Raw genomic sequence first — 244,801 nt, 5'->3', positions numbered from 1 at the left:
TCTTCACACATAGACACTGTTCGAAAGAAGGCCCAGCAGAGACTGTTCTTCCTGAGGCAACTCAAGAAGTTCAACCTTCCACAGGAGCTGCTGGTCATCTTCTACACTGCCATCATTCAGTCTGTCCTGTCTTCATCCATCTCAGTGTGGTTTGGCTCATCCACAAAACAGGACAGGTCCAGACTGCAACAAATAATCAGGAATGCAGAGGGAATAATCAGAGCTGACCTTCCCTCCATCCAGGACTTATACAGGTCTAGGGTCAGGAAAAGAGCTGCCAAAATCTCTGCAGATCCCACACACCCTGCACATAAACTGTTCAGAGTTTTACCTTCAGGCCGCCGCTACAGAGTACTGTTTACTAAAACCAGCCGCCACAGAGACAGTTTCTTCCCCCAGGCTGTTTCTCTGTTGAACATTTAATAGAGTACAAAACAACAGCATGCAGATGTTGTAAATGCACCTTTTCTATTAGATATGTGTATATTGTACATTGTAAATTTGTATATTCTGTAATGCAAAAACAGAACAAAAGAGCAAAGTGTACCGGAGTCAAATTCCTTGTTTGTATGTACGAACTTGGCAATAAAGCTGATTCTGAAATGTAAGAAACAAAATCTAATAAAATGTATGGAATTTTAGACACACGCGAAGTAATCTGACAGCAGAAGTTTCAAAATAATACCTAAGCACCACAGTTCTCTCACACATATACTATTGTCTGACGAGCTGGACCCAGATGAGCAGGACTATATTACAGCCAACAGAAAGACTCTAAATGCAGACCTTAAAAACTCAGAATAAAAAAAAAAATATTCATGTGAAATACTAAGTAAATCTACGTTTCTGAGCTGCGACAGTGTTATTATCTAGTCAGATATTATACTCTTGTACAAAGTGTTTCATGGACTTGTCTCACCACCTTTAAAAGACTTCATTTAATTAAAGTCAAATATAATTACAGCAGCAGCTAATAGGGGAGACTGTAAAATACTGTTTAGGAAAGGCTCTTTTGGTCAGTCAGCCTTATCAGTTCACACATCACACTCTTGGAATAATGTACCATTAGACAACTGAACACCTTTAGTAAATCATTTTAAACAGTGGCTTTGAACAATCATAATTGCATGATTCTGTATGCATGATCTAAACATGTTTTATGAACTAACAAATGTTTTTAGCTACATTTTATTTATTGTTTTTGTGCTTGTCTTTATGGGTGTTCTTTATAGTTTATAGTATGTTCCTATAATTGCTAATGCTAACTTTGTAATTCTTGTAAATGTTATATCCTGCTGTATGTGTTTGTCCATGTGCCTCTTATTTGTCCTTTACAATCAACCTGCCATGGGACTACAGATGAAAATTAGAGCCCTTGTGGCTAAATCTGACATAGTTACATGACAGCGCAATGTACTTGTGTTGATTAATATGTACTGCCCCCTATTAAATAAAATGAACAGACAAACAAAATAATACTAAATACTAAAAAAAATACCACAAACAAATCAAAATGTAAGTACATGGTACATAAAAGAAGGAAGGGATAAAAGTCCCAATGATCACACTCAGAGGTATTTTTTAAAGCAGTCACATTTATCTGTTCATACACATTTTGCTAAGCAGCAGAAGTGTTGTGCTTTCGCAGTACACGTTTTTCTATGGGATTCCCACAATGCTTACTAAAAAATAAATACAAGACAAAGTGTTCCACAACTCAAAAATATACAAAGGTCTGAAATCAATGTAAACTCTGAAATCATCATTTTTTACATTAGAGACAATTAAGATATCTTTTGTGATCTTTCAGAACAGTTCATGTATTTACAGTTTTGTACACCAAAAAAAATCAGAGACCCCCCTACACACACACACAGACATACAGTACTGTTTGTATAGGGTCATTTGATGTCCAATTCTCAATGCTTCTAGTACCATAAGATGTGACTCTGCTTTAGTACTGCTTTGTGTTTTCAAGAACATTTCAGTCAAGTAACGAAAGACAAATAAAACAGTCCAATGCCCCAAACAGGTCCTGTACATGTCCTGCAGCCTTTGGCAGAAGCATCTATTCTACACCATTCTCACATTATGTCAGAGTGGGAAAATTATTCAGGAAGAGTTAAACAGCTCAGTGGAAGGGTCTATAAATATCTCCAGGTACAGCACGCAGTAAGGGGCAAATTACACCTCACAAACATCTCTTCATCAGTGCAAAAAAGGGGGAAAAATGCTGGAATGAAAGTTGAGAGGCTTATCTCGCTGTGCTCCCTGTGTCTGTGTAATGTATGGAGTGTTATTGAGATCAAAATCTACCGACACCAACAATGATTCTGTCAGCTTTGCATACTGGTTGGGTAGCATCACCTACTATAGCTTATAGCTCTTTGTATAATCTATTGTTTGCATCATAAAATACCACTTTTCTATTTGTCTCTGCAACCAGTGTATGAACAGCAACTAAAATGTGTCTCTTATTAAGAAAATAGGTATCTCAATAAAATATGTTGTCAAAATACCAGCAATTCATTGCTACAATGTCACTTTTACTTTAATAAATGAAAAAAAAAAAAAAAAAAAACAGATCTTGGGGCATCAGTCTAATATAAAAATAAATATATTTCAATGGTTAACAACACAGAAAATGTCTGTTAAATATTTCACGGGGGTAGGGAGGTGCCAAAGAACATTTGGCACAAGACAGCAGCAAATGCCCAAAGCCTAAACTGATTCTTCTCATTCTTGATAACCTGGCCCCATATTTTACATCCTCTATCTAGAAACCTGGAAAATGTTTTGTCACCTTTTGTTTCCTGTCGAGTAAAGTAAGGCATCTTTGATCCTACTGAGCACTTTCCACCCGCCTCTTTTGACTATTCAAAAACACGCCACATCATCAGCCACAAACAACCATTGTTTTTTAAACATATGACCTTCTAATTGCATCTTTCTGCGGTTCAATTCCACTGCCTCCAGCTTTTTGAGCACTTTTTCACGTCCCATGATAACACCTGCATCTTCCTTGTCTCCAGAGATTGTCAGCTTGGTGTTTGGATTAGACTGTTCCCGTCTATCACTGGTAACTCTCTTATTTATCACAAGATGACTGTAAAATGCAGTAAGAATAGCTGCTGTTTATCATATGTATCACTAGTTTATTTAGATGTTAAAATAAGGTATTTTAACTGCTGTTACTAACCATATGCATGGAAATATGAATGGGATAATTTCTCTGGGGCTAGTGTTGATTTTCTGATGGGTGGGAAAAAGTAACACTTAGGACAAGTGACGTAAGGAAATGTAAAAGTTGTCTGTCTTTTTGCATAGGTATTCACAGAATACATAAAGGTAAAAATCTGCATCTACAGGATATAAAATGAAGGTCAATTATTATGCATTTCAAAAAATGTTTTATCTACCAACAGAATAGATAAGATGAAGCGTATGCGCTGTCACAAAGCAGGCCAGTCAGAGAGGTTGGGTTTACATGGCTTAAACTAATCAAACACAACATTGCTTTAAAACTAGAGATGCACCAAGAAAGTCTGCAGTTCTAAGCTCAATTGGCCCTGACCAGTGGCAGGGAGGTCGGAAAATCAAAAGTCCGATCTTTATTCGATTAAATTACGTACCAAATATAATATATGTTACTGTCAGAATAAGGCTCAAAGTTAGCTAATAGTATACATAATAAAGAAAGTCGAGTGGGACATATCTGCGGTTAATTCTGGCTGTGATGGAGCGAGACTTTCAGCAGATACCAAGAAGTCTCAACGGGACGGATCAAAGTTGCTCTGTTCGTCCTACTGAGTTTTTGACCTTTGTTAGTCATAGAACATCCCAGATTTTGAAATGTCAGCAGCGTTTTCAAAATCTCTTAAGGAATATTTAGGGATACAGCTCTCCTTGTAATGCAAGCTGTGCAATGCATATTAACCTTCCTCAAATACAGCTCTTTAATAGAAATCGCAAAGTCAGTATTGACAGGCTTTACAAAAACCAAAAGATTGGAAATTATCAAAAAAATTGTGATTGGTGCATCTCTACTCTAAACAGCAATGCTAAGAATTAAATTAGGCAGAATGGATATTTTGATTTCGGATGTCTTCTTTTTTTGAATAAAGGCATTTTCTAGCAACAGGGATTTGTTTTTAAAACACAGTTTGTATAAAACAGCTACATTTTGTGGACAGAATTATAAAAAGAAAAATATTTTAAAATTGCTAGGAATTTGATTGACTTTTTTATAAAAATGGTTTAAAATTCTTTAATCTCTTCTCCTGCCTTCTGCATATTTGATATATTTATATGTTATATTTCATTATGGTCCATTAGTCCTCTTTGTAAACTTGTATATTTATTTCTCCTCTGCTCCGTTTCCTACGTGGAGTGGTCATCGTGAGGACTTCCGTCAGAGTTCTCAGTCTCACCCTCAGAGATGGCCTGCATGGGCGATGAGTACAGCCGGCTGCGAGCGCTGTAGCGGCTGCTGCTGGCAGGCGGCGGGATCCTGGAGCGCCCCTGCCTGGAAGCTGCAGACGTAAGGAAGGATTTGGGGGAGAAGCCCTCGGCATTGGCTTTGGGGTAGGGGCTGGAAAGCTGTTCTTGGTCTAACAATAACTCCTGTAGGGGTGAGGCGGGCTCCTCTGACGATCTGGGTGACTCAGCCAGAAAATCTCCAGGTGACTTAGGAGTGATGGGGCTCTTCAGGATCTCAGCAGCTGACATGCGGTAACTGGAGTCCGAGCGGCTCCCCTTTTTAAGCAGCAGCAGTTTGAAATCTTCGTTGGAGGTGCTGGACTTTTTTGCGTTTCTGTAGATGGGCCCCGACACTCTGTGTGGGGCAGGAGGGGTCACAGCAGGGGCAGGGGATGCCACAGAGACGGGGGAGCTGACATTGTTGCTGGGCGTTGTGTTCCCTGATGAGGCACTGAGGCGGGTCCTCGTTGCAAGCTCAGTGGAGTCCATCCTCCCCAAGACTTTCCTTTTGGATCTACGGATGATGTCATTAATTAGAAACATTATGTAAACCAGGACTGAACACAAAGAATCCAAATGCTCACCTGTGAATCATAGCAAAGAGATCCTCAGTGGTGCGGGACTTGGTGGGTGACAGAAACACACCGTCATCCTCTTTTTTTGACTCATCATGCTGTGAAGACGTAGAGTTGTCACTTGCTGTGCAGTCTGTTAAAAAACATTCAAGGCTTTTAATACACTGATTATTCGATCATTATACATCCATAAAATGCATTAAGATTAAACACCTTTGGTTTAGCTCCATCCATCTTCTATAAACTGTCACTAGCTATTCCATCTCTGCTCAACAAAGCATCCCCACAGGATGATGCTGCCACCACCGTGTTTTATTGGGAGATGTTATGTTCAGGCTGATCCTAGTGCTTAATAGAAGGCAGCTGGACTTTCATTTCTTCAAGACGTTTCGCCTCTCATCCAAAAGGCTTCTTCAGTTCTGAACATGGTTGTAAGTAACACACTTATAAGTTGTAGTCAGAACTATGGGGCAATTAGGACACATCACCAGACCTACCCTCGATTCAGCTTACTATGTGGGTTGTTTTTGCTTGACGATCCAAACGTATCTCTAATAATGCAATGTGAGTAGATCTGGTCCCAAGGTGTGATTTGCTTAGAAAACGCTTGGGGAGACAAGTCAGGGTTGCAAAGTAGGTGTTAGAAATATGAAATATGAGGCCTGTTGACAGATTCTCCCACCTGAGCCGTGGATCTCTGCAGCTCCTCCATAGTTTTGAAGGTTTGTGGTGTCATTGTTCTTAACAGAAAGAGGGGCCACAAATCAAATTCTGGATAAGGCCCCATACAACTTTGGACCAGCCCTGATCACTTTATAAAACCCACGAACTAGAATAACACCACTGAATTCTGTCTGCATCCATCTTAATTATTGCTTTAACTGACATTTTGTTAATATGCAAGTTAGGTGGCTGGAAGCTTCGTCTCTGTCCACCAAACTGCCCTAAGCTTTCCTCTGCTGAGCCTGATTCAGCTCAAAGGCTTCTTCCTGTTCCAATGAGGTTGTTTGTGCTAATTCACTGTTGTCATGGAGCTTCCTGTAAAGCGGTCAGACACGTAGTTCTGCGGAGCATCTATAACAGTACTTACCATAGCTGGAGCTCTAAAGAGACCTTTATTTGCACTGACTATCATTGTGTCATAAATACCTTAACTCAGATGCTCTATTATTAATTAAATCTTGCCATACATAGTCAGAAAATACCAGTTTTTATCTCAGCAACATACATTTTCTTTATTCATATTTGTTGTATAAGGTTGTATATGTATTACTATGGTATAAATAAATTATATTTAAAATAAACAGTATATAGGAATGGGGATAAGGAAATAATTTGTAATAAAAAAGACCTATAGAACCTACCTTTACTAAAACAATCCTCAGCCTCCTCTGTGGATTCCTCTTTCCCATTCTGTGAGGCACTTTTGGCTGAAACACCTGATAAATCATTTCCCCCTTCGTTTCTGCCTTCATTGCTGATGGAGCTCTCCTGCGACGTCTCCAGAGGACTGTCAGTAGCAGGCACTTTATCAAGACAGTTGGACCTCTTGGGTGAGCTGTGTAAAACTGGAGAGCAGGAACATATTTCTGCTTCAGGTAGTTTGGTGTGCTGCTGGGCTGAACCTTCCATATGTGGGCTGGATTCTCCAGAGCAGACGGATGTTACCGGTGACTCTGAGCGCTGCTGTGCTTCATGAACAGTCAGTGTCTGGGTGATTTTAGAACCTTTCTGGTCTAAACATGCTTCTGACTGCAGTCCAACAGCTGCCGTGCTCGCTGAAAATATCTCTCTGCTTGTGTTACACATCTCCCCTTCATTTGATACTTGCATTGAGCTGTTTGATGAAACATGATCATTATGAGCGCTGCGCAGTGAGGGAGTCTTGAGATCTAAGGATGTACTGCTGGTTGAGATCCCAGACGGACACTGGAGTCTCGAAGTTGCTTTGTTCTCGTGCAGGTCTTCAAGCTGCTTGCTGATGGATCGAAGCTGCACTTTTTGTAGCACTGAGGGTGTTATGGACATAGAGTGGGCATTGAAGGACTCTACGTTTGGTGAACTAACAGGTTTGGCATTCAGCACATCTTTTTGTTTGATTGGGTGATGGTTTATTAACTGGTTCGTGTAAGCTAAGTCCTTGTTGCTTGGACTGTGAAGGGCATTTAAGTCAAAATGAGAAGGAGGAATCATCGGCAGCTCCAGGTCTTTCTTCGAGGTTGCTATGTCCCTGCCGGATCGTGCTTGCAGAGACAGAGAGGAAAGAGAGGACTTCCTCTCTGGGACTTTGGGCTTTCTCTTCCCACTGGCTGGTGACAGTGGTCCAGGAAAGAAAGTGTAGGGGAACGAGGAGGTGGGGGTTTCAGACTGGCTGGAATAACCACTAGATGGGCTTGCCAGTCCCGCCAGCTTATCTGGGGAATTCAACTTGAACTCGCCTTCTGCAGATGGAAGTGAAGGGGTGGTGGCTCCGGAGTCAGACTGGGATGTCTGGGACTCTGAGCTTTCCTGTGACTTGATGCACTCGATTACAGTTGTACCTGTGGCTGTGCTAGAGTTTGATAACGATCGATAGGGATCACTGGACTTTAAATCATTTAGAAGCCAAAGATCTGCATAGTCTGACTGCACAATGCCATTGTCCTTGAAGGAATGTGCATCTTTGGAGCTTAAAACACCTAAATCAGTAAGATCTGATGTGCCTTCAATCCCCCAGACCTCGAGGGGCTGTTGCACTGGTGAAGGGTTTTCTATGTGACCCTCTGATTCGGATAGAGCCAGCTGCATTTTCCTCTCCTCATGCGACAGAGACAGCGGCTGTCTGTATTTAATCTTTGGTTCTCTCTTGTCGGGGATGTTTCCCTCACTGCATATTTTCCTCAAGGAGGAACTCCTCTTTGGCGGGGACGGCTTCACCTTTGCTTTTCTTAAGGAGAGGCAGCGTCTCCCCACTGTCAGATGGCCACTTAAATCAGACAAACCGCAGTCAGAACCTGTGTGTGCATAGTTGTAGGTGAAGCTTTTGCTACCTTTCAGACCGCAGTCAAAGTGCATGGAGGTGTAGTAACCTTCGGTGTCCACAGAGTAGTAAGAGACAGTGTCTGCTTTCTCTGATGGAGGTTTGTCGGAGAAGCTGCTCTCGCAGGTGGCCATGCTGGTGAAGCTGGGGCAGCCTAGGCTGCTACCAGCCTCCCTGCCTGCTTCAGGGCTTAAATCCTGAGAGTGAGACGGCTCTGCATGAGGGTAATCCCACTCCCCCTCCACGGGTGTACTCACTCCCACCTCCTCTAGTATATCCATAACTGCTGAGGAGAAGGAGCCTGCTCGCTGGGTTCTGAGGCCTTGGTAGTTGTCTAGCATGAAGATGGTCTGGTCTTCCACAGCATGAGTGGCAGCATTAAGGGACAACTCAGAGTCACAGTGCGAGGAGCCGGTCAGGGGAGGGGAGGCTGCAGGGGGGATTGTTTCTGAGGTCTGAGAGGGGCAGGTGGAGCTGCTCCCACTCCAGTTCCCGCTGGAGGACTGGTGGTCGTCCTTATGGTCCATCTGACTTCCCAGCACCCCTGCAGCTGAGACAGAGTGAACAGGGCTGCTGAAGGTGTCCGAACTGGATGAGATTTCACAACTGCCCATGTCGGCTTTCCTGGGTAGCTGAGCCCTGGTGTGCTCCATCCAGCTGCATTCTGGACTCTCCGACAGCTGCGTGTACTTCTGGCCCCCCAGCTGCCGCCCGGACATGGCCTGGTCATCGGTGCTCTCTTCTTCCTCTTTCATTATCATCTCATTGTGTCCAGGTAGGAAAGCCTCAGAGTTAAAGGGGGCCAGCTCATCCTCTTCATCACTGTCATTATGCTCATTGTCCATCATTATCATCATCATTCTGCTGCTGTCTCTGGGCAGACTCCGTGACCGTAGCCGGGCTCCCACTGAGCCAGAAAACATGGTGTCAGGACTGTCAGGCAGGTAGGAGATGTTGCCTGCTGAGTGGGAGAGTAGGAGTGACACTCCCTGACTTCTCTGGACCCTGATCCTTCTCCGAGACGGCGCTCCTGAGATAAGAAAGTCTTCGGTCTGGCAACCTGAGTCTCTGGTGGTCAGATGGATGGTCAGCTCCTCAGTGGGAGATATATCAGCAGTGGTGTGAACAATGACTGTCCGCTCATCAAAGTCTGGAGAAGAAAGGAGGACAAAATATGTGAAAGAGTCAGCTACATGTTCTTAAATTTAGATCTAATTTTCTAACATATTTCCACTGCTATTGACTTAAGTATGCCCTTTAAAAGAATCTGCCTGTTGTTCCAGAATGCCAGACGGTGTCTTTAGGACAGGTGACACCAAAAGCTTTTATTGTTAGGGACATAAATCTGTTAGTAAAACATAGAGACTTTCAAAAGTACATTTTGTCTTGTTAAAGCCACAAACTTTTAGATATTTTACTAGGATTTTATAATAATAATTATAATAATATTTTTTTGATAAACCAAGACAAAGTAGTTTAAAAGTGTGAAGTGAAATTTTTACAATTTGTTTTCAAATCTGAAAAGTGTGTCATGCATTCAGGCCCTTTTGCTCTGATATGATTCCAGTTAGTAAAACCCAAGGATCAAAAGGAACACAGCAAGTTGCTGAGGTTTACTTTAAACTTCAAGTTGTGAAGTTTAAAGTAGCAATAGTTTATGAAACAATATCCCAAACTCTGAACATCTCATGGAGTATTGTTCTGTATACAAGGTAAAAATGGAAACATTATAGCAACTCTACCAGTTTTTCATCCACACTGACAGGGCTGGCAAGAAGAGCACTAATCAGAGAAGCAGCCAAGACACTTGTGGTAACTCTGGAGGAGCAACACTCCTGCTCAGGAGGAGGGTTTGCTGTAAAGGCAGTGACTTAGATATACAGCTATCTTTTTCACAATTGCTGTTATATACTGAATTTGACAATATTGTATTACAACTAGGACCAACTTGGAATGTATGTATTTGTAAAGTGCCCTGAGATAATGTTAGTTGTGTATTGGTACAATATAAAATTTTTTATTGAAATCTAATAAAGAGAAACTGTAGCTTCATAGCTGCTCAGGTACGGGGATTCTGTCAACCTGACAAATATTGGATGAATCAAAGCAGTATTGACTCAGAAAGGGTGAATACAAATTGCATTCCTCAGGTTTAGATTTTTGTACATTTCTGTAAAGATATTTTAAAATTCTGAAAACCACAACTTTACTTTCCACCTTACAGTTATACACAACTTTGAGTTGGGCTATTACAGAGAAATCCAAATAAAATACCTTGAGGTTGTGGTTGTAACATGAAATAATAATTATTATGAAAAAGTGTATGAAAGGGTGTATGAAAAATGCAAGATGCTGTAAAAAACACAACATGACATGTATCATCTTGACTGGTAGAATTAAAAGAGATACATACCAAAATCCTGCTGCACCTGTCTGGGAATACCGGCGACTGTCCTCCGTCTCCTCAGCTTCCGCCTCCTCTGAAGCAAAGACTGTGAGTGAACGAGTGAACAGCGGACACTAGCATCTCTGTCAAAGCCAACCCCTGCAGCGGAGATAGGACATGTGAGGAGTCTTTGTTTGCTTGCAAATGCAGAGAATCCTTTTTTAACTCTCATGCTGTCACATAAAAAGAAAAATATTAAAATAAATATATCGAATGACTGAACTAAAAAAGGTGCTGTACAAAAATAGCAGAGACGGTCTGAGATCTGAAAGAACATAAAGCCCCAGTATCTGCTTGGACTCAGATTCAGTTTTGGCTGCTTGGGGTAAAAACTAAGCTGTAACATTTTATGACAGATATAAAACAAAATGGTAAACACAAACATTTAAAATGACAAAACAGCAAAGCACATTGCTGCTACACCCTGTGCTGAATACGTCTGCTTAAGTTTACCACCTAATCTTCCTTCATCACATTATGACCATCATGTGACAACAAGATGGGGCTTTCAGCACCATAATGATTGCAAGACTCTGCTTACAATGTGCATTTTTTATCCTTAACTGTCTCCGACTCAGCCCATGTTGGCACACAGCTCCTCCTTTTAGTCAGTGAGAGTGAGAGTAAATAACATCAAGCAGATCTTTTTAACCAGTTAAACAAAACTAATTGCCATTCATGTCACAGCACCTAGCCTCTTTGCAATTGTAAAGTGTCAAAGAAGAGAAACAGAGTTTAATGAGCACAAGGCATGACTGACATTTACAGTCTGTAAAAGCAATTACCAATGATAAACCTATAAGGAATGAAGATTTTCACAATTTCCTTAAATTTGAACCCAAAAGTGTTACAGTACTGAGAAAAAAGGAGTCACATTAAGACACATTATTACCCCTTTTATAGGTTGGGTTCCTCTCAATCCAAAACGTGCTCTATAAACAATAGTTTTAAATTTTAGAAATCTGCTTATTTGCCTTACTACTGAGAGTGAGAGTAGAGGATTAGGACCACTTTAATGTCTAAGAGGGTGTTAAAGCTAAGACCCCTTTTAGCTTTAGCAAAGCCTGAGTAATGGCTATTTTAGCTAGGCATTCGGAAACATTTGAATAATTATCGTTTGGTGAATTTTAAAACTCATTAGAGACTGTTTTTTTATTACATTGCTATAAAGTATCTTATTAAAAATGTGTGTTGTACTGTTAGAAAAAATATTTTTATGGGGATTTTAAGGTGTGTGAATTAACCTGGCAACAGCTTCTTAGCATTTTTGGGTTTTAACAAAAACAAAAAAAAAAAATAAGAAAAAACAAGATTTAGATTTATATCCCTCTTCAAAAAGAAGGTGTTTAACATTTTCTGCATAGCCTTTGGATTGTTTCAACCAAACATGAGCCTGTTAGCATGCTAACGTTGGCGTTAGCCCTTCTATTGTCCTTCTGCTTAGTTAACACTTTAGCTTCTGTCATTCAGTAAGCCTTTACTGTATTTTCTAATAAGTTTTTAAAACAATTTTTGCTCTATAAACTTATTATTTAATGTTAAAAAATGCTCTTACTTCACTGCAGCTGCTTTAGCTGATCAGCCAACCAATTCAGCTTGCAGCACTCTTTAAACGCGTTTTCCTATGAAATGCAATTTATCTAGCATTAAAGTGTTTTTAGTATATTTAAGCATTAAACATAAAAAATGATGGCCTAGATATTCTTTAAAAGACACAAAGATAGGTTTTAATGCTCTGTCTTGACCTAAATAAACAGATAAAAACTGAAACATCTGGTGATTTCAATTTACCGGTCACATTAATAGGAATGATGCATGAGGCGATGACTTGGGAATTGGTTTTCATCCTCTCCTCCGGGGTGGGCAGCGGCAGAGCTCTAGACCAGTTAGTCTGCTTGTCCAGGGTGGAAGGGGTGTTAGGGATGGGAGACTTGGACCGGTGACCTAAAGCCACCCCGTCAGTGTCGGGGTCAGTAGGCGCAGCCTGTAACAGATGGATATTTGCATGGTTAGACTGTTATGGTGGGATTAAATGGAAAGTGGGGCGACAGGGTTAAAGAAAAAAAAACAACAACTCTGCTTTAGAGAGGGTAATGTGTAGACTATAGTGGATAAAGTCAGGGATTATCCTTCTGTTTACTAAATTCATGGTTCTCAAACTGTGGTACAAGTACCACCAGTGGTTCTTGAGGTGCCTTTAGTGGTACTCGGCAGAAATGTTGGTATGAATTATTTGCAAAGTAAATACTTTGAACTTAAATAGAGCAAAATAAAAAGAGCTAAAAGGATGAACTGTTCAAGCACATCAAGCTTCATCAGAAATGTCTCAAAAGAAAAAGCACAATGGAAACAGTGCAGAGAACTCCCACTACAAACTAAAACAAGTATAAGTGCTGGGGGCTCCTTATGATGTGATCCATTTACATCAGAACTCATATTTGGTTCTGGAAATGGCAACTAACTAAATTTAACAATTTTTCTCTTCAAAAACGAGTAAGGTTTGCCAATTAATATGTTCATAGACCGGACTAGGTACTATTAGCAAAATAACCTTATAAAAGCAGAATTTGTACGTTAAAACATAAGCCTCACTTGAGGAGGTTATGTAGGGAATAGAGATTATGTTTTCTAAACATGTAATAAATATATCTGTTCATCTTTTTAACTTAAAGCTAGAAAAAATTAAATTCTAACAAAAATGTAACATGTAATTAAACATGTTTTTACTTTGTGCAAGTCCTGTTGTTCTGCTGTCCTGTTGTTAAAATGTTGGTCATTAATTGCTGGAAAAGTTTGAGAACCACTAATCTAAGGGTTAATCTGGTAACAGGCAGAAGGCTATATTGTTTTTAAATGTATCCATAAAGTAATTACTCTCTCAAACGAGCCATAAATAAATAAAAACACCTACCCTTCCATCAGCTGAGTTTCACACAGCAGTGTAATGAATTAAGTAATGGAAATGAACAGCATGCTTCACAGCAAGTGAGAGCAGAAAGCATGAGAAGCATTCCAAGAAATAACACAAACTTTCATGCAAAAGAGAAAAAAGAAAGCGTTCAAGCTTGCACAAACCTCAGACCAATAAAAACATTGGCACGCACTGCAACACATGTCACAACAGCTACTACAAGATATACTCTAAAGACAACATGCAGCCTTGGGTCATACTGTGAGAATCTGCAGCACCTCCACAAATCATCCATAATAACGAGCCTTTGGAAATATGCGTCAGGAAAAAACGTCATCTGAGCTTCAGTATCAGTCACTGCATGCTGCTCCCCTCAAATGTCATCACAACTCCTTGGACCTCTTCACACATTTAAGTTAAAAGCACCTATGACTTCTAACTACTTGCAGTGCCTCGCTGGGGATTGCAATGCCTTACCTTGAGTTTCCAACAGAGAGACACGTGTGAAACTGGTGCTTCTCAAGCTGAACTGGTTCCCACTTCTACAACTCAAAGTATTTCCACCCCCATTTAAAGCCAGCTCTCCAGCCTTTGTGCTCCCAGTTCCCAGCAGACCAATGGGACCCAGACAACACCCCGACCGACAAAAGAAACCGGTTTCCTTGGAAACTTCTCGCAATGAGTAGAAAAAAAATAAAAGGGGGAACATTTACAGCTGATTTGTTTCGAGGAGGGCCTGAGAGGAAGGACAAGCCTTGTGAAGAGAGGCGAAAGAAAGAGGAAAGTGGACGAAAGCAGAAAGAGAATAGCCTATTCTTCTTCCTCCTGTGTCCACTGATTTCCTATTCTAAATAGGAAATCAAAAGGAGTGGCACTGGTTTGTTTTTGTCTCTGTCCAAGCATTTTTGGTAAAAGAAACACCTCAAAGGCTGTCAGCTGGTGCAGTGAGGAAACAGCAGCGCAGAAGGATAATGGATAATCACAGAAACAAGCTCTCAAAAGTCAATGCTCTCATCAGAGCACGGTGGCTGTGAATGTGGCCCTCACACATACATTTCTCACATACTTCAAACTGAAACCTGACTGGAACCCCAACACCAGCTTGACGAAATTTTAAATGGATACCCTCCTTCACTTTTACCTCATTATCTCAACAGGGTGGAGCAGGATACTAACAAAGCCAGAAAAACCGAGAGGGCATGCATCCATAAAGAAATTCATTATGTAAATCAGACGAAGGTAAACAAAGGAAGGACAGGTGGAATAAAGCGTTAGAGGAAGGATTTAGTAACCAGGAGGGAAGGGACGACTAATACCTTTCTTCTCCAGGGAGAGAGGCGGCAACATTCGGTGGGGGAGGAGGAGCGGGTGGAGTCAAACTGAGTTATAGGGTGAAGAAACAACAACAAACAAAAACACACAAAAAACAAAAATGACACAAGTGAACGTGAAGATATCGAGCATGAACACAGTGACGACCCATGATAAAAAATACAGGGCTAAGCTTGGTGGGGATGGAACAGACATTTGGGATGTACTGATGAAAATAAAATCTAAAATCATCCATTCCCTGCACATACACATTATGAACAGTCTGCTTTCATCTTTACCTGTGCTTGTGCTAACTGAGTGGCTGCATCTCTAAAGTGTGCCTCTGGCTGCTATGAGGTAAAAACAAAAATTGCATCATCACTTTAAAGGAGCAATATAAAAAAAAAAAACTAGCCTATATTAACATTTAAAGCTGTAATCCTGCCCCCAGATAAGAACATTTCATATACCAGAGGAATGTTTTTGCTCAGATATACTTTTAAACTGTGATTTATTTAAGAGCCTCATTACTGTCAGCTAATTTTGTGCAGACACAGTGCCTATCTAAAGGATTCATACCATTTTCACATTTTATCATATTACAGCCAACAAAACAATTGTACAAAATTGTGGGGTGATATTTTTTTCATGTAAGATCTGAAAAGTTTGGCTTAAATTTGTATTCAAATTTCATGAGTCAATACTTTTTAGGACCACATTTGGCTGTAATTGTAGTTGCAAGTCTATTGGGGATATGCCTCTGATAGCTTTGCACATCTAGAGAATCTTCTTTGCAAAATAGTCAAAGCTTAGTGAGACTGGATGAAGAGTGTGTGTGGCCAGCAAGAGATTCTCAGCTGAAGGTGGATATGGGCATTGGCTGGGCCATTCTAACACATGAATATTCTTTGATTTACATGGTTTTATTGCAGTTTTGATGAATGTGTAGGGTTGTTGGCCTTCTGGAAGGTGAACCTTCACCCTACATTATAGTCTGAAGTTCAAATCTTTTCTACTTCTATTGTTTTTTTTTTCCTTGGTTGCCCATCCATCTCCCTCTTAAATCTGAGCAGGTTTCCTGACCCTGCTGAGGGAAAGGATCCCCAAATAATGATGCTGCCACCACCATGTTTCACGGTGGGAACGTTGTGTTCAGGGTGATCTGCCTTGTTAGTTTTTTGCAACTGTTTCGAAAGTAGACCAAAAAGGTACATTTTGGTCTCATTCGACTAGAGCACCTTCTTCCCCATGCTTACTGTGTCCCCAACTTGGCTTGTTGCAAAGTGCGAACAAATTTGTGGAGTACAAGATCTTTGGTTGTTCTGTCAGTGGATTCTCTCACCTGAGCTGTGGATCTCTGCAGCTCTTCCAGTGTAACCATGGGCCTCTCTCTAATCTAATGTTTTCTTTGCTCAACATGCTTTCTCTCTTGTATTTGAAAACCAAGTGGGATTTTTTTCCACTTCCCAATAATGTCTACCCCACAAAATGTGACATACTAAACCTTGAGGTTGTAAAGTGACAAAATTAGGAAAAGTTTGCACAGCACTGTAAGATTTGAATTGCAAAGAAAGAACAATTTTCTTTAATCAGTTGGGCTTCGAAGGAGAAGATGTCTTTATGACATTACAGTTAAAATCCCACAGATTAGGTGTTTAAATATATCATGAAATGACTGCAGGCAGGATTTCCAATGCAACAAATTGATCTATTGATTGCTATTCTTGCAGACTAACCTTTTAAACTCTAAAGTGATAAGATAATAATAATAACTGCCTCACCACAGTCAAACCTTTGCCCCGACTGTCTTGCTTCTGCTCGATGAGAGGGGAGGGGTACATGGGCATCGGGGGAAGGGCTGAGATGGTCACTCTCTGCTCCCTCCTCTGGTGATCTGAATACATTTTAAAGACATTTTAAAGACAGGGTGTTAAAACACACGGTTATGAGAGAGAGTACAAGATAAATGAACGTTTCATTATTGGGTTGGTGAAAGTTAGGTATTGATGTTGGATGCTGTTTTTTGTTTTTAATTTCTATCTTTTTTAGGGTGAATTGAGATAAATTATCCACTAGAGGGCAGAACAACACCAGAATAACAGATGCTTAAAAGCAAGGTGACGTCAAAAAGTGACTTTTTCTGAGGCGTAGCTTCAAATGTAACTCAAACTTAAGAACGCATAACTTGGAGTAAAATACACTGTTCAGCAAAACACAACAAAAGACAGAATCTGTTAAAAATAAAATGTGAAAACATTTATTGAAAATGTAAAAATGAGACTTGACATAAAAAATATTAGCTGTGGTTGAAATTGTTGCACATCAGTTAAAAATAAGGTGCACAACCCGCATAGAAATCTGAGTCTGGTGGGTATTAAAATCTGTATTGGAGGGAGTTGTGGCTCACCTTGGTTTAGCGACCACAGGCTGTGGTTGGCTTGCCTGTGCAGCTCTTCTACACATGCTGGCCGTGTTGAGGGGTGCAAAACATTCCTCTGGAGACGCCACGGAGCTCGGAAATGTGCCGTCAGCTTACTCTCCACATCCAGATTGGACACTGCTGTGGGAGAAACATGAACAATTGAATCAACACTGATGGGTTTTGACATAAAATATAAAAAGCAATGGAAAAAGCAGCTATGAGCGTGAATACGGTTAAGGATTGCTTTAAATTCCCTGTCTGAGGGGAAACAAAGGAAGGTATACTCCACAGCCTCAGACAGAAGTGCATCTGCATCAGAAAGACCACATTCTTCTGCATGTGAACACAAGGATGATTGTTTTGGTATTCCAGGAGATTAAATAACATTCAAACTAACTCTGACTGTTGAAGGCTGAGCAGGACACTCCAGTTCCAGGGTAAACGAGGGCTATTTACTAAAGCAAAAGTATCTATCACCTGTGGCCAAACAATTGGTCTTAATGCAACCTGATAGTGTGACTTTTTTCCTGCAAACATTGATCAGTACCTGGACTATGACCACTACTCCCCTCACACTTCCTCAAGTTACAGATCTCACATTACAGCTGATCCAAGGAAGTGCTGAATGAAAGGCAGCGGTTTGACAGTAGCTGTTTGGTCCTGGTGCGGTTGCTTGAAATGCACACAGAGGTGACTCACAATAGAGATGCGTTAATGTGATAAATTAGCTTCCCGCATAAAAATATATAAAAAAGCAAGAAAAATTAAACTGAAATCAAATACTTGCTAAGCACCTGAAACTAGCCAAACCAAATAAACAAGCAGCTTTTAGAAACAGAGCTATGTGCTTAAAAAATAAAACATATCAAGATCTTTGCTGTGAAATTTCGTCACACACACCTGTGGGGATATTCATTTCGGTTCTGGCCTTGTCTCTGACCTGCCGGCTTTCCTGACACACATTCTGTGTGACCCCAGGTCTGCTGAGCAGCAATTCTGGCTCAACACACTCCAGGTTTGCTTTCTAGTGCAGCCAGGAGCTGCACTGTAGTCTCTTTCAGTCAAGAAAGACGTAGCTGAAGTGCAAAATGCAGCTACCAGAGGTCAGGGCGACCTACTAAACCTCAGCTTATGGCTGCAGATCCAACTGCTGCAAATGCTGAGTGATTTGCTAACAGCACAACAACCCCAGGTAACATAGTGAAATGCATGCCAGCAGAGGTATTGAGATTATGAGAGACAGCGTGATGGTTTCCATGAAACAGCCCCTGGATGACCTGAAAGCCTTCTGTGTTACACCTGCTGAGCTGAGAAGGCTCTGTGTTACATCTCCTGCTCAGCACCAACAGCAGAGTAAATACTCTGATGGAGCTCAATGAAAATGCCTGATCTCCACCACAAGCTACTGACATATTAAACTTTGGTCACTTGTAAATACATCTCAGCTAAGTTACAACATCCACGTTTAATTCACACTTTATTATTTCAGCTATTTATAAAACTTAGATTATAGAAGTCTATATGAGTTTCTAGTGACATAAAATAGCAAAGTGAGTTCATTTAAACAAAATATCTGCTGCACCCTCTATAAACGGATACAAAATATCATCACTTCCCCCTTTTGTCCTGTTCTGTTGTGTATATTTTATAACTTTTGATAGAGGTGCATACAATTTGTTTCTCTTGGAACCCATTACAGTGCCTTCCAAAGGTTTTCATACTCCTTGAACATTTTATCACGTCATAACCACAAACCTCACTTTATTGTTGATTTTCCCACAGATCTTCAACTGTATTTAAGTTTGGACTTTGACTAGGTCATGCTTTGATGTAAACCATTTTAATATACAGTACAGACCAAAAGCTTGGACACACCTTCCCATTCAAAGAGTTTTCTTTATTTTCATAACTATTAATATTGTAGCTTCACACTGAAGGCATCAAAACTATGAATTAACACATGTGTAATTATATACTGAACAAAAAAGTGTGAAACAACTGAAAATATGTCTTATATTCTAGGTTCTTCAAAGTAGCCACCTTTTGCTTTGATTACTGCTCCGCACACTCTTGGTATTCTGTTGATGAGCTTCAAGAGGTAGTCACCTGAAATGGTTTTCACTTCACAGGTGTGCCCTGTCAGGTTTAATAAGTGGGATTTCAAGAATTATAAATGGGGCTGGGACCATCAGTTGTGTTGTGCAGGAGGTGGATACAGTACACAGCTGATAGTCATACTGAATAGACTGTTAGAATTTGTATTATGGCAAGAAAAAAGCAGCTAAGTAAAGACAAACGAGTGGCCATCATTACTTTAAGAAATGAAGGTCAGTCAGTCCGAACAACTGGGAAAATTATGAAAGTGTCCCCAAGTGCAGTCGCAAAAACCATCAAGCGCTACAAAGAAACTGGCTCACATGAGGACCGCCCCAGGAAAGGAAGACCAAGAGTCACCTCTGCTGCGGACGATAAGTTCATCCGAGTCACCAGCCTCAGAAATCGCAGGTTAACAGCAGCTCAGATTAGAGAACAGGTCAATGCCACACAGAGTTCTAGCAGCAGACACATCTCTAGAACAACTGTTAAGAGGAGACTGTATGAATCAGGCCTTCATGGTAAAATAGCTGCTAGGAAACCACTGCTGAGGACAGGCAACAAGCAGAAGAGACTTGTTTGGGCTAAAGAACACAAGGAATGGACATTAGACCAGTGGAAATCTGTGCTTTGGTCTGATGAGTCCAAGTTTGAGATCTTTGGTTCCAACCACCGTGTCTTTGTGCGGCGCAGAAGAGGTGAACGGATGGACTCTACATGCCTGGTTCCCACCGTGAAGCATGGAGGAGGAGGTGTGATGGTGTGGGGGTGCTTTGCTGGTGACACTGTTGGGGATTTATTCAAAACTGAAGGCATACTGAACCAGCATGGCTACCACAGCATCTTGCAGCGGCATGTTATTCCATCCGGTTTGCGTTTAGTTGGACCATCATTTATTTTTCAACAGGACAATGACCCCAAACACACCTCCAGGCTGTGTAAGGGCTATTTGACCAATAAGGAGAGTGATAGGGTGCTGCGCCAGATGACCTGGCCTCCACAGTCACCGGACCTGAACCCAATCGAGATGTTTTGGGGTGAGCTGGACCGCAGAGTGAAGGCAAAAGGGCTAACAAGTGCTAAGCATTTCTGGGAACTCCTTCAAGACTGTTGGAAAACCATTTCAGGTGACGACCTCTTGAAGCTCATCAACAGAATGCCAAGAGTGTGCGGAGCAGTAATCAAAGCAAAAGGTGGCTACTTTGAAGAACCTAGAATATAAGACATATTTTCAGTTGTTTCACACTTTTTTGTTCAGTATATAATTCCACATGTATTAATTCATAGTTTTGATGCTTTCAGTGTGAAGCTACAATATTCATAGTCATGAAAATAAAGAAAACTCTTTGAACCAGAAGGTGTGTCCAAACTTTTGGTCTGTACTGTATGTTGTTCTCCAACAAATCTCAGAGGCTTTCACAGAACATCTGCATTTACACTGAGAATACATTATTTGCAGGTGGAGTTTACGGTTAATTGTTTGCAATGGATTTTATTAAGCAGTTTCAGAGCTAAGGTGGCTGAACACAAACACATGCCACACTTTTCAGATTTTCATTTGTAAAAAATAAATAAATAAGTAAATATATATATATATATATATATATATAGTTGTACTCGTCTCACATCTAAAATCCCAATAAAATACATTTAGGCTTGTGGTTATAATGTGAAGAAACTGAGAAAAGGAGACATTAATACTTTGGCAATGTACACACTATAAGTTTTGTTTGCTAAATATCATACTTTTCATTTAAATAATGAGTTATGGGTCACCATCTGGTTCTTCTTATCTTCATGCTAATGAAGAGGTTCAGGAACACCCGGTTTCCTGTTTTTCTTTTCATATGATGTGTCATATGAATGGAGCAACACGAACCCCAACAAACGGCAGCGATAATTCAAACCTGACACAAAAATGACTGGTAATGATATTCAGATGAGACTTGTAGAGAGATATGGAGTCAGTGGTGTAGTGGGGGTAGATCTGGGCCCTGTGATGGGGTTTGTCATGCACTCTCCTCCCTGCTGAGAAATGAACTGTTGGCCCTGTAGTGGCAACCTCGATGTAACTAACAGAGCAGATTCTGGTCATTCTGCCATTTAGTATCTTTGCTGTTTTGGTTGTTTTGTATCAGAACTTTTTCAGATATAAAATAGTGCAGAGTACACACAAGAGGCATGTTTCATACTGACTTTAACAACTGGAAATATAAAGTCATTTACTAAAAACTGCTTGTAGTTATATGTAACTATGTAGTTATGTTGTTATATGAATCCCATAAACAGGTTATTTAGAGTTGCTCTGGTTTGATCAGGGGTCATAATCTATCATATTATTCAGGGATCAGAACCAAAATATTCTAAATAATTAAAATAACACAAGTAGGAAACTCATCTGAAATGGTTTGAGAACAAGAGTTTAAAAATGTTTGGGTGATAAAAATAACAAAGCATGAAATGGCGAAATGTTGGAACCAAAATGGGGTACAGATAGGAGCAGGGATGAACTGGCCTAGAGCCAAAAAGAGCTCTTTACCTTCAATCTTTCAGCAGTTTTAATCAAAAGCTAAAGACATCTTTTTACTTTTACAGAATACTTGAGAGGCCTTCAGAGTGGTTGTTTTGAGGACAGATACCCATATGGGGAAGCCTTTAAAGGTAATTTGTTGCTCAGCTGTTGTCCCACATGAGGCCAAAGAAAACAGACAGGACTTCTGTCAGCTCATTGAAGCTTTCTCTTTTTTCCACAGTCAACCTGAGAGATCATCAGCATGTCTAGACACCTTACTGAGCAAAATGAGCCACGTGATGAGGAAAATACACTTTCTTTTGATTGTTTTTTCCTCTCTTTTTCACATTTGATCCCTTGTTTAGCACCATTCTTTAAATCACTTTATTATCAGCATCAGTTATCTCCTTTTCCTCATCACGATCATCTGGAAGCAGGATTATCTCCTAATAACCTGACTGCTATCAGCCCTCCAAGCAGCCCTGCAGGCCCGTGGAGGTGGAGTATGGTGGGGGGTGGGGGGGTGGGGGGGAATCCTGCATCCCCAGACTGCCTCTGTCCTGTAATTTAGTTGGTACTGGCCCAGACAGGAGCCGACTCTACCCCCCACTTCTTCACCTACACTTACACTATCACACACCTACAATTTGCCAGCAGCGTGGGTGAACGTGGCCACAGATGTCTGACACACAGATTAGAAAGAAACATCATGAATCAGGCTGAAAGTTGAGCCAAATCAACAGTTGGTAAAAGATGATGTATTCCTAAATTACGAAGTGAAAACTCCTAGAGCCACAAGTTCTTGTGCTCCTAACGTCTTTACCAAAATGTCCCCCTCAGCTCTGGAGCCACACTGCTCTCCAGACCCTCTAAAACATCTGCTCACACACCTCCCCCCACGTCTCCTTCCACACCCAGTTAAACGTGCAGATGGTCTAGCCGGGCCCTGACTCGGGTGACCACTAATCTGAACGTGGTGTGCTGGAGGAGAGGAGGAGTGTTAATCCAACTGACCGCTTAACCCACAGCAGAGGATCATGGAGGCTGTAGGAGAATGCAAAAGGCTGCGGAGGAAGAGGGATGCTGGCATTGTTTATGTGAACATTCACTTAGATTCAATCTATACACACATTTATGAGATATTCTAAACAATTAGAATCCAGTATTGTTCTTAACACGAGAGAAAAGGAACTATTATGGAGAAAAAACACTATTAAGTCACATAGATTTCTACGGAATATGACAACTAAAGCCACTCAACCTTGTGGAATAATATAAAACAATGCAAGGACTTACCTGAATCTTGTGATTAAAAAAAAAAAAAAAAAACTAAACACACACTGATCAAAATTTAAAATTTCAATTTGAATTCAGCACATTTAAATGACACGACTAGGCCTGTTCTGGTGAGCTTCAGCTGCTGGAGAAAGTCCACTCTGATGTCTGCGCACTAAAGCACAAAGACTATAGTCCTCTTGCCAGTGAACCCACATTAATACCCGTCTGCTCGATAATCCCCTCTGAGCCGTCATCTGGCCAGCTGATCGTTGCTGCGGCTGCTGCTGCTGATGAGCCGCTGCAGCACGATTGTTTACATTCTGGAAGGAGTCCGGCCTTCACGCTGCAGGCCTGCTGGGATAATCTGCTAAAAGGAAACCCTGACTGGAACAAATGCACCAGCTTTGTTTGGGATGGAAGTTGGTGAAATGTTGAAATGTTAATCATTGTAGTGATGAGTGTGAACATGGTAAACCAGATCTACTGTTTAATAAAACAACTACTGAAGATATGACAAAGAGGGCAGAGAACTAGCAGACATATGGCAGATCCAGATATAGCATCCTTCCACAGCTATTGGCACTCCTGGTGGAGATGTGTAAAAAGCCTTAAAATAAATACATCTTCTATCGCAGCAGCATATTCTCGTACTGAAAAATGTAAGAAAAATCCAACCGGCCTTTATAATGTGCTCATATCAGTGTAGTTGGTGTTATTACTTAATACTCCCTTCCTTTGCCAATATTTTAGCAAGTAGTCTTCTCCTAAACCATTTGAAAAGGTCAGAGCATCCATAGAGAGGAATATTTGACCATTCCTGTTTATCACAATCTTGCAGGTTTTCTATAGGATTTAGGTCCAGGGACCAAGATTGCCTTGGAAGAAGGTTAAATTTATGTCTGATGAACAATTTCTGTTGATTTGAACATATGCTGTGGATCATTTTCCTTTCTGAAAGATGACAGATTTTCGATTTCTGGTAGAGGCCATTTATTTCAAATGTTGAATTTCTAGTAGAGGCCATCTGTTTTATCTCTAATGTTCTGGTTTATCCAAGACCTCATGAAGCTTTGCTCTCTAACCAGGTTCCCAGGGTTGCTGAAAGATAACCAGGCTGGCAGCATGACAGATCCCCCCATTGCCTAACTTATAAGGATCAACACACCTCCACCTTGAATGGTTGACATGTTCTTCTGTCTTTCCCATTTAGAAGAGAAAAAATACATAATTTTTATTTCTCAATATGAATTTTTCCCTACTAGATAAATCAGCTTAAATTAAAGGCTGGATGTACTTTTTTTCAGTGTGAGATCATGTTACTGCAAGAAAAGGTTATTTTATTTGAAAGCTTTTTACACATCTTTAACAGTGGTGTCTACAAGTGCACAGCATCACTTTATTGTTCTTATGCCTGCAAAGGGGACTTATGATTTTACATAGTAAAACACAGACAGTGCTATAAAAAAGGAGGATAATATTAGAGCGTAAAGTGTGCCAATCTCTCTCTCTCTCTCTTTCTACCGAACCTTTTCGAATGTGCGCTGTATTTGTTTCACCTGGCCTGATGTTGCTCCTGTGCAGCCTGCAGGTCTTACTGCTAAGCTGTAATCAACCCACCGGCTGACTTCCCAAAAAGCTTAGAAGCAGCCGGTTATTATGTGTCGAAGAGGCGGAGAGAAGGCCCGTCATCACAGCTAATTTTATTCAACCTGGTGAAACTGAGAGGCGATTTAGTTAGCCATTTCTCTAAAATGAGGGTTTGAGATTACCACAGCAGGAAAAAAAAACCACAGGTGTGTTAAATTGCTTGTATTTCCTGACTTGAGGTTAGAACGGTCCCCCCTGACAGTGCTGCAAGCCCACACACGAAAACCCGTCTGGCGGTGGAGCGAAAACCCGCGCTTAAAACGCTTCAGGAGACGCTGCTTTAAACTGGGATTTTTGAGCAAGTGTCTGTCTGCCTGTGTGCTGGGAGGTACGGGAGGTGGAGGAGTGGAAATGAGGAAGGAGTGTGTGTGTTTGTGTGTGTGTGTGTGTGGGGGGGAATCCCATCAGATATCACAGTTTCCACTGAGAATGAAGAAAACTGCCATGACCTCATCTTAAACACAATGTTCTGCAGATGTCAAATAATGAGACAGATGTTTTGCTATAAATATTCAGTGTATCAACACACTGACCTTCAAACAAGCACCTTGCAGAGAGAACAGAACATAGTTCAGCAACTGGAAAGGGTCCACCATTACTAATGAAACTCAAAGCTTCCATCTTGTGACACAGCTCAACAGAGCTATCCAATTTCTAATGTTTATCCATATTTATACCACACCCACAGAGTCAGTTTGGATCCTATCTGAGACCACGCTGCTGTTCTGAAACCCTCCTGAAGAGAGGTCAGCGCTGCTCACAGCTGTGGATGAGGAGCGCTGTGTGAATGAGGCCTGTTTTCTCAGCTGCTCCATATTACCACTACAAAGTCTGACAGCAGACTGTGGCCGCTTTGAAATAATTTCCATTCTGAACCCTTCAGAGTGGTGCATCTTGTAGAGTAGGTTTGATGCCAGTGAGTGGATCTTTCTTTCTCTGTGTGAGGAGGGTGAGACTAGATTTTTAGCAGGGGCAGAGTAGGAGGTGTTAAACGCACTTAATTGTCTGATGTCCTCAGAAACATTTCTCTCGTAAAACCTTCCCCGCCTGTGTAATGTTCACGGGAGTTTGCGGTCAGGTTTATTGCACAGTAATGAGCAGCCTATTTTGTTGGAGGGCCAAAACACGTTTATGATTTACTTTGAATTTAAACAAAAGTGTCGGGATCTGGGAGCCTGTCTGTTTTTTTGCTTTCTGCTAACCTTATTCGTCCAGCAGAGGGTGTCGAAGCTACAGGAGGAACGTGTACAGGTGTTTTCGATCTTCTGATTGCTGTGTACGCTACTTAAGCCGTGGCTGCCTGCTACTCATTGCCTGAGTGTTGAGCCTATGTGGTAACCAGCTCAAGCCAGCTTTCTGGTTTTGATCAGTTCTGTTTTCGGTCTGTTCTGACTTGTGTTTTCGCCTTAGGAAACTGTAACCTGTGTGCGACGATCCTATCATCGTTCCTCTAGTGCTTGGAGCCTTTTGGATTACCTGTCTGGATTCTGCATACACTCCAGGACCGAGCATTCTTCATCTTCTACTGGACCTATGCTACACTACGACAAGGGTACTCCTCCTGCAGACCTGTTCACCCTCCAACGTAACTCCAGCTTCACCCTCCGCTCACTTCCCACGGAGAGTACGAGTGCTGTGAACTCTACGTTAGTTTCTTAACTCCGTCTCCCCTGGCGGATTCCGTTCTCTCTCTAGTAAGAGCATTTATCTTTATTTTTAATATATATATATATATATATATATATATATGTATATATATATATATATATGTATATATATATATATATATATATATATATATATATATATATATATATATATATAGATATATATATATCTATATATATAGATATACAGGGGTTGGACAATGAAACTGAAACACCTGTCATTTTAGTGTGGGAGGTTTCATGGCTTAATTGGACCAGCCTGGTAGCCAGACTTCATTGATTGCACATTGCACCAGTAAGAGCAGAATGTGAAGGTTCAATTAGCAGGGTAAGAGCACAGTTTTGCTCAAAATATTGAAATGGACACAACATTATGAGTGACATACCAGAGTTCAAAAGAGGACAAATTGTTGGTGCACGTCTTGCTGGCGCATCTGTGACCAAGACAGCAAGTCTTTGTGATGTATCAAGAGCCACGGTATCCAGGGTAATGTCAGCATACCACCAAGAAGGACGAACCACATCCAACAGGATTAACTGTGGACGCAAGAGGAAGCTGTCTGAAAGGGATGTTCGGGTGCTGACCCGGATTGTATCCAAAAAACATTAATCCACGGTGGCCCAAATCACGGCAGAATTAAATGTGCACCTCAACTCTCCTGTTTCCACCAGAACTGTCCGTCGGGAGCTCCACAGGGTAAATATACACGGCCGGGCTGCTATAGCCAAACCTTTGGTCACTCATGCCAATGCCAAACGTCAGTTTTAATGGTGCAAGGAGTGCAAATCTTGGGCTGTGGACAATGTGAAACATGTATTGTTCTCTGATGAGTCCACCTTTACTGTTTTCCCCACATCCAGGAGAGTTACGGTGTGGAGAAGCCCCAAAGAAGCGTACCACCCAGACTGTTGCATACCCAGAGTGAAGCATGGGGATGGATCAGTGATGGTTTGGGCTGCCATATTATGGCATTCCCTTGGCCCAATACTTGTGCTAGATGGGCGCGTCACTGCCAAGGACTACCGAACCATTCTTGACGACCATGTGCATCCAATGGTTCAAACATTGTATCCTGAAGGCGGTGCCGTGTATCAGGATGACAATGCACCAATACACACAGCAAGACTGGTGAAAGATTGGTTTGATGAACATGAAAGTGAAGTTGAACATCTTCCATGGCCTGCACAGTCACCAGATCTAAACATTATTGAGCCATTTTGGGGTGTTTTGGAGGAGCGAGTCAGGAAACGTTTTCCTCCACCAGTATCACGTAGTGACCTGACCACTATCCTGCAAGAAGAATGGCTTAAAATCCTTCTGACCACTGTGCAGGGCTTGTATATGTAATTCCCAAGACGAACTGACGTTGTATTGGCCGCAAAAGGAGGCCCTACACCATACTAATAAATTATTGTGGTCTAAAACCAGGTGTTTCAGTTTCATTGTCCAACCCCTGTATATATAGCCGTCTTTGTTTCTTACCTGCTCTTTTCCCTGCACAGTTGGAGAGACCAGACTCTTGTCACTTCCTTGTAGGATTTAGGAAATAATAAACTTCTTTTCATCGTGAGATTATCTCTGCTTGTGTTCTTTCTGTATGTGGGTCAGATCAGTGTCAAAAATGATGTCAGAAACAGACCCAGCAGAAAGTCTCAGTAGAACTCTGTCTGAACATTCTCATCAGATTCACTCACACGATTCAGCTCTCCGTTCACTTTCTGAACAGATCCAACAGAATAATCAGCAACTAGATCATATTGTGTCTTTACTCCAGCATTCTTTAAATCTTCAGACCTCCGAGTCTTCTGAGGGCGCTGTAGCAGCTTCTACTTCTCATCGTCTTTCACACTCTCGCGACGTCACTTCCCCTATTCCGGAAAAGTTTTCTGGTGACATTGATCACTGTAAGGGGTTTTTGTTGCAATGTACTCTCGTCTTTAACCGTTCTCCTGATAGTTTTCCCCATGATGATGCTAAGATTTCTTATATACTTGGATTACTTACTGGAAGGGCCTTACGTTGGGCTGAGGCTCGTTTTTCTGACTGTAATCAGTTTGATTGCTCTTTTGATGACTTCATCCTTGAATTCAAGATGACTTTCTCCTCTGAGACGGACCAGACTAGCGTCTCTCGCCAGTTATGGGCTTTGAATCAGAGGAACAGACCTGTCTCTGAATTAGCCTTAGAATTTCGTACTCTTGCAGCTGCCTCTGGCTGGAATGATAGTGCTCTTAGAACAGCTTTTTTTCCAGTCCCTAGATGAGCCTTTGAAGGATGAGTTAGCTTTGATTGATGAACCTAAGACCCTTAATGGGCTAATATTGTTAGCCACACGGATTGACAGTCGTATGCGTGAGAGAAGGAGAGCTCGTTCTGAGCGTTTCATGGTTCGTTCTTCACTTCCTGCAGACTCACAACCCAATGCTAGATCTCTCCCTCTAGTAGTCCTGCCTGAACCTGAACCCATGCAGGTAGGCCGCACTCATCTTACCCCTGAGGAGAGACAACGGCGTAGACAGGGGAACCAGTGCTTTTACTGTGGCTCATCCAATCACCTTATTGCAGCTTGTCCAACCTGTCCTACCCGGCCAAAAGACAGGGTCCGCTAGTTTTTTCGGGGGAGCTAACGGACCAGTTTAATGATTTTGAAGCCCCTAGATTTTCCCTACCAGCCACCTTAATTGGTTGTCAGCAGACTAGGAATCTTTTAGCACTCGTTGATTCCGGCTGTGAGCAGAATTGTATCGATAGCAAGTTGGTAGAACTGGCCCAGATTGAGATTGAGCTTCTGGATGCGCCACAATTAGTTTCTGCCTTAGATGGATGGAGGTTGCAGAGAATTACTCACAAGACCATACCTATTGAACTAGTTCTCTGCGGAAATCATAGGGAGATGATTTCTTTTTATGTATTTCTGGTTTCTCAGTCTTCTTTAGTTCTTGGTTTTCCTTGGCTGCAAAGACACAACCCTCATTTAAACTGGTCAGAGCTCCGCATTGAGGCCTGGTCTAATTATTGTCATTCCAATTGCCTTCAGTCGGCCTTACCTGTTAGGAACTCCACTGAGCCTAGTCCTCTTAGCAATGACATTCCTGACCTGTCTAGGGTCCCTGCAGTGTACCATGATTTAGGACTAGCCTTCAGCAAGAGTAGGGCTCTTACGTTGCCTCCCCATAGGCCCTATGACTGTGCCATTGACCTCCTTCCTGGGGCTCCACTCCCCACTAGTAGATTGTATCCCATCTCTGGACCTGAACGACAGGCCTTGGAGGATTACATTAATGACTCCCTGGCTGCTGGTATTATTCATCCCTCTTCCTCCCCTGTGGGTGCTGGTTTTTTTTTTGTTGGGAAGAAGGATGGTTCCCTTCGTCCTTGTATTGATTATCGGGGTTTGAACCAGATTACAGTTAAGAATAGGTACCCACTTCCTTTACTTTCCTCTGCGTTCGAACCAGTTCAGGGATCTACTGTCTTTACCAAGCTTGACCTTAGGAGTGCTTATCATCTAGTTAGAATCCGCCAGGGGGACGAGTGGAAGACAGCTTTTCAGACTCCTTTGGGTCATTTTGAGTATTTAGTCATGCCTTTTGGACTTTGCAACGCCCCAGCAGTCTTCCAGTCGCTGATTAATGATGTGTTAAGAGATTTTTTGAACATCTTTGTTTTTGTGTACCTCGACGATATTCTGATTTACTCCAGAGACCTTGAAGAACACCATCATCACGTTCGACTAGTCCTTCAACGGCTGCTGGAGAACCGATTATTTATTAAGGCTGAGAAATGTGAGTTTCACCAGTCCTCTGTTACCTTCCTGGGTCTCATCTTAGAGGGTGGACAGGTTCGTTCTGATCCTGATAAGATCAAGGCAGTCCTTGAGTGGCCGATTCCCAAGACAAGAAGACAACTTCAGCGCTTCCTGGGGTTTGCTAATTTTTACAGGAGGTTTATACGGAATTACAGCCAGACCGCAGCACCTCTGACTGCTCTGACCTCCACTAAATTGCACTACACCTGGACCCCGGAGGCAGATTCAGCTTTTCAGGCTCTAAAGATGAAGTTTTCCCAAGCACCAATCCTTATCTACCCTGACACTACCAGACAGTTTACCATGGAGGTTGATGCTTCTGATTTAGGGGTTGGAGCAGTTCTGTCCCAGACCTCTGCTTCTGATGGAAAATTACATCCTTGCGCTTTTTTTCCCCGTAGACTAAATGATGCGGAGCGCAATTATGATGTAGGAGACAAGGAACTTTTAGCCATTAAATTGGCTCTGGAGGAGTGGCGTCATTGGCTTGAGGGAACCTGTCTTCCTGTCATTGTGTGGATTGATCATAAGAATCTAGCCTACTTACAATCTGCTAAGCGACTAAATCCCCGCCAGTCCCGCTGGTCCTTATTCTTCTCCCGCTTCAATCTGGCCATTTCCTATCGCTCTATTCTAAGAATACTAAACCTGATGCTCTGTCCTGTCAGTTTTCTGCTGATGAAGCTGAACAGAGCCCTGTCTCCATTGTGCCTCCTAGTTGGACGGTGGGTTCTCTTAGGTGGGAGATTGAGGACTGTGTTACCCGCGCTCAGCGGGAGGAACCTGATCCAGGCACTGGTCCACAAGACAAGATTTTTGTTCCCACTATTGCCCGTTCTCGTGTCATCCATTGGCACCATTCTGCTAAATTTTCTGCCCATCCTGGTACTAGTAGAACTGTGGCCCTTATTTCTAGAAGGTTCTGGTGGCCTACAGTCCACAAGGACATGACGGAGTACGTTCACGCGTGTATTGTCTGTGCTCGAAATAAACATTGTAACCAACCACCTGCTGGCCTTTTACAGCCCCTAAGCATCCCTGGTCGTCCTTGGTCTCATCTTGCCTTAGACTTTGTTACTGGCCTCCCTACCTCTCAAGGAATGACTACCATTTTGACTATTGTGGACCAATTCTCCAAAGCCTGCCATCTGATCCCACTGAAGAAATTGCCTACTGCTTTTCAGACCGCCCAGCTGTTGATCAAACATGTCTTCCGGCTCCATGGCATTCCTCACGACATTTTGTCCAATCGAGGTCCTCAGTTCACTTCCCAAGTTTGGAAACAGTTTGCTTTAGCCCTTGGAGCTAAGGTTTCCTTGACTTCTGGATTTCATCCCCAGTCCAATGGCCAGGTGGAACGAATGAACCAACAACTAGAATCCACTCTCCGTTGCCTTTCGTCCTCCAATCCTGCTGACTGGTGTAAACACTTACCTTGGGTTGAGTATGCGATTAATGCTCACAAGTCCTCTGCTACTGGCTTTTCTCCTTTTGAGGTTTCAATTGGTTATCAGCCTCCCATTTTTCCTGCCGACCAAGGTGAGGTTTCTGTCTCCTCTGTTCGACATCATATTCGCCATTACAGGGCCATCTGGAACTCCACCGTCCGGGCCCTTCAGCGGACTGCTGAGCTCAATAAACGGTTTGCTGACCGAAAACGCCGGCCGGCTCCTGTTTACCGCCCGGGGCAACAAGTCTGGTTATCCTCCCGAGACATTCCCCTTAAATCTATTTATAAGAAACTTTCTCCTCGTTTTATTGGACCCTATGTGATTGACTCCATTGTCAGTCCCACTGCAGTTCGTCTTCGGCTGCCTCCTAGTCTTCGCATCCACCCCACTTTTCATGTCTTCCAGGTTAAGCCTGTGTTCACCAGTGAGAATGCCAAGGAGCATTCAGCTGTGGAGAAGGGCACTACTTCCTCTAAGGAGCAGGTTGACATCAAGAGCTGCAGGAAGACAATTGACGTATAGGTTGAGCAAACACACACAATTATGAAGTACAGCTAAATTTGTAATCGATTTATTTTCATTTGGTTATGTAATTTCTGCTTCGGATAACTTGATATTATGATTTATCATTGTGAACAATGCTCAAAAAAAGTACAAAACCTTGCAAAATGCTCAAGTCCTTTAAATCTTTCCACATTTTGTCATGACAACCAAATTAATTTTACTTGAGATTTACATTATAAACCAACACAAGGTCCTGCGGTGGACTGGCGATCTGTCCATGGTGTACCCTGCCTCTCGCCCATAGACTGCTGGAGATAGGCACCAGCTCCCCCGCGACCCACTATGGAATAAGCGGTAGAAAATGACTGACTGACTGACTGACCAACACAAGGTCATGGATAATTATGAAGTGGATGAAAAAACATACATGGTTATCAAAGGTTTTTAAACTATAACTACAAAAATGTGGTGTGCATTAGTATTCAGCCTCTCTGAGTCAAGGCTTTTTAGAACCACTGCAATTCAAGCTGCAAACTAGACTTTGATTGGGCCAATTCTAACACATCCATATGCTTTGAACTAATCAATTCTGTTATAGCTCTGGCTGTATGCTTAGGGTCATCGTCCTGGTGAACCTCTACCTCAATCTCAGTTTCCTATATTTAGCTCCATCTATCTTCCCCTCAGTTCTGACTAGCTTCCCTGTCCCTGCTGAAGACAAGCATCCCCGCAGCATGATGCTATTAGAATTTTTCACCAAGGGGACAGTGTGCTCATGTAAGTAAAAATTTTATATTTTTGGTCTCATTTGATGAGAGCTGTGTCCTCTACATGGCTTGCAGCAAGCAGAAAACAGATCTTCTTATAGCTTTCACCTTTGGCCGCCAGATAAGGAGTGTGACCAAGAGAGTGAGAATATGGGTCTAAGCAGCCAAAATTAGCAAAATGAGCTAGGAGTAGAGCGGCTGCTCCTCTGCATTGAAGGAATCAGTCTGGGTGGCTCAGACATCTGATCAGGACCTCATAAGTGCTTTCCCTTTGGAAGGGTTTGAGCGGTATGAATACCCAAGGCACAGTAGTTTTGTTAGCTATTATTGTTTCTTCTTATTGGTGAACTCATTACAGTCAGTCCTCCATACTCTCCCCTTGACCACAGAGCTAGTCTGGGGTACATTTCATCACCTCCTACTTCCACGGTGCGCCAGGACTCTCAGCAAATGTTCGCTGGCGAACTAGTGCAATGTTGCCCGCAATTAGTAGTGAAAAACAAAAAGTGGAAAGCCGTGGTCCAAGCATTAAAACGAGCATGTGCATGTCGGTGAGTTCCAAGTCGCATTTGGTTGAAGACACAACAAAGTATTTGGAGATCTTTGGCATTACTTTTAGCAGAAATTGTTAGCAAACCTATTTGTTCATGTTTATATACATATAGAAAAGCAGGAGGCAGTATGAGATCTCACATGAACGGTATTAACTTGAAAAGAGAGAGCACCTGTAAGTAGGTCTGCTTCTAAAGGCATCCGAGCAAGTAAGCAAACAAAATTCAAAAGGAAAAGCTGTTGCAGTTATTACAAAAGCACAAAAATAATAATCATCTTTGTCATTTTCACAGTGGGTACACCTACTGTTTAGGTTGGAAAAATACTGACATACTGGCATCACGAATAACTCGCTCTATGACCGCTCTGTCAAGTCTAACCTGGCCTTTAGGACTGAGGATAACCTCTGAGTAACCCCTCAGCTTGTCAGAATTACAAACACTTTGCTACCATTCTCCTCCGTACAGCTCTGCCTCCTGTTTACCACTCAGTGACTCACTGCTGCTGATTGATGGAAAGGACAAAAGCTGTGAATGGGAGCAACTTGGAGCCCACAGAGGCAGCAGTTTTATATTTCTGTCCTCTACATGCACACACAGCAGGGGCCACATGCAGCAACCTTTTACCTTCTGACCTTTACACACCTCATTATGATGTCTGTATATAGACAGGGAGGTCAGCTTGCATTATTAAACACTCAAGTAAATCACCGGCTCATTGGCCACTCACTCACTCTTTTTATCCCATTCTATATGATAGAAGCAAATTTGGGTGTAGATGTCTAGTAAGCAGAAATGTGATGTATCATTTTCATGACGTTGATTCAATAGCATGAGGTACAAATTTTGAGTCCTTTATTGAAAATAACTTATTTTCTGCTTTTAATGAGTTCCAAATGAAAAAAACAAAACAAAACAAAACATGAAAGTGTCCCAGCCTGTTCTTGAATGCACGTTTAAAATACCTCCAGCCTTTAAATCAGCATGAGGCTCATTTTACAGCCCGGTCCTCCTAATCTGCCCCAGCCTCGGCAGCACAGCCTCTCGTATCACATCATTTAATGCTGTTTGAGGTCACAGCTGACTCCTATTGGGATGTAATGGCTCTCCTGCTGAACTCGGCCCGCTTTTGCAAGACCTTTGAAGTACTCGCACACTTTTATGCAAAGCCTCAGCAGAGGAAGAAGGGCTGTGACTGGGCTGGTCTATGCTCAAAAGGGGCTCTCAGGTACACCTGGCCTATTAGTCTCACAAATGAAAACCAGCTCCCTTTGACCTCTTTGGCTTTTGTTTGGTCTGAGCTCCCATACCGCAGGCACCTGGAGAAAGGCGGGAATTCTTGAGAATGAAAAAACAAGTGAGTTCCAGGATTTACTGGAATTAAAGGTAGTCAACCACAAGGCAGAGGATAATGAAAAAGCCTTAAGTTAGAACAAGGGAAACAGTAATATGAGCAGCCTGCTCATGGTCAGCTCGGCCAGCAGGAGTCTGAGTGCTTACGGGAAGATTGCTGCATGTAAAAGGTGAAAGAAAAGCGTTTTCTTTGTGACAGGACAGTATCTGCAGAGTATAGCGACTTTCCCCTTGCACCAGCACAAAGCCAAGAAGGACGGGAAAAGAATAACAAATGAGATTCATCTTTCATCAACCTGTGCCTCGGCCAAACCAACACGGTAAACTGAGCCTTTTGAAGCTACAAGTCTCCTTTACAAGGCCTCTTTACTGTAAATGTTTTGTGATACTGATGCAGATCCATGTGCGTGACATTGATGTGGGTGTGTAACTTACATCATTATTGTTTTCAACTGCACATTTAAAAGAATTCAAGCATATTTAAAAAAAAAAACATTGGTAAAATAGAGGATCAGGGGTGGCTTAGTGGGGGACGATACACTAAGAATAGCCATGCCACCAAGGGGTAAGAGGAGCACACATATCAAACATACTAAACTTAAAAAGAGCAACTTGATACCGCAAAGCTGCTTATTGTTGCACCATTGTGCTGCTGCATTGTGAGTAAATGTATATTTATAAATGAAAATTAATCCAACAATGAGTGTGTCCAGTATATCAAATAAGCTTTGCCTGTGCAGAGCATGCTGATCAAAATGTACATTTACAAGGATAACAAACAGGCATCTGCCGCATTAAACCAGTGTGCGGCACATCTCACTACATAACAACTGTCCATTATACACAATTGGAAGACTACAAAAGAATTATAAGAAGACAAAGCTCATTCCTTCAGAACGCAAGCTTCTCCACCCAAAAATCTCCTCAGTAGATAGTGGGATATGACCTAACTAGAAAGACATGAACACAGTGTCATCCTCATAACCAGCATTCTTCAATCTAAAAAACTTCACTCTGACTAGCAACCAGTGAAGAGATAGACTATCACAAGTCTGCAGGCACATCCGCAGGTTCCTTAATTTGCTGGCTCAAGGTTTCAATAGTCAAGTGCAGCAAAGACAGACACCTATTCTCCTCTGCTGCCATCCAAATCTGGCCCAATTTGGGCTCTTTTTCACTGAATGAGGCTTTAACTGAGCCAACAACTTGTCCCTGATATTGGCTGGAAGCTGTGGAATGGAATCGACAGTGCTGGGAGAGGAGTTCCGTTTTTAACTGGACTAATTACTCTTCAAAGTCGCTTTTGTTGCCATACAAGTGTGAGGTAGATAACAATTAATCAGAGTACACCAAAGTGAAACCTTGTGAACATTTTAGAGCATACTACACAGTAAAGCCAAACAGTCCACTCACTTCCGCCTACCCTCCACCCACCCCAACCAAAAACAATATGTGTGAAGGTGCAACTACAAAGGAAAGGACTTAGTAATGAAAACTAAATTAGATCTACCCTATCTGTGTGTATGTAAAGTAAAAAAGAAAACGTGGAAGTACAAAACATCATCATCATCATGTCTGAACAATGCTGACTAACCTGATGTGTGCAGCACCGCTGCACAATAGGAGAATTTAATGTGCAGCAGTTCATTCATCAGCTTGTTATTCAGTGGATAGAAAGGTGAGAGATCAGAGGCTACAGGAAGGTATGGAGCCACTATCTCGGTTCACAGACGGAGCCACAGAAGTGAGAGAAATGCATTTATCTGTATGTTCAGGCGTCTGTACACAATGGGACAGCATAACAGCTATAAGGCATTTGGACAGTTGGTTTGTGACCTGGCATAAGGTGCACACTGAAATGCAGACTGTTATGTAAGTGTCTGAAGTGTTCAGTCTCTGAAGATTTTCTCCACTGTTTCCAGTATAAACACTGAGCTGTGTCAGAATGAGACTGGTTTCTCCAGTTCAGTGGCATCAGTCATCGCTCACATGGAGCAGAAGAATCAGAACAGACAGACTGTGACGGGAGAGAAACTAAATGAGGGGAAAAAGGAAGTGCAGGATCCAGACATTGGGGGAAGGTGTGGTTTGGGAAGGAGAATGTGAGGGCAGGGTTTGTGACGGCGGACTGCATTGGAAACCTCTCTTTAACTGGCTGTCTGAGGTCAGTTTTGCAGGCGGGTGACCTGTGTGCATTTCTGTGGGAAAGTCATTAGGAGGGAGTGGCATTAGTCTGAGCTGTCAGGGCAGAGCTGAGCTGAACCGTCCCTCACACCTCTCTCCCTGATGGGACTCAGCCAGGAGGGGGAATAAACTGGACGTCTGGCCAGTTCAACACAAACCAACAGTTGGCAGGGGGTGAATTCAGCCAACCCAGCAGTGCTTTCACTGGAAACAATGGAGAGGATCAGACCAAACCAGCTCCTGGTGGCTTCCAATGCCAAACCCAGATGGCATATCAAGCTGTTCATAAGAGACTGGCATCTTTCAAGAAGAAAAAAAATCAAAGACTACATTTGACTGTGTTTGGCATTGTTACATAAAGGTTGACGTGGAGATTGTAGTGGGAAGATGAACCCTCACCCAACCCTTCATTCCCAGACAGACTGAAAATAAACATATTTATTTCTATAGATAGCCTCTCTGAGTCAGCATACTGCTGAAACACAAACATGCAAACATACACCACTGCAAAAGATCACAGTGAAATAGTGACCTGCAGACTGCCAGTTAGGTGTCCACCTTTTAGGACAGCAGTACAGCCAACATGGAAAAGCTGGAGTATCTAAGCTGTGGAAATTACAGTTCCTGTTGGACACCTTACAGAAACTCAGGACATCTAACAACAGAAAGATTGCTACTCTGATAAACGTTTTCCACCTTTTGTCACCATGAATTTTGATGTTACTGGAATTTTATGTGACAGAACAAACGGAAAGTCATGCAAAAGTGAAGTGGAAGAGCATGGTATTCAGCACTTTTCACTCAGATATACCTAAATAAAAATTAAGTGCAGCCTTTTCCCTTTGATGGACATGAGTGAGCAAACAGCATCACCAAGACCAAGAAACACAGCAGATGGTTCAGGAAGAACGTTGTGGACAGATGTTTAAGACATAGGGAGCATGATTTTATCCACCATCTGAAAATGGAAAGAATATTTAAACCTAAATATAGTGGTCAACTTAAACTGACATGCTGGACATGGACAGCATTAATGAGAGTAGCAGGTAAGAGTCCAATGGCAACTCTGGGGGAGTTGTAGAGATCCACAGCTCAAGCGAGAGAACCTGTTGACAGAACAACTATTAGTAGTGCACTGGACTTTATGGAAGAGTGGCAAGAAGAAAGGCATTGTTGAAGTTTGTCATGAGCTATGTAGGGGAAACAGCAAACATGGATATGTGCTCAGTTTACACTACTTGTAGTTGACAACCATGATTGCACATTACCCAAAACAGGCCATCTCCAAAGTGGAGATGGCAGCATTATTCTGTGTGGATGCTTTTCTTCGGCAGGGTTAGGGAAGTTAGTCAGGGTGGATGGGAAGACGGATGGAGGTAAAAGGGAAATCTCTTGTTAGAGGCTACAAAAGACTTGACACTAGAGTGGAGGTTCATTTACAGCAGCAGAACAGCCCTAAGCAACTAAACAACTTTTAAGGAAAGGCGAACGGGCAGACATTTCATTCTCTCGATGTGCAAAGATGGTAGAGACATACCCCGAAAGAGTTGCAGCTGTACCTGCCAAAAAACAAGGTTCCACAAAATATCGACTCAGGGGGGCTGAATACCATTACGTGCTTTTTACATTTTTATTTGTTAATGAAAAATAAAAACCTTGTATAATTCTGTTTCCATTGCACAGTTAATGCAATATTTTGATTTAATCTATCACTTTAAATCCCTATAAAATGCGCTAAGATTTGTGGATGCAAAGAGACAAAATGTAAAAAAAATGTTTTAAGGGGTGTAAATTCTTTTGCAATGCAATATTCGCACTTAGACGTGAGCTCCAGTGAGGGTGTGTGCTTGTACTTTCACAGTTCACCATGCCTCAGCTGAGGAAAGGAAACTCCGGAGCACCCCTGCAGTGAACCGTGAGTCCTCTGCAGATGTGTTTGTGTGAGCAGAGGCGGGAAATTACCAAGCAAATGTTTAAATAAAAAAACACAGATTGGTTCCAGATGTAGTTTAAGTTTTATTGGTACTTACCTATTGATCATAAGCAGGAAAATGCAGGAAACCCAGGGGGACATGAAATAAAAAAAGAAACAAAACACAATTAGTTGATTACAGCAGGACATCAGCAAAACATCTTATTTTAATTTAACAGTTTTTCTGCATGCTCAGACTAATCTCAAGAGAACGTACAAAAAGCAGCATCGAATTTCTTGACATTAAAGAGAGCTTTGCTTTTCTGCTCCCAGATAAAATCTTATCTTCCAACAGGAGAGACAGTCCCAAGCAGGAACCAAACCTCTTCACCTCCCACTGATCTCAAAATCCACGCTCCCTGGAGTGTTTGTCTTTGACAGAACTTTACGGATGCCAGACTCAGACCTCTGACCGGGCAAGGCTCACAAGCCGACTGCCTCACTCTGAATGTGTTTCCCAAGGGAGTACACTGAGATCAAGAAAGAAACGGTCCTGGGTAATAGCTGAGAAGAGAAAGTAGGCCTGACTGTTGAATAGCCTGCCGGCCCTGGAGGGATTTTTCTTCTAAGAGTTTTGTGAATGGCAAACTAAAGGAAAGGCTGCCAATGAGCACTGAAATCACAGCAGTTGTTGCTTATTATGCTACAAGGGACAGGCGCCATCCAGCTGAAAGAGCAAATATCTTTTTGGACCATAAAGTTGGAGCTAAAGAGCTGCCTTGCCCTCTAGAGAAACTACGTTATCCTTTCTTTGAAAATTCGTCATGCTGTTCAGGACTTTTCTTACATATAGCATGTCTGGGATACTTCTTATACTCTAACTTACACTGAGCTCTACCCACCACAAAACTGCAGAAGCAGCACTTTGGTAATGATGGGTCCTGTTCTTCTGTTAAGATGTACAATTAGTGGGCACAGTAAAAAGCATGGCACCCATGACACACTCTGCAGGGTATGTGGTGACAGTTTTACGCATGTCGGTCTTGCCTTCTTCCCCTCTTACAAACAGAGACATCTTCAACAGAAACAAAGAGACAGCAGGAGGATATCCAGCAGTCTGCTTGAGTCAAACTGGGCCCAAGGAGCCTGAATGAAAAAAAGTTTGGAAGTGCTGATAGGAAGCAATGATATTTCTGAATATTTTTAGAGATGGATCAATTTATTGGCTGATTTCCAGTCTTCATGGTTGTTTGTGGCTTGAATCTGTGGTCTGTCTCAACAAAATAAGTTTGAATTAAATAGCGTTATTTTTGACTTCCGTGCAGGGGTTGCGTTACCCGAATATTTTCTGCTTTTGACCATTTCCTTTTAAATGGTGATGAAAAACTCTGAAGGCCATCAACAACAACAATGATGTTGATAAAAGAGGTAAAAAAAAATAGGGACTGGTCCAGTGGAAGATGGGGAAAAAAACAGGTGCGGGTGCACAATTCAGGAGGAAGTTGTGAGACTGTGCGTTCAGGACAGAGCAGGTGATAATAATAATAATAATTTAAGTGCAGTTTATTAATTGACTTGTTTATATGCAGTTATTAGGACCACAGTCAGTAGAGAAAAGGTTAAATGTATTAATCTGGTTGAATTAGATTTTCTGTTCAGCTTGTTTGGACTGATAATTAATTTAAACAGAAATAAATGTTATTAAATGTTTAATCATTATCATGTGATCGGTAAAAACAGATTATTATAGGATTTTTTTGACCATATCAGTCAAAATGACAGACAACAGACAACAAAAAAGTCTAGCGCAACCTCTGCTTCAGTGATACGGAAAATAGCTAACTTTGACTTTTTAACTCAGTGACGGCATCAGTAACAAAGGCTGAGAGGCCTGAAAACTCATTATAATACAACAGAGCAACTTTGTGTTTTTCTTTGTGATTAAGGGTCTTGCTCTCTCTCCCTATCTTGCAGCCTGTACACTTAACACAGTCAGTTTGATACTGTGGTGTATTATATGGATCTCATTGCAACAGATCATCACCGTGTTCCAATAAGGACAGTTTTCAGAGGAAATAATGGTTTAGTGGAAAGGTAAGGTTGGATAAAAATGCTCACTCTAAGGGACCCAGGTCTTAGAAGAGATTCTCATGTTTTCCACATGAGAACTTCTTCATGCTTCTCAAAACGGAAATCTTTTGTACTGGTGCCTACTACTTGTAAGATCCTGATTATTGAAGCACACCACAGAACTATTCGGATAACGTTGCAGGTCTTCCTTCCATCTTCTTTAAGTAACCTTATTTTCATTGTTCACTTCTCTTATTCAAGTTTTTTTCAAAGAAAGCTCCATGGCTTTAATGTTTTGCTTGCAGAAACAGTGACACTGTGACATTCTGTATTCATTACAAGACTCAGCATCTACCTTTTCTTTTCCATGTGAAGCCAGGATTGGGCTTGTTTATCCTCTTGAGCAACATATTTACTTCTGCCCTCTTTTATTTTACCATTTAAAGTCTTTTATACCAGTGCATCATGGATATTAACACAGCTTTCAAAGACAATGCCTAAAGGTTTCAATCTCATTTAATAATCTGGGAGGGGAAATTAGATTAGATCTTCAATTGGTATTTTGATGTGGCTCATCACAAATGCAGTAACAGGAAATAATGGGCGTAATAATGGTCAAATAAGCTGTTTTTCATTATGTTTTGTCCAAAGAATTGGTCAAACTAAGATCCAGCTTACTGCAAGCCATTCTTAAAAACATGATTTTAGCCCATTTTGTTCTCTTAAAAGCACAGAACCAAAGCTAGTGAAGTCAATTTCAGGGGGATTCATGTATATGAGACCACCAGAGCTCAGCAGAGGAAAACTTATCCTCATCCACTCAGCCTGTTTCTAATAGGATCCAACCTCCTCCAGATGGCTTTTCTCAACATATGGCAGTCAGAAGTCCACAATACCAGTCCAACCGAGGCTGGAAACCGGAGATCAGGCCTAGAACAAAGTTTAAGAGACGTTTTAAACTTGCTGCTTGAACTTTAGTTCTACATATTGCTTTGCAAGGTCAGCACAGAGGCCAGGCAATACAATTACATTTTCCAGCAACAACACAGACATCCAAACTAAACGCAAGCTGTGAAGCAGAGCGTATGCAGTTAAGATAACAATTGACCCCGAGTGAGGCAGAGCTGTTATCACTGATTCTGGACTCTCTCGGGGCTCTAAGTGGAAACGCTTCCTAACATTTCCTGTCATTTCACGCAGGGTCTCGGCTTTTCCAAAAACACAAGCAAAACAAAATAAGAAAGAAAAAAAAATCATTTTGGAGCCAAGAGCAGAGTCGTAATCATAGCAAGCAAGTTGGACTTTTTCCCCCCAAAGCACCTGTAGGAGCTGCAGCCAAGTAATAAAAACATACAAGCCCTTAAATCTACTCTGCATCACTCCCAAGGTCTCAACCCAGGAGAGCAAATCACGGCCGAAAAAAACAACATCTTTGCGCAGCCCCTATCAATGTGTCTGACTCCAGAGAGATTCCTGTGCAAGTATGGAGTATAACTTCCCAGCTGAAGGGAGAGGAGGATCTCCTGCTCCAGCTGAACAAACAGCTTGTGTTGCATATAGTGGCGTAGGAGGGTGTGACTGTTACACAGCCAGGAGTGGCTGTGTGTGTGTGGGTGTGTGTGTGTGTGGAGGATGACTGTTTATAAGAGATTTGCCTCACCCTGACCTTCTGCATTTCACCATACCAGCAACTCAGAAAATACACAAATAGGAAGAGTGAGCAGAAAGAAACACAAAAACTACAGATGAAGTGAAACTATGGTATCAATAGTTAGTTTAAAATGTCCTGCAAAAGTATTCACACCCCTTAAACATTTGCATATTACAGGTTGCAATTGCAAAATACAATGGATTTAAATAGGCCAAAACAAAATAGTGAATAAGTGTAAAATGGAAGGAAAATGGTACATGGTCTTTATAGTCATATTTAAAATAAGAATTCAAAAGGATTCATATGTATTCTATCCCCGAAAACCACCATTAGTTGCAACTACAGCTGTGAGTCTTTTAGAGTATGTTTCTACGGCCTTGCACATCTAAAGCATCATTGCAAAATTCCTCAGGTTCAGTGAGACTGAACAGCAAATTTCCCATCAACTCTGACCAGCTTCAATGTCCCTGCTATTGAAAAGCATCCCCACAGCATGACGTTGCCTCCGCCATGTTTCACTGAGGGAATGACGTGTTCAAGGTGATGTGCAGTGTTAGTTTACTGCCACACATTACATTTTGATGTTAGCAAAAATGTCAGTTTTGTTTATCAAATGTACACCATACTTTTCACAAATTTTACCTTCTACATACCAACCTGCTTAGATTTATCAGGTAACAGTGAAGCAGTGAAATTCATTAGGATTTCTGGTTGTAATGTGACAAAATGTGGAAAAGAAAAATGGAACAGATACTTCTGTAAGGCACTGCATAAGTGTTGTAGGGAACTATAGATGCCATATTTGTGAGATATAAAACGATTAATGAGGCATAATGTAAGGCACATGGTTTAAAATACACTTTTATGTCATTGTGGATCTGATCACTGCCATATTGAACAGGGGGATCATTACATGCATCCAAAATGACACAGAAAACATGGGCAAAAGAAAAGAAACAACCAAATATGCACTATTCAAGGGGATAAATCATGTAATTGCCTCTCCCAAAGTGTACCCTAGGATAAATAGATTCAGAAAGGAAAATGAAGCTACAGCATGGTTATGAATAGTACTTGCTGACTGATTTACAGTGTGAATGAGCAAAGCTCTCTCAGATACCTGAGGCTTCAGGTGTCTGAGAGAGATGCTGGAACACTGGTTTGTTATTCTGGGAAGCTCGCCATTCTATAGCACTGGGTATTATTGCTGTTTGGCCCTCCTCAATATCAAAGTCAGCCGAAAGGCAGAAATATAGGTCCTCATGAAGCAGTAAACCCAATCAGAGCAATTTAAAGTGAAAGCATATAGAATGTCTTGGTGTGGTTATTCCCAGGGGTGTAGTGTTTCATTTGGAGTCTGGAGTTTCTGCGCCTTTTGTTTACAGCTCTGAGAAGCTGAGCCTCACCTAATCCTATGTATGTATGATAGAAAAGCTTCCTCGCCTCTCTCAGAGTCTTCTGATTGTATAATGAAATCATACACTGAGCTACAGTCATAATCAGTCCAGTCAAAGGCACATGAGGTCCAATTTCACCCAGATAAACAAGAAGATTTCTGTGTGCAGTGCTGTGAAAAAGTACTCATCCCTTGAACCTTTACAGATTTGTCACATTACAACCACAAACTTCATCGTATTTCACCAGGATTTTATGTGAGAGACCAACACAAAGCAGGGCATAGTTGTAATGTGAAAGGAAAAAGATAAATGATTTTCAAAACATTGTTACTTACAAAATTTAGAGTGTGGCGTGTTTTGTATTCAGCGTTCCTGAGTCAATACTTCATAGAACCAACTTTCTCTGCAATTATAGCTGCAACTCTTTAAAGGTATCTCTCTAGCAGCACTGCACATCTAGAGGTGAACGTTTGTTTCCATTGTTCGAAGCAAAATAAAGCTCAGGTGGATGAGAGCATCTGTGAACATTGTTCTTCAAGCCACAGCTGCAGATTATCAATTAGATTTAGGTCAGAACAGGGCCATTCTAACACATCACTACCTACAGCGGCTCTGGTTGTATGTTTACGGTCAGGGTCCCACTGTAAGGGGTGTCAAATATTTTCTAGCCTATCAACAGCTTTTAATCCAGAAATCTCCTGTATTTAGCTCTATTTGTTTTCCCCATCAACTTTTATCTGCTTCCCTGTTCTTGCTGAAGAAAAGCATCCCCACGGGATGATCACTCATAGTTGTCCTTTCCAAAGACTCTCCCAACTCAGCCGTGGAGCTCTGAACAGCTGCTGTGTCGAGGAAAAACATCCCAGTAAGGTTGGTGTTTTCAGTGTTAGTCTTTTTCCCACGGAGTGGCAGATCATACTGGGATTACATTACACAGATGCACTCCATTTTGTTCAGTGGAATCAGCGTAAAATGCACCGAAAACAAATGCTTGGCAGATTTTTGTGTGTTTTATTCCATAAGTTTTATTCCACCTAACAATTATGTACAGCTTTGTAGGTACTCTAAATATTAAGGCATATAACATTTAGGCGGAATCGTTTTTGGAAACAAGAAAGCTGTTGTTGAACAGCTTGAAAAAACAACATATAAATTATCATAGCATTGAGTTTATTTGGTCACCTTACGATCCAGTTTGCTTTTTTTAAATTTGTTTATGACCTAACTATTTTTTGGCTTCCTTTTTGCCTCCATCAACACCTAAGGGAAAAACCTGGCTCTTTTCGTAGATGTGTTCTCCACTGTGGCCAGCAGCTAATTACCCGGTTTGTGTCCCTCTCTGATTGTTACTCTGCACAGAGGGTACAATGGGTCCAGCAGAGCTTTGTGCTCTGGGAGCCTTTGGGGTGAAAGATGTGTAAATGTTCTGTTGAGCTGAGTAAAGCTGCACAAAACCTTTGCGTGGGTGCGCCACAGTACAAACGACACCTTTTTAAATTGCACACAGTCAGTTGAAATGATGCTGATCCATGTATTTAGTCTAAATTCAGAAGCACAGGATGAGTTAGAGATAATGAATCCGATGAGATGAACAATGAGAATGATTAATTACTCAGCAAAGGCATCAGCTGCACTTAAAACAGATGATCTACAAGAAAGCAACTGTTGGCTCAGAAGTAAATGGATGGTGGATGGTGGGGAGAGGGGCTGCTTAATAAGTGAACAAATAACCACTGAGATGACGGCTGTTATCTGAAAGACTCAACGGGATTTCATTGGACAACAGGATTTCAAAAGGACCAATAGAGAAGAGAGGAAAAGTGTGTTTCTTTGTGTGTGTTAAGCATGTACGAGTGTCCACATGTCTGAAGGGTTGTGTGAGGGGCTCTGAAAAATGAAGGCTGCCCCCATGAGAAAGGGCTTTAAAGAGAGGGTCCCTTCAAGCCAGCCGATGCAGGAGTCTTCCTGAGCACAATACCAGCGGGCAGGGAAGGAGTATGTGCACATCAAAGCTGGCTTTCACAACTCCTGGTTATGTTTCATTTTTCTTTTATCTCCCGATCAGTTTGCTCTCTCTCAGCGATCAGAGGATTTTTTGACCTTATATAGATATCACAGCAGCCCACTCTCAGCACCCTTCCATGGGATCCAGGGATTGGAAGATGCTCCCAGGAGTGCTGCCTGTCCATTCCCATAACGGCGGATTTAGGAGAGAACTGGGCATACGGGGCCAACAAAGGGGGAAGAGGGGCATCTTCAAAAGGCTGAGGTGCACAGAGGGATGAGCCAGGAGAGAGGAATTTCTTCATTACACTCCCTCCAACTTCTTAAGCTCTGTTCTGTATTATCGTTGTGCTGCGAGAAAGCCTGTTGGACGTTTTTGTGGTTCGTGAGCGGCAGCTTTGTGTACCATTCACACATCAACCCAAATGTGTGAACCACCACTTAGGGAACAACTTTACATCCCTCAGCCGCACAATATTTCAAAAACACACGTTGTGTTACAATGAATTCCTCAACTTGGGATTTAGCGCCGACCAGGCAGAGGCTGCACAGCTCAGCGGCGGATCTAACCACACATTTTTGTGCTGCAAGCCCAAAAAAGGGCCGCGCTGATGGAGACATGTCACTATAAAGAGGCATACTTAGTTTCCCAACCACCAAAGATATTCGGCATGAAACCTCCTTAGAAATAGTAGAAATAGGATGCTTTAAAAAACAACACGAGGAAGAATAAGACGGCAAAACATGCGCCTTCACCAATATCTTAAACAAAGTTTACTCTTCAAACAACTGAGGAGGACGCATAAAAACGTCTAGAAGGGGTCTTATGCAACTCAACCAATGGCTGCTTGGGGAGATTCACATCACCCCTGCATACCTATGCATTCCTACTTCCGTTTTGAGTTGTAAACAAACCATTTCACACCCATTTGTCTAAACCAAGGGGTATTCGTTTATTTGTTGTTGTAGTTAAATAATCACAAATCTATAATCACAAATATTGATTTGTGATTATTGTGTTCATCACAGTGGCATCCTGTTACAAGCACTTTCCCCCATTTCTGTCCTGCTGTCCAACTGCGCATGCTCATGACCAGTGAAATCTGTAGCTGAACACCTCTAAGGGCTTTGGACAGGGGCTTTATTCACTTGTCTGTATGAACATCATTGCATGTTAAATGTTTCCATATCAAGAGAATTCGAATATAAAACCACACAGGAAAGTAGTTGTTTACGGTCTGGTAAAATCCACACTTCCTCCTTTAATATTTTTACTCACTAAAATACAACTTCATGGCCCTGTGATCTTTTCTCTTTGGATAAAAAGACGAGGGTTTGTGTTTGGGTAGAAAGAGCTCCAGGAAGCCGTGGTTGAGGTCTGTGAGCATAAAGAGCAGGAACAAAACTTAATACCCTGGTCTGCTATGATGCAACCCAGTTTGTTCTCATATTACAGAGGTGGAATACAATATGTGTTGACTTAAACTGAATGCTGAGAGCCCACTATTTCTTAATATTCTTAACAAAGTCTGTAGAGCATCACAAAAGTATTCTTACTCCTTGAATAATGGAGTATGAATACTTTTCAAGGGCCTTTGATGTGAAAAATTTCTTTGTCCAAGCTACTTAAAAAATGTTATACAGGGTTGGACATTTATCTTTATGTTTATTTTAATATTTGTTAATGATAAATGCCAGCTTACACTCAACTTGAGTGGTATAATAGCGTTTAAGAGTGTTTTTCACGCTTGATCACACTGCAACCACCAATTTCCATGTTTTTCATTATGATTTTATGCTTTTCTCTGATCTAAACCATTCCATTAATGCTGGTAAATGTTTAGGTTTGTTGTCGAACAGAAAAATTTGCCTCTGCCAAACTTTCAGGTCTTCTGCACCCTCTAACAGGTTTCCCTCCAGGGTTTCCCTGCATTTAGCTCTGTCCATCTTCAAAATAACTCTAACAAGCTTTCCTGCTCAAGAAGAGCCTTCCCACATTATGATGCTGCCACCACCATGTTTCAAGTGTGGATGATGTTTTCAGAGTGATGTGAAATGCTAGTTTTCCACCAAATCTAGCTATCTGCATGTAAGCTAAAACGTTTCATTTTGATCCCATCTGACCAGAGGACTTCCTTCCACCTGTTTGCTGTGTCCCCTACATGGTTTGTGGTATATTGCCACCAGGACTTCTTGACCTTTTGAGATCACATTAACACAGATGGACTTTAGTTACTATGTGACCTCTCCAAGTAATTAGTTCCATCGGATTTTTTTCAGGGGCATTGGAGGAAAGGAGGACTGAATACAAATGCAGGCCTCATTTTACGGATTGTAATTTGTAAAAAAACATCTAAATCCATTCCACTAATTGTGCTGCACGTTGTGTTGGTCTATCACACGAAATCCCAGCATGCATTGAAGTTTGTGGTTGTAAGGTCATAAAGTGCAGAAATTCTCAAGGGGGATATTTTGGCAAGGCAGGGTATGTGTGTGTTTTAATATCTGGGTGCAACTCTGCTCACACACTGGAGAATATGAAAAATGTCTTAGCCAAAGGGTTGACCTATCACCTTCATGTTTATTTCAACACTTTTCTATAATAAATAGCAGCTTACATTCCATCTAAGTGGTATAACAGTGTTTCATATATTACCAGTGAAAACATTGTAGGGGACAAAATATGGAAACTCACACCCATTGGGCATTTTTGACAACTTTTCCCCACAATCCAGTTGTTAGAGAACCAGACTAGACAGATAATACGCCGATGTGTTTGATTCTCTTACCAGAGCAAATCATAATATGGAGCAGAATCTGATCCCTTTAATGTAAAACCAGATTGTCTACATTTAATTTACTTCCTGGCTAAAGCAACCTAAGCTTTGTCTTGCTGCAGTACAATCTCTTTCTATTAGGTAAACGGTTCCATGATTACTTCAGCACCATTAGGTCACAGGCTAAATGCAGTCAGGTTATTTTAACCACTTAAGGGCTTTTAGCAGCTCTAATGGTTTAAAAAACTCCGACAATTCCTGAGAAAATACAGCAGAAAAAGCATGTTCTTCCAAGACACTATAAAGTTGCCAGGACCTCGGCCCTGCATGACATGTGCATGTTATGCAATCAAAGGCCGGGGTGAAGCTCACGGGACGCTGGATGAGCAGTGGAGTCTAAACAGCACTTCTTCAGAGGTTATCAGAAACAAGCTGACAGCTTAGAACCAGCACTGATCACCTAAGCTGAACTCACATTTTAAGATAAGATATATGTGTGTTTTTAAGGTGCCTTGCAAAAGTATTCAAACCCCTTTGTTTAATTGCAATTTTATGTGAAAGATGAATTCATATTTTTTACATGTAAGGAAAAGGATGCATGTATTTTTCTTACAAAAAATATCTAAAAAGTGTGGCATGTGTTTGCATTTAGCCCCATTTATTCTGATACCCTAAACATAATTCAGTGCTACCGACTGCCTCCAGAAGTCACCCCAGTTTGTAAACAGAGGCCACCTGTGTTTTAAATCTCAGTTGTTCCAAGGAAGACAGTAGACATGCCAGAGAGAAAGTTGTTTAAAGAAGTTTAAATTAGAGTTAGGTTATAAAAGTCAGTTGAAAGCTTTAGACATAAAGAATCCAGTATTCGAACATGGAATGAATGTGGCACAACCACAAACCTACAGAGACATGGACGTCCACTGAAACTGACAAGCCGGAGAGGGGAGCGTTAATCAGAGAGGCAGCCAAGAAGCTTGTGGTAACTGAAAAGGAGCTGTAGTGATACAAAACCCAGGTGGGAGAATGTGATGACTGAAGAAGAGTGGCAAAAGAAAACCTTTGTTAAAACATGTAGAAGAAGGTTCTCTGATCAGATGAGACCAAAGGGGAACTTTTTCAGCCTAAATGCAAAATGCCCTGTGTTACAGAAAACTAACACTGCACATCATGCTGATCAGAACGTCTCCATTGAGAAACATGGTGGTGGCAGCATCATGCTGTGAGGATGTTTTCTGGAGCAAGGACATGAAAGCTGGTCAGAGCTGATGGGAAAATTGACGGAGCTAAATAAAGGTGAACAAAAACCTGTTAAAAGCTGCAAAAGACTCGAGACTGGGGGGTGAAGGTTCATCTTCCAGCAGGACAACAACCCTAAACATACAACCAGAGATACAAAATCCTGTTAAAATAGGTGAACTCTTGTGGTTGTAATATGGTGAAAATATGAAAAACTTGAAAAGGTATGTATACTTTTGCAAAGCACTGGACTATCAGGAAAAAAAATAACAGTTTCATTTGTTACTTGAACAATAGTGCACGGTAGTTGCACATATCTCCACGCTTTCTGTTCCAAATTCAAATAAAACCCCTGAATAGGTGATCAGGCTCTCTGGGGAACCTACTGGGAATACAGTTTAATCAACACGTGCTCCCATTGGCCAGAAGTGCGTGGTCTGGCAGCCAATGGTGTTGCTCCTCATTGTTGCAGTGTGTGTGTGAGTGTGTGTGTGTGTATGTGTGTGTGCTTGGCTCTCCTCGTCCATGTGCATTGGAATCAGTGTGTATGTGAGGAAGCAGAGCAGAGAGACAACAGGGCCGACCTCAATACTGAAGGCAGCCAAGCAAGAGGATTTCATTGTCTTCTCTCATTGCTCCTACCCATTTACAGACATAATCTGTTAAATAAACAGCGCTGGCAGTGACACACATTACGTGAGCACTTTCACTGCTGAACCCGCATCACATCCGACTTAAAACCCAGAATGAATCAGCACATTTTTCTCATTGTATCTGACTGAAGTAGACTTTTTCTGTGTTATTCTACAGGAAATTATTATCCAGAGGGAGCATTAGTGTCCATGTATTTCAGAGTGTGTGTAGCTACAGAATGACGAGCTGTCTCGCTGGGCTCAAATACTGGCCCAGTAAAAACACAAACAGGCAGCTTTAGCTTGCCCTGCCTGGCAACACTGCTCTGGATATTTGGCAGCTCCATTCCAAGTTACACACAAATCCCAGCCGGAGTTTCCCTCTCCCCTCCTGAAACCTCCTTCAACTTAACTTAGAGGGAGCAAACTTACAGTCTGAACTAAAGGCAGGACCTCTTATGTAGCAGCAAGAGACAATCTGGGTACAGTTACACCCACTTTGAATAATCAATATCTTTTTAAAGGACATATGTAACTGTGACTGACCGTTAACTCTGATGTGATTGCTAACGTCTGCTCAGACCATACAGAGAGTTTATACACTTGGAGTCCATCGTTTCAGCTCAGCTAGAAGTTTCAAACTGACAGCTCCCTCTTTTCTCTCTGTAACATGTTGCATAAACCTGAAATTCAAATGTGGTCTATCATATGATGTATCAAATTTATCAACACACCACTTGCACTCGATGCATATCGCTTCTGCAGAGCATACCAAAAACTTCAAGATATGCAAATAATGTAACTGAATCTAGTTCTTACAGTGGAAACTAATGGATGTTTGTTTTCATTGTTTTAATAAAGCAAATGCTGCACTGGCAGCAAATTCTTTTAAACCTATGAAAGGTAACTGCCTTTCAGCAATTACCCCGTATCATTTAGAAAGATGTCTCATAACTACATGAAATCATAAATAACACTATTTGTAATGTTCTATCTATCCTTTTTTTTTTTTTTACTTTGCTCATTCTTTGGGCAAAAGTAATTCAAATGATTATTAATGCACCGATTAAGAGCTTTTGCGGCGGATTTCTCAACTCTGACTTTATAAAGCTCTGATGCTGATTAAGATTTCTCTTTAAAAGCTTCTTCAGCGTTCAGCTTGTGTTGTTTTACAAAACCTGTCAAACTCCACACCGAAGAGTGTTGTTATCAACGTGACCTGGAAGTACTTCTGTCTGGTGCATTCACTAATCAGAAAATGATTTTCAGTTTTCCCCGGTCAATCACTGATCAATGCCAGGCAAGCTTAAAATCGTCCAACTCTGGTTTGTCAGACAAATTCTCGGTGTAGTTTGGCCAATAATTGCTCTGTCAGTCCTGACAGTGTCTGTTGAGTCACTGCTGAGTGCTGGAGTCCCAGAGTGAAGAATGATTTAAAACTGAAAGGCTCGACCAAGCCCAGAAATTAAGCTTCTTTTACATGTAACAGAAGGCAAAATGTGCATATTTATAATTCTGTGTTTCTGTTTGTATGGGGGTTATGGTAAAAGGGGTTTGTGTGCCTAACATTTCCTTTCTCCACATGTTAAAGACCCCAGACTCAGCAGCTGCCACTCAGTAATGCGTAGCCTCCAGCCCCTCCCTTTAGGATGAGCTTTTTATCTCATAAAGGGATAAAATGCTTTGTTAGTGTGGTTTCATCTTAAAGCCCCCGAGCCATTTCTCTTGGCTTCGCTAATTCTAACCATAAATTAAACTGTAATTCCTAGACTTCCCTAAGTCAAAACTTTGTCAGGGGCTCATTAATCTGCTTCCCCGATGCCTCAGATCCTCACATCGAGCCAAGAGGCGAGAACAAGAATAACCAAGTAAACAGTAAATATTTGGCTGGCAAACTCCTCAGTCTCTCCTTGGCTCTTCACCGCTGGCCTTCTTGTGTGGTCAGGTGGCTGTTGGAGAGTGCAGCAGGAATGCGAGCGCATAAAAGAGGCAACAATGCTTTCAGAAGCTCCAAAAGCTTGTGCCACTAGTGGGGTTTCATGAGTGCAGAATAAGTTCCCATTGAAGAGACACATAAAATAAGTGTTTTATAATTGGCACATACTTTATAGATCAAAGTGAAGAAGAAGATTAAGGCAAACTTCAGAAGCAGTAAATTTTTTCTGCTTTCCTCACTAAGAAGGAAAGACAGTCCCCAGTCTGACAGTGGGAATGATCCTGGGAAGTGACTGATTAGTTTGGCTCCGGTGGCCGTGATGTCACAGCAGGGCGAACCTGGCCCCGCCGGAACGAGGAAGCCGCAGGGAAACGTACAGAGAGAGGCAGGGAGCTGAGAAGCAAGGGGCTGAGACACGGAGAGATGTGGGGGGGGGTGAAGACGCACTCGGTAATTTGGTCTCCACAGCCTGACAGTGATTTCTAAGATGGTAATCACATCGACTTTGTAGCCGAGGCAGTGACATCACAGCGAGCTTATCCCACCCTGGCAGGCCTCAGTGGAAATCCAGCAGCGGAGCAGAAGCCTCTGGGTCTACAGCTCGTACAGAACCTCTAATCATGAAGGAGAGGATTGTAAGTTGCAGAGTACACTCTAAGGAAGCTAAAGAGCGGCAAGCTTTGTGCTACACAGATCTGAACATCACTCCTGATACCCATCCTAGTGATTATAAGCTAAATTCAAGGGAATAAGTTTAAAAAACCGTCAGTATTTTGGCAACATATTTGGTTTGTGCAATCTGCACAAACAGTTTGCTTTTGCGGCAATATATGGGGAACTATTTTATAGATGGCTCCAGCAACTTCAGAGGGCTTGAGATGTATTAAAACTAATAAGTGCAACTTCCTGTCACTGACTGGTGGATTTATTCTTCTGTTTCAGCTGAGTCATGTTAGGTTTTATGCAGACCTGAACTAACCAGCTGCAGTGCAATGAAATGAAAATGAAGCCTAATGAATTAGAGTATACCAGCTCCCCCGCAACCCTGTACAGAAGAAGCGGCTATAGAAAAATTATGGATGGGTGGAACTAGAGTATTACCCAGACTGAAACAGACTGAATTACCCAAAGTGTCTGACTTGCGGAATATTTGAATAAAAACACACGATTAAAGGCCAGCTTGAGTAAGTAACATCAGTCAACCACACACCAGATGTCACTCGCACGCCGGCGTGGGTGGGGCTTGCAATTTGGATTGAATACTAATGAAAAGAAATGAGGCTTTTCCCACATGCTTTGTCTTTGAATAGGTCGACAGAAAACTTCACAGGGACAGAAGTGTGCCACCTAACACGGGACCCCCTTAAACAACCTGCAGATTAGGGACGACGAGTGTCCCAGATAAAGCGGATCTGTGTTGGTTGTTGTTGCATACACAAACAGCAAAACAACACAAAATGTGGCTGTAGTTCTGTGATAGATGAGTAATCTCAATCAAAGATGGAAACCAGGTTTTCTTTCCTCTTTGATATAATCTACATTATACAACTTCAATGTATTTTATAAGGTTTTTATGTGACAGACCAATGCAAAGTAGGGCATTTTTGTGAAGTGAAAGGAAAATGACACATTGGTTTGTATTCAGCCCCCTTTATTCTGACATCCCTAAATAAAACACAATGTGACCTATAATTAAAAACAGTCCCCCTGCGTGTGAGGTTTTTGAGAGAACATTAGTGAACAAACAGAATCATGATCAGGGCGCACAGAAGCCAGGTCATTGATGAAGCTGTGGAGAATTTTAAAGCAGAACTTACAAATCAAACATTTTACATTGAACTGTTCAATATATTGTATGAAAATAGAGCGTGGCACACCTGCAAACCTATCAAGACATGGATGTTCACCTGAACTCACCCTAACCCTAGGCTGGGGAAGAAGAGTGTCATTCAGGTAATAAATCAATGGGCCCATAGCAACCCGTTGCAACTCAGGAGGAGCTGCAGAGATCCACAGCTCAGATGGAATAATCGGTTGACAGGACATCAGTCAGTTTTGCTTTTTCACAGATCTTCATAAATGAGTAAGCCTTTAGAATCCCATTTGCAGTTTACCACAAGCCATGCACAGGAAATAACAAACAGGACCTGGTCGGATGAGGCCAAAATGTAACCGTTTTGGCTCTATCTCTGTGCAAAAACACTATGTGTGACAGAGAACTTATACTACCCTTCACCCCAAACATACAATCCTGACAGTGAAACATGGTGGTGGCAGCATCATGCTGTGGGATGCTGATCAGAGTTATAGAGTGAATAGATGGAGATAAATACAGAGCCATCCGGGAAGAAAACCTGTTAGAGACTGCCAAAGACATGACAGTGGGGCGAAGGTTAGGTTTGGAGGCCAGACAAGAAAACCATTCTTTCCAAATGATGTGTCAAGAAGAAGCTGTAAGAACCCATATACCAGCACTGTTAGAACAGAATACATTCCTTTGTTCTTGCAGACATCAGAGAGAGCATATTTAGTGGAGTATGTATTGCCTTTATCATATAGCCTGAACTACAATAGAAAGATTTAAATCAACACATATTCACATGTTAAAGTCTACACCTAAATGCAGTTGAAAACCTGTGGTAGGACTTGAATCTAGTGTGACTGAGCTTTAGCTATTTTGCAAAGACGAATGGACAAAAATGGCAGTCTGCTTGCATAAATACAATTATACTCATGCAGAACTGGTGATTGCTGCTGAAATGTTGCAAACAGAGTCACAGCATCTGGCCTCCAGCACAAATATAAGCCCAAGGGCGGATGCAAACAGTGTACAAAACATCAGGGGACTTCAAAAAGTGAGGTTAAGTGTAGGACTGCAGATGTTACTGACAGAATTCTGCCTTGATTGAAGAAGAATGATGCCGCTGCTGTTATTTGCTTTACCAATGGCCTCACTCTGTCTTTAACTTTACAGATGTAATGGTGGCCTCCCTTGTTCCTCCTCATCTGAGAGAACTAGGGGGGAATGCATGCTCCCTAGTTTTAGTGGGATCCTACTCAAATGACATTTATGGAAACAACGGGCGGGTCATTGTGATGTTTACCTTGGTTAACCCCTGCCACAATCCCGGATCTGATCTACGTGTGTGTATGTGCAGTGTGTGTTTGTATGGTGAACCTCAAGTGCATTTAAGAACACATGGTAATCATGGTCTAACTAGGACCCCCCTTATAGGTCCTCCACAGTTTGTTTATTAAAGGAAATGAGGTCTCAGTGGATTGGGGTTTTTAGGCTTGTCACTCTCCACGGTGTGAAGGCGGCTTATCGGTGGTGTGATATCTGACGAGGAGCATGAGCAGAATGACAGAATCACACTTCCAGTTTCCTTCATTACCTCTATGCTGGCTGTGAGCCTGTGGAAAGCAAAAATCCAGATGGGCAGGTCGCGTCTGTGCACAGAGGGACAAATCCTCTGTCATCCCTGTCCCCACTCACCCTGAGGGCTTTGGAAATATAAAGTCTTTGCCTCTAAGTTTTTTTCAAACTGATGGCTGTGACCGAAAGGAACCATGTGGCATTATAATCTAGGAATACAAAGGATTAGGCATATTAAGCAATCATCAGGCTGAAAATATAATTGGTTTTAAAGTTTAAACCATACAAATATTGAAACCATCGTCATATTTTAAAAGCTACATTTGAAATCCCACTGCCCAATCAGCAAACCGACCTTTTGAAATCCTATTATAAACTTTCCGATTGCCCCAAAGAGCCTCTAAAAAGATTGTTTGTCTCAGCGATAGTGCCCATCCCACAAAAATCCTTTCTATGTCCATTTGAGCAACATGATTTTACAACACCAACAGCCCACTCACTAATTAAAGCCATGGACACACCCAGAGAAACGCAACAGTAACACATGTGTAAATCACTTTGCCTGTGCTTTCAATGGCCACCAATTTACATCTGTCAGTGAACAAATGGAAAGAAATGTGACCCTGGATAAATCAATCATGCTGCAGCTACCAAACACTTCAATATGTACTTGGGTTTAATTAAACAGCTACAACAAACGAGGAAATAAAACATGGAGTGAGCTCATTACCGATAAAAAGTTAGAACTGAAAAAGAAAATTATCATCAGATGAGCATGGGTGGCTACTTTTGACTTTGGGAAAGTACTGAGAAGAAATATTGTTTCATAGTAAGAATTTAAGATGCACCATGAAATTAGTAGAGGGCCTGAACTTGGTGATTTTCTGCTTAATAGGCCCTGACCAGCTGGTTCAGATCATTTTCTGATCCGTGAAGTCACAAAATGAAGTGCTACCAGGTCTTGCTGTTACTGAAGGGAAAAGACTGAAAGTAAGCTTTTAAACACCTCATTAAGGTGTTTAAAACTGAAGCCAGGAAAAGTACAAACATGTAAGAAGCTATTTAAAGGGAATCTGTATTTTTAAAAAATTTTTTAGGTTTGTTTGCAGTTCATTGAGGCTGCAGGAGAGCGCGAGAAAGGAGATAACAGGAAGGCTTTCAACAAAGTTGCTCTGTCTTGTCCTATGAGCTTTCAACGTCTATCTCTAATGGAAAATGCTGCATATAAAAAAGATTAAGGGATGTTTAGAAATCTCAGAGTTAAGGTAGGTTAAGTTATGCTAAAGACAGTTTAAAAAGTCAACTTAGTGTCTGGTTTTTACAGCACAATGTTCCCTCTGCATCTACAATGAATAATAAATAATGGCTAGAGAAATACGATCAGTGTCAAAAACTTTACCAAAAAGATCAAAGTTTTACAAAAATCGGACATTAAAATTGTCCATAAAAATGTAATTGCTGCCATAATTTTCAGACTGCTTTCAAATCTAGATGCAAAAGTAGCAAAGTAAGTAAAATACTGGACATAAAGCCCTCTAAAAACACACGCAGAGACTATCTCCTTGTCAATCTAACATTTGTCTAAATTACACAACAGATTATTTTCATTTTTCTTTGATTGTTATTGATGATATTAGCGCTCCTTCAACTGTAAACTAATGTTAAGTTTTTCCAAACACGTTGAACCGGCTCTGGTTTCCCGGGTGACACAGATCTGGTGGGAGCCAGTATTCATCAGTGAAGTCATTCAGGATAAAAAATATACAAGAGTCAGGAAGAAAACAGACAGCACGCCTGACGGCTTGTCTGAACCCAGTCAAACAGACAGATGTCGTTGCTGATACCGCTTCTTATTCCTCTATCAACATGCATCTCTGGTTGAATTCCCCCTCCAATCCCTGTTGACACTGCTGCTTCTTTCTTCATGCTGTGGAAAGATGAAGACACCTGGTCCAAATCAAACTGTATTACAATGCCACAAATGTGTATATTTTCACAAAGGGAAGCCACAGTGGAGCATACCGCTGATCCTGGGTCAAGTCCATCAGCGCTGCGCAACAAAGGCCTGCGTTGAACACACACATTTCACAGATGGAGAATGAGAGAGCAGCTGCCCAATGCCTTTCAAAGAAGAACCTAACCATAGTTCTTTCTTATTGGCATGACTGGTTGTGCATGACATCACTGAAGAGGCATGTACTCCTGCATGCTGCTATTACAACTGCAGAAATGCAGTGTTGTTCACAAGGAGGGGCGTGATAGCTCCAGGCTGTGACATAATGGAAGCACTGAGTTTGAATATATGGTGATGGCGGGATAAATGACAGACTCAACCCTTAATTATGTCTGTAAAGGTAACGTTTCTATAGGCTGAAGTTAGGTTAGAGTGGTCTTCTGTTTTCACAAGTATACTGGAGGAAGTGTGACTTAGTTCTGGATGTGGTGCGACATGATATGATATGATCAAGGCGTGATAAAAGTCTCAGTCAAACATGATGAAATTGTCCAACATCTTGAAAATATTAGACTTGACCATATCTTAAAGGTGAAACTTTATCAGTTGTTACAATAAGTATTCTGCTCTGTGGGAATAAACAAAGATAATAAATAATTGCAATTAGTGAGTCATACTCATACAACGGTGCAGTAAAGTGTTGCAACAATACAGAACAAATATAAGCAAACAGCCCTATAATTTGGATTCAATATTCTCCTGACAGATTCACTGGAACAGCTAATCCCTCCCACATTTGAACAAATAAATGAAATGCCGTTCCACGGATCAGGGAGGTTTAGACAGTGAGATAAATCACTCTAGGATACCTTCGCCTTGAAACCTTCCCAACATCTCAGATTTCTTAAGGATTCTTGTGGCAGAGGTCATGAAAGCTGTGGGAGGAGGGACAAGTCAAGTGCAATAATTCAGAATTGGACACGATACCAAAATACACTGTGATTTACCCTCAGCGATGAGACAGATGAAAAGATTCACATATTCACATGTTTTTCCAGCAAGATAAATATGAATATGACAGCATGAAGTCGGCATATCAGCAATGTTAAATGAGATGACTGGAAAATCCTGCCTCAGCCTGTTAATTCTAACCCTCGGTGGCTAATAAACACCTACTTAATAGGAACTGGATGAGTGGTCTTTTAAAGAGGAAGACAGGTTGAAAGAGCTCTCTTCGACCAGGGGCTACGGTGGCGGCAGTAGTAGGGGGTCACCTGTAACCAGTTGCCGGTTCCAATCTCTGCTCTGTCTGTCTCAGTCGTTGTGTCCTCACAACCCTTCACCCGCTTTGCCTGCTGATGGTGGTCAGAGGGCCCGACGGCGCCTGTGTATGGCAGCATCGCTTCTGTTAGTCCGCCCCAGCACAGCTGTGGCTACAATGTAGTCTACCACTGTCAGTTTGTGAATGTGTGTATGAATTGATGACTGATTGTAGTGTAAAGTGCTTTGGGGTTTCTGGGGACTTGATAAAGTGATATACAAGTACAGGCCATTTACTATCTAAGAACAAGTGGTGATGCTGTGAAGCAGTCTACTGCACTCCTATGCCTTGAACCGCTAGATTTTATTTAGGGGTATAGGAGTAAAAGAGGGCTGAATACAAATGCATGCCACACTTTTCAGATTTCTACTTGTAAAAAAATACTGAAAACCATGATTCATTTTAATCCCACTTCACAGTAACGCACTACTTTGTGTTGGGGCATCACATAATATCCCAACAAAGCGCACAGAAGTTTGTGGTTGTACGGTGATAAAATTTGAAAAAGGCAGTGTACGTATGCCATGATTAAAAATCTGGCTAGAATGCATAAAGTTCTAAGAAGCAGTAGGTACAAGGTAAACCAAGAAAAATTCCCTCAACTGATGACTACTAAACAAGATTGAGTTATTGTACTTTGTCAGAGTCAATAAAAGTCCCTAAAAGTAGGTGCACTCTTAAAGGCACATGAAATCCCTTTCTTCTGTTGCCAGTATCTTCTACATCTGCTCTTCTGCTCCAGAGTACAATGTTTCAGTCTGGCTGATCTGCAGGATGAAATTGCAGATCAGTCTTTGGCTCATAACCAACATCAATAAAAATCAAGAAACACTAGTGAAGGAATGGGCAGGAGCAAGGCTTGATGTAACACTGAAAATGAAAGAGGTAAAAACTTTGTTTTGGACTTCCATTTTACTGCTCGGGCTTCTGTAAATGATTACCATTCTCTTGAAAGCCACCATAAAAGATCAAAACATAAGAATGAAACAGAAAGCAGAGGCTAAATTCTCCAAGTGAGCTTCCTCAGAGTAAGATGCCTTGTTACCCCATATCAGTTGCTCTCAGTTACTTTGTGCCTTCATATTTTCTTGATGTTGATATAAAAAACAAAGATCATGGCACCAGGCCCCTCCTCGTGTCCCGCAGTCCTCAGACTGCGTTTAAAACAAGAGATCAGACACCAGTAATCTCCATTGTCCCGCCCTGGGTTTGACTATCTATCTATCTATCGTGGCCCACTTTAACAAGCGGGGCCATCTGCAGAGTCACAGATGGCCCTGGGCCATGTCTTACAGGTTCCCACATTCAGATGCAGGGTTAACCTGATGGGAGCTAGTAAGCTGAAAAAGAAAACCACACATGGAGCATGGGCGAAGAAAAACACAGAACACTGTTGTTGCTTTAGATAAGACGTTGTAATCTGCCTGGGTATGCAGCTGGGTATTTATTGTGATTCTAAGCCCTGAAAAACACTCCAGTGACTTTTTCTTCGCAGCATATCTCTTTCTTCACCCCAGCTCTCCCTCTGCAGCATGGATATCCTGAGACATGCAACATATGCTCCTGATTACAAAATGTTATTCTGCCAGAACGAGACCGTCTTTGATCCACCTTGTCCACTCCCTGTTCTGCTGCACCTCTGACATCATGCAACTCTCCCACCTGACAGCCCTCCCTGTGCAAACTAACAAAAGGGCTCATAGGCCAAACAAAACAACAGCTTTATAATGGGGCTGAATAGAAATGATCAAACATCTAAATGAGGCATTTCTGCCAGAGGCCAGTGCCACTGTGGCATTCAGTCTGAGAGCAAACAAGAAGTGGGGCCATAAAACAGACAGGGGCCACACTTTAAGGACACATGTAGTGAAAGAATTCAAACCAGTAGTGATGAATGTGTCCTGCTGACTGGCTTTAGCCAGGAAATTACTGCCCTTACACAAAGTGCTGCCAAGGTAACAGCGCAGACATTAAGTGAATGGAGAGACCTCCCATTGATAACTGAGCCCCGCCACAGAGAGCACTGTAAGTGATGAGCTGCTGGATGATGAAGGTACCAGACTTCATCCCAGCAGGGGAACTGTGACACTGGGGCTGGTGTTAAGGTGATGGATAGGTGTGCCCCTGCTTTGGAACGATAAAGGGGGCCCTAAAAACGGCTCAGCAGCCATCCAGCTGGCGTGCAGGGCAGACTTTTACCTCTAACATTGGTGGGTTTAAGGCAGTCAGTCATTCATAACCCGTTTTTCATTTTATTTGCACACATGCCTTTATATCTGTATCATATGCAGACATGTTTCTGTTTACTTTCTCTGCAGGGGTCATCTAACACACACCTCCGCCCCCATAATGTGGCAGGTGGGAACTCATTAAGATTTAAATCCTTGTTTGTTGTCCCTTTCTTGCAGCTATGAAAAAAGATGCAATTACATGCAAAACAGATTGCATAATCCCTGGCTTGGGAAAGGTTGAGGTGCATTTGAACAGACATGAGACACATTTGAACTCACATGTAGCAGAGTTCAAATGCAAATTTAACAGCAGCTGCTTTGAATGACTATCTAGTCAAATTTGTAGTTTATGGAGAAGAGGAAAAACCTCTCAACAATAAATAAATGTGGATCATTTGCATAATCTAAAAAAAGAACAACTTTATTCAGCGATGTAAACTACATCAACAAACAGTCCAACTAGCCACATAAAAGCCATGTGTTTGTCAGGAAATAGAGATGCAAAGAGAAATAAAAGAGCGGAAGGGGCAGTTATTCAGCCTTGAGTGGTTACTGGTCGGTTGGAAATAACCTTTTTGATCAGTGAAGCTAAGAGCCACTAGGCTATGTGTTGGTGTGGATGTTGTTCCTGCTGGAAGAAGATACTATTTTCATTATCAGTCAACAGTTTAAAAGTGAAGTAAGAAGAAAAAGAAAAGGTGTAAGAGGTTGTTTAAACAAATTTATAACTCTATTTTCTATAAAGACATGTTGACCATTGACTCAGTCTGCCACAACAAAGAGACTTCAATGCTGTTTATTTCATAGATATAATATTTCATACTTTCGTAGTTTTGAAAGCGAGTCATCTGCCACTGCTTACCAATTCCTAATCAAACTGCAGAAATTTTAGCCCTCGGGGTTAAAATGTGACCCCAGAAGACTGCTGGTCACTGATTGGCTAGGGGGTGGCTTCACCAGTTAAGCAACAAGAGCGACTCCATTACAAGAATTAAACCCACCGTTTTTAAAACTGGCAACAGGAACTGGCCATATTCTGAGCTTTAAGGAAAATGGCAAGACTTAAATTGACACTGAGGTCCAATGATGAGGTGAGGACATTTTTGTGCTTGGTGGCTGATGAAAAAATACAGAGGGAGTGGTTTGTCGCACACAAATCAACTCATGTTACTTTCCGGGCAGCCTTACTATGATAACCCCACCCACATTCAGCCAAGCAGGTACTTATGGAAAGAGCCAATTGTTAGATTTTAATTAAAAGGGTACATTTTGAGCGAATACGCGCAGACTGATGTGCATAGTTGGTAATGCTAACCATGATAATATGGCGAGTCATGCCAACTGCTAAAATAAAATGATAAAGAGAGTTTAAAATCCCACCTCTATAGTTATTTTACGTTTGTTTTAAAGTAGTAAAACCCTGTTTTACAGCGATTCCTCTTTCTCACGCACAGTGTGACTTCACCTCCGCTTCCAACATAAATAATGATGACGCAACAGGATGCCTAGAAAGAAATATTCTGAACATTGTTTATGTTAAAAGCTCTTAAAGGGAAATTAGAATCAGTTAAAATTAATACCAACAGGTCAAAGCAGGAGACAGGAAGTCAGCTGCAAATTTCTGATTTGTGTACCTCTAAAAGGATATTTACTCATAGATACAGTTAAGCCCAAAATAATTCATTTCCCTGGCATATTTATGTTTAACGTACCAATAATGGTTTAAAGTAACCAATATATTTCATCTGACTGGAATTAATAATAAGAATTTGGGTGTGGCCCCGCCAGTCCCGACTTAAATCGGATTGAGAATCTGTGGAGGGAGATAAACATTAAAGTGATGGAAGGAGGTCTTCCAACCAAGTGTTTACCACCAGAGATAAATCATCAAAACACCAGCGCAAACATGCAGAAAGCTTGCCAGCAACTGTAGAAAGGGTTTGATTGATGTATTGCCAATAAAGATTTTTCCACTGATTATTGAGAAAAGTAAAAATAATTTTTGACATGCCAGTTTTTTATAAATTTTATAAAATATATTTTTAAAAGTGATACTCCTTTTACAGTATTTTATTCTCTTTTGAGAGATGCCTGTCTCATTGCACTTTTAAGTCTAAATCTAAATCTAAATCTAAATCTTCCATGGGTATAAATGATTTAGTGCAAGGCAGCACCTTCAAACATCCATCCATCCATCCCTCCATCCATCCATCCATTTTCTACACTTGCTTCTTCCATACTGGGCCGCAGGTGAGAGGCAGGATCCATCCTGGACAGGTGGATCGCAAGGCAGCACCTTCAAACATTTAGTGGCTTAATCCAACAATTGAATGCATCTCTTCTATCCAGTTAACTGTAAAAAGAAACTACAGATGTTTAGACAAACAATTGTGTTAGAGGACATGAGGGTATCTTTGTTCACAGCACAGCAAATGGAACAGATCTACATGTCTGGTTGGATTTTAGCAGCATTCCTGCAGGAGCATGGACTCTAAATGAAAAGGTCGTGCCTCTTCCACAGTGCTACGAGCTCCAGGCTGGCAGCCAACATAGGGGGCTTTTCTAAAGATATTTATTCAGCACCAGAGGCCTTTATTTGGCATTTTTTGACAGTTAGCAGACAGGAAAGAGGGGCAGACATTCGCCAAAGGTCGACAGGTCCAGGACTCAAACCCAGGATGGCCACATCGAGGACTATAACCTCTACATACGGTTGCACGCTTAACCACTACACAATCAGCGCCACACCCATACAGGGGCATTTCTGTTGGTAATGACCCAGTAGCACCTCCAGGGTACTTTCCTTCCCACCCGGCACATCCAGGTACCATCTCAGGAGCAGCCTGAGGGAAGGAATACTCTATTCAGACTACATGAAGTCCTCAAACTAAAGCAGGCTGACACCTCCTGTGATGCAGTAGCAGTTATCAGCCCTCGCTTTTCCCATAAATAGCTCGCACTAAAAAGTTATTTCCAGCAATTATTTCTCATGGGGTCTGGCAGTGGAGACAACCAAAACTCTGGAGACAGGGTGGGAAACTATCTTGACTCCTTCAAATGAGACCAAAAGGACTTAGCACTTTATAAATGTCTCTGTTGTCATTGTTTTTTCTATTTAGAAATTAACATCCTATTGCACAGTTAAAGTTTTGCAGGATGATTTCCCACAATAGAACTTCAAGGATAGTCCCTACATAATGCCAAACAAACACTTGTGAGACTTCATGGCATTCCTTGGTTGTATTATTGCTTTTTTAGAAAGATTGAATAACTTGATAAAATTTTATTTAATCCGACATCCCATAGCCAGACATGAAGTCTAACTTCAGAGTGAATTGTTCTACAATACAGTGTCTTGCGAAATATTCGGCCCCCTTGAACTTTTCAACCTCTTGCCACATTTCAGGCTTCAAACATAAAGATATAAAATTCAATTTTTTTGTGAAGAATCAACAACAAGTGGGACACAATTGTGAAGTGGAATGAAATTTATTGGATGTGTCAAACTTGTTTAACAAATAAAAAACTGAAAAGTGGGGCGTGCTATATTATTCAGCCCCTTTACTTTCAGTGCAGCAAACTCACTCCAGAAGTTCAGTGAGGATCTCTGAATGATCCAATGTTGTCCCAAATGACTGATGATGATAATTAGAATCCACCTGTGTGTAATCAAGTCTCCGTATGAATGCACCTGCTCTGTGATAGTCTCAGGGTTCTGTTCAAAGCATAGAGAGCATCATGAAGACCAAGGAACACACCAGGCAGGTCCGAGATACTGTTGTGGAGAAGTTTAAAGCCGGATTTGGATACAAAAAGATTTCCCAAGCTTTAAACATCCCAAGGAGCACTGTGCAAGCAATCATATTGAAATGGAAGCAGTATCAGACCACTGCAAATCTACCAAGACCCGGCCGTCCCTCTAAACTTTCATCTCGAACAAGGAGAAGACTGATCAGAGATGCAGCCAAGAGGCCCATGATCACTCTGGATGAACTGCAGAGATCTACAGCTGAGGTGGGAGAGTCTGTCCATAGGACAACAATCAGTCGTACACTGCACAAATCTGGCCTTTATGGAAGAGTGGCAAGAAGAAAGCCATTTCTCAGAGATATCCATAAAAAGTCTCATTTAAAGTTTGCCACAAGCCACCTGGGAGACACACCAAACATGTGGAAGAAGGTGCTCTGGTCAGATGAAACGAAAATCGAACTGTTTGGCCACAATGCAAAACAATATGTTTGGTGTAAAAGCAACACAGCTTATCACCCTGAGCACACCATCCCCGCTGTCAAACATGGTGGTGGCAGCATCATGGTTTGGGCCTGCTTTTCGTCAGCAGGGACAGGGAAGATGGTCAAAATGGATGGGAAGATGGAAGGGGCCAAATACAGGACCATTCTGGAAGAAAACTTGTTGGAGTCTGCAAGAGACCTGAGACTGGGACGGATATTTATCTTCCAACAAGACAATGATCTAAAACATAAAGCCAAATCTACAATGGAATAGTTCACAAATAAACGTATCCAGGTGTTGGAATGGCCAAGTCAAAGTCCAGACCTGAATCCAATCGAGAATCTGTGGAAAGAGCTGAAGACTGCTGTTCACGAACGCTCTCCATCCAACCTCACTGAGCTCGAGCTGTTTTGCAAGGAAGAATGGGCAAGAATTTCAGTCTCTCGATGTGCAAAACTGATAGAGACAAACCCCAAGTGACTTGCAGCTGTAATTGCAGCAAAGGGTGGCGCTACAAAGTATTAACGCAAGGGGGCCGAATGATATTGCAGGCCCCACGTTTTTTATTTGTTAAAAAAGTTTGACACGTCCAATAAATTTCATTCCACTTCAAGATTATGTCCCACTTGTTGATTCTTCACAAAAAATTAGAATTTTATAACTTTATGTTTGAAGCCTGAAATGTGTCAAGAGGTTGACCTGTTCAAGGGGGCTGAATACTTTTGCAAGGCACTGTAGATGGTTCTTGGTGTAGAGGGCTGCCAGTACAGACTGGGCAAAACATCACATGGACCATTCATGAGCTTTGAAGGATGATCTAACTCTGGGTTTGTCCAAAATATTGTGTTACTTATTTTCCCTACTCTTCTTCCCAAATTTCAATAGCACTCAACAAGTGGGTGTTATCTGTGCTCTTGATGACTGACAGACTGTACTACTCCTTGGCATCTCGGATCTACAATAAACATGGTTGCAGTCTCGTAAGGCAGAATTGCACTCCAGTTTACCAGCCAGGACAGTTCTGGAGAGGCAAAATGCCGTGGTATGTTAGAATCTAAACAGATGGGATCCAGGGGTTTAACTGTTTCTGCACCGTAGCTCACAACAATGCCGCGCCTCATTCAGTCCATGTTTCCAATACTCGGATGTCAGTGGAAGTCCCCATCAGCTCCCCAGATAGCAGTGAGCATGCAGTCTTTACATTGGAAACTGGATCTTTCTACAAGGTGAGAAACAACTTCTTGGAAATCTAGCGGATAGACTGATGATAAAAGTTTCCTCTTCTTGTAAAAGTGTCTCTCTGTGGAAGTTTTGTGTGTCATGAGTTTAGTTAAAATGGTCAGACTGAAACTGAAAGCTTTATTGGGAAATCTGATAAATTCTTTATATTGAGCTGGGAACATTTTGACTGCTGTGATGCTCCACAAACCCAGGGAACAGAAAGCTTGGATTCTAGATTTAGAAAAGCACCCTGCAGGTGTGTGATTCAGGAATGCATTAGTCTGGAGAAACCGAATCAAATATTAATCAACACATCTTTACACTGAGTATGAAAGCACCAGTTCTTAGGGTCGCTAAATCTTTCATCCAGAGAACTGTAAGCGGAGCATAATGGAGGGCAGGTCATCCATTTTTATATCCCACCACTCTAGCCAGTGGGGCTGCTGGGAGCAGGACTGGCTGATTTCCAAAATAAGAAACTGGGATTGTGGAAAAAATGGGAGCGTGATAGAGACCCAGAAGCTCAGAAAGTGAGAGCTTTGAGTGAGAACAGAGTATAAAAAATGCCTGAGGGAGCCGAGGCACAGAAATGACTGGCAAGGATAAAAGATGAATGTAGATGGCAAGGATCTGTCCCTTAAAAAGCTATGAAGAAAGAAGAAGCAAAAGTCAAACAAGGGTGAACTCTTTTATGCTTTTAAACACAGTGAAGACTGGCAGGCTCAGAACCTGCAAATCTGGACTTAATCTATTTACTTTTCCAAAGTAGACAAAACCACAATTCCCAGTCTCCAAAGTAACTTTGCACATTCTTAAAGACTTCTTTACATTAAAAGGTAAAATCATCTTGTTTTGTGAGACTTTTCCCATGTTGTTAAACTTTCACTTTCACTTACAGTCTGATAAAATCTTGGAAACTTAATCTGCTCTGCTGCACCATGTCATAACCCTGCATGAGAAAACAAGCGTGATGTTTAGGTTCACTGTTCGTGAACATGCTTGTCTCAGTAGTGACATCACAGTACTCTGCATGCAGTTGGCCTTGGTGTCCTTCTAGCCGGTTGTGCAAATCCTGATTGTAATGTTCTAGATGTAACTTCAGTCCGTCCGTCCGTCCGTCCGTCCGTCCGTCCATCCATCCATCCATCCATCCACAGAGCACATCAATATGTGATTATACAGGTCCTTCTCAAAATATTAGCATATTGTGATAAAGTTCATTATTTTCCATAATGTCATGATGAAAATTTAACATTCATATATTTTAGATTCATTGCACACTAACTGAAATATTTCAGGTCTTTTATTGTCTTAATACGGATGATTTTGGCATACAGCTCATGAAAACCCAAAATTCCTATCTCACAAAATTAGCATATCATTAAAAGGGTTTCTAAACGAGCTATGAACCTAATCATCTGAATCAACGAGTTAACTCTAAACACCTGCAAAAGATTCCTGAGGCCTTTAAATCTCCCAGCCTGGTTCATCACTCAAAACCCCAATCATGGGTAAGACTGCCGACCTGACTGCTGTCCAGAAGGCCACTATAGACACCCTCAAGCAAGAGGGTAAGACACAGAAATAAATTTCTGAACGAATAGGCTGTTCCCAGAGTGCTGTATCAAGGCACCTCAGTGGGAAGTCTGTGGGAAGGAAAAAGTGTGGCAGAAAACGCTGCACAACGAGAAGAGGTGACCGGACCCTGAGGAAGATTGTGGAGAAGGACCGATTCCGGACCTTGGGGGACCTGCGGAAGCAGTGGACTGAGTCTGGAGTAGAAACATCCAGAGCCACCATGCACAGGCGTGTGCAGGAAATGGGCTACAGGTGCCGCATTCCCCAGGTCAAGCCACCTTTGAACCAGAAACAGCGGCAGAAGCGCCTGACCTGGGCTACAGAGAAGCAGCACTGGACTGTTGCTCAGTGGTCCAAAGTACTTTTTTCGGATGAAACAAATTCTGCATGTCATTCGGAAATCAAGGTGCCAGAGTCTGGAGGAAGACTGGGGAGAAGGAAATGCCAAAATGCCAGAAGTCCAGTGTCAAGTACCCACAGTCAGTGATGGTCTGGGGGGCCGTGTCAGCTGCTGGTGTTGGTCCACTGTGTTTTATCAAGGGCAGGGTCAATGCAGCTAGCTATCAGGAGATTTTGGAGCACTTCATGCTTCCATCTGCTGAAAAGCTTTATGGAGATGAAGATTTCATTTTTCAGCACGACCTGGCACCTGCTCACAGTGCCAAAACCACTGGTAAATGGTTTACTGACCATGGTATCACTGTGCTCAATTGGCCTGCCAACTCTCCTGACCTGAACCCCATAGAGAATCTGTGGGATATTGTGAAGAGAACGTTGAGAGACTCAAGACCCAACACTCTGGATGAGCTAAAGGCCGCTATCGAAGCATCCTGGGCCTCCATAAGACCTCAGTAGTGCCACAGGCTGATTGCCTCCATGCCACGCCGCATTGAAACAGTCATATCTGCAAAAGGATTCCCGACCAAGTATTGAGTGCATAACTGTACATGATTATTTGAAGGTTGACATTTTTTGTATTAAAAACACTTTTCTTTTATTGGTCGGATGAAATATGCTAATTTTGTGAAATAGGAATTTTGGGTTTTCATGAGCTGTATGCCAAAATCATCCGTATTAAAAAAATAAAAGACCTGAAATATTTCAGTTAGTGTGCAATGAATCTAAAATATATGAATGTTAAATTTTCATCATGACATTATGGAAAATAATGAACTTTATCACAATATGCTAATATTTTGAGAAGGACCTGTATTCGTAGTTCAGACCTTATAAATAACATTGTTTGGCAAAACTCTCGGCTACCTCTGCAGACCAAGTTAGAAATGTTAGGAATATTCTGAGAGAGAGAAATAAAAGTGACAAAAGTCAAAGCACCAAGACATCAGTATCCAGGTCAGTGATGCTCTCTCAAAAACACGCCACCAGTCAGTCCCAGCCGACATAAACCACTGGAGCTAAAAGCACAAATCAGTGCGACAAGAGAAGGCCCACAGGATGCTACCAGAATAGCTGGAAGCAGATAAGACCACAAAGAAAAAACTTGGCCTTACATGACTGAAGTCCAGGATTTTTAGCAGACTTTTACACTTCTGCAGTGAAGAGCAAGAAATTAAATAGCCTTTTCAAGAGAACTGGCAGCATGGAAATGGTAGTTTTAGTAGTTTTCTTTTGAATGCAAGCCATGAAGAGGAATTGCACAAGGCAGTAAAACATTTCAGTGACAGTTGTGGTCAACATGGCTACTGCTGCTGTCTCCACCCCACGCCTCAGTGTTTTCCTCTCCAATGGCTCCTTGGTGAGAATCTGGTGAGGAAAAAAACCTCTAATTCCAAAGCTCACAGGCTTTGCTCCCACACTGTAGGGTAATATTTCCACTTAAACTGATCAATTATGTGACTTCACTAATTAATGTAATGAGTGCATAATGCAATCTTTGCTGCTATGAAGTTAGTTACCGTGTTGTAACAACATTTATTTAATGTGTCTTTACGGCTGAACGTCTCTTATAAGCTTTTCTTCATCGTGTACAGAAATCCAAATCTAGACAAACCTGTCATGCTGGTTAGATGGTTGGGATTAAGACGGGAACTGAGGATTTAAGATGGAAAAAATAAAACAAATCAACGCTAAACCTGTGCCGTTATTTTCACACACCCTAATATCCAACAGGTGCTTCCCATTTTTGCAGCACTGACATGAGGTAAAATGATTGATGAAGAGGCTCTTTCGAGCTTAAAAGACTCAACCTGGCTGGTCTGTATGGCCGTATATATAGTGGTAAGGAGGGGGGAGCTCACATTCCTCTCAAATCCCAGTCTAAACACCTGCATGGCAGAGACTACAGATCCACATGTCCTTCCTTCCTGGGATTTAACTTGAATATAAGTTTCTCCAGTGTTCTTAGTCTTTAGGTAGAATTGCATGGGAGTCTATCATAAGAGTTTATCACATGGTAGTACTGATTGTTGCGGACATAAAAGGTTATGTGCTGCAGTTCACTGCTCCAGTTAGGTTGCTGTTGGAAAAAGAAATGCCTTTCAGAGTGGGAAGATTTACTTACATTGAAGCTTTTATTTTTAAAGCTGTGACTCATCACCTAGTGTAAGATCCTTTATCTCCTGCTTCCAACTAATCTCTTCCAACAGACAGCGAGCCAGCTATTCAGATGGACTTAGAACACGAGGGATCATTAGAACCTTCCTTAATTTTTTTATCTTCTCTTTCTGGTCCCGAGACGTGTATTTGGTTGAAATTCTGTTAGATAACCTTTAAATATGTCTTCGTGACAATACTGTTAGTTCAGGGGGACATCAAATAACTTCAATTTAGAGTCTGAAAGAGAAAAGGAAACAGCACAAGTTGAGTGAAACGCTTCTGTCTTGCAGCGGTGAAACAAAGACCAGCCGACAATGGTTTTATGGCCGTCTCGGCTGTCAGTATTTCTCCAAGTTGACACAGAGAGGAATGTGGTGAGACGTAGTAAAACGCACACTCCCTGAAGTCAAGATAGTTTAATCTGGAGATCAAATAAATATCCGTCTGAAACCAGACAGGCATTTATTTGATTTTTGGCAAAGCAGGAGTCATTTCTGTGCCAGTATTAAGAACAGCAGCTCCACATGGGATCAGACTGAAAGCTTAGCAGAAAAAGGTTTTTATTTCAAGGAGTTTAGCAAAGAGGAGATCTCTACTTCATATAGATGAACTGTTCAGATCTAAATGTAATCGACCATACTGCATTTCCTTTGATTTTATTGCTGCTCTATGAATAAATACAATCTCAGAATTTACAAACTGGACAATGAACAACTTTCAGTCACACTGCCCTGTGTTGAAGTAAAAAAATCAAAAACATTCTTTGGCATAAGCAATGAATCTTTGAGACACCATGTATCTCACACCTATGTGGTAATGCCACGGAATTATACAAGCGCTAATGATATGTTACCAGAAACAACATGATTATAGCGTTACTTAATCTCATGCTACATAATGCAGATGATCTGTCTGCACTGGTGAAGATCTGCTCACCTCGGCAAGCTGAATGCTCAGAGTAGCTCCAATTGGTGAGAGTGCTACCTATTTACTGAATAGTTTGGTTTCAATTATTTGACCACTTGGGGACCATCATGACTGTATGGCAATGAGCGTTCTGCCGCAGATCATTATATTGATAAAAGGAATAAACTGTGTGAGAGTATGACCGCATAGCAAAAGTATTATACTCTGTCGTGATATAGTAGAACCCTATGAATTTTGAACCCTATATCCCAATACACATGCAGAAAACAGGGGCACATCACACACATCAAACTTGATAATTCTGTGATACTTTCCTCATGTTAACACCTACATAAACGTGCCAACATACATAGCAAGATGGCAAACAGTGTGACAGTGGCTCTAAGAACAGAAAAACCTTCAAAAAATAGTCAAGGAGCTTTTCATGGCTCACTTTATCTCCAGTCATGAGTAACAACCTGAACCAAAGGCTTTGTTTACTTTATTGAGTTGACTGTGGCAGTTCAGTCAGACCAGACCCTGCTCGGTGTCTTCCAGGTTTACTGACCTGTGGCCAACCGATATTTCAAAATTCACTTTAATTGAGTGGGCAAGCCTATAAAGGCCTAAATGGGGGCGGCTATATTAGAGCTTTTGTGTTTTGATGGTGTGTATGGGGGTGGGGCGGGTGTGAGGAGGTCAACAGGCTTTTAAGGTCAGTGGGTAGATGACTTTGCCCCCCCCACCTTTTACTTTAGTGCCGACTTTAATTGTACTCCTGGTGGCTCAGTCCCATGCTCAGAACTCCATAAACAATAATGACTGCGGTGGAAATCTTTTCAGTAAAAGGTAAAGTTTACATGTGTGGGGAGACAGTTACATACACACCTAAGTTAGTGAGGTATCTTGTTCTCATGACTCCTGATTTCTGCAAGCTTGAAAAACAATCACCTATTTTCATCAACAAACTAAGACCCATTGTCTTCTAAGAGAATCTGACATTAAAAAAGCTGGAATTGTTCTCCTACGAGATCCAGCAGAGAGGCTACATTTAGCAAATGTTAGTACATTTACCCAAAAACATACAGAAGACCGAGGAACACTTGTTCTGGTCAATTGTCTCACCACATGTATGCACAATGTAATAAGTAGCAAGTTTGCCTCAAGCAAAGTAATGAAACGCTTACCTTTCATTTGAACAAATTGTCTCCTTTAATAAATGAACCTGGCTGGTTTCTCTCCTAATGACACAAGTAGTGAGGGCCAATTAAGGGAACAAGGTCCCAGAAGTGAAGAGGCAGCATTGTGGTTTCCTGGCCACTGGCTTTCTGGAATGCTTGACCTGACAGAACAGTTCAGCAGAAACCGCTTCAATTTGCAGCCCAGAGGATCCACCAGGGGCCAAAGTACTAAGAGCCCAGCAGGTGGGAGACTTCAATTCTGTGTGGTACACCAAAAATGCTTTCAATATTTCATCATTAATGCTAAAGCTTGACAAATTTATATGCTTTAGTTTGAAATAAAATGCTGAGAAGTAGAAAGGAGTGACATCAGCTGTATGACAGATGAAAGAAAACGAGTTGCAGCGTCAACGCAGTCTAGGCTTTCTGACTGCCAGTTTGAGAAGGGGAGGGAGGAGAGGGTGGTTGCAGGAATGACTGAGCAAAGACTTTGAAATCTGCACTATAATTAGCCTGGCTAGTATATCAATGGCAGGTTGCCTGGACCTGCAGAAGTATGCAAATGGTTCTGTTAATGAAAGAGAAAAGACAGCTAGAAGCTGCAGATCCAAGTTACCTTTATCATCTTCTTGGTGTGAATTCTTAGAAGCATTTGACTGTGTCTGTTAAACTCAGTTACTTCATAATTAGCTCTGCAAAGTTGTTTTGTGGTTAACAGTGTCTCTCATCCTTGCTGGCTTTTCCATTTGGAGTTTGTATGTTCAACTTTACTAAGGTGGGTTTACTTCTGGTCATTAATTCTGACCAGGTTCTCTGTCCCTGTTAAAGTAAAGCATCCTCTTAGTATGATGGTGGAATGGGGGTGGTTTATTAAGAGTGACCTGCAGAATATGTTTTTAGCCACACATAGCATGTTGCGTAAAGGTCACAAATGTTCTCATCTGGCTAGAGCACATTCTTCCACTTGTTTCCTGTGTTTATTACATGTCTTGTGGCAAACTACAAATGGGACTATCTATGGTCGTCTTTCTATAACAGCTTTCTTCTTGCCAGTCTTTCTAAAGGGCAGATGTGTAGAGTGTGTGACAAATGGTTGTCCAGTGAATAGATTTTCCTGCCTGAGCTGCGGATTTCTACAGCTACTCCAGAGTTACGATCACCTTCTTGGCTTCAGCTTGTTAGCTTAGGTGGACGGTAATCTCCTGTTAGGTCTACAGTTGTGCCATTCATTGGCTTTTGTCAAAAAATAGATTAAAACATGCTTTGTGAGATGGTCAAAGTGTGGGATAGGGTTAGGGGTAAGTCTTTTATATCCTAACTCTGCTTTAAACGTCTCCACAACTGTCTCCCTGACCTGTCTGCTGTGTTCCTTGGTCTTCAAGATACCATTTGTTCAACAATGTTCTTTAACAAACCTCTATGGCCTTCAGGAACATATTTATACTGAGATTAAATTACACACAGCTGAACTCTATGTACTACTAATAAAAAAAAAAAAACTTTAAAGGCCATTGGCCAAACTAGATTTTATTTAAGGGTATTAGAGAAATGGGGAATGAATGCAAAAGCACATAATTGTTAACTGAGTTTTATTTGTAAATCATTTTTTCACAGGTTTGCACTAATTTGCGTGGGTCTATCACATAAAGTTCCAATAAAATACATACAATACAGAAGTATGTGTTTATAACATAAAACATTAAAAAGTACTAAAACAGTATGGCACATTAACTGAAGCTCTACAGATGATTCCAACATTGACTGAAACTGGCCTTGCATAAAGTGTGCAATGACTCATCAACGCGGCCTCACTTACCACATCAAAGTCCCAGTAATGGACGGACTGGGTCAATCAAATTCAGAAGATAGGGTCAACAAGCGAGTGTGCTTTCCTGTGGAGAGGAAAGCAACAGAAATGGGCAGCTACCAGTGTCTGAACAGGGAAACTCTAATTCCGGGGCACTGAAGCTCACAGATCTGCATGAACATCCCAGTGCAGAAGTGGACACCTAATGATGGGGTAGAGGGTAACTGCAGAGCATTAATAAATGGGTTTCAGTCATTTTTACATAAGCTGATCTAGTGGATGAAAAGTAGTACATAGTGATGCCTGAAAGATCTTCAAGTACAGAAGTGAAAAACTTCCTGCTGCCGGTATGTTACACAAATCTCTGTAGAATTTGATTTCTATGAACTGTACAGAATGACAGATTGAGTAGTAGTCAATTGATTTTAACAACTGCCCTAGTCAGTTGGTTCATATTTGACATTTCTTAGTAAAGATCTAGTTTTTCACTGAATGTTAAATGCTGTGCATTTATAACAAAAAGCAGTGCCCTGTTACTGCAAAGTAGGTGAAGACAGCTCCTATGAAAAGGCATTTTTTGGACTATAGTCTTCTATGTGGGTTCATACATTTTTCCTATAAAACGACACAGCGTTTGGTTCTTGAAGGACATATTTATACTCATCCTGCAAAGATAGAAACAGTTATTGTTTAAAAGTACTCATCCAGATGTTTACAGCCTTATGGACTGTTTATATTTTACCACAGATATGTCTTATCACAAGATTAGACTCTGCAGTTTTACTTAATGGTTATGCAGAACCGGACAGCGCTCCAGAGATATGAGGAATTATTATTGGTCTCCTGTTTGCTGCTGACTTTAACTCAGTTTGAGATGTGTGACTACTGTTTTCCTGTGGCACAGTCTGGAACGATGAATCCTTTCAAGGTGCCAACCATGTGCTGTCGGACCAGAGAAGCCAGAGTGCCGCAAGTACAGTTACACTCCCAAACTGAACCAGGGTAACCTAAAACCCAGCCAAAAACTCCAAGGTGGGACAGCTTGCCTGAAGAGATCTGATGGTAGTCCAGGGCAGAAACTGATGGGGTGTCACAGAAGAGCTGTCTAAACATACGGCCGAGGGATATTTGCCAGGCGCCTGGTTTATTTCTGTTTTAGTGTATGTGAGAGAAAAAGAGAGGATCACAGAAAATACTTTTTGTCTTTAGATTACTAAAAGTGAATTTCTTATCTTGGTTGAAACATTTTACTGTACTCCATATAAATCCAAATGTACTGTGAAGGCCTCAATGGTTTGGCAGCGAACATCAGTGAACAAACAGCATCACGAAGACCAAGGAACACAGCAGACGGGTAAGAGAGAAAATTGTGGACAACCAACAAGACCTGAGAATCTCACAGTGCACCATTTATTCCATCATCTTGAAATGGAAAGAGTATGGCACAACTGCAAACCAATCACGACATGAGTGTTTGCTTAAATGACAGGAGGAAATGCAAGGAGAGCCAAGAAGGCCATGGTAACTCTGGAGAGGCTGTGGAGATCCCCAGCTTTGCAGTGCACAAATCTAGCCTTTATGAAAGAGGTGTGAGGAGAAAGCTATAAAAGGGACCATTTGCAGTTTCACATTAACTATCTAAGGGAAAGTCAGATGATATAAAAATGTTCTAACTGCAAAAGGCAACATGTAACTGAATACACCATCCCCACCTTTGCTTTTTTCAGTAGGGACAGGTGAGTGGGTCAAAGTTGCTTTTGCTTTTACTTTGGAAAGGCACAGTATCCTGTGGAACGGATGAAGCAGATATGACACTGTGCACTCCACGCAAACAAGTTTATTTAATCCACATGAATCTGCATCTTGGATTAAAAAACAAACAAAAAAGTCTTCTTACCTAGATGTTACCACATGGTCCATGGATATATTTACCTTCATCTCAAATGCTGTTTATACGATGCACTCCCAGACTAACTCCATGTTACCAGCAGGTTGTTTATGAAACAACCCGTTCCAACACTTTAACAGCAGGTTTAACATCTGCCTGCATCTCGGGGACCCACCCCCGCCCACTGAAGCCACCGTCCCTTAGACTGTTCCATTTATTCACTGATTGTCATTCAGACGAGACAGGGTTCTGCTGTTAAAGGTTACGCCTGACCATTACTATGAAAAGCACAATTAGGAGCAATTATTCTTTGAGAATAAAAAAACACTGCACACAAGATACTGCCACATCCAGTAATATTAAGGTCTCCATTCAGAAATTTGAAGTGAAAGCATCCACACCCTAATGTTGCATAATCCAGGAGAGCTGTATAGATCCTCATGTGTACTTATCTAGAAATAGTTTTACAAGTTTCCTCATACGCAAAGTACTTCCAAATAACAAGTGACAGCATCGAAATCAGACATAAACTGTCTGCAAGACCGGACAGAAACTTTAGCAGCCTTTGGCATGCAGCTGCATATCACAACACAACTATGCATGCAAACAAAACAAACCAGCAACCCCTGATGAAATACAGAATCTCTGCAGACTACAAACTGCAGACTGTTCAAATTGGATATAAAAGGGGTCAGGCTTTTTTTTTTTTTAAGGGGGGTTGCGGTGGAAAGCTATCCATGCCGCACATAAATACCTCAAGGCAAAATTATCCATTTAGAGACCACAGGAAGCAGGGGTCTGGGGGAACATGCAAAGACTTGCTGAACCTAAAGTAAAGGGGGTTAAAATTCACTGGGGTATGTTAAAGCTGTGGACACTGTTCCGAGGTTGGACAGGTCTCCTGATCAGGTTTATACTCACACACACAAACACACCTATATAAATATCAACACCCATTCCCATGGTAGGGTCCTCAGAGATTAAAAGATCCAGGCAAGGGCTGCATGCTGTGTTATCAGGGTAATGAATTCCTGCCAAATCAGCCAAGTAAACTTTAACGTATGAAGTAGGACAGTTGTGAACAGGTTTCTGTAATCAAACAGCACTTAGAAACTAAAAGAAAAAATATCTCTGCAACTATCAGACCCTTACAGTCATTTGCCCAAAGACATAAGCAAACTAAACTGCTGCTTAGGGTGCCCATGTCAGCAGGGGCCCCCAAAGAGTGCTCGACTTCTCACACAGAACACAGATCTCTAAAAACCTCAAAACTTTTAGTTGCCGTCATGAAGAATGAGCTTTAAAACTTTATAAATAGTGATTTAAATTACGGCTCTGCTTGTGAACATAACCAAATAAATTAGTCCCTCCTTCCGGACTCCACTGATGGTATACTAAAATTCAGTAGTCTGAACAAGACTGCCAGACCAAAATAGTAAGTTGTAGTAAAAACCTTGTCTTTATGGATATACCTTTATTAAATTGAGTTGAGTTAAGTTTGTACTACTAAAATTTTATGTTTGATACATTTGTTTGATTTGGGAAATCTGTGTGTGAGTGTGTGTAGGCGGGAATTGACCTTTTGACCTTTAGATTTTCTTTCAGTATCTCCTAACACAACTGATTGACACCATTTTTATTTGATTTACGCAATGTCTGTGTGTGTGTTGTGGGGGGTGTCTTTTAATGGCATTTGTAAATTTTTATTTAGAGTTTTAAAATAATAGTGTCACAAATTAAGTACTAACATAGTACTAACATAGCAAAAAATTTGACACTTTAAAAACATGTTGGCACTGGGACGGTATAACTCTCAGTTGCAAATCCGACTTCAGTGGGTGTTCTTACTCAAAAAATCAAAATTCTGAGTACAAAGAGAATGCACCATAACATCTCTACCTTTTATTGCTCAGAGATGAACCCCATGACTGGTGAATGAGGTTCTTAAATGGAAGACGGGCCCAGAATCAAACTCCACTCAGGGCCCCATCTATTCTTGGCCCGGGTCTGAGTTCTGATGAAGTTAGAGGGAAAGCAGAGGAACAGTGGAAGCGCTTCCCGCATGGAGCAAAGTGCGTCATTAACAATGTTAGCTGACACAATGCTTGTTATAAAGCCACATTGACAGATCTACTGAAGGGACTTTTTTGGAAGAGTAACAGCAGCGTAATAGCTGTTTTTAAAGCGCTGCTGACATGAGGTGGAGACGGCGTCATACGCCCATCTACTCTGCTGAACGTGAGGAATGATTGCTCCAATTAAAACGAACTTTAAAGACATAAACAAAGTAAATGTCTCAGACTTTAAAAGTAGTTCACCTTGCTGAATCTTAATGCAGGGATTCAACAGTATGCCGTATTTCTTTATCTAAACTTAGTTGACTTCTTTTAACGGGGATATTATATTTTTTCTGAAAGTTGTTAAAAATGATGCGCCCTCGTGCAGGGTCTCCTGTGAGGAGCCGCGCGCTGGGAGGAGGAAGACGCGCGCGCCGTATGTGGAACGGGGTACTCACGCACTGCCTCCTGTTTAGGGTCCAGCTCGGAGCAGCTCTGTTGGAGTTGGGTAATTTTCCCCTGTAGCCCTCTGACCCGCTGGTTGGTGAACGCCAAGTCGTTTTCCAGCTCCTGGAATATGGAGCAGGCGTGCTTGGCCAGGTCCGACAGCTGCCGCAGGGTCCGGGACAAAGCCACGTTACTGATGGAGACCAGATCCTCGAAAAGCAGAACCTCCTCCTCGATTGGGTTTTGATACCTGCACAATAACTGGGGCTCCACAACTCTTTTGGCAAATGGCATGTTGTTGTGGAGTGGAGTGGGAAAGAAATCCAGAAAAAAGTCACCCAAGAGTTAGAAGAAAGGCGCTGTCTCCCTTCACTCCCTGATCCAGCCTTTCGGAACTCAGCTGCGGCTGATGCCCCCCATCCTTTCATTTGTCAGGGAGAGGACTGTTGTGCTCCTCGCTGATGCGCCGGGTCATCTGCTGCCCTAATGCTGGTGTGTTTTTCACTCCTCTAAACTAGAGGTGGTTTTTTAAAAAATGGCAGCGGCAAGACCTGGGACGGATCTTCGTGGCCGTGTGGATTAGGATTTCCTGGTTCCAACTTCAAAATCAGAATCAGAATTCTTTATTTGTCATTGCTCCACATGGGTGCAAAGAAATTTACAAAACAAAACAGTGCAGGCAAGAGGGGGCAAATTAAAGAAAATAAATATTAAAAAGTTTAAAAGTTATAAAGTTATAAAAAAGTTATAAAAAAAGGACTGTGAAGGTGGAAAAAAATATATATACAAGAATATTTACAGGTTGTTCCAGTATTGCACATGAGGTAGCATATTTTACTTAGTGTTGAAGAAATTGCACGGAATGTATTTACTGTTTATGTCATTATTGATAGTAACAGTTGTTAGAGCGTAAATGAGGTGTTCAGGGCAACAACAACTCTTGGAAAAAAGCTGTTTTTCAGTCTGTTTGTTTTTGTCCTTATTGCCCTGAAACGCCTCCCAGAGGGGAGCAGTTGAAAAAGATGGTGACCGGGGTGTGAGAAGTCCCTGATGATGCTGCGGGCTCTCCTGAGGCAGCGGGTGGAGTAAATCTCCTCCAGGGTGGGGAGAGGGCAGCCAGTCAGTCTCTGGGCGGTGTTGATGACCCGTTGGAGCTGCTTCCTCTCTGCTGCAGTGCAGCTGGAGAACCACAGCGAGATGCCGCAGCTCAGCACCGACTCCACAGAGCAGCGGTAGAAGGACAGCAGCAGCTCTGGTCGCAAGTTGCTCTTCCAGAGAATCCTTAGGAAATACAGTCTCTGCTGTGCCTTCTTCAGGATCGCCGTAGAGTTAGTAGTCCACAATAGATCCTCGCTGATGTGGGTGCCCAGGAACCTGAAGTCTGGTACCATCTCCACCCTGTCCCCGTTGATGGGCTGTGTGTCCTGTTTACACCTCCGAAAGTCAACGATGAGCTCCTTTGACTTAGAGGTGTTCACAGTCAGGTTATTGTCCATGCACCATGCTGACAGATGCTTCACCTCCGCCCTGTAAGCCGTCTCATTCCCTCCTGAGATGAGCCCCACCACCGTGGTGTCGTCCACGAACTTGATGATGGTGTTGCTCGGGTGGGTGGGGGTGCAGTCGTGGGTGTAGAGGGTGTAGAGCAGGGGGCTCAGCACACAGCCCTGTGGAGAGACCATGCTGGTCCTCAGTAGAGAGGACAGGTGGTGTTCTACTCTCACCTTCTGGGAGCGGTCTGTCAGAAAGTCCATAATCCAACTACAGGTGCTGTTGGGGAGACCCAGGTGTCCCAGTTTGCTCACCAGCCGGCTCGGGATGATGGTGTTGAACGCCGAGCTGAAGTCCAGGAAGAGCAGCCTTGCGTAACTCCCTCGCTGCTCCTCGTGGGTCAGCATGGTGTGCAGAGCGGTGGCGATGGCATCCTCCGTGGACCGGTTGGCCCTTTCGGCAAACTGGTGGGGGTCGAGTGTGGGGGGCAGGTGTGAAGTGATATGACCCCGTACCAGTTTCTCGAAGCACTTCATGACGATGGGCGTGAGTGCTACTGGCCGGTAGTCATTCAGGCTGGTGATGTTAGTCTGTTTAGGCAGAGGGACGATGGTGGAGGACTTCAGGCAAGGTGGGATGGAGCACTGGGAGAGGGACTGGTTAAAGATGGCGGTGAAGATTCTCCGCCAGCTGGTCAGCGCAGTCCCTCATCACCCTCCCAGTCACCCTGTTGGGTCCAGCAGCTTTGCACGGGTTCACCACCCTCAAGACTCTCCTCACCTCCTGTGTCTCCACAGTGAAGGTCTGGTTGTCGAGGGTTGTAGACAGCAGTGTGGGCCCCGCTGGTGGTTCAACCTCGAAGCGGGCGAAGAAGTGGTTAAGCTCCTCTGCCAGTGAAACGTCCCCAGAGATCACAGTGGTGTTGCTGGATCTGTAGTGGGTCAGGTACTGGAGTCCCTGCCACACCTGTCTGCTGTTATTGCTGCTGAAGTCGGCCTCGATCTTCTGCCTGTAGTCGACCTTGGCCTCTCTGATGCCTCTCTTCAGCGCAGCACGAGCACAGCTGTAATGCTCCCCGTCTCCAGACCTGAAGGCACTGTTTCTGTCCCTCAGCAGTGCCTTGACATCCTTGTTCATCCAAGGTTTCTGGTTAGGAAACACCCGGATGCACTTCTCCACTGTGACAGTGTTGACACAGTGGTGGATGTAGCCAAGCACTGCCGAGGTAAACATCTCCAGGTCCTGGTGGCTGAAAACGTCCCAGTCTGTGCTTTCAAAGCAGTCCTGCAGCTGCAGAGAGGCACCGTCGGGCCAAGTGGTCACAGTCTGGGTTGTGGGGAGTGAACGCTTCCTCAGCGGTGTGTAGGCCGGAATCAGGAGCAGGGACATGTGGTCGGAGGCTCCCAGGTGGGGCAGCTGGGTGGCCCTGTAATCATGCTTAATGTTCGAGTAGGCCTTGTCCAGAGTCCTGGTTCCCCTGGTGGCACATTTAATGTGCTGGTGGAATTTCGGGAGCACTACTTTCAGTTCAGTATGGTTAAAATCCCCTGCGACTACATCTTGAATAGAATAGAATAGAATAGAATAGAATAGAATAGAATAGAATAGAATAAAAATATTCCTTATTATCCCACAGTGGGCAAATTCAGGTGCATCAGCAGCAACATGAAAGACAAACAGAAGCATGCAGATACACACAAAGGTAGAAAATATTTAAAATATGTGAAAAACAAAATAAGAACAAGAGACTCTATGGTATTATGAGGGTTTCTTCAAAGAGTCGTTGTAGAAGCTGATGGCTGTGGGCAGGAAGGATCTCCCGTAGAGCTCCGTCTTACAGCAGATCTGAAGAAGCCTCTGACTGAAGACACTGTTGTTGTAGGACAGTCTCATGAAGAGGATGTTCAGGGTTCTCCATAATGTTCTTCATTTTAACAAACAACCTTTGTAAAATGATCTCCAGAAGTTCCAGAGGAGTCCCCAGAACTGAGCCAGCCTTTTTTATCAGCTTGTTGAGCTTTTTTAAGTCCCTGGCTCTGATGCTGCTTCCCTAGCAGATGATGGCAGAATAGATCACACTCCACAATAGACTTATCGTCCAAGCTTCTGCTGGCAACAACTTAATGCTCACCTTCTACAGATTATCCACATGGTCCTGTCTCTCAGTGTTTAACCCTTTCTCTCTCCTAGACATGGCGATTGACTGAGCTTTTACTGTGACTAACTCTATGTGCTCTCTTTCAGACTCTAACATTGAAAACTGGCTCAGAGTTTATCTGTTCTTTCTTTCTAAGTGAAACGACTAAAGGAGCTATATCCATTAACATTTACTTTTCCTCCCCATAGAAAGGACTCCTGGATCAGTGCTTCTTTGTTCTCTTTGTGTTTCTGCAGTTCTTTCTCTCAAACGCTCAGTTGGTCGTGGCAGATGGCCGCTCACTCTGAGCCTGGTTCTGCTGGAGGTTTCTTCCAGTTAAAAGGAAGTTTTTCCTCTCCACTGTCACTACATGCATGCTCAGTATGAGGGATTGCTGCAAAGTCAACGCCAGTGACTGTCCACTGTCTCTACATGCTCATCCAGGAGGAGGGAATTATGCAAGTCACTGACTGGATGCAATCTGCTGGGTTTCCTTAGATAGAAAAACTTTTTAACCAATTTGAATAAATAACTGAATCTGACTGCACTGTTCAATGGTTAGGATTAATTGGAATGTATGTACCTGTCTGAAGTGCCTTCAGACAACATGTGTTGTGAATTGGCGCTATATAAATAAACTGAATTGAATTGAACTATTTACAAGTAATTGAAATACCATGCAATTATCAGCAGGGAAGTAAACACTTATTGGGTTTGTTGGGAGCAGTGATTGTTATAAAGTCTAACAGCTGCTGGGAAGAAGGATCTATGATACTGCTCCTTTGTGCACCTTTGATGCAGCACTCTGTCAGCTCTTCAGTTCTGCAACAGTTTTTTATGGGGGAAGGGGGGAAGCTCTAACCAAAAAGAAGCCTAAAGTATAAATGTGTATTTAAGTGAGATGACAAAAATACCAGAAACGCCAGAATATTAAAAACTACCACAGTGCAGTGCAGTAAGGTAAAATAAAATAACTGTAAGGAATATCTCTGGATCTCAGGTCTATTAAATGTATTGTATCAGGTCTTGTTTTTTCAATGTCTAATATAGACAATTTTTGCAGTAATTTGTAAGGGTTTCTTAGTGCCAAAACCATTTTCAGTTTATAGCATTTTTTTTTAAATGAGAAAAAATAGTATCCACCCCTGGCAGAGACAGGCTAAAGGCATTAAAATAAAATGATCTTTATCACAGCATCACAATCCCTAACTGAAACATTTTCATAAATCCTTTAATTTGAGTGCATTTATTAATGGGGGAAAAATATTCTATGTAAAGACTTTCTTAAAGGGTTGCATGGTGGCACTGTTGGTAGCATTGTTGCCTTGTACCAAGAAGGTCTTGGGTTCAAATCCCAGCCAGGGGTCTTTCTGCATGGAGTTTGCATGTTCTCCTCATACATGTGTGTGTTCTCTCTGGGTACTCTGGCTTCCTTAGGTGTTGAATGGGTGTGTGTATCAGAATCATCTTTATTGCCAAGTTCGTACGTACAAACAAGGAATTTGACTCCGGTACACTTTGCTCTTTGGTTTTGTTTTTGCATTACAGAATATACATATTTACAATGTACAATATCCACATATATAAATAAAAAGGTGCATTTGCAACATCTGTATGCTGTTGTTTTGTACTCTATTGAATGTTCAACAGAGAAACAGCCTGGGGGAAGAAACTGTCTCTGTGGCGGCTGGTTTTAGTGAACAGTGCTCTGTAGCGGCGGCCTGAAGGTAAAACTCTGAATAGTTTATGTGCAGGGTGTGTGGGGTCTGCAGAGAATTTTAGCAGCTCTTTTCCTGACCCTAGACCTGTATAAGTCCTGGATGGAGGGAAGGTCAGCCCTGATTATTCTCTCTGCATTCCTGATTATTCATTGCAGTCTGGACCTGTCCTGTTTTGTGGATGAGCCAAACCACACTGAGATGGATGAAGACAGGACAGATTGAATGATGGCAGTGTAGAAGATGACCAGCAGCTCCTGTGGAAGGTTGAACTTCTTGAGTTGTCTCAGGAAGTACAGTCTCTGCTGGGCCTTCTGTCGAACAGTGTCTATGTGTGAAAACCATCTCAGGTCCTCAGAGATGATGGTTCCTAAGAACCTGAAGTGGTCCACGGCCGATACAGTGTTGTTGAGGATGGTGAGGGGGGTGTATGGGGGTGGTGTTCTCCGAAAGTCTACCACCATTGGTTGTTTATCTCTGTGTTGCCCTGCAATGGACTTGTGATGTGTCCAGGGTGTACCTTGCCTGCTGCTGGAGATAGGTACCAGCAACCCTGTATGGAAGAAGTGAGTATATTCTTTAAAATAAAATCACAGGTGTCACTATTGTTGGTATTCCTGCTTTGTACGTCCCAATAGGACAGCACTTAACGGTCCCCTATAACATTCCAGACAATTGGAGCATGTCCATTTCCTTTCCTGGGTCCTCTCTTATGTTCTGTTTTCTTCAGCTCATATTTTCTACAGAATTCAGGTCTGGGGACAAAGATGACCTTGAAGTAATTTTGAAACATTCAGTTTTAATGACGACACATTTTCAGTAACTGGTAGAGTTAAGATTTAAAACCTGATATTTCAAAGAGCTCATCATTTTATATAATCGAACAAGGTTTGCAGGACCTTTGGAATCAAAACAGGCCCACAGCATCACAGATTCTCCATCATTCTTAACAGTGTGCATGAGTCTCTGTCTTCATGGTATTTGTTGCAGTGAACACCAAGTCTGGAGGTTGGAAAAGCTGCCTTTACACTTGAAGGATGTGATTCTGAAGATGCACAAAAGTGCAAAGTAGTGCAAGAACATTTGCACAGCATCTGAACTGCCTAAAGGCACAGTACCCTATAAAGTATATTTATTTATTTAATCATATATATTTATATATTTTTAAACAGTGGAAACACCATATCTTTAAACAATGAAACTGAGTAATAAAGGACAAAATATAATTTTAAATAAGACAGCCCAAGTGCCACCAGTGGCACTTGTACCACAGTGTGAGAACCATGGGTTTAGAAGCCCTAATATGACAGGGCATTGATGCTTTACTTCTAACCTCGCCATATTTGAATGTTTATGAAAAAGAAACCATGGCATGCTCGAAGTAGTGTCATTACAATTTCATTTCCACTAAAGAGGCAGTGATGTTGCTACCTTCCTCTCCTCATCCAACCTGCAGCACATCATGTGTTTTAACAAAGATTTAAGTAAAAATTAGTTACCAATCCTAATACACAACAATTGTGCAGAGAAGAGTTTAAAAGCATAATTTATGTTGGGGGTGTTCAATTATTTAACAGAAATTCCTTTACCACCTCAGTACATCTTTGCATTGGGTAATAGATGATTGTTGCTTTCACCTCAGTGTGATGGCCTGACAGGGTGGACTGAGCCACATTCACTTTTGCTGAATGAGTGTTTATCTAAATCCCACCAGCTGACGGAGCCAGAATGGAAAGAGGTGCTGGTCTGAAAGCTCATCCCATGGCCTAGCTAATGTCCACACCAGAAGTGCAACCTTTGCAAAGCCCAATAAGGGACAAAGGAGGGACAAGAGACCCCTGGTATGTCGTCATCTTAGAGTAATGTAGCTGTAACAAAAGAGCAAACTTGGGCAAATTTAAGCTGGTTATCCATATTGTGAAAAGGATTGGCTTCATCATATGGCCAACAGGGCTCAAGTTACTGCAATATTTCCCACCTCCTTAGTCAAATTTGAGTTGCTTCAACACATTTTAATGACATTTCTGTCACTGTGGATTTGTGTTTGAGAACATTAAATCTCACTGTCTCCAGCTACATGCTTCATTAATTGTAATAACCATTGTAATAACCTAGCAGCAGACTAAGTGGGAGTCAGCTGTGGCAGCAATTATATTAAGCAGGCGTATACTTAGAATCAACACAACTGACACATAATAGTTTCCTCCTGCCATGCAGCTGTCATCTTGCAATGCAAAGCAAACACTTTTAAGTGGTATTTATAGTTGAGTGAGAAAAGCCCCCAGCTAAACTGTCTGATTTCATGAATATTTGCACCTTTCTCGTAATGTGTAGGAAACAAACATAAACCATGGGAGGAGACCCTAAAAGATAATGCAGCAGATAAATATTGGTTATATTACAGAGGATCTGTAAGTGCTGTGTTGTTGTCTGGCAGACTCAGCTCGTTCACTCCGTCTCCTTCAGTTTCTTATAAGGATGAGCTCTGCATTAGTCCTTCAGACAAACCCAAACACTTCAAGTGGCCACTCTTGGATTTGGGATCACTTTTACTTTGTTTTCTAATGAGGTGATTTAAGTTTTCTGAAGAGACTCAGTGGGTTATGCTTGTATTGGGATTTTAGTTAGATTTGCAGAATACTTCACATCCTTAAAATGTTTAATTTGCAGCATCTTCCATGAGAAACCTTGATGAAGACCACACACGATTTCCCATTTGGAGTCTCTGGCGTCTTGTTTATACAAGTGTTTTTGAGAACAATTCTGAATAATTAGGTAATGTAAAAGCATAACAAAACAGAACAAAAACATGAATTTATTTGTAAAACGTTCATAGTGCAATTTTGAATAACGCGCTTGCTAAAAAAAATCATCTTATATTAAAAGCCTCATAGGTCTCTTTGGTAATTTAGGTGCTTTATCTTGCAATCAATGCTTGCAATCTGTGCTGTGTGTACTGTAGAAACAACTTGTTCTAATTTCTTAGTTTTAAGGGAATATGTTCTAAATAATTGCAGTTGTTCAGTTTTACATAAAATTGATCTTTTGAAACAAAAAATGTATGAAATGTACAACATCTAAATGTGGAATGGGAGGCAAATCTTCCAGTTAACAGTTGTGGAACCAACTCCCCTTTTTCTCTGTGAAGGAGTCACCCTGTCTACTTTTAACACTAGGCTAAAAAGCTTCGAGTTTGATTAAAGCTCACACTTGAAGTAGCTTAGGTTGTCATGACCTACCAATAACGTTGAGAGGGGTTAGGCTACAGGAGGACATACTGATCCCCTTTATATGGTTACATACAGGTCCTTCTCAAAATATTAGCATATTGTGATAAAGTTCATTATTTTCCATAATGTCATGATAAAAATTTAACATTCATATATTTTAGATTCATTGCACACTAACTGAAATATTTCAGGTCTTTTCTTGTCTTAATACGGATGATTTTGGCATACAGCTCATGAAAACCCAAAATTCCTATCTCACAAAATTAGCATATCATTAAAAGGGTCTCTAAACGAGCTATGAACCTAATCATCTGAATCAACAAGTTAACTCTAAACACCTGCAAAAGATTCCTGAGGCCTTTAAAACTCCCAGCCTGGTTCATCACTCAAAACCCCAATCATGGGTAAGACTGCCGACCTGACTGCTGTCCAGAAGGCCACTATTGACACCCTCAAGCAAGAGGGTAAGACAAAGAAAGAAATTTCTGAACGAATAGGCTGTTCCCAGAGTGCTGTATCAAGGCACCTCAGTAGGAAGTCTGTGGGAAGGAAAAAGTGTGGCAGAAAATGCTGCACAACAAGAAGAGGTGACCAGACCCTGAGGAAGATTGTGGAGAAGGGCCGATTCCAGACCTTGGGGGACCTGCAGAAGCAGTGGACTGAGTCGGGAGTAGAAACATCCAGAGCCACCGTGCACAGGCGTGTGCAGGAAATGGGCTACAGGTGCCGCATTCCCCAGGTCAAGCACTTTTGAACCAGAACAGCGGCAGAAGCGCCTGACCTGGGCTACAGAGAAGCAGCACTGGACTGTTGCTCAGTGGTCCAAAGTACTTTTTTTGGATGAAAGCAAATTCTGCATGTCATTCGGAAATCAAGGTGCCAGAGTCTGGAGGAAGACTGGGGAGAAGGAAATGCCAAAATGCCAGAAGTCCAGTGTCAAGTACCCACAGTCAGTGATGGTCTGGGGTGCCGTGTCAGCTGCTGGTGTTGGTCCACGGTGTTTTATCAAGGGCAGGGTCAATGCAGCTAGCTATCAGGAGATTTTGGAGCACTTCATGCTTCCATCTGCTGAAAAGCTTTATGGAGATGAAGATTCATTTTTCAGCACGACCTGGCACCTGCTCACAGTGCCAAAACTGGTAAATGGTTTACTGACCATGGTATCACTGTGCTCAATTGGCCTGTCAACTCTCCTGACCTGAACCCCATAGAGAATCTGTGGGATATTGTGAAGAGAACGTTGAGAGACTCAAGACCCAACACTCTGGATGAGCTAAAGGCCGCTATCGAAGCATCCTGGGCCTCCATAAGACCTCAGCAGTGCCACAGGCTGATTGCCTCCATGCCACGCCGCATTGAAGCAGTCATTTCTGCAAAAGGATTCCTGACCAAGTATTGAGTGCATAACTGTACATGATTATTTGAAAGTTGATGTTTTTTGTATTAAAAACACTTTTCTTTTATTGGTCGGATGAAATATGCTAATTTTGTGAGATAGGAATTTTGGGTTTTCATGAGCTGTATGCCAAAATCATCCGTATTAAGACAATAAAGGACCTGAAATATTTCAGTTAGTGTGCAATGAATCTAAAATATATGAATGTTAAATTTTCATCATTACATTATAGAAAATAATGAACTTTATCACAATATGCTAATATTTTGAGAAGGACCTGTATCTGCTTTAATTTCAGCAGCATATGAAAATGTGAGGATTTAAGTTAATAAAATTCCAGCCTTGCCTTTTTTACACATCTGATGCTATAAAATACATAATTTAATCTGCAGATGAATCACCTTTATCCCAATAAATACAGTTTACAAAATAGAGGTGGATTAGAAGCAACACACCTACTTCATAAAGATGACAGGATATTTGATAATCAAAACCATTTTCGATTCTGCTGCAACCTTTTTTTTGAAGGCACAGGATTCTTTCTAGTTAAGAGCAAAAAACATGATTAATTACTGACCTTTTTAAGTTGCTCCTAAACATCAGTATCATAGTGTTAGCGCAGCTAGCATGTGGCACCGTTCAACATTTAATTTTCTCCTGTCTGTCGGCCTTATAGGGAAACTACCTCTGAACAATGGTTTTGTGTTAGCTTGGTCAGCTAAAGACGGTTGCATATATTTTTTTGCTGGCTGTACTCACCATGTTAGCAGAGTTTAAACTTCCAGCAGCAGCTCAGAGAAGGGAATGGCTCAGTGTCCCTGTTATTACAGCGCTGCTGCCACAAATGCAACAATTTGGGCAAATGAGAATGAATTATTTTTTGCAGGACATGCTGGACAACAGCTCTTAAGGACTGGAATTAGACACCACTGCTTTTTTTAGTGTCAACAGCACACAATCATTGCATTTAATCAGATTTTATTTTTTGCTGCCATCCTGGAACCTACAGTGGAAATATTGAAAAAAGTAACAATCCCAAGAGTATTTGTAAGTTTTGGGGTTAGCAAACATCATAATGTAGAATTTATCATCACAATAAATCAAAAGAAAAATGAAAGGGAATCCAGATAAGGATAAACAGTATAATAGTTGCCCATCCCTAACAGGAAGATTTACATGCGATCAAGAAGAGATTTAGGTCCCAAAACCAATAATTTTATTGGACAGTTTCAGGTTACCCCCAACATTTGGCATTTGGAGCAACAAGTTAGATTTGCACACTGATTCTGCAGTAGCTGCAATAAAAAAAAAAGGCGATTCAAGCAATAAAAATAGACAACTTTATTGACTGTTTTGATTTGCATCTTAAGCCCAGAGCTCATTGGTGCATGATTTCAGGTTATTCTTACAGTCCAGCACACAACATTCTGAGCACACATGCAGTAACAGATATGCCAACATGTATCAATAAAAACCGATAAAAGGAAGGTTTAAACAAAAGACACAAGACTCTGATACAAACCAACATGGAGAAGTTAACATTCTTCAGTGTGTCGTTCTGCATTTTCGTCTTACATACTTGATCATTTCCTACATCATTTCCCACTGTAACAAATGTGCATTTATTTATTTTTTAAGATGGAAAATGTAATCTACAGGTCCTTCTCAAAATATTAGCATATTGTGATAAAGTTCATTATTTTCCATAATGTCATGATGAAAATTTAACATTCATATATTTTAGATTCATTGCACACTAACTGAAATATTTCAGGTCTTTTATTGTCTTAATACGGATGATTTTGGCATACAGCTCATAAAAACCCAAAATTCCTATCTCACAAAATTAGCATATCATTAAAAGGGTCTCTAAACGAGCTATGAACCTAATCATCTGAATCAACGAGTTAACTCTAAACACCTGCAAAAGATTCCTGAGGCCTTTAAAACTCCCAGCCTGGTTCATCACTCAAAACCCCAATCATGGGTAAGACTGCCGACCTGACTGCTGTCCAGAAGGCCACTATTGACACCCTCAAGCAAGAGGGTAAGACACAGAAAGAAATTTCTGAACGAATAGGCTGTTCCCAGAGTGCTGTATCAAGGCACCTCAGTGGGAAGTCTGTGGGAAGGAAAAAGTGTGGCAGAAAACGCTGCACAATGAGAAGAGGTGACCGGACCCTGAGGAAGATTGTGGAGAAGGGCTGATTCCAGACGTTGGGGGACCTGCGGAAGCAGTGGACTGAGTCTGGAGTAGAAACATCCAGAGCCACCGTGCACAGGCGTGTGCAGGAAATGGGCTACAGGTGCCGCATTCCCCAGGTCAAGCCACTTTTGAACCAGAAACAGCGGCAGAAGCGCCTGACCTGGGCTACAGAGAAGCAGCACTGGACTGTTGCTCAGTGGTCCAAAGTACTTTTTTCAGATGAAAGCAAATTCTGCATATCATTCGGAAATCAAGGTGCCAGAGTCTGGAGGAAGACTGGGGAGAAGGAAATGCCAAAATGCCAGAAGTCCAGTGTCAAGTACCCACAGTCAGTGATGGTCTGGGGTGCCGTGTCAGCTGCTGGTGTTGGTCCACTGTGTTTTATCAAGGGCAGGGTCAATGCAGCTAGCTATCAGGAGATTTTGGAGCACTTCATGCTTCCATCTGCTGAAAAGCTTTATGGAGATGAAGATTCCATTTTTCAGCACGACCTGGCACCTGCTCACAGTGCCAAAACCACTGGTAAATGGTTTACTGACCATGGTATCACTGTGCTCAATTGGCCTGCCAACTCTCCTGACCTGAACCCCATAGAGAATCTGTGGGATATTGTGAAGAGAACGTTGAGAGACTCAAGACCCAACACTCTGGATGAGCTAAAGGCCGCTATCGAAGCATCCTGGTCCTCCATAAGACCTCAGCAGTGCCACAGGCTGATTGCCTCCATGCCACGCCGCATTGAAGCAGTCATTTCTGCCAAAGGATTCCCGACCAAGTATTGAGTGCATAACTGTACATGATTATTTGAAGGTTGACGTTTTTTTGTATTAAAAACACTTTTCTTTTATTGGTCGGATGAAATATGCTAATTTTGTGAGATAGGAATTTTGGGTTTTCATGAGCTGTATGCCAAAATCATCCGTATTAAGACAATAAAAGACCTGAAATATTTCAGTTAGTGTGCAATGAATCTAAAATATATGAATGTTAAATTTTCATCATGACATTATGGCAAATAATGAACTTTATCACAATATGCTAATATTTTGAGAAGGACCTGTATAGCACCTTTATCTGTTTTAGATCATGTATGTGGGGACTAACGCAACGCCCTTTAAATTTAAAACACAAGTTCTTATGATCACCACAGAAAATGGACATTCAGACTCATGGGAATGTGTGCAAACTACTACATTTGCTGTAAACTATTACATGTACAAACTAACAGGATATCAGACAGGAAAAAAATAAATTAGAATCATGATATTTTACATGTGCTAATATATGATTACACAATTCATTCCTGCACGTTATCATTAAATCTAATCTACAGAGATGGGACAGGAGTTTATGATTAAACAATGATTCCTGTCAAGTCAACAATTCATTTTTGCTTCTAAAATGTCTGAGCCCTTTGAGATTCACATGACATTTAAAAGAAAAACAACCTTCAGTTTCAAATGTTCTTTAACAGAATCCAAGCTGGTGCATTTTTGTGCAAGGCCGGCTCAATGACCCTAACCAGACCTCAGGACCCGGTCATGTAGAGGCCAGAGGCCGAAGGAGCTCCAGCTGGGATTCCAAGGTGACTCTCTCCTGGTGAACCACCTGCAGCCAAACATAAGAAAGCATGACCTCTGATAAGTTCACACTGAACAAAAGTTCCACCTCAGGCACGTATAACCTTGTTTGCTTTGTTTACCATGGCGACTACAGTTGGGAACACAAGCCGGCCTGCAGCCTCAAAAGGCTGGTCTGTTTGTTTCCTCATAAACTCAGAGGGTTGAACAAAAAGTACAAGTACCATTCATGGCTGAGCCAAAAGCCCAATATGATCTAATGTAGCAGTGATATATTGGCGATCTAAATTTTGTCATAAACCATTTAAGGGAACTAATGGGGTGGGGGGGTGATCTCTGCAGCTCCTCCAAAGGCTACCATGGTTGCTTCTCTAGTTAGCCTAGCCTGTATGTTTATGCTGAGGGCAGTAACATGGTAGGTTTGGAGGTGTGCCATACTCTTCCCATTCTCGATTGGTGGATGGAAAAGTGCTCCATGAGATGTCCAAAGCATCTTTGTTTTATAACCTAACCCTGCTTTAATCTTCACCATATCCTTCTCCCTGACCTGTCTGCGGTGTTCCTTGGTCTTCATGATGCTGTTTGTTCACCAATGTTCTCTAACAAACCTTTGAGGCCTTCACAGAGCAGCTGCATTTATACAAAGATTAAATAGAATCAGCTGTATTCTGTTTACTAATTACATGACGTATAAAGGCAGTTGATTGCAAGGGATTTTATTAAGGGGTATCAAATATCAAATGCAAATATTTCTTTGTAAAATGATTTGGAGACTACACATAATTTTCATTCCACATCACAATTATGCACTAATATTTGTTGATCGATCACCTAAAATCACAAAACATTTGTGGTTGAAACATGACAAAATGTGGAAAATTTCAAAGTGTGTAAATATTTTTTCAAAACATATTCCTTTATTAGAAACACAACCTTGCAATAGCAAATCCCCCAGAGAGGCCCCTAAATATGAAGAATATGAAGTTGTTTAACACACCGAGATAAGATCAGATATGTTCCGACTTCAAACACTGCAGGACCTTTGGATTTGTCCTGAAGAAACAATAAATGGTCATGGTTCATATCTCCACACCTGGAATAGATTATGACGTGAAGGTGGAATATATGCTCTATGTGCAGCACCAGCCAAAGATTAGGGTGTAGGGACTCATTCTTTCTGAATGAGAAGGTGTCTCATAATAGTCACTGCCTTCTTTCTATAATCACACACCCTGTTGCAGTCAGATGCCTAACCAGTCCAGGGTGTATTTTGAAGAGCACAGTTGCGCCAGTGCCTGCTTGGTATTCCAACAAGGCACTAAATAAAGATGTGTATGCCTTTCTCTGCAGAATTTCTTGAATGCTTTAGGGACAGAGCAGAATTAGAATGAGTATAAATGATCCCAGGTGACCTTTTAGAAAATGGAGAACCTGATTATAAGAGCTTAAACTCTGAGATGGAAGAAATGCCAGAAATGGCACAAAAGATAGGAGTTGTTGCTCACCCTCTCCTGCTTTGTATTCTTTAGCCTCTTCTGTACTAAAGCCATAAAAGCGCTGTAAGGTTTCACTCTTGGATCACTTACAGGGAGAATGACAGGCATGCAGCATGTGTTCGCAGTGCGAATGTGTGTGCCACAGGCAGATCCCCAATGCAAACAGCCGAGTCTTTGCCATTAGTTCTGCTATGAGTGATGGTCAGGGAGGGAGCAGAGGGGTCGGGCTCGGGGGCTTTTCACCAACTTGGACCAGTGGGAGTGTTTTCTGTCAGCTGAAAATGAGGAGAATTTACACAAACAATACTACACTCCTGTGTCCTTGGTTAAAACTGGGTGAAAACCTTTGTCCCTGCTGTTTGATTGAACTGTCAGATTTAAACGTCACTCTTTGTGTTAAACGTTTGCCCTGCAGATGCGCACCTTAAGCTGTGAAGGGATGGTTTTCCCATTCAAGGTTCCCAGAGGAGTCGGAGGGCAGGGAATGTCATTAAGTTCTCAAAGATAAACTCACAGTCCCTCAGAAAAGCACTTTGTGGGTAACCCCCAGTCCCTCTGCATTTTTCAGACTCAGCTTTCTAGAGTTTCAAGTCGTTAACATTTATTACAAAATACAAAATACTGAAATTCACTATCAACTTATGGCAGATGTTTCTACCATGGTCAGGATTTATATATGGAACCTAAAAAAATACTAGAGACTAGAAGTATGGATGGATGGAAGGATGGTTGGATGGATGTTGCATGGATAGATGGATGAGTAATGGATGGATGGAAGGATGGATAAAGGATGGATGGATGTTGCATGGATGGATGAAAGGGTGGATAAAGGATGGATGGATGGATGGATGGATGGTTGCATGGAAGGATGGATGGAAGGATGGATGGATGCATGAAAGGAAGGATGGATGAAGGGATGGATGGATGGTTGGATGGATGGAAGGATGGATGGTTGCATGGATGGATGGATGGATGCATGGATGGATGGATGGTTGTATGGATGGATGGTTGCATGGATGGATGGATGGTTGCATGGATGGATGGATGGATGGATGGATGGTTGCATGGATGGATGGATGGATGGATGGATGGATGGATGGATGCATGGATGGTTGCATGGATGGATGGTTGCATGGATGGATGGATGGAAGGATGGATGGTTGCATGAATGGATGGATTGATGCATGGATGGATGGATGGTTGCATGGATGGATGGTTGTATGGATGGATGGTTGCATGGATGGATGGATGGTTGCATGGATGGATGGATGGATGGTTGCATGGATGGATGGATGGATGGATGGATGCATGGATGGATGGATGGTTGCATGGATGGATGGTTGCATGAATGGATGGATGGATGGATGGATGGTTGCATGGATGGATGGTTGCATGAATGGATGGATGGTTGCATGAATGGATGGATGGTTGCATGGATGGATGGATGGTTGCATGGATGGTTGCATGGATGGATGGATGGTTGCATGGATGGATGGATGGTTGCATGGATGTATGGATGGTTGGTTGCATGGATGGATGGATGGTTGCATGGATGGATGGTTGTATGGATGGATGGTTGCATGGATGGATGGTTGGTTGTATGGATGGATGGTTGCATGGATGGATGGTTGAATGGATGGATGGATGGATGCATGGATGGATGGATGCATGCATGGATGGATGGATGGTTGCATGGATGGATGGTTGTATGGATGGATGGTTGCATGGATGGATGGATGGTTGCATGGATGGATGGATGGTTGCATGGATGGATGGATGGTTGCATGTATGGATGGATGGTTCCATGTATGGATGGATGGATGGTTGCATGGATGGATGGTTGAATGGATGGATGGATGGATGGATGCATGGATGGATGGATGCATGCATGGATGGATGAATGGTTGCATGGATGGATGCATGGATGGATGGATGGTTGCATGGATGGAGGGATGGTGGCATGGATGGATGGATGGTGGCATGGATGGATGAATGGTGGCATGGATGGATAGGTGGTGGCATGGATGGATGGATGGTTGGATGGTTGCATGGATGGATGGATGGTGGCATGGATGGATGAATGGTTGCATGGATGGATAGATGGTGGCATGGATGGATGAATGGTTGCATGGATGGATGAATGGTTGCATGTATGGATGGATGGTTGCATGGATGGATGGTTGCATGGATGGATGGATGGTTGCATGTATGGATGGATGGTTGCATGGATGTATGGATGGTTGGTTGCATGGATGGATGGATGGTTGCATGGATGGATGGTTGTATGGATGGATGGTTGCATGGATGGATGGTTGCATGGATGGATGGATGGTTGCATGTATGGATGGATGGTTGTATGGATGGATGGTTGCATGGATGGATGGTTGCATGGATGGATGGTTGCATGAATGGATGGATGGTTGCATGGATGGATGGATGGTTGCATGGATGGATGGATGGTTGCATGGATGGATGGATGGTTGCATGTATGGATGGATGGTTGCATGTATGGATGGATGGTTGGTTGCATGGATGGATGGTTGCATGGATGGATGGATGGTTGCATGGATGGATGGATGGATGGATGGATGCATGGATGGATGGATGGTTGCATGGATGGATGGTTGTATGGATGGATGGTAGCATGGATGGATGGATGGTTGCATGGATGGATGAAAGGTTGCATGGATGGATGCATGGATGGATGGATGGTTGCATGGATGGATGGATGGTGGCATGGATGGATGGATGGTGGCATGGATGGATGAATGGTGGCATGGATGGATAGATGGTGGCATGGATGGATGGATGGTTGGATGGTTGCATGGATGGATGGATGGTGGCATGGATGGATGAATGGTTGCATGGATGGATAGATGGTGGCATGGATGGATGAATGGTTGCATGGATGGATGAATGGTTGCATGGATGGATGCATGGATGGATGGATGGTTGCATGGATGGATGGTTGTATGGATGGATGGATGGTTGCATGGATGGATGGATGGTTGCATGGATGGATGGATGGTTGCATGGATGGATGAATGGTTGCATGGATGGATAGATGGTGGCATGGATGGATGAATGGTGGCATGGATGGATAGATGGTGGCATGGATGGATGAATGGTTGCATGGATGGATGCATGGATGGATGAATGGTTGCATGGATGGATGCATGGATGGATGGATGGTTGCATGGATGGATGGTTGTATGGATGGATGGATGGTTGCATGGATGGATGGTTGTATGGATGGATGAATGGTTGCATGGATGGATGGATGGTTGCATGGATGGATGGATGGTTGCATGGATGGATGAATGGTTGCATGGATGGATGGATGGTTGCATGGATGGATGGATGGTTGCATGGATGGATGAATGGTTGCATGGATGGATAGATGGTTGCATGGATGGATGGATGGTTGCATGGATGGATGAATGGTTGCATGGATGGATAGATGGTGGCATGGATGGATGAATGGTTGCATGGATGGATAGATGGTGGCATGGATGGATGAATGGTTGCATGGATGGATGCATGGATGGATGAATGGTTGCATGGATGGATGCATGGATGGATGGATGGTTGCATGGATGGATGGTTGTATGGATGGATGGATGGTTGCATGGATGGATGGATGGTTGCATGGATGGATGGATGGTTGCATGGATGGATGAATGGTTGCATGGATGGATAGATGGTGGCATGGATGGATGAATGGTTGCATGGATGGATAGATGGTGGCATGGATGGATGAATGGTTGCATGGATGGATGCATGGATGGATGAATGGTTGCATGGATGGATGCATGGATGGATGGATGGTTGCATGGATGGATGGTTGTATGGATGGATGGTTGTATGGATGGATGGATGGTTGCATGGATGGATGGTTGTATGGATGGATGAATGGTTGCATGGATGGATAGATGGTGGCATGGATGGATGAATGGTTGCATGGATGGATGCATGGATGGATGGATGGTTGGTTGCATGGATGGATGGTTGCATGGATGGAAGGATGGATGGATGGATGGACAGATGGATGGATGGATACAATGAGGGAAAGAATGGAGAAAATGCCTAAAAAGAAAAAAGAAAGGAAGGAATCATACAAAAATGTAAATAATGGAAAGATTGAAAGAAATAAAGGAAGAAAAGACAGGGGTAGAATGGAGTTGCGACACAAGGAAGGAAAGAAACAAATGAAGTAATGGTACGGAAAGATAAAAGGAAGGAAGGAGACATAGAAGGCTGTGAATTAAGGAAGGACACAAAGAAGGAGTGTAGGAAGGCAAGGAAGGACAAGAAAAGAAATAATAAAAGAACACATGGAAGAGAAGGAGGAATGACAAAGAAGTATTCGAGGAAATAGAGAAAGACGCGAGGAAGAAAGGAAGGAGACAAAAAAGTAAGGACACCACATTTAGAAACTGGGATACAGAAAAAAGTCTAGAAATACAAATATTTTCCACTCTTTTATTTTCTTTTTCCATACTTATCCAGACCTAAAAAAATCCTGAAATCAAATTGCATACTTATCCAGAATTGATAACCACAAACTGAGCTCTGGGATCTAAATAAATGTGCTCACCTTAAGCTGCTGTTGGAGCTCGCTGTTGAGACGCCTCAACACCATGTTGGTTTCCCGGTTCTTACGGATTGCCATTTGGATTTCTCTCTTCTGTTGTGACAGCAGCCTGACAGAGGATTATCCAAATGTATGAGCTTCTATACTTCTCTTTCCAGGTACAAAACACAAAGTATGCAAAAATGTTTATTAAAAAAAGGTTTAATCAGTTTGCAAATGCAGTGAATTGTTCCAAACATTGTACACTAACAGCTCCACATGTGTCTACATGGAGTCTGCCAGTTATTGATGGCCATCTTCTACTTACTGACTGCTTCAGTGAGCTGTCTGGGCAACAAGGAGACAGAGGGACACATGCTAAAGTCATTATGGTGAAATAGTGCTTTTTTTTGTCAGATAAATTGCCCTTTCTGGGTGGATTTCATGGATTCTCCCACATTAGGGAACCGAGTACGGGCTTATCCAAATTCCTTACATTTGCCCCAAACCAATGTCATTATTACACAAAATTCCTAGCAGTAAATGAAGTAGAATATAAAAGCAAATTAACATGAGCAACAGTACGATACAATTTAGATATTTGGTCATTCTTAGACAGCAAAGGTTAATCTATCTAACCGTTTGCTACATGACACTGATGCCCCTCAGTGACAGGTAGCAGATGATCAAAATAAAAATAGGAAATTACAAATGCTGTAGGTTACTAAAGCCAAAAATCTGTGTTCATAAACAGAACAACCTCTACACAAACTGGTTCCCCTGGTAACAAGGTGTAAAAAGCCTTTAGCCTTCACTGCAGTAGCATAATGTCAACATGAAGGCTTTAGCAAGGTTCTGTAGGATTTAGGTCTGCGGACAGAGACGATCATAGAAAAAAAGTTTGTTTTATGTCTGGTGAACCATTTGTGTTTGGATTTAATATGATATGTATCATTATTCTGCTGAAAGACCCAATGGTGAGCCGTTTTCTGTTCTCTCCATCAGATTTTTATTTACAGTTTACAATTTTCACCTTGTTGTATACTATAACAAGATTCCAATGCCTCTGGAATAAAAAAGGACCCACAGCATCACATATCCACCACTGTACTAAACAGTGTCATAATGTACCTTTTTACATCTTTTCATGCTAGATCTACACAATTTCACTTAAAATCCCAGTAGAAATTAGAAAAATTTACATGTTTCCATTTGTGGTGGTAGGACAGAAAAGGCTTTTAATGACAAGCCTCCCATAAACAAGGGTCCTCATTCAGGCTTGTTTGTCACAGGTCCACTTGGCTTAAACTATGTAATTATCGCCCTGAATGTGGATATGGACAAGATAGGAGAGTAGCCATTTCCTTGTAGCCAATTCCTAAGATCAACACACTTCTGCCTTACTTCAATAGTATGTTCTCTTGTCTGTCCTATGTTGAAGAGTGGCTAAGAGAATAGGGCATACAGCTCCTTCTCAAAATATTAGCATATTGTGATAAAGTTCATTATTTTCCATAATGTCATGCTGAAAATTTAACATTCATATATTTTAGATTCATTGCACACTAACTGAAATATTTCAGGTCTTTTATTGTCTTAATACAGATGATTTTGGCATACAGCTCATGAAAACCCAAAATTCCTATCTCACAAAATTAGCATATTTCATCCGACCAATAAAGGAAAAGTGTTTTTAATACAAAAAACGTCAACCTTCAAATAATCATGTACAGTTATGCACTCAATACTTGGTTGGGAATCCTTTTGCAGAAATGACTGCTTCAATGCGGCGTGACATGGAGGCAATCAGCCTGTGGCACTGCTGAGGTCTTATGGAGGCCCAGGATGCTTTGATAGCGGCCTTTAGCTCATCCAGAGTGTTGGGTCTTGAGTCTCTCAACGTTCTCTTCACAATATCCCACAGATTCTCTATGGGGTTCAGGTAAGGAGAGTTGGCAGGCCAATTGAGCGCAGTGATACCATGGTCAGTAAACCATTTACCAGTGGTTTTGGCACTGTGAGCAGGTGCCAGGTTGTGCTGAAAAATGAAATGTTCATCTCCATAAAGCTTTTCAGCAGATGGAAGCATGAAGTGCTCCAAAATCTCCTGATAGCTAGCTGCATTGACCCTGCCCTTGATAAAACACAGTGGACCAACACCAGCAGCTGACACGGCACCCCAGACCATCACTGACTGTGGGTACTTGACACTGGACTTCTGGCATTTTGGCATTTCCTTCTCCCCAGTCTTCCTCCAGACTCTGGCACCTTGATTTCCGAATGACATGCAGAATTTGCTTTCATCCGAAAAAAGTACTTTGGACCACTGAGCAACAGTCCAGTGCTGCTTCTCTGTAGCCCAGGTCGGCGCTTCTGCCGCTGTTTCTGGTTCAAAAGTGGCTTGACCTGGGGAATGCGGCACCTGTAGCCCATTTCCTGCACACGCCTGTGCACGGTGGCTCTGGATGTTTCTACTCCAGACTCAGTCCACTGCTTCCGCAGGTCCCCCAAGGTCTGGAATCGGCCCTTCTCCACAATCTTCCTCAGGGTCCGGTCACCTCTTCTCGTTGTGCAGCGTTTTCTGCCACACTTTTTCCTTCCCACAGACTTCCCACTGAGGTGCCTTGATACAGCACTCTGGGAACAGCCTATTCGTTCAGAAATGTCTTTCTGTGTCTTACCCTCTTGCTTGAGGATGTCAATAGTGGCCTTCTGGACAGCAGTCAGGTCGGCAGTCTTACCCATGATTGTGGTTTTGAGTGATGAACCAGGCTGGGAGTTTTAAAGGCCTCAGGAATCTTTTGCAGGTGTTTAGAGTTAACTCGTTGATTCAGATGATTAGGTTCATAGCTCGTTTAGAGACCCTTTTAATGATATGCTAATTTTGTGAGATAGTAATTTTGGGTTTTCATGAGCTGTATGCCAAAATCATCCGTATTAAGACAATAAAAGACCTGAAATATTTCAGTTAGTGTGCAATGAATATAAAATATATGAATGTTAAATTTTCATCATGACATTATGGAAAATAATGAACTTTATCACAATATGCTAATATTTTGAGAAGGACCTGTATATCTCAAGTCATGATCACATCCCAGGAAAACAGCCAGTCATAGATTATTTATTTGCTTCCATGCACTTTACTCTGACCTAAAGGAATTATTTGTGTGCTAATAGCTGAAGCAGTAATTTATGAACATAGGATATTTTTTCACATTAACTAATCTACTCAAGTTAATGGGTGGGTTTGTTTTGTTTATGTAGATTTACATAACAGCAATAAAAGATTAATTAAGTTTTTACAGGGGTGGGGCAATAACTGTGGAGGGTGATGTAGAGTCCAATAATGTAAGCCAAACAAGTCATTTTGAAAAGATCTCTCACTATTACTATTTCATGACTTTGATCACTAGATGGCAGTGCTACCAGATCTACATGTTATCATCAACATGCCAGCAAATAGAGGTTCATTTTCATCTTTAATAAACATAGAAATATGAGCATTTGCTCTGACTGTCTCTTCACCTTGACTTTAACACTCTACAGCACCGTATTTATTGGTTATTGAAGGAATAAACTGCTCCGGTACAAGGGACCTTAAAAGCAGTGACAGTTTAGAAATTAAATCGTGCCATTTTATAGAACATTTGCTTAATTATAATATACACCCACTTTCAAATACAGTGACTTGCAAAAATATTCATATCCCCTAGAGCTGCACGATATCAGAAACATATTTAATTACAATTATATTAAAGATTTGCTAATTTTTTTTACCAGTAAACAGCTATACCACTCTGAGAGCCTTAGCATTTTATCAATTAAAGATATACATCAGGTGCAGGCATTATGATCAGTGAGGTACCATCAAGCTGTCCAAATATAAGAACAATATGCAAAGCATAAATGTCTCACCATTTAAATATAATTCCCTCCAAAATTGCATACAAGCAGTTCTTTGCAATTGTAATTTTACACACACTGATATTTTGACTTTGATTTGATAATATCCACTAAACCTTACAACATTTGTTGCATAAAAAGCACAAACCTAACTGCATTGTTTTGGGGTTTCATGTGATAGACCAACAAAAAGCAGTGCTTTTAAATGAGGACTGGAAGAAAAATGTAACATGGCATTGAAATTGTACAAAAGAAATCTGAAAATATTCCCTCTGAGTATATTTTTTCCCATTTACAGCTGTTCTGTGAAGGCCTAACACCTCAGATCTATAATCTGGCCTTTATGGAAAGGTGACAAAAAAAGCAGCTGATTACAGTCTGTCACATACTATGCAGAGGACACAGAAGCAAGTGGAAGAAGGAGATTTGGTCAAATGAGAACAAAGTTTTACATTTTGGCATACATGCATGCTATAGGTGGAGGAAAACTAATCCATCACCCCATGGTCACACATAGTGGTGGCAACATCATGCTTTGGGGAAACGTTTCTCCAGTAGGAACAGAAGAGCAAGTCAGAGTTGATGGACAGAGCTAAATACTGAACAATGACGACAACCTGTTAAAACCTGCTTAAGTCTGGGGTGGAGGTTCACCTTCCAGCAGGACTACAACCTTGAATATACACCTAGAGCAACAATGGAATGGTTTAGATCAAAGTATATTCCTGTGTTAGAATGGTCCAGTCAAAGCTCAGGCCAAAACAAATTAAGAATGTGTAGCAGGAAATACCCCAAAAGACATGCAGATGTAATTGCTGCAAAATGCGGTTCTACAAAATACTGACTCTGGGGGTGAACATAAATGCATGCCACACATTTCAAAATTTAAATGGTGAAAAAACAACCTACAACTTTTCATAGGTCTATCACTTAAAATCCTAATAACTCACATTGAATTGATGGTTGAAACATGACAAAACATGGAAACGTTGATGAGCTATGAATAATTGTGTAAGGCCAAGGTTTAGCTACCACTTCTCAAAGGCAACCTTAGCCTGATTAAATGGTAAAGTGTCAGAATTTAAATCCTTTACTAACTTTTGGCTTGGTTTGGCAGGCGGAGGAAAAGGCATGGCAGGAGGAGGAGATCCAGTCTCCAGGTTCTGGCTCTCTGGGTGGTATTTCCTTCGAATCGGCTTTTGTGGTGCTTGACTGTGAGGAGTGCCAGAGACGTCCTGAAAAGTCAACAGACACAGAAACACAGACATAAACTAATTGCATGAAGTGGTGCAGGTTTTGCATGTCTGGTCTGTAAGCAGCTCTGACCTGTTTGGAAGTACTTGTCAGGTCTTCAGAACTCAGTCCAAACCTCGAGCCCTGCTCTTCCAGTTTTATGCTGCTCTCCTCCTGCAACCAAAACAAAGATGGGAAATCAATGATGGAGGAGCTCTCCCTGCAGGAGTGGAGTGTTGATGTCATGATGGGGTGAAATGACACGAAAGAGCAGCTATAAAGAGGCAGGAAGAAATGCATCTGCTCCGACCGGCGATAAATCAGCACCTTCCCTGCAGGGGCCATGATGTAGTGCTCTTCAGGAGCAGCTTCTAGCTTGTTCTAGGGCAGCCATGATGGATTAACTTACTTTTACTACACCTACTTGCAGCATTTCAGCCATTCTCGTCTTGCAGACACAATGTTTGATTTATCGTCACCTGTTTTCATTTAGCAGAGATTAACAGTGCAAAAGTGTGAGGAAAAGTCTCATTAACTGCACTTCTTAATTTCTTCTTTTTTATGGGTCAGTTTCGGTTGAAACTATAAGGATTTAAAAGATGGCAGAACATTTTGTTAAATGTTGATGGCAGTAAATTGTAAGAACTAATCTAAAGGGGTCGCTGCCTCCATTTTAGTGGCAGCTGAAAGTCTCTGATGGTTTAAACAGACTCTTCTCCTAACTGTAACCAAGAAACCTCAAAATACATTAAGCTGAGAATGTAGAGGACTCTCGGATAAATGCTCCTTTTACTGACTGCATGTGAAACAAGACCGCAGCATAAAAACATTTTCATGCACTCCAGTAGTTTGTGCAGTTGCAGTGAAGGCTTATTAGCCCCAGGGGCAGCAGGTGTGGTCACATCAGCTGTAGGTCATGGCTGCTGGATGTGCCATCACGGTCACTTTCTGAGGAGTTGCTTTTTAAAACACAGCTGAGGTTTTCTGGACTGATGAGGTGCAAAAACCAGTAAAGCTCCTCCCAACTGGGCACAATGAGTAAAAAACTCTGTCACACTTTCTTTCTCAGAGTAAAGCTTTCACTTTCAGGTTGACTCAAGGCAGACTACACTTTCTGGACACTGTGGTGCTTCACGCCGTGCCTTTCAACAGTCTTCACCCTGCTTGAACAGTTCCACATTTTGCCTCAACACAAACCAAAAACTTTAAAACATTTTATTGGGATTTTATGTCATTGACCAGGACAAATCAGTGCATAAATGTGAAGAGAGAGAAAAACGTTTCAGCATTTTCTACAATTAAGAAGGCAGAACTGTGTGTCATCGATTTGTATTCAGCCAGCTTAGACACCCCTAAATAAAAGTGTAACAAATTGCTCTCAGAGGTCTTTGCGTAACTGAAAAACAGAGTCTGCCTAATTTAAATGTTTGTGTAAATACAGATGTTATGTTAAAGCCTTCAATCTCTTGGGGGGGTGGGGGTAATCTGATCCCAACAGATCAAACAGTGTTGAGTGATAGGAAAACTAGCAACGTGCATCAGCCTAAACATATCATTCCTCTGTTAAACATGGTGGTACCAGCATCAGGATGTGGGGATGCTTTTCTTTAGCAGGGATAATGAGGCTGGTTAGAGTGAACTGGAAGAATGGAGCTGAATACAGGGCAATTCTCAAAGGAGACCTGTTAGAGGACAATGACACTTAATAAAGCCATAGCTACAATGGAAGTGTTTAGATCAGGGGTCTCCAACTTCAGTCTTTAAGAGCCCATGTTCAGATATTTTCACATGCAACCAGTTCCGACACACCTGAATCTAATGAACGGCTCATTATCAGGGCTCTGCAGAACAAGAGGTACTCTGAGAGGTACTTTGATTCAGAGTTGATTGGAGTGGAGTTGCAATTAAAAGTTACCAGAAAGTACCTCTTGAAGATTGGGGTTGGAGATCCCCGATTCAGATCAGGGCATAATCGTGTTAGAAAGGCATAGTCAAAGTACAGACCTAAATTCAATTGTTAAGACTTGAGCTGTAACTGCAGCAAAAGCTATTTCTACAAAGTCTTTGTAGCAGGGAAAGGGGGGATTACAATTGTTTGCTACACTTTTTGAATTTTCCCTTGTGAAAAATTTTAAAAATCATGTATCATTTTCCTTCCACCTCAAAATAATGCACTGCTTCATGTTGGTTTGTCACACAAAATCCCCCAAATGTTTGTGAAAACAATGTGTGGAAAGATTCAAAGGGTATAAATACTACTGCAAGGCTAAATGGCTACATTGTTGTTGATCTTAGGCAGTTAAAAAAAATATAAAAAGTTGACATTACAACTGTGAGTCCTAATTGGCCTTGTCCTACTGGCTCTGAAATGTAGGGTCTATATACTAAACATGCTGAGGTCACTTTAAAGAGTGATATATATATATATATATTTTTTTTTTTTGTTTGAACAAACGCGAGGCTGTAAACTTATCAGCACCATTGATTTAACTGCCTGTTTCCACATATTTTTCCTTCAGGAATTCATCCTAACGGCACCTACACATCGCTCGTGAACTAAACGTCCCTCTGAGGATTTATGGGCTGGCTTGGATCACAGTTTATCTTTCTAAGTGAAAAATATACATATAGCGTACAGATATCTCTGGGATAATCTGCTGTGGCTGGTTTTCATGAAGTTAAACATCAGATGTACGGCGGTGAAGAAAAGCCTTCCCTATGGGAACTAAAAAAAGTCAGAATTAAATTAAACAAACAGAGGGGGAGTACATCTACAAGACCACATACTGTATGGTTTATAATGGGAAAAATCTGGGAAATGATGGAAAACAGAATGAAAGGGATAAATAGATGAGGCTATGCTCACCATTTGACCTGAGGGAAAAACTATCTTGGGTTATTCATTTCCTTTTTACTGAAGAAATTTATGAAGCCAGTTTTGATCATGTCAGATAGCCTGAATCTCGGGTGGGTACAATATAACTTATTTGTTGCAGTATTTTAGTGTCTCCTGATGTTTTTTTGTGCTGGGGTTGTGGAGAGATTATTTCATTTATGTTTAAAGTTTAAAATATGTGAAATAATAAAAAAACAGAAGCAGCTGATCATATATTAGACATTCATCGGTGTTGAGGATGAATACATTTAATATTTATCAATTGGTTTTACAGAACAGATAGCAAATATTCAGGCAGTCAGACAGGCAACCTTGCTGAAAGAGGGTGATGTAGTTTAGCTCAGTGCTGTTTTTTGCTTGAACTGAGTCCTAGATTCCGGTTGCTACATTTAAACAAAACCCAATTTGGCTCATGGAGAAATGCAGTCTGTAGGAAATCAAGTGCAAAACTCACCTCTTCTTTGAAGTGACTGAAGTCAGCAAAGTTTGGTTGCTTCACTTTACTCTGGGAGGCTAGCTCTGAAACGTCTAGAAAATGAGGAACCTGAAAAGAGAGACGTAATGTTCTCATGAAAGAAATATTCTCCCTTCATAATAATAGACGGGAACGGTAAAGGCTTTTTTAGTTAACATAGGAGCATGTTAGCATGGAGGAACTAACCTGTGAGGTTGATGGCCGGGGAGGGAGAGCTGGAGGAGGCAGCAGCCATCCGCTTTTCACTGCTGAAATCCAAGAAAAGTACAGTTTCTCATTCAAGGTGTTTGCTCCCAGTAGAAAGGTATCACTCTTAAAAGGACTAAAATCAAATAGGTATTTAATATTCAGAACCTGACTTCCACTTATGTGAGCAGTAAAACCCTGTTTCTGCTTTTGTCCCCTTTGAAAAGACATATGTGAACAAAAGCTGATAAGTTGGTCGCACTACTGCACAGAGTTGCTTCACCTTCCATGTGTTAGAGCAGTGGTTCCCAACCTTTTTGGACTTGTGTACCCCCTGAGCCATTTTGTTATACCATGGGAATGCTGCAAGTCACTGACTGGATGCAATCTGCTGGGTTTCCTTAGATAGAAAAACTTTTTATCCAATTTGAATAAATAACTGAATCTGACTGCACTGTTCAATGATTAGGATTAATTGGAATGTATGTACCTGACTTTTGTGAAATGCCTTGAGACGACGTGTTGTGAATTGGCGCTATATAAATAAACTGAATTGAAACTGAATTGAATTGAAAGTGAATAAGTAATCTGAATAAATACAAAACCAAGATAAATAATAAACCTGTTTGTTATAACAAAAACTGTAGATGTTTTGAATAAGTCCCCAATAAAAAAACATTTAAAAAATCAGGAACAGAACACTAAACAAAGTAATATTCAGGCTCATTATATCAGTTTTACTGTGTTTTCATCATTTAACTGAGTTTGAACAAGACACCTGAGCTTGCTCATCTTTGATAGGCTTTAAAAGATCTGGAGGAAGAGTGGAAACAGCTGTTACTTTTGTCTCTCTCTCTCCTGGTAGCGGAGCATTGTGCAGGTGAACTGCAATGACACCCTGCTCTAGTATTTCCCACCTATAGTTGTTTTATTGTGCCTTTTGTGCTCTTCTGGTTGATAAAAGCTTGGTGTATTTTGCACCTGGGTGCTAATATAGCATCACACATCCAAGAATTATCCCTACCAATTGTTGATATTTTCTCTTCATCTTGGAAATAAAATATTATATTTTATTTCCAATATCTTTCCATGTACCCCCTGCAATGTGCTCATGTACCAATAAGGGAACGAGTACCCCTGGCTGGGAATCACTGTGTTCGAGGATGCATATAATGGGTGGAGTCAGGTGTAGCTGAGGTTGTGGGTCGTACCTGGAGCCCCCTGCTGGAAGAGCTTGTTTAGGTCCAGCGAGGAGGCCCTGGAGTGGGTTTTCTGAGGGCGAGGCGGAGGGGTTGGTGGTTCCTCTGCCTTCTTTATGGCATCTTCAATGGAAGTGCTGGAGTATGACCTGGAGGGGAAGTCACACAGTTGAACGAATACAACGCTGGACAATGAGTAAACGCATAGCTGTATCGTTAAAAACACACAAAAACTGACCATGAACAAGCTTGATTCATGCAGCAATGTAAACACTTTAATAGTCTGACCAATACTGTTAAAAAAGTCTTTAGATTGGACTAAATAATCTTTTAACTCCACAGACTGTGCTCTCAAAGTTGTACAAAATGTAATTAGTAAAAAGGTGATTTAACAGAATGTTTCCCATATTTAGTGAAAACTGAATTCAGTTTAAATATTGGATCTGTTGTCTGCAAAGACTAAAATTAGCAACAGAATGTTTTCTTGGGGGGCGCAGTGCTGATGGAATAAGGGTGAAGTGCGTGACCCATAGACCTACCCTAGCACATTCCCTACCCCCTCTACTGCACTTCTCTCTATGCCTGCACCCCATCTCTACATCCATGTCGCCTCTGACTATTGGCCTGCCTTCTAAGTAGCTTATTGTTACTCGTGATATTAACTGCATTGTTATATCCTCTTTAAGTGGTCAGTACTAATAGAAAAGAACTATACAAGTACAGTCCATTTACCACCTGTGGAGTGCAGGAATAATAATTGTGCTCTACACAGATTCTTCCACCTGAGCTGTTGATCTATACAGCTCCTCCAGATTAACCAAGGGCCTGAGTTTGATTTAGGTGTATCAGAGTAAAAGGGGCTGAACATGAATACATGCCACACATTTTGGATTACATTTTGAGACATTTTGAAAACCTATCATTTTCCTCAAAATAATGTAGTACGTCATGTTGGTCAAGCACATGAAATCCCAATAAAGTCCATTCAAGGTTATGGTTGCAACCTGAAAAAATTTGAAATGGCTCAAGGTGTACGAATAATTTTGCAAGGCATATAGTAATATTTATTTTGAAGAGCAGGACCAATTCTTTACCTTTGTCTTGTTTTTGCCCTCATCTGTGGGTCTAGATCCTGATGTGGCACTGATGGAAGGGACATGGAACAGAAAAACAGCGGTGAGACTTTCAGTTTTGTTTCGGTGGTTGCTAATGAGAAGCAGTTACTTCCCTTTAGCCACAAGCCATCAATTGGGTGAGGCAGCTCAATCAACATTGAACATAAGATCCAACATAAGGTGGACCTGCAAAAAGCTTTTGTACTGAGAAAAGCATGCTTTACAATTAGAAGAAAAGGGACAAAACACAGAAAAGACTCAAAAGATTCAGTCAAAGCTGTGAGAGTGGTGGAGTATTCTTGGTAAGTCATGAGTCGGTCTGTGTGAGACCTCCAGCATGTCATTGTTACCAGGTTTCTCAGGAAAAGCTCCCAGCTGCAGAGTGGGTTTCACTCGAGATGAGGCCAAACGTTTCACACTTGTGTCTGCAGGCACAGTGAGACATACAAAACCTTAATAAGTTCAATGAGAAAATGAAGGTATGGCCTACACAGTAATATGTGCACACTGTGTACCTTATAGTGTCAGTCAGAAGTTTACATACATGAGTCAATAATTTTTGATTTTTTAGAACCATTCGTTGTTTAAGGTGAACGGATATTAAAACACACAGCTTCAATGGTTTTTAAAACACATTTTCAAATCTACTTAGGCTGAATATTTTACATAAAGTCCCACCAATATTTAGATAAATGTTTCTTAGCAAATGGCAGAGACACCACATGCTTTTTGTAGCAATCTGCAAGGTCCTGGCAGGTCCTTGTGCATCTGAGTGCTCCATTTATCAGAAATTATAGAACTCAATCAAACATGCTGGCTATCATGGCCCGCATTTTTAATTTCCTGTTTAACTTGGAAACTTTTGGAAAACAACACACATCAAACCTGGTATTTGAATGGATTAGGCAGGCTATCATTGAGCTTCTTGAAAGTGGTTGCTCCAAAGTGTACAGAAGATTGATGGCCTGTGTTAAAAATATTCACCAAAAATTAAACCAGGAGCTTGTTAATGGCTTTATAAAGTGTGTATTTTCTCTGGGAATTGCTAAGGGACATTTATTTATCCATTCATTATCAATGATCGGGCAGCCGGGATGGTTAACAGGTCCAGGAGGACATTTAACAAAATATTAGTGCAAGTAAACTATTCTCTTGTAAAACTTGAAATTAAAATAAAAAGTGGAGAAAAGTTCTGATTTTATAAGCGTGCACAGTTAATTCAATAAATTGGATCACTTTAACATCTGATTTTACAATAAAATAATTTTTATGAATTTTTTATTTTTTTATAAAGTCTCTTTTGTGCACTTAAATTACTTTGTGGTTTGGCTCAGCCACAAAACATGACAGGACCAGACTGCAATGAACAATCAGGTCGGTAGAGAGGCTCATCAGGACTAAACTTTCCCTCCACACAGGACATGTTCTGGTCTAGGAAACGGGCACCTAACATTTCTGCAGACCCCAGATCAATACTGTGCACATTTGCACTAATTTAACCTTGTTTTCTTCTCTTGTGAAAACACTGTATATATACATATTTCTCTGTTTTTGTTACCCCTTAAAGTTACATATTGAAATGGTTTGTAGATTGAAAGCAAAGTGGCAAGTCAAATTTCAAAAGGCAGAATAAATTCCTTATTTGCACACACAATCTTGGCCAATAAAGCTGATTCTGATATTTCTGTGCTGAATTTGAAAAAGTGAAATGTTTCCATAATATTTACCTTGCTTAAGGGATTCTTCTTGCAAATCTTGTTTCCTTGAGGCCAATTTTGGTTCAAGCCTCCCTATACTGCTTGGATCCTTAACAAAGAACAGGACAGATATGGCACCATCACTACCTGACAACACTGATACATTTTCTGTGGGTGCAGAGCATTTCAGGAACTAAAGGTTTCTCATTAGAGCCACCATGCTGTAGCCTTGGCTCAGAATGTCTTGTCTTAGCTTGCTAGTGCCCTCTACCGGCCGTGTTTAAAATCAGCATTCTTAAAAACCATCTGAGGATTAGTCTTACCACCTGACAGTGCCTTGGTACTGTATCCTCAAAGACAATCAAAGGCTCTGAACTCTGCAGTCAAAGTAAAGTTTAAAGAACTTTATTCAGAAGGTAGACTTAAGCACAGCCTGAGACACAAATGTTGCAGGTATCTTCCCTACCTCAGCAGTATCAGGTATCTGCTCCTCTTCATACTGTGTGAACCCCAGCTGCAGAGTCGGAGGGAGCCTGTCTGGCAAGGGGTAACCATTCTTCCGAGCAACAATCAGGTGAAAGGCAATGCAGAACTCAGTGAACGTCAGCGCTCCATCCCGATCCACATCACTCAGCTCCCTTAAGAATAATACAGAACAAAAATGCTTGAAAAAATTAGGAACACTTTTAATTATCTTGTACTCTTGAAAGAGATATTGAGGATACATTTAAGGGGGAGACCTCTTTGCAAGATTAAAGTACAGAAATATGATAAAAGTTTACTTTTGAAGAAACAGATTTCGGTTTTTAGCTGATGTGCAAAACATTGAGCTGGTGGCCAGTTAAGTTTACAGTTTATCACAGAATTGTGCTCTGGAATTTGTTTCCTATTTAAAAAGTATATCAAAGAAAGTTCATCCTTATTACAAGGACCTTAAATTACCCTTAATTAGAGACCAGGAAATGGTGTGGTCATTTTTCGTAGTTTTTATATAACCGATACTCTGGCTGTACACATCAGACTTCCAGTACAAGACAGACTCCTGCCATCTGCAGAAATACTCAGAAGACTGCAGTCATATGGTGTATCAGAAATGGACAAGAAGCAGAGTACAGGGAGCTGAATGTGATCTTGAATGTGAATAAAAGAAAGGAGATTATTGCAGATTTTAAGAAAAACAGGAATAGGTCAAACACTATTTCCATTATGGGAAAAGAAGTGGAGGTAGGGGACGAGTATAAATACCTCAGTGTTCACCTCAACAACAGACTGGCTTGGAGATGCAACTGTGAAGCCATCTACAACAAGGGACAGAGTAGACTTCTTGAGGAAGCTTAGGTGCTTTTCAGCAAGATGTTGCATATCTTCTATGAGTCTGTTGTGGAGAGTGTGATCTCTTCTGCCATCATCTTCTGGGGTAGCAGCACCAGAGCCAGGGACTTAAAAAAGCTCAACAAGCTTATAAAGCAGGCTGGCTCTGTTCTGAGAACTCAACTAGAACCTCTGGAGATCATTGTGCAAAGAAGGATTCCTTCTAAAATGAAGAACTTTATGGAGAACCCTGAGCATCCTCTTCATGAGACTGTTGTACAACAACAGAGTGTCTTCAGTCTAAGGCTTCTTCCGATCTGCTGTGAGACAGACAGGAGATCCTTCCTGCCCACAGCCATCAGCATCTACTACGGCTCTTTGAAGAAACCTCCAGGCTACAACAGCATTGAATTTCCCTTTTGGATAAATAAAGTATTTTTGAATTGAATTGAAAAGTCTCTATTTTAGTGTTGGAAATCCTGAGTTCGGATCTCGTAAAGCCCTTTTTCACTTTGTAAGTGATATGCTGATTAAAAAGCCAGCTTGGATCAAATCAACTAAGCGGTAAAGAAGGATGGGACTACAACTTGGGAATTGTTTCCAGTATTGATTTTTTGCTTTCCAGTTATATATAAATAAAATAAAATAGACTTTTTGACATTTTGTTATTGCAGTCCCCACCTCCTTTGTGCATCCAGACTGAAATTTTTGCCCTTACCTCTGCTGAAGCTCAGTCAGATTGGATGCAGAATGTCAGTCAAGAGGTCATCCTGCTAAGAAAATGAACCTCCACCCAAATCGTCTTTTGAAGCTTCTAACAGCTTTTTCTCTAGCATCGCCCCCTGTTCCAGCGTATCTGTCCCGGAGGAAGAAGTGCAATCACACAGCATTATGCTGCCAACATTATGTTTCACCATGGGGTTGGTGTGCTCAGGGTGATTTGCAGTTCTCAACTTTTGTCTCTAATTTGCCCTGAGCATCTTCCTCCAAATGTTTGATGTGTACCTCTACATTGCTGGTGGTAAACTGTTAAAGTGACTTCTTAACGCTTCCTGTCAACAGTGACGTTCTTCTTGCCACACTTCCTTAAAGACCCCAATTTTAGGAGTGTAGCATAAAGATTTGTTTCAATTGTACAAAACTCATAGTTGTCTAGTGGCCTTAAGATGCTGATCTTTGCAGCTCCTCCACAGTAACCATGGGCTTCTTAGCTGCTTCTCTGATTAATTCTCTCCTTGTCTGACTTGTCACTTTAAGTGGACAGCCATATCGAAGTAGGTCTGAGGGGCATAAGTGGAATTCCTGTCGCGTTTACTCTCTGTGGGCCACACTCAGCTGAAGGCCACCAACATGACCTCAGCGGAGAACAAGGAGAGACATCACACTGAGTCAGCACTTACCAAATGTAGGAGAGCTCTGGTATTGGGAGCTTGGATTTAGTGAAGAAGTTCTTTGCTACGGCTCCTGGAAACAGCAAACAGAGACATTTAAGTTTCATAAAAGTCTTTTTAGACAAAAACTAGAGTTGGGGAGTCCATACCTAAGATGAGAGCCCCCAGGTCAGGTTGGAGGGTTTTAAATTGATTTGTGTAATACTCCAGCTGTTCTGCTGTGATCCTCCAGGGGTCATCGTCAGAATGGTTCACCGTGACCTGCTGATTGAGCCTCTCTACAGAAGAAGCCTAAGCAGATGTATAACAATATATTATATATATATATATATATATATATATATATAGTGCTTTTAGGTTATAATACTTTTTAAAAAAGGGAAAAAAAAAAACACCTGACTGTACCTGAGCCATGCTTGGATGCTCCACAGTGAGTTTTCTTACATAATGGCTGGGCGAGAAGTGCTGCTCCAGCTGAACGATCGGCTGAGAGGAACGTTTGCTGTCATAAGCTGCCGTACAGGACAGAAAAACAACGCTGGTGGGTAGAAGCCTAAAACTGACACGTAATGGTTGCCTACAGATCATTCACAAGTAAGCATAAATAAGCTAAATTGGGTAAAAAAAAATTTAAGAAAAAGAAAATGTAATGGAAAATCCAAAACTTTCTTACAAATCTGTGTGTCCACGCCATTTCTCTGCTTTGAGTACGGGTAGCTGCGATAACTCAGAGGAGAGCGAGAGGGTGAGCTGCATGGGGATCGAGGCGGGGACCAAGACTCCTTCAGACACAGAGGTATCCATCACACAAAAAACAGAATCAAGATTCCAATCTTATGCTTCAACTTTAGGATATTTTTTAAAGGCACAAAATATGGATATATAAACTACCAGTCACAACTTCTCATTCAATGGTTTGTCTTTATTCTTATTCTTTGTTCTCAGACTGCAGGTTTACTGGTGGTTCCTAGAGTCTCTGGAAGTAGAATGGGAGGCAGATCCTTGAGTTATCAGGCTCCTCTCCTGTGGAACCAGCTGCCAGTTTTAGTCCGTGAGGCAGACACCCTGTCTACTTTTAAGGCTAGGCTTAAAACTTTCCTTTTTGATAAAGCTTATAGTTAGTGGCTTAGGTTATCCTGAGCTATCTCTGTAGTTATGATGCTGTAGACTTGGACTGCTGGAGGACATAATGACCACTTTCACCCTCTTCGCTACATTCTCACACTACTCTCCAATTTTGCATTATTTGCTGTTATTTTAGTTTTTAACTTTATGTTCTCTCTTTTTTCTCTTCCAAGAAGCTACACCTGGCCTGACTGTGTCTACCTGTGACACCTTTCTGGAGGTGGACATCGTCCAAGCTTCTGCTGGCAACAACTTAATGCTCACCTTCTACCAATGATCCACATGGCCCTGTCAACCCTCCTGTTGTCCTCATTTTCTGTATACACCCTGTGTCCTCCGGGTCAAAATGACCCGTCTTCACTAAACCCCCAATATAAGCAGCCTAATTGAATTTTAAACACCAAGGTCCATCTTGCATATCGTCATTGAGCTCAAAATTTGTGAATATTTGAGTTTTCCCTCTTCATTTGAATTTCTATAGCTTAAGAAAAGGAAAAAAATTTGCAAAAAGCAGTTTTGAATACATTTGTATTCATCCCAATGACTCAGTTTCATTTTTGTTCTCCAGTGAACAATTTAAGACAATGTACAATACAAAAATATGAAAAATAACATAACCCATTCAACTAATTAGCACATGTAGGGTAGTATAAAAGTGCACAGCCCTTGCAGATATATTTCTTACACCTGCAGCACACAGTATGTGTTTTACAGTCCTTTTTTTGAGGGCAGAACTGACATCTCTTCCTCTTACTTGCCCTAGCTGGGGAAGTGGCTGTGGTGGATGGATCCTCAGGTTGATCAGGAGCTCCTGCACTCCGGAATAGCTTTCACAACTGCTGCTGAGGGTTCTGTGCGGGGGACATGCTTCCTTCTTTCAATGAGTGAAGTTACAAGTGCCTTTCCTAGCTGCTCCAGGAACAACCTCCCCTTGTTCTGCTTATGAGACATCCAGGTTGGGTTGATCTCTCTCCAAATCACAAAGGCATTGTAGGAGGAAACATCAATGATGTTGTGGAAGATGACCAGGGGCCAGCGGGCAGTCATTCTTCTGCAGCTATATGTTCCAATCACCTTATCCAGGTTGTCCACACCTCCTTTGTTGCAGTTGTAGTCTAGGATTAAGATTGACTTCCTGTCCTCACGATCGCTAATGTCACCGTCTGTGTGCAGTGTGCTCAGAAATACATTGTTGTTTTTCTTTGGGAGGTAGGAAACTAGAGTGGTGTTGGGCGTGAAGGCAAACTTTGAGGAGAAGACCTCTCTCTCCTTTGACGCAAGCAGTGCAGGTGGGAGCTCAGGCTTATTCTTTCGAACTGTACCAACCATGGTGATCTTCCCCTTCTTGTCACACGTCTTGCTGATCTTGATTCACGGTCATCAAATCGTAGCAGTCTTGAGTAGGTGTGAAAGAGTTTGAGTGGCATTGTGGCTCGGAAAATTGGCCTCCCACTCTCAGCATCCCATAGACTAGCTGCAGTCTCACCTCGGGACCTGTATACACCTGCTAAGATTAGCAGCCCTAAGTAGGCCTGCAGGTCAATCTCATCCATCTTTTTCCAGCTGTCTCCATATTTGCGAAAACCCTCCAGATTTGTCATCCCCAGGATTATTTTTTCTATTGCTGGTGTGATAAACAGGTAGAATGTAGAGACAATGTCATGGGCATGAGAAACGGCATATCTTGTGGGTCCCGGGGTCATCTTTATGATGTTTTGTTCTGCATGCCTGCTGTGTTGGTCATATGCTGCTGAGGACCATGTTATTTTGCCATTTTTTGAAAGGAAAGTCTCTCTTTCAGCTTCAGGGTTTTCTTCTTCTGAAGATGATTCATCATGCTCTGGATTGTATTCCTCCCCATCTTCTTCTTCGGATACATCCTCCACTTCCTCTTCTGAATCAGAGTTGTCTTGCTGGACATCTGAGAAAATCAGCTCTACAGCGTCTTCAGCAGTATAACGCACACTCATGGCTTCAGCAAAGACAGAATTCGGAGTCCTGTTATCTGCAGCACCTTTATAACCTCTGGAAATAAACAGGTGGTCTTCTGAAGCCTGCGAGAACACCACCTGATTTGCCTTGTTTACTTCTGCTAATGATTGATCTGAGACTTATCTAAAACATTGTAACATTCTGTTGTTTGTAAATAGCTCTGTGACCTTGATTTCAACTCTATTTGTCTCATGGGTCATTTTGACCCGAAGACCACCTTTGTACCTTTTTTTGTACAGTTTATATGGAAATGTGAATAAAAGCAACATTTCACTTTTTCTATTGTTGGGGCCAATCTAGGAAAAGTCATAAAATTTCAAGTGAAAAAAATTGCATTTAGTGGATTTTTTGGGGGGTTTTAACACAGTGGCGGGTCATTTTGACCCGAGGACAATAGGAGGGTTAACCCTTTCTCTCTCCTAGACATAGCTACTGACTGAGCTTCTACTGTGACTAACTCTATGTGCTCTCTTTCAGACTCTAACCTTGAAAACTGGCTCAGAGTGTATCTGTTCTTTCTTTCTAGATGAAACGACTAAAGAAGCTACATCCATTAACATTTACTTTTCCTTCCCATAGAAAGTACTCCTGGATCAGTGCTTCTGTGTTCTTTTTCCTTCTCTGCTCTGTTCTCTCAAACCCCCAGTCGGTCGTGGCAGTTGGCCGCTCACACTGAGCCTGGTTCTGCTGGAGGTTTCTTCCTGTTAAAAGGGAGTTTTTCCTCTCCACTGTCGCTACATGCATGCTCAGTATGAGGGATTGCAGCAAAGTCAACGCCAGTGACTGTCCACTGTTTCTACATGCTCATCCGGGAGGAGGGAATGCTACAAGTCTTTGACTCGATGCAATCTGCTGGGTTTCCTTAGATAGAAAAACCTTTTATCCAATTTGAATAAATAACTGAATCTGACTGCACTGTTCAATGATTAGGATTAATTGGAATGTATGAACCTGACTTTTGTGAAGTGCCTTGAGACAACATTTGTTGTGAATTGGCACTATATAAATAAACTTTCAGAAGCTAAATGTTAGCTTGCTTTATTCTATCCTGAACCAGTTTTATGTGTGTTTGGGTTTAGAGTCTGCTTGAAACACTCAGTTGTGTCTGAATTTTAACCATCTGGCAATTAGAGCTCAGGACAATTTGAAGATAATTTTTCTTTGTTGTTCCTTCAACTGCCTTTTGCAATGCACCAGTACCACTGACAAATAATTAATCCACAGCCTGATGCACCACCACCACCGTGCTTGACAGCTGGTTCGGTGCTCTGAGGTTTCAAAGCCTCATCTTCACTCTTGAGACAGCTTAATGTTTGTCTCCTCCTGACTGGAAAACCTTTCTCCAGAAGGAATTTTGCTTCTTCATATGGGCCGCTGCAAAGTTTAGTCAAGCTTGAAGGTTTCCAGTTTGGGTGATGACTTGGTCTATGCTGATGTTAAACTCTCTTCATTGTGGACGGTGATGCTGGTATTATAAGGAGTTTCCTTAGGAAACTGGGTCTTCTAAACTCAATGTTGTTAAAGAGTTGTAGACTACACTTAAAAACCAGGTCCATCCTGGGAAACCAAGCTATTTAAATGAACTTTACCAGAATTATGCCAGAATCTTGTTGATAGCTAAAAAAGTCTGTTGTTTCTCTTGAATGTGTCAGGAAACATGCCACCAAAGATTTGTGCTGGTAAATGTACATATTTGAGCGTGTTTGTATAATTTTGATCCTGCGTGGATTAGATAAAGTTTTATGTCCAATTGTGCCTTCCTAAACCCCATAATTAACCTCTGATGGTGAGTGTATGTAATGTTTTCACCTTAACTGCATCTTATAACTTTATAGTCTTTTACCCAGTAGGGCACAAAAGCATCTGCTGTAAAATATTAAGATGTAATGCAATAATGATTCAATAATTATATTAAAGTCATATGTTGACTGCAATTCTATCTGTGTTTGGAAAAATTCCTTTTCTCTTGAGAGGAAATACAAATCAGAAATGGTTGCCAGCAGTACACGCTGTGTTATTGCAGCATTTTCCCTGCAGGCTTCACCTTCTTGTCTGTGTTGGCCTCCAGGTGTCTGAAGGTACACCTATCTGCAGGGTTCCAGGCGACTGAACCAGGTGCAGCCCCTTGAGGGTCCGTGCCAGGAGGAACTGCTGTGTATCGCATCTCTGGCTCATTCTTAAGCCCAGCAAATCTGGGCAGAGGTATATCTGCTGAAGACAATGTTAGGCTATGTTTAAAACCTTAAATAATTATGACAGATTACTTAAAACAAAGGTTTTGAAGTACATACAGATTATTTGTTTTAATATTTTGTCCAAACTGTAGTCATTTACTGAGAGGATGAATCAGGGTGAGCGTCTTAACATGTCGGCTACAGCTAACAGAGTAGAGGTGCCTCTGAATTCATTTCCCTTATAATCCATAACGCTCTGCGGTGCTGTGGGGAAAACAGATTTCCTCTCTGGTCGGGGTGCGACTGATTGTGCACTATTTTAACGAGGGCAAAGCCACTAAGCTCTTACCACGCAGCTCCCCTTTCATCCAGATTAGATCAAATCCCGCCATGTTAAGATAATCTCCTGATCCCCTTTTGCTCTTATAAGACGCCTCCTCTGTGAGCAACAGACTTACTGCCGGTTACACTTTCCAGGTGGATGGGCAGACCAGACTGGACAGCTGCTAGCAGCTTCAGGCCAATGTAGAACTGGGCTGTACCAAAGTAACCCAGGTGCTTTGCTCCACACACCTCGGTGACCTGGGAAACACAGAAATAAAAAGATATTTCAAATCAAAAGCCGAGTGGATCTACATGAAGTTTCTGACTCAAATACAAACATGGCATAAAAAAGTGTTTAAAACTTCTAAAACAATGACCCCGGAGGACCAGAGTATGCTTAGGTATATAATTATATTAGATCCTGATCAAATGAAGGTGTAGTTGGCCTCTGGAATCAGAATAAAGCCAGAGCAAATGGTATGTAAAGGATAAGCAGCAGTTTATGCGGCATTCTCATGATTAGAGGGACAATGGCTGCTTTGAGGGGAGCAAAGAAGGTTTAGGATTTATGTAGGACATTCAAGACAAACAATTTCACAAACAAAAACTGATGTTAAATGTCTTTAAAATGTCTAAATGCAAACCCATACAGTGCTGTGAAAAGTATTTTCATCCTTGCATGTTTATTTTGTTTTTGCCTTTTTTTGTCATGTAAATGTTTCAGATCATTAAAAAAATGTTCGTTTTAGAAAAAGATAACTGGGTAAATACAAAATACAGTTTTCAAAGGGAAAAAGCAACTCAAACCATCCTGGCCCAATGAGAAAAAGTAATTGCTTGGTAAACCTAACTAGTTCTGCCACTCTTGATGGCAACACTATCATTAAGTGTTTCAATAACTGGTAGTCAGTCTTTTACATCCCTGTGAGGGACATTTGGCTTACTCTTCTTAGCAGAATTGTTTTAATCCAAACACATGGGACGGAATTTGAACCTGAACAGTCTGCTTAATGTGCCATATGCCACAGCACCTCAATCAGATTTAAACCCAGACTTTGACTAGGCCACTCCAACACCTACATTATTAATTTGAGACTTACAGAGGTCAATTTGCTGGTGTACTTTGGATTATTTTCCTGCTGTATAACCATAGTCGGCTTGAGTTTAACGCCATTCTCCTAAAGAATTTTCAGGTAGAGCATAATTCATGGTTCCATCCACTATGACACATTTTCCAAGTCTCGAAAATACAAAGTAGCCCAAAATTATCACACTACCACCACCATCTTTGACTGCTCTGATGATGATGTTTTGCTGAAAAATTTGGTTAGTTTTACGGCAGATATAACGGGACCCACACCATCCAGAAAGCTTTTGTCTCATCAGTCCATAAAATATTTTCCCAGGATTCTTTGGGATCATCAAGATGTTTTTGACAAATCTGAGACATGTTTTTATGTTATTTTTGGTCAGCTGTGGTTTTGGCCTTGGAACTCTCCTATGGACGCGATTTTAGCCCGGACTGCTGCTTACTGTTGGATCATGAACTTTGAGGCCTGTAGTGTTTAAGATGTTGTTTTGGATTCTTTCGTGACCTCCTGGATTAGTTGTTGAGTTGCTTTTGGAGTAATTTTGGAAGGCTGCCCACTCCTGGCAAGGTTCACAACTGTTCCATGTTTCCTTCATTTGTGGATAATGGCTCTTCACTGTGGTCCACTGGAGCCCTAAAGGCTTACAAATAGCTTTCTAACCTTTTCTACGCTGATAGAAGTCAATACCTATTTTAACTTCATTCAATTTTGAATTTATTCAGATTAGGGGATGATGTGTTGCTTTAAGGAATATTTTAGCCTACTTCAGGCCGTTAGGCAGGTTCAACTTAAGTGACTTAAGTGGTATTCTTTTTCATATAGGGACAGATTGGTTTGGATAGCTTTTTTCAGGTAGTAAATTAAATTATCATTTGAAAACTGCATTTTGTATTCTCCCTGGTTCTCTCTGTCTGATACCAAAATTTGTTTAATGATCTGAAACATTTCAGTGTTGTCAAAATTGCTGAACTAAAAGTAATCTGTAGGGGTGTAAATACTTCTTCACAGAACCGTTTAAACAAACAAAACAAAAGCTACAGTTGTGACATGTGATCTCATGCCTAATTAATTAGACCATGCAAGTCTCGGATTACATTGAAAAAAGGAAACAATTCAAGTTTTTGTTTGAAAAAGAAAGTGTATTTTTGTTTTAATGAAGAATATTCTCTGTCACACTGGTGTGTGTGTGTTCTAATGAAAGCATCATCCATAATTATCTAATTATTCATAGGAACTTAAAGAAACATGGTTTCTATTTATTCAGGTTATCCCAGATCCGTATTATTGCACATTGATAAACAATAATGGTCGCTTTTGTTATTATGAAAGACTTCCCTATAAATGTTCTAGTATTCTTCTAGTAGCTCTGCAAGATAATAATGACTTTTATTACTAAAACAAACAGAAAGGCATGTTCCAGTGCATTGATTCTCTTTTGGAAAGACTAACTCTAGCTATTCAACATTAACATTTTTCATTAGCAATTATTAACTTTCTCCCTAAAACACAAGCACTTTAAAGTATTCATATTCTTAGACTGTTTGTGTTTCTGTAAAATGGCTGGGGTGTCGTTAATACTCCAGCCTACCCCTATAACGAGGAGAAGGGGCTGGTTGAGAACATGAAGCTCTGACTGCTTATGAGAGATTAATTAGACTTGACCTGCATTGTATTTATACAACAGCTTTCAGCAGGAGAGGACATCAAAAATCAGTCAGAGGCGGGGCACACAGCGGATGTCAAGTCTGCAGTGTTTGTGTTTGTTTAGAAGGACTGATGAGAAGATTATTCCATTGACAAACTGGACTGACAAGTTCTTATTTGTCCTGAGGATGCAAATGTGTTCATGACAGATGGAAAAATGCCAACATTTTAGTGTAGGTACAGTGTCACCACCCCTGAGGTGACTTTCTGTATCATTGGAGTTTACAAGGAGAATGAGAACATGGTCTCTTGGACACAAACACACATCTCCTGCCCTTTTAAATATTTTCTAGCACTTTGTTGCTTTTATCCCCGTCACTCTATTGTGTATCTGCCTTATGCTTGACCTGCCAATACTAATTCTGGCTGATTCCGAACTATGATAGGAAAATACTAGAACAGCATTTAAAATACTTTTCAGCCTTGCTGCCATGATATGAGAGAGCAGTCACTGTAAAATGGGGGTTTTTTGCTACACTATGTTGTCAAAAGTATTTGTCTACTTTTACACTTTGATGTCATTATATTTTTGATCTTTAAGGTCCCATTTGTTGATGGACCCACTGTTGCCAGCATTAGCAACTTTAACTATTTTGTAAACATCTTCCACAAGGTTTAGGAGTGTGTTGATAGTTAAAGGAGAAAACCAAGTTTATCTACACCAAACTTTATACACCTGCAGCAATGGAAGTGACTGTAACCAGAATTAATTGATTTGGTGGAGTGTAAAAAAAGACAAGACAAAAAGATTACACAGTTCAAATTCTAGGTTGTCCTTATGTTAGCAGGGCTAGCATTACAAAAACAGCAGTCTCTACATGTTTTCCTTTGAGAATGGAACTCTTTTACGTTAACTCTAACATTTCCAAAATGCTGCCAACATTTCAAAATGCTTCAAACGTTCAAACAGAACAACTTTGCTGTACTCTGTTCTGCCTTCCTGTTATCTGCTGAAAGTCTTGGCTTCTCTTGCAGCCTAAGTGACGCCAGACATGTCTGGATATCTTGTGAATGGTTTCTATCTACGTAGTTCTTTCAGGATTATTTTGAAACACCTCACAAATACTGATGATAGCTAACTTGCTGCAGTAACAACTTCCACATCAGAACATGTTGTCAGTGCTGCATTTTATGTATAGAGCATTCACTGATTGGAAAAAGATAATTTCCTTTATTTTTGAGTTTCCAATTGGCCAGTCACTGGTCAGGGCCGATCAAGATAAAAACTGATTTTGATGAACAATTGAATTCAGGTTGTTTATAGGACAATGGTTACTCAAGTATTACAACAATGACCCACTAATAGCTTAACTTTATCTCATACTTTGCTATACAGATGCTCCATCCGCTCTGATGAAGATTCTCGCAAGCTAAATGCTCGGAGTGGCTCCAGCTTGACCTACTTTCTGATAGGGCACAGACCTTTTATTCATAGATACTCGGGTAATCTTTCAATGTGGTAAAAAAAAATGAAACAATGTGGTGATATCATAGTACAAGGAATGTGCCCTGTCCTGAGAATTCTGCTCCCTTAATCCCAATACACACATACGAAGACCTGACAGAACTGTTTTACTCAAAAGGGTGCTGGTCATTTACTCATCTTTGCCATTTCACACCCCTGTAGATTTGGACGTTGTGTACCTGACTTCTTTGGGTATGAAATAGAGTTGTCTGCCACAGGATATTTCTTATCAAGCATGTGTCAATTCATACCTGCCAGGGGGACTTATACATGCTTTGACAACTTACCAAATTAAAAGGTAATTCAGTATAGTCTACTCATAGCCTACTGCAAGAAAATAAGGACCCGACCGCAGTCAAGCACCGTCCGCCCATCTTCCCAGACGTTGTTTCTGAGCTGACGTCTTCATGAAACAAACCACTGTACACCCATGTCACGGTGCTGGGCTATGAACAGTATCTGGACCTGGAAGGCGCTGGAAAAGCCCGACTGGTGAATATTCCGCCTATAAAACCGTCTTTGGTAGCATATCTGGCCCTGTTCCAAAATCATTATGTAGGTGGTCCAACATTGCTTCCTTCCAAGCACTGTAGATTCTCCGCCGCTCAGCTGGAAAAAAATGTACAGAGCTCAAGTGACCACTACTCGTGCCTTGAGCTCCATCACCATGCTCCAGACATACTAAGCAATGAGCTTACAGCAGCAAACATCTCCCAATGCCCCATGGTGTGAGGGCTCACTCCACCATGGGCGTTGGGACCTCCAGGGCCATATTTAGAGGGGTGACCATGAGTAATTTGTGTGCAGCCAGCTGGTCTTTGCCACACACGTTTGTACAGTTTTATCGTTTGGATGTGACAGACCTTTCTGTGTATCACTCAGTTCTTTCTGCTGGGTCTGAAGTGCTGCACTAGCATGCTGTGCATGAACCAGGTTTGATGGGTGTTCTGTGGGACGTTTATATATGTCCTATACTCATGTGTTGTACTGAGCGAATCAACTGCAGGGGAACGTAATGTTATGCATATAACTACTGTTCCCTGAAGGACAGTAATGTAAAAGTACAACACATGGCTGCCCCACTGCTCAGCTGGGCTCGGTGAAGAGCGCCTAATGAACTGAGTAATGACAGTGATGACGGACAGGTATATAGTGCAGACGGGGCCTGTCACCTGTCGTCATCACGTGATTTGCCTAGGAGGCGTGATTAGATGTGGCTTCAGCCAGGACACGCAGGGAGTGATATCCCATACTCACTTGTTGTACTTCGTTACTCTCCTTCAGGGAGCAGTAGTTACATGCATAACATTACATTTTATCTCTCTAATAAATTAAATCTACCAACAAAAGGCTGCTTAGATTTACTTTGGTTTGGTCAGGGGTCCTAACATGTCTCATTTCAGGACAGTGACCTGGTCCAAATGGGGATCAGAACCACAATAAAATGGAGAAAACTGTCATACGACACTTCCAGAAAATAATATAAAGTTCAATTAAATAATCTGCGAGATCTGAGTAGTTATGACAACTACATGAAAACCTAATGAGGCCTTTTGGATATAAAGAACATTTTGAAAACCAGGAGATGTTTGCAAAAAAGTATTTGGTTTTGAAGAACCCATCCAATAAACAACTGAGTTTTTGAAAGTCTAAAGTCTTGTAATTCTCATCAATGAATTCTAATTTTATGAAATAATTAGATTTGTAAATAAACCTTTCACTCCTGTGCCTTTGAGGAAATGTTGAAGCTTTGGAGTATTGGCCCTTCCTAAAAGTCTGAGAGAAGCATTTTTTATTATTTATTCAGCTCTACCGCTTAATTGCTTTTCAGAGTAAGCTTTTCCATTGGCAACCACACAAAGTATAAAACAGCATATGTTGCAGAACATAAAACAAACCTCCTCAACTTCAGTTTTTACCTTTGTGTAGATATAAAATTTTTCATATACCCAGGGAAGTTTAGGTTTAAGTAATCTTTAAATTTGACCAACACATTTCTCCTTCATATTAGTGTTATGGAGTGGCCCAGGCAGAGTCCTGACTCAAATCAGATAGAAAATCTGTGGAAGGACCTAAAGATTAGGGTGATGGCAAGGAGGCCTTCCGACCTCAAAGAACTGGAGCTCATCACCAAAAAATAAGAGAGGAAGGGTTTGATGGCTGTAATGCCAATAAATAGTTTTCATAATATGGTTGTATAATCTTTGTAGTGGTGCCTGTCTTCTTTCCTATTAGAAAGAAAGTTAAATGAAAAGAAGCTTAAATCCGCTAGCAGTACGAATAATTTTGAGATTAACTGCCTGGCCCCATTCTAGCCTTAGTCTTTAATAAAATATCTGTTGAAAGGTTTTAGTTTCATGCATTTGTTTCTCCCAAAAAGATAGAAGCCCCCCTTAGACTTAACTTTGCATCCTTAGCAGAGGCCCAACTTGTAGAGTGGAAATCGTTGGACTGGATGACTGCATAAAACTTACAGCTACATGTTTAATTCTAAACATAAAGGATCTGACTACTGGAGTTAACGCTGGCAGTAACACCAGCACTGCCAGACCTTGATGTGACAACACCACAAAAACTAAGGTTGGACCGGTTTGGCAACCCTTGAAATCTACACAATGGAGTGTACCTGAATATGCCTCTGACCACAAATACTGCCCACTGGGAATGTTATCATGTTCCCCTGATAATATGTTTCTGGATGCCTTTGTCTGATTGGAGGTGAAAATAATGAAATTATCTCAGTCAACAGCAGCATGAGCCAAAGTCCATCTGCATCTATCATGCTTCAGCCTGTTTCCCTGCAGCAGGAGGAAGAGTCATGCTTTTCTACTTATCAGCTGTAAACATGAGTTGGACAGAAAGATCCTTCCTCAGTAAGCCGGGTCAGTGTAGGGCTACTGTGAACTTTTCTCATGCAGGACATGATGGAAAGGTTCTTTGTTTTAACAAATATCAGAACCTATTTACATTACTACATAAGAATCTAAAACCATAATATGAGATCTGACTCAGCGCAAACAGCCAGGAGGAAATAACCCTTCCTCTGATCCTGTCTGACATGATGACACTGAAGAAAGCACCGACACCAGGAGTGATCCCGCAGGCATCCTGCAGCAGGGCTGATCAACAGCTCAGAGGGCTCTGTGTCAATCATCCCCGTGAGGTGGCGGCTTTCCAGGCTGGAAAGGAAGGAAGCGAGCGCAGCTCAGTGCCAAACTTCCTGACACCCACACAGACGCACAATAGGAGTGCCGGCCCTTTGGGACAGATTATGGCATGAAACAACAGCAACATGTGGCGTTGTTCATCAGAGCTGGGGAAAATGTTTTTCCGTTTCTGTGGTAGGTCAGCAAAATAATCTGGTAATGCGTTTAAACCAAGATATCCATGCTAAAAAAACAAAAAAAAAAACAAGGTGGGGTAACTGCAGATCTGTCAGTTTCAGCTTTTAAGATACAAAATTAGATGTTTGCTTTTTTTTTTTTTTTTTACAAATGATAAAAAATTATGGCATTATCTGATCTTATATAGATTTGAAAGTATTTACACCACTTGGACTTTTTCAGATGATGTCATGTTATAACCACAAAAATGAAGGTGTTATATTGGGATTTTATGTGATAGACTGCTTCACAGTAGGGTAAAATTGTAAAGTGATAGACATAGGTAATATTATTTCCTTTTTACAAAAACTCTGAAAAGTGTTGCATGCATTTGTATTTAGCCCCCTTTACTCTGATACCTCAAAATAAAAGTCAGTGCAACCATTTAGAAGTCAACTCAATAGTAGAATCAAAAAGTAAGCAATTTAATCTCAGTATAAATCCAGGTGTTCTGTGAAGGCCTCAGAGGTGTGTTAGAGAACATCAGTGAACAAACGGCATCATGAGACAGCTCAGTAGACAGCTCAAGGAGAAAGTTGAGGGATCATTTGAACCACGGTTTGATTATAAAATAAAATTCCAACCTTTGAACATCTCATGGACCAACAGTATGACACAACTACAAACCTCCCAAGACATGGTTGTCCAATTAAAATGTCATGGTGGACAAAGGGGAGCATTAATAAGAGAATCATTCAAGAGGCCCATGGTAACTCTGGAGTACCAACAGAAAGCCACAGCTCAGGAGGAAGAATCTGTTGACAGGACAATTATAGCTCCATAAATTGGGTTTTATGGTGGAGTGGCAAGGGACAGGGAAGCTGGTCAGAGTTGAGCAATCCTAGAAGAAAACCTGTTAGCAAAATACTGGGGGTGGAGGGGGGTTCACCTTCTGGCAGGACAATGGTTTAGATCAAAGCTTATTCATAGGTTACAATGGCCCGTTTAAAGCCCAGACCTAAATCCAATAAATAATTTGTTGCAAGTATAAAAAGAAATGCTCAGAGTTCATTTCCATCTAGTCTTTGAGAATGTCAGCTACACCTAAAACAAAAAGTGGTCATAGATGTCTTCAAATGTACAAAAAGGTAGTAGAGACATATGTCAATGAATTTGCAGCTGTAACTGCTGCAAAGGTGGTTCTACAAAGTATTGACTCAGGGGGTGGGATAAAGGGGCTAAATATAAAGCCATCCTAAACTTTTCAAATTTATGTGTGTGACAAATTTTATGCATGCCATTTTCATAATTATGTTCTAGTTTGTCCTGGTCTGTCACACATAATCCCAAAGAAATACTCTAAACTTTGCAGCCCCTGATAATATCATTGACAAAATACTCCTCATGGCTGATGTTCTCTGAGATTGTTCACTCACATAGAAAGCTGTAGGTCAGAAACTGCAGGGAGTATGGGTACCTGCACAAAAATCTAACAGGTCTAATAAGGACAAACGCCCTGACTCTTACTGACAGCTGAGGAAAACAGCAGCTTCAGTCCAGACCTACACACATGCAGTATGTCCCTTTCAACATTACAAATTAAAGCAAAAATATAAGGCCTGGCCATCTAGCTGCAACTGAGAGGAGCAGCTGATGTCAGTGAGGAAGCATCAATCCAAATGCATAGATATGATAAAAGACTGGGTTCCTGTATGGCAGAGGAACAGGAGTATTGTGGAGCATCTCTGTCACCTTACCTAAAAATCAGACATTGATGCTGAAACCATATCTTGTTATCATATAGCAGAGGACAGGCGGCAGAGTGAGACCGGTGAGGTTTGGGGCGCAGGCTGCAGCCGCAGCGCCTCACACCTCATGACAACATGTGATATCACTCACTTTATGCAGGGATTCTGGAGGTAGCTGAGACGCCTTGAACAGCTCCGCCACTTTGCTGGACGACAGCTTTCCCGGAGGGTCAGCCTGGCACAGAGCGTGGAGACCTGAGTAATACCTCTGCTCATGTTCAGTCAGGGAGATCAAATTGCCTCCAGACGACGCAGCGGATTCCTGATCCATTCCCGGGGCTGACGCATGGAGGAATCCGATGGAGAAGCACTCTGCAGACACACAGATCAATACATCCTTCCTCCAAGTACCGGCTTCTCTTTCACCTCAGGGGAAACGAGGGTTTGGCAAATAGCGGACGGAATCAGTACCAACAAGAGTGATTCCCTATGAAAACACACCGCCAGCTAGGCTCAGGTTTGTCCCCTCCCACCGCCTATTGTGGCCGATTGTAGCACTACCGCTCTGTGCCTGATGGGGGCGACAGACCACAGAAAATGACAGCTCGTTTTTTCCTGCTCTGCGGCTATTGTAGTTGTTAAAATGTATTATTTCCTAATAGCACAATGTTTCATTTGTATGTCAGTCTGATATACAAAAAATATGAAGGGAAACATAAATTACATAATTGTTGTGACTTTGCATGTTTTTTTTTTTTTTTATTGAAATCCTTTTCATATAGGCTTGTTCATCCGCCTTTCTTCCGCACAGGGCTATAGACCATAGATTTTTACTTTTGTGTATTTTTGAAAAAAAAAAAAAATATTGTAATCATGAACAAAACCTCTAAAAAAAGGTCAAAATTCTCCAAATTGAAACAATGTGGTCTGTAACAGAGGTAGAGCTATTCTTTCAGCATGATCTTTGGCATGTAGTTCACTATGTAAATATACAAAACAAAAAAAAAGGACAGTAAAGGATATCATTATTAGGTTGTGACTGTGAATTGTTTATTGTTTTTTCATAACTAAAATCTGAAAAATAAAACTTTTCGTGTTTCAGGTTACTAAAATTATTTTTGGTAGCTAAAATCCAAACATAGATTTTCCTTTATATTTGGTAGACTCGTAGATTCCTAGCAGTAAAGACTGAATGGGGAAATTGAACCAAAAAGCGCTTCAGCAAAGTATTAGTGTGCACACCCTAATCTTACTTTTCAAATTTCTTTGTTTTTCAGTTAAATTGTGCTGAGTATAGATCACAATATACATGGAAAAAGTTTAGGAATTATTTACTGCACAAAATCTGGCACCTTAAACGGGATGCATGCACTTTTATGATCTACTGTCTGTATATGTTTGTTTAGAAATAATTTTAATGAAATTCTTTCTTTGTTCCTGCCCCTCCCTGTGTAATTTTCTATATAGGCCACTCCTCTGCAGCCGTATTTGTTTTTGTAAATTCTTTTCATTAATTTTTGTTAAACAAAAATACATCGAGCATACCTTTACTAATATGCACATTTTCACAAAGAATAAAAATACTATCAAAATATTGATGTACATAATGGAGGTAGGACAATGCTCTAAGACTGCAAGGGAAGCTCAGCTTCCCCTAAAATCTCAAAAACAATAAGTGATCAAATATATACTGTTGTATGTACATGTCATTGACTAAATATGCGCTACAACGCGCTCAACTTTTGTTCAAAATTAGCTTCTTATAACTGGTAACGACGCAGCTTTCCTCTCACTCATTCCCGCAGCTTCACAGGGCTTTAAACAGTGAGTTCAATAGTGAAGCAAAAATGCTGGGCTTTGTCCCGTCCATCGGACGCTCAGCTTCTGCATGATGATTGAATGATCTGTCTGAGGCTGAATCCCTTTTTGATTGACAGCGAAATGAGCGAATCAGCGATCTTGAAATTGAGCTTCCCCTCCTTGAAAGACCAGTATCCACCACTGATTTACCTGAATATGTATTAAATAAACAGCCCTGATACATCTCGCTATTCTGATTCAGTAATCTTCCCTTAATCAAGCATGCAAAAATTCTACACAAAAGGGGTAAAATAACTAACTAAACAAGTTAAACAAAATTGAGTGTGTATGAAGTCAAACCAGCAGTTATAGCAAAACAAGAGAAAATATGGTACTAAGCAAGGCTTTGGGAGCGGCCTGCACCAAGCTGCAGTCATAAAACCCCCAAAGTTGGAGCTCAGTGAAACATAAAAGGTCATAAAACCTTTAGGCAACAACCAGTGGAAAAACACTAAGAGTGAAGACAATGGAACTGTGAGTGTTCCACCATGAGGTTCTAGCAGTCCAACTTTAAGTTCACCTGAGTCTGCGCTCAGGTGTTCAAACACAGTGAGACAAGCACAGCTTCAAAGTGTGGTGGCTTTCAGAGTCCAACAGCAATCAAAGTTTTAATAAGACATTGCATACACACACCACTTAGAACACATTGTACTATAAGTGGCAATTCTAAATCGCCCTAAAATCCTACTCTATCCTGCCGAAGCTATTTCTAATAGAAATAAAACAAAACGGGATTACTTGGTGTCATCTTCTCTGGAGCAGGGGAAGAGGGGGGAGTTTGTCATGCGTCCGTAACAAACTCAAAGACAGCCGCATTCCTCCTTTGGCAAAAGAGGAAAATATGACGGACTGTCAGCAGTCGACTGGAACAAAAAAACAGAGGAAAATTTCGTGCAATTCCTCCTGGGAGTTGTGGTAGCAGACCATACTGGGGTATATAGTAGCACATGACACTGGGAGGTATAGAAGCAAACAAATGGTCCAACAACGATGACAAATTTGATAGGTCAACAATCTCTGTTTTATAAATTTTAACAGCAAACTTCAATACTGGTCCAACTGAAGTCATTTTCATTGTAAAATAACAGAAACATTATTTTCTACAAAATTGCCTATCTTTGAAATTATTCAAATCCATCCTAACAAATGCTAAGAGCTAGAAGAGAAGATGAGTTTTCCTCATCACCACACACTGACCACAAACTTTTCGTGTTTCAGGTTACTAAAATTATTTTTGGTAGCTAAAATCCAAACATAGATTTTCCTTTATATTTGGTAGACTCGTAGATTCCTAGCAGTAAAGACTGAATGGGGAAATTGAACCAAAAAGCGCTTCAGCAAAGTATTAGTGTGCACACCCTAATCTTACTTTTCAGATTTCTTTGTTTTTCAGTTAAATTGTGCTGAGTATAGATCACAATATACATGGAAAAAGTTTAGGAATTATTTACTGCACAAAATCTGGCACCTTAAACGGGATGCATGCACTTTTATGATCTACTGTCTGTATATGTTTGTTTAGAAATAATTTTAATGAAATTCTTTCTTTGTTCCTGCCCCTCCCTGTGTAATTTTCTATATAGGCCACTCCTCTGCAGCCGTATTTGTTTTTGTAAATTCTTTTCATTAATTTTTGTTAAACAAAAATACATCGAGCATACCTTTACTAATATGCACATTTTCACAAAGAATAAAAATACTATCAAAATATTGATGTACATAATGGAGGTAGGACAATGCTTTTGGGACTGCTGTAGATTTTTGGCTGTGACTTTATTGCGAGGACATGTTGCACGTTTTTCATTTAAAAAAACAAAAACCTTGTCCAATTTTGTTATTTTTTGCATTTGTTTATTTAAAAGAGACATGGCTACTACATATATATGTGCCAAATTTAGCCATCCAGGTTAATTTTCATCTCTAGTCTTTGGCATGTTGATGTGATAAACCCATGACACGCAAAATGACATTGACGAAATAAGAATTGCTCTTAAGAAGTCATAATTACAACATGTAGCTACAGAACAGCCACTGATCTAAAGTACGATGTAAGAATTCTGATGATCGATTAATTAATATTTATCAAGAATTATAATATAAATTCATAATTTGAAAAAGAATAATTTCTTAACCAAAAATCATTACTTACGAATCGAAATCAGAGATGTCCTCTGGTGTTGTAATTATGGCTCAAGGCCTTTGATAATTAGAATTATTAAATTCTCAGTAATAATTGATAACTATTACTAGATGTCACTGTTTAATCAACTGCTTCACCGAAGATGGGGGAACTTTGACCTTATTTTTACAGACAAATCTCTCTTGCTCAAAATAAACACAAACGCTGTCTCTTTATCTATGTCAGTGGCGATTGCTCTAAGACTGCAAGGGAAGCTCAGCTTCCCCTAAAATCTCAAAAACAATAAGTGATCAAATATATACTGTTGTATGTACATGTCATTGACTAAATATGCGCTACAACGCGCTCAACTTTTGTTCAAAATTAGCTTCTTATAACTGGTAACGACGCAGCTTTCCTCTCACTCATTCCCGCAGCTTCACAGGGCTTTAAACAGTGAGTTCAATAGTGAAGCAAAAATGCTGGGCTTTGTCCCGTCCATCGGACGCTCAGCTTCTGCATGATGATTGAATGATCTGTCTGAGGCTGAATCTCTTTTTGATTGACAGCGAAATGAGCGAATGAGCGAATCAACGATCTTGAAATTGAGCTTCCCCTCCTTGAAAGACCAGTATCCACCACTGATTTACCTGAATATGTATTAAATAAACAGCCCTGATACATCTCGCTATTCTGATTCAGTAATCTTCCCTTAATCAAGCATGCAAAAATTCTACACAAAAGGGGTAAAATAACTAACTAAACAAGTTAAACAAAATTGAGTGTGTATGAAGTCAAACCAGCAGTTATAGCAAAACAAGAGAAAATATGGTACTAAGCAAGGCTTTGGGAGCGGCCTGCACCAAGCTGCAGTCATAAAACCCCCAAAGTTGGAGCTCAGTGAAACATAAAAGGTCATAAAACCTTTAGGCAACAACCAGTGGAAAAACACTAAGAGTGAAGACAATGGAACTGTGAGTGTTCCACCATGAAGTTCTAGCAGTCCAACTTTAAGTTCACCTGAGTCTGCGCTCAGGTGTTCAAACACAGTGAGACAAGCACAGCTTCAAAGTGTGGTGGCTTTCAGAGTCCAACAGCAATCAAAGTTTTAATAAGACATTGCATACACACACCACTTAGAACACATTGTACTATAAGTGGCAATTCTAAATCGCCCTAAAATCCTACTCTATCCTGCCGAAGCTATTTCTAATAGAAATAAAACAAAACGGGATTACTTGGTGTCATCTTCTCTGGAGCAGGGGAAGAGGGGGGAGTTTGTCATGTGTCCGTAACAAACTCAAAGACAGCCGCATTCCTCCTTTGGCAATAGAGGAAAATATGACGGACTGTCAGCAGTCGACTGGAACAAAAAAACAGAGGAAAATTTCGTGCAATTCCTCCTGGGAGTTGTGGTAGCAGACCATACTGGGGTATATAGTAGCAGATGACACTGGGAGGTATAGAAGCAAACAAATGGTCCAACAACGATGACAAATTTGATAGGTCAACAATCTCTGTTTTATAAATTTTAACAGCAAACTTCAATACTGGTCCAACTGAAGTCATTTTCATTGTAAAATAACAGAAACATTATTTTCTACAAAATTGCCTATCTTTGAAATTATTCAAATCCATCCTAACAAATGCTAAGAGCTAGAAGAGAAGATGAGTTTTCCTCATCACCACACACTGACATAGACACTAAACCCCACACTGCCTTCAAATCTAAAAATCAATGTGTGCGTTTATATGTGTGGAAAGGTGAATGTGTTCTGTGGTGTAAAAGTGAGTACATTTAGAAAAGCAATATAGTTTATAGCTGTAAATATGCATGCATAGCAGGTTAAAATATGAGTTTAGACTTTTCATTAATAAATAAATAAATAGTAGTGGGACATTTTAAAATATATAAATACAACAACTTTGTGCAATGATACATTTGGCTTCACAATGCCAAGCAGGAAAGATGTCAGCAATGACATTTGACAAGCAATCTAAAAACGGTTGCTGTGATGTTCTGTAGGATTTAGAGTTTCTGTGTTTGCATTTCTGTTTCAGTGTTTACCATTTTCTGTTTGTAATCGTTTTCTGTTTGCTGATGTAACCAGTTCCTTCCTTCAGTGTCTCAGCTTCCTGCTCTTCCTAAGCTGTCTCTCATCCGCCCAGTAACTCACCTCAGTCAGAGTCAGACCCTCTGGTTTTGTTGCCAGCTTACCATTACGTCCTGTACTTGTGCACATTGACCCCGATATGTTTGTCTCTGGGTATAGTAAGACTAAATAAATTATTGTATTTTTTAGGGACTTTATATCATAAACTAACACCAAGAATCACATAAATGTGAAAGTAAAGAAGAATGTGACATGATTTTAAGTTTTTTTTACAATTAAGAATTTGCAAAGTGTTCAGTCCTCATTTCTCTGATAACCCTAAATGATATCCAGTGTACCCAACTGCCTTCAGAAGTTTCATTCATCTGAATAGAATCTATCTTTAATTTAACTGTAATTGAGTATAAATCTAAACCAACCATGAAACATGGTGGTGGCAGCATCATCCTGTGGGAATCCTTCTTCACTGGGGACATGGAAGCTCGTTAGGACAATCTAGAAGAAAACCAGTTAGACTAAGGATGTCCAAAGTGGGGCCCAGGTGCCATTTGTGGCCCTCAGATTGATTTTGTTTGACCACAAGACCACAATTCGAGAACTCAAAATGTTGGTAAAGAAAAGTGTCGATAAATGTCAACACTTCATTTTTTATTAACCACATTATCGGCCTTCAATTTAATCTGAACGTAAACATCCAGTGACTTTTACTCAAAAGCAAACTTGGCTGCATTTACTTATTAAACTTGGCTAAATAAATTAAGAGGTTTTGAAGAAATAGTGACTGAATGAGCTGAAGCTGCAGGAACACACCAGCCAGCCGCACCCTGCAGGGAGAGACGGTGAGAATTTGTGGGAACATTTGAGAACAGATTTTCAAAGGCACTCTCAATCAAATCTGACTGAGTTTTTCGCTACTCAGTTATGCAACACTTTGCAATGGTCAGACAAATCAAATCGCAGTGAAACACATTAAGGTTTGTAGTTGTAAAGTGATAAAATGTGAAAAGGTATGAGTACGGTAAATGCATCTTCATCTTGTGTGTTTCCTGTTTTCTGTAAAACATTTTATAGGAGCAAAGATCTTTTATTGTAGGTTCACAGTTTCATGGTTAATTATGGGTTGGACTTTACACCAAGGATACAGTTTGCTGTCGCTGGAATGTAACCTGTGTCAGCGTAGTATCTTTCTAATCGCTGAAAAGCAGGAATCACTATGAAGTGGTTCAGAAATTTTCCAAAAAGCTGTCACGGTGAGATGAATGATTAACTTCAAATGCACGTCTTATCTGGTCAAAGAGATTTCAATGATTCACCGAGATTTTCTGCTGTCTTTCAGATTTATTTATTTTTTTGAACCTGCAGGGCTGAAAGGAATGTGTTAGGTGTGAGCTTTGAATGGGATAATAATTCAAGATCAGAGCTACCAGCAAGGAGAACCAGAACAGTACAACCTATCTCTGGCAAAAGAACAGAGCTGGGTCTGACTCAAACTATAATTAGGGTGAGTTTTATCCAAACCAAGTTTTGGCTTCAGAACAAATAAGGCTTAATTTTTAGTAAGCAGGTTTGGTTGGATGCCGTAATGCTTTTCCAGTTTTCTCTGAGACAGAGCATGTTTTCTAGAATACAGGCTGAATACTGCTAATTTTTATCAACCGTCTGGAACCTTGGGTCACACACGCTGCTGTGCAAAGTAAACTGAAGCATTGTGGTTCCCCCCACCACTCCCCCAGCCCCTCCCAGCCCCTCTCACTTTATTAGCAGACTCTAGCTCCTTCAGGAAGTCCGAACAAAGAGCAGCACACTTTTCCTCAGAGGTGGACAAATAAGTTCAGGTGTGTCCAGGATTAACCATTAAACATAGACTTTATCCACTGAAGTTTCTGCTGACCTCCTAGAAACACAGAAAACTGAGAGTTTCGCCTGCTTTGGTTTGTTTCACCTGGAAACATGTTGGAAAAGATCTTCTTCTTCCTCTGCTTTCCATCTGTTTTGGCTGAAATGCTCTGTCAACCAGGTGAGTGATTAGTTAAATTCAAACTCTTCGTCAAATAATCTCCATTTGAGTTTTACATATTACTGAAATTAAACTAGTGCACTATTTTACATTAGTCTTTATTCAGAGACTTTATTACCTAGTTTTTTGTCCAGTCAGTATGGAATTCAGATTTTAATCAATTTTACTGGAACACACAGATTAGGGACATAACTCAGAGGTTTGCCTCTTTACAAACAGTTGCATTGCTTGTCTGCAATGATGCCAAAATCCTTATTGGTTCATAGTGGCACTGTAGGATTGATTAAGTCTGAGCAAGTGGAATTATGTTGAATTCAGCTAAAGTGCTTGAATGTGGACTCAGAAGATAATAGACCCACTGAAGCTGGGACAGAAATTTAAAACATCCTTTAAAAATACTTCTTTTTTTCCTTCAGATGCTCCAGAGGGCTTCAATGTTCGACTCAGCATCAAAACTGCTCTGGGAGAGGAAGCTGTATGTACATATTTCAATTTTAGTGCACCTTCTTCAAAAAGACTTAACTCACTGAGAACATTCAAATATATATAAATATCCTGCTGCACCAAAGTGTCTCCATGAACTTTAATTCTTATCTGTTACATCCTGAGATAAAAACTGGATTCTTGAGGCATTTGATCAACAGAACATGCATACCAATCCAAAGATTGTCTGCCTCCTGTTGGAAGCAGACAACCTGAGGGTATATGCTCAAATTGTCACGATGTGGTTAATTCAGTCACACTGACTGAATTAACTGGAAAGGAAACAGAAAATAAACTAGTAAACAAGAAGAGTGCAAAGGAACAAATAATAAAACACAATTAAACACAAAGATACTAAAGAGAAATAAAACTAGAGAATCCAGGGAAGACCAAGAACTATAATAATTACAATAATAATAATATTGATAAACCACACAAAGTAATAAGAAAACAACCATAAAAAAATAATTTAAGAAGTAAACACTAGGAGGCAGAAGAGGGAGAAAAGAAAACATGATATAAAAACCAAAATAGAAACATCTAAGCAAAAGGTAAACAAACACAAAGCCACAAACAGAGTCCAAAAATGTCACTCCGTGACACTAATACTCCCCTCCTAACATTGGGCATCCATGGACACCTTTTTCACAACCATTTCAAGTTGGCCAGTCCTTATTTTCATTTAGCTCAAGAAATCTATTTATCAGTCATTAATCCTGTCTGAACTTAATCTAAACATACAGGTCCTTCTCAAAATATTAGCATATTGTGATAAAGTTCATTATTTTCCATAATGTCATGATGAAAATTTAACATTCATATATTTTAGATTCATTGCACACTAACTGAAATATTTCAGGTCTTTTATTGTCTTAATACGGATGATTTTGGCATACAGCTCATGAAAACCCAAAATTCCTATCTCACAAAATTAGCATATCATTAAAAGGGTCTCTAAACGAGCTATGAACCTAATCATCTGAATCAACGAGTTAACTCTAAACACCTGCAAAAGATCCCTGAGGCCTTTAAAACTCCCAGCCTGGTTCATCACTCAAAACCCCAATCATGGGTAAGACTGCCGACCTGACTGCTGTCCAGAAGGCCACTATTGACACCCTCAAGCAAGAGGGTAAGACACAGAAAGACATTTCTGAACAAATAGGCTGTTCCCAGAGTGCTGTATCAAGGCACCTCAGTGGGAAGTCTGTGGGAAGGAAAAAGGGTGGCAGAAAACGCTGCACAACGAAAAGAGGTGACCGGACCCTGAGGAAGATTGTGGAGAAGGGCCGATTCCAGACCTTGGGGGACCTGCGGAAGCAGTGGACTGAGTCTGGAGTAGAAACATCTAGAGCCACCGTGCACAGGCGTGTGCAGGAAATGGGCTACAGGTGCCGCATTCCCCAGGTCAAGCCACTTTTGAACCAGAAACAGCGGCAGAAGCGCCTGACCCGGGCTACAGAGAAGCAGCACTGGACTGTTGCTCAGTGGTCCAAAGTACTTTTTTCGGATGAAAGCAAATTCTGCATGTCATTCAGAAATCAAGGTGCCAGAGTCTGGAGGAAGACTGGAGAGAAGGAAATGCCAAAATGCCAGAAGTCCAGTGTCAAGTACCCACAGTCAGTGATGGTCTGTGGTGCCGTGTCAGCTGCTGGTGTTGGTCCACTGTGTTTTATCAAGGGCAGGGTCAATGCAGCTAGCTATCAGGAGATTTTGGAGCACTTCATGCTTCCATCTGCTGAAAAGCTTTATGGAGATGAAGATTTCATTTTTCAGCACGACCTGGCACCTGCTCACAGTGCCAAAACCACTGGTAAATGGTTTACTGACCATGGTATCACTGTGCTCAATTGGCCTGCCAACTCTCCTGACCTGAACCCCATAGAGAATCTGTGGGATATTGTGAAGAGAACGTTGAGAGACTCAAGACCCAACACTCTGGATGAGCTAAAGGCCGCTATCGAAGCATCCTGGGCCTCCATAAGACCTCAGCAGTGCCACAGGCTGATTGCCTCCATGCCACGCCACATTGAAGCAGTCATTTCTGCAAAAGGATTCCCGACCAAGTATTGAGTGCATAACTGTACATGATTATTTGAAGGTTGACGTTTTTTGTATTAAAAACACTTTTCTTTTATTGGTCGGATGAAATATGCTAATTTTGTGAGATAGGGATTTTGGGTTTTCATGAGCTGTATGCCAAAATCATCCGTATTAAGACAATAAAAGACCTGAAATATTTCAGTTAGTGTGCAATGAATCTAAAATATATGAATGTTCAATTTTCATCATGACATTATGGAAAATAATGAACTTTATCACAATATACTAATATTTTGAGAAGGACCTGTAAATCGGGCCCAGTTGCTCCATTTGATCAACCTCAACCACCTTTCAACTGCATTTAGACACCAGTTAACTTCTTTAAGTGACCAACTATTCTCTTTTCACGTTACAACCACTTTTTAAAGTTATTTAGACCACTGATTTCCAAGCTTTTCAGTTCCAGCAGCTGAAGAATTAAGACTTGGCATTCATTTGTAGGGGCTTTTTCTTCTCTTCTACCATGTATAGTATAAATGTGTTTTACCATTTTTAATGTTTCATTTCCAAAAAGCAAATGACCTTATTGTGTACAACCCCACACTTCACAACCTCCCAACCAACCCTTATTCGGCTTTAGATGGAAGTCATCTTTTCTGTCTGTGCAACATAATATTCCTTAAGGAGTCTGATCTGAATAATGAAACTTTTCAGAATCTTAAAAATAAATCCTATGCAGCAAGCACAGCTCAAAGTCTGCTGGGGAGCGACTATAAATCTTTGCCACAATCAGCCTCAGAGGCTTTTGGCGATTTGTCAAAATTAGCTCAATCAACCAAGGTGGTTTCTGTTACTGCATATCAGTCATTAAATCATAGCCTAAATCACATCTCAGTCTTGTCTTTACCTGTCAGATAGTTTCTTCTTTTAATTAGTTTCTTCTTTTAATTTAACCTTACCAATTTGTTTTAACTTTTCTCAGTAATGCTTCTCTGGATCTCATGTGGCTCATCCAAAATGCAACTGCTAGGCTTCTGATTGGATCCTCCTAATGTCAGCCTACTGATCTCTCACCACTGGCTCCCTGTTCAGTACAGAATACAGTTCTGGGTTTTGGTTGGGATGTTTGAAGCACTGCATTGTTGGGACCACAGCCATGGGTACAACATGATAAGAACTTTTCTGGAACTTTCAAAATAAATCGCATTAACCTTCTTCCAGCACAGGCAGAAACGGGGGTAACAGCGAACTTCCCGTGACGTCACAGTCCGAATAAAAACCCCGCTTTTGCAACAAACTGACCTTTTTCATGCAGGTTCCCAGTGGAACTGGACGGAGGGACACAGCGTGTTAATGTCTCTTTGCTGGAAAATAGACATAACTCTTCAAACTGGATCCAAGAGTGTCATACGATCCCACGATCATATGCACTAAGTTAAGTAGGAAGGAATTGCTGTTTGTGTATCCGGTATTTGGCCGGCACATGGCTGTGGTCCCAACAGCATGGTGATGCTGCTTGATGCATTTCTGTTTTGTTTTTTTCTGTTGTATAAATCACTGTGTGTGATCTCTCTCTAAATCAATGCAATAGAGCCTTTGCTGTCTTTGCGTTTCTGCTTACATTCTGTTGACTCAGTGAACTTGCTCAAGAAGCAGCAAACTCCTCTGTTTACACTGGCATTGGGTAGCATTGTTTCTTATTTAAATTTCTTGATTTTATTATTTATCTATATCACTTATATTACAATTTGATTTCATATTTTTATATTTGTCGTCGTACTCGTCGTTTTCCGCTTATCGGGTCGCGGGGGCAGCAGACTCAGCAGAGACGCCCAGACGTCCCTCTCTCCAGACACCTCCTCCAGCTCCTCCAGGGGGAGCCCAAGGCGTTCCCAGGCTCACCCGAGAGACATATTTGTGTCTTTTTTATTTTGCTATTAAATCTTTTGTAAAGTTTATCTTTAATAGCACTATATAAACAAAATGTACTTACCTAGTCTAAAATTAATGATTACTTTATGCATTTGTGATGTTTCAGATAATAAATAACTTATATTTGTAATAATGTATATTTTTTCCTTTAGAAAAGAAATGATTATTTTGAGCCAGAAACACTGAGGAATCATAAGGCTCTGACCAATGCCTGATCCTTAGGATGCTCACCTTATAAAAATCATGATGGGGATCAAAATCTTTTAGCTAATTACAGCAAGTGCATCCATCTGGAAATGAACCATATGTTCTGTTATCTGCACACAGTTCAAAATCCAGCATCAGAGCTAGAACGGGGTTACATAAGAGAAACATCGGTGGAGGCAGCCCATGCATTGGAAGAATGCTGGATCTGTTTCTAATGAGTTCTACCTTTTCCCTTTATGCGTTTCTCATTTTGTGTGAGATGACTTGAAAAAATAAGCAAGAAAAAATAAATGTAATGCGCATGGCATGGGTAATTTGCACATTTGTGCACGCAGCATTAAGGCTGAGCAATTTGACGCCATAAACACAACATGAACACAACAACTTTATAGCAGCATGTGTTATGACCAATGTAAGCACTCAAGCAGAAGAAAATAGAACAAACATGTCAAAGGAAGTAATGAGCTGTTGAAAAACTGAAATCTTCTGAAGTACCTTTCACAGCGAATGGTAGATGTCTTCCTCAAGAAACCTAACATTTTAAGCTTTATTGGGAGAGCAGATGATGTAGAACAGCTTTGTTCCTGTGTTTTTTTGCTGACATAAAATGTAAAAGTAAAATAATTTTTTTAAAGACTGACCAAATATCTACATATCCTGAATTTGGATCATTGTGTTTGCACTTTCCTAAATAAAAGTGCAAAGACATTTCCTAAAAAATGTAAAAATCAATTTACTCTTTTTTTGTTATTCAAAATAATTTTATTGGAACTTTTAATTGTATACAAAATTGCTAAATAGTCAGCATTGAAACATCTACATGCATGTAAAGGTTGAAAATGACATTGACAAATTAAATCAAGAAACAGCAAAAGAATCCTTCTCCCATCACTGCCGGAGTAAGAAAGAAATCAACCCACTATTGAACCAATCAACCGCATCACTTCAAGTAAAAAGAACAATAGCCTTGTCACAGAATATGAAATAGTTTTAGGAAAGGACCCCAAACCTTCTGAAACTTACCACCTTTATGTTGGAGTGAAATCTGACTTTCTCCATCCTTAAACTGGACTTGATGTCGATCAGCCACTGTGTGTAAGTGGGAGGAGAGGCATCCCTCAACCTGAGCAGAATAGTCTATCTGGCAAGAAGAGAGACAGAACGTATTGCTTTTTCTTGGTTAGTTTTACCATTTACTCTACAACTCCAAACAGAGCAATCGGGGGTTAGGGGTTAAATGTGTATCTGACACACATGACACTGACACACATGACATTGTCTGGAAAAAAGTCCCTCCAGAGCCCATTTAGACATGAACAGGACCAGTACGTATGGATGAGAGATGGCTTAAAACAAACGCTAATTTTTATTATGTTGTTCATATTACAGTATGAGTGGAATAGAAATGAAAAGTTCTTCTTCCAAGCTGCCATTGCTTATGCCATGAGCATTCACCTGAAACAAGAATTTAGGTAAGAACATCTCCACATTCTGGTTTTTGGGTTTTATTTAACCTTTATGAGATGTCTGAGTCATGGTTTGTGTGGTTGACATGGTGTTTATTGTCTTGTGGTCCTTATCCAGCGTGTCAGATGTCCTCGTGTGTAATGAGACTCCCAGAGTGTCCTTTTGGTTTGTGGTTACGTCACCTGCCAACCCGCTGCTCCTTATAGACAAAGCAAATGTGGAGATGGCTGTCAGGTAATCACACATGATTCAGAAGTGTAGTTGGCTTGTTTAACCATTTGCAGACATTAATATAGGAAAACACATGAATTTTTCTCCTCACTATCAGATCAGAAACTTTGAGTGATCTTCCAGAAGCTTCATATAATAGTTTGCTGGAATTTTGGCCCATTCCTCCTGACTGAATTTGTGATTTGTCCCTCCAAAACATTGGCTTTGTTATTGTTAAGCCACTTTGTAACTGATTTGATGGTATGCTTAGGGTCATTGTCCATTTGGAAGACTTATTTGTGCCCAAGTGTTAAATTCCTGACCGATGTGGCTTCCACATTTTCACATAATGTTATTTTATGATACTATCTATTTTGTGAATTGCACCAGTCCCTCCTCCTGCAAAATATCAACAGAGCATGAGCTGCTTCTCCTGTGCTTCATAGTTGGGGACTTGCAAGCATTTACATTTTTCCTTCAAATGTAACATTGCTCGGTTCAGTTTTGGTTTAATTAGACCACAAGATGTCTCCAAAAATTAAGGTCTTAATGACTTCTACATCTCTGAGTGGCCTTTTATCTAATGGGGGTACAGCACTGGACTTGTTTCACAAGGTCTTTTGCTTCTGTTGATTTGCAAATTTCACACCAAGTCACCTTCCTTCCTAATGAGGCCAGAGGTCACGTGTGATATTATTTTGCAATTCTAATATTTATTATAATTAGAAAACAGTAAAAAAGTATTTCTGAGATCAGTAACATACACGAATGTAGGAAGACTGTTTTTTCTTTCTTTCTTTCTTTCTTTCACTGACATCTCTTTCCCTGGCTACATTCTCCAGTTTATTTCATTTTGGGGGATTACAGAAGGGATGTACAAACTCTCCAGCATGTTCTGGGTCTGCCCACCTTATTTCCCGCCACCCATGAAGATGCCGTTTAAAGTAACTTAAATCACCTTTCTTTCCCATTCTGATGCTCGGTTTGAACTGCAGCAGATTGTCTTGACCATGTCTACATGTCTAAATGCATTGAGTTTCTGCCATGTAATTGGCAGATTAGAAATTTGCTTAACGAGCAGTTGGACAGGTGTACCTAATAAAGTGGCCTGTGAGTGTATAAATGTGCAGCGCTTAACCTTTGAAGTCATTCATTGTAAGTTTGAAAAAAAAAAACTTGAATCTGAAAAGTAGTTTTGAACTTTTTTTTTTACCAGTTTCACATCTGGTTTTTTTTTCAGTTGCAAAACTTTTTTTTCCAGTTTTCAGATTTTTTTTGGGCAGGTACAAAAGAATTTTTCAGGTTCAAATATTTTTCTTTTGAACAAACTTTTATTTTTAAGGTTCAAATATTTTTCTTCTGAACAAACCTTATTGCCCCAATTTAGCTCCATACACCGTCTCACCTGTTTTTGCCTTGGAATTTGATCTACTTCTGTTTTCAATGTCTGTCTGCTTGAACAGCAAAATGAGACCTATGATCTATTTGCAGCAATATTATGCAACAGAAATCTAAGTATTGGGCTACAAATGTCTACCTTACTTTTGTTTTCTTTGACTGAATGGATATTATTGAATCAGTCAGAGGGGACGCGATTTATGAAGTAATCACTTTGTCTGGAAAAAAATCCTTTGAAACTTTTTTTTTCTTTGCTCAAAAGAAAGTCCAGGAACCGTATCAACAGCGCCCTCCTGCTCTCTGATACAACTATGGAGTTTGTCGGCGCACTGCCCACCCTGGCAGCCCCCTTCATACCTGCAACCCCTCCGTGGCTCATCGTGTTTGGGGTGGTAATAGGTCTGATTGCTGCCGGCATCGTCTTTCTGCTTGTCTCCACGGTGGTGCAAAAGAAACGGTAAGCTGCTGATTGTTGATAAATTAGGCTGATTGTTCTGATTTAATCTGATAACTGAGTCTGATCTTGTTTGGCTTTTACTCCAGCAAGAAGAACCAGAAGACAGATGAGGAGGACGATGATGAAGAGGAACGGGTGAAAACAGTGGAAAACCGAAACAGAAGTGATGGTGTTTATAACGCTTCATTCTCAGATGATGAACCAAACACACAAATGTAAAAAAAATCTACAAGATGAGTCCTTCATGTAAGGAAAAATAATGTTAAGCTGCAGCCTTTTAAAACCCGTTGGACACAGTAATGTTTTAGGAATGTGAAAAATCATGGTACAACCATGATACTGATACTGCAGAACTGATTATGCTTCTATTTTTATTCTTGGATGTTATCAGCAAAGCACTTACTTTCATTACTGCCAACCCCAGCACATAAACCCTTGTATAATTTGATACCTGTTCTTTATCAAAACATGTCTTCTTATGGGCGATGATACCTGGATTTATATGAAAGATTTCTCTGTGACACGGTGTCTGTAGTTGCATTATAAAAGAATACCCTTCATAGCAAAACAATTAACAATAATAATTTAAGACAGGAAATTAAAGAGCTTAAACAAGCCTTGGTTTTCAGGTTACTGTCATGTTACAAAAACTTTGTGATTTAATTAAATTTTAATTCAGATTTTATGTGACAAAACAACAAAAGCTCAGTCAGATTCAATGGAGAACATCCGCAAATTTCACTTTTCAACTTTTGCAGACTAGGCCATTGTAATACATGAATGGTCTCGTCTAAACCATTCTGTTGTAGCTTCGGCTGTATGTTCCGTAGCTTTATTTATTTTCCCATCAATGTTGACAAGCATCCCCCATAGCCTGATGCTGAAGATCACAAATAAATACACTGTTTGTGGTTGTCATGTTACAACACGTGAAAAAGTTGAAGGGGTATGAATACTGTTGTTAGGCACTGTGTAAACCAGAAAGAGTCTAAGTGAGTTCAGTGAAAAAAATTGTATACATCTTCCGCTACAATGCCCCCTGCTGTTCATTTGTGAGAGCGCATTATAAACAGAGAAACCCACCTGACTTAAAAACATGTAAAAATTGAACATAACTCAGTTTCTATTACTATTATTATTACAACTAAGCTATAACAATTATTCCGTGACCCTGTGAAAAATTAACAAAATGAGAAACAACAACAAATGTGAAATGGAAACAGAATGACATCAGAAGATGTCGGATCATTGCATAAACATCATTGCACCCTAGCTTCTTTTCCCAAGTCAAGAATCACATCCTGGACGTTCAGCAGTTTTATGCCAAAAGGGATTACTCTTTGGCTCATTTTGAGGACTGTGACGACTAACCTTGACTAGATGTTCATCCAAATTAAATTCTGAGTCAAGAACTGTTTGAGAGCCTGGTTCAGAGAATAACTGGGGAGGCAACATGAGAGTGTCCTAATACAGTGGCATATAACTCCGGAAATCAAATTATTCATAGATGCCAGCAATCTGTTACTCCAAAAACTCCATCTGCAGCTTTGTTTAACAGTGTGTAGCTTTGTCAAGCTCTACCAGAAGGAATAATATGACATTAGAAATGCCCAACCTGAGGCACGGATTCAACCTGGGTTGTGTGGATGACTTCCTAATGTTTGAAGAGCAACTGATGTTGTTTCTACTGGGATTCAAAAGATGTAAAATAATATCCAGATTTTTCCAAATCCCAATTTAAAGTAGATATGGTTTGTAACCCAAGTAAAAACTAGTCATAAATTGTTCTATTTGTTTTACAGTTTTTTAATTAATAATAATTTTTTAATCCAGATAAAATGTACTCTTTTATAACCTGCGTCCAACCGCACATGCCTCTGTTGACATCACTAAGGGCATAAGGCAACTGAACAGATCTCTTTATAGCACATTCATTTGTATTTTCTTGTATAATCTAATTCATCCTTTAGATGTGTTCTGTATGTCTACATTAAATTATCTGAACCGTATGTGAGAGTGCTGCATGGCTTTCAGGGAAATGTGCCCATAATAAAACACATGGAAGAAGAGGACTGGAAAGGGTAGGTTTCATAATCAAACATCTTCAGTAATCTTGTGAAGTTACAAAAACCACAGGGTCTGGTTCATAAGTATCATTAATATGATTTTCAAATAAAGATTTCTCCTGCAGAACTATTATATCACTCGCTGTTATGAATATAATGGTCTATATCATCACCATCATTTCAGTCAACACCAGAGGAGAGAAGTAAGAAAGCAATCCCTTCACTTGGCAGTCTGAAAGAGAGAAGTTGTCTAGAAGTTAGATTAGTGAGATCTCAGGCTGCTGTACCATCAAATAATGGAACTATTTAAAGGGTTAGTTCAAATTTTTAAAATGAGGTTCAGCAAAATTAATATCGGTAATAGTTCCCTTACCTGCAGAAGGAAGATGTCATCACTGTGAGCTTGTTGGAAAGGAAATCAATTCTGGTGGTGGAGGCTAACAGGCTAGTCAGATTTATGCCATCTGTTTTAGTTACAGTGCCTTGCCAAAACTTTCGGCCCCCTTGAACTTTTCAACCTCTTGCCACATTTCAGGCTTCAAACATAAAGATATAAAATTCAAATTTTTTGTGAAGAATCAACAAGTGGGACACAATCGTGAAGTGGAATGAAATTTATTGGATGTGTTAAACTTTTTAACAAATAAAAAACTGAAAAGTGGGGCGTGCAATATTATTCGGCCCCCTTGAGTTAATACTTTGTAGCGCCATGCTTTGCAGCAATTACAGCTGCAAGTCGCTTGGGGTTTGTCTCTATCAGTTTTGCACATCAAGAGACTGAAATTCTTGCCCATTCTTCCTTGCAAAACAGCTGGAGCTCAGTGAGGTTGGATGGAGAGTGTTCGTGAACAGCAGTCTTCAGCTCTTTCCACAGATTCTCAATTGGATTCAGGTCTGGACTTTGACTTGGCCATTCCAACACCTGGATACGTTTATTTGTGAACCATTTCATTATAGATTTGGCTTTATGTTTTGGATCATTGTCTTGTTGGAAGATAAATCTCCGTCCCAGTCTCAGGTCTCTTGCAGACTCCAACAGGTTTTCTTCCAGAATGGTCCTGTATTTGGCCCCATCCATCTTCCCATCAATTTTGACCATCTTCCCTGTCCCTCCTGATGAAAAGCAGGCCCAAACCATGATGTTGCCACCACCGTGTTTGACAGCGGGGATGGTGTGTTCAGGGTGATGAGCTGTGTTGCTTTTACACCAAACATATCGTTTTGCATTGTGGCCAAACAGTTTGATTTTGGTTTCTTCTGACCAGAGCACCTTCTTCCACATGTTTGGTGTGTCTCCCAGGTGGCTTGTGGCAAACTTTAAACGAGACTTTTTATGGATATGTTTGAGAAATGGCTTTCTTCTTGCCACTCTTCCATAAAGGCCAGATTTGTGCAGTGTACGACTGATTGTTGTCCTATGGACAGACTCTCCCACCTCAGCTGTAGATCTCTGCAGTTCATCCACAGTGATCATGGGCCTCTTGGCTGCATCTCTGATCAGTCTTCTCCTTGTTCCAGAAGAAAGTTTAGAGGGACGGCCGGGTCTTGGTAGATTTGCAGTGGTCTGATACTCCTTCCATTTCAATATGATTACTTGCACAGTGCTCCTTGGGATGTTTAAAGCTTGGGAAATCTTTTTGTATCCAAATCCGGCTTTAAACTTCTCCACAACAGTATCTCGGACCTGCCTGGTATGTTCCTTGGTCTTCATGATGCTCTCTGCGCTTTGAACAGAACCCTGAGACTATCACAGAGCAGGTGCATTTATACGGAGACTTGATTACACACAGGTGGATTCTATTTATCATCATCAGTCATTTGGGACAACATTGGATCATTCAGAGATCCTCACTGAACTTCTGGAGTGAGTTTGCTGCAATGCAAGTAAAGGGGCCGAATAATGTTGCATGCCCCACTTTTCAGTTTTTTATTTGTTAAACAAGTTTGACACATCCAATAAATTTCATTCCACTTCAAGATTGTGTCCCACTTGTTGATTCTTCACAAAAAAATTGAATTTTATATCTTTATGTTTGAAGCCTGAAATGTGGCAAGAGGTTGAAAAGTTCAAGGGGGCCGAATACTTTCGCAAGTCACTATATGTTTAGCCATTTTAAACTCCAAAATGAAAATATTATCAGTGAGATAAAATGTTATACACATGTGGTACCCCTCGGTTAATTAAAGAAAAACCCACAATGGTTAGAGAAATAACTTGAATCTGACAAAGGCAATAATGAATAAAAATTCTATGAAAATGAACAAATGAAAGTCAGACATTGCTTTTTGAAACATGCTTTAAGAATTATTTAAAAAAATAAACTAATGAAACAGGCCTGGACAAAAATTATGGTACCCTTAACTTAATATTTTGTTGAACAACCTTTTGAGCCAATCACTGCAATCAAACGATTCCTATAACTGTCAATGAGACTTCTGCACCTCTCAGCAGGTATTTTGGCCCACTCCTCATGAGCAAACTGCTCCAGTTGTCTCAGGTTTGAAGGGTGCCTTTTCCAGACGGCATGTTTCAGCTCCTTCCAAAGATGCTCAATAGGATTTAGGTCAGGACTCATAGAAGGCCACTTCAGAATAGTCCAATGTTTTCTTCTTAGCCATTCTTGGGTGTTTTTAGCTGTGTGTTTTGGGTCATTATCCTGTTCCAAGACCCATGATTTGCGACTGAGACCAAGCTTTCTGACACTGGGCAGAACATTTCTCTCTAGAATCCCTTGATAGTCTTGAGATTTCATAATAACCTGCACAGATTCAAGACACCCTGTGCCAGATGCAGCAAAGCAGCCCCAGAACATTACAGAGCTTCCTCCATGTTTCACAGTAGGGACAGTGTTCTTTTCTTCATATGCTTCATTTTTACGTCTGTGAACATAGAGCTGATGTGTCTTGCCAAAAAGTTTAAATTTTGTCTCATCTGTCCATAGGACGTTCTCCCAGAAGCTTTGTGGCTTGTCAACATGTAGTTTGGTAAATTCCAGGCTGGCTTTTTTATGATTTGTTTTCAACAATGGTCTCCTTGGTCGTCTCCCATTAAGTCCACTTTGCCTCAAACAACGTCGGATGGTGCGATCTGACACTGATGTTCCTTGAGCTTGATGTTCACCTTTAATCTCTTTAGAAGTTTTTCTGGGCTCTTTTGTTACTGTCCGTCTCTTTGTTTTGTCCTCAATTTTCCTCCTGCAGCCACGTCCAGGGAGGTTGGCTACAGTCCCATGGATCTTAAATTTCTGAATAATATGTGCAACTGTAGTCACAGGAACATGAAGCTGCTTGGAGATGGTCTTCTAACCTTTACCTTTAACATGCTTGTCTATAATTTTCTTTCTAATCTCCTGAGACAACTCTTTCCTTCGCTTCCTCTGGTCCATGTTGAGTGTGGTACACACCATGTCACCAAACAGCACAGTGGCTACCTGTAGTCCTATATATAGGCCCACTGAATGATTACAAGAATGTAGACACCTGTGATGCTAATTAATGGACACCTTGATTTAACATGTCCCTTTGGTCACATTATTTTCAGGGGTACCATCATTTTTGTCCAGGTCGGTTTCATGAGTTTATATTTTTAAATAATTCTGTTGAAACATGTTTGAAAAGCAACGTCTGACTTTTATTTGTTCATTTTCATAGAATTCTTATTCATTATTACCTTTGGTAGATTCAAGTTATTTCTGTGACCACTGTAGTTTTTTTTTTACCAACAATTTTGTCCACGTGTGTATTAGCAGTTATCAATGGTAAACAAATTCGCGAAAGACTTTCGCTGTTTGGTGGTATTTTGTTCTCCTGAACAATGTCCCAGTTTCTATGTGGACTCCAGGGATTTCTTTACTTTTCTACAAGCTCACTGCAATATGACATCTCTTTTCACTACAGACAATCGAAATGATTCTGATAATATCTTCTCAGTCTCACTTCAGAAAATCTCTTAAAGGCAGTGTCTCAAACTCTGGTGGATGGAAACATTAAAACAGCAATATGAAAACATCTGTACCACTTCCAAAATCCATCATGTCTTTGAGGGTGTTTGTGGATTCCAACTCTAACGGAACTCCTTCCTTCAGAATCTATCCTGAAATCTGCCTAAAGTTGCTTGTGCCTCGTCACGTTTAGCAACGGCAGCTGGTCCACTCAGTTATTTTCCCATTTGTAATGTCGTTTACCAAAAAAAAAAAAAAAAAGGATTTAAAAAATGATATTTTGGAAAATCCTGCAGTATATATATATATATATTTGATTACCCAGCTGTGATTTCAATGTCCATGTATATTTGTTAGTAAAACTCCACTGGTTCGTATCTTTAATGCGGTGAAGATTAGTTTTGTGAAATCTATATTTGTTTTCAAACATTTGATGTGATTCACATCAAAGCGTTTTTTTCCACAAACCCGGTACACAATGTGCATGGACCACAGAGAAACCAATATTATCTTAATGTGGAGGGTCAATATATTCCTGAATTATCTTTCTAGGTGAATTGAAATGGATAGCACCAAAACAGCCAACTAAAGCTGAAAATCATGAATAAATGTATCTGTCCATTAAATCTTCAAACCGCTTATTTACCACATTTCTGAATGTCGCTATAGGCTGAAAGAAATCATCAGCACAACTGTTTGTAAGAGCAAAGTGAAGCTTTATGAAGTGGTGACAAAATTCATACAGCTTTTTCTCTCCACAACAAACTCAATGAGAAAAACGCAATGAGCCCTCAGAACCATCCTCCCTTCCCTGACCTGTCATTCCTCAATATTTTGACACTGTCCCTCTCCCTCAGTGTCTCCAGTGTAAGCACCATATGGCAGGAATCTCTTGGGAAAAATCTATCATATCCTTTCCTTCTGATGGATTGACAGTTTTAACACCACAAGGTAACCTATACCTCTAGGTGGCAGCATTGCACTGTCGACACATCAACTTGCTTTAAATAACCAGGACTGATCTCCCTTTTAAACATAAACCCATTTTTTATACATTTAAATTTCAGTGTGTTTCAACTATCTGGTGTTTTATGCTTGTCTGGTGATTGTTCAGGTGATTAATCAGGTTAAGATCCACATTTTAGCATGTTTAACTAATCCAGCGTGATATTAAATGTGTTCCTGTGATTCCTAAACTCAACTAGTCATTTCTAGCCATATTTTCTTGCGCAAACCATAGTCTGCAGCATTATTTCTGAAGATGCCCACGGCGTCCTGACCATGATGGCTGTGGCATTATTTGGCCTCCTTTCTTGCATTCTCCATTTTTTTTTTTCATGTGAGAATGACAAAAATGTTTGGTCAAATTTAGTCTGAAAGCCTTCCAATCCTATTAGACTGACAGATGATTAAGAGCTGGATTCCCATGGTGGAGGAAGAGTGGGAATAATTGCCGGAAGCAGAATCCATTTTTTTATCATATTATTTAAAAATAATATGATTATTTTAATAACTTATTCCAGCACCTTTCTAAATAATAAATGCGTTTTGAAATTGCTTTAAAAATGAGACACTGTCAAAGGCGTGAATAAAATCAAGTATTTTCAGAGCAAATGGATATTTCTCATTTGGGCTCATCACAAGAACAATGCCTTTGTGATCTGTGTTGCATAAATCTCTTTACAAGAAGGTGTGGAAGCTTCTGAAGTTAATTCCAGACACACAATAGGGGATTATAAATAATTTTTGTGTGGGTGAACATCATTTAGTGCATGTCTGCAACAGTTTAATAACCAAAAATGAGACACTGTATTACCTCTTCTAGTGTCCAGTAAATATCCAGGGCCCAAAAACCTTTAAATTCAGTAACAACCGCAGCTGAGTTTGATGTTTATCTACATATGGATGCTGATTACTCTTCTTTAACAAGTATCTCTGATAGTGTCATTCTAATGATTGTTAACTTTCATAGTGAGCAGGTTTGTTTTACTGGAAAATTACTTTTTAGAGAACAGCAAGTTGTACAGTTAATGTATGATATACTCAGCTGGAGAGGACCATTATACTTACAGTGCCTTACGAAATCATCCGCCCCCTTAAACCTTTCTACACTTTTTCAAGTTACAGCCACAAACCTTCATGTATACTGTCGAGATTTTATGTGATAGACCAATAAAAATAGTGCATAACTGTAAAGTGAAAGGAAAATATTACATGGCTTTCAAATTGTTTTGCAAATAAAAAAGTTGAGTATGCATTTACATACAATCAGAACCTTACAGAACCAGTAGTTACAGTTGAAGGTCTTTGTGGTCCTTACACCCTTATGTGTAAAGTCTTTACAAGCTTCACACATGTAGAGACTGATATTTTTGCATATTCTTCTTTTTAGAAGAGCGTAAACTGGTTCAGATCAGTTTATCTGTTTAGGGTTATTGTCCTGCTGGAAGCTGAACCTGTATTGCCCCAGTCTCAGCTCTTATGCATCCTCTAACAAGGTTACTTCCAGGATTGTCTTATAATAAGCTTCATTCATAGCTCCATGCACTATAACTAGCTTCCCTATCCCTCCTGAAAATAAAGCATTCCCACAGCATGATACTGCCACCACCAAGTTTAAACATGGGGCTGGTGGGTTCAGTAGGATTTGAGTTGTTGCTTTTCTGCCATAGTGTTTTGCACATAGGCCAGAAAATGTGGTTTCATTAATCAGATGAATACACATAATCAAGTGATCATTGTGTTCCCCACACGGCTTCCGGTAAACATTAAACAGGATTTTTTATTGCTTTCTTTCAACAACAGCTTCCTTTCTGCCTCTTTTCCTAGGTCAGATTTATAACACGCACAACAAATAGTAGTCCTTTCAACAGATTTTGTCACCTGAGGATCTTTGAGCTACTCCAGAGTTATGTGATGGAAATTCTTGCAGTAAGTGTTCCAAAGTGTATGACCTTTAGGTTACCTCACTCCTCAGAATATCTGTGTTAGAGGAGGAAGCTGTAAAAGCCATTATCAGAAGTTTAATGGTTAAGACCCATCTTTTAGGGTGATGTCAGGAAGGGCAGTTAGGTCTGTTCCTAGATAACCTTGTCACCTTTGAACTCAAGAAGGGTCTGGGGTCATAAAACACAGACTCTTTGAAGTTGAGATAACACTGTCATGTTCTGGTATAAATACTGTGTGTAAATGTTGATCGGGGCTCTGTTTCACTGACTAACCTCAGTGACAGGGTCTTCAAACGCTTAATGCCTTTGAATAAAACTTATAAAGACAAAGTCCGGATTTTCTCTTCTTGTGAGTCAACTTCTCTCACACTTTGATAAGAAAATTCCACAACAATTTTAGCGTCACGAACAGGATCTAACGTGCCAGAGGAGACCGCAGGATGGGACATGGACGCCTGGCCAGCCTGAGAGTTGTTCTCAGTCCACTTCCATTTTACGAAGGGGAGTTCTGGTGCCCGCCTGCGGCTTCTGGCCGATTGGATCCGAACTATTTGTCTTCAAATATATCTGGGTGAGAAGTTGCTCTGTATGATATAATGTATATTATTATTTTTATTACACATTAACCATCATCTCCTAACTAATTAATTAGGTTCCAGAGTTGCGAGAGGGAGGACATCAGCTGAGTGCCCGGTCACCCTGTAAAGGAATTACAGGGAGGTTCTCACTGGTAACAATAGGATAAAGCAGAACACAGGGTTTCGCGGGTGTTTAGCAATTTTCGACACCTCATAAAGGAGAAAAGCCAGTGGGCAGACGTGCCGCTGAACGGGTAAAAAAAAAAATGGTTCCGGAACCTTGAGGCATCAGGGGTGTCTCCTTCTTCATACTCTGATTTATAAAATAATGAAAAGAAAAAGTGGGGATGATTGTGTTAAATGTACTTTAATGTGGAAGATAACATTGGTTTTTCACAGCGTGGAAGTTAAATAAGTTAAAAAAAGAAGTTAAAACTTTCCTGAAGGAAGTTTCGTTTGTCTTAAATATTGCGATCAGTCGGAAAAGAAGGTAAAAGTGAAAAGGGACATTAGAGAGTCGAAAAGAAAGTTGTTTTAGAAAGGAGTATAGTTCATGTTATGAAAGGAAGTGACAGGCAGGTGGACAACTGACTGACTGACTGATAATATTTCTTTGTGCAAAATTTGAACCTATACTAAACTTTTCTTCTGCCTCTCTCACACACAAATACACACATATATGGGATTTGAGTTCAACATCTGCGTTTTTGAGTCTGGACTTTAGAAACCTGCCCTTCTCTACTCCATCAGAGACGCTTCTCCAGCACGGCCTGAAAGAGAGAGGATCTGCCTTCCTGCCTGTCTGCCTGCTTGCTGCAAATCACAGTGTGAGTTTCCACCAGAACAAAACTCAGAAGAAGTCTGGACCCACTGAGATGGACAACGATCCATGCTGTTTGCCAGAGCCAGAAGAGTGATACACTGGATTTATATTGAAAGCATCTTATTCGGGCAGAAGAGAAACAGGCCGGAGCAAAGTTTCTTCTTTCTCCCTCCTGGAGAAGTTAAAGTGGACAAAGAATGATTGAATGTCTCACCAACAGACCTGGGAAGGGCCTGGTTGTTTTTTGGACTGATAGAGAACTGTGTGCCATGACAGTCTGACTCTGGAGCGATTTAGAAACTGATGGGGGTAACGTACAAACACACACACATTTGCATAAATTCTTTCCTATTTTCTGCAATGAAGAACGCTTATTAACCGCTGCTCATGTGACACTTGCTTGATGTTGACAGATATAGTGGGTTAAAATATTATTTTAGGGTTAGAAAAGTATCTTTCAAAGGGTGATAACTTAACTCATTTGATACTTTCCAGTTAATTATTTTAGAGAAACAAGTTCTCTTTTGTTGTGGAATATTCAGGGTCAATTATTCTAGTTATTAAAAGTTATTAAAAGCAGAGGAAGTTACAACATCTCCAAAACTCAGCAGTAACCAAGTGTTTCTATGTCATTCTCAGGACAGATCTCATGAGGGAGCATTTTTTAAAACCCATTGCATGCGTAAAACCTGATGGGCTTCTCCTTCAGGCATTATTTTCTGTTGTCAGATTTTGTATCCCATAAATCTAATGGGTAGAGACCTCATTAAAACAGTCTTAGTTCTACTGCAGATGGTCTTCATACAGTTTCTGACACAGTACTTACAGTTTGGTGCAGTTTTTGTCAGCAAGTGTTAACTGACGCTTATGGAAAGTACAAATTCACTGTTTTTCACAGCAGCTGCTGGGAAGAGGTTATATTAGGTTTTTCTTCCCTCTTCTGATTCATACAGCATGTTGATTTACACTGAACCTTATATCAGGTCCTGACAAAAACTATGAAAGGCTTGGTTCTGCAGTTTCTTTTTTTCTCCCTTTGGAGAAGGAAAGAGAAACCTAATCACTTCTGTGTTGCATAGGAGTCTTAAAACACTTGTTGAATAAAAAAAGATATAACCAGCTAAAACTTTTAAAACTTTTGAGAGTAATTGGTTTTGTTAAACACATTTTCCTTGGTAAAACAAACCTTTAAAATGAGAATGGGAAAAATTGGGTTATTTTTGAAGGTAAGAAAGATTCTGATTGGACAGTGGTACCACACAAAAATTAAACTAATCTCATGTTTCCTAAAAGACTCTGCATGAAAAGGCCTTCAGAACCGTGGAGTTATTTTCCACCACAGTACCAAGTTTTTTAAGCATGCTTTTTCTTTATTTTAAAGCAGATCTGGGTTTTTTGTTTTGTTTTTGGCTTTTCAGCATAATGTTGTCTGAAGCTTCTTATGAACTGGGTTAGAAGCAAATATGATCCGAGGTAAATTAGGAGCTGTGAACTAATAATTTTAAATCTGATTATTGTCCAAGCAGAAATAATATATTTAGCCAATCCTTCAATCTCTGCAGAAAGTTAACACCATTGTTCATTGCAGTAGTACTCAACTTGTGGTTCCTGGACTCCTGAAGCCCGTGAGCCATAGATTTTGGGTCCATAAAATTATAATATTTAATTAAAGGTAGACCGATTACCTATTAAAACAGATCTAAGCCAATGATGAGTTCCAGTCATTTGGTGGCTTTGAAATGCAATAATACTCAAAATATCTACTCTGGGGAACACAGATTGGGGTTGAAGAGTTTAGTTTTGGAGCCAAGGTTAGGATTTTTATAACAGAATCAAGACAAGTAAAATCCTTTATTTTAGGAAAAGAAAAGAAATAAAGGCCCTCTTAACAGTAAGAGGATGGTCGGCTCAAACTCCAGTCTCCTTGTTTGATTTCTTAGGGTTTAAAGATTAAAAGAATACATATGAGTACAAAGGTACACAAGGTGATTTCAGATTACTAAGAGATAAAATATTGGAACATTTATCAGCATTTGGATTGTAAAAGAGGGGTTCTAGTAATAATTTTCTCCCCAACTCTCAAAATTCAAATAGACAAATTAAAGAAAATGAGGTTTGTTCTTTTTGAAACACTATGTGGGAAAAGGTCCAGTTTGGAGTCAAGTTTCTTAGCTTCATTTCTGGTTAAGTTTAACACTGCATAAAAATGTCAACACCGGCTTAAAATACTTCTTTGCAATTAACCTGAAATTCTGCAATACAGCTGCGATCAAATTGAGCCAAACAAAAAGAGAATTATAACAATAACTCTCAGGATTGTAGTTATTATTATAGAATTACAGTACAAAGAATTAGCAAAAGGTTTCAGCATCAGTAAATTTGGATTCATTTAAGAGAAAACTGTTGCTGTGCTTCTAAATACTTTGAGATATTTTTTGGACTATGTGCACTCATCTTAAAAAGGATCCTGAAAATTGTCATAACAAAATTGATCAATTATAGCATTAAAAGATATGGTTGAGAAAACATATTCTGAAAAGAGATTGTTAAAAATGTCTTTGAATTATTGAAGCTTCAAATTTGGCCATTTGTTTGTCTTTGATGTTTTGTTTGTTTTGATGGAATGAATGTTTGTTTATATGTTGCATGAAACAATAATCCATGTTTAGAATAATGTTTCTAAATCCCAGATTGATTAAACTTTGAGTTTTCAGGAGAGTTAAGAAGCAGCTTGTTTCTGAGGTAGATGTAGTTTAAGGTTCATTAAGATGGGTTGGAATGTAGAAACTGTGGTTCCGCCCATAGGCTGCCAATAAGAAGTTAGTTCTGCCTGACTCCGCCCACCTACCAGGTTGATTCACACCTTTGTTTCCATGGTAACGCTCAGCACCTCCCTTCCTGAGTTTTAACACTGTTTAAGAAACAATAGAATCAAAATGCTTGTAGTGATTGTTGCCTTAAAAACATGTGTTTTTTTGGATGTAGGATGACTTTTAGATTTATGTGTTTTATTACTAAAAGGTTAATGAAATAGTTTAAACTAGTTTGAAGAATTAGTTTTACATGCAGAATCATTGGTGATTTATTAGATTGAAAGTTTCCCTGATATCATTAAGCTACCTGACAGTTCAAGATATGCCAAAAGTAAGGAATATATTTTTGATAAAGAATCTGAGTCATGACTTCATACTTGGTGGGAATTATTTATTAGATTCGAATTTGTAGGGTTTATGCATCTGAATTACATTAGATGTTCATTAATCTAATACTCATCTTTGTACAAGACAAATCAGGATGATATGTGACTAATTTCTAAGTGAGACATTGATGACCTGAATAACTAAAGTTTGTGTTTTGTTGTTAATGGAACTGAGTTGCAGTTAAAAACATCTGGATTTTTTTTTATGTTGCTTTCGTTAAATTCATAGTGACACATATTTGTCAGAATTCATTTCTTTGGTTCTATGTAATATCATCTTGGTTACTAGAAGATTTTTGTACAAACTTTTTGCTGGATTGTCGCATGGGTTGGACCCTGCACCAGAAGAGGGGAATGTCAGAATAAAGTAACATGGGGTTCCAAAAGTTGTAGCACTCATGGGAAAAAGGGTAGCTCAGACCTCCAGTGAGGACTTAGTGACAATGCGAGAGAGACGTTGTACTTTGTTTATATAAATGGTGCATAGCTCCCTAAGACCACATTCTGAAAACCTCTCTGAAATTATGGTGTTGATTCTTTTGTGAAATTTTATATCTCCACAGATTAGACCATTTTTGAAATTCTTTTTGGGTTTTCTGAAACTATGAAATGTTGACCTGTAATCAGACCTTCCACAAACATCAGGTCACATTTTTGATATTCAGAATATTTAGCTGATGGTCACTGCTAGTATATCAGGCGAAGTCAGAACATTAATTCTCTTTGGTTTTGTTGGATGTTTTGATGAAGTTCATGTAGTTAAGCACTTAGGTTTGAGAATGGGACTGTGAATTGAACGTTAGCCAAGTGTTGTGAAGGCTCTGCCTATTGTTCTCACTTATATGAGATTGAGACAAAGGACACAGGCAAATCTCAGTCCTTTTGAAGTGCTGTGTGGCAGGTCTCCTAATTTGGACATGGGGATATTGCCAAGATAATTTTCTTCCACATCTTTGTGTGAAGATAGGATGTTGTTTTACTGTCAAAACCTGTCCACTGTGTTTTCTCAAGTTTCACAGATGGTGAAGGCTGCATTACCAGAAACAGCCACTTCCACCCTCCAGTCCTTTATTCCTGGTGACTGGATTCTGGTCAGAGAATTTAGGAGAAAACACAGGAAGTCCAGGGCTGGAATGGCCCATATCAGATCCTACTAGACACCCAGGAAAGCTGCAGGAAAGCTCCAGCTCCTCCAGCTTCATCTGGCGTCCAGGACACAAGTCATCTTCTAACTGGATCATCCACGGCTGAAAGGTGTGAGGACAGCGGACTACCACAAGACAAAGAACTGTAAGCTGATCACTGGCGAGTGATTGAAGAGGTGGTTGAAGAACACTGTTCTTACATGGGCACAATAATCCCTTGGGCAGTGCAACGTTATTTCAGAATCTACTTAAGGCCATCGCATTGCCTGAAAGTTAGAAATCATTAGGTCATTTGCCTCACTGCACACACACCACAGTGAGAGACACATAGGAAACATACAGGGAAGACCTCTACACATTGCACATAACCTTTCTCTGGATGATGGACTGGTGACGTCTGCAACAGAGAGACAGTCAAACATGCGCCATGATGCTTATTCTCCTTAATTTCTTAACATTTGGTGGCTACTAGGCTCCTTTGCCTGGACAACGAGGGTCAGCCAAATTCTTTTCTTCCACTTTGACAGCGAAACTGACTCTGAAGAGGAAATCTCGGATGCTTTTATCTAACTTTTATGTTTATTGCTTGATATTTATCATTAAGGTATTATTACAAATTTGAATGTGTTCTTTTCCATCGTTGTTTAGTTGGACTATGGAAGCCTAACTTCCAACAGGTTAGAGTTCCTGTTTCTAAATATATTTCTAGAGGAGCTTCCTACGACCGCCCACCTGTACCAGTGTGGTAACAGGGCAGCTTGAAGCGCAGAAGCCACTCAGGAGAGGCAGCAGGATTTTTAAGTTTTGTTTATAATTTCTTTTCTTTGGAAAAAACTGTTTGCTTTCTGTACCAGAAGAAAGGACATTCCACTTCAGGGACACGATGCAGTTAAATGGAAGATGTTCTGTTCTGATGCTAATGATTGGTATTGCAAGTATTTTTATTACTCCTGTGTTCATTTGGGAAAAGGCACAGCAAAGACAATGTATGGCTAATCTGAGGAATTGTGCTAATAATACTCATCAGCGGATTCGAAGAGAGATTCATCACTTTTCTGACTACCATGATCATACTGATAATGTCTGGTGGCAACGAATGCATCAAACTGTGAGGAAGATAAGAAATGATAGTTGCTATGTTTGTTGTTTGATTCCACATGCTATTAATGATCAACCATTTTTAGTAGCTGTTCCTATTGATACTGCTTATACCCTAGCTACTTTCTTTCCAGATAACCGGTTGGTGGAGGTCATTTTTCCTTGGGTGAGGAATTATACTGTAAGGGAAGGCAGAAATGTTAGTAGATTTTCTGGTGAGACTAATTTAACATGTGCGTCTACGGGAACTCTTTATAGAATTCGGGGTAATAGTAATCTGATTAAAGATCCAGATATTTGTATTGCTCAGGAGGAAAGCACACCTTATTTCATTGAGCTGACAGATGGTATGGATAGCAATGGATTTTATGTTGCTTAAGGTGCTTTAATGATGTGCTAACTCCAAATTTTTTGAGGAGTTACTACTGATGTTCAGCATTTTAGTGGTATACATAAGAGTTTTGGTGGTTTATTCTTTTGCGGTGTTGCTATCCTTGTTATTTCAGTTTTGTTTTCCTAGTGGTTTGCGTACCTTCGATCTTAGTGGGAGCCATGACTTTACGACGTTTGATATATACATTCTTTCCTTTTCTTTTTTCCTTTTGATTGTTTTTCTGGGTGATGGTTTGCTAGAATTCTTTTATATGATTGTCTTGTAATCACAAGGGGGGAGTGTGATGGAAATTCTTGCAGTAAGTGTTCCAAAGTGTATGACCTTTAGGTTACCTCACTCCTCAGAATATCTGTGTTAGAGGAGGAAGCTGTAAAAGGCATTATCAGAAGTTTAATGGTTAAGACCCATCTTTTAGGGTGATGTCAGGAAGGGCAGTTAGGTCTGTTCCTAGATAACCTTGTCACCTTTGAACTCAAGAAGGGTCTGGGCCATAAAACACAGACTCTGAAGTTCAGATAACACTGTTATGTTTGGTATAAATACTGTGTGTAAATGTTGATCGGGGCTCTGTTTCACTGACTAACTTCAGTGTCAGGGTCTTCAAACGCTTAATGCCTTTGAATAAAACTTATAAAGATAAAGTCCTGATTTTCTCTTCTTGTGAGTCAACTTCTACCCACTTTGATAAGAAAATTCCACAACAGTTACCATGGGCCTCTTTACTTCTTTGATTAATACTGTACTTCTTACTTTAGGTGGACAGCCATGTCTTGGTAGGTTTGCAGTTGAACCATGCTCTTTCCATTTTCCATTTATGGATTGAACAGAGCTCTGTGACATATTCAAAGTTTGTTTTATTACCTAATCCCGCTGTATTTTTCACAAATTTCTCTCTGACTTATCTGCTGCGTTTCTTGGTCTTCATGATCCTATTTGGTCACTTATGTTCTCTAACAAACCTCTGAGGCCTTCACAGAAGAGCTTGACTCATACTGAGATTAAATTACACATTTGAACCCTATTCACTAATTAGGTGTGGATCGGATTGGTATGACCGTAAATACATGCCGAACATTTCAGATTTTATTTGTAAAAAGCTTTCAAAACCTTGCATCACTTTACTCCTGGACTACTTTTTGTTGGTCTATCACATAAAATTTCAATAAAACACCTTCAAGTTTGAGGACAAAATAGACAGCGGTTTATAGGATATGAATATTTTTGCAAGGCACTGATCAGTTTACTAAAATTTCAATCTCCAGTTTATATCCTACTGCATCCCTAAAGATCTAAATGCCCAAAAACATCAGATATTGACTGAAATCACTATTCACTATCTGAAGGTTTCTATTTTCTAACAATGCACTTTTTGGAGTATTTTATATTAAAAGAATCATAACTTAAACTTTAAAAGCCCCATGTGTCTTAATGGTTAGTGTGAAAGTGAAAGGTTCTCATTTTTAAACCCAGTGAAAGTGAAAACTACACACTGATTGCTGCACAGAGTTTACTACCAGTTGCCTTAATTCTTTACAGCAGGGATCAAATAAAAGCTTATTTGTGTCAGAGGCAGAGTTTTTTTGTCACCCCCCTTGTGTTTAAAATCCATAATTATCCAAAACTTTCCTCCTCTCTCATACTCATCTTGTTTTGGGTTCTAGAAATCCCATCTCTGCTGTTGTTTTTCTTTGTTCTCACTTTGTCTTTGAGCCTCACTGTGAGCAGTCTCACCACCCTCTTGTGCCTCTTTCTTCTTCTCCTTCTGCCTTTCTCGAATGATCTCCACCAGCCTCTGAAACTTCTGATTTAGCTCATCCATCCCTCCCGCTGACACCTGGTTTTCCTTCTCTTCTTCGCTCTCCAGCGAACTCAGCGACTCCGCCCTGGAGTCGCGGCCCTCAAACTCATAAGTCTGCAGCGAGTCGTAGGGCGGCTGTGACAGATCAGAGGTGACCCGGTCCAGACGGATATTGAGGAGCTCTTCCATCCGGAGGGGTTGTGGGTTCAGGGCTTCAGAAGTAGAGGCTTTGTTGTTGCCATATAACCCCCCCGGCGAGGTCAGAGTCTGCAGGGTCGTGTCTTTCCCTTTCAGTGTTCCCATATTCAGCAGTTGCAACCCGTTGCCACTAGTCCCATTAATGCACACCCCCATCCTGCCTGGGTTCAGCGAGCCCACAATGCTGTATGTGTCTCCTTTAAGGTAGGCAGGGGAGTTTACGTTGCTGATCTGGCTGCTGGTTGAATAGTTTTGCTCAGAAATGGAAGGAATGGAGGAATCAGTATCAATGTCATCCATGGTGGTGCTGGTGGCTCCAGTGCTGATCTGAGTCTGGGATGATCCTGGTCGGCCCTCTTGCTGGTTTGATGAGAAGCTGGTATGACTGTGGCATGAGGACTCGTAGGTCAGATCTGCTGTGATATTTGCTGCTGGCGACTCTGTTTCTGTTGGCCTTAACTGTGAAAGAAAAGAAGAGGAAAAGGAAGCAAAGACATGCAGCGATGTATCTGTGGAAGCCAAAAAGAAACTAAAAATATGTATTAATGCATCTCAATAAAATAGAATATCTAACAGAAGTCAATTTATTTCAACAATTCAATGCAGAAAGTCAAATACACAGGAGGAAAAGATAACGCTGTTTGGCTGCAATAAGAGGAAGAATGCCTAAATGGGTAAATTTGAGGCTTTCAACCTTAGAATACTGTATCAGCTGTCAAGCATGGTGGTGGCAGCAGCATGGGGTGGGACTGTATTTCTGAATTACGCAAAGTGGGTGGAATAATGAGGAAGGACTACTACTTCTTTACCTTATCTCAATAAATTAGAATATTTCCATATATTAATTGATTTTAGAAATTTAGCGATTGAAATGTGGACAGTTATAGATTTCAAGTTTATTTGTGTTAATTTTGATTACACATGATAAAAAACACAAAATTTAGTTTTTTATGTTGTATTCAGATTTTCAGAAATATAACATATATAAAATAAAATAAAATAATTTAAAAGAATTATTAAAACAGCGACTACATCTTATGGCCTTCACAATCATGGGGAAGACTGCTGACTTGACAGTTGTTCAGCAGGAATTAACATGCCCTACAAGGAGGATAAGCCTAAAAAGGTCAAGGCTAAAGAAGCTGTCTGTTCAGAGTGCTGCATCAAAGTGTACAAATTGATATCAGGTGGAAGGAAAACATATGGTATAGAAATGTGCACAATCAACAGGGATAACTGCAGCCTTGAGAGCATCGTGAAGCATAGCTCATTGAGGAGTTTTTGGAAGATTCATAAAGCATGGACTGCAGCTGGAGTCAGAGCTTTAAGAACCACACAGAAGTATCCAGGACTGCAACTGAGATTTGAACCAGAGACAATATCAGAAGTGTCTCACCTTGGCTAAGGCGAAAAATAACCTGACTGCTGCTCAGTGGTCTAAGACCTCTTTTGGAAAATAGGGAATTTCATATTTCATTTGGAAATCAAGGTTCTAGAGCGTGGAGGAAGAGCAGAGAGACACAGAATCTGAGTTGCTTATGATTCTGTGTGACATGTCCACAGTCAGTGATGATTTGTGAATCTGGTGTTGGTGCACCAGCTGTTTTATCAACTCCACTTCATGCTTCCCTCTGCTCTCAAGCTTTATGGAGATGTGATTTCATCTTCCAGCAGGATCTGGCACCCGCCCACATTGCCAACAGCACCAACACCTGCTTTAATGACCATGGTAACACTGGGGTTGATATGCCAGCAATTTGTTCTGACCTGAACCCCATAAAAAATGTATGGGGTATTGTAAAGAGGAAGATGAGAGACACCGTTCCCAACAGTGCATCTTAATTCATTAAGGTGTACCTGTAGATAAAAACATGTAGAAATAAAGTGGGTAATTTGAGCCTTGGTCCTCCTATGCTCTAGGAAAATCAGAGCTCAACCTAACTGCATGTGGATTAATCCAGCTGCCATTTGTTGGACTCGCTTTTTGGTTTTTCATGCCTAGTATGTGATTTAACCTTTCCTCTATGCACCAACCTCATAATCTGGCATTTCTATTTGACGGAGACAGATGTGTTGAGACAACGTCGCCTATCGCATACATACTGAATCATGCACGCACATTTTTTAGAGCATTCAAGCTTGAGATGCGAAAGTTAAAATGAAAAATACGTAGCGACAGAATTTACCATAATATGAAACAGCTAATTTCACAGACTCTGCATTTCTTATTAACGGTATAATTTTTTTTATTATAGGCACACACACTACAGGCTATAGTATACCATGCACAAACTGCATTTTAACTAACTGAGTTGGTGCAAAATCTTATCAGGTTGTTTATTCTTTTTTTTTTTTTTTAAATCTAATTACATTTTATTTGGAATTTGCTGTAAATAGTTGAAGCTATGTGTGAGAATAAGAGATACTGGAAGACCTTGTGTTTTTTTTATATACTGCTGCCACAAGCCTGTATTCTCCATTCATCTGTCTGTGATTTCACAGCTGAGGCCACGTAATAAAACCTACTTTATTTTCTTACTTTCTCCAATGAGTCTTAGTTTAATGGCTAGTGAAGTGCTTCTGCCCCGGCTGTTGTTTTTATTGCCATATCAAGCAATAAACAATGCTCCTATATGCAAATGATTTATTATGGTGCTGCCGACATCCAAATATGACTAAAAATGGGCACGGAAATAATTCTTCAGCATTAACGTAATGCTTCACAATGGCTGAGGTTCATAAATTTCAATCCCAAGTAATCTTGATGTAGTTAAATACATTTATTGGTACTCCTGGTAAAGATGTTTAAAAAGCCTTAAAATAAAATAAAAAAAATAAACATTTTATTGCAGTAGCAGAATCTCACACTGGAAAGTTCCCATTTTATGACTGTTTCTAACAAAATCCTCTCTGGCATATTTATTTGTACCCTACTTTGTCCAACCGTCTTTTGCCAAAAGAACAGTGATGATCCATTTTCATCTATTGGAAAGAGTCCGATTTTTATTTAAACTGTCCCCCTAAAAGAGTCCATGAAGCCATGCACTGTAGCAAGATTCCCAGGGCCTTTGGAGAAGAATCAGGCCCACAGCATCACAGATCCACTGACCTGGTGGGTTTGCTGTTGCTCAGTTTTAAACTATGTTCACACTGTAGCTCTTAATCCTCAATTCAGACATCTTTGCATGACAAACTTATGATGAGCTCCATCAGGGTTTCATCCATTGCTTACACTAGATCTTGCCTCTTCCCGCCACTTTAGGAACAACAATGTTTGTTACACTTCAATGGCATAAAATTTGGATTAAATGCTAAATGACAGATAAGACATAGGTCTCTTTGAAAAACAACAGATACGTGTCTACTAAAAGATTCTTGTGTTTAAACTGTCATCAGAAATTCAGATATGGGTCACATATTGGCCAAAATGTTGTTGTTGGGCCATTTTTCGCTAAGTTTCATCTTGTAAGGATTATGATTCTTGATTAATTAATATTTATCAAAAATTATAATTAAAAATCATAATTCAGAAAAAGAATTTCTTAATTAAAAACCATTGCTTACAAATAGAAATCAGAGATGCACTCTGGTGTTGTGATTATGGGCTCAGAAGCACTTAATGATTACAATCAGTTAATTATAATTAATAATTGATAATAATTAACCAAAACCACGCTAAATGTCACTGTTTAATCAGCTGCTTCACCAATCGTGGGGGAACTTTGACCTTATTTTGACAGATAAATCACACTCTTGCACAAAATAAACACAAATGCTTCTCTTTATATATGTGAAGATTTATTGAAACCATATAGCCCTGATATAATTACTACTGTGGTCCAAAAACCTTCACCTAACTAACAAGCACTATTCTACAAAAGAGTAAAATGATTACCTAACTAATAATAAAACGAAACATATGCGCATTGAGTGTCTATGAAGATCAAACCAGCAGTTTTATGGACAAAATGTGAAATTTGGGTTTACTTGGAAAGAGAAGCCGTCCTGGTGTGCTGATGTCTGAATTGCGGTATGAATTGCAGCTGATCAGCTGGTAGAACGCTGGGACCACGCCCCTTTAGTCATTAGCAGCTGATTGTCCCAAATCTCGAACAAAGAGTCATAAAACTCTTAGGCGGGAACTCAGTGGAAAAACTCCAGTAATAAAACTGGGACAAAGAAGTGGTCAGGCCATGAGGCTCAGACTGCAGTTTGCTTTGAATGGAAAACTTTTAAAAGTCCAACTTCTACCTCCTGGCTGATATGGGATCAGCCGGACAAAAACACAAACATGCACCTTGCTGATCGCATCCGCACTCCGACATTCAGTACATTTGCACAGCAATTCAAAACAGGTCAGCATACAACACTTCAATCAATATTGTATGTAACAGGTTAAAACCTTTGATTAACTACTGGTTATTCTAAATAACCTTAACTATGCCTCATCGTGCCCAGACCTCTAAATACACCTGTCCGATTTAACATAAAAAGAATGAAATTACTTTGACGTTGACTTCTTCTCTTCACCAGCTTGCCGATGGGTCGTAGGTCTGAAGAAAAACTTCTTATCCGTCCAAAATGGGAAAATATGATGAACCGTTGCAGTTGACTGAATCAACAAGGAGGAAAACTCATCTCCTTAGCAACAAACTTCTGTGGGTTTTCACCTATGCAGGAGTGTCGACGGGGTCTTCGATCGGTATATGAATCTTCTGACCTTCTTGTATCGGACAGAATTCCAGCTTTCAAGCTCTTCCGAGAATGGCCGTGTGGAGAAAAAGTTTGCCTGTGAGCTTTTGTCTCTCTAAATATGCACCTCCTTTGTGTCGTCCCGTGAGACACGTTGGAAATGGCAACGAAAGTTTGGTCTCCGCAGGTTTTATAATCCCAGGTGACATCAGAGCTGTGATGCCTGTTGAGCTGTGCATATCGAACTGCGCAGCCTAGTCGGTCTGTCCGACCAAAATTGGATGACCCCAACAATCTGACCAAATCACATGGATAAATTAAAGCTGTATTATTTAACAAACCCTACATGTTTGCATTTGTGATGGTTGGGAAGAAAAAGCTTTTCTTTGGCATGCCTCCCAGACACCCAGGTGGCATGTAGATGGCATATAACAGTTTTTATGGCGACTTTGCTTTGTGCGTTTTTACGAGCCTTACCATCCTCCTCACAGTGCATGTAGGAAAGATAAAAACAGATTTCTAATTAGAAGTTCATAGAAACACTAATCAACTTAAAAAGTCAAGTTTAAATAGAACAGAAATACCATTTCTCAAAGCGACTGCTAGGTGTAGCAATACTTCGGCCACCGGTAGTCTTGTCAAACTCATTTATTTAATGAAATGGGATTTTCTTCTCCACTTAATAAATGTACGTAAATTAACGGTTCTATTTTTAGATATTTTTAATTGTAGGATTATGCTGCTGCATTAAAAGAAAATGATTTATTTTAAGGATTTTTGCACATCTTTATTAGAGTCCAAATGACTGTGACCCACACTGTATCCCTGAAAAAAAGAATGTGTATTGATCTGATGGTAAAATGTTTATTTTTAAAAAGATAGTTTATGATTTCTTAGGAAAGGTTCTGTGAAAAGTTTAGGAGCAGTTCATATTTTTGCTGCATCAGATTAGCTATCTTGGTGTTTTGATTTAGTATAAATCCAGATTTGCTTGTCCTGGAGGATGAAGCTCGTCACAGTGGACTGTTGTTAAATATCTTAAAGTCAAAATAGTTTTTACAGATAATTCAAACGCGTTTGGCATGTTTGCATTGGTTTATTACAGAGAAGCTGATTTTTATTTGGAGGCAGTGCGTCACCAGTAATCATTATGAGTGAAAAACACACTGAGAAAAATATTTAAAAAAAACACATTAGTGGGTTTAACTGTACAGGATTTTATTGATTTTTACACATCCCTGATTATCTATAAGGCTGTTACCAGGATCAGAAACATTTGACATGTTTTGCTCTCAGTACATGTTTCCCGCAGGAGGATTATAGTTGGCACACCACCTCCGACCTTCCTGTCTTGTGTAAATAATAATGGTCGAAGTCTGCTTGGTCTGGTGCCTTCTCTGATTAGCCTTCGCGACCAATCTGGATTTAAATAACATAAAGAGGTGACTGTGGCTCAGTAGGAAGAGTAGTCGTCTTGCAATCAGAAGGTTGTGGGTTTGATTCCAGCTTCCTCCTGCCATATGTCGTGTGCCCCTGGGCAAGGCACTTAACCTCAAGTTGCCTACTGATCTGCATATCGGTGTATGAATGTGTGAGCGTTAGTGAGTGCGATTGGGTGAATGTGGCTCAAGTGTAAAGTGCTTTGTATGACTGGAAAAGCGCTATATAAGTTCAGTCCATTTACCATAAAGATGCCAAATGAGATAAATAAATAGGGAAGAAATTATCTGCTTATACCCTTTTGCCAGAACCTCACTTAAAAAATCCTGAATTAATATTCTAAATGTTTTACACTATAAAGCAAACTGAGTTTTATTGACTTATAACCTACATTCATTTTACTAAATTTTTTCTCTCTCAGTTTTAATAATGGTGGAGGTTGCTTAGACAATAAAAAAAAATACATAAACAGAAAGCTATGAGTAACAGTTTTGTTCTACAGTTTTCTGACCTTGGCCTGTTCCTCATTCCCTTTGGCGCCAGCTTCGTTCGCCTCACTGCTTTCATTTCTGTCTGAGATTGTGCTCTTCGCCAGCATATGCTCTGCTTCGAAACCACCGAGGCTCATCTTGGGAGAGCGCAGCAGAGGCTCAAAGGTGCTCTGGTTTGGGATGAGAAGGGGATTGCCAGCATGACCTCCTGTCACCCCCTGGGTCAGCTGACTTAGTTGAAGGCCCGCCTCCAGCGGCCCAACCGCATAATCTCTGAGAACAGGCAGCGTGTGGATGCCGTAGCAGAGGCGTCCATAGACTGGAGCGGAGCCCGGTCGTTGCTGAGGGCCCAGAATGGGGCGCGGATGACGGCTCCAGCTGCACGTCCTGGCTCTGGGCAGATTCTGCTGGGTGTACCATCTGTGCCAAGAGACCATAGTCATAAACTCACGCAGTTGCACGCACAGAAACACCCACGAGTCACCATGTATGAAGTTAGATTTTATCTTTGAGAACAACTCACATGTTCCCGTTGTTGTGCATGTGCTGTATTCTGTGCATGCTCTGCAGCGCAGTAATGTCAAAGGCTGCAGTGTCTGCCTCCCCTCCCCCCTCGTCATCATAGGATATGATGTTTTCCCTGACATCATCCTCCTCAAAGGGTGAGTGGGAGTCTCGCTTCTGACGGCGCAATGACAGCGAGAGAGCACACACCACTAAAGGGCAAAGAACAGACACATACTCCATTGATGTTCCAGAGGCAGCCTGACACAACCGTGCAGGATGTTTCAAAAAGTCACTAAAAAAACATACTTGGAATACTTGGAGTTTTTCAGAAATGTCACACAAATCACTGAACTTACCCAGCAGAGTGGTGACACAGGCCAGCATGGCGAGTAATGTGACCATACTGAAGATGAGAGACGGCGAGGTAGACGGCGCGGGCAGACAAACCACGTGCCTCTCCCATCTCCGGTCCCTCTGTCTGCCCCTGTTCTCTGTCTGCATGCCTCCTTGCAGACACGGACAAATGGTCACGGTGACCGTGCCAGTGTTGGTCAAACCCGAGGCCCCGTCACGCAGCACAACTGGCACGTAGAGGGTGAGCAGAGATGAAGAGAAGCCAGGGAGGGGCTCCAAGGCTGACTGCAGCACCAGGCTGGCTGTCACACCTGATAATGTGACAACACATCAAGCATGTTACTGCATAACAAGCACGGACCACTTCTGTTGCAATCAACTGGTGTCAAATTTCTGCATAAAATGTAAAAAATGGCTGTAGGGGTAACCTCCAGATTCTCTGATGGTGAGGTTGAGAGCCGAGCTGGATTCAGGAGGAATACTGAAGTGCACCGGGGTGTCCAGTCCTCCCTGATCCCTGTCAACTGCTCTTAGAACCTGAACTACCTGTGAATCAAAGATTCGGATAATATTTTAATAGTACCTTGGAAGTTAGGGAACTCTCTAAGTCATTTAACAAACTAACAATTCATAATATGATGTTCATTTAGGTACAGTTCCTTGCCAAAGTATTAAAACCCATTGAACTTATTTGAACACATTTTGTCAAGTTATAAGCATTAACCCCCTGACTCAGTGAGGGACTCCTTTTCCTGCAGTTTCAAGACCAATTTTGTCTCTTGCAACTTTGCACATTGACAATTTTTTCCATTCTTTCTTACAAATAGCTCAGGCTCAATCAGACAAGAGTGTCTTAGAAAATATAATTTCTATTTTTGCCACAGAATCTGAGTTGAATTTAGGACTATTTGACTGGGTCATTCTAATTTGTGAATCTTTTATAGCTCTGGCTGTAGGTTTTAACATGTTTTTTTTCGAGAATCCTCTGATTTTAGCTCCATCCCCTTTTGATCATCTCTGTGTGACCAGCTTCCCTGTCCCTGCTGAAGAGAACAACCCCCTCACCATAGTGCTGCCCCCACCATGTTTCACAGGGATCCTCACTGAGGGTGTTCAGGTTTTTTGTACTGCCACACATAGGGTCTGATCTTTAAAGATTCCAAATTGCTTGTGCAAAAAACATAAAAAAATTGCACGTGGAATAAATGGGCGTGTTGCGGGCAATCTACCAAAATTGCGTGTGCAATGGATAACAGATGCACAAGTGGTGCAGACTCCTCTATTTAAATGAGAATTTTGGGTGTGCTACTGGCTGCCACCATAGACAGTTTGGGGAAGCAGAGTGGCCTTAAGGATGATGAAGTTCGAAGCCAAGGAGTTGGAGGTCATAATAATAATAAGAAGAAGAATAAGAAGAAATATTATAATGGAAAGGTTAAAAGATTAAATATTAATCAAAAAACCTGACAACTCAGCATGAACTAGACATCAGTTTTGGTTTAATTGCATAAAGAGTGTCAGGAGACAACTATAATCTGTGCCACCTTTTCTGGGCTGTATGGAAGCGCTGCTCTTGTGCATCCAGACATAACGGTGTCTGGATGCACAATGGTGTGCTGGATTTATAATGCTGCAGATAATATCTTTACTAGTTTTATTTCTCACAGTAAAAACATGTTGACCTATGCACAGAAGGTTCTATCTCTCTGTCGTCGGTCATTCTATCTGTGCCTCCTTCTTGACACAATGACCGCAGACATTTTTGTATGCCAGTTTGCGCTTTTCAAATGTGCTAAATATATGCACAAAAACAGCACTGTTTCAGGTTTGATAAATTGCTTTGAGGTCGTTACGGACTTACATTTGCATATCCTCCTCCCATAAATTTGCGTGTTTGGGTCATTATCTTCTGTTTTGCATATTCACGAGGGCAAACATGCTAAAAGGTTTGCGCCAGCTGTTCTGCTGATTTTGCACACGCAATTTCATTGGCACCTGGTTTGTAGATCAGCTTTGCAGATGCAATCTAGTTTGCACGTGTTTTAATACACCCAAACGTTTTGAAGATCAGGCCCATAGTGTTTTGCATATTGGCCAGAAAGTTTGGTTTTGGTTGGATCTGATCCCAGCACCTTCTTCAACATTTTTGATATGTCCCCTTAATGGGTTTGTCCCAATGGGACTTTTATGGCTTTCTTTCAGCAATCACTTTGTTCTTACCCCTCTTCCATAAAGGCTAAATTTGTGATAAGCTGTCAATAGATTCTCCCACCTGAGCTGTGGATCTCTGCACCTCCTCCAGAAATACCATGAGATCTTGGCTGCTTCTTTGATTAATGCTCTCTTTGGTCAGTCAGTTTAGGGGGACAATGCCATTTGTTTACTTACGTTTTCCAGAAAACCACTGGCCTTCACAGAAGAGCTGCATTTAATATATATTCCACCCAGGAATTCTTTTTACTAATTAGGTTTCTCCTTATTAGGGGGCTCCTAGTTTGGATAGGGGTTATTTACAGAGGTGGCTACTCAAAGTTTACTTGAGTAACTTTCCACCTCAACTTGTTATTTTGAAGTAACGATATTGAGGTGGTCATTAAATACATTGCTACCCATGAAGGCAGAAGTTTCACCACTTTGTTGTCATTTTTTCTTTTTCTCTATTCCTTTTGCTATTTGCATCTAAGCTGTACTACACCAAACTGCCCCAATGATTACCAGTGGCACTGCTCTGGGCCATTTTTCAACTTATGATCTGGCTGATGACATGGACATTTACAGGCAACGTAGCTTAATGTATGCACAAGCTAATATGCAAGTTTAGGATGTGTTCTGTATCAGTGAAAGTGGCAGTTTTTAAAGCATACTGTATCCCTTTGTATACTGCCAACTTGTGAAGGCTCTACAAGCAAAGCAGTTTTTTTTAAAAGATTTTTTATGCAGCACAAGTGGCCATTATTTTTCAGTGTTTTTTTGACAATTGGCCGACAGGGGAGGAGAGAGAGGAAAAGAAATGTGCAAACGTCGCCAGGGTCGGTACTCAAACCTGGGGCCGCCGCATTGAGGACCAAAGCCTCAGCATATGGGCTGCAAGCTTAAACCACTACACCAACAGCGCCACGCCCCAAGCAAAGCAGTTGCAGCGAGTCAAAGTGGCGTATAATGACAGAACAAGGATGCTGCTTAGTATGCAGAGATGGACTAGTGCCAGTCACTTATTTACAGATGAAGGTTTTTCCACTTTTTATGCTGTATTATGTAACCTTGTGTACAGATGTATGTGTGGATTAATGCACTCCACAAATAACATCATTCTTTCACTAACGGACCCGGCACGAAGCTCAGTCAGGTTTAAAACTAGAATCTGGAACCATTGGCGTTTTAGCCTTTTGTAAATTAGTAACTTGTATTTGTATATATATTTTCTTTTTTATTTCAGTTTATTTTTCTAGTTATTTTCTTTTTACATGGACCTACTTGTGTCTGTAGTAAAGTGACTAGTTCTACTATTAAAACAACAACTACTACTACGTATGTTGCATTTGCATACACATCACTAAGCTCTCTGATAAGAGACTAAAATAACCACAAAATGAAGACAGAAGATGGAGAAGAGTCCTACAGACACCTATACAGTTTATGTTAAAGTGAGACTTGTTGGGGTCACGCACACTTAATAGTTCTAATGTTATTTTCCATCTGCTGTGCAATTTGGAGGTCAATGAATATATACTTAACAACAAATATGGTCACTGGAAGTACTTTGCTGTGGCCTAACATACAACCCCCGTTCCAATAAAGTTGGGACGTCATGTAAAACGTAAATAAAAACACAATACAATCATTTGATAATCCTGTTCAACCCATATGCAGTTGAATACACTATAATGACAAGATATTTATGTTCAAACTGATAAACTTTGTTTTTTTATTATTTTTTCAAATATTCACTCATTTTGAATTTAATGCTAGAAGCATGTTCCGAAAAAGGGGCAACAAAAGACTAGAAGAGTTGAGGAATGCTCAAAAAACACCTGTTTGGAACAATTAACAGGTGAACAGGTTAATAGGAAACAGGCAAGTGTCATGATTGAGTCTAAAAGGAGCATCCCCAAAAGCCTCAGTTGTTCACAAGCAAGGAAAGAGTGAGGTTCACCACTTTCTGAAAAACTGCATGAGCAAATAGTCCAACAGTTTAGAAACAACTTCCTCAACATACAATTGCAAGGAATTTAGGGATTTTATCATATACAGTTTTTATGTTTTACACAACATCCCAATTTGACTGGAATTGGGGTTGTATATGCATTACCTACTGTATTGGTTTCAAAAGCTTTATGTAAGGAACAAAAGAAGATTTGGAAATGTGTGTTTATTCTGGCTGAAGTTGTTATTTTTTATAAAAGGTTGTAATTTATTTTTTAAAACATCTTTTAGATATTTAAATGCCAGAATATGTATATAGTTTATATTTTTGTCTATCTGATTATATCATTCTTTACAGGTACTCAGTATTTGAACAGCATTTTTACCAAATACTTTTTAACTATTGCTTGAGTAATATTTTTGGATGAGTACAATTTACTTCCACTTAGCGAGTAAAAATATTTTTGAAGTAATGGTACTCTTACTCTAATACAATCTTTGGATACTCTACTGACCTCTCGTTATTTATCCATTTCATTTTTGTTTTGAAAATCATGTTCTTTTTCTTGTTTCACATCACAATTATACAGCTCTTTGTGTTGGTATGTAACATTAAATAACAATAAAATCCAGTGAAGTTTGTGTTTGAAACATGACAAAACATGAAAAATCATAGAGTGTGAATAATTCTGCGAAGCACTGTAGACAAAAAGTAAAAAGATCACATAATTGACTATGGTTTGATTGGTCACACGTTGACTCCTTTGCAGAAAAGAAAATTTCAAGAGCTGACATTCCCCTTTCTCATCCCCATAAAAAGCTTTTTCTTGACTCCTGCTGATGCAAACTGAACATTTCCAGCAGTAGCTGCTGCGTTAAAGTATCTAATTGCATCATCAGAGTCCAGCATTGGCTGCATGTTATACTTGAGTTTTTTTTTCAAAAACTGCAGTGAATGTTAAATGTTTAGCTGTTGTTAGTTGTATAATTTAAAAGCAGGGAGTAAAACATGCTTTGGCTTCAACCATTATAAGAGCGAAAAAAAGACATACATTCATTCCTGAGACAAAATGGGTAAAATGAAGAGCAAAGTCTTGAGTTCAGTGTATTATCAGGGTAAAACTAAACAAGAACAGACCTGACCGGGGGCACTGGAGTCACATACTGATGTTGCGTACTGCCTGTCCAACTCCGGCGCATTGTCATTCTGGTCTAGTGTCTCTATGGCAACCACAGCTCTTGACACAAGATTTGGGCTGTCTGAGAGAGAGACAGAGAGGGAAATGAACACTAATGTTCAAATTATTACAGAACATCCACCATTTGTTCTCCACTGAGCGAAATATGACTTGAAGACGCTGCGCTGCTCCAGGCGCTGCAGCGAGGTCTGTCATACCCCTCTGTGTGGCAATGACTGAGATATTATGCCACTGCTCCTGCTCACGGTCCAACTCCATCACTGCGCTGATAAAACCTGTGTCAGAGGCGATCCGGAAAAAAGCCTCGGGGTCCGACTGGGGATCGATGGAGTACCTAAGATACGGGAACAGGCACTATCAGGAATTGCAGGCGTAAAAAGCTAATGAGGAGTGAGTGGGTAAATCATGTGTGGGCGATGGTGAGACAGGCACCTGATGTTGGCGCTTTGTCCCGTGTCTGGGTCCACAGCGTAGACCCGACCGACGGCACAGATGGGAGGGCAGTTCTCAGACACATCCAGATGGTACACTGCCTGGGAGAATCGAGGTGGCTCGTCAGCATTGAGGATCATCACCCGGACTGTTGCTTGGTCCTTAAAGGGTCCTTTCCGTATAAATCGAGGGTCAACGATAGGGTTCACTACTTCCACGGAAAAAGTATAAGAATTGCGTCTCTCATAATCCAGAAGCTGCAAGAATGACCCAGTAACAGTCAGCAGGCGTATTATTTCTTATGTAAATATTATGTGTATGCTATCTTTCTGATCCAGCAAAAGACTATCATTCATTTACTGTATTTTCCTGTATTTATTATTTTTATGCAGCTCAGATGATTTTATCTAATGAGTGACAAGCCTCTTTTCTTTCTTCAATCTTAATTTATTATTTCACTGCACATTAATGATCTCACTGAATGTTGTCAAAACCCCTAAGAGTAAAAAGTCATCTTCCTACGAGGCTCTTTTAACATGACCTCACTTCAAATGAGCTTCAGTTTCCTACCAGCTGATGTCTGGTTCATGATTTCTCATTAATTTCTCACATCAGAACACCAGTGGTCAGCTGCTATCAGCAGCAGATGTTGTTTAAAGTGTCGCTGGCTAAAAAGTTAGTGTGGGGTGTGTCTCTACCACCTTTGTACATATTGAGACAGAAATTCTAGACATTTGTATTTTGTAAATGAGCTCAGGCTTCGTGTGACTGGATTGGGGGCATTGATGAACATAAATTTTCAACTCTTATAACAGATTCTTAATTAGTTGTAGGTCTGGGCTTTGACTAGACCATTCTGATACATGAACATGCTTTGATCTAAACCAGTGTACTGTAAACCAGTGGTACTCAGTCCTGATCCTGAAGCACCACTGTCATTCATGTTTTAGATGTATGCTTGCTCCAGTATACCCTATTCAATTGATTACATGCCTTCCTCAGCGTACCTTCAAGCGCTACCCTGTTAATAACCTATTCATTTAAGCCAGGCGTAGTATCTGAGAAACCCTTAAAACATGCAGGACAGTGGATCCCGAGGATTGGATTAAAAACCACTTATCTAAAGCTTTCAATTGTATCCTTGCTTGTATGTTTAGAAAGTGAACCTTCGCTCAGGTCTTAAGTCTTCGGCATTTTCTAACACAGGGGTGTCCAACTACTGTCCTGAGTGTCCTGGATGTTTTAGAAGTGCCCCTGTTCTCACACAGCTGATTCAAATGACTGAATTAGCTCCTCAATGTGCCACCAAGTTCTGCAGGAGCCTGCTATACATTTCTGTCCATTGATTCAAGGGTGTTAAGCCAGTGGACCATTTACAACCTGCAGGACACCAGCCCTTGAGGGCAGATACTCTATGAGGATCACCCTGTATTAGGTTTCATCCATTTTCCCATTGACTCTAACCAACTTCTGTCCCTGCTATCACGTTTCAGAGTCTGGATGGTGTGTTCAGGATTATCTGGAGTCTTTTCTGCCATACATAGCATTTTGCATGTAGGCTCAAAAGCTCACTTCATCATATCATACCATGGCACACTTCTGTAACCAAAACTTCTCATGGATTCATTCCTATCACTGTCTCATTAACACCAGATTTGTGGAGTGTATTGCTAATACTTGTCCTGTTGAGAGCCTCCTTTCTAAAAAGTACCTGTCAAAGTAACCATGAGCTTGTTGGTTGCTTCTCTGGTTTAATGCTCTCCCTACTGTCAGTTTAGGTGACCTGTCCTTTCCATTTTCAGATGACAGTTTGCCTTTGATATGTTCAAAATTTAGGATATTTTTTCAAACCTACCAACCCTGCTTTCAATTCTTCCACACCTTTCTCCCTAACCTGTGCTGTGTTCCTTGTTCTTCATGATGCTGATTGTTCACTGATGTTCTCTAACAAACTTCTGAGGCCTTCACAGAACAGCTGCCTTTATACTGACAATAAATTACAAACTAATTGGATGACTTATTAATTCAATAAGTTACACCAGATTTTAGTTAAGGGTTTCAGAGTGAAGGGGGCTTAATAAAATGCACGCCAGACTTTCTTGCCTTCCACATCATTTTCAAGGGGTATGAATTACGTTTGCAATGCACTGCAAAAGCATTTAAATTTACAGATTTTAAAAGTTTCCTGTGATAAACCTCAGCTGCTTCGTACACATTCAGCAGGTGTTTGTGCTCCCTTGTCATCACTCACCTTGTTCAGGATAATGACGGCCTCTTTGGCTCTCCTAGTGACATTGAAAATATCTGCCTCCTCTGCATCCAGGATGGTAAACTCCAGCTGTGCATTTTCTCCCAGGTCAGGATCGGTGGCAGTCAGACGGCCCACCTCTACACCTGGTGCAGCTAGCTCCGACACAGAGAACGACCATGCACCTGCAGGGTGTGGGGTGGGGTGGCGGGGGGCACAATGGATGGAGCAGTTTGAGAGCTGGCACTGAATGATCATGATGACGCTCTTTGACTCCATTTTGGCTCAAAACAAAGCTGGCATTATCATAATGCATGCAGCTGCTCTCCTGCACAGATTTCATGATGATGTTTACAGCATTGTTCACTCTATCTATCATATTTATCGTAGTATATCACAGGTCTGCTTGTGGTGCAAGAGTGATTGGTTGGTGCAAAATTCACAGTAAATCATTCAGGAATAAGATTTCTTCTTGAGGCAATGCTAATGTATAAAAGGAGGTAAACACTACCTAGTTTCTGTGGAAAATTAATTATCCAGACCTACTGTGGTCAGGGGAATAAACCTGCTTATAAAGCACGTCAAAACAAATTAGTTAATAATAAGAAAACAAAGTATTCACTTTAAGCAAAATAATTGATTTGTTATGTAATTTGTAATGTATGATATTCATCATTTAAATTCATGCACATGTACCAGACTGTGTATAGTAATAAAGTATTATAGCTTCTTGCAGCAGATTATAGACAAACATGAAACCTAAAGTCACTCAAATCAACTAAATCAATGTTCTTGATTTCTAAAGGATGCTATTGTTCAAGTGTTGGTTCTTTTTTTTTAAAATAATACATTTTTGATTTGTGCTGAATACCACTAGAATAACCTTGAGAACCACACACCACAATTTGATAGTCATGACTCTAGATCAAACCTGGTTAGGCAGTCTTGACCTTGCTGATTGCTGTTCTAAGTATTTTGTGGTATACCTAGTAGACCTAGTATATCTATTTACTTTTTAACAACTGCAAAGAGGAATGAAATGAGAAAAGAAATTCAGGCAATAGCTTTGTGGTAAATGAAAAGAGATGTCGAACTATCATTATAATTTATTGATAATAATTCTGGAAATGGAGCAGAAGCAGAACAACTGACTATAATATTTTAAGCAGGGTAGAAGGAAATCAATTCTGATTTAAAATAACTCCTCCTGTTGCTGCGTGCTGCTCTGTCAGGACAGTACATACACTGGGCCTCTCCTTTTGACTGCGATATTATCAGATGTTTGTATCTCCCCGCTTCACAAAACGTGTGTACGGCATGCATGCATAAGGAGAGTGTTAATTGTGTCTTAGCGCATGAAAGCTGACATCCCTTATACATCGTGGTGGATGTGGGATAAACCCTGCAGACTAAGAGAATTATGGGACTTTCTTTTTGGCATAACTTCTACATATCTTCACAAATAGTTCCTAGGAACAGGTTTCCCTAATTCCAATGTTCCCCCTAGGATCATAACTGTATTGAAACAATTGTTAAAAAAAAGAATAGGAAGTCCCATTTCCAGTCAACCACAAGCCATGTAGGGAGACATAGCAAAAAACAAAAACTGTGGTACGGTTACATGACAATAGAATTGCACTTTGTGGGCATTTAGTTTTGGGAAACAAAAACCGCACCTCTCCTTAAACACCCCAGCACAATGACTCTAAACATACAGCTGCAGTGACAATGGAATTATCCTGTGTTGGAATGGACCAGTCAAAGTCCAGATCTATATCTAATTTCAAATCTTAAACAAGCCCTGAAACTGTATATTCTTAGGTTATCTCCATCCAACCTGACTGTGCTTGAGATCTTTTGCCACAATGTTCACTTTAGAAGTGCAAACTTGCTAGAGAGGTACCCTCAAAAATACTTGCAGCAGTTATTGCAGCAAAAAATGCTTCAACAAATTATGGACGCAGGGGGGTTAAATATACAAATGCATGCCAAAATTTCCAAATTTATATTTGTAAAAAACAAAATAAAACAAAAAATAATACGAAACATATATAATTTTCCTTACACTTACAATTAACTTTGTTTGTCAATCACACAATATCCCAGTAAAATACATTGAAGTTGGTGGTTGTAATGCAACATAATGTAAAAACTTTCAAGGGATTCAAATACTTTTGCAACATTCTTTAAATGGTACATTATATAATTTATTTATCGTTAACTTATTTTAAGTTTCTGATGTCTCCCAGAACCACTGTTTTTGAGCTCTTAACCACATCAGAAGCAAGTTTTACTCGCACTGCTATGAGATTGCATTTGCTCCTGCACAGAATTTATTTTTCACATCATCAAACAAATTGCAATATGAGACAAAGATAAGCTTGATCAATATTTAATAAAACATGATATTTTTAAATAAAGATTTCATTTATTAGAGAGAAAAGGTATTCAAACTAATCTGGCACTATGTAAAAAAGTCATTTCACTCTAAACCTAATAACTGGCTGTGTCACCCTTGGCAGCAACAACTGGAATCATATTTTATCAATAACTGGCAATGAGTCCTTTACATCCATTTAGGGGAATTCTGACTCACTTTTCTTTGCAGTGTTTTTGAGCATGGAATAATGTTTAAGGTCATGCCCAAGCATCTCAATCGAATTTAAGTCCAGACTTTGACTAGGCCACTCCAAAACCTTCATTTTGTTTTGTTGAAGCTGATCAGAGGTGCACTTGCTGGTGTTCTTCAAATCATTGTCCTGCTGTAAAACCCAAAGGGCAGGAAGTGGTTTGAATAGCTTTTACCTTTACCGAATGAGATGGAAATTTGAAAAGTGAATGTAACTCAGGTTATATTTGTTAGATTTAAACATTTGTATCATGATCTGAAATCTGTAAGGGCCAAACACTTTTTCCATATGTCAAACTGAATATAACGTCTAAAGATGGAGGCTTTTCAAACAGAGTATTAATGCCTGGCAGAGTTAATCTGTTCTGCTGTTATTGTTTAGCTTTGACAACAGTGTCCACTTTGCAAGCAGTGAGAGGGCAGCCAGCGATCTGTGGCAGGTTGTCACTTACTTGGCATCCCATAGTGAGCTCTGCTTGTTGTAATGCTGCACAGCAACAAAAATCTAATCCAGAGCAACGACTTCACCTTAATCATATCAGCACCTCCTCCACATAAACAGTCACATTAAACAAAAAATAAAATCACTCCCTTCACTTTCAAAGAGCATTCCAAATGTGCAGTTTGCTAAAACTGTGGCATTATTGTCAAAGTGAAAATAATGGCATGCAGTGAGGTGGGGATATATCGTCAGATATCAGTAAATAAATAACATACTGGTGCCGTTTGGAGTTATAATATTGCTTCCATAAAACTCTGTATTGCAGCACAATATATCAACATAAGGGAAGGGTTCTTAAAACATTAAGATGAATGGCAGTAAGCAGAGCCTGTCTGGAAGAAGAAGTAGGGGCGACAGGGGGAAAAACATACAGAGAAGAGGTAGTCTATAAAGAAATGCAGGGTATGCCTGAAAGTGTTAGACACATTCTGCAGTGATTTTGCTGTCTATTGAAGCAGAAAGCACTGAACTATAAGATGAAATATTAATAGCAGGGAACGGTGAAAAAGCTTTGATGGGAAAAAAGGGACATGATCTTTCACTCTTCTGCATCAAGACGCAGTCCATGTAAACATCAAGGACCACAGTCAGATGTTTATGTCCGTGTACAGTGCCTTGCAAAAAAGTATTCATACCCGATGAACCTTTTCACATTTTGTCATGTTACAACTACAAATGTCCCTATATATTAATGGGATTTAATGTGATAAACAAAGACAAAGAGCACATATTTGTAAGCTAGAAGGTAAAGGATACGTGCTTCAAATGTTTTTACAAAAATACAATAAAAGGTGTGGTGTGCATGCATTTTCAGCCTTACTTTGAGACCCTTAAATAAAATCCAGTTCAATTCATTGCCTCTAGAAGTAGATACAATACACCTGGAGTAGATTAAAGCAAGGTTAGGTTATAAAACAACATACGATGCTTTGAACATCTGTCTGAGTTCTGTTCATTATCAGAACATCATCAGAACATGTGAAGAGCATAGAACAATTGCAAACCAACATGGCCAACAAGACATGGCCGTCAATCAGACTGGGCAAGGAGGACTTTAATCACTGGTCAACAGGACAACTATTAGTTCTGCATACCACAAATCTGGAAGAGTAGCAAAATAAGTTTACCACAAGACATGTAGAAGACACAGCAAAGGTTTTGAACATGATGCTCTGGTCAGATCAGAAAATGAAATGTTTTGGTTGACGTAGAAAACACTATCTGATAAATGCAACTGTTATGCTCCTGCTATTTGCTTTACATCTGCACTGGATTCACAAAGCAGTTTGCACTACACACATGCAGAAGCAATACTGCCTGTCAAGTCCAGTAAATGGGCACAATTTCTGTTTAATTTTTTTTCAGGTAACAGTTTTCTCTTCAGTCACAAACAATGGATGCAGAATTGACAGAGAAAAATATTGACGTTTGTGTTGTTCTAATTAATCCTCATGGGTACATATTTTCTGTTTTTCTATTTTTGCATAACCCTTTCAAGATTGGTGTAAATCGAATTACATTGTGTGTTTCAATAAAATACGGTTGCTATTTAATTTTCATTACCTAATGTTAAAATTCAAAACTTTTCTCTTACTGTTTTCCACTAGGTAAAGGTCGACAACATGTATTTGTGATGTAATATGCATTAATTTGAAAAGAAAAAAAAAACAAAACATCTCCTTCTTCTATTTTCATCTAAAAGAAAGGACCACAAAGCCTAAACATATTAATAGCATTTTTTAAATGGAAAGTGGCAGGGCTTCAGGGGTGGATGAGATCCACCCTGAGGACCACAAGTCTCTGGATGTTGTGGGGCTGTCATGGTTGACACGCCTCTTCATCATTGTGTGGCGGTCGGGGACAGGGCCTCTGGACTGGCAGACTAGGGTGGTGGTCCCCCTTCTTATGAAGGGTGAGTGGAGGGTGTGTTCCAACTACAGGGGGATCACACTCCTCAGCCTCCCTGGTAAGGCCTACACCAGGGTGTTGGAGAGGAGAGTCTGGCCGATAGTCGAACCTCGGCTTTAGGAGGAGCAGTGAGGTTTTTGTCCAGGCTGTGGAACACTGGACCACATATGTTTTGTGGACCTGGAAAAAGCATTTGACCATGTCCCTTGTGGTGCCCTGTGGGGGGTGCTCCAAGAGTACAGAGTCCCCTTTATTAGGGGGCATCCGGTTCCTGTACAAGCGGAGTAAGAGTTTGGTCCGCATTGCCGTCGCAAAGTTGGACATGTTGCCAGTGCATGTTGGACTCCGGCAGGGCTGCCTTTTGTCATGCGTCCTGTTCATAACTTTTATGGACAGGGTTTCTAGGTGCAACCAAGGGCCGGAGGGGATCTGGTTTGGGGACCAGTGGATTTTGTCTCTTCTTTTTGCAGATGATGTGGCCCTGCTGGTCCCCTGTAGCCAAGCCCTACAGCATGCACTGGGGCAGTTCACAGCCGAGTGTGAAGCGGCTAAAATGAGGATCAGCTCCTCCAAGTCCGAGGCCATGGTTCTCGACTGGAAAAGGGTGGCTTGTCCTCTTCAGGTTTGAGGGGAGTTCCTGACTCAAGCGGAGGAGTTCGCAGGGTCTTGTTCACGAGTGAGGGGAGAATGGAGCGGGAGATTAACAGACGGGTCAGTGCGACCGCCACAGTAATGAGGATGCTGTGCTGGTCCGTTATGGTGAAGAGAGAGCTGAGCTGAAAAGCGAGGCTCTCAATTCTCTCCCTGGGCTCCCCCCGGAGGAGCTGTAGGAGGTGTCTGGGGAGAGAAAGTCTGGGCGTCTTTACTAAGTCTGCTGCCCCCATGACCCAGTCCAGGATAAAGCAGAAGACAAGTACGAGTACATAATATTTTATGGAAATCATTAAAAGACCATTTTTTTAAAATCTAAAATTAAGGAACCCATAAAGTTTAACAGAAAACTCCAGGCTATGAATTGACAAGGCATTCCTACATCTGAATGAAAAAATAACGTAACAAACCAACAGTGTTTCCAATAAAGGATATTGCCCATTGTAAGAGAGTCGCGTAAAGCATCCCTTTAACTGATTCATTTGGAAATAATCATGGAAAAAACTCGTCAAAGTTAGCAAAACCCTTGAAACTGGCGTTTGATCTTATAGCTTGGCAACAGTCCTAAGTATACAGCCAAAGCTACTTTGGAATGGTTCAGGTCAAAGCATGTTCTTGTGTTAGAATGGCCTAGCCAAATACCACAAATTGGATAGAGAATTTCAAAACAAATTGTGCTGCTCTGCACAGATGAAAGGGCAAAGTAATAACTCAGAGGGCCTGAAAAACAAATACATACCACACGTTGCAGAGTGTTTATGTTAAAACTTTTGAAAACTATTTTTCATTTTCCTTCCACTTTCAGTTTCACTACTTTGCATTGCCCTACCAAATAAAATCCCAATAAAGTATATTCATTTTTGTTGTTGTAATATGACAAATGGTATAAATATTTTTGCTAGATACTGATCTGTAAAGTACTGGAGGTCTTTCTGCATGGAGTTTGCATCTTCTCCCCATGCATGCGTGGGTTCTCACCAGGTACTCCGGCTTCCTCCCACAGTCCAAAAACATGCCTGTTAGGTTAATTGGTAACTCTAAATTACCCTTAGGTGTATGAATGAGTGTGTGCATGGTTGTTTGTGTGTTGCCCTGTGATGGATTGGCAACCTGTCCAGGGTGTACCCCGCCTCTCGCCCATAGACTGCTGGAGATAGTCACCTGCTTCCCCGCCAATGGAATATGGAATAAGCGGTATAAAATGACTAACTGACTGAACTATAGTTATCACTGCCTTGGCAGCTCATGTTAAGTCAGGGATTGTCCAAAACGATGATTTGGTAAATAATGTTTAGCTGCTTTGAAGCCTGCTTCTTATCTTGAACATGTCAGAACACCCAGTACCCAAATGAGGTCAAAAATGTCAGACCGCTGTCATTACAAGACATTTTATCTTCTAAATCCTCACAGACCCTCTACATCTACAGGGATCGAAAGCAATTATATTTGAAGTTGTGATAGTTGTGATCCGATAAGGTGGTGCTTACTGCGCCTGAAGTGAGGTGGGTTGTCGTTTACATCGCTCAGCTTCACAGTGACGGTTGTGGTACCCGTCAACCCACCCAGATGCCCGCCCATGTCTTTTGCCTGGAGGACCACCAGATATTCATCCTGTGTCTCTCTGTCCATATCAGGTACTGCAGTTCGCAGAATGCCTGGTGGAGAGGAAAGCAGGGAGCACAACAAAAATCACAACAGCTTCAGATTTCACAGTGACATGCAGTCTCGGCACATTAGCATCAAAGCGAGTCATACATTTTAAAATGTGGATATTTCCAAACATGTAACTCCAGGCCACCACTCTTTCTAAACTGACTGTGAGAAAAAAAAATCTAGTTGTCTGCTGAACATATGGTGGGAGCGGATAAAACGTACCATATGATGAGGATTAACTATGTAAAGTGTTACCATCAGCTGAAGAGGCCCTCTATGAAACAGCACTAAATGCTAGTGATGTGTCGTTAATGAGAGAGTATGAACAGACCCGTCTGAGGGTCCACAGAGAAAAGGTCCTGGCCCTGTAATATCCCATAGACCAGCCGGGCACTGTTTCCATATGTCGGATCATCAGCATCTATAGCTGTGACTTGGGTTATGGATGTGCCTGTGAAACACAAGAGAAATAAAACAAAATGAAAGAAAGCCCCCTCCAAATTAAAATCAAGTTAGCATTATATCCTAAATCATTCCTTTAAGTATTCAGTAGTCAAATCTGTTAGGCCAAATGGATAATGCAATTCCTACTGCCTCTCGGTGTTTACAAAATGTTCTAAATGTCATACTTGATCTTATGCTTGAAGCAGTTTGTTTAGCCCAACTGCAAAAAAATATGTCAAGTGCAAGCTGGATTCTATTAGGTACTCTGCAGATATCTTAAGCCAATTTCTTCATATTTAGCTTCTAAACAGCCAGATTTTCTTGTAATCTGGTAGAGTGGTGATGATCAACAGTTCTCCAGGCATTCTGAAAGTGTTTCAGAGCTTTGCTTCGGACTCAAAGCAGCTTTTAGTTACTCACTTCCAGTCCTGTTCATTGCTTTATAGGCCACTTAACATTGATCTAAGATTCATTCTGGATTCAAAAGTCTTAAAAACTCAAGGGAAGAGCCACTGTTATTTTACTTACATCCTTGTTATGAACAGTCTGTCACAAAGAAACTGGTCAATTTTCTTTTACTGAATCTATGAGAAATGATTCCACATACAATATGTCATGTATCCATTTTTCCTGGACCAATGAGGTGATTCCTAAAAAACTTTGAACAAAAAAACAGAAATACAGTAAACAGTACCAGTTGATGGTCGATACCTCTTATTCCTGAAGATACAGACACTTTTATCCAAAGAGACTTACAAATGAGACAAATGTTTGAAAAAAGATGCAACCTTTGTTCAAATAATCCTTTTTTGATGTACAACAAAGTCAGGTTCATGGACTATGATTACTGGGTTTGCCAGGAACCTGTTGGAGAACAGAGAATATTCCTCTATAATCATCCTGACTCTGAGCTGGGGTCTCAGCCATGTGTTATTCAAGCTATTTGAAAATTGACAATTAGTCGGATTTTTAGTCCACCTTTTAATCCAGACAGACATATCTCAGCAAATGTTGGACTGGCCGTTAAAAATCTTATGGTCTTCAGAGGGAATGTGGGATGAATTCTAATGGGATTGTTCATCCCAGAATGTATTTATCTTTTAAGTGTTTATCATGTAGAGTTCATGATCAGATGCAACTCCCTCTACACTGATTGTCACATCTGGTAAATATCTGCAGCCTGCCTTAAAATGAACTAATCTTTTATTGCAGCAGTGTATCTCACACTGAAAAAACATAAGAACAATCAAAACTGTAAATTCAGTCCATTTAATTAAAAGGGAAAAACACACATAATGTAACAACTGTTTTTACGAACATCAAAGTGCTATTATCACTAATTCAAAATTTCCTGTCTTCTTGGGATGTAAACATGACAAAATACAGAGATTCATTTGTCTAAGCTCCTGGTCAAGATGGGAAAAACAAGAGAACATGCCATTCAAGTAAGGTAAACGTGTGTTAATTTTCATAGGCCAGAATACGACTACAAGAAAATAACTACACACTTAACCTTGGCCTTATATACGATCAGAGCAATTATCAAGATGTTTGAAATAGCTGAAATGTTTACAAGCAAGAGTTAATGTGTATTCTTACATTATTACAAGATTTAGCTTTGTTTTGTGTTTGAAGCAAAATAGCAGGACATACCAACAAGGTGCTTTAATATAATATTTTGAACATTTGCATGCTGTAATATACACTTAATATATACTAAGATTTTAGTTACAGTTTTAAAACAGCTAAGATTTTTCAGTCATATCAATGTAAAGTTCTGGTAGCTGGCTAAAAGAAGGCTCCTACACTTGTCTAAACCATGGCTAAATATGTTGTTAGAAATCTTGGGACAACCTTTGACTCAGGCTTTACGCTTGACAATCAAAGTCAAATCTCTGGTTTGACTCTGTTTCTACCATCTGGGAAATATTGCCGGACTTAGTCCTAATGTTTCTCGCCCTGAGATAGAAATCATAATTCATGCTTTTGTTTCGACTTGTTGGGATTATTAAAATGCACTCTACAGATGTCTTACCAAATCCTCCCTAGATCGGTTGCACTCTGTACAGACTGCTGCTGCTAGGCTCCTGACTAGATCTTCAAAATTGTGTCATGTGACTCCACTGCTAATGCAACTTCATCGGCTCCTGGTTCATCATCGAGTGCATTTCAAGATCCTAATATTGACTTGGAGATCGCTGCATGGACAGGCACCAGTCTATATCTCTGACCTAACACATCCCTACACCCCTACTAGGGCCCTGAGGTCCTGTGTTTAGGACTTGTTGATTGTCCCACATACAAAATTAAAACCCAAAGGAGACCGTGCGTTTTCTTTTGTGGCTCCAAAACTCGGGAACTCGGGATCAGCAGACTCGGTGGTTTCCTTTAAAGGGCAGCTCAAAACTTTTTTTTTTTTTTTTAAATCTGCTATTGTTTAATTTTATCTTATGTATTTCTTTTTTGTTGAAGCACTTTGTGATTTTTATCTTGAAAGGTGTATGTTTCATTAGTTTACTGATCACTTAGGGGGATCTACAGCAGCCAGTCGATTGATATGGGCAGAAGTCAATAAAGGAAGGAGTGACAGTATTTCTGACAGACTCATTGTTATTTTGCTGGATGTCTCTACCATAATCCATCAAGCAAATTTGCTGCCCCCAATTTACACCCACCAACGAATCAGACACCAGTATCACTTCTCTGCACCCTCTGGCGCCGTACCTATGTTTGCCATCTCCGGCACCATAGCAATGTAGGGTTCACTGGGGAAGACGGGCGGGTTATCATTGATGTCCTGCACTCTGATGATGAACTCCGAGGAAGGCTCCAGGGCTAGGCCGGTCTCCTGGTCAATGGCAGTCGCTTTGAGATGGTACTCATCTTTCTCCTCTCGGTCCAGGGACTTGGTGACGTGGATGTTCCCTGTGTTGCCGTCAATGACAAATACAGAGCCGACTCCCTCCCCCTCCAGCATGTATTTGGTGTGCCCGTCCCCTCTGTCCATATCTGTGTGCAGCTGGAAAATTAAACACAAACAGACAACAATCCCAGCAACACCTTCAGGCAACATCAAGCATGGGTTGCTAATGCTGGTATCACTCATTAACACTCATTTATTTGTCTGGCGTGCAAAAGCAATGCCTGACTGTGTAAAATGGGTAGATCGTGTTGAGATGGGATGTGCTCTGTGAATCTGAGAGAAATGGCACCAGGTGTGGAACATACATATGGGACCAGGGTGAGTACTGATGTATGTAACTAATTAACTCACTGGACCAAACATGCCACTGGGGGTTTTGTTCAGAGGAAAATCAACATTTCTGCAGACATTGGCCCTGCAAATGTCATGTATGTATAATCACAGACACATCCTGCAATCACAGCCAGTATCCGTCTATAAAATCTTCTAGTCCTTTCTACCCATCTGCTTCTTCCTTGTCCTGCTTCTACATCCATCTGCCTAAAACTGCCTCCACCCTTTAAAACCACCTCTTTCCCCCCTCTTACTTCTCTTCTCTTTTCATCAAGTTAGCTCTCTTACACAGATTGCCCATCTGCTCACATTTCTTATTCTCCCGTCTCTGTCTTCCTCCAACTCTGTTTTTCTTCCCTTTTTTATTTTGCTCGGTGGTGCAGAATCCTGGTTCAGTATTTAATGGCAGAGAGGATATTAGTGAGATAGATAGGTAAAAGGCCAAACATACAGAAATAGAAAGCGAGAGAGATTACTCAGCCTTCATCACATCCAGCCTTCTGACCAGAGACTCACATCACATCTCTCTATCCTCAAGGCATATATGCACATGTTCATAATCCACAAGGCTTATTCACAACCTCTGCTGCAGACCCCAGATACTCAAGAGAATTAAAGCTTCGACTTCAAAATGCAGCTGCAGCACAATTTGTTTTGAAATGTGAGTGGCAGTTTTGCATATTTATTCAACGCATTTTCATTTTCTCCAATGAAATGTGCTGCTGAACAAAGAAGTAGACAAATCTATCAGGCTATAATTAGTCCATTTAAATGGGGATGGTGGTGGTGGTGGTGGGGGCGGTTGTTGTCTACTGCCTTTCTCCAGCGGATGGACGAGAGGCAGGATGTATGTCGGTCACAGGTTAACAGAAACACACAGGACAAACAACCATACATGCAAACACTTACTCCTAAGGAAAATGTACTTGTAGAATGACCAATTAGAATTGAGTGTTTTTGGAGGAAGCCTGAGTACCAGGAGGGAACCCATGTTTAGATGGGGAACAAAATGCAAAGACCCCAGGCTATAAATCAAACCCACAAGGCAACAGTGCTCATAACTGCACCACGCGGCAGCCTGCTGTATACAGAGTCTAGGAAATACAGGGGTTAAACAATGAAACTGAAACACCTGGTTTTAGGACCACAATAATATATTAGTATGCTGTAGGGACTCCTTTTGCGGCCAATACAGCATCAATTCATCTTGGGAATGACATATACAAGTCCTGCACAGTGGTCAGAGGGATTTTAAGCCATTCTTCTTGCAGGATAGTGGCCAGGTCACTACTTGATACTGGTGGAGGAAAACGTTTCCTGACTCGCTCCTCCAAAACACCCCAAAGTGGCTCAATAATATTTAGATCTGGTGACTGTGCAGGTCATGGGAGATGTTCAACTTCACTTTCATGTTCATCAAACCAATCTTTCACCAGTCTTGCTGTGTGTATTGGTGCATTGTCATCCTGATACATGGCACCGCCTTCAGGATACAATGTTTGAACCATTGGATGCACATGGTCCTCAAGAATGGTTCGGTAGTCCTTGGCAGTGACGCACCCATCTAGCACAAGTATTGGGCCAAGGGAATGCCATGATATGGCAGCCCAAACCATCACTGACCCACCCCCATGCTTCACTCTGGGCATGCAAGTCTGGTTGGTACGCTTCTTTGGGGCTTCTCCACACCGTAACTCTCCCGGATGTGGGGAAAACAGTAAAGGTGGACTCATCAGAGAACAATACATGTTTCACATTGTCCACAGCCCAAGATTTGCGCTATTTGCACCATTGAAACCGACGTTTGGCATTGGCATGAGTGACCAAAGGTTTGGCTATAGCAGCACGGCCGTGTATATTGACCCTGTGGAGCTCCCGACGGACAGTTCTGGTGGAAACAGGAGAGTTGAGGTGCACATTTAATTCTGCCGTGATTTGGGCAGCCTGTGGTTTTATGTTTTTTGGATACAATCCGGGTTAGCACCCGAACATCCCTTTCAGACAGCTTCCTCTTGAGTCCACAGTTAATCCTGTTGGATGTGGTTTGTCCTTCTTGGTGGTATGCTGACATTACCCTGGATACCGTGGCTCTTGATACATCACAAAGACTTGCTGTCTTGGTCACAGATGCGCCAGCAAGATGTGCACCAACAATTTGTCCTCTTTTGAACTCTGGTATGTCACCCATAATGTTGTGTGCATTTCAATATTTTGAGCAAAACTGTGCTCTTACCCTGTTAATTGAACCTTCACACTCTGTTCTTACTGGTGCAATGTGCAATCAATGAAGAATGGCTACCAGGCTGGTCCAATTTAGCCATGACACCTCCCACATTAAAATGACAGGTGTTTCAGTTTCATTGTCCAACCCCTGTATATTCACACCCCTTTTCAATGTTTTGTCATGTTACATGTTATTGAGATTTAATGTGATAGACCAACATAAAATAGGGCATAACTGGGAAATGAAAGAAAAAGGATACATTACTTTCAAATGTTTTACATATGTGAAGTATAGCATGCATGAAACATGCATGTTTATTCAGATGAGTCAATGCTTTATAGAACCACTTCTTCCTGCAATTACAGCTGCAAGGCTTTTAGGGTATGTCCATACCAGATTTCCAAACATGAATATACTTTGACACATGAATATGCTTTGATCTAAACCATTGCACTGTTGCTTTGGCTGGATGTTTTGAGTCGTTCTAGCTGAAAAAAACATCCCCGCAGAATGATAATGCTACTACCATGTTTAAGCTTGAGGCGGGTGGGTGGGATTGGTCTATGTTCAATGTGTGAAGTTTTCGACTATGCAGAGTATTTGACTTTCAGTCCACAAATCTCACATCTAGTCTCACCTGAACAGAAATTTGTTTTTCACGTGTTTGCTGCGTCACCTGAATGGAATTTGGGTGGGGCTTCTTATGTCTTTCTTTCAGAAAAAAACCTTCTTCTTAACAATCTTCCTAAAAGGTGGATTTAGTTAGCGTACGGCTAATACAGTATTTGTCTTGTCCAAAGATTTGTCCACTGGAACTGTGGGTTTCTGTTGCTCCTCCAACATACCATGGGCTCCTTGACTACCTCTTTGATGAATGTTCTCTTATTCCAGCTCGTCAGTTTAGGTGGACTGCCATGTCTTGGTAGTTTTGCAGTTTTGTTATACTATTTTCATTTTGACATTAGTCTGAACATTTCTCTGAGGGATGTTGAAAATTTGGTGGTATTGTTTTATAATCCAACCCTGCTTTAATCTTTTCCACAACGTTCTCCTTGATCTGTCTACTGGGTGCCTTGGTCTTCATGATGCTGTTTGTTCACTGATGTTATCTCACAAATGTCAGACCTTCACAGAACAGCTGAATTTATGCTGAGATTAAATTACACAGAGGTGTGACTTTGGTATCACATGCAATCTCAATAAAATATATTTAAGTTTGTGGTTGTAAGGTGTGAATATGCAACAAACCTTTGCATTGCAGGTTTTGCTAACATAAAATAAAGCATGCATACTTAAGAGAGAAAACAAATGTATGCATTGTGTGTGCCTGTAGGTTTGATGGGGCTGAGGTTAGGGATTATATGCACTCATAATGGTATACACAACAAACAGCAATATATGGTTTCTTTATTCATCCCTGCACCCACATCCTCTCTATCCTTTCTTCCTTAAAACTAGCTTTGATCCCACTCTTCACCACCAGAGACATCTTTGTCAAAGTCTGTGCCTCCCCCCCCCATTGCTTCCCACTTCCAATCCAAACCTCGTCTCTCTTCACTATCTAATTGCTGGTTCAGTCTCGCTGCGCTGCACTCAGCATGGAAAAACACTCTCACGGTGGGAAATAAATTTATCCATCCTAGTCCAAACAAAGCCAGAAAACCTTCTTTTCTCACTTTCTCTCCTTCTTTGTAACCCTGCGACCCTTTTCTTTCAACTGGTGCGCTACATCCACCTCCGGGTTTATTTCTGCTTCTGTTTCTTATGGCAGACAGACTCTTGCCTCTTTCACCCGGGTTGAGGCACCTGCGATTTGAGCTGACATCTTTTCATCTCTCCATTTCTGGTGAAACAAAGCGAGCTGCTTTAGCAGGGAAAACCTTGTGCTTCCAGTTTCTCCACACAGCAGCAGCATTTTATTTCATGAATATTAAAATCAAGACAAAAGGCATGAGCAGTCACATGTTCTTACTGATTGCTTTAACACCCCTACCTGCCTGTATCAATAACAACCGGAGAGGGGAAGGAAATTAAACATTTATGAGGCGTATATGGCCCTGGTGAGGATCCAATCTACACTGTCACTATATGGTTTACTACAAGCTACAAAGTGGCTGGCAGCAGTCCCTGTTGACGTTACAGCTGATGGAAGCCTGCTCCAAGTATCCTGAGGCTGCCAAGAGCTACATTAGAGAGGATTTCCTCACTGTAATATAAAACAAGCAAACCTCAGAGATTGGTTCAGGTGTGCTCTGAGCTAAATCACCTCCACTGCTTCTCTCATAGAAAATGAAGGCTGCTGGTGTTGGCCATTGTCAAAGCTCAAGTGTGTGATACAACAAGTGGTTGTAGATCTGCTCAGATATAAGGGTTCTATCTGAGCTACATCTCAGCAACTAAAAGGACCTAAAATATATAGAAAATACAAAATGCTATTTGCCCTTTTTTCTTTAATACATCTAGTATTCATACTGCTGATTTGGATAGAAAACGTCCGGAGGATAAGCTTGTCAAATAACTGGAGGCAAAGATTTGCTTTGCTGCCTGTTTTAACTCTTTAGATTTTCAATTTGATTTTCAGTATGGTTGCTTGGCCTCTTTTTGCATTAAAAGTGCTATGCAGGAGATGGGAGAATTACAGTCAGGCACTGGGACTAGTAACCTGGCACAGGATAGCCTCACACAAGTTCATCATTTTGGGTATATCATTTATTTAAAAAGTTCTGTTGGTGTAAGAATGACTTTATTCATCAGTTCGGGATGCTTTATAGAAGGAAAATGATTATCAGTAAAAATTAAAGTGAAGTTATCTGTTGCCATGCATCATCCTGACTCTTTCATCCAAGATTGAGCCATATTTATGCCCATCCATCTTCCCATCAACAGTGATTTCCCTCCCTGTCCATGTTGAAGAAGAGCATTCCCAAAGCATGATGCTGCCACCTCCATATTACCCCATGGGGAAACATAGGGGTGTCTTCAGGCTGTTTTGGTCTACACCAAAAACATCTGGCAATGAGATCAGATGTTTGGTCCCATCTGACCAGAGCACCTTTTTCCTTTGCTCAGCAGGAAAGGCCTTATGACTTTCAACATTGGCTTTCTTCTTGCCTTCTTTTGTTTACATTAAATTATGTTAAATTAAATTAAACACATGTAGGCTCTGTTTACCAGTTAGATGCTCAGAAGAGAATTGGTTGAACTTTATTTTATTTAGGGATGTTAAAGGGACATTATAATCTGCAACATTAAATCAGAATAAAACACAACAAAGTGTGTGTTTATGAGGTATGAATACCTTTTGCAAGACATTGTATATCATTTCTGGCCATTAGGACAGTAAAGATCAATCAAACAAGCCAAATATGTCATGCAGGCATTCAGACTATAATTGCAGAGTAATACCACACACCATGACTGTGACTCAATATATTGTGCTGCTTTATTCAGTGTGGGGCTGAAATAAGGTTCAACATTCTGTCACTAAGAGCCAGAGATGACCAATATGTGATGCTTGAAAACTGGACCAGAATACATGCCTCTGAGGTTTAATATCTATTTGAAGAATTGAATGTAACTCACCAGCACACTGATCAGTGTATCAAGTCAGTGACATCATGTTGATGTCCCATGACTAACCTGGGGGGAACCAGTGCTTTCTAAATAAAAACCTTTCACAGTGTCTGAGTTCAATGTTTGACAGCAATAACTTTGTGGCCATCAAAAGTACAGGCACTTCTACTGCTTCTCTTACACAGATGGCCAAAGGTCATACTATAGTATAGAATGCTAGTATAGTACTTATACTATTTTTGGTTTAGTTGGTTTAGTTGAACCAGTGGCAGATTTTTTACCAAAGCCTTAAATGGGGCAATAATACCCTGAACTGTAACTGAAAAGAATCGAAAAGAAAGAAAAAAGCAATTTTGTAATATCAATATCAAAAATCCAGTTTCTGTGTTCTTGTCATCCATCACAAAGGAATTATCCAAAAGAATAAAACATCTAATCTCCTCAAACTGTAATTCTTAAAACCAAGCGTCATTATTAATTGTCTCATTCTGCTCATGATCTGCCTCACAGTTATTTTCATCATCTGTGTATTTGGCTCCGCTCTTTTAATGGACGTTTTATTGTCACTGTCACAGATGATGGAATTTACACAGGCTTCGCCGATGAATGGTTAGTGGAACGAACTGGGAGGTTTGAATTTGCCATAAATAGTGAAGCCCCAATCAGTCTGGCAGTAATTGAAATTGGCCAGTTTACTCTGGATCGTCTCTCAATGGCACTCTGCTATTTTCCTAAGAGGCTAACTGAATTTTAATCGGTAAATTCTATTTGGTAAAATTTAACAATAAAACTCAAAAGACAAAGCAATAATGCAAATACTGCAAAAAAAGGTTAATTAAAATAACAGAAATTTAGATTAAAGTCATTGTTTTGTTTGGCAGTGTGCAATTTATCATTTTCAGATAAGCTATTTAAAAAGGGGGGATGTTTTATTCATTTTTATTGTGCAAATATTGGTACAGGGAAAATAGGTAAATTACAGCCTTAAAGGGTTAGTTGGGATTTTTTGAAGTGAGATTCAGGGAATTTATAAACTGAATAAAACGACACCAACTGTAACAATGGTCTTTTACAGATATGAACATTAACAGTTTGAGTCATTTTAAATAGCTAAATTCAGCAGCTAAATCAGGGTTGACTGTGGCTAAGGTTGTAGGAGTTTGTCCTGTAACCAGTGGGTTGCCAGTTCAAACCCCTTTTTTATCCATCTCAGTCGCTGTGTCCGTGGGCAAGACACTTCACCACATTGCCTGTTGATGGTGGTCAGAGGGCCCCATGGCCCTGATTGTACGGGAGCCTCGCTGCTGTCAGCCCCAGTGGTGAGCTTTGGCTACATTGTAGCTCACCACTGTTGGTGTGTGAATGGGTGAATGAATGATTGTAGTTAGTGTAAAGCACTTTGGAGTCTCTGGGGACTTGATAAAGTGCAATACAATGTGCCTTTTGCCATTTAAAATCAGCCGGCACTCATTGGATTAACTGTTAAATGTTAGTGCCCCTTCCCCTACCTGTTGCCCATGCCAGTTAGCTGGCTGAAGAAAGACTCTTGCACTTTGCACTTTTTCCAAGAGTCAAATTTGGCTGGTTTAAAATATTTCCAAACAGTCATGGTGTAGAAACTAATGGAACGCCACCCATCACTCTGTTTTAAAACTACAGTTAATGTTAATTAAGCAGCTAACTGGTTTACTGCCGGAACACATAGCACAACCAATTAATGAACTAATACAAGCCTGTTATACCCACAGTGTTACTCTGAAAAGTGACTGACAAAAGGAATAATTATGGACATAATTATTTTTACTTGAACAATACTAAACTTACTGGGTGTTTACTTAATAAGTGTTATAGATTATTATTATGAACATAATATGCAATATATGTCAGTATGTTAAATTATTTTCATTTTTTCTATTTTAAATAAAGCAACTAAATCATGTTTTATTGTTCTGGTTTTACATATTTGTGTAAATACTGTGACCCCTTCATTATTTCGGCAACATTATTATACAGTATGAGTACCTGGTAATCCTACACTGAACAAATATTCTTTTAAAAAAAGGTTTAATATTTTTGAAACTACATGAAAAAAACAACTTAAAATGAGGTTTCTATATTTATTGTCATTAGAAACAGGAGTTTTTTTATGTTGATTATACCTTCTTTAAAAGACAATTTGGGGTTTGTTAAAACCTTTACTCTGTTTGTGAAAACATAAACATGGGGATTCTTACCTTTCCCCAGGATATTTCTAAAATCTTCTTATTCTCATAAACCCCTTGTTGACTTGTCTCTTAATCCAGGTGTAATATTACCCCCCTAAAAATAAATTACCATTAACTTTTGCTGTCAATAATAATGCCTTGTCCTTCAGATCTGCTTACACTGGTAACCAATAAATTGTTCAAAGCAACTTGTAATGCAATCAGGATTTAATTTGTAGTATTTGATAGCAGTTGTGTGATTCTCCTGTTTTGCATCTTCTAACTGCGGTTCTGAAAGTTCTGGCTACAAGCCTCTAGTCTGCTCTCATGATGAAGGGTGGATATAAGACATTTTGCAGGGATTCATAAACACTAAACTTTCTCTGTAGCCTTCTGACATCAATATGCAACCTATCTTGGACTCTGTGACATCGACCATTATACCCTGCTGCCTGTGGCATGTACTTTACTGTGGCTGTGATAGCATGCAGGTCCTCCTCTCTCACACACCCAAGGGAGATGCGCTTCCACTCAAAACCTAGTTTCTCCTCAGAAGCTATTTTTCAGAGCATTTTTAACAAATTATGCTTTTAAAAGGTAATGGAAACGAAATGGGCCATTTCGGAGAGTGGTCGAGATGTGCTCTCAGGGTCCCCTGTCTAAATGACACCCATGTTGGCAAACCAATTTTACCACCTCAGCCAAGCAGAGCTAACAACATCTAGGCAATAGTTCAGGGTTCTTTCTTAATGTATAAGTGCGGTTTAAGTTTATTTTAATGCAATCTTGCTGAGGACAAAACAGCTGATTAGAAATCACAAACAGTACTGAGAAAAAGTGTTTGGCCACTTTGGCCACTGTTTTTGTATTTTTTTTGTCACACATTTCAGATCAAACAAATTTTGATTTCAAAGATAACCTGAGTAAATAGAAAACTTATTTAAATTACATTTAATTTATTAAGGGAAAAAAACTGTCCAAACCAACCTGCTCCTAAGTAAAAAAAGTAACCGTCCCCTATAGCTAATAACTGGTTGTGCCACCCTTAACAACCACAACTGCCTTCAAGTGTTTGTGATTACTGTCAATACCTTTTTTTTTATCTTTGTGGGGGAATTTTGTCTCACTTCTCTTTACAGATCAACTTAATTCAGCCACATTGGGGTTTTTTGAGCATGAGCAGCCAGCATCTCAGTCAGATTAAAGGCCTGACATTGACTAGGCCATTCAAAAACCTTTTTTTTTTTTGTCATTCAGAGGTTGAGTGGCTGTTGTACTTTAATCATTGTTCTTTTGCAAAACCTTAAGCTTAAGTGCAGGTATATGGAGTTAAATTTGTCTCAAGTGTAGTATAAAACAGAATCTATGTCGGGCAGACGGCATCCCATAATCTTGTGTGTTGTCCTCACAACCCGTGATACTTCCTCTCCTGTGCAGTTCCCTCACCACACTGTCATGCTGAGACACAGAGTGCTTTCCACCGTGGCCCTGCAGATATCTGTAAGCAGCTGAGGAGATGAAGAAGAGCTGTTGTTGTACCTTCTTCAACAGGCGAGGGGCGTTTCCGGTCCAGGAGAGGTCAGAGGAGATCTGGATGCTCTTGCACTTTAAGTTGTCCAGACCACTTCCCAGGATCTAATCGACCATGATCGGATCCTTTCTGCTCCATTACCGTAATGCGCCTTGTATGCGCGACGCTAATCTTTAAAGGAAGAGCTGGTGTCGGCTGGTGTGATCGCGTATTTCTGACTGTCGGCTCACTTAACCGCAGTCTTCTTCTGTACAGTTGATGTCTCCTCACTGAAGCAACGCTGCAAGCCTTGCAGTTCGAGCAGAAGTTCAGAGATGCGGGGGATCAGTCTGCTGCTTTAGTCAGCGCTAACCAATAGGGAAACATCTTACATCGTTCGTCTTTAGGCCCCGCCCGGGATGTTCATGTTTCCAGAACTCAAAATTCTTTGAGTTCAACCAAAAACAGAGAGCGTCAAAACCAAAAAAGCGATACTTGTAACCAAAGATTTTTGACATGCACAAATAAAAGTTTGTTTTGCAAATAACTTTTTTCTCTTTGTGAGAAAAAACTCTGAAAGTTTTGATCACAACTTAATATTTTTTGATTGAGATTAGTTTTTTTTTGATTGAGATTAGTTTTTTTTGATAGAATATTATTTTTTTGATTGAGATTAGTTTTTTGTTTGATTGAATAATATGGAGACAAATTTAACTCCATATACCTGAACTTAAGCTTAAGGTCATGGCTGGACTTTTTATTTCAGGATTTTCTGTTACAAAGAAGAATTCATAGTTCTATTCATTAGGGGCAAGCTGTCCACTACTTTTCCACATTGGTTTGGATAGCTTTTTCCCTGAATGAATGAAATCATCAGTTGAAAACTTTATTTGTATTGACTCAGGTTATATAGAATCAGAATTTGCATAATGATCTGAAACGTAAAACTGAGAAGAAAGCAAAAAACAAAAGAAATCTGTAGAGGGAAACACTTCTTCACAGCAGTCTACATGGTGGGATACAATTTCTCCTTTCCACTCTGGTTGGAAATGTCACAGTCCATCGGGCAAACCTCGAAGCGTAAAAGCAGAGACGTTGAGTGCAAGATGCATTGTGAGTGAACACTGAGTGAAACTGAGTGAAAAGTTGAGCACTTCCAGTACATGGATAATGCAAACATACAAATGCCTCTACCGAGCACAGCGGACAATTGTGTTTGCTTAGATTAAATTATTGTGTGCATGAGTTATATCAATGGCAAAATGTGTTGGCAAAAAAATAAAAAAGTAATGCCCTTAGGAATAAGTTACAAACATAATTGCACACAAATACATGCAGGAGATTCAAATGTGCATGCAGACTGGTTATAACAACAGCTTACCCGCCCAATGAGCACGGGCTCAGGCCCTCTGTACTCCTCGATCACAAAGAACTGGTTCCAGAGCCAGCTCCTGCGGTGACGATGGATCCGGAGTGAGTGACTACCTTCAGACTCTTTGACCCTTTCAGAGTCACCCCGAGTCCTTCCAGGCTGAACCTCAGTGATTCTCTTGTCAGAGTACGTCTCTTCCTCTGAATATTGTACGAGAGTGAGACCATCAATTACACCTCCATCCTCCCCATTAGTCAAACTGCTCATTTTGTTACCATTCACAGTGATTTCAGTTCTAAGTTGAGGGTGGTTGAGCATTTTCCTTTTCTTGGCTGAGTTGTTGCCACTTCGCTGAAAAGCCAGGGTTAGCAGTGGTGTTACGTCAGCCTCTGCATCCTGACTATGCCTTCCTAGTTCTTTGATTTGCTCAAACAGGACATCTGTTGACTCTAGATGAGGTAACACTTGTAGCTTTTTGCTTGATATCACTCGCAAGTCCTCATCTCCGTCTGAAAGGCCAGTGGCCTCTGAAATGCCGATCCCTTCCCCCTGACAAAAGAAAAGGAAAAGAAGCACAACGTGTGCCGCCATCGATAGGTGTTCATAAATCATGGTAGTTCACTACAGTTGCTTCTCTCGGACTTCTCTCCTTGCCTCTCCTCAGAATGGACGTCCATCTGGAATATTTTTCTCACAGATGTCCATGCGGTGCACATGCTGCCTGGGATCACCTAAGAGAGAAGATATAATTAGTGAGATCTGTACTGCATTCATTAAAATGGCTAACAAGTGCTTCAAAACACACGGATGAGGAAAGATGCAGAAAAGATGACATCTTACTCATTATCTAACACAGGGGGGTATTTTAAGACAAATTTCTACATGAATGTTTCTCTGCTGTTTGTTAAGCAGCTTTGTTTGTTCATCTGAGAGCTCTGCCAGATGCTATAAAAATAGCGGTGCTTTTCTTATACAGAGTGGTGCAATAAGAAAGTATTTTGTCCTGTTAGAGGCATCCTTCTCTCTCATGCTGTCGCGGGAGGATGTGGCTCTTGATCTCATTCTCAGAGAGAGATAAGTGTGTGAGCTTTGAATTTTTCAATTAATTTAGAGCCCAAGGGCCTGGCAAAGAGGTGGAGCTCAGGTACTTCACTGCGCCTTGTCACACACAATTGCCTGGACAGCAGGAGATTGATGCCATCCCTAAAGATGGACCCCCACATGCCACAAAGCCCAATAGTGAAAGAAGTTCCCCTTCAGAGATTAATTAGGCCCATAAATAATATAATCGATGACTTGATCTTATTTCCCAAAAGTTTAATGATCTCCGTTTCATTTGCATATGAGTCAGATAGTGGCCATTGATCTGTGAAACTTGATGCAGTGGAAAGTGTCAGTAACTAGACTCAACTGAAACTGCATGACTGCACTCTTTTTTTTTCAGTTTTTGTCCCATGTGCATCAATCACTCTGCCTTACTTTCTCCCAGCATGAATGGAATAATTCTGACATCTGCTTTCACCTTTGTGCACACATGAAAGCATGCATTATCATTTCCACAGAGAAATAGCATATGAGTCATATATATATATACACACAGGCACATGGTTTTCAAAGTTTTCTTTGTATGACCGTCTTCCTTTTGTCTATAAATTCAACAGCATGCTGATGTCTTTGTTGTTCTATGCAAATTAATACCAATTTACAGCGATGTGAAAAAGTGTTTACTCACAGAGTTCTTCTGTTTTTACCTGTCTGTCAGACTTAAATGCTTCAAATCATCTAACAAATGGTATGAAAAGTTTGATAATTGATAATTTCATTTATTTAGGAAAAATCTACACCAACCATCCCGGCCCTTTGTGAGAAATAATTGCCCTCTAAACCGGGGACAATCACTACCAACTGGTTGTCCATCCCTTGGCAACAACAAAACTTCCATTAAGCTACATTGTGCTATTCTGATGGGGACTTGTAGTGTTGTGGCTCATTGTGCTGCATTGTCTTGGTGTAATTTTGGTAGGCTGGGGTCTCCTAGGATAGTTTGTCCCTGTTCCATGTTTTCTCCATTGGTAAATAATGGAAATGGCTTTATAACCCTTTCCAGACTGATAGATGTCAGTGACTTTCCTTTCTATCTGGTCCTGAATTTCTTTTTTATAATATTATTTTTATAGCTTTTAAAGAGGTATAAAACAAACAAAGGAAAATTTTAACAAAACAAACACAAAAAAAGACAAAGTCACCATGAGCGGATTAAATAATAAGCATCATATTCACATCTTAAGTAAAAAGCCACTTTTCAGTCTAGAAGATGTAGAAACGCAGAATTGTCCTTAAAGCAAATCTTAATATTTCACATTATGTCCTCAGAGAATGCACAGATCATTGTTTATAAATGACTTTCATTTTTGTCCAGTATTTTTCATTTTTCTTTGTTGCATATTTAAAATAAAAAGTTTGTTCCGCACAATAAATTACCCCCACAACCTCTATCCAATATGAATCAATTTTGGAACACTCCCAGAATATATGAAAATGATGCGAAGATACTCAACCATATTATTTCCAACATTTCCCATGTTCAGGATTATTGCATTCTGATTTTGTTTGTAGTGCCATAAAAATATATATATTTTTCTTGCCTGTAAGCAGGAACATATTTTAGAAATTGATGTTTGGTTAACATTACCTTTGAGTAACTCTACAAAAATATTAATTAGAGGCATTTGTTCCTTGTCTATTTGTTTAATGTTTTTACTAAAACAAATCTCTTACCTGAAGATATCTGAAAAAATCTTGATTTATCAAGGGATATGTTTCTTCAGGCTGTTTCTGAAGATATTACTCAGTATGAGGCAATACCTCAAATTTTCCATTGTTTAAATCCATTATCTAGTTGGCTTTTACAGCGTCTGCACCTTGTGCAGCTGTCTTGTGCCAAATGTTTAAGAGGACTATCCTCAACTTGGACAGATTTTTCAGATATTTTAGAAAAAGGGTCTTGTCTCCTAATAAGGATTGCAGTGGTACATTTAATTAACGTTTTTCCAACTCTTTCCACTTTGCTACATTATTTGAATAACACCAACAAATCAAACATCACAGTTGTGCTGCTTTATAGTAATCCTATAAACATAGCAGAGCCTACATACCTTCATCTTTAGGGAGTTGTAAAGATTATCTGCCTTCTCCTATACCTTATTAAGTTTGAAATCATCCTAGTCCATTCAGAAATTGTTTATTGGATATTTCTACAGGTAGAGATTAAAAAACAAGTATTTTCATCTTAATGACGTCAATTCGGTTTACAGAATTATGGGTAGCAATGACCAACGGTTTAGATCAGTTTTGATGTTTGCTGCTGTTGCGATGTAATTTTAATCAAAGATTGGAATGAGGTTATGTGACGAGCTAAGTCTTCACGTAACCTCACCCCAAAGTATTTGATGATATTAGTATTCCACTGAAAATGGCAGGTCTTGGATTTCTTAAGAACAGGACATGATGTGTTGCTTTTGGAGATTTTTCAGCGTACTACTTAATGTGAGTGGAAATGGCCGCAACAAGTGGGGCCAGTTACTTTTACATATCTGCTGTACAGTCCAAGTGTGCTAAAACTTACAAGTCCCAAAAAAAAAAAAAAGAAAATCACCTTCAGGATTTTCTGCAGGAATCATGGTTTCATCAATCATAATGAGACCACCTCCACCTTGTTAGAATTGTTTCCATCAAGTATAATGGGATGCACACCTTCTAAAAAGATCCACTTGTGTCTTGTCAGTCCACACAATATTTTCCCAAAAGTCTTGAGGATTATCAAGATGTTTTTGGTAAATGTGAAATGGGCATGTGTGTCTCTTTTGTTCAGCAGTAGTTGCAGCCTAGAAACTCTCCCATGGATTTCATTTTTGTCATTGATGTGGGTCTGGGTTCTTCTATGACCTCCTGAATGACTCATTGGTGCCTTCTTGGAATACTTTTGCTAGATTGGTGACTACTGTTTAACTCTGTTGTTTCTCCATCTGCAGAGGTTAGTAGCAATTTGTTACATTTACTTGAGTAACATTTTGAATGGAAAAAAACTACTTCTAGGAGTAGTGTTACTGCACTGTATTTTTTACTTTACATGCCGTTTATAAGTGAGACTTCTTGTTTGTATGGTATATATTGTCACTGGAGCTACTGTTCAGCGTTCTGACATTATATACATAACACTACCTAATAAAACTGTTGGTTTCAAACGCTTTATGTTGTATGCAAAACAGATTTGGAAAGGTTTGTTTCTTCTTCATCCATGATTTACTTTCAACCATTCTTTTCTTGCACGCTTTAAAAATACCAATATTTCCTGATCTTGTTTTATTTCTGTAAGTCTGATTCCACCATTTTCACAAATTAAATCAGATGTTATGATCAGTTATTCAGTACTTGAGTAGCACTTTTACCAAATACCTTTTTACTTTTACTTAACTCATTTTTTGCTTCTACTTGGGTACAAATACACTGTAGTAAAACTAGTCCTACATGAGTACAATTTCTGTTTGCTCTATCCACCCCTGTATTTGTGGATCATGGCTCTCAATGGTGTCCCAAAATGTTGAAAATATCTTTGTTTCTCATTTTTTGTTCAATTTCTTTCAATCAGACATGATATCTTGCATTTCAAAACCTTTCAACCTACTTCATGCTGTCAGGTTCTATGTAAGCAGTTTCTTGATTATAAAGATTTCGCTTTGATCCTTTCATGACAGTATGGTATTTAAAAGTGAATTAATGATTTAAAGAAGGAGGAGGCAGTACTTTTCACATAGGGCCAGGTTGTTTTGATAACTTAATGTCCTTCATGAATGGATCACTCATTTGAAAAAGGCTTTGTGGATTCATTCGGGTTATCTTTGATATACATAGTTTTTGACAATGTGTGCAAAAAAAAGCAAAAACAGAAGAAACATGATAAATGTTTTTCTTTAGCACTGTAGCTACAGTAATATCAGACATGACACAGCACATAGTGACAAACCTAAATCATCTGGTCTCCTTTGATGTATTTCAAGTTCAGATAAGCATTTGCTTTGATTCACTTAAAGACTGAGTGTGCCTATAGCAGCCTTTGATAGTACTGCTTTGTGGGAGCCATAACACTGCCTGAATATCCAAACTCATATTCTCCATACTAAAGGAAGGACACATGGAAATTAAACAAATGTTCCTTTTCCTCTCCAGATACTGACCCACTTAAAACAAGCAGGCATTTGATCATGAAGTAATTTCTGCCTTTCTTGCTTTGAATTTTCACAAGAAACCCACATTTCAGTTCCCTTTCTTGTGCAACTCATTTCATTATGCCCACCAATTACACAAGCCATCCATATGTAATGCCTGATGTTCTACATCTGTTTGCCAGCATCTTAAACCTCTGAATATCCAAGAAGTGGCTCTTCCAAAATACTTTTGTCTTCCCCAGCTATTGTGCAGTAGCAGACACTGAGCTCGCGGCGTACGTTCCTCTCTGCCAGCTTTGCTCCAAAGCCCACGTTACCAGCAGTACATGTCATTCAATGTTGTTTGAAGTCTTTAGAGATGTGTGTGTGTGTGTCTAGTATAAGGCAGGGATAGAGGATGAAAGCGTGAGGACAATTTGCTGTTGCTGGCTCGGAATGGAATGATGAGTGGTGACATAGCTCCAAATTGCAAATCGCTGTTTCAGTCTCACTTCCACTCTGCATTGAGTCGCTTCACTGCAACAAGGCTATTTCATTTTTATTAAAAATAGCCTGTGCATGTCAGGCCTTTTACATAGGGGAGAAATGGGAGATGGGAGGCATAGAGGGAGCAAAGGGGGGAGTGGTGGAGAAAGTACTCTGGAAGGTGGGTAGGAGTTTGTGTGTGTTGGTTTGTGTGTGTGTGTGTGTGTTGTGTGTGTGTGTGGGGGGGGGGGCAGGACAGTCTCTGCTCCATTTGCACATCTCTTACTTTTTTTCAGCCTTCACCATTCGTCTTAATGCCTTCAGTCCTCTCATCCATTCTCAGTCTATTCTCTCCTCAGTGCACACGGGCAAATCTCTTAAGTCCATCCAAATCAGACGGGTGAGGAAAGGCACACTGTACTCAGCACATCAGTCTCCTCATTATTGTCAAGGTTTGACACTTAGACAGCTTAAGTGATACAACAGCAAACTCATTGTGCTGAGCAAGTGTTCAACTGTGTACTTTATTTGTCAAATAAACCTGCCTCCACGCCTAAAAGGGTGATATACATATAGTGCTTTACAAAGGTATTCATACCACTTGATCCTTTCACATTACAACTACAAACTTTAATGTATTTTATTAGAATTTTATGGAACAGGGCAACACAAAGTAGTTAATTGTCTTGAGGTGAAAGGAAAATGATAAATGGCTCTTTTTTTTTTTTTTTTTTTTTACAAATAAAAATATAAAAATGTAATGTGTATTTGTTTTCATTCTCCTTTAGTCTGATCCCTTTAAATATAATTCTGTGCAATACTAATGTGTAATGAACTGATTTCAGAATTACCTAATTAGTAAATAGTCCAACTGCCTGTGATTTAATTTTAGTATAAATCCAGCTAATCTCTGAACACTTCAGAGGTTTGTTAGAGAACATTAGTAAAACAAAAACAACCTCATAAGGAACAAGGAACACAAGCGACAAATTAGGGAGAAAGAGGCAATAAGAACTCTGTTGATGAAAGAAAACCATCAGTCCCATTTCAGTTTGCTAAGGAGTTGTGTAGGGGCCACATTTGGAGGATCCGCTCTTATGAGACTAAAACTGACCTACAAGCAAAACACTAGGTGTGTAGGAAAGTTATCCCTGTCCGTGAGCCTAACCCACCTTTGTTAAGCATGATGTAGAAGTATCATTCTCTGGGCATGCTTTTATTCAGCAGGAAAATAACCTGCTAGAGGAAGGAGGTTCCTCTTGTGACCACGACAATGACCCTATACACACAGCCACAGATACAATGGAATAGGTAAGATAAACAGAGAGAAACAGATTGAATTTATATATGCTCTATATTTACTCTCACTCACTTAAAACTGTGCACATATATTTATATTATATTGTAGATATGTTTATATTGTTTAATTTGTACTGTATTGCACCGACTACGCCAAAACAAATTCCTTGTATGTCCAAAAACGTACTTGGCAATAAAGCTTTTCTGATTCTGATTCTGATTCTTTTACATTCATACTAACTACTCAAAGCACTTTAAACTAGAGCTATATTCACCCAATTACACTCACAAACCAGCACACACTCATAGACGGATACGCAGATTGATGTGCAACTTGAGGTTAAGTGCCTTGCCCATGGGCACATTGACATGTGACAGTAGGGAGCTGGAATCAAACCCACAACATTGGGATTGCAAGACGACTAACTCGAGCCACATCTTCACGTGTGAGAATGGTCGAGTCAAAGTCCGGATCTACAATTTGAAAGATGATGTTTACAGATGCTCTCTATGCAACCTAACTGCACTTGAACTACTTTGCAGTAGAATGGACAAAAATTTCACTCTCTCTTTACAAAGCCGGAAGAGACATACCCCAAAGGACATACATCTGCAAATTGCACATGGTTCTACAAATACTTCTGCATGCCACAAGTTTCAGATTTTTATTTTATTGTACAAAATGTTTAACATTTTTGTGATTCCCCTTGCTTTGCAGTTAGATCAGCTTAAAATAGCATCTATCACATTAAGTCCTATCAGAATCCACAGACGTTCATGTGACAAATTTTGGAAAATGCTCTTTGACAACGCATTGTAAAACACAGGACAACACATTTCTGCAGTCTCTCTTTAGTCGGGGTTTCACACCAAGGCCCCCTCACACACACACACACACACACACACTCACTCACACTCGCTTGTGAACCATTATTAGCTTGGAGATACACTAAACAGCCCGGAGCTTGACCTTGTCTTGTTTGAGCAAACCACGAAAATGACCTACTTGATGCATGTTAATGTGATTAAACACACTTGGGCTAACTATTATAATGAATGCAACATCCCAAAAATACAGCTGTCGACTACCAACCGCGGGCGTCCACGCGGCGGCTGCTCTCCGCACGCGGCAGGTGAGAGTACCGCGCGTGCATAGCGGCCAAGCGCGCGCACTTCCATACACACAGACATGACCAATAAATAAATAAATGAATGAATAATAAAATAGAACCGTCTGTCCGAGTTTGGCGCTCACCTCCTTCAACCAAAATAATAGTTTGCGTCCCCCCAACAAACCCCCATTGAGCCATATATATATATATATATATATATATATATATATATATATATATATATATATATATATATATATATATACGCTGTATCTGTGCTCCAATTCAAACTGACAGTGAAACACTTGTAAACATAGGAGCCCCGCAGATATAATACGCGAACGTTGAGCGACTGCTGGAAACTTGCCACCTCACTGTGAGGATTTAAAAATAAGTGCTTCATTGTGGTAGGGGAGGGCTTACCGTGTGTTCCGTGGCGGTTTTCCTGTGGTTTAACGCAGCTGAAATGGGTCCAGTGTGGAGAGAAATGATGCCGAGGTTCATGCGAGCACTCCGTGAAGTCTGTCCACTTAGCACAGTCTCCCCCACGCTCTCCCCGCTTGCTCCCTCTCTCTGTGTTTCTACCTCCTTCTCTCTTCCCCGTCGCTTTGCAACTATCACAGAAAAAAACCCATAGTTTCACTAAAAGCCTTCTATTTTTGATAGATGTGGCCACTGAATAACACAGACAGGATAAACTGTCTCACGTCACCCACTCAGTTTTGTAATATCATCTGTTGTTTTAGGTTTCCTTTCGTGAAGTGAATAACACTAATTAGCGCGTCATCACTGCACCTGTTTGTGGATAAGACATACAGCATGTTTACATTTTCCTCAAAGTTGATGTGAAAGACGCAGGAAACAATGTGCAAGAATAAGGATTTGAGCCAGTTTTACAATGTCCAAATTGTAATGGAAGGACAACTAGGTCAAAGCGTCTCCAAAACAGCTCTTGTGATGCTCCTGCGCAGCGCCAGTGTATCAAAAGCGGTCTTAAGAAGGGAATAGACGTGACAGGGTCACAGGAGGGCAAGGCTCATTGGTGCACACGTGGTACGATCATCAGACGAGCTACTGTTCTGTAGTTCAAATTGCTGGAAAAGTGAGTGGTGGTTTTGATAGAAAGGTGTCAGAAGTGTCTATTGCACTTCGACAGACTTCAGAGTGTCTATGCTGCCTGTCTAGTGCTGAAAGCACTGGCAATTGCATTGTATGGCAGCACTTACCTGCGTAAGGGATTATGATTATTGATTATAAACATTTATCAAAAATTATAATGAAACATAATAATTTAGAAGAAATAAATTCAAACCAAAAATCATTTCTTACTAAGAAAGATCAAAGATACACTGGTGGTGTGATTATTGGGCTCACCGTACTTAATAACTACAGTTATTTAGTTATTATTAATAATTGATCATTATTAACCAAAACCACGGCAAATGTCACTGTGTTATCAACCGTTTTACCGAATAGTGGAGAACACTAACCTTATTTTGACAGACAATCACTATCACTCTTAAATAAAATAAACACAAACGTTTTTCTCTTTATCAATGTGAAAAGTATTAAACCGCTTGTCCCTCTTACAACCGACTATTCTGGTCAACAACTGCCACCTAAATGAGCATGCACTATTCAACAAAAGGTGTACACTACTAACTAAACATAATAAAAATAAATAATATATGCGCACTGAGTAATTCTGCCAAAGATCAAACCGTAGCAGTTTTATGGACAAATGAGAATAACTTAAAAATTTGGATTAACTTGGAAAGTGGAACAGGACCACTACGCAGTGAAGCCTTCCTCCGTGGGTGCGTCTCGATAGCGCCTATCAGCTGGAAGAATAGTAGGGCTGCAAATTATCTAGCAGCTGGCCTCGTAGCCACTGACAGCTGATAGCCCCAAATCTTGAACAAAGGGTCGTAAAACTCTGAGATGGGAGCTCGGTGGAAAAACCCCCAAGGGTAATAAAATGATGGAACAATGAGATGGCCCAGCCACGAGGCCCAGACCGCAGACTGGCTGATTGGCAATCAGCAGGACAAACACACCCAAACTTGAGTGCAACCTCTCTTTTCAGTTCATAGTATTCAGACAGCAAAAACAGTGCGGCATAAACCCTTCAATCACTGTTGCATGCAACAGGTTAATACTTTGGATTAACTGGTGGTAAACCTAATTCACCTTAACTATGCCTCACCCTGCCCAGACCTCTTAAACACACCTATCTGATTTAACATAAAAGTAACAGAATTACTTTGACGACCATTTCTTCTCTTCGCCGGCTTGAGGATGGGTCATGGGTCTAAAAAAAAAAACAGGGGGAGACCTGTAGTTGTCACGTGTCCATGATCAACTCAAATCGGTCAATTTCTCCTCTGTCCAAAACAGGGAAATTACATGAGGAACTGTTGGAGTTGACTGGAGAACAAGAAGGAAACTCGTCTCCTTGGAAACAAAACCTCTGTGGGTTTTCACGTGCACCTGGGTTGCGTCTGAAGGTCTTCAATTGGGATATGGATCTTCTGATATTCTTGTATCAGAGATATTTCCAGCTTTCAAGCTCTTCCAGGAATGGCCAGTGTGGAGGACAAGTAAACCCGATTGCCAGCTTCTATTCCTCTAGAGATGTGCCTCCGAACGTAGTCTCGTGACACTACGGCTGGAAATGGCAGTTAAAAGTTTGTTTTCTCTGGTTTTTATAAGCTCTGATGATGTTAGAGCTGCGACGCCTGTTGAGCTGCGTTGTATAGTCATTTACCTGACCAAAAAGGCAGAAAACCCAACACCTGCCGAACACAGGGCACCAGAATGCACTATAGGAAATAGGCAACCTGGCAGAGGCCATGTGATGCTCCAGGCAACCTTCTGTTGTGAAACACTGGGTCAGTCCTTCCCTTTTATATGTTTCTTTCATACTTATGATCTACCGAAGCATTGCTGTTGACTGTGTACACCTTTATATGAAAAGGTAATCTCTGAATGCTGTGGCCTCTTTCGCCAATGTATAATAATGTTTTCCTTCAGTAAAAGAATTTCAGGAATGGTTTGAGGAGGGCAACAATGACTATGAGGTGTTGATTTGCCCTCCAGATTTCCCAGACTTGATTCTAATCAAGCATCTCTGTGGGATATGCTGGACAAACCAATTCAATCCAAAATAACACCACCTCACAACATGTACAGGACTTAAAAGATTTGCTAACAACTTGGTGCCAGATAACACAGAACACCTTCTATAAGAGTCCAGAGCAGTGGTGTCCAAACGTTTTGCCATGAAGGCCAAGATCATAAAGTTGAAAGCACATGGGGGCAAAAAAATAGATAAAAAAAAAAATACAAATCTTTAAATAAAAATATTGTTCATTTTATTTTATTTGATTAATATCAAATTAAACATGAAAGATTTTATTGAAACAAATAAAATAGTGATGTTTGTGGAAAAAGATCTGTAAATCTCTGTAGATCCTAAACATAAATATTGTCATGTTTTTATTATTGTAAGACAGAGAGAGTTTCCTATTTTTGGGGGTTCTTTTTTGGGCTAGGATAATTTATTTAGTCTTAGCTAAACAACAAGAACGGCGCATGGGCCACTCTCGCTGTACTATCAATGAGGGAGGGGGCAGGGGCAGCCAGGTTTGATTTTGATAAAAGGTTGACGGATGTTTGTGGTTCTATTTACTAAAAAATTCAGATGAATGCAGAAACCTGGTTACTAAATGATTATTTAATTTAATTTTATTTTATTTTATTTTAAGAAGATTTTATTTGTCTGCATAAATGTTGCCCTAACATTCTTTGGAGGGCAGCAAATGGCCCTCGGGCTGCACTTTATACACCCCAGGTTCAGTGAGTTCTAGAAGAGTCCATGTCTCAACATGTCAGAGTACCTTTTGCAACAAAATGTATGTTTTCTTTGAAGGTCTGCACAATATCATTATTAGAAACTTGCACTTTTATTTCTTCGACTCTCAAGCATCACCAGAAAATTGGCACTTAGTGCTACATTTAAGAGTAAAATTGAACAAACAGCTTTCTAAATTTGCTTAAAAGATGTGTCATCTGGTTGACTCTAATTATTCCCCTTGTCAAGCTTTCATGCTGCATTTTATTTTAGGAGTGGACACTTCAGTATCTCCATGACTCAGGAACAGACGGAGGAGATTGTCAACACAATTGGCTGCATATTCTTGCAGCAATAAAATCTGGTGCCCACTCCTATTTTATTCTTCTAAATAATTCATTTGGGTAATTTAGTCACACTACAAATAAAGTAACAAGACATAAAACTCTAATCTTTAACAGGTTCTAAAAATTGTCAAGTTATCAAAACTGCACAGCAGATATAATGCCTTTGTTAATGATGAAGAAAATGGAGCCAAAATGCAAAAACTATCTGAAAAACAATGTACCGTATTTTCCGCACTATAAGGCGCACCGGATTATAAGGCGCATAGAATAGAAGCTACTGCAGTCAAACGTTTGACTGGGGTTGCGTTATGCATCCACTAGATGGAGCTGTGCTAAAGAGAATGTCAACAAAACAGTCAGATAAGTCAGTCAGTCAAACTTTATTAATACACTACAAACCAGCGTTCTGATAACTCCATTCACTCTCATGGTAAGGTCTCCTCTACATAGAAATCTATTGAATAGAGCCAACCACACGTTAGGAATGCATTGGAGTCTATGAAGTTGAAGTTGAAATCAAACGTTAGTTAAAACGTGAAAGGGAACTTTTCCCTGATTCAGTAAACACGTCAAAGAAACAGTTTGATGCACTAAATCAAACGTTAGTGTACATTCACAATATAGTAGCGTTAACTGTTGAATTCTCTCGCTGCTGCTCTATTCCCATGTTCGACTGCGTAGCTGACAGCCATGAGTTTGAACTCAGCATCGTAAGCGTGTCTCTTGAAAGGTGCAATTTTGGGGTCGTTATACACACACAAGTGGTGTTGGACTAGGAGTAAGCACAGTACAGGTGTTTACCGCTATTACTTCGGCGATGCCAATGACTACGGTAGCCATAATGCTGCAAGCGGTGCGGCTTTGTAGTTTACCAGTTGTACTGAAACATTTTGACAGAGCGCCGTGTACAACCAGTATGGATCAACCAATTAACCAATTGATCCATATATAAGGCACTCCGGATTACAAGGCGCACTGTCATTTTTTGAGAAAATTAATGGTTTTTAAGTGCGCCTTATAGTGCGGAAAATATGGTATATAAGTATACCTCAAGATTCAACAATTTGTAAAGCAACATCAACAAGTAGCATCTGAAATTGACTCTAACAAAGCCTGCAATGAATTTTCTAACTTGTCCACTGAGAAAATTCAGATTAGAAAGGCAGTCTCAACATCATTATTAGGTCCAGCACCAATGCTGTGTCCAAACAAAATAAATTCTGACAATTCTGCCAAATCATCTACAAAAACTTCATCAACACATCAACTAAGCTCCTCCTACTGTCTCAAAAATGTACCCACATCTTTTTTTAAAAAGTTTTGCCTGTCTTAGCATCTGATTTGATTCAAATAATAAACTCATCCATGTTGTCATGTGTTTTCCCTTGGGGCCTAAAAACAGCAATTATGAAACCACTTTTGAAAAAGAATAATGTGGACATGTTAACATTGCAAAATCACAGATTACTCATAATCAGTCCAGAAGAACAATAAATTGATACCTTGACTGTCTAATCATAAGCAAATATTTATATAAAGTAGAATATGCATCGACAGTAAAGTAAATGATGGCAGGATCAGTTGGAGCTTCTGGGAAAATGCATTCAAACCTGGAATTGTGATCTCTCCTCCTGCAGAAACTATGAAAAATAATAGAGTTCACACTCCACTAAGTTGGGTTTACATGAAAACACAATCTTAGGGAAATGTGTATTTTTTATGTACAAGGAAAATTTTAAGTACTCTGATCATCGGTACTGCATTAAAATATTTGTCCACTCAGTATATACAGTATATATATATCACCGTAGTACAATGGGATTCCAATTGTTTCAGAATGGCCTTTTAACCATTCCAAGATGATGGGCAGCAACAGTTACTTCTCTAAATTAATTGCTGATGCCTTTCCTTCTAGGCATTGTGTTAAATCGCACCTGGATGTTTTATGCTTTTATAGAGGTAGTCACAAAGATGATTTCAGTTATTAAAGTGTATTTTGATTAGCAGCTTGTGGCTACTATACGACTGCTGATATTCGAAACAAATATAAAAAAGTTACGTTCAAATCCTGTATTTGTGTATTTTTATCATGAAGAAATACAAAATGAAGACTTAAGTTAGTCAAAGTAGCAGTGAAACAGATTCAGAGCTGCACTGATTGAGAATGCTGTACCCTGAAAACGTGGTCTTGATTAGTCATGATTGATTGAGTCGTTGTGATGACTAGGAAGCAAGAGTTCCTCAAAAAAGTTACAAAGAGATGGCATAATGCTAAGCGCACATGTCAGATCCCTTGTGCACTGTGCAGAGGTTTATTAATGTGAACTGCTGAGAAAGCACAAAGCGAAGTTACAGAGTAATAGGGAGGGTGTGAGAGTGGACATGTTCTGAGCTCCTTCCTTAGTTTTTATTGACAGATTTCTGCTTATTGGGGTCAGGTTTTAGAGGTCCCTTCAGGTGAGAAAACAGATGTAGGCTGGTTTGTGTGAATAAACCATTGAAATACTAAAAAGCTTTCAAGCAAGCAAAGAAAGATCTGCTGCTCACTCGACATGTATTCTAAGCTTTCCTTTGTCAGACAAAAATGTTTAATTTAAAAGGATGTCGCTATACAAGTCTTTCCTTAAAAACCTCAACTGTTTTGTTGTTTTGTTGTTGTTGCTTACAAAGTATTCACACCCATTTGAGCTTTTCTATAACCACCATTTTCACTGTGATTTGAGGTGATACAGCATAATTATGAAGTTTATAAATAAAAATCTGAAATATGAGGCTTTTATATTTAGGCCCTCTGAATCAGTACTTTCTGATTATTGGCTGGATGTAGAGCATCTGTGAACATCAACTTTCAATTCTTCCCAGAGATCATCACTGGATGTAGGTTTGGACTCTGAATGGACATTTCTAACACGTGTCTATGCTTTGATCCAAACCATTCCATTGTAACTGTGGCTGTATGTTTGTGGCTGAAAGGTGGACCTCCACTGCAGTCTCAAGTTCTTTGAGGCTTCTAACTGGCTTTCTTCTGTTTAACATCATCCATCTTCTCATTAAGCTCTGAACGATTTTGCTTGCTCAGGAGGAGATACTGCTGCAAAGTCAATGACTCAATGCAATTGGCTGGGCTTCCTTAAATATGTATCATTTTAACACATGGGTTTAAAAACTGAATTTGACAGCACTGTGTTATAACTATGATCAAAATGAAATGTAGATGAATTTGAATCAGTCTAAATGATTTAAATTGATCGTAAATTTCTATGTATTAACTGAATTACTTTGTCCTATAAATTACCTTGAGATAGCACCAGTTCACAGATTTGTTGTGAATTGGTGCTAATTAAATAACTTAAATTAAAGTTATTTAAAAATGTCCATGCCCTGCTAAGGAAAAATAGTTGCTCTATCAACAGTTGACGTTTGTGGTTATAATGTGACAAAAAGTGAAAAATTTCAAGGAGTGTGAATGCTTTTGCAAGGCGCTGTATTCCCTTTTCTTTTGCATGTACTCAGTAATCCTGCCATTAATGGTCCTCTAAAGATGGTGATCATAGATCAGATGGGTGATAAGGTCTCACAGATGCCGTCAATCAGAAATTGGTTGGAGTGCACATCCCTGCTCATGGTGCTGTCAGGCATCCTTGCATGTGATTTATTTCACACTGTTAATAGCATATAGATACGCTGACTGCACACATATGGATATGTTAGCCATTTAAATCTCTGTCCACACAATATATCACAATACTTATGATTTAGCTCATCACATCTTCATGGCAAAACACATTTTCAAGCAACACTTGTCGATGTGCTATAAAACACCTCCCGTGTGATAACTTCTATGGTGCTTTTTTCTCAATAAATTCAAGATGGTGTGGCTTCCCACTGAGGATTAACCGCTCCATTCCTTTCAGCGTCTTTTTGCAGAGTCATTGTCATTTGAATAATATCTTGTATTTATGAGCACCGCTTTCACACAAAATGAACAGGCAAGTTCAGCCAAATCTCATTTATTCATTAATTTATTGATGCTTCAAAGAAAATTCAGAAGTGTTCTGACAGTAGGCACAAATCAGTTCTCAGCTGCCGCTCCTTTATTGCTGCAGTTAATGTGTTTCCCCACACACAACAATACATCATGAGCCTCAACTTTAGGTCCTCACACTACTCATTGTCTGCTTCTCTCACTTGTTTATGTGATTAAAATACATTAAGGGGTAGGTGGTAATTATCCCAGATGAAATTATTTATAATCCTTTAACATCTACATCAAAGTGGCAGCTAGCAGCGCCTCGACGCTGTTAGAGCACATTTTATCATCAGTCCAAACAAAACATCAGCTGTTTATTAGACGGAATGATACGCATGCCCACAATTTTTGAGAGATAGCCTGGAGGATGCAACCGCCTGTCTTGTTCATTAATTTAGTATTTGCTCCAAAGATGCTGCCCTGTCTCTCCTAAAATATGCCCCGATGTTTGCTTTTCTTTTCTCTTGACGTTTCCTTTTGTTTGCTTCTCGTCTTTACTCTAACAAAGTCGTGCCTCGTCTTTCCCTCTCAAGTTTTTTTTTCTCCTTTTCTCTGTAATACTCCTCCTTCAAGTCCTCGCGCGTCCTACGAGTCCATCCTTTTGAGGTAACGTGATAGACATCCACAAAGTTCCCAGAGTAAGCATCCCTGTGGGTGGCTCTGTACACAGCTTCTCTAGCTATTGATGTGGCCTCCTCCACCGTCAGGCCCCACCGAACCCCTTGATCCAAAATGGAGTAGGCATAGGGCGATCCTGAGCCCACAGAAAAAAGTGTTCCCTCTAGGCGAGTGCCGTCGCTGCATACATAAAACAGACTGGGTCCAGAGAATCTTATTTTTCTTTTGGAACACTGTTGCTTAATGTAAGAAGAGCTTTGAGTCTTTGAAAGAGATACCTTTTCACTGGGGGCACTTACAGTTGTTTCCAGGTTAGCCTTTGGAGTCTTTGTAGATTCTCTGTCTTCACTGTGATCAGTCTCTGAGCCTCTGTGGTCATAACATCTATCATCCAGCTCTCCTCCATCCCACCCACACAGCGTGGCAGCTACACAGAGCTCAGTCCCCTTAAAAGGGTGCAGCATGTGCGACAGCAGCTTGGCCGCCCCACTGGTGGACAACCGGCGTCCGTGGCGAAGCTGGTATAGGCGTAGCTCTCTCGAGAGAATCCGTTTCCAAAGCGCACAGTCAGCGGAGGTTCCTGAAGTGGTGCCCACCATGTGGCTGTGAATGGGCAGGATCTTCTGAGAGGCTGGACACGCCACGAGGCCCGAGCAACTGGAACGAGTGTCTGCCGCAGCCAGGACCCCGCCCTGAAACATGAAAGCTAGAGTGGTGGTCCCATGGCCCATGGGGAAGGGAAGAGGTACAGACTGAGAGGCAGCGAAAGGAAAACTTGCAGGCAAGGAGGAGGGTGATAAAAACAATTCCTGAGATGGGTTTCTGCTTAAGCTCTGCGTTGTGCTGATTTGCCCAAACTGTATCGGGCTTTCATCCACATACTCTGCTACTGGTATATAAAAATGGAACAGACTTGTGCTGTTGCTCAAGGCCACACCAGCAGCATAGTTTTCTTTTTCCATAATTTTCTTTTTTCCAGATGCCATTACATTTCTTACCGTGGATATACTTTCATGAAAGATGCCATCAAAATTGCACAGGTCCTGCAACGCCATTGAATAAAATTAATGCCTTGCAAGTATTCTTTTAAAATAACTCCTTACAGCTATGAAACCCTCAGCAGAAGGTCAGTTGTCTAATAGAGACAGTACATCTAAAGCTTGCGTTCATTCTAGCAGTAATCATCGTTTATATAGACAAGAAGGTCGGGCTCATGTTCCTGTGTGGTCACTCAAGCAACCCTTTGGCATCATTACCAATGTTTCATTCTCTTTGAAACATATAAACTCAATAGACCATGGGTAATTAATTTTGGCTGTGATATCAGGTTTTTTTTCCGCATCAAATTGCTTCAAAGTCTTGTGTGGGCGTAGGCCAAAGAGAGCGAGGGGGTGACGGTGAAGCCTTGACTCGAGCACTTCAAATTAACTTTGACTCTTTGATGAAACAGTCCCATGAATCAAAACCCTGTTAGAATAACATATGAAGTCAATGTGAAAGGTTGTGGTTACACAGCACAGACGAGCCATTTACCAGCACGACTCTGGCCCTTTAAAGGTAATTCATGTTGAACCTGCTACACAAGAATATCAGGTAGTGCAGCATTACACAGGGTATATACTCACACAACTGCCGTTTGTTTGAGAAGGAACAAGCAGCTGTCAGACAGCGAAAGAAAGCTAGATTTGTTTGAGAGAGAAACAATGAATCAAAAGTTTAAATATTTAATTTTATGTCCTACTTTGTTCTAATCCCATTTCACAATGAATTGGCTTCAGACAATCGTTTTGGGATATGTCTTCACTGCCAGTTTTTTATTGGTAAGCAAATTTATCTCACTTTATTTCCCTGATGTTAGATGTTGAATATGAAACCATAATTTGATTTAATCAGTTTGCTCACAACTATGTCCTATTTTTTAAACAGCTTTAATTGGAACGTTCATTTTAATATAGTATGCAGTCATAAGTAAACACTTTGGGGTCATATGAAAGTGGCTTTCATTATTTATTAACAATAAACTCACGTTATATTCATCTAATTGTTTCAGCATGCCTAAATCTAAAAACATTTCTGAGACTGAAAAAGGTTTTTATCTAACATTTAATTAGTTTGGAACCCGTTTTGTTTTGCTTTGCTGTCACTGAATCCACAGGATTATTTTTAGCTACATCAAGAAGCTGCCCAGCTGAACAACATTGTTTGTCGGTGTCTGATCTACTTGGTTGAAGTAATAATTTGTCAGATTTTTGCTTTCATCCAAGGTAAAGATGAATAAAAAGCCTTAAAGTAGATCTTTTACTTCACTCACACTGATAAAAAAAACAAAAAAACAATGGCATTTTGACAATATTTTCGGTCTAGAAAAAAATCAATGTTGAAATCGTATTTTTGATAAAATTCCTAGAAGCACAGTTGTTGATGTTCCTTGTCCATGGGCTCTACTTTGGCTCGCTCCACTCCACTCAGCCCATTTTGTGAAAATTTCCATTACTGGCCTTTCCTGCCTGGCACTGACATTCTTGGTACCTACTTCTCAGCAGGTCCTATTACGGCTGAGCAAGCCAATATCCGATGTGAACAGACTGCTGTACACTGACTGGCCATCCTTATGTCAGCGGCATGAGAAAGTGCTAGCAGAGGTAGCAAGGAGAATCAAAAGGATTTACCATCAACCATCTGACCTAACAGTTATGTTTCTGAAGTGTAGGAGGAAGCTGGAGTACCTCGAGAGAACCCTCTCATGCACAGGGAGATCATGCTTGGAGCACACAGAGAGAGGGATAATTGACAGTTTCTCATTAAACATTCAGAGTGCTCTCTACTCTTTAGCTCAGCCCACAGATTTTCTACAAGATTTAGGTTGGGGGACTGAGATGGCTGTGGGGAACGGTTGGTTTTGTGTCTGGTTAACCATTTCTGTGTTGGTTTGGCCATACGTTTTGGATCATCATGTTAAAAGACCTAATGATGAGCTATTTTTAGTTTAATAGCAGAGATTTTGTAAGAGAAAAAGGCCCAAGGCAAATCTTCACCTTTTTTGTAATGGCAGGACAGCTAAGATGGTGTTCCTAAAAATTTAATCAACCTAAAAAGTATACATAATAAAGTACAAATAAAAAAAATGATTCAGTTAAATTTATTTTAAAGAGGTCGTTATTGATTCCATTATATCTGCCATTGTTAAAAAGACATTTATTTCTTGACATGGGATTTTTTACCCACTCAGTAAATTTGCTAAAATTAAAGGTAACCTTCTTTGTTATATTATTGTGTTTTCTTGTGTGTATATTCCTTAACAGACTTATGCTCATATAAACTGTGACATGATACAAATAATACTTGCAGTTATAAATGTTCACACTGTTTACTTTTCTTTTTATGCTAGTGCCAAACACTGGTAAAGCTGGATGTCACATTATGTTAGGATTCAGTGCCCAAAGTGAGAAAAACTAACCAAAGCATTTCAGTGTGCAAATATAACCGTAGGGAGAATGGAGAAGGAAAAAAAGAGAAAAGAAAAGAAAAGAACAATCCACTTTCTGTTGAGTGGAAGAGTTACTGAGTTTAATATGGATAACTATGTAAGGAAAGAGCCCCAAATCTGTCACTTTTATTCTGAATGGAGGAGCAGATCGTTCAATAAATATTGTCTTATTTGTTAAAGTGAAATATAACAAAAACAGCCTTGTTTCTCTTTGTGAGTCTCATTTAATTTTTATTTCACTTCGACCAGGGAACGTGTGTGTTACAAGCAATTTCAACTCAGAGCAGTGACACCACACCTGACAATTTCATAGGGTTCGACTCAGTCCCTGACAAGGTGGCAGATGGCTCAGTGATCTGTGTGCGGTATCAGTGCTCCAGGCCATGTCAGCTCGCAGTGGAAGTTGTGCTGTCAGCATTAAGGAAGACAGATTTGGTGGTCTTCAGGAGAAAATGGATCAGCAGAACACCTCGAGTACTCAAGATCCAGCAGTTGTTGCTCAGATTGCCTCCCTTTGTGTCCCATCATCACCACCATTTCCACCCGAGCATGTCAGACACCCAGAATGTGACACTCCGAGCTTGGCTGGATGATTTGAAAAAAAGCAGTAATATCGGCTCCATGTTGAGGATTTATAAAGTGCAGCAGGTTGTGCAGCTTTCACTGTGGCCGAGATCCCCACCTGCTGGGTGCCCGTCATGGTCCACTCAACTAATGTGGCTGATGTCCAACAACAGAATTCATCAGTGCCCTCATGAGTCAGGTTAGACCCTTAATCATTCTGTCCTTTTCTTTTAATACAGTACCTGTACAATGGGGAAAGTAAGCATCGAGCATGTCAACGCTATTTGAAGTAGAAATATTTTATAAGGCAAATGAAGTCTACAGGAGATGTTGGTAACAAGTAAAGGAGTCCACACATCCAAATATGTTTACACACATTAGTCTATTACTCAAAGCAATTTGTAATAAATTGTAATGGCACAGAAAATAAGTATTAGACATATTGAAATATGTTTAATAATAATCAAAAAGGCCTTCATGGATTATGAAAACCTTATCTCCTGAATAGAGATTCTAATCACATGCATTTCTCATGTGATTTTAACCTGTTCTTTCACACAAACTGTTTTCAAATCTTGAAGGTTCTGGGCCCTCTTTTCTGCAATCTGATCTTCAGTTCACTCCAATGATTTTGAAAAGGCTTTAAATCAGACGATTGACTGGAACATTCTACTAGCTTTTTTCTTTCTTTCTGTGAAACAGAAAGTTTCCTTGATGTGTGTGTTTGTGACCATGAGGCTGAAAATCTGCCCTTCTTTCACCTTCGGATTCTTGCCAATAATGTTCCACTATATTTCTCCTTTCATATTCCTTCAATTATATGAACTCTGTCAGTAACATATGCTGAAAGACAGCTTACTATTGATATGGTGTTTTGGTGAAGTGCAGTGCCATTCCTCTTCCAAACATGGTGCGTGCCATGACAACCATAGAGTTCAATTTTGTTCTCATCTGATGAAACTATATTTTCTCAGTACTTCACTGAGTTTTCCTAATACAAACTTTCAACAAGCTTCTGCAGTCAGTGAGTCCATTACTCATTGTATTGATGGAAAAAACTGTGGTGCGTTAATTGTTGTTGTTCTGAAGCTCTCTATGAGTGATCTTTGCCTCTTAAAGAGTCTTAAATATTCCTTTGATTCCACTGTCATGATTTAGCAGGGAGCACCCGGTATTGGTGGGTTTACACTGAAATGGTCTGGATTATGGCCTTTGTTGTGCTTACTGGGACATTAAGAAGTTTGGAAATACTCCAACCAATGCAAATGACACTATATTTTAGGGCAAAAGCACTTGAAAGTGTTGAGCAACCTTTTTGTTTATCAATTATGATGTGTACGTCATGTCAGTAGCTCCATTAGAATTATGTATACTAAGAAAAATGCTGATGTGTACCCGTTTTACAGTGTTGTAAGAAAGTATTTGCCCCCATACTGATTCCTTCTTTCTTTGCTTTTTTGCCACACACAAATGTTTTTGTCATCTAAGATTTTAATTTCACTTAAAGCTAACCACCTAAATACAAAATGCAGTTTACAAATGATGAGGGAAAAAGTATTTAAACCAGCTTGGCCATATGTGTGAAAAATATACTGCTTCATGCAACCTAATAACTGGATGTCCCACCCTTGGTGGCAAGAACTGTCATCAAGCATTTGTGATAAATGGCAATGAGTGTTTTACATCACTGTGAAAGAACTTTGACTAACTCTTCTTTGCAGAATTGTTTTACTTTAGCCTCAGTGGAAAGTTTTCTGAGCATGAACGCCCTGTCATGGCACAGCATCTCAATTGGATTTACTCTGACTAGGCCAGTCCAAAACCTGGTCTGCTTCGGACCACTACATGACCCCAAGATGCTTGAGCTTGTTGCTGAAGTTCTTCAGCCTCTCACTGTAGCTTCTGTTGGCTGGTTTGATCTCCTTTGTTAGTTTGTTCGCGGTACAGGCAGGCCAGGAACAAACTAACGAGATCAAAGCAGCCAAGAGAAGCTACAGTGAGAAGCTGAAGAACAGCCTTTCTACTGGTGATGCTTCGGCTGTATGGACTGGTCTGAGAAACCTGACTGCCTACAGGAGCACCCCGACCCTTCCTGAACAGAATCCTGGCCAACCGTCTGAATGGCTTCTACTGCAGACACGACAGGAAGCCGTTCACGCCTCAAATCATCTCCTCTACATCCCATTCAGGAACAAGTTCTTCCCACAAAACAACCAACCCCCTACCTTCAGATCCTCTGCCTGCACTAAAGATCTCCAAGGAAGATGTAAACAGGCTGTTTCAGCGCATGAAAACAAAGAAAGCTGGAGGACCTGATAACGTCTCCCCATCATGCCTGAAAGCCTGTGCAAATCAACTCACTCACTCTTCAGCCAGATCTTCAACAAGTCACCGGAGGCGTGTGAGGTCCCCTCCTGCTTCAAACGATCCACCATCATCCCGGTGCCCAAGAAACCCACCATCCTAGGATTAAATGACTACAGGCCTGTAGCCCTGACGTCTGTGGTCATGAAATCCTTTGAGCAGCTGGTGTTGAAGCACCTGAAAGACATCACAGGACCCCTGCAGTTTGCTTACCAAGCAAACAGGTCGGCAGATGACGCTGTCAACTTAGATCCTCCAACACCTCGACCGTCCAGGGACGTGTGCCAGGATCCTGTTTGTAGAGTTCAGCTCGGCCTTCAACACCATCATACCAGACATCCTCCACCAGAAGCTCACCCAGCTCAACATCCCAGCCTCCACCTTTCAGTGGATCAACAGCTTCCTGAGGGACCGACAGCAGCAGGTGAGACTGGGGAGCATCTTCTCCCGAACCAGATAAATAAGTACTGGTGTCTCCCAGGGGTGTGTTCTATCCCCACTCCTCTTCTCTCTCTATACAAATGACTGCACCTCTGCGGACTCGTCCGTAAAACTCCTGAAGTTTGCTGATGACACCACTGTCATTGGACTGATCCAGGACGGTGATGAGTCTGCATACACACAGCAGGTGGATCGGCTGATACACTGGTCAGAACTACCTTGAACTCAACCCACTCAAGACTGTGGAAATGGTGGTGGACCTTTGGAGAACACCACCCCCATACACCCCCTCACCATCCTCAACAACACCATATCAGCTGTGGACCACTTCAGGTTCTTAGGAGCCACCATCTCTGAGGACCTGAGATGGTCCTCACACATAGACACTGTTCGAAAGAAGGCCCAGCAGAGACTGTTCTTCCTGAGGCAACTCAAGAAGTTCAACCTTCCACAGGAGCTGCTGGTCATCTTCTACACTGCCATCATTCAATCTGTCCTGTCTTCATCCGTCTCAGTGTGGTTTGGCTCATCCACAAAACAGGACAGGTCCAGACTGCAAAGAATAATCAGAACTGACCTTCCCTCCATCCAGGACTTATACAGGTCTAGGGTCAGAAAAAGAGCTGCTAAAATCTCTGCAGACCCCACACACCCTGCACATAAACTGTTCAGAGTTTTACCTTCAGGCTGCCGCTACAGAGCACTGTTCACTAAAACCAGCCGCCACAGAGACAGTTTCTTCCCCCAGGCTGTTTCTCTGTTGAACATTCAATATAGTACAAAACAACAGCATACAGATGTTGCAAATGCACCTTTTTATTTATATAAGTGAATATATGTATATTCTTTAATGCAAAAAACAAAAACCAGAGAGCAAATTACCGGAGTCAAATTCCTTGTTTGTATGTACTAACTTGGCAATAAAGCTGATTCTGATTCTGATTCTGATGGAAAAGACATTTCTCCTTTAGGATTTTCTAGTAGAGAGCAGATGTAAAGGGATGTACAACTTCCAATAAGTTCCACTTTTGTCTCAGTTTCTTTTTGGTCTTCGGTGGACCTCTCCCATAGATGCATGCACTCTTGCCGTAAATTTGCAAGGCTTCCCACTCCTGCAAACATTTTTCACTGTGCCATGTTTTCACCATTTGTGGAAAATGGCTCTCATTGTGGTTCTCTGTTGTCCCAAAGCCTTGTAAATAGTTTTGTAATCTACCAGGACAATTACTTCATTCTCATCTGTTTCTGAATTTCTTTAGACTGGAGCAAGATGTTGCTTTTTGAGAGCTAATAGTCCACATTATGCTATCAGACAGGTTGAATTTAATTGATTTATTGATTTTACAGGTCTAACAGTAAGTAGGCCTGGAAGTGGCTAGTGAAAATGAACTAGACACGGGATTAATTACACTTAATTTAAGATTTAACAAGCCAAGCAATTATGTTATTAATTAGGGCCAGGTTGTTTTGGATAGCTTTTTGCTTAATAAATAACATCATCATTTAGAAACAGATTTTTTTTTATTTCCTCAGGTTGCATTTAACAATAAAATGTTTTAAACATTTAGGTGTGAACAAAAAGTAAGAACAGAAGAAATCTACAATGGGACAAATACCTTTGCTTGGAATTGTATGTTCCTAACTGTGCCTTCAGAGCCTTGAAAATTTTGTGTTTCTGTACAGATGTGATAGATATGCTAAAATTCCCCCTGGCAAGCACTGGCGAGCACTTCGGGGTGGTCCGCAGGTTCGAGCCTTTCATCAACGGGGACCTGGAGAGAGCTCGTCTTCATGCTGTAACAGAGCCCAGGTGGGCGTCCCTCACTGACTCCTAATTTACCTCATTTTAGCTGGTGCTTATTCTGTGTAAGGTTCACCCACACAGCAGGCAATGAAATCCCTGCTCTGTCTGCACATATTGTGCCAAATGCTTAAAAAGCAAGCTTTTTACACATTAAACATTGTAAAGATGCTCACTTACACACCAATGATGATAGTGTTTAATGCTGTGGTTTGTGTTGAGAGCAGCAGGTTGACTGCCACAGGTCAGTAGGTGTTTCGCTTTCAGCTTCTGTTAAAGCTCCCCCAGCTTTCAGTTTTAATTTGTCATCTTTATAAATGACTTTATAAGCTTCGCCAAGCCTCTTCACCCAAGCATATAAGCTTTTTATTTACGGTCAGTGCAGGACAGCAAGGTCAGGCGTTTTTAGCAGACAAGCACAGCATTTTAGATTCAACCCGACGCCTCACTGGGTAAAAAAATGATTTGTCCAATCATGCCATGTTGCTTGGTTTTTCAGCGTCACCTTCTCCGTGTGGATCTACCTGCTAAAATGGTGTCAGCAGAAGCTCTGTGGGATCATCCATCATGTGGATAAGAAACATTTATTTGACTCTGTGCTGATACAAGTCTCAGAAACAGGTGGGTCGCAGCATCTTATGTAGACACATACTGCCAAGGAGAGTTTGATCAAGCTGCCAGGAGATGATCGTGAATGATGATGTGTGTTTTGTGAGACTCAGGAACAGACTGTGTTATGTATTAATAAAGAGCTTTGGATTTCCTCTGGCGAAATATATGACTGTCATATCTTCTGTGTAGGAGACATCATAATTCAGGCCCGTGTGACAACCGGTGAAGATGAAGCATTCCGAACCCACCTAATGTTGCCCCTGTGGAAATGGATTAGATTGGACTGTTACATACTGGACTCAAAGGTAAAGCCCCTGCTCCAACATGCAGTTTTGGGTGGGTGTAGGAGGAATGGAAAGTGGGATTGAGCTGGTACAGTCATCTGAGTTCTTTCTGGTGGTCTGCCTTTGTTTCCTGCTGGAACAGCTGTAAGATCTTGAACGATGGTTTCTTTCCAACCGGGAGATTCAAGCAATTGCAGTCTGTGCTTCAATTTGAAGTTGTCCACAGTTCAGTAGTTTTGTTTCCCCTGAGCTTTTGCTTTGTTATGTTGGACTTTCAGGTACTGCTGAATGTAACATGGGATGCAAAGAGCCACAAATTTGAATATGTGTAAGTAAAATCATTTTTTTTTATGCAAATCCAGGAGAAAACACAAATTTTGCTCTTAAACCTTTGCATGTTGCCACATTGCAAATCAACCAGTCAGTCAGTCAGTCAGTCAGTCAGTCAGTCAGTCAGTCAGTCAGTCATTTTCTACCGCTTACTCCATAGTGGGTCGCGGGGAAGCTGGTGCCTATCTCCAGCAGTCTACAGGCAAGAATAAATCAATAATTTTAATGTAATTTACTTAGACTTTATGTCATTAAAAAACACAATCTGGTGCATAATTGTGAAGTAGAAGAAAAAGGATTCTTAGTCAACAAAGGTTTTTCTAAATGAAAGTCTAAAAAGTGTGGCGTCCATTTGGGTTCAGCCCTATTTACTATGACACCCCTAACCAAGATCCAGTGCAACCCAAGTGCCTTCCCAAATTAGTAAACAGTCTTCACATGTGTAATTTAATTTCAGAATGAGCACAGCCACTGTGTGAAAGCCTCAACGGTTTGTTAGAGATCATTAATGAACATCAAGAAGACCGAAGAACACAGCAGACAGGTCAGAGGTCTACAGATTAAAGAGGGGTTGGGTTCGAAAAAATATCCCAGGCTCTGAATATCTCGTTAATTCATCTGAAAATGAAAATAGTACAGCTCTACCAAGGCATGGCTGTCCACCTAAACTCACAGGCTTGACAGGAAAGGTTAGCATTGAACAAAGAAGCAGCCAAGAAACTTGTGGTTGCTTTGGAGGAGCTCCAGATATCTACTGCTCAGGTAGGAGAATCTATTGAAAGGATAACTAATAGTTTTTGGACTCCACAAATCTGGACTTTATGGAAAAGTGGCAAAGAGAAAAGCCATTGTTGAAATAAAAAGTCATGTTTGTTATATTTTTAGACAGTTGTGGCCTTTATTGCTCATATTTGTTGAAAGTGAATTGACAGGAAATAGGGTGGAGGGAGTGGGACAGTTGCAGACTCAAACCTGCAACAGCCTGCGTTGAGGTTTAAGGCCTCCTTACATGGATCACGTGCTTTGCCCCTGCGCCACTGCTGCACCCCGGGAGTCCTGTTCAAAGTTTGTCACAAGTCTTGTGGGGGACATAGCGACCATATGAGCTGCTCTGAAATTTAACATAATGGCCTACATGCAAAGAGCTATATATGGTGGAAAGCTAATGCTGCACATCACCCTGAAGGAACCATCCCTACTGTGAAGAATGGTGGTGGCAGCATAATGCCATAGGAAGGTTTTTCTTTAAGGACTGGCTCAATTGGCTTTTAATACAAATGCATGCCACACTTTTAAGATTTATAAAAAAAATTAAAACCAGGTATCCTTTTCCTTCTACTTCACAATTTCATGTTGGTCAGTCACATGGAATTCCAGTAAGTTACACAACTATTTTTCTTTGTAACACAACAAAATGCAATGTGAATTATTTGGCAAGGCAGTGTTGGAAAAAACCTGTTAGGTTGAACATTACCTTCTCTGAATGCATAGGAGTGAGCACTGTTTTAAATGCCATTAAATATTTTACAGATTTAGGAACACTATTCACTATAATGACACAGATGGATACTTTGTGATTGGAGGAGGCAGATACATGCCAGGCATCCATGGCTACTTTGGACCTTTCAAGTATTATCGTTTTGGAACCAAAGAGGTGACATTTCCACTCTGCAATCACAAACAGTGTTTGTTCTGTTTTATGACTGTTCATCGCTGTTTCAACTTCATTGCTTTTTATGTTCCAGATAGAAAATCAGCTTCACCCCATGTCAACAGCACAGGAGCTGGACAGGGCTTATGTGAAGTGTCAGGAAATAAGAACATTTACAAAGGCTTTTCTGCAGCAAGCTGCCGAGAGTCACCTTCTGTCCCTGACCAACGAAGGTGAAATACTATTTTGACATGTCCTAAAAATGTAATGTTACAACCAATCAACAGAGAAACACCTTGTGTGAGTCTAAAATCAAAGGTGCAAATATTCCAAGCACACATATACAGGGAACATGAGGAATGCTGGTGACAAGTTGCTTCTTCTCCTTTTTATTTCAGCCGTCTGTTCTAACAACCTTCTGAGACTTTGGGCTCAGTTTGAAAGCAGAAAGACAACATGCACACAGACATGGACCATGGAAACACAACAAAAATACATCACACTTTTTCATTTCCTGCAAAGAGAGGAGGAGATTATCCAAAAAGGTGACCAAGATTTACATCCCAAGTAAATGAAAACTCCTCTTTATTATGTAATAATCCAACAGTTAACTGTGGTATCTGTTTCTGCAGGACATTTGGGTATGAAGCACCTTGGAAGTATTTTGTTTGAGCTATCGGTTAGCTCTTTCTTCCTTTTTGAAGAGAAACCAATAAAGATCTCGTCCAAATCGATGACTCTGTTACAAGCATCCTCCTGCTTTGGAAACCACAGAGCATCTCTGTTATTGGCCACCATCTACCTGTCTGGCCTTGGTCACCCAGCCAATCAAAAACAGGTAGAATGTACTGTATGCCTTGTATTCACAGTGCCTTGCAGTGTTTTTTTTACAGGAATGTTATGTAATAGGACAACACAAGGTAGTACCTTATTGTGAAGTGGAAGGAAATTATGTGTTTTCTATTTTTCTTTTGAAAGTGCCACACATTTTCAATTGGATTTAGATCTGGATTTAGACTGAGCCATTCTAACATATGAATAAGCATTGAACTAAACTATTCGATTGAAGCACTATCTATGATTCGTGTCATTGTCCTGCTAGAAGCTGAATCTCCACCCCAATCTCAGGTCTTTGGCAGCTCGTTTTGTACCAGTTCACCCTTTACAAGAACTGGTCTAAATTCACCTTACCCTGGACAAAATGATTTAATTCATGTTCACTGTTCCCCACACAAACAGCGTGAACTCATTTACAACTCCAAAATGAACTAGTTTTCATTCATTCATCATTTTTGTCTGAAATAAAGATTAAAATAGATGTATAAGTCATTTAGTTTGCATATCTACTGTAATATGTTATCACCTAGCAAATATAACCTAGCCTTTGCCAGGTGATCTATTACATTCTCTACCATTTTCTGTGCTTACATAAACTGCATTTGATTATGGCAAATTCCAAAGCAGGTTTTCTCAATAAAATATTTAAATGTTTTCATTTTATTTAAACAAAATGATTCTGAAATTTTAACAAAAATTTAGACAATGTTTTTAATTGTGGCATCTTTTAATGCAAGACAAGGTCAGTGTCCCTCTTGAACAAAGTCCTCATGCAAATGAAAGAAAAATTTGGTGTTGTTTTTGTTGCTAGAGATAGCAGAAGGCTTTAAGCTAAATCTCTGAATCTTCCACCCAAATTTGAGGTGCAAAAAATACTGTGTTCAATAAAGTAGTTTTAATGGTTAGGAAACGAGCCTTCAGTTTATAATCCGAGGTTTAAAGACAAGCCAAAGGAATAATAGTCAGGACAAAGATGGCAACTATTGTATTTGTGTGTGTAACAGCTGAACAATTCTTTCAACAAGCTCATGCAAAACACTGTTTGCAACCTGTAACATGTTTTCCTCCAGGACAGACCTTTATTTAACTCTTTCCGTCTCCACATCAGCTCGAACCAGAGTCCCTGCTGAAGAAATTCATCACCACAGCATGATGCTGCCACCATCATGTTTCACTCTTAGCATTATGTGTTCAGGGTGATGTGTACTTTTAGCTTAGCGGCATGCAACATTTTGCAGTCCAAGATGTTTCTCGTCTCATCTGAGCAGATGCCTCCTTTCTTCTGCCTGTGCTCTCAGATTAACTGGAAGACCAAATATTTGTAGATTGTGCCATACTCTCCATTTTCAGGTGATATATTAAACATCTGTAAGGTGTACACACCTTTAAATATTATTAAATAACCTGACCCTGTTTTAAATGTCTTCAGTACTTTCTGTATGTGTTCCTTGCTCTTCATGATGTTGTTCGTTCACCATTGTACCATCTAACAAACCTCTGAGGCCTTCACAGAGCACCCTGATTTATACTGAGAATAAAGTTTGCACAAATTGTGTTCAATTTCCTAAGCATGGGACTTCTAAAGGGAATTGATTGCACTAGATTTTATTTTGGGACATCAGAGTAAACAAGGCTGAATCTTTTGTAAGGAAGCCATGTATCACTTTCCCTACATTTCACAGTTATGCACTGCTCTGTGTTGGTCTATTGCAATTCATAAAATGCATTAAAGTTTGTTTTTGCATCATAACAAAATGTGAAAATAGTTAATGGTACATCCCAGTCAAATGTTTGAGATACACTTTCTTATTTTTTGGTTTCCTTTATTTTCATGACCATTTACATTGTAGATTCTCACTAAAGGCATCAAAACTGTGAATGAACACATGTAGAATTATGTAGTAAATGTAAATGTGTGAAATAACCCTCAACATCTTTTATATTTAAGATTCTTCAAAATAGCCACCCTTTGCTTTGATTACTGCTTTGCTCTCTTTTTATTCTCTCCATGAGCTTCACGAGGTGGTCACCTGAAAAAGATTTCCGAAGAGTCTTGAAAGAACTTCCCAGAGGTTAATATTTCAGTCATCACAGCAAAGGGCGGCTACCATAAGGAATCTGAAATAAAAAACATATTTGAAGTTCTTCTACAGTTTTGTTTTGCCACATCATTTTATATGTTTTCATTTACAGTTTTGATGCCTTCAGTGAGAATCTGTGTACAATGTAAATAGTCATGAAAATGAAGAAAAGCATAAATGAAAAAGTAGGTCTAAAACCTTTGACTGGTAGGCAAAAACAATACTTTTGCAAGGCTCTCTATTCCAATCCCTACTCTATTACATATTTAATCACTTGTGAGTGTATTTTAAACCTGATGTTCAATATGTTTCAGGGTCATGTCTATAGTTTGATTGGTGCCTCCAGTGATGATCGTTTTGCCATGATGCATGCAGGGTTCAAACACACACATGGACTTGATGGGTTTCCTCAAGACTTGGACATGGCTTATGGCTACTATTCCAACGTTGGAGCACAGAGCAGAATCGACAGCTTGCGAGTACATGAATATAAGGTAGCAATCACTGTAAATTTGTTTAATCGTTAAATAGCAGAAGAGCTGTCATTAAAAGAAGTAATCTATGAATTTGTCATTTTGTTATTTAGACCTGTCTCTGCATATTGGAGCATGCTGTTGTTCCTTATACTTGAACAAGATAAAATTGATTTTGCTGTCTGTCAGTTTTTTTCTAAAACTAGAGCCAGCATCTGGTGTGTTTAGTTCTAATTTAAGATTGGACACAGAAAACAACAGCTTAAAGGGATAGCAGAAAACTGGTTGGTTTTACCTTTAATTTTTATGCCCTAATAAACAAAGCAGATAGGATCAATGCAGTATAAAAGGTACCAAAGGCTGATTTTATTGTTTTTACAAGCACCCAATCTAGCTGTCCCTTCAAAGAGATATAAGCGGCATTAATCTGCGCATTATCTCTGGGTTAGAATGAGAATAGTTGCAGAAATTGTAATAGGAATTTTATAGCAGATAAACATGCAGCACACATGGCAGCAGTCTTCTAAAAACATACCGACTCTAAAAATATGATTAATTGCATGTTTGTTTGTCCAGCCAGCTGGATTGAGAAGAGGCTGCAGGAAAGCTAGAATGGATGAGCTCTAAATCTTCATTTAAAAATTGAGCCGTCTTGATGAATGCCAAATAGCACTCCAAAGATAAGAGGCCTGCTATGAGAGAAAAGGCTGCTTCCTACTGATTTCCTGTTTATTCTATCAGTATTTCAATAAGCTCCATCTAATGAAGAGAGTTGTATGAAAACACCAGAGACCTGACTGTCTGCTTTAGCTTGAACAGGGAATCAACACACCGAGACAACAATGAAAAAATGCATTCAAAAGTTTGACCAAAAGGACAGGATGGGATCAAAGTGCAACAATCTTCTGTTCTTTGAAATGTTTGAATGGAACCAGTTAAAAATCTGACTGATATGCGCTGAGCTTTATTTTAAAAAGGGATGTAAATAAACTGAATAAATAAACTGAATGTCATCTAAACATCAGTCTCAGCTTAGCTCTGTGTAAACCACAGTCTAACAATTGTTGTGATTGCAGAACTGTTAGTGAAATGTGATCAAACCACACCCACACACTCAGTATTACTCAGAGAACCCAAGAGATTGTGGTGTTTGAAACTAATTGTAGAATGACTCATAAATATTTAAAGCAACTAAAACACATCTGTGTCTCTATTTAGCTATCCAGTGCTGTAAATTCTTTAGCTTGTGGTTTAGTTTGCACATGACTATGTCTTAACTGTACTGCTATTGTTCTTTTAATACAAAACAAAACACAATATTATCTTAGATACATGTACCATAGGCATAAATGTCATGTTGATCTAAAGCTTTTAAAATGTTTTTTCTTCAGTGTAGAATGATTAGATGACAGATACATTCAACAATCTTTAAAAACTAGAATTAGCTGAACAGGTATGAATTTATTATGGATTTTCTCTAATCCAAACATGGTCCAAGTTAGCAATACAAGCTACATAATATCTGTCTCTTACTAAGGTTCATCATGACTAAACCATTTTTGTTGCCATTATTGACGTTCTGGCATAATTCTGGTTGAATATTTGATAGCTATTCTCATCGGAATTGGTAGAATTACTTAACATTAGTTAGTTTCCTAACACGGACCCAGCTTTCAAGCATGTATGAGTGTTTACAGGAAGAGCAAGTTCAAGGACTTTCCTGAAGCTTGTTAGTCTGCTTTGCCGCTTATCAAAATCAGTTTTCATGTGTATTTGGTGTTGTTTTGTCCTGTTGGAGCCTCAAACTCTGTTCAAGTTTCAACCCTCTGACCCAACTTTTCCCCTCAAATAAAAGTAAACTGCTAAAGAATTTCAACAACAACCCAGGAACCACAAAGGCTTAATACCAATCATACAATGCTGGAACACCAGTGTCCTTGTCCAGAAGGTGACAAAAGACGGAAGCACCCACTCGAAAACACCTTGACTGAAATTTATGCTTGCCCATATGTTATATCCAATTGTCTTCTAGAGAGAACATTCCTGCCGGATGAGAAGTTTGGGCAATGTCACCATTGTTGTTGAAACACCAAACTTTCTCCAAATTTCAATCATCCATCTGTCTATCAGGTGAAGATCAACAGAAAGATCTTTATTATCCTGCATATTAATTATTTTACCCACATTATGCAATGCAACACTACCACTGGAGCAAAACAGTGCACAGCATGATGCTGCCACCACCTTGCTTGGCAGTTGGTATACAGTTCTTAGGTTTGAAAGGCTCAGCAGGACCAGATGTCTCTGTAGTCACTGTGGCCAAATTGCTCAATCTTTATCTAATCTGATCATTAAACACAGAAGATACGTTGCTATAGCTTGAAACATGGATCTTGGCTAGTACCCTTTCAGTGTAGATTGATATCAAAATTTCCATGACACTGGTGTTCCAGCATGTTCCAGTTTATGAAAGGCCTTTTATTTGGTGGTTCCTGTGGTTTTCTTGAACATTCTAACATATTCCTATTCATCTGAGGGTGATAGCTCAGATGAATGGGACAATGTCCCCAAATTCACATCAAAACGCATTTTGGTAGTGGTTCTGAATCACTAAAATTAGGTGAACACGTTTGCACCTATTATAGATTTTCTGTAATCCAAACATGGTCCAGGTTCGACATACAGGCCCCACTGATATTTGTTTAAATGTACTTTACAAAGGTCCACCTTGACTAAACCATTTTTTGTCGCAATCAGTGGAATTCTGATATAATTCTGGTTTAATTTTTGAAAGCTATTGTTTAAGGTCAAAACATTAAACATTAGTCCTATTGAAGATTAAAACCAATAAATTTAAATTAACTCTATCGGTTCTGCCAATAGGATTGGTCAAAACTCCAGCCAGATATTTAGCTATGCCAGAGGCTTGTTGATGCCTTCAAAAAGGGTGGGGAATTTTAGGTGTTCTTTCTATCATCACTCAACCGTAAAAAGGAAAAGTTCAAATACATCAATAAAATCCCCAAATTTATATGACATTCATCTTGATGCTGAATGCACACCCAGGTACACCCAGAAAAAAAAAAAACTAAAAGCAACTGAACACCGGAGTTGAATCACACTGATTGGATATTGAAATTGTCTAATGAATGATAATGGTGCACTCAATGAGGAGATGTGTCATTTACTAGCTTCAAGTGTTTACAGAGGAATTATATTAGTAATAACAACCATTTGGTGTATTTACAAGTTTACCATCATAATCACTGTGTTTGTCTTTCCTGTAGCAATACACACCTCAGTTTATCTATTTAGGTGATGAGGAGGATTTAGGCACCCTGACAGATGAGTCCAGTGATGTCTTTCAGTATTTACGATTTCAAGCAGAAAGGGGAGACCCGGAATCCCAGGTATGTTGGTCACATGTCTCTGAGAATGTCTTTCATAGGATTTATTATTCAAAGGATTTCTGTGTGGTTATCCGTGGACGATGCATAAAAGCACAGGAGCAGAATTTAATTTCTCTTCTGTGGTCAGTGGTCGAGTCAGTGTCCTGAAAAGACTAATAAAATCTCTATTAACTTTAGAGACGTCTCGGAACAATGCTTTACTGGGGACAGAATGGAGTCTCCAAAGACATAGCGAGCGCGGTGAAGTGGTTTGAGAAGAGTGCGATGCAAATGAAGGATCCCGCGGCAGTCTACGACTACTCCATCCTGCTAATGAAGGTTGTGCAAAATCATAAGGACCTTCTTTTACGACTGAAATGAACACAGTCCTTTTTGAGAGTGTTTTTGTTTGAGCCGCACACACTGTTTTGACACTTATTGATTTGCTGATTGATGTTGATTCCTTCAGGGCCAAGGAGTGAAGAGAAACTATACTCAAGGTTTTCAGCTTCTGAAAAAAGCAGCTGCAATGGTGAGGGAACAGCAATCAATCAGTGTGTTTACTCCATAGGAGCTCACTATGAAAACCAGTTTCTGTTTCCTTTCTTTAGGGCTCAATTAATGCCCTGAATGGCTTAGGCTGGTACCATGGGATTGTGCTGAAGGACCACAGAAATGCAACGAAATACTTTGAACAAGCTGCACTAAATGGGAGTGATGATGGGATGTTTAACCTGGGAATTTATCATCTCACTGGGGAAAACCCAGACAAGCCATGGAAGAATGAGGTTTTCATTTTCAGACCTTACATTGGCTCCGCAGTCCAAATGTAATTGTTTTGCTGATCCATTTATTTTTTGCTGCCATCCACAGAGCGCTGCATTCGAGCAGTTTCTGAACGCTTCTCGCATCGGCCACATAGCTGCATCAGTGGAGGTAGCGTGGTACCTTTCGACAGGAAGCCTGGAGGGGGTTTCTCAGGATGTGGAGAGGGCTGTGATGTAAGAGGCTTTCATTAGCTTGTTGAAGAAAACACTGTTATGGGTTGTTGCACCGTAGCCTGCAGCTTAGTACCATCTAATTTCAATGACAGTGGCTAATTCAAGGTCAAAACCAGTATTTGCATATCTAAAAATAAGAGCCGCTGCCACTGCGTTGTTGTCTAGCACAGAGAGATTCTGTTTAACCAAATGAATCCAGAGCATTTTTGTTGCTGCTGTGTTTTAGCAGTATGTTTATTTATAGCAAGTTAGACTGTTTTATGTACATTGCCTTGCAATTGTGTTCATACTATCACATTAGAATCACAACCTAAAATATATTTTAATTGTGTTTTATGTGATAGACCAACACAAAGTAGTAATTGTGAAGTGAAAGAAAAATTAAAAATTTTTTAACAATAAAACATTTTAAACGTGTGATACACTTTGGAATACAGCCCCATATACTCTGATTGCCCTAAAAAAAAGTAGTGTAAAACTAGTGCGAACAATCAGAGGTCACCTAATTAGTAGATGGAGTGCACACAGGTGCATCTTAGTATAAGATTAATGTTAGAGGACATTTGTGAAACACTCTTAGGAAGACCAAGGAACACACCGCAGAGGTCAAGGAAAATGTAGAGGAGACGTTTGAAGCAGGGCAGGATGTAACGCAATATTCAAAGCTGTGAACATTTCATTTATATTTGAGGTACAACAGCATTTCATTTCCCTTTGAGATTAATAAAGTGTTTTTGACTTGAATTTAATTGAATTTAGTATTGTTCAGACCCTCAGCTGGCAATGGCAGATGACCACTGACACCCAGCCAGCTTCTGCTGAAAGTTTCATGTTAAAAGGAAAGCTTTCCTTTCCACTGCTGCCACAGTGACCCAATGCAAGTGGCTGGGTTACCTTTTTTACCAGTCAGTGTAATAAGATGATCTTGAAGATTGAATTCTATTATATTTAATAATTTTTTCTTTGATTTGATTGAATTGAGTATATGTTTCTGTATATACAGGTACTTCACAAAAAATTTGAATACATAGAAAAAGTTCAATACTCATTTCAGAAAGAGACACTCATACAATAACATACAGCCAGAGTAGCAATGGACAAGTCAATGCTCAGACCAAAATCCAAAGGTTTATAGATACTCCCCATCCAGTCTGACTGACTAAGATTTTTCAAATGTATTTGACATTTCACGTGGTATTTACATGGTAAATACAAAGGCTAAAATTAAATATTGTTTCTTACCAGCCTCTGGCAGTGCAAACTATTATTTTGCAAGGGGAATTGTCATCGTCTCTAGATGTGGAAAGCTGATAGAAGCATACCCCAAAAGAATTCCTGTTGCGATTGCAGCAAAAACTGGATATATAAAAGGGGCATGCAATCACATTCATACTATATTTTTTATTTGAACAAACTGTTAAAAACCACGTAACATTTTCCTTCTACTTTACTATCATCCACAACTTTGTGTTGGTCTGACACATGAAATCTGAAAAAATGTATATTGAACTTTGTTGCTGCGATGAAATAAAATGTGGAAAAGTTCAGGAGGTATGAATCCTTTTCACCCTCTATAAATCATATTTCATATAACACACTCCGCAGATTGCTGCAAAAGGTCTGCAAACAGAACGGCCACCTTGGATTCATGATCAGGGAGGCTCTTCAGGCACACCTCCAGGAAGCTTGGTAGGAAAATGAATTTGATTTTTATTTCACACATGTTCATGCAGTCCTTTGTTCTGATCATCACTCGTTGTCTGCTGTCTCTCATATTTGCTCTATGGTGCTGCCAACAGGCAGGAAGCACTTGTTAAGTACATTTTGGCTGCTGAAACCGGTCATGGTTTATCCCAGAGTAACGTCGCTCACCTGTGTGAGGTACGTCTATGCCCTCTCTCTGCTCTTAACCCCTCCATGTGTGTCCCTGAAGCCTTTTAATCTTATTCCAGTCTACTTCTGCAGTTAATGTATCATAATTGGAGTTGTGATTGTAGCTAATGGACAAATCCCTCATAATTCCAGTCACACACTAAATGAAGAGAACTATCCCAGAGGGAAATTATTAGCAGTTGATAACATGCCCTCGTTATTGCTCTGCTCTCTCCCACCAAGGAGCTGGGCTTCGGTTATGACTGTCGGTGGAGATATCACAACCACTCTATATTAAACTCTGATCCTCATCCATCCAGTGAGTTCATCTCATTTCATTTTGCTTTAACCTCTCTTTCCCTGCCAGTCTGGTCATTGAACAGCAAATATGTCTCTTCTTTATAGTCTTGCTGAAAATAGGAGACTACTACTACCATTCCTCCAGCACACAAGGGGACTCATTATCCTTGGCTGAGCAGGCCGTATCAATGTATAGCAGAGCAGCTCGGGCGCACAGCCCTCAGGTGACAGATTTACTTGAGCTGTAATCTCATCACCCTATGATAAACTTAATTAAACTTCCACAGGCTGAGGCCCTGCGCAATAAAAACAACAAACAGCATTACACACTGTTATTATTTGGAGACTTTCTGAGTGAATAACGCCTTAGCCGACTGTTATCTTTCTGTTTTGACTCTGACTCACAGGGAATGTTCAACTTAGCCGTTTTGGCTCAAAAAGGGCACATCCTTCCAAAGAGTGTCCTGGACTTCTTCAATGCATCGTGTTCTGATGGAGTGGAGTCTGTGATGGAGAAGATTTTAAAAAGGTGATGGGTTGTTGGGGCCTGTGCAATGTCTACTTTAGTCCGGTCTTTACTTATTAGAGCCAATGATGTAACTCTTGTCATGTGTAACACTGTTTGCACTGTTATGTCTCCTTGCTCAGATGTGCAGCGATTGAGGATGATGAGGCAGTTACACCCTGTTCTTTAGCTCTGCTCGGACTCCAGATGGGAAAAGCCTGGAGGAGTGTGACTCAGAGCCGAGCACAGCTCATTTTGGTGAGCTTGAGACAGTCATCTCATACTGTGTAGAAAGAATAGACAAGCAACACACCTCTAGCCTACATACTGTAGGTTATAATAATCCAGCCTTTAATTATAGCTGGACTTTTAGTGGCTTGCAAAAATATCCAAACCCCATGATTTTTTTACTTCCACAAACTTCCTTGTATTTCATTGGGATTTTATGTGATAGACCAACATAAATTAAAACGTTATTGTGAAGTGAAAGCGAAATGCTTCATGGTTTTCATTACCGTTTACAAATCAAAAGCATTTTTATTCAGACCCCTTTGTTCTGATACCTCAAATTAAAATTCACTGCAGCTAATTGCCTTCAGAAGCCACCTAGTTAGTAAAGATGGTTTATCTGTCTGCATTCCATTTAATGTATATATACAGCTCTTCTTTGAAGGCCTTGTTAATTAACAAACGGAATCATGACGACCAAAGAGCAAAGCAAGGTAAGTCAGGGATAACACTGGGAAGACATTTGAAGAAGAGCGAAGTTATGAAATAGTTCCACAGCTCAGGTGGAAAAAACTGTTGACACAACAACTATTCAGCAAATCAGGTCAGCAAATCTGACCTTTTTGGAAAAGTGGCAGGAAGAAAGCTGTTGCTAAAAGAAAGACATAAGAATCTCTTTTGAAGCTTAGCACAAGCCATGTAGGAGACACGGCAAACATGTAAAAATGTGCTCTGGATAGATTAGACCAAAATTATTATTTTGGCCTACATGCTATGCGTGTGCAAAAACTAACACTGTACATCACCCATATCAACAGTGAAATATTGTGGTGGCAGCATAATACTGTCAGCATGTTTTACTTCAGTACGGACATGGAGGTAGACAAAGAACAATTCTGAAAGAAAACCTGTTAGAGATGTCAGAAACCTAGTTAGTGGATCACCTTCCTACAATAAAATGGTTTTGATCAAAGCATATTCATATGTTAATGGTAAATGGACTGAACTTATATAGTGCTTTTTCAATCATACAGACCACTCAAAGTGCTTTACACTAGAGCCACATTCACCCAATCGCACTCACTAACACATTCATACACCGATACGCAGATCGGTAGGCAACTTGAGGTTAAGTGCCTTGACATATGGCAGGAGGAAGCTGGAATCAAACCCACAACCTTCTGATTGCAAGATGACTACTCTTCCTACTGAGCCACAGTCGCCTCTGGGTTATGTTAGAATGACCCAGTGAAGGTCCAGACACACATCCGATTGAGAATCTGGAGCAACCTTGCAAAAAGCCTTTCACAAATAAACTTGAGCTATTTGGGCTATTAAATCATGTATCATTTTACCTTCACTTCACTATGATTGAAGAAGGTTGAAGGGGTCTGAATTCATTCGCAAGCCACTCTAAATTTGACATTTAATCCATTACAGGATTTTTCTTTGTGGGATAAATAATAGAACATTTTAATCATTGCTGTTTTTTCTCTATAGGCATATGCATCCATTGTCTCCATGTTAGTCTTTGTAGTTGTGGTGCCATTGCAGGGCTGTCTTGGTAAGTTGACAATGTCCACTATTGCATCCACTTGCGAGCGTTAGCCACTAGATGGCACAGTTTCCCACATATTAGTTCAGTTTTGTAAAGTCAGGTTCGTCATGTCTTTTTTCCTTTCTGTACATTACAGAGCAAAGAAGCAGGACATCTGCTCTGAGGAGGAGGAGGACAGTTTCTGTCAGCCAAACAGACCAGGCAGATGACGTGGGGAGAGCAGCAGGGAGTGTATGGTCCACTGTACATGACGAACAGCGGCTCAGGCAGGCCAGCGATTTAGCTGTGACTCTATCGGGCGTGTGCCTCTGTGCTTTCTGGACCACACTCCTCTATCATCTCCTACAAAAGACAATTCCCAGCACAGTGATCCAATAGACACAGCAAAATCCCCCTTATTGGAGGAATGTACATTTAGAGGATAAACGTCATGGATTATTAATGTTTCTGAGCCATGTGACTCATTTTAAGACATAAAGGAGAATAATACGAGTCATGATGACAGAGAGATCAGCTTTATCTAAAAACTGATGTCCTCAGTAGCAATATTAACTGTTTTATGCTTACAGTAAATTAACTACTTATCACAGAGTTCACTTAAGTCCTTGGCTTCATGTTGCTGCATGTATTTTTTATGTTTTGAATGTTTGGCAGGGGTTTGAACCTTGACCTGCATGTAAGTCAAAAATAGATATAAAGTCAATAGCTGTGCATTAAAATAAAAGATTCACCCCTAGTGATGATAATGTGGGGAGATGATTTATGAGCTACATTTCAATAAGTTACCTATTAAGGCTTGGAGCAAGTCCTATCAGTGACAAGCTGATGATAAGCTCTACTCAGGACACAAGGATATAAAGCAAGAGTATGTGGGGCATAAAAACCTGAGGTTTGGTCTGAAAGCCCAATGGTGGAATTTCAAATTTTATTGACTTAGTCTCTGTACAGGTGCCTTTGGTCAATAATAAGATAAGAAGGTATCAGCTGTACCCATCGGTAATAAACGTTTGGCTGGAAACAAAGGTAACTATAGCAACAGGTGATTTTTTTAAACAAATCTTGTGCATTTTTGGGCTAGGATAAAATAAACCGCATTTGTTAATTCAGTATGTCAGTAAAATTATAATAATGGGAAATATTGAGGGGTAGTTTTGTTGTTGTGCCTTCCAGCCAATATAAAGAACAGTTATTTACAGGTCTGACCGTCTATGATGTGATAATGTGTAGCTGGCATTCACGAAGCTGTCATCAGTTAAATTAGGAGTTGCACAGTGTAATCAACTCCATGCGAAGCTGCCTCACTTTAAACTGACTGTGTATAATTTAAATTAATTAAATGTTATGCCTCTTTTGTCTTATAACTCCAAAACATGAGTCATGTTACTTTTTTTATTTTACTAAACAACATGTGTTCAGATTCATTGCTTAAATTGCGTAATTTATTTACATATCTTTTCCTTTTCTTGACTTTTATGAAACAAGAACTAGATATGTGATGATAAAGTTTGGTTCTGGTTCTGGTGAAAACAAAATGAAAAAAGGAAAAAATCAAATTCTATTTTATTTTTTTTATGAAAAAAGAACTAGATGCATGTTTATAGGGTCTGGTTTTATAGTTGCAAAAGAGGTGAAAAGAATTAAAACAGTTTCACAGCTCAACCTTTTTACTTTAAACTGACTTTATATGATTTTAAATTGAATGCTATGCCCCTTTTTCTTATCCCACTGAAACATGAGTCATCTGCCTGGTATTCTATTTTATGAAACAAAAACTAAATGTTCAGACATGCTGCTTATGTGTTTACAGAACAGGTGAAACTAAATGTTTAAAGATTAGATTAGAATCTTTCACTGTAAGCTAAAAAGAGTTACAGTGTAAATAGTTTCACATGGAGCTGTTTCTCTTAGACTGACTTTACATAGTAAATGTTATGGCTGTTCCTTTTTTATAACTGCCCATGACTTTTGTTTTTGTTTTAATTTATTTTATTAGATAAGATCTAAATACATATGAAAAAAGGAGGATAAAAACAGAATATTTAAATGTAAGCATAAGAGATTTGCACACATTTGTCAAACCAACCCGAGATAATCATCATTTTATAGATAGAATAAAATGATTTATTGGCTGTTGTAGTATTTCACTTACGACTTACTGTAGCCAAGTCCTGTTTTGATGACAAGCTTTTTTCAGACGTCTTTTGGGCATGAATATCATAATATTATTTTTTTTTTTTATGTTTCTTGTTTCATGGAGGGATGGGTATGTAACATAAAACTTTTCTGTAGTTTAAAAACAAAAATTAGCTGCACAGGTTTGACCCACACAGTGTCAAAAATGATACATATAGACTCAAAAATATATATACACCCCTACTAATATTTGGATTTATGCCTTTTAGCAAGTTGCAGCTCAAACAGTTTTTTTTTTTTGTAGCAATCAACAAGCTTTTAGTTTTATTGTTGCTCAATATCTGACCATGCTTATATCAGAGTTAATCTAAATTGGTTAGTTATCTGGTACAGAGCAGACTGTTAAGTATTTCTCCATAGGGTTGCAGTGAGCTCTCTGGGTAAAACTGTTTCAGAAGCTCGATGTTAGCCGCCTTTTCTA

General features: G+C 40.4%; 6 protein-coding genes across 15 annotated transcripts; 2 read left to right on the top strand and 4 right to left on the bottom strand.

The window, feature by feature from the left end:
- Nucleotides 1-1,575: 1,575 nt before the first annotated feature.
- nhsa (Nance-Horan syndrome a (congenital cataracts and dental anomalies)) lies at nucleotides 1,576-79,837 on the bottom strand. Of its 3 annotated transcripts, none has more exons than XM_047375278.1 (9): nucleotides 79,363-79,837; nucleotides 17,149-17,301; nucleotides 16,523-16,635; nucleotides 15,041-15,091; nucleotides 12,311-12,503; nucleotides 10,487-10,618; nucleotides 6,419-9,223; nucleotides 5,064-5,187; nucleotides 1,576-4,993 (listed from the first exon to the last, which is right to left on the bottom strand). In XM_047375278.1, the coding sequence occupies exons 1-9, from the start codon at nucleotides 79,643-79,645 to the stop codon at nucleotides 4,381-4,383; spliced, it is 4,467 nt and encodes a 1,488-aa protein (XP_047231234.1). In that variant the 5' UTR covers nucleotides 79,646-79,837; the 3' UTR covers nucleotides 1,576-4,380. The 3 variants fall into 3 exon arrangements, with proteins under 3 accessions (XP_047231234.1, XP_047231232.1, XP_047231235.1); XM_047375276.1 differs by lacking the exon at nucleotides 15,041-15,091 and adding an exon at nucleotides 14,747-14,809; XM_047375279.1 differs by lacking the exons at nucleotides 15,041-15,091; nucleotides 79,363-79,837 and adding exons at nucleotides 14,747-14,809; nucleotides 23,066-23,206.
- A 12,867-nt stretch (nucleotides 79,838-92,704) lies between these two features.
- Nucleotides 92,705-130,063, bottom strand: reps2 (RALBP1 associated Eps domain containing 2). 6 transcript variants are annotated; one of them, XM_047374782.1, is made up of 19 exons: nucleotides 129,685-130,063; nucleotides 120,337-120,460; nucleotides 119,749-119,915; nucleotides 115,261-115,369; nucleotides 114,993-115,099; nucleotides 114,737-114,878; nucleotides 114,597-114,660; nucleotides 112,352-112,523; nucleotides 112,209-112,262; nucleotides 111,916-111,994; nucleotides 110,539-110,613; nucleotides 110,168-110,216; nucleotides 109,086-109,222; nucleotides 107,875-107,936; nucleotides 107,668-107,757; nucleotides 104,411-104,491; nucleotides 104,183-104,319; nucleotides 99,203-99,308; nucleotides 92,705-93,137 (listed from the first exon to the last, which is right to left on the bottom strand). In XM_047374782.1, the coding sequence occupies exons 1-19, from the start codon at nucleotides 129,862-129,864 to the stop codon at nucleotides 93,069-93,071; spliced, it is 2,004 nt and encodes a 667-aa protein (XP_047230738.1). In that variant the 5' UTR covers nucleotides 129,865-130,063; the 3' UTR covers nucleotides 92,705-93,068. The 6 variants fall into 6 exon arrangements, with proteins under 6 accessions (XP_047230738.1, XP_047230734.1, XP_047230736.1 ...); XM_047374778.1 differs by lacking the exon at nucleotides 92,705-93,137 and adding an exon at nucleotides 98,648-98,862; XM_047374780.1 differs by lacking the exon at nucleotides 92,705-93,137 and adding an exon at nucleotides 98,648-98,862 and having other exon boundaries at nucleotides 112,212-112,262.
- Nucleotides 130,064-137,410: 7,347 nt separating this feature from the next.
- Nucleotides 137,411-147,849, top strand: cltrn (collectrin, amino acid transport regulator). The gene is made up of 6 exons (XM_047374784.1): nucleotides 137,411-137,643; nucleotides 138,060-138,118; nucleotides 143,698-143,780; nucleotides 143,893-144,009; nucleotides 145,646-145,840; nucleotides 145,927-147,849. The coding sequence occupies exons 1-6, from the start codon at nucleotides 137,577-137,579 to the stop codon at nucleotides 146,057-146,059; spliced, it is 654 nt and encodes a 217-aa protein (XP_047230740.1). The 5' UTR covers nucleotides 137,411-137,576; the 3' UTR covers nucleotides 146,060-147,849.
- Nucleotides 147,850-162,247: 14,398 nt separating this feature from the next.
- On the bottom strand, nucleotides 162,248-210,518 carry LOC124874090 (cadherin-24-like). 3 transcript variants are annotated; one of them, XM_047375293.1, is made up of 16 exons: nucleotides 210,459-210,518; nucleotides 210,278-210,356; nucleotides 209,985-210,175; nucleotides 201,470-202,191; nucleotides 190,046-190,340; nucleotides 187,209-187,328; nucleotides 186,712-186,879; nucleotides 179,538-179,719; nucleotides 177,287-177,543; nucleotides 177,052-177,188; nucleotides 176,794-176,915; nucleotides 171,941-172,058; nucleotides 171,515-171,823; nucleotides 171,175-171,367; nucleotides 170,672-171,071; nucleotides 162,248-164,487 (listed from the first exon to the last, which is right to left on the bottom strand). In XM_047375293.1, the coding sequence occupies exons 4-16, from the start codon at nucleotides 202,070-202,072 to the stop codon at nucleotides 163,690-163,692; spliced, it is 3,702 nt and encodes a 1,233-aa protein (XP_047231249.1). In that variant the 5' UTR covers nucleotides 202,073-202,191; nucleotides 209,985-210,175; nucleotides 210,278-210,356; nucleotides 210,459-210,518; the 3' UTR covers nucleotides 162,248-163,689. The 3 variants fall into 3 exon arrangements, with proteins under 3 accessions (XP_047231249.1, XP_047231250.1, XP_047231251.1); XM_047375294.1 differs by having other exon boundaries at nucleotides 210,278-210,490; XM_047375295.1 differs by having other exon boundaries at nucleotides 177,287-177,387; nucleotides 209,985-210,490.
- Nucleotides 210,519-217,765: 7,247 nt separating this feature from the next.
- Nucleotides 217,766-219,540, bottom strand: LOC124874300 (proteasome subunit beta type-11-like). The gene has a single exon (XM_047375608.1). The coding sequence runs from the start codon at nucleotides 219,462-219,464 to the stop codon at nucleotides 218,286-218,288; it is 1,179 nt and encodes a 392-aa protein (XP_047231564.1). The 5' UTR covers nucleotides 219,465-219,540; the 3' UTR covers nucleotides 217,766-218,285.
- Nucleotides 219,541-220,079: 539 nt separating this feature from the next.
- Nucleotides 220,080-242,923, top strand: LOC124873914 (protein sel-1 homolog 3-like). The gene is made up of 24 exons (XM_047374966.1): nucleotides 220,080-220,229; nucleotides 222,146-222,659; nucleotides 226,949-227,075; nucleotides 227,566-227,687; nucleotides 227,868-227,983; nucleotides 228,241-228,290; nucleotides 229,823-229,946; nucleotides 230,038-230,176; nucleotides 230,342-230,488; nucleotides 230,576-230,781; nucleotides 233,176-233,355; nucleotides 236,622-236,744; nucleotides 236,922-237,062; nucleotides 237,193-237,255; nucleotides 237,335-237,511; nucleotides 237,597-237,724; nucleotides 239,330-239,413; nucleotides 239,524-239,605; nucleotides 239,840-239,915; nucleotides 240,002-240,120; nucleotides 240,304-240,425; nucleotides 240,545-240,659; nucleotides 242,130-242,193; nucleotides 242,324-242,923. Exons 1-24 carry the CDS (start codon nucleotides 220,173-220,175, stop codon nucleotides 242,563-242,565), a joined length of 3,318 nt encoding a protein of 1,105 aa, XP_047230922.1. The 5' UTR covers nucleotides 220,080-220,172; the 3' UTR covers nucleotides 242,566-242,923.
- Nucleotides 242,924-244,801: the final 1,878 nt, after the last annotated feature.

Source organism: Girardinichthys multiradiatus, chromosome 9 (assembly GCF_021462225.1).
Source record: "Girardinichthys multiradiatus isolate DD_20200921_A chromosome 9, DD_fGirMul_XY1, whole genome shotgun sequence".
Classification (NCBI taxonomy): Eukaryota; Metazoa; Chordata; class Actinopteri; order Cyprinodontiformes; family Goodeidae; genus Girardinichthys; species Girardinichthys multiradiatus.
Note: the sequence above shows the minus strand (reverse complement) of the source record. Positions and strands in the feature narration are given on the sequence as shown.

Coding starts and splice junctions, on each gene's coding strand:
- LOC124874090 (XM_047375293.1), bottom strand. CDS start 202,072: ATGATTTATGAACACCTATCGATGGCGGCACACGTTGTGCTTCTTTTC. Junction 179,720..186,711: donor CCCACCTCACTTCAGGCGCA/GTAAGCACCACC, acceptor CACACCCTGCAG/GTGCATGGTCGTTCTCTGTG. Junction 171,824..171,940: donor CACCATCAGAGAATCTGGAG/GTTACCCCTACA, acceptor TCACATTATCAG/GTGTGACAGCCAGCCTGGTG.
- cltrn (XM_047374784.1), top strand. CDS start 137,577: ATGTTGGAAAAGATCTTCTTCTTCCTCTGCTTTCCATCTGTTTTGGCT. Junction 137,644..138,059: donor TGAAATGCTCTGTCAACCAG/GTGAGTGATTAG, acceptor TTTTTCCTTCAG/ATGCTCCAGAGGGCTTCAAT. Junction 144,010..145,645: donor AATGTGGAGATGGCTGTCAG/GTAATCACACAT, acceptor TTTGCTCAAAAG/AAAGTCCAGGAACCGTATCA.
- LOC124873914 (XM_047374966.1), top strand. CDS start 220,173: ATGAATTGGCTTCAGACAATCGTTTTGGGATATGTCTTCACTGCCAGT. Junction 237,725..239,329: donor GATGTGGAGAGGGCTGTGAT/GTAAGAGGCTTT, acceptor CACACTCCGCAG/ATTGCTGCAAAAGGTCTGCA. Junction 240,121..240,303: donor CTCGGGCGCACAGCCCTCAG/GTGACAGATTTA, acceptor TCTGACTCACAG/GGAATGTTCAACTTAGCCGT.
- nhsa (XM_047375276.1), bottom strand. CDS start 79,645: ATGCCATTTGCCAAAAGAGTTGTGGAGCCCCAGTTATTGTGCAGGTAT. Junction 12,504..14,746: donor TCTCTCCCTGGAGAAGAAAG/GTATTAGTCGTC, acceptor CATCTGTTACAG/GCTGCGCCTACTGACCCCGA. Junction 4,994..5,063: donor CTCTTTGCTATGATTCACAG/GTGAGCATTTGG, acceptor CATCATCCGTAG/ATCCAAAAGGAAAGTCTTGG.
- LOC124874300 (XM_047375608.1), bottom strand. CDS start 219,464: ATGGCGTTGCAGGACCTGTGCAATTTTGATGGCATCTTTCATGAAAGT.
- reps2 (XM_047374778.1), bottom strand. CDS start 129,864: ATGGATCAGGAATCCGCTGCGTCGTCTGGAGGCAATTTGATCTCCCTG. Junction 115,100..115,260: donor TGGCGTGGACACACAGATTT/GTAAGAAAGTTT, acceptor CCTGTACGGCAG/CTTATGACAGCAAACGTTCC. Junction 109,223..110,167: donor AGGGCAAAAACAAGACAAAG/GTAAAGAATTGG, acceptor CTTCCCCTCCAG/GTCATACTCCAGCACTTCCA.